The 247,956-nt window shown below is 42.8% G+C and overlaps 5 protein-coding genes across 12 annotated transcripts; 2 read left to right on the top strand and 3 right to left on the bottom strand.

Annotated features, from left to right (window-relative positions):
* Positions 1-17,098: 17,098 nt before the first annotated feature.
* VEGFD (vascular endothelial growth factor D) lies at positions 17,099-56,450 on the bottom strand. The gene is made up of 7 exons (XM_014573467.3): positions 55,667-56,450; positions 33,373-33,583; positions 30,123-30,313; positions 27,542-27,690; positions 24,419-24,516; positions 20,900-21,095; positions 17,099-17,921 (listed from the first exon to the last, which is right to left on the bottom strand). The coding sequence occupies exons 1-7, from the start codon at positions 55,754-55,756 to the stop codon at positions 17,795-17,797; spliced, it is 1,062 nt and encodes a 353-aa protein (XP_014428953.1). The 5' UTR covers positions 55,757-56,450; the 3' UTR covers positions 17,099-17,794.
* A 143-nt stretch (positions 56,451-56,593) lies between these two features.
* Positions 56,594-138,244, bottom strand: PIR (pirin). Of its 8 annotated transcripts, none has more exons than XM_075914348.2 (10): positions 138,186-138,244; positions 136,280-136,418; positions 133,369-133,461; positions 112,902-112,985; positions 112,225-112,431; positions 88,107-88,191; positions 75,210-75,254; positions 68,448-68,530; positions 59,050-59,116; positions 56,594-56,940 (listed from the first exon to the last, which is right to left on the bottom strand). In XM_075914348.2, exons 2-10 carry the CDS (start codon positions 136,373-136,375, stop codon positions 56,825-56,827), a joined length of 876 nt encoding a protein of 291 aa, XP_075770463.2. In that variant the 5' UTR covers positions 136,376-136,418; positions 138,186-138,244; the 3' UTR covers positions 56,594-56,824. The 8 variants fall into 8 exon arrangements, 7 of the variants coding, with proteins under 7 accessions (XP_075770463.2, XP_075770456.2, XP_075770475.2 ...); XM_075914341.2 differs by having other exon boundaries at positions 138,124-138,225; XM_075914360.2 differs by lacking the exon at positions 138,186-138,244 and adding an exon at positions 136,956-137,096.
* A 12,310-nt stretch (positions 138,245-150,554) lies between these two features.
* BMX (BMX non-receptor tyrosine kinase) lies at positions 150,555-193,901 on the top strand. The gene is made up of 20 exons (XM_075914309.2): positions 150,555-150,696; positions 151,322-151,468; positions 152,741-152,845; positions 154,972-155,053; positions 157,565-157,684; positions 160,695-160,780; positions 167,117-167,298; positions 172,702-172,764; positions 177,214-177,273; positions 178,674-178,728; positions 179,832-179,911; positions 181,888-182,015; positions 182,265-182,339; positions 184,504-184,675; positions 186,252-186,468; positions 188,220-188,284; positions 188,426-188,544; positions 189,983-190,140; positions 190,947-191,060; positions 191,170-193,901. Exons 2-19 carry the CDS (start codon positions 151,331-151,333, stop codon positions 191,019-191,021), a joined length of 1,980 nt encoding a protein of 659 aa, XP_075770424.2. The 5' UTR covers positions 150,555-150,696; positions 151,322-151,330; the 3' UTR covers positions 191,022-191,060; positions 191,170-193,901.
* Positions 193,902-198,600: 4,699 nt separating this feature from the next.
* ACE2 (angiotensin converting enzyme 2) lies at positions 198,601-236,226 on the bottom strand. The gene is made up of 18 exons (XM_006122829.5): positions 235,946-236,226; positions 232,833-232,991; positions 230,724-230,817; positions 229,802-229,945; positions 226,716-226,828; positions 225,125-225,233; positions 223,304-223,401; positions 220,363-220,532; positions 217,574-217,800; positions 216,359-216,503; positions 213,603-213,701; positions 212,126-212,248; positions 211,224-211,396; positions 210,299-210,357; positions 203,601-203,701; positions 201,717-201,833; positions 199,382-199,576; positions 198,601-198,929 (listed from the first exon to the last, which is right to left on the bottom strand). The coding sequence occupies exons 1-18, from the start codon at positions 236,126-236,128 to the stop codon at positions 198,812-198,814; spliced, it is 2,427 nt and encodes an 808-aa protein (XP_006122891.3). The 5' UTR covers positions 236,129-236,226; the 3' UTR covers positions 198,601-198,811.
* Positions 236,227-237,977: 1,751 nt separating this feature from the next.
* LOC142823329 (uncharacterized) lies at positions 237,978-242,286 on the top strand. The gene is made up of 3 exons (XM_089776260.1): positions 237,978-239,075; positions 239,489-239,593; positions 242,039-242,286. The coding sequence occupies exons 1-2, from the start codon at positions 238,163-238,165 to the stop codon at positions 239,590-239,592; spliced, it is 1,017 nt and encodes a 338-aa protein (XP_089632386.1). The 5' UTR covers positions 237,978-238,162; the 3' UTR covers position 239,593; positions 242,039-242,286.
* Positions 242,287-247,956: the final 5,670 nt, after the last annotated feature.

Genomic DNA, 247,956 nt, shown 5'->3' with positions numbered 1-247,956 from the left:
AGTGAGGGGGCCATGAGGGCATCATTTGAGCTCCCTGCTTCGGGTGCCAAAATGTTGTGGGCCAGCTCTGGGGTGTGCTTGGCAGTCAGGTACAGAAGGCATGTGCCTCAAGGTGCCAGTGCTAAAGGGGGGGTCATTATGACTGTGAAAGTATATGCCACATGAGGGGTTGGGGCTGCAGATGCTGTGCTGGGTCACATGAAATGTAAGTCCAGCCCAGGCCAGAAGGGCTGGTTACTATCTGGGGCAGGGGTTCTCTGGACACCTTATTGGTGGCTTCGAAAGAGTGGTGACCTGTAGTTGCTCGTGGCTGCTCCCACACTTTTCCTAAAGTCTTTAATTAATTTCAGAGGGGAAGCTCCCTGATGTCGCTCAGGACCAAATTTACATCCCCCCCTCCTCCTGCCGCAATCCCCAACCTGGAATTTTATATCTACTACCGTGGGGTATGTCTACACTACAAAGTTAATTCGAACTAACAGACGTTAGTTCGAATTAACTTTCATAGGCGCTACACTAGCGCTCCGCTAGTTCGAACTTAATTCGAACTAGCGGAGCGCTTAGTTCGAACTAGGAAATCCTCATTTTACGAGGATTAAGTCTAGTTCGAACTAGCTAGTTCGAATTAAGGGGTGTGTAGACCCTTAATTTGAACTAGTGGGAGGCTAGCCCTCCCCAGGTTTCCCTGGTGGCCACTCTGGCCAACACCAGGGAAACTCTATTGCCCCCCTCCCGGCCCCGGCCCCTTTAATGGGGCACGGGCTGGCTATGGTGCCCATGCCAGGTGCAAGCCTGCCAGCACCCAGCCAGCAGACCCTGCACCTGACACGGCACAGAGCCACCCACCCGATGCCCCCCAGCCCACCCCCTCTTCCCGGGACCAGGCTGGCGGCTCCCGGGAGCTTGCCCGGGACCGCAAGAGGCGGGCACCTTCCTGGGCTAGTGCAGACATCGTGGACCTCGTCCACGATCTCCGCACTAGGCACAGGAAAGTGGCCAGCTAGGGCAGGAGAGCTGCCAGCCTGGCCACCCAGGAGCAGGTGTGCATGAAAATCAAGGGGGTCCACTGAGACCCCTGACCCTCAGCCCTGAGCTTACAATGGCCGTACTGGGTCAGACCAAAGGTCCATCTAGCCCAGTAGCCTGTCTGCCGACAGCGGCCAACACTAGGGACCCCAGAGGGGATGGACCAAAGACAGTGACCAAGCCATTTGTCTCGTGCCATCCCTCTCCAGCCTTCCACAAACTTTGGGCAGGGACACCACTCCTACCCCCTGGCTAAGACTACTCCATGGACCCAACCTCCATCACTTGATCTCACTTCCCTTTAAACTCTGTTCTAGTTGTAGCCTTCACAGCCTCCTGCAGCAAGGAGTTCCACAGGTTAACTATTTGCTTTGTGAAGAAGAACAACTTTCTCTTACTAGTTTGAAGCCTGCTACCCATTCCTTTCCTTTGGTGTCCTCTAGTCCTTCTTTATGGGAACTAATGAAGAACTTTTCTGTATGCACCCTCTCCACTCAACTCCTGCTTTTAGAGACCTCTATCCTGTCCCCCCCTCCATCTCCTCTTTTCTAAGCTGAAAAGTCCCAGTCTCTTTAGCCTCTCTTCATATGGGACCTGTTCCCAACCCTTGATCATTTTAGTTGCCCTCCCCTCTCCCAGCCTCTCTCTTCCCCTCTCCCACCTCCTTTTCCCAGTCTCCCCCAGTTTTGTTCAATAAAGACAGATTCCATTTTGGAACACAATTGTCCTTTATTTTGTACATCAAGAAAAGGGGCTAGGGAAGGGTAAGTGGAAGGAGGTGAGGGAGGAATGGGGTACGAGCTCCCGATGGGGAGGACTGGTCTGTCTCTGCGGGCTTCTGAGGGTGGAAGCTCTCCTGCAGCCCCCCAATTGCCCCCTCTCCCCAGATGGCAGCCTGCGGCAAGTGCAGCCGGTCTGATGGCCGAGTGCTGTGATGTGCCCAGTGTGGGCACTCCGGGCACTCCAAGCCAGGACTGGTTTGCAAGCGGGGCACCCCTGAGAACTGTCTGTCCGGGGTTGGGGTCGGGTCCCTTTAAGCGCAGCCCTCGGCTAGCCTGAGACAGCAGCTCCACGCTCTAAGTCCTCCTCTGATGCCCTGCCGGCACTGCTTCCGGCCATCCTTAAGCCCGGTTCAGGGTCCACTCAATGTGGACATGCTAGTTCGAATTAGCAAAACGCTAATTCGAACTAGTTTTTAGTTCTAGATGCATTAGTTTGAATTAGCTTAGTTCAAATTAACTAATTCGAACTAAGTTAGTTCGAACTAACTCTGTAGTGTAGACATACCCGTGGATACACAAACCTGGAAATCCCAGACGATCCATCATCTCAAGCATCGACACACTTACAATAGGATTATCTGGGTATAGTGACTCTTTCTTCAGACCCTATGCTGCCAGCACTCCTAGCTGTCTTCGAGACACCACCGACTTCCTGAAGAAACTACACAAAATCAATTATCTTCCTCAAAACACCATCCTGGCCGCTATGGACATAGAAGCTCTTTCCCCAACATTCCACATGAACACAGATTACAGACTGTCAGGAACACCATCCCCTAAGACAGAACTGCGCACCTAATTACAGAGCTATGTGACTTTTCCTTACCCACACCTACTTCTGATTTGGAGACAATTTGTATCTTCAATCAGTGGCACATTGATGGGCACCCACATGGCACCACAATATGCCAACGTTTTTATGGCTGACCTTGAACAACATTTCCTTAGCTCTCACCCCTTAGCACCTTTACTCTACTTGTGCTACATGGATGACAACTTCAGCATATGGACCCACGGGAAAGAGACCCTTGAAGAATTTCACAGGGATTTCAACAACTTCCACCCTACCATCAACCTCAGCCTGGATCAGTCCACACGAGAGCTCCACTTCCTTGATACTACAGTACAATTCAATCATGGAAAAATTTCCACTGCCCTATAACAGAAACCTACCAACCACTACACATACCTTTATGCCTCTAGCTTTCATCCAAGACACATTTCTCAATCTATTGTATACAGCCAACCCCTAAAATAGAACCGGATATGCTCCAATCCCAAAGATAGAGACCAACACCTACAGGATCTATAGAGAGCATTCATAAAACTGAAATACCTACCCGGAGAACTGAAAAAACAGATCAACGGAGCCAAAAGAGTACCCAGACATGAACTACTTGAAGACAAGCCCAAATGAGAAAGCAATAGAATTACACACGTCATCACCTACAGTGTACAACTTAAACCCCTCCAACACATTATCAAAAATCTACAACATATTCTGGAAAATGAGTCCTCACTCTCAGAGGCCTTGGGCGAAAGGCCAATCCTCGCTTATAGACAACCCCCTAACCTCAAACAAATTATTTCTAGTAACCAAAAGAATCATCCTGAGGTTAGGTGGTTGTCTGTAGGGTTGTACCAACAACCACAGGACATACCACACTAATACCAATCCTGGAACTTTTCCTTACAACAAACCCCGTTGCCAGCTTTGTCCACATATTTACTCTGCTGACACCATTATTGGACCTAACCAAATCAGTTATAAGATCAAGAACACATATTCCTGCTCATCCAGAAATATAATTTATGTCATCATGTGCTGACAGTGTCCGTCTGCTATGTACATTGGACAAACGTCTCAGACGCTTTGCCAAAGAATCAATGCACACAAAACAGATATCAGACAGTATCACAAAGAAAAAACAGTTTCTTGCCATTTCAACCAGAAAGGACATTGTCTCAACGACTTGATTACCTGCATACTGCTTCAAAGACATTTTAACACTAAACTTGAAAGAGAAACCTCTGAACTGTCATTCATGCTTAAATTTGACACTTTACGCCAGGGTGTTAACAAAGACACTAATTATCTTACCCATTACAAAGATAGCTTCCCCAGTTATCACCTCTAATATCATTAGCGCACAACATTTACCTTCCCCCACCCCCCCTCTGTTCTGAAATTTGATTTGTCCTTTTTATATGTGTTCACTTTTTTTGATTGTATCCCTTTGGTATATATATGGTCATGCCTATTTTCTTCCACAATTTGATCTGAGGAAGTGGGTCTGGCCCATGAAAGCTAATCACCTAATAAACCATCTTGTTAGTCTTTAAAGTGCTACATAGTCCTGTTTTTTGTTTCAGCTAGACTAGACTAACACGGCTACATCTCTATCACTATATACATGTTTTGTTAGTCTTTAAGGTGCTACTAGTCTATTGTTGTTTTTTAAGTGTTTACTTAATTAGTGTTAGGAGGAGAAAAAACAGCTAAATAGGCACACGTCTCTGCTAAATAGTAAGTCTGATTTGAAAAGTGATATTAAGTGATATGAGTATCACTTTTCACAGCAGGCTTACTCAGCCCTAGCAAGCTGGGGACAGATTAAGCCCAGGATTAGGGAGGTAGTGGGGAACTGGAGTCGGAAGTCCCAGGAGTTGGAGCTCAAAAAAATGTCCTGCAAGTTATAGGACTCATAGTAGAATCCCAAGAGATGGCAAAATGGATGTTCATTTCTGATGCCACTAGTCATATACCCTGGAGTAAACTACTACCAAACAGCCCATAGCACCACCATCCAAGGCCAGCATAGATTAAATTTAACCAAACTACTGCATCTTGCCAAATATGCTGACATTTGAAGTCCCTAGGGCTAGTCTGTTCTTATTCAAATATCTATGTGCAGATGACACGGCAAGATGACAGGTTGCAATGCCAATATGCCTCTAACCTGCAGATGTCTATATCCTTCTAACCGAAGACATTAATGGGTCATAAATAGCATAGTTCCTGGCAGGATGAAAACTAGCTGCCTTAAATTCAGGGGAAACTGAAGTAATGCCAATAGAAAGAGGTAATCGTTTTAAGGTTCTGTTCAGCACCAACACCTCATTATAGCTCCAGTATTACGTTAATATGCAGCCTTGGAATCACGCTGATCCTGGAGAATCACTAGCTATCAAGAAAATTCCTAATCTTCTTTAGGTGTCAGCTGGCCACAGGAGTTTATATATCACCTCTGGGAGTATTGCAGTTCTTTCAGTCTCAGCCTGAGAAAATTTACAGTGAAATGACATCTGGCATACAATGCAGCACCCTAAGTGAAATGGGCTGAAGACTGTATATTGTTATGCACTGCAAGCTGCAGCTGACTCCTTGACACTACCAGATCCAAAAGATGCCACTCAGGAATCTGGCATTGAGTTACAAAAGCCTTTGGCGGATAGTCCCATGTTCTCTCAGAGATGTTTTTTTCTTCAGGAAGCTGCCATAACAGCTATGATCATTGGACCCTCTATATTTATCTGAGCACTGGACAGGAGGTAGAGCCTTTACCACAGCTGGTCCAAGATGCTGGAATGGCCTTTCAAAAGAAGAGTATGCTGGCTAAGTTTACCTGCCTTCATCCCTATCTGTTAACTACTAATAAATTTGGCATCTTGATTGTGTAATGCTGGCAAGCAGAACTTAACCTGGGACCTCTAGAGCTTAATGCATGTGCCTCTACCACATGAGCTAAAAGCCAGCTGGCTATTAGCTAAGGTTGTAGAACAGACTCATTATTCTCTCTGTAAGTGGTCTCATAGCCACTAGATGGGACAGTACTCCACACCCAGAAAGTGTGTGGGTTACAATTACACATTAGAAATGCTTAGATTTAGAACTAGTCATTTCTTGAGCCTCCAGATACAAATAATACCATTTCACCTCCAGCCACTATAAAATGGCCCAGAAATATAAACATGTAAACCATAGACCATATATTTTGGCCTACCAAAAATGCTTCTAACAAAAATTAAATCTCCTTGCCATACCTGCTTCCTGCTCCCCTATCAAATCCCCAAGGATAGAGCACTATCCTCTTATCCAGAACCCTATTGTTGGATTGATAACATTTAAACATCTGTAACAATAGCTAGTGCAGAGATCCAGTTCCTAACTTCTCCTAATCTGAGGTGAAGCTATTTAACTTCTGTTAATTGTGCCAGTGAAAAGGATGCACGCATGGGGTTGGGACACATCAAGTTTAGAAGCACAACAAATGAATAACTCCTCTCTAGCCATGGTTTGTGAAGGTAGCACCCTATGTTTGTTCTCTTTAGGAGTGCTCCCTAATAGCATGTCTGCACTAGGAAATTATTTCGAAATAATAACTCCTGAAATAGTAATTTCAAAATAACATATTCACACTACGGGGAAGCCTCAAAATTAGTCTGCAGCAGGCTCCCTTAACGTGGACGCACTACCTTGACTTAGAGCCCCAGTAAGCACTAGTCTGAATTACTCTGGGGAGTAGTTATTTCAATTGCACTGGAGCGTCCACGCTACCGCTATTTTGAAATAACTACTTTGAAATTAGCATTATTTCTTGTGGAAAGCAGGAGTTAATATTTTGAAATAACCAGCCCATTATTTCAAAATAATGGGCTTGATAGTGTGGATGCGCCACTTGTTTATTTCAAAACAACTCCCATGTGCAGACCAGGGCTAAGGAAGTACAGAGGTTGTGTTAGTGATGGGAAGATGGCGAAGCGGACAGCAACTTCTGTGGTTCAGTTCATCTTTTCTCAAGGGAATAACTTTGAGACTCTTGAAAGTGAAGAATCATGAGTGCTGCCTTGTAGTAAGTGTAGCTGAGGACAAATCTACACTGGTATTTCTCAGCACTGTAACTTTCTACCTCAGGGGTGTGAAAAAACACACACAGTGCTCTACAGAGATTGGCTTTGGTCCCTCTCCTATAAATACTTAAATGCTACCTGCTTGACTTTACTGCTGAGAACTGTCCCACAATGGAGAAGTAGGGCCTTTCATGCCAAGCATGGAGCAAAAAATCTAGGTGAAGCTCAGCAGGAAGCAGCAGAGAGCAATCAAGAGCCACATGTGGAAAATATAGGCATTTTTTGGTTTGTGATTATGATAGCTTTGCCTCTTCTTTGAGGTGAAGAAGGAACTGATATTTTGTGTCTCTACTCTGTAGTGAAGGATAAACTGTTCTTGGGTTTTGTTTTGTGTTGCTGGCTGGAGGTATTATATAGTAATTGAGACAGGAGATTTTTGGCATTTTTGCATGCAGTGGCAGGGAGAGAGGAAACTGTCCATTTTAGCAATTTTTGAAAGATAGAGAATAGCAGGTTCCTTTAACACCCTAGACATTCTGGTGCTGCATTATTTCTGTAGATCAGGGATACTCAAACTTGAGGCTAGCAAGCCTCAAGTGGCTTTTTAATGTGTTTCCTGCCAATATGATATTTAAACACTGATTTAATTATTAACCAATCAAGATAGTTTTACTATGTTATTAAACAATTGTAGCTCATAAAATAATAATCCTTGGTCAGTCATTTCACATGAAAATTAGAGAAGAAGAAGAGTGTGTTTGTGTGTAAAGGAAACAATTAATTATACTATGGTTCTTTTGAATTACTGTGATCTGAGTATATCTGCTGTAGATGGAGAGCCTGCCAAATACATGATGCAACCCTACACTTGGTCAAGAAGGAGAATATTAAGTTCAAACACTTGTTTTTCTTTAAAATCCCACCTGTAAATCTTCTGATTTAATATATTATTGAAATCTCTTGGAAACTAGGTAAGATGTCATGTTGGTGTAAGATTTTACATAAGCAACTGAGGGTATGTCTACACCGCAGAGTTTTTCCAGAAAAACAGCCATTTTTCCAGAAAAACTACATTTATGTCCACATTGCAATTGCATTCTTTTGACAGAAAGTCGAAAGAATGGAGGGGTTTTCCCACAGTGGTAAACCTCTTTCTACGAGGAAGAAGGCTTTTTCCAAAAGAGCTCTTTCGGGAAAACGCATGCGTAGATGGGGAAGAGGAGCTTATTTTGAAAGAAGAGGCCTCCAGGAAAAAGCCCGGGTGTCCTGGTGGCCACTCTGTCCATAGTAATCACAACTTAAATGTGAGATAGCGTCCAATCAATGTGGACGCTATCTTTCAAAATAGGTTTTTCCAGAAGATCTCTTCTGGAAAAGCTTCTTCTGAAAGAAGCCTGCAGTCTAGACATAGGTTAAACAACAAAGCCCAGGCACAAAACAACACATATAAGCTGTAAAAAAAGTACTTGTTTTCTTTTGTTTGAAATTCTCTTTCACAGTTGTGAAAATAAATTGTCTTTCCATGTTGCAACCTCAGATCCCTGCCAGGCTCCCCACCATCCAGTGTTTCTAATGCAGCTGGACTTAGTGATTGTTGCATCTGTGGAATTAAAGATGGAAGCTACCTGGTGGGTCACCTTGTCTAGCTCAAGGCCAGAACAGGATTGATCTCTACCGTGTGATGTCCCTTGTTTTGTTCAATCTTGTTTAAAATGGCTCAAGATACGAGTCTTTTAGTATTTCCATGAAGAGACCTTTCCAAACTCTAAAGCTATTTCTACACAGCAGCATTATTTCAGAATAACTGGCCTTGTTCTGAAATAATATAGTCCATGTCTACACTACAAGCAGTTATTCTGACATACTGTAATGTCAAAATAATGTCGAGCTGGAGGACTTCTTACTCCGATTCCTGTAACCCTAATTTTACGAGGACTAAGGGAAGCTGGAGGAAGAAGGCTGTTTTTTAGACTTCCTGCTGTGTAGACAGCACCAAAAGCTGAAATAAGCTATTTCAACTTAAGCTACGCAATTGATGTAGCTCAAGTTGTGTAGCTTGTTTCGGTAGCCCTATGTGTAGATGTGCCCTATAGGTCCAGTCCTACAGTCCTATCACAGGAAGACTGTAGGATCAGACCCTGATAATTTGTGTTGTTGTATAGTTTTGCTCAATAGTCAGCCAACACTTTTTAATGCTCAGTTTTCTTCACGAGAGCCTTTAGAGCAGGGGTGGGCAAAAGGGCATCTGCAGGCTGGATTCAGCCTGCCAAGCAAGTTGATCCGGCCCACAGAGGACCTACTGCACACCTTGCCTCCGGGCCAATCAGGACTTGGGGGCGGAGGGATCATGTGAAGTCTCCTCCCACCTTGCAAGGGGTTCAGCACTGAAAGTCAACCACCAACTGCTGATCAGATGGTGGTTGACTGTAAGCACGGCACCCCCTTGCAAGGCGGGGGCAGAGACCTCACAAGCTCCCACTCCCCAGGCCCTGAATGACCCGTGAGCAACAGGAGGAGCACACGAAGTCTCCTCCCACCACCAGGGGCATGGGTACCTAGCGGGAACCACCAGTTTTTCTGAACGGCTGGCGGGTCTCTCGGGGAACAGGAGGGCAAAGACTTTGTGCACTCCCCCACCCCCAGACCAATCAGGGTCTGTGGGTGGAGAAGCACGGACATGTCCTGGTCACACCTCTTCCGAGGTGGCCTGGGGCTCCTTCAAAAATTTCTGAAGTGGCCCCTGGTCAAAAATTATTGTCCACCCCTGCTTTAGAGCACCCTAAAAATGGCTTTCTGTATTAGATATGTGAAAACCCATTTAAAATGTTAACTGGTTAAATTATATGTTTAAATGGTTAACTAGCATGCCACGGGGGGCCAGGCCAGGCCAGGCTCATCACACTGTGCCACCGATGGAGGCTGATCCAGCCAAGCCAGGCTGGGGCACTTCCCGCTTGCAGCCCAGTAGGGCCAGATGGGCTTGAAGAGGGCTGCTCCGGCCAGCCGGGCTCTGGTTAACTAGTTACCAGTACGCATCACCCAGGAAAGGTTACCCATTTACATCCCTATTCTGTATATTAACTTGCAGAGAGCATTCAGATCTAAACATCAATTTCCCCAGAGCTGGATCCAAACTGGTCAGACTAGACACACATGTTCTTCCCCATTTGTATACCAATGATAGCACAGTCCAGAAAGGCCAATCTTACAAAATAATTATTTTTGTGATAAACAATATTTGACATCATCCCTTTAGAAAAATAAGCCTAATAATTAGTACAATAAAACCAGTACAAAATAAATGGCAAAAAAAATCTATGGTTCTCACATTAAAATGTTATCAAAAGTGGCTTGTTAATAAAAATGAGGAAAAGTGCTGTTTCAACAGGAGAGGGAGCTAGAGGAACCTTAAAATTTACTGATTCAAGTGTGTTGTGAATCAAGGCACTGCCTGCGTAAGTCTGAATGCAGTTCTGTAAACCCAGCAGCCATGTGAAATGACTCTGTGACAATGTGATGTCAGAATTGTTTCCTCCAACTATCTAACTGTAAGCACAAAGCTTATTACATTCAGTATTATGATTAGTTCATGCATTACTGTGTAGCTTCTTGAATGCCTTCTGCATGGCTTAGATTAAGAGCAAACTGCATACTCAACTGTAACTTTAATTAAAAATCAGTAAAGTGTAAAACAAGTATTTATTTAAAAGGATACACAGGATAAGCCAAGATTGGAGATGGACTAAATTCTTTAAAAGTCTTTTGACAGTAGTTCATTTGTCATGTAATTAAGAAAAATATTACACTTCATTAAATGGACAGCATCTAGTAACAGCTTTTTCATAGTTCTTATTAATTTGGTGAGCTCTGCTTTGTAATACAGTTTTTATAGGATTTCTTTTTTGCCTGAAGAATAAAGCTGGGCAAATACTACACAGTTATGTTTGAACATCCATTCTAATTCTGAATAGCTATGTCAATAGGGTACATATCCCTTTTAATTAACTTCCTTGCAACTGCTCTCAATACTAAACTCTGTGCTCACCAGGAAGGTTCATTCATAACAAGTAACTCTTTATCAGGAAAGTGATAGAGATGTAGCCCTGTTAGTCTCTGGGGGTATGTCTACACTACCCTCCTAGTTCGAACTAGGAGGGTAATGTAGGCATACCGCACTTGCAAATGAAGCCCGGGATTTGAATTTCCCGGGCTTCATTTTCATAAGCGGGGAGCCGCCATTTTTAAATCCCCGCTTGTTCGAACCCCTTGTAGCGCGGCTACACGGGGCTCAAACTAGGTAGTTCGGACTAGGTTCCTATTCCGAACTACCGGTACGCCTCGTTCCACTTTCGAAAGAAGCACTTTCGAAAGAAGGCGTTCTTCTTCGTGGAATTAGGTTTACCACCGTCGAAAGAAAAGCCGCATTCTTTCGATTTAATTTCGAAAGAACGTGGCTGCAGTCTAGACGCAGGTGAAGTTTTTTCGAAAAAAGGCTACTTTTTTCGAAAAAACCCCTGAGTCTGGACACAGCCTACATGTATATTACTTCAAAGAGACTTTAACTCCAGACTACAAAGAGAAACCTCAGAACTGTCATTCATGCTTAAATTTGACACTTTACGAATGGGCCTTAACAAAGATGCTAATTACCTTACCCATTACAAAGATAGTTTCCCCAATTATCACCCTAGTATCATTCTCACATAGATACTAGCCTGCCCCCTCATCCCCCTTCTGTTCTAAATCTGATTTGTCAGTTTTATAATGTGTTCGCTTTTTTCATTGTATTCCTTTGGTATATATGGTCATGCCAATTCTCTTCCAGAATTTGATCTGAGGAAGTGGGTCTGGCCCATGAAAGCTCATCATCTAATAAACCATCTTGTTAGTCTTTAAAGTGTTGCATAGTCCTCTCTTTTCTTTAGCAGGAAAGAAAGAAATCCACTAAGGAGGTTGCCATTCAGGTATAATTATCCAGGGGAGTAAATTAATTTAGGTACTAAGGTGATGTGCTCAATCATAGATACCGACTCTGTGAGTACTCTGTGGGGGCCTATGAAAAAATACCAAGTGCTCAGCACACACCCCACCCCATGCATCCGGCCCACCAGTGATCAGCTGTGGCACTGTGGAGGGAAGAAGAGGAGTGGGGACAGGAAGAAGAGGTGGAGGATGGGGCAGAATGGGGCAGGAAGAAGAAAGGCGAGGCCTTGGTGGAAAGGATGGAGTGAAGGTAGGACCTCGGCTGGAGCAGAGGTAGAGCACCCCCTGGAAACTCAGAAAATTGGTGTCTCTGGGCTGGATAGACAACCCAGATAGATATTTTATTCTGTGACAGTGTCTATGCATTCAACAAAGTTAACCAATTTAATCTTCATCAAAGTCTCACTTGGGCTTGTGAAATAACCTTATATAAACCAAACATTAGGATGAGAATCTTCATAAAGAAAGAATCACCACTCTAACCAAACACACTCCAGCCCAGGAACCTGATGAAACAGTTCCTATTCTGTTCCTATTTTGTCACCCAATCTTAGATTATTTCTCAAGAATTGAATATCATATTTTTTAAAAACAAAATCTAATCATATAGAATCAAGGAGTCATTGCCTACCCAGTTACAAAAATTGTAAAGTATGTAAGATTTTGTTCTTCCGAAACATGCTGGCACTCGCTGTTCTGCAGAGGGCCAATGCTTTCAGTCCAAGGTACAGGGGGCACCTTCTATTGCTTTCCAAGGAAAAAACATTGGCAGTGTGTGGAAGAAACAGATTCTGGGTTTCCTCTACTTAAGGGAGTGGTCATCCCAATGAAGGGGCTTTAGGGATTAGGGGTATTACAAAATATGGTTAGAATAAAACAATAAAAAGGTGTTGGGAGCATGAGGTGCCAAGCCCTTACAAGAGGATTCTCAACTTTGGAAGCCCCATGGGCCACAATGATACAGCACATGCTGAAGGCCACAATTTAAGGGTGGTTGCATGTACATGCGAATATATATGCAAATATATGCAAATAGCTTCTTTCACACAATGCCCCAGGGTGCTTCCAGCACCTCCTCCCTGGAGGCTAGAAACACTGACACCCTGTACCCATCTGTTCCAGCCAACCCATCTGCTTGCATCTTTCATTTCTCACCCTGCCTGGGAGATGCCTCGCCTTTGTAGAGCGTGTTCCCGGTGGAGGCCATGTTCAAAATATCCCATCCATGGGCCACATGTTGAGCCTCGTGTAAATCCAAACCACAGGCCGCAAACAAACGGGCTGTGGGTCACGTATTGAGTAGCCCTGCCTTACAACATCCATCATACTTAACTGACTGGGTACAGTTTCCTTTTAAACTTAATATAAACCAGATCTCCCTCCCCCCCGGCTAAACATCTCTTGTTGTTTTTAGTAACTTTTCATGTAGGAAAATGGATGACAGGACATCATGGTTGTTTATCATTCAATGTAGAAAAAATTATTTAAGTAGCACAGATTGAGTTGCGTTGTTACCCTCCTAGGGGGTCCAAAATCTATATGGTCACAGCTAGGGTCCAACATCTATATGGATTACCAGCTAATAGTTTGGATCATGTTTTGCAATAGAAAGATAAGTCCTATTGCCTGTGGAAGGTAAATCAAACCCACTCCTCCTACAGGTTTGATTCTCCTTTTGTTTACACTGTAATAGCCACCTCTGTGTAATTATTGATTTAAACAGGCTTCCTCTTGATGTACATCAGTGAGAGAAGAAGAAAAACAGACTGGAACCCCAATATTTTAATTTTATTGCTGGATAAGGATGGACAAGTAGGCTGCTAGGCTAATTCAGGGGTCATTACTTTCAGTTGAAAATCAGCTTTCTGAATCAGAATAATAGCCACATACAACAGTAGCCTGGAACCACCATCTCAGCTATCTACAGTGTCTTCCTGCCCACTTCTCTCCCTAGTTCTCAAGGCATTTTGTGGTGGACGCTTCCCCAGAAAGCTCCTTCAGGGGAGTTTATGGAGTGTGAGTAGGCCTATGCTGACAGTGATAGTCCATATTAATATAGGTGAGAAATATTCATAAGTCTTAAGTGGAAGAAGCAGTGTATAGACAGTATCCACCCAGCCCCACGGTGTAGTACTTCTTGAAATCCCAAACTCTACATGGTTGGCAGAATGGGCTGGGGAACAAATGCTATGGAGATGGAAATCTACTGGTGGAGAGGGCATGAGGCGTATGGATAGATCCTGCTATATTTAAAAATAATAATGTTTAAAATCTTTGAATAAACTCTCAGGTTTCTATTGCGTATTTCATGTGCCGCTGGCACTTCTACAAGTATATGAAGTATGGACTGGTTTGAAATACATAGGTTAATTATACTTACCAGATTTGTTTAGAGTTCTTCATTGTCACTTCTCCTCCCCTGTCTCTTCAGAATTTTTATATCTTTTTTTATTTGTGGACAATACTTTCCTGACTTTCAAAGGTGGGGCCTGCATAAAACTTAAAACTTACTGTGTTTCTTATTCAGTTAATAGAAAAATGTAGAAGATGTGAGAGGATTAGTCAGTAATTACTGGTGGTCTAATCTAACTTCATATTGACTTTATGAGGAATTAGTTATATTTAAAAATATTGAATATTAATGTGCATATTAATGTATGGAGAACTCAAAACTCCAGAATCTAAATGTAGTAAGTTATTATTATGTAAAATTATGACATACCATATCATAACAGGAAAGTTTAGAATTTTTACTCTGGTTATGAGATCTGTAGATCAGGTCCATATGTTTGAAAATGCAGGCTGAACACAATAATAAAAGGTATGTCAAATTTCAAACAGAACTGTTTCTCAGATCAAGTACCCTTTTTGCTGTGGAGGTCTTTAGTCATAGATCAAGAGCTAATTACATAAATCAAAATATAGATCTACCATTAGTTTTACATGCCTCACTTAAGCATTCTGCATAGTTATATTAAACCTCCATTATTAAATCTGTAAAGCATTATATATTAGTATGAAAACTGATATATAAAAACATTTCTTTTATGGTGCATTAAAGGTTTCAAAATGGATCATTCCTGGTATTCGTCAAATAAAATAGCCCCAAGGACTATTTTTGTTTCCTCAACAAACACTTGTTGTTACATATCTGCTTGTGTTTCCATCTGCAACAAAGGATCTTGTCAGTATTTTCCTTTTAGTCCCTGTTTTCCACATGGAGGATTTATGGTCTTTGCCATGGTGTTTGCAACACCCGGATCATCTTGTGGCTGTGATAATCAAGAACATCCTACAGAACTGGCATTTGCAGTATTATGCTTAAACACTTCAACTTTTCCACATGTGTTGTCATGTGGCATGTTACAAATATGCAGTACATGCTCCAGTTTTGTTTTCTCACTGTATAGGATAGCAGTATGGAAAGGACACCGTCCAGCAGTACAAAGCACAGGGCCTCAGCAGCAGAAGATCTGCTAGTATCTCTTCTAATTTATTGTAGAAGAAATAAGCCGCCATCCCTTTGCAGTGAAAGGGCAGTAGTGAGTCAGCACCACTTGAAAAGTAGGCTATGGTGACTGGATATGTAGGAGAGTGGATGTACTGATTCAGTGCTTCTTCTATCAGCAGGGTTCTTATTATATCTACCCTTCTACACCACAGAAAAGCAGTGCTGGCACATGGTGAATCCCTTTTAGCTGCATCTCCATCAAGCCACCAGGGACCTAGCAGGTTTAGAGATGCATGTTTTGCGTTCCTGTATCAGCCATAGCGAATCTGGCCAATTATGTACATGAGAGACAGGAAAGAAGCTTTGCTTATGTTAAATTTGATATTGTGTATTATCAAGGAATGGGGAAGGCAAAAAGGCAGCCTGACCCTGCAGACTCATGAAAGTGCTTAATTTTGTCCACTAGGAGTAGTCCCTTGGAAGTCAATGGAATCACAGGTTGAACCTCCAAAATCCAGAACTCTCTGGTCCAGCAACATTTATGGTCCAGGAGGACCACAGATGTTTCAGGATCAAAGAGCCCCAGAGCCCAGGAATGTGAACTGGCTAGGAGTCCTGTCCCCCATGAGTCCCAGCCAGCGGGGCAGCAGTACTGGCAAACCCTGTCCCCAAAGAGCCTCAGCCAGGCAGGGGACCAGCAGGACAGCCAGTGGCAAAAGCGGGGCAGCAGGAAAGCCCCATCCTTGGGCCCAGAGCACAGCAGAAGCGGGGCCGGCAAAGCACGTGGCAGAAGTGGGGCAGCTGGCAAGCCCTGTCCCCAGGAATTCCCTGTCAGACAGGCGACAAGCAAGCCCACACTGCCTGGGGAGCTCGGTCTCCAGGGAACCCCAGCAGGCCAGAGCCCAAATCCAAGCCCTGCAGGCTGAAGCCCCGTGGCAGTGAGGCCAGGCAGAGCCAGCTGCAGGGACGGGGAGCATCCTGGGAGGTCAATGGCAGGGCACCTCCTCATATCCGGAAAATTCTCTCATTCGGGACGGGTCAGGTTCCGAGGGTGCTGGACAAGGGAGGTCCAACCTGTACTCACAATTAGTAAAATAAAGCACATGCATGAGTCTTTGCAGGATCAGGGCCTTCTTTTTCTATTGTTATTTTTAAGAATATTATTCCTCAGGAGTACATAGTAGCAAACCTAATGTTAACAAGGCCTCTCCCTTCTCAATTGGGCATAGAAGTGTATTTCCTAACTTTAAAAAAAATTGTGTTCAGGAAGTGCAGTCTCTCCCATAACTGCATGGCATGTTAGGAAAATGTGTAAGATGATAGTCTAGAGAATAATTGCTCAGAACATTTGTCTACGGCCAAATCCAATATCTCTTAGCCGGATAGTCCCACTCAGATAGAAAGTCCCACTGAAGTCAATGAGAAATATGCTAAATGCCTGAGTAAATACTGCAGGATTTGGTCCTTAACTTCTTTTCAAAGAAATCCAAATGTTAACCTTGTGTACAGACAGAAAATAACACCCAGCCCACACATTACAAAGATTTGTTTCTGTTCCTTTTGTTATGTCAGCCTTTCCATTACCCCAGTAGTCCAGTTTTGTTTTCTCTGGGCTTCTATTGTCTGAAAATAGCAAAGGGAAACATAGAATTTAGAGCTGGAAAAGACCTGTTAGATCATTTAATCCCTCCCACAGCCAATGCAAGGTTGTTCCTTACAGTATTTTTTCCAGATTTGTCCAGTCCAGGTTTAAATGACTCAAATGACTGAGCTTCCCAACCCTTTCCCACACTTGACTTGCTGAAAGCTCCAATGCTCAGGTCTTATGTGGGCGAAATAAATTCTGTCTATTTCCATAACATCACAGGCTAAAAGTAAAACAAGCCCTAAACAGTATTTGTATTCCCAAAGTCTCTGAGGATATTTTCGTACTTGTCTGAGTGCCACCTCAATAGTGCAGCATAGCAGGAGCCTAGAAAACAAAAACTGAAACCCATCACCTGTGTGGGAAATGAAATCCTTTATTCAAGCTACTGTAACAACTAGATTTACCAAGTGTCTTAACTTCAAACAAGATATGGACTGGGGACAAACCCAACAAAGCCATAGCTTGATCCTTTTGTGAGGTGGGGTGGTCTGCTTCCATATGCATTTGTCTGAGATGACATTAGATATAAACAGCTTGAATAACTGATTTATTTTCTTATATACATTTAAATACGGCACATCTGACAGTAGTTGTACGATAGATTCAAAATGATAATGCTGGACAGTAGATCAAATCATTCAGTGCTGAACATATTAGAAGCCAAATCCTGTACACTGAAGTTTTGAAGAATGCTTCACCAAAGAGATGCACTAGCTAAGGATTCAGAGACTATCCAGTCCAAATTCTTGAATTGCTGGACGGTAACTTTCACTCTACTACACATATGCCAGTTTCATCCTCCATATAACAGTGCTGAGTTGGCTCTTTCCACGCTTCCCTTCCTACAGCTGGTAATTTTTCTACTGTAGTATCTATTAGAAGACAGCTATCAATGACCCAGAGGGTCCACTAATAGTGATTAATCTAATAAATAAATGCAGACTGGATTCATTCTTCTGTGATTAATGTGGAAGATGTCCCATGTTTACTAAAGATTTAAAAGTCAGTGACAGCTACTTTGCAAAGCAGTGTGTTGTTGGAAAAAAAGCTAGATCAAGGATTTTCTTTGCTTTGTGACCCATGAGAGCTTCTCTTCTCCTTTGGACAACGACAGTGCTTTGTACACACTGGTTTTGCAGTTGAGCACATCCTGGGTTGTGATGGGCACTTGTCCTCACAGCTGTTTGAGAGAGAGAGAGAGAGAGAGAGGCATGATGTATAACTCTCCACTTGCATTTCCTTCAATACTTTCAGCATCTTAGCATATTTACCCAAAATGTAATGCCCGTGTGTTGGAAAAGACTGGAAAGGCATGGAATAGATAGGTCCAGTAAATCCACATGAAAGGGGAAATCTAGAGCAAGTCTACACTATGGAGACAGGTTGATTTAAGCTACACAATTTGAATTGCATTAGTAGCGTAACTCAAATCAATACAGCTTAGATCTATTAACCACGGGGCCACATTGCAGGAGGTCAACAGAAAAAAATTCTCAGGTCAGCGCCCATTACTCTTCTCATTCTGGTGGAGCACTGGAGTTGACGGGAGAGCAGTTGGTCAATTTATCATAGCTATACTACACGTGAAAAATTGTCCCCCACCCCCAGATCAATCATTGCCCCATCGATCTGAAATATAATGAAAACACGCCCCTAGATGAAGAGTGGGGTCTCTATGGAGGACTTCCACATCATTCTGCTGACACCCATTCTCTTTAGCAGTGTCTTGCAATTGCCTGAATCTTCTAGTAGTTGCAAAGTAGCAGCCCTAGAGTATCCCCAAGTTAATGCTGCTTTAAAGAGTAACACATAATTCTTAATCAGAGTCCTAAGAGGAAACCCCAGGGGCCACTAGATGACAATCTGAAGAGAGTAGCTGTTTCCTTGCTTTGTGCCCCGTTGACTTCCAAATCATGGACAGTCCTCATGTCAGGGAGCTCCAGGAGAGTCCCAGGAGAGGGAGCAATATTGTGGAGCTAATAGTCTCCCTCCCTCCTTCTGAACCCCCATCAGAGTAATGAAGGGGCCACTCTAGTTCAATATTTTTTAAATTAGATGAATGCAGTGCTCCTGGACAGTGTTGAGAAGTGATGTCTTTGCAGGTGAAGTGCTCTACAGGACAGATACAACAAAGGCATCTCAAACTACCTTAACCCTGACCTACAGGGTCCATCTCTCTTTCTGGGTATGTCTACACTGCCACCCTAGTTCGAACTAGGGAGGCTAATGTAGGCATTCGAACTTGCAAATGAAGCCTGGGATTTAAATATCCTGGGCTTCAGTTGCATGTTCCCGGGCGGGCGCCATTTTCAAATGCCCGTAGTTCGAACTACCTGCCCGCGGCTACACGCGGCACGGACTAGGTAGTTCGAATTAAAGCTCCTAATTCGAACTACCGTTAAACCTCCTTGCAGGAGGAATAATGGTAACTCGAATTAGGAGTTTTAATTCGAACTACCTAGTCCGTGCCATGTGTAGCCTCGGACAGGTAGTTCGAACTACTGGCATTTAAAAATGGCGCCCGCCTGGGAACATGCAAATGAAGCCCGGGATATTTAAGCCTAGTTCGAACTAGGGTGGCAGTGTAGACATACCCTATAAAAGGGTAGTTAATTTCCCACCCCCATTAAGTTGTTGAGTACTCTGTTAAGGTGATAAGCAAATATTCTCATTTACGGGTAAGTATTATGTGATGATGTTTTTGTCATATGGACACCTATTCAAGATGAATGATGCTGAGATTTTTACTTATTTCCCAAAGGCCAATGAAGAGTCGTCAGATGGAAATGACTGTTAGTCATAAGCTGCATGGACTGAATCTGAACCACCTGGAAATGAAAGATCCCATAGCTCACCACAAACCCTCTAGGCTATAGACTGTGTCCAGATAAAATAGTTAAGAAATTGTTTAATGTTAATCGATAGAGTATATGACTTGCCAGTGAGTATCTGGTAGATTTAAGAATACTACGTGGGGTCTTGATTCCCCATCCTCTGGTTTAATCAATATATAACACTATATCAATGGATTGGGAGCCTAAAGAAAACTGGCAAACATTAAAATCAGGGCTGTCAATTAATCACATGGCAGTTTTTTAGTTGGCGTTGCAAGATATTTACTGCCAGATATGCTAACCATACATATTCCTCTTCATGCTTTGACCACTATTTTAGAAGATATGCTGATGATGCTTATTAAAAAATGCGTTAATTACATTTCTGACTGAATTCCTTGGGGGAAAAATTGTATATCTATTGCTCTCTTTTACCCACATTTTGCCAGATATTTCACATCATAGCCAGCGCAGATGATGACCCCGCACATGTTCATTTTAGGAAGGCTTTCACTGCAGATTTCACAAAATGTAAAAAAGGTACCAATCTGAGATTTCTAAATATAGCTACAGCACTCGACTGAAAGTTAAAGAATCTGAAGGGCTATCTAAAATCTGAGAGGAAGGAAGCATGGATCATGGTTTCAGAAATGTTACAAGAGCAACACTTTACTTGTAAAATTTTACAAGAGGAACATATGAATCTTTAGCACATCTGGAAGAGGAATATTTTGCAATGCCAGCTAGAACAGTGCCACTCAAATGTCTGTTCATACTTTCAGGTGACATTGTAAACAAGGAGCGGGCAACATTATGTCCTGCAAATTATCACCAAACTTGTCTGTGTGAATGATTGGTTGAACAAGAAGTAGAATGAGTGGATTTTTAGGATATCAAGTTTTACATTGTTTTACTTTTGCATGCAATTCTACATTTGTAAGTTTGACTTCCAAGATAAGGAGATTGCACTACAGTACTTTTATTAGGTGAATTGAAACATCCTTTTTTATTTTTACAGTGCAAAGATTTGTAATAAAAATAAAATGTAAAGTAAGCACTGTACATTTGTAATCTGTTTTGTAACTGAAATTAATATATTGAAAATGTAGAAAACATGTTCCAATTATTGTTTAACAGTGCAATTAATCGCATGATTATTTTTAATCACTTGCCATCCCTAATTAAAATGCAACTGCTACATCAAGACTAACAAAATGAATTACATTTTCAAAGTTCATATGTGTTGCTTAATTGAAAAGAATATGTTTTTCATGTTGTCCAACTATGTTAAGGGGTGTGAAATTGAAAGGGAAGGAACACTTACCTGCAGGTCTCTGAATGAAATATCTTGTGTTTCTGAGAGCAGCTCTCCTGGCTCTCCCTACACAAATAGCAGCTGCAATTCTCTTTATTTTGAAAAAAATGCGTGGGACATTTCCATCTACAGATACACTCACAATTATCTTCATCAAATTCCATATGTGGTCCACACTTAGCCAGCTCTGCAAGAGGAGGGAGTCCTATAAAAGTAGACATATCTTTTGGTAATAAGCTCTGTATGCCTAGATTCTGCTTATCCATATGTACATGAAGAGGGACTCGGGTCCTTAGAATTTCTATACAAATTAATATCCTGAATGAGACCACCTTCAAACTGAAGAGACCAGGATGATTTCCCTGCATCACATGGAGTTATCCCCTTTAGATACTGCTAAATCACCCCTGCAAGAGACAACCAATCGGACTCCCATGCAAAATATTTATGAAGAGTTTATTGTTGTCGAATGCATCACATTACACCTAATGGCAGATATTATAAAAGTATGTATCCTGCACAAAATACAAACAACACACAACATTGTGTTTGTTGCAATCAATGTACTGAGTATATGTTTTCAGAAACAAAGTATAAACAATTTTAGCAAGGTACAGCCTAGTCGAAGTCTGTTTACTAAGCAGCACACATTCCCCTCTTGGTTAATATGGTTAGGGCAATGAGAAAACATTTTGTTTCACTGATTAAACAGAAAATAAATGACTGTGCTCCTTGATACCTCACCCTTTCTGTGCAAACATGTACATCTTTGCATACCATGAGATTTATCCTGGCAAAAAGTGATTTTAATGAGAGCCTTTAGTAAAGTAATAGCAACACACCCTGGTTAAAGGTCATAGCATACAATGTGTCATAGGAATGGTAGTTTCCTGTAATTTTATAAATAGCTCAGATTTAACCCGTGCAATGTGATTTAACCTGTGTCTATGACCTCTAGAATCTGAGCTCTGACCTCACTGGCCAGAAAGGATATTCTCATTATTTGAGGGAAGCCTCCATTGTTGTCAATTTAAAACCAGAAATTAACAGCCAAACAAAATAAAAAGCAAATGTTATTTAAAGATTAGAAAATCGGCATGGGTTTTGGTGAAATGATCCCCACCTCTCTCCTTGGGTGATGACCCTTGGCATATATTAATTGGTACAGATTGTTCAGTTCTCTTTGCCTCAAGGTGTCATTTAAAATTAATTTGTCTAAGCTACTGTCAAACTGCAGCGATTGATTGTTCATTATTGCAATTTTTTGGCTTCCATCAATAAACGCCACAGTACAGTTATTATAAGTCAGTCTATGTATCTTTTTATTAGCCCATAGCACAAACAACTAGATGTTAAGTGCAATGTGAGTTTGTCTGTTGCCCCTCCATGCACACACACTTTGGTCTTCCTGCGAAGTATCAAGTACTTAGCACTGATAAAACCAAGATATCATACTTGATGGACTAATGATCTTAACACATCAAGACAAACCTGTATCCCATAGGGACCAATATAATTGGTTTCTTGTCTATTGATACAGATTGAACCTCCCTGATCAGACACTCTTGGGACCTGAGTGGTCCCAAACAAGGGAATTTGCCGCCCCAGGAGAACACAGAGTCCTGACCTCCGCTGGCCCACCTGCCTGGTTCTGCTGCCCCCAGCCTGTTTGCAGGGCTCTGCTTCTGGGTTTCACTGACCCTGCATGGGGCAGCAGCTGCTCCTGGGGTTCCTCAGCCTCACACGAGGTGGCAGCTGCTCCTGAAATTCCCTTCCACCAGCTGCATGGCCCTGCGCAAGGCAGCAGCCACTCTTGGGGCTCTCTGCCCCATCCCTCACAGGGTGGCAGTCTCTCCTAGGGCTGACTACCCCAGGTCACTGATACTGCGGGCTGCCACTGACTAAATTGGCTGTTGCTCTCAACTCTTCGGCTGGGGTTCTCTGGTCTAGCATCATCTGTGGTCCTACTGGACCACGTATGTTGCTGGACCACAGAGCTCTGGACAAGAGAGGTTCAGCCTGAATTAAGAAAGCATATTAGACAGAAAGAGTTTATATCCTTTTATTTTAGGTCACTGGCCTAGGAATGCAAATGCTTGCCAAGTTGCTTTTATTACTGGTTTGTATTCTTAAATGTGTTGAATGTAAAATCATATAGAAAGGCAAGATTTCCCTCTGTTTCCAGGTAGTCCAGATTTGTTAAATACCCATTATTTTTCATCTGAATATAAATATTCTACAGTGTTTAGGGAAATTATAACACCTCCAATGTGTTCAGCTTGAAAGATTCTTTAGATTTATAGGAAGAGTTTATAGGAACTTTCCTATATAAAGGAAAGTCTTCATCTGATTTCTTTGAAGGATTCAACTCTTTTCCACCATGAGAACAGAAAGGAGGCAAATTGCTGATAATTATGCTTTTTTGGAAGTCACTCCTACATATAATGTTTATATCTTTATTATGTTCAGTTTGTATCAAATAGCCTGTTAACAGACAGCTTTACTCTCACAACTAGCTCCATTGGCAGGGAACTAGCTGGGCAGGAGAGGGAAGACAGGGAAGAGCCCTGTAAAGGAGTAGAGTGAAATATTCCCTCTTTCTTCAGCACCGGAGGGGAGAAGAGGAAGCATTATGCCTGCGAGAGGTGTCTCTCGAGTACATTTTCTCTCAGGTGCAGTTTATGCCCTGTCTAGACTATGAAAACCAGTCATGGGAGGAATGGTTTGCCAGATCACACTCTAAATGGGGGACAGAAGTACATACTCCAAATGTTTACCCATACAACTCCATTGATTTCAGTTAGATTTCATGTGTGCACTACGTATGAGGGTAAAACTTAGCCCCAAATTTGAGCGTTAATATCCTTGCCAGTTTATTTTAAACCCAGAAACACATGAGCATTTCTTGAATACAGCTGAATATATGTGGGATACTGAGTTGAAAGCCCCCTAAAAATGACTAAGTTATCTACGTACAATGAAAATTGAGAGTGACTGACAGCTACAGTAATTCTTTCTAGTACATTGCTGTACATTATTCCCATTGCTAGTATGAAAAAGAAAAAGTGAGTTTTGTTCGTCTCTAAAGTGCTATAGGACCACTTGTTTTTTAAATTTTTTTCAGAAGAAAATGAGATGAGACAACACCATTTGTGAACATGTTTACACATGGGCTACATCTAGACTGGAATGATTTTCTGCAAATGCTTTTAACTGAAAAGTTTTCCGTTAAAAGCTTTTGTGCAAAAGGACTTTTGCCCGAACGGGAGCAGCATAGTATTTCTGCAAGAAGCACTGATTTCTTACATGAGATCGTCAGTGTTCTTGCGGAAATTCAAGCGGCCAGTGAAGACTTTTCCACAGCTGCTTTTGAGGAAGAACTTGCCAGTCTAGACACAGCCCTAGAGTATTATATAGTAAGGTAATGCAGTCTACTGATTTAGAATCAGAGAAATCTTAGAACCTTATCAAGCGTTTTTTGATAGAGATGGAAGTCGCAAAAGTGTCAGTCAATATTACTACTTTTACCTTCCCTTCTGCTAGGATGTTCTTTGTCTACAACACATTCACATTTTTTGCTGTCCCATATCAAGCCACCGTGGCAAAGTTTGTTGGTAAAGGGGCAACTAGAAGGAAAAACAATATGATCAAATATTTTATAAAAGCATCCCAAGAATTAATATAGCTACTGAAAAAGACTAGCCAAGATAGCTTGCTCAAGACAGTTATTTACAGCCAGACCAGACAGCTCTATTATGTAAATTCATAGCAATAGCATTGCTTAATTAGTGCCACGGCTTGCCAGGACTGAGCCCTGGCACCTCTAGACTTGTCAGTTCATAGCTCAGAGCAGCATAGACACAGGAACAGGGAGCATGGGGGATGCTGCAGCACCCCAGGGCTCCCATCCCAATGCTCAGTGTACCACCTACTGCTCCATATGCCACAGGGTCCAGAGTGCAGGGGTGGGGAAACTTTATTGGGTTGGGGGCCACTAACCCACAGAAAAATCAGTTGAGGGCTGCAGACAAAAAAAAACAACCCTCACTGATGTGGCACCTGACTGAGAAGGAGAAAGACACTCCTCACATTCCCCTCCCACACCAGAGCCCGGTGGGGGCAGCCTAGTGGATTTTGTGTGCTCCAGCATCGTGGTGGAGAAGTGGGGGAGACGGGGAGGTTGAAGCACCAGCAAAAGTTTCCCAATGCAGGGGGCGGGGCTGAATCGTGGGGGCCAGATCCAAGCAAGCTGAGGGCCACATCTGAACATAAGAACATAACAACGGTCATACTGGGTCAGACCAAAGGTCCATCTAGCCCAGTGTCCCTCTGCCAACAGGGACCAATGCCAGATGCCTCAGAGGGAGTGAACACAACAGGTGATCCTCATGTGATCCCTCCCCTGTCACTCATTTCCAGACAAACCCAGGCCGGAGGTTACCCACCCCTGCTCTTGTGCCAGCCCCGCACCCAGGAACCCAGCTACTGTCCCTGTTCCAGGGGCTCTGCTTCTGGCTCCAGGCCTGGGATCCCAGATGCCAGCCCTGCATGCTGGGGGGAAGGGAGGAGTGAGGCTTTGCTTCAGCCCTTTACACTGGAGACTCTGCTGCCAGCCTCATGTCCTGGGTCCCAGCCACACACCAGGACTTTGCTCTTGGCCTCAGCATGGGGGTGGGGCAGGACAGGAATAAGATGAAGATATATCAGCCCCCCCCCCCCCTTAAAAATGTCCCCATGGCTCTAAGTATGTTAGTGTGAAATTGAACAGTTATGTTGTGGTGGGTACACGACTATTTAATAGTCCCCGGGACTGGGACCAGCAGCCAGTGTGCTCACAGCCCCACACATGGGGATCTCCTTGCCATGCCACGCTGCTGCCACTGTATCTGAGACAGCAGCATGGGGTGGCCAGCGGGAGCCAATCAGCAAGGGGAGCCAGCTCCTCGCACAGACTGGCTCCTGCCTGCTTCCCCACGTTGCTGCCTCTGATACAGAGGCAGCAGCACAGGGCAGCAACAGCCCAGGTCCACGGGGCGCCCGAACTCCCCACATACAGAGGCTGCCTCATAGTAGTAGCCCCTGTCCATGTGAGGGTTGGCGCTCCCCACGTACAGAAGCTGCTCCGTGGCGGCAGCCCATGTCTGTGGGGAACTTGAACCCCTGCTGCCATGGAGCAGCCTTTGTCAGGAGTGAGCCTGGGTCTGCCATGGACAGAGGCTTATTCGCAGAGCCCTCCCCTACCTCCCGCCTCTGTAGGAGGCAGCAAGGTGGGGCAGGTGGGTCTGTGGAACCGGCATGTGCAGAGAGCCAGCTTAAAAGCTGCTCCCTTCCTTGTACATATTGGCTCCCGCTTGCCCCCCTCACCTATCAGAGGCAGCAGCTTGGGGGTGGGGGGAACAGTCAGATCCAGTGCTCACGGGGAGACAGCTTAAAAGCCCCCTCTCATGGGCACCGGCTCCCACCTTCCCCACCCCCCTCACTGCCTTTGATACAGACAGCAAGGGGCAGGAGAATGTGTGTAGACAACAGGATTAACCAATAAGCCCAGTCTTATCAGTTAATCATGTAGCCATCTACATGTCGACATCACTATGTACCACTGGAAAGCAGGCTTGCCATGTCAGTTATGAACATTTAAAAAAAAGCACTTCTTTCATTACAAATTAATCACTGGACAAGAGCGTGTCACATCACCCTAGATGGAAACTCTGTGGCAATCTGCTCTAATGCCCCAGTTCAATGATGCACCAGTTAGGAACATGCCTAGCTTTAGGAATACAAGTAGGAACATTAACTACAATGGGATTACCCAAGTGCTTCTAATTAGGCATTTGCTGAACTGTGGCCTCAATCTAACTGCCAAACATGTGCAGACTAAATTTGTTTACAGCAGAGTAGTCCTGTGGCACCTTAGGGTGTGTCTAAACTACACCCCTCTGCCGACAGAGGGATGTAGATTAGGCACATCACTATTGCAAATGAAGCGGGGATTTAAATATCCCTCGCTTCATTTGAATAAAAATATCCCCTGCTTTTTGCTGACACGGCACTCTGAAGGCAAAAAGCGGCAGTCTAGACTGGGATCGGTCGACAAGGAAAGCCTTTTCCGACCGATCCCTTATTGGTGCAACGAGGTTTACAGGATCGGTCGGAAAAGGCTTCCCTTGTCGACCGATCCCTGTCTAGACTGCCGCTTTTTGCCTTCAAAGTGCCGCGTCAGCAAAAAGCGGTGGCCATTTTTATTCAAATGAAGCACAGGATATTTAAATCCCCGCTTCATTTGCAATAGTGATGTGCCTAATCTACATCCCTCTGTTGGCAGAGGGGTGTAATTTAGACACATCCTTAGAAACTAACAAAGCTCATCTCATCTCAGTAAGTGGGTTTTGCCCACAAAAGCTCATGATTCTCTATATATATTTGTTAGTATGTAAGGTGCCACAGGACTACTCATTGTTTTTAAAGTTACAAACTAACATGGCTACCCCTCTGTGACTTGTTTACAATGGATTTGAGATTGGCTTTATCAGTCTAAAGAATACCTCTGATGTTTGGAAACTGGTGGGAAAGTTGATGGAAGAAAACCAGTAGTGAATAATTTAAAACAAAAGAGCTTCCTCTGTAGTATTTTGTTCCAACAGAAAGCCTTACCCATCCTCCTCTGGGTATTGGACAGATCTTCGTATGATGGCATATTGGTGATGCTGAGCAGTTGATAAGCATCTACAACCTGTGTGGTTGGCAATTTTGACTGGCACTGGCTCTGGTACACTTGTCAAAGGAACTGAAATCTCAAAGAGCTAGAAGAATGACATGAGATAGTTGTATAATAGAAACTGAACAGCATTATTCTTTAAAATTGTTTAAATGCTTCGCGCCCACTGCTTTTTCTCCTCACCCTGCCTCTTTTCTGCTGATAGTCACTGCAGTTCTAATTTAAATTAATCCAAAGGGAAAATTAAGCAATGCCCTCCGAGCTAGGAACTGGTCAGCATAATCGACCCAGGCTAACAAAATAGTACATTGTAAAGATCATTTACTGAGCAATCACTGGTATGTTTTCTGAATGAGGCTTAAAAACCTCAACTCGTCTTCACATACATTAGCAATGTAACCTCAGTCACTTAATAGAGATTTCATTTATCTTCTCTGTCTCCAGTGAATGTTTGTTTCACTATGAATGCCTACAATTTCCAGTGAATGTTTCACCATGAAGCCTACAATTTTTCTGCAAAGAAATAAAGAGCACAGGGGAAAATTCTATTCTCAGCAGCACTGATGTAAGTCTGGCATAACTCCATTGATTTTAGTAGAAGGACTCTGGCTTTACAAAGTTGTATGTGGGAACAGAATGTACCCCAAACTTTTGAAAATAGCTCTTTTGAAGGAAGTTAAAGGAATGTTACATTCTGCAGAATTGAACAAACTTTATTTTTTTAACAAACTAATGAACTACTGCACCAAGAATAACAACATGAATAAATAAATGATTTCTAACCTGACCCAGACTTCTGAGCTGGTCAGACATCAGTGGTATACATACAACAGCACTTAAGAGTGCTTTCCTAGCCCTGCTCTACACTAGGGAATTATTTTGAAATAACTCCCCTTATTTCAAAATAACAAGTGGAGCATCCATACTAGAAAGACCACTATTTTGAAATAAGGGATTGGTTATTTTGAAATAATAACTCCAGTTTTCCATGAGGAGTAATGCTTCTTTTGAAATAGTTATTTCAAAATAACGGTAGTGAGAATGCTCCCCTGCTGCTATTTCAAAATAACTACTCCCCAGAGTCATTCAAAGTAATTATTCCCCAGTGCTTTCTGGGGCTGTAAGTTGAGGTAGCACATCCATATTAGGGGATCCTACTTCGGACCAATTTTAAGGCTTCCCTGTAGTGTGGACATGCTATTTCAATATAGTTATTTCAGGAGTTATTATTTCAAAATAATTTCCTAGCGTAGACATGCCCTTAGTGATGTGAAACGGGGTTGATTAATAAACATCAGAATAGTGGTTATTGGGCCTGGTTCACATTGCTTTCACTGCGGTTTTATTCCAGCACAATGTCATTGAAATCAATGGAATTACACTCATGCACAACTGGAATAACACAGAGGTGGATCAGGCCCACTGCTTTTAGAATGCTTGTTCCAGGAATAGTTTAATTTTCTCTCTAAACAACTGTCCATGAATTTTGTACCAATGCAAAACTTTTCATCGCTAGCATTTAATATTGCCCTATAAAGGCATAAAGCTTGAACAAATGTAAAATAATAGTGCTGCCTGCAAAATGCAGGTTATTTGCTGCCTTGTTGCTTCTTAGGAGTGTGCGTCTATTGATTGAAGCTTGCATTATTCAAAAGCAATTTGCAAGGTTCCTTCTAAGCTGTGTGACAGCAAGGCCCCACAGTTGCTTAATGAGTCCCACCCAACCAGGGGCTCAAGGCTCCGCGTATAGAGCTGCCTGGCTGGGGGAGGGGCACTTATGCCTCAGCTACAGCAACAGCTCCTTGCTGAGGACAGGGCAGCCTGCCTCTCCCAACTGACAGGGAGGGGACATGTCCCAACCAGCTAGAGGAGACTTGCTGCTCTGTCTTCAGCAGCGAGTTTCTCTGTGTGCAGCAGCCATGAGCCCCTGGGCAGGGCTCATTAAGCAGCTGTGGGACCGTGTTTGACAACTTAAGGCATTTGTGCTGATGGCACCTGAGTTTTCAAAGAGCAGCTACAGTTCCTTTAATGTATGTGAAGCAGGGCACTCCAATAGCGAGACACCTAAAATCACTAGTCACTTTAGTTTTGTCAATTTTCAAAATTTAGAACTTATCTGTGAGGCATTACACATCCGAATTTCCTAAAGAATTCCTTAGGTCAGTGTTGCTGGTAGTCTCTATGAGCTGCTAGCATCAATAAATCTCAATAACTATAGAATAAAGAAGAATTTAAAACTCATTAATACTACATGAGACCATAGTGCATTTACATGACCTCATTCTCCACTGCTGCACACCATGTTCCATCATGTATGCTTGTAAAGCAAATATAAAACAGGCCTAAATCATCATTCACCAGGCCTTATTCACTCTGTGTAAATACATATGTATTTTATCATCCTTACTGCAGAGATTAACTCCATAATCAGCATTTAGAGATCCAGCGTCCCCTTCCATCACTTTTTTGTTTCAGAGCCAGTGACAGGCCAGAAGGAAGGCAAATTGTTTCAATTACCGTTTTTGAAACGTAAGTTGTGCTTGTGTTCATACAGCCCAGGCTCTCCTCATTGCAGCAGCCTCCACATCTGAACACATTCACACAGGGAGGCTTAAAGAACTTGTTGGTGGTTGTGCCCAGCTCTTTGGCCACTTCCACGCAGGTCTCCCTTGGCACGCACTGAGTTTTTTGCCATTCTTCATCTATGACTGCAGAAAATACAAACATTATGGACAATATTGAAAAAATAACAAAAACTGCATTCAATTAAAAAAGATGCAATCAGAGCTGACGTAGAATCCTGGTCCCACTGAAGTTAATGGCAAACGACCCATTGACTTCAGTAGGGACAGGATCTCACTGAAAAACAAAGACATTAACAACTGATCAATGAATTTGTGTGCCTCTATTTTTGGATACCCATCTTGAGTCACTTGAAAGGAACCTCATTTACAGAAGGAGGTGCTTAGCACTTTCTTCAGATCAGGTCCTATCAAGATGTCTCAAATCTCACCCAAAATCACCTGTTATTTCTGAATATCTTGGCTCTGAGATGGCTCTGGCATTTATTTGCCATTGTTTAATTAGGACTTTGGGGCATGGATTTTGATTTTGATTACAGCAGTGTAAAACTGGAGGAACAGCCCTAGATTTGAGAGAGGTACTCCATTTAATACCAGTGTCTTGAGATCGGAATGTCACTTCAGGCTTTCTGTTGAAGTAAAAAACAATGTGCTCTCCAAACTAAGCATTCAAGATGACACTTGCATAACAGAAATACTCTTCAAGCACACATACTCTCCCACTATTAATCACTTTTTAAAAACCGAGGTAGAGTTGTAGGGAGATTGGTCATGGAAGTAGATTTTACATTTTTTCGGTAAGCACTGAGGTCTGTGAGCATTCTGATGCATGCATTCCATATCCATGGGTCAGTTGCCAAGAAAGTGCCACCTCCACCACATACGGTAGGGAGTTCTATTTGCTCCAAAGGAAATTGTTTTTTTCAGGGACACCATTATTGCCCAGGATGGAGATGAAGACCGAAACCTTGAATTTGCCCTGGTAGTTTTGCAAACCAGTAAAGAGAGACAAGAAATGATGATCACCTATGGGCACATCTTCACTCACTGCACCAGAGATCGACGTTCTGGCATTTGATTTAGTGGGTCTAGTATAGACCCATAAATTGAACACTGAGGGAAGTTCCATCCGGTGTCCATACTCCTCACAGTCACAAGAAGTAAGGGAAGCCGATGAAGGTGTTTGCTCCCATTGGCCTCCCACAGTGGGAAAGGCACCAAGCTTGACTTAAAGTAAGCTGACTCCAGCTACATATTTTACATTACATTAAGCTGACCTATTAGGTCTACCATAGACTTGGCCTATGATTTGGACCTAGCCTTCATAAAATGCCACTACATTAAAGTAAAATACATACCATACACAGAGATCAATTTCTGATGACTAGGAAAGCGGAAGAAAAATATAAGTTAATATGTATGATTTTTGTAGGTGCTCTGTCAGATTCTGTGATGATAAAGGGCATAGTACAACATTAATAGAGTTGGCCTATAAATAATTCTGCCTTAGAAGATGGGGAAGAAAACCTAACTGGATTTTTTTACCTTACATTTCAATTATAATTTGAATTTAAATGATTTTCTCATTTGGATCCTGGTTAGGATATTTGGCAGCATGATACCTGAAGTTAGATGTTTAAAGGGAAAGGGAAAAGAAAGCTAACAGCCCCTCCAGAGGGCATACGTAAAGGACATCTGTAAGCTATTGATTTATCTGTTTACACTTGCCACTTTTTTGTTGAAAGGGTACTGTTCTTCTAATTTTATTAGCTAAGAAGTTATATTACTTTTAAGTGTTGATAAAAGCCTGTTGCCATACACTGCACCAGGGCCCCTCTCTGAACTCATCAATTGTATTATTGTGTGGACAAATGGGAGGGCTGCATATTTTCTGCAATGTTGCTATCTCACTAAAAGAGAAATGTAAAAGGTGTATTTGAAGTTTTCTATAGAAAAATCTAGCAACTCATACTAGAAATTTGTGCAATACAATGGCTGGCTCATGACAGCTAATTACGCTGCTAGGCATAATTCTTAAAGATGCATAGATAAACTCCATGGATCTCCTCTGGGCATTTTCAAACAATGATGCACTAGGATTTTGTTGTCTTAAAAATAAATTCTGCAAGTGGTGGGAACACCATTTTTAAGTATGTCAAGGTGGTAAATACCAGGAAGGAAAAAGAGCTATTTAAGCTAAAGAAAAATGTTGGCACAAGAACAAATGAGTATCTACAGGTCAGGAATACATTCTGGTTAGAAATCAGAAGAAAGTGCCTAGTCACCAGAGGAAAGAGGTTCTAGAATGGCTTCCCGATAGGAATTGTGGGGGCAACAAACAAACTACTTAGTGTTAAGACTGGGCTTAAAAAATCTGAGTGGAATTGTATGGCAGGGTTGTTTTGGTAGCACAGGACTGCTTGTGGTAGTCCCGAGGGGGTCTCTGGTTTATGTTTTCTTTTCTTCACTCTCATGCTTCAGGACTTCAGCCAGTCATTCCAGTGCTCAGGAAAGGATATTTTTTCCCTCACAAATTCTGTTTTGTTTTTGTCTCAGATATTGCTACAGAGGAGGATAGGACACCAGATGAGGTGGATTGATGCTCAGAATTCTCTCACTCTGGTGCTTGGCTGATGGGTCTTGCTCACATACTCAGCAGCAGGAAGGAATTTTCACTAAAGAAGATCAAGGAGGTATTCCCTTGCTAGGTAGCTTCCACCCATAAAAAGTGGTGACAACCTCTCTGCTGTTGAGGTGTTTTATATCAGAACACAGCTCATAAAAGCAGTAATTCCAACATTTTCTGTCAAGTTCATTTGTTTTTGCCTGCAGGCAAATTCCAGGACTTAGCATTTTGCTGTTGGCAGTCCCCTCAGCCAGCCTTTCCAAGCCATTCCTACATGTTTACTGCTCTTGTTTTGTTGACTGGCAAATCCATTATTTCATATATCTTTTCTTTGAATTGTGATCAGAGAGCACTAAACCAGCTCTGACCATAAACTAGGGAGATGTATGCAGGCTGTCGCCTAACACATTCCTTCATATGATGTCGCTTTCCTTGTTCACCATTTTCCCCACTGAGGCTGGTCTATTCTAAGCATGCCTATTTATTTAACTCCTACTTGCACATTCGCTCACTGATCCTGAAGATGAAGTGGATGAGTCATGCACAACCGCACACCTACCTCTCAGTGTCTCAATGTCATAGAAAGCAGCAGCAAATCTGGTGGAGCGATGAGACGCAGACCGGGAATCTAAATGGGAGAGGCTTTTGAGCTTCAGTCTGCATTTCCACAGCTTCCAATCCTCGGAGTGAGTGATTCGAAGTAGCTCTTCCAGACTGGCAGCGTTCCTTATCAGCTGTTCTGACCGTTCCAAAGCTGACAGAGATGCTCTCTACAAGAAAAGTGAAACATCAGAAGGGCACTACGCTCGCAATGTATACAGAGTACAGAATATAAGAACAACATTTTAAAAAAAACCAACACTTTACTTAGAGTGAGGCAGCTCCAGGAATCATTGTACTTGCCCGAGTCACAAAGCTTGCTGGAATGTTATATCTCTACCACTCCCAAGGCAGAACAGTACCATGAAGGCCCAATTCAGCTTGGTGCTTGGTGTCAATATTAATAAATTATGGGGAGTCATGTTCTAGAACAGGGGTCTCCAAACTACGGCCTGCGGGCCGGATGCGGCCCGCGAGGCCCTCTCATCCAGCCCGTGGAGACTGTGACGGGGAAGAAACTCCCCACACTAACAGCCCCTCCCCTGGAGAAGCGCCGAGCGGCGCAGCGCCGCGGAGCTGGGGCGGGGAAGAAACTCCCCACACTGACAGCCCCTCCCCCGGAGAAGCGCCGAGTGGCGCAGCGCAGCGGAGCCCAGGGGAAAGCCCACGGGGAGGGGAGCGAGGGCGCACAGCCGCAGGCGCGGCAGGCGAGGAAGGCAGCAGGACCCAGGAGGAGAAGGGGCAGGGACGCCAGGGTGAGCGGCACGCCCCGTGCGTGCCGGCTCAAAAGGGGGAGGGGCCGGAAGGACAGGGGCGGCCGGCACTCACTTTCTTTTGGGCAGGCAGCCAGGAGAGGGAAGCCGGAGGAGCCAGCGGGACGGAGGAGGGACTCTGGACCCGCGCAGCCCTTGCCCTGGGCAGCAAGACTCCCCGGCCGGGGGTGCGGGGGATCGGAGCCGCCAACGGACGGCCACACGCCCTGCGGACCGACGGCCGAGCCCGGGCTCTGCGCGTCCCTCACAGCAAGAGGGGTTGGGACTTGGCGTGGACAATTGCTCCCTATTGGCCAGTGCGTTCTTATCCTATTGGCTAGCTCTCTCATGAGGTCACTAGTGGGCTGGGCTCTATTTTGGCATCCAGGAAACAATTTCACCATTCACACTAATACAGGTGTTCATGTGTAGTGTATCAATGTGTTATTAAATAATAACTGAATAAAATAATATTAAATAAATAATTAAAAACAACATCCATGTTTTGATTGTTTTTTATTTGGACCTCAAGTGTGTAGTCGGCCCCCGAACTGCTGTTTGATAGTTAATGCGGCCCTCGGGCAGAAAAGTTTGGAGACCCCTGTTCTAGAACATTACCTAGAAATGCAGGGGGGTTCTGCTGACTCTGTCTGATGTAAAGATTAGTGCCTATTTACAGAGCTGTTTCTGCTGACTCAACAGAACAAATGAATCTGAGTAGCTCTAATGCCAGGGGTTCTCAAACTGTGAATCAGGAACCCAAAGTGAGTTGCAACCAATGTTCCCTGTAAGCTGAGCGCATAGGCAGCTGTGCAGGAGAGATTCCAGTGCTGCCCAGCTGAATGGCAGAGCACTCACAACCACCCAAAGTCAGTAGTGTGTGTTTCTATTAGTGGTGCACATTTGCACTTTCCTTGCTGCACATAACAAAATTTATTCTACCCCTGGATGAAAAAAATTAGAGGGAACACTGGTTGCAACTCCATTTTAATGGGATCACCAAGGTTGGCTTACATTTGGTAGGGTCCCACACCAAAGCCACAGCTTGAGAGCTTCAGTCCTGTGTAGCTGGGTTCAAGTTACAGGACACGTTGGGCTTTAGCTTTATGCCCTTCATCCAGGGCACTAGGGCTTAGGTGGCTCAGGATTCAGTCTCCTCTTCTGGTTCATGTATTTATTTTTGTTGCCATAAGGGAGTTGTGCTGCAGGGAAGTTTGAGAACCCCTGCTCTAATTAATGTGGAGTAAAGGGTTAATATGTCTTTGAAGAACTAGGAAATTACGGATAAGGCTATAGACAGGGAGAAAGGGGAGGGAGGCTCTGCCAGAAGACATCTTAGGAACAAGCCAAACTCAGGAGAAAGCTTCATCTGAGGTTCATGGTTTGGTGAAGAGGAACCGCAGGAGGGGGAGGAGTTTTGAACAATCACCCAGGGTAGGCACAGTGCTGAGAGCCAGGTGGAGAGTTCACAACAATCTTACCTGTTTTTTCAGTAATAATTATTGGCCATATCCTGCAGACCTTACTCAATCAAAGCTCCTGTGGTCACCAAGAGTACTGTTCACAAGTGAATTTACAGCTATGATTTTAACATTTAAATTGTGGGCATCCTTTACTAGTTGCATGCAAGATTTCTCTGAGTGTGTGCACACATGTGTACTGTGCTGTGAAGACACACATGGTAAAAAAATTTGCCACATGAGGAAGTGTTGCCCTCTGAGGATCCTCTCTCATGACTTCTCATCAGTAAAATTTAAATTCTTATAGGTAAAAGACCATTAAGAAAATCCCAGGTTGCTGCAATATATAAAATTGAGCAGGTAGTAAGTAGTCCAAGATTTGTATCACTACTAAGCCAGTGCTCCATATACAGTCAAGGGAACCCCATGATGTGAGAGGAAAGCAGTAAAACAACAGACTGACTACATATGGTATTAATTATCAAAACATCTGTGGCATTTTAATTTTATTTATTTATTTTCAAAAGTACAGATGTTAGTTAGGATGTTCTGGCCAACTTTGTTTTGGGATAATTACTTTCCGACTACCTAAAATTCCCATCTTAGTTTACTTGAAATAAATTATTCACTCTTGTCCTAAGCCTATATGTAGCACTAGCAGACTTACCTGGCATTGCCTGGGTCCTCCAGGGCAGGGGGCTGGTAGTGTGTGGGGTGGGAGAGTCAGGGCAAAGCCGTGGGGATGGCAGGGGGAGTGCAGGAGGGAAGGTGCGAGAATGAGGGTTGCGGGGTAAGGAGGGGCTCGGGGCAGGGAGGCCCCATCTGCCATGAGCCTTTTCTCTCCCCCCAGTTCCCAACCCCAGCCGCTAGGGATGTTTTCTGTCTGCCCAGCCCCCCACAATGGCTGGGGGGGGGCATTTTCTCTCTTCCCAGCCCTGCCTCATCCCCAAGGGTGTTTTCTTTCTCCCCAAATCCTCGAGCCACCAGGGGCATTTTCCCTCTACCCAGCCCCTCTCCCTGCCACCAGGGGTGATTTCTCTCCCCCTTGGCCCCTCTGGCTTGCCAGGGGTGTGTTCTTTCCTTCTAATTCTCCCCAGCCATCAGGGTTATTTTCTCTCCTCCAACCCATCCCCCACCTGCCAGGGGTGATTTCTTTCTCCCAAACCCTCTCCCCCAGCCACCAGGGGTCTCCCCCCCCACCCGGTGCTGCGGCTAAGGGGAAAGGTGCTACTTACCCAGAGTGCTTGGAGACAAGATGGGAGCTCCATCCCTGCTGGCCACTCCGTTGGTGGTGTGGCTGCCCCCAGTGGCCACACTCACATTGCATCCCTCTGAACAGCAGCCCCTCCCTTTGCATGTTATGGAAAACAATCCTTTTCCCAGGGCTTCTGGTTGTCCTGGCACAACCAACCCTGACCTTGCTTTAAGATAGGAGAAGCTGCATACCAAATGTGATGGTCCTAGCTCTTACAATTTAGGAGAGCTTGAACAAATGGATTCACAGACAGATGCCTTCTGAAATAGACAGACTACTCTGTACTCTGGCCAGTGGGCTGCCATGTTTCACTGGTTAGTGAAATTATTTTTGATGTAGTTTGCATTGAGTGAAGCCTCAAAAGTGTTTTTTAACCCTTCTGGAAACCTGGCCCCAAATCATAAACCTGAATCATTATCATGAATACTGAATTGCAGTGCCATTCTAGACCTCGTGATCTAGGAAAGCTGAAAGAAAAGCTGAGGCAATAATTTGTAATAAATTATTAATTCTAAGCATTGTGTCTGTTTTTCCATTTTCAAAATGTCTACTCAATCCCACACATGCTAAGAGTGTAGTACCAATAATGAAGCAGTTAGCAAATAAGTAGGTCAAGCACAATAAAACCGAATAGCATGGCAAACACCATCAAATGCCACCATGATGTCCTTTATTATTGCAATAAAACATTCCAACCCAATCAAATGTGTCTGGGGCTTTAAAACCAGACTTAAATGAAAGGGAACCACAGTCCTAACAAAAATCCACCTGTCTAGATTCTTTGGAGTTTGGGCATGTTTTCTGAGCGAGGTCCCCCCTCTGAAGCAAGTGGAATAAGAGCCAGAAAAATTAGTATGTTAATTGAAGGGAGTGTAATGTGGCCATCTTAGTACTTTTGGAAGGGCTATTGTAATAAAAATTGTTTCTCTTATTTCCAGTCAGGTGACACAGGGTACGTCTAGACTGCAGGCTTTTGTCGACAAAGACTTTGTCGACAGATACTGTTGACAAAGCTTCTGTCAACAAAGAGTGTCTAGACTGCATCCAGTTTTGTCGACAAAGCAAGCCACTTTGTCGATATGAGAGTGTAGACGCAAAGGATAGTGTAGATGCAATAACGCCTTCTGTCCACAGAACACTGTCAATAAAAGGCATTATTCCTCGTAGAATGAGGTTTACCGCCATCAACAAAACTGCCGAGTTCTGTCAACCTTATGTCAACAGAACTCGGCGGTAGTGTAGATGCAGGTATAGTTTTGATGACAAAAGTCCATTTTTGTCGACAAAACCCTGTAGTCTAAACACGCCCTTAGTATATACATTGCTATTCATCATTTAAGAGCATTCAGAAATAAAAACTTTTAAAAAGAAACAATGCGAAAAATGCAGCAATCCTCTTGATTATCCAGAGTCCTGTGAATTCTGAGGTACAAGAGATTTTACAGGATTGTGCACTGTTCCTTGCAGCAGAGAAGAAATGAATATTGTTTGATACTAAGATGGTCCAAGAACATACATATATAGTCAAAGAAATTGTTCTAAAATGACACCATCCAGAGAAATACAAAAACTCAAATACTTTCAAATAATATTACATGTTAAGTGTCATATGGTTGCCTGGTGTTCTAAAACATGCACAAGAGGACGAGAGCCTGCCTGCTTATGGCTACAAATCTACAACAGACAACACATATTACACACACACACATAGGCTGCAAGGCCTTATCTTCAAACGGTGCAGCTATGCCATTTTTAGACATGAAAAAATATGGAAAAGCTGCCCAGAAGATAGGTGTGGTAGAATTCCCAAGTCTACCTCCTGCTTGATGTTCAAATGTCTTTTCTTCCCTGCACCACAGCTTCCCTTGCAAGAGAAGGGCAGCACTCACAGCACAGACAAAGGTGTGGGGGGAGGGGAGCGTTGTAAAGAGTGCTGATTATCAAGAGGCTGATCCTGCACCATTGAGGTCAATGGGAGCTTTGCCACTGATATAGGATCAAGTTCCAAATGCTTGGGAAAGGAGGGGAGCTCCCCTCTGCTTTGGCAGAGGATAGGAGATGCATTTTCTCTGCTATCTCTGACTTGCAATATTGAAAGAACACCTCCCTCTCACCTCTCGCTGCCCTGATACCATCCCTTTTGCATTCTTTTCATGTTCCAGACATAGCTTCTTCCACAGGTCCATAGCCTAGTCTGTCCCAGACACCCCATCTTGATCTTCTTTCACATCAATCAGCTCTGCAAGCACCTCTGGTCGGCCCCTTCCATCTCACACTGCTCTGATGCACACTGTGTTTTCTAGTTCTGTGTCAGACACTTCTTCTACCAAGGCTCTGCCTTTGGCATTAGTCTGGTGGGGGTCTGATCAGACCTACCTATGGTCAATCTCCGGTGGTTTGATCAGGCCGGAGGATTTTGATGCTGTGGGGTCTCTCATTCACTGCCATCCCCTTTTCTTAAAGTCAGTCCAGAAGGATGTGGGAATATCTGTCATTTCCTTTGTTGTTATTATTTGTATTGTGACAGTACATGGACTGGTGTCCCATTGTGCTAGGATCTGTACACACAGCTAATGAAAACACTATCCATCCCTCAAAAAGCTTATCATCTCCAGTGATTTGGGGAGAACCTAATCATGATAGACTCATACACATGTCCCGAAAGAGAACAAAATCACATTTCAAGCTGTTTCATGGTAAAATCTATTAAGTTTTGCAGTGTTCCTATACCAAAAAACACACACTACAAATGATAAAACACAAACATTATGGCCTGCATTCAGAGGTTCTGCAGCAAGACATCAATAACAAATATCAAACAAAAGTCTTATGTTTCCATAACTGATTCCAGATCCTTTGGTTTACCATTATTTTTAATACTATTTTTTGAACTGTAAGAATAAATTCCATACCAGAAGGTAATAGTCATATTTGTACTTGTGTCAAGTTGTATGTTTTTTCATAACACTGAGCTCTCACATTTTCCAAAGCTATCCTTCAAAAACAAGAGGAAAATCTGTTTTCCTGCACTGGACTACGAACAATTTCACAAGACATCAAGAAATGATTCCTCAAATCAACTTTGGGATGTTTAGATAATTATGACATTTGTATTTTCAGAAGAAGCCATAAAGGTCTAACGTCTATCTTCTTTCTAATAATTTGAGATGTATGCAGAATCATAAAACCCCCTGAAATAAGTAACACCAGAATGGAAAAGGAGATAGTGTGAACAAAGGTCTTTCCAACTTGATTTACAAATGCAAGGCCAGGTATTCATCACGTATGAATTAGGCATAGCTTCAGATGAGGAATTAGTCCACAGACCATGCAGTACATCTATAAAGTACAAACGCAGGCTTGTCCTGAGATTGGACTTTAGTGACAAAACAATCAACCACATGAAATAAATATCAGTAACACCTTCTTCCTTGTGTAAGCCTATGATTCCTTCCCAAGGACTGCTCAGCTCTCAATCTACAGCTTAACTTCCCACAGGACTGTCTACATGACTAAGGCTATGTGTAGACTGCAGCCTTCTTTCGAAAGAAGCTTTTCCGGAAGAGATCTTCCGAAAAAACTTCTTCCAAAAGAGAGCATATCTACACAGCAAAAGCGCATTGAAAAAGTGATTTGCTTTTTTGAAAGATTGTGTCCACACTGAATGGACACTATCTCGTATTTAAGCTGTGATTACCATGGCACCTGTGCTTTTTCCTCTTTCCTCTTCTTTCGAAAGAACTCCCTGTTCCCTGTTTTTCTTTCGGAAAAAGGCTTCTTCCTCATAGAAAGAGGTTTATCAATATCAGAAAAATCCTTCTGTTCATTCAATTTTCTTTCAGAAGAAGGCGATTGCAGTGTGGACATAAGGGAAGTTTTTTCAGAAAAACATCCTTTTTTCCGAAAAAAACCTCTGCAGTGTAGACATACCCGAAATCAGCAGAACCCACCTAACACTTTCCCAGCAACATAAACATCTGCTGAGAAAGTGGGGTGCTTAAGATTAATAAACTGCTGGCCTGTTACAGAAGGACTTTGCACTTTTGATTTGTTTGGACCATTCAGTATCTCATGCAGGAATTTTGCATGCATGGGTAAAGTAATAAAAAAAGAAAGATATACTCAGGTCTTAAATTTATGTGAGGATCTGTAAAAAACCTAGTATATCTTCAAATCAAAAGCCACTTTTTTCAATGACTGCAACAGTCAGCCTCTTCACTTAAGGAAATGTATCTATTGGGAAGCATATCCAGTGCAGAATGACAGAAAACTTGATCAAAGTAAGGTTGCATTTTGATTAATTTGATGATGCTCCCTCTTTTACCTTCACCATATATAGTCAAATATGTTCAAATGCAAAAAAGGTCCCAAAAAGCTTATTTAACTGATAAAATCATCTCCCTGAAGTTCTACCCACACCATCTTCACACATAAGCAACTATTCCCGTGCTTTCCAGAATCAGGGAATTGGGTGCTGTTCTAATGAGCACTATATAAATAGCAATAGAAAGCTTAGCTATCATGCCTATGTCTCAGGCCAAGAAAGAGGATAATAATATTGCACTGTTTTATGGAGCATTGATATAGTTTCTCAGTGGTGAAGCTATAAAGAGAAGCCAAATGTTATACCTCCACAAGAAAAGATTCTGCATACCACAGAGTTGAGCTCTTTTTAATACCATGTTACATGTATTTTAAAATAAGCTTGAATTAAATCTCTGTGTAACATTAATCAGTTTATCCTGGGACAGTGCTTCTCAAAATGTAGCGTGGGCATCTGGACAGTTTGGAACATTACAGCTGACTTTTGAAAAGGGACAAAAAATTTGGATATGAATTTCTTCACCAGGGTAAAGTAGGAATACGGTTAAATTCACGAGAAATCATGTGGAAAGTGGTGAGATGAAATAATCCCAATTTTTCTAGTTAGAGAGTTATCTGTCGAGTAGCTTCCAGTGCTGCTTGAATGCTATACTCAGAATTACAGCTGATCTAGACTTTAAAATAATGTGCAAATGAATCACCACAACACTGAAATGGCCAGTTACTTGGGTACCACAGGTCTTTGTGTGGTGTATATGAAAGTAACTTAGTTTCTGTTCATAGCCATTCCTTCACCTATATCTAAGAAATACATTAATCAATAGCCATTATGGGTCCAGTCTTCAGGGACATGGAGCATTGGTATTGCCTCCAGTGTCAACCTCCACTGGAACTGTGGATACTTAGTATCCCTGGGTTACTAGAGCCAGAGATCTTCTGTGAGATTGTGCAAATAACCAATGTTTCAGGTCAGTGGCTAAACTGAAAAAATGTAAAAAATTGAATTTGTTTCAGGTTGTGCCAGAGTGAAATATTTTTGGTGAAACGCATCAAAAAAATGTTTGTTTTCCATTAACTGAAATATTTTCTTTTGATTTTGCATTTTTAAAAATGTTTTTGTGTTTAAAAATATCAGTGTGGGAAATTCCAAAGTGTAAATTTTTTTATTTTTTTTAGAATGAAAAGTCCAAACATTTCATTTCTGAATGAAACAAGCCATTTCAATGTTCCTGGTTGATGAGGATACTGTAAGAGCTTTAGCCCGATCCCTAAACACTCTTGTAAGATTTCAATGTTGCTAATTACCAGTGTGATCATAAACAAATCATTTAGAGATCCAGGACTACGCCCAGAACCTTCCAAAGACACATCTGAAATCTTGCAAGAGTGTTTAGGGATTGGGGTAAAGCTCTTACAGTATCCTCATTACATTCTGAGGCACACTGGAAAGAGTTCTGAGATAATGCTAATGTCCCAAACATACATCTGATTGCCAACCCCACAGGAGAACTCCCACGCTCCAACCTACCATGGAAACAATAGTCTGTATTGAACCATTTCTGAACTTTGCATAGCAGATGCTGTCATCTTTTACAGCCCTGCCAAGATGAGAGACAATGCACAATGTAACTGTGCACACTAGTCACAAACTACAGACTGTATTGTAAATCTGTGCCCACTTTGATCATTTGCTGTGGCATGTCAGTCTTCTATCAAACCACTTGTGAAACTACTCACTGACTCCCTATTCTGGGCTTAGGTTATTTGAACATTGCTACACACCTCTCTTGTCAGGGGAAAGGAAAATTGTCTCAACGCTTTAGAAAAAGTGTAAGTGATCCCGTTGTTGTATTGGGATTTCCATAAAATTTAGACCACATCGTTTGTTGTCATCATTACAGCAGGATCCATACAGTGTAGAACTATAGTGTAGTATATAGTGTAGAGCCCATATAGTGTAGAACTGGAGCCACTTATTGACAGAACCAGTTTTGGAGTCCTTTTAATGTTTTAAAAGACGGTCGATAGCTTTTTCCCTTGCAAAGATAACCTTGAAAATTTGAACCGGTTGTGCACAATTGGAGTACGAGGATTGACAAGAATATGCAGCTGGGCTCAATTCTGCCACAGGAAGTTGGAGGTGACTTAAAGATCCCCCTCCCCCCCCATCTATACGCTGGTTATGTAAAATGTGTCAGTGATGTTTGGAGTATATCCCTGGGCTGATAGCAGCAATTGTTTCCCAACATGCTCCAAAATGATAAAACTGACTTCATTTGGTAAAGTATTCAGCATTCTCTGAGTACACTCTGTATAGCAATGATCTTTTGCATCTCCCCTCTGTAGTTCTAGCTCCACACAGGCAATTTACTGTGTAGTCCCTGTAGTTCTAAGACAGCTGCTCCAGCAATGCATGAGGAAATGAAGAGTGGCCAAGCTGCTGCAGTCCAACTCTTGCGTCATTAGTGCCTGCCTGCCCAGCTGTCAACCAAAGTTTGAAGAGCTCATGCTGAGAGGGAGCTGGAGCTCTGTTCTTCCACACACTAGCCTTGGTGAGATTCATCTGCTACTCACCACAACATGTAGGGGAGGTTTCCCACATGCATTGGACACCTGCCTGCATCAAGAAGTAAAGAGGATCATTTTCTCCAACTGACCACACCCTGTCCACAGAATGTAACTCCTCTCCATACCCATCCAGCCCCTTCTCAGAGAGCAGGACAACTTACCTGTCACCACTGCTGTAAAAGCTGCAGCACAACATGTCTGCACCCGCCTTTCCCCCAGCATGCTGTGAAGGAGTGCAACAGAGCATAGTGGGTTGCAAGGTACTGGGCCTAATGCTAGGGTTGGAAGATTGTATTGATTTGGGGGGAGAGCGGGGAGGATGGATTCCATGAAGTAGAAAATATGTAAAATTCATCAGGTTTTGTCAGGACTTTGTGCAAGGGAGGTTGAGATTGATGGATTTGTGTTAAGGGGAGTATTTTGCCCAGGGAATGTCACATGTATCTCTGTCAGAGAGTGAACATTTCAGGGAGTTCTTCATTAAATCCTTGGCAGCACATTCTTGGACCAATACTCAATTCAGAGACAGGGAAACATGCTTATCATGTTACAACTGTGCAATCCCATCCATTAGGAGAAGTTCCTTCCTATTTCCCATATCCTAGTAACTCACTCCTTGAAGTAGGAGGTTTAATTAGTCTTCTGCTTCTTAATCTGAGCATTCATGGCTACAAAATGGTTATAAAATGGCCATTGGCTTAACTGAACATGATGGGTTTTCATAGCAAAATTGTATTAGTTATAGTGTGATTTCAAGGAAGCAGCTGTTCTATATTTTGATTGACTTGGTCCAGAGGAATTGCATCATTTGTATAGCCACAGAAAATGCAGATCGGACTTCTTGCAGTTTAACAGCAGGCTTATGCTATGAAAGCCCTCAGACATATGCAAATTAACATGCATTGATTCACTCTGAGCCTTTGATTTGAATGCACCCCAAAACTCAAAGGAAACAAAAAACAAAACAACCCACACACAAACCTTGCAGATTTTCATCAGATTTTAATGTAAGCCATAATAAACTCAGGTTAATTCAATTTTTTTGTCACACTTGCTTTAGTTAAGTGTTCCTAATATTTTATCAAAAGGAATCTCACAAATAAATCACCCCCTTTTAGCCAGTAGTAGCTCTTACAGTAAAAGGTGGGGAGATAGGTGCATGTTTGTGGAAAGGAGTGGGAGAGGGTTTAGAGAATCAATTTGCTCTCCCTTTAAACAACACCACTTCTCACTATCAGGTTGCAAGGTTTATAAATGATAGCAAGCTCTCAACGAACTGTGACTGAGTTAGGAGTTTGTAAGCAACATTTCACAAAGCTCTAATATAGATCTCATAGTTTTCTTACTGAAACACAGAGTCGGCCACGAGAACACAAACCACACACCATTCTGATGCTAACCACAGAGATAGCAGTCCCCCAATTAAATCTGAAATTCACAAGAGTGGGCCTGATGTAGCAGAGCAGGGCTGTTCCATACTCTAGCTAGATTAGTGCAAAGGATCCATAGGACAGCCTCAATCTCTCCCCCCAGGAAGGCCTGCCATCTTGGGGAGATTCTTGATCCAATGGCTGCAGGGACCATTCCAAAAGAAAAGTAGCATGTGCCAGACATGGATTGGTGCTCCAGCAATTCTTCATCCTTTTAGTGGCTTTCAGGACAGCGCAGGGACTGTAACTGAATAGGCAAGAGACCGGCTGCATTCCTTCTGTCCATGGTTAGTGCCCAATTTGGGCCCATGTTATCATATGAATTATTATTGTCTTTAACACATGTGTGCTGCCTAGTGCTCCCTTTTCTAAGCATTCAATCCAGATCCTTGTGGGGCTATGGAGTGGTAGGAACAGGAGTAGTGCTGGGAGGCTGCCAATGGTGCTGCAGCCAGAAAATACTGAAGGGGAAACTCCTAAGGAACCTGGATGGAAAACCATTGAGGTGGGAAGCAGCTCACAAGCTCAGTGGGAAGGGGAAGACTGGGGAGGAGAAGCAAGAAAGGCAGCTGGAGAGGCAGGAAGAGGAAAGAATCCAGGCTAAGCGCAATGGGGCCTGCCCCATCACAGTTCACTCACCCACAATAGTTGAGGTAGTGGATTCCTTACCCATTTATCACACACACAAGCTTCTCCATGCAAAATTCAACAGCAGTGAATTCCATCACAAATGCACTGGATTGTCTAAGTCAGTATGAGCCAAATGGTACCATCTGCTTTGTAGCTCTTATTAAACCATGCAGTATAGTCTTCAGAGCATCATTTTTATAAATGCCATATTCACCTGTACTTTCCTGAGATACAATAATCTTTTCTTTCCAAACTGGCAATGGGGTTGGAACAGTACAGAATTCAGCTCTGGATACTAATTACAGTAAAACTCCAATTGTCCGGCACTCAGTTGTCCGGCACTCCCGATAGTCCGGCACCAACTGGAACCCGGAAGTGCTCCAGCCAACCAGACAATTGGAGCTCCTGTGAGCCTCATGCATGCTCATGGGCTGGGAAAGGCAAGGAAAGGAGAGGGGAAGGGGATTATACACCTGTGACAGATCTGCCGGGACCCGCACTGTGGCAGGCCAGGAGGTGGGGTTGGCAGGGAACGGCACGGCGAGGGGCGAACCTTCCACCGTTTTGCAGGGAGGCGGGGGGAAGCCCTGTGGGACCAACCCAGCAGCATCCCAGCTGCTCTGTCCCACCGCTTCCCCAAGTCCACCGCGGCTGAAATTGACGAGCGGCGGACTTGGGGAAGCAGTGGGGCAGAGCAGCTGGGGTGCTGCTGGGTTGCTCCCGCAGTGCTGCTAAGGTGAGGGGCAGCACTGCGGGACCAACCCGGCAGCACCCCCGCTGCTCTGCCCCGCCGCTTCCCCAAGTCTGCCGCTGCCGCTTGCAGCAGCAGCTGGCCTGTTGCCGGCAGCTGCGCAGGGTTTCCCCCGCCTTCCTGCAAAACGCCGGAGGGTTTACCCCTCGCCGTGCTGTTCCCTGCCAACCCCCTTCCTCCCCCCGACCCGTCACAGCCCGCCCGCCGAAGTACCTCCTGATAATCCAGCATATCTGATAATCCGGCACCCCCTGGGTCCCAAAGATGCTGGATTATCGGACGTCTACTATAGTAATATTGCATTATACCAAATATTAGGAGCTAGTTCAATACTGTGACAGGACACACATGACCAGAAATATTTTGTTACAAAGGTATATGACTATTTTCAGGGAGCTGCTCTTTTAGTTTGGCAACTGACCCTTATTTGAAAGGCTCAGGGGTTGGACAATGAGTCTGGACTGTCCTAGAGATGGAGAATTGAGATAGAGAATATGAATTTTCAATATACATTGCAAATATTATTTCAATGCAGTGGAGCTTTTTTTTTTTTTCTTTTTTGCACGTCTGTCAGTATCCAGTTCTGACCTGCATTGTTTTAAAAGTGGTTTGGAACCAATCAAAGAAGCAGGATTTCTAAATGTCACTGTATAATGCAGAGCAATTGCCATCGCTGAATGAACTTATGTTACCTCGCCCACATGCCTACAATTTCTTGGAATTGTAATTTTTCGCAAGTCATATTTCCCTAGCAGTTGAGTCAAGTATCCAAAGGAAAAGGCTTCTGACTTATGTTCCTAATTCAAATGAAACATCATTGTGACAGCGACAGTCACAGAAGTCCCTATGGCAGTTTCATAGGCCAGCTGAAATCAAAGTAAACGATTCTGACTTTAATTTGAAGCTTTTACCTGACATAAAAACAACTGTTTAGGGTAAGAATTTGCACGTAACAGGTTTCTTAGTGGATTAGAATTAGCTATGCTTCTTCTGTTCATTTTAATTGAGTAACTTTGATCTATCTGTTTTAAGTAGCAACCACTTAATAAAAACACTTTTGTTTATTATCAGGTTCAGTGTAAATAATTGTTACCTGGGGGGAACAACCACTGTGCATATCTCTCTCAATGATAAAGCGGGCTTTACCTTATGAGCTCTCCCAATGTAAAACTTTTATACAGAGTAAGAAGGATTTATTTGATGCTTTGATCGCTTTTGGGGATTGGTTTCCTGGGTGCTGTGCCTTAAAACTGCATCTCCCAGAGCCAAACTGGTTCAGTGTCTGTGTTGTTCTGCAGGGGGCGGTAACCCCAAATCTGTGCCTTGTCTAGGGAAGACCAGAGGATCTGGCCCAGCAGGACAGGATGGTGGGGAGCCTCTGAGAGCAAGATGGCAGGCATCAGTGGTGTGATCTGTACACTGATGAACAATCTGAAGTGGACTTCTGTGACCACACCCCATTATAGGCATGCCCAATTGTGCGCCTCACTTTCCACTGGAAGCACTACAAAGAGGGCACCAGCAGGATGAAAACTTCTTTTGCTTGATCAGGAGTCAAACTTAACCCTTAAGTTCCATGCAAACAGCGCTGTTGCAATCAGTGGTGCTGCAGGAGTGTTCTCAGGCACAGCATCAAAACTTCTGTATTTCAATCCTACTCCTAGGAAAATACATACGGCTAAGCTACAGCCACCTGAAAAAACATCCCTGGAAATCTCCCTTTCCAAGCCTTGATGTGATGCTCATTTGGTCTTGCAAAATGTCATCCGTTGCATAGCATGCCTCCAGCTTAGTGCCTGATGCAGTTCTGTTTAGATCCCAAGGACCTAGATGGCATTGTATCTCCAGCTAAGGAGACAGAAGCAATACACTAGAAATCATATTTTTGGTGGGAAGGGGAAGAGTAGGCACATAGATGTAGTTCAAGAAGCTGAGTAATCTGAACATGAGCAAACCAGTATGCTGTATTTATTTGCTCTGCTATCTATTTACACAGAACAGCATGTCTATTCCGCACAGTCACTGTGAAAGTCCAAATTCTGCCTGGCGTTTACATGGGGGGAAATGTGGCAAGGACCTTTCTCCTTCTGTCCTGCCCCTGCACAGTGTGTGCAAGAACTAAGCAAAATTGCAATCCGTGCACTCAGGAGAGAGCACAGTTCCCCTAAGGAGATGGGGCAAGATCCATGGTAGCACCAAATGGACAGGCATAGAGCAAGAGGAGTGAGGGGCACCATATGGAAGATGTAGTATTGTATGTGCTTTCATGTGTGCACATGAATTCTGAGAGGTATCCTGTCTCCTGGGAGCAGAATGCCTCTTACTGCTCACCTGGAGCATTTGGTTTGCTCCAGTGCAACAACACTTATAACTGGTGGTAACAGCTGAAGCAAATCTTTCATGTGGACAAGGCATAAGAAAGAGATGCAGAGAAAAACCATCAATAAGTAAATGGTTTTTTAGTTATTTGCTTAGTTTTTTTCCCCAGCAGAATGGTGACCCCATTATTGTTTGGGGATGTATTCCAATTGCACTTCCTGCCAGTTTTATAGAGTTCCAGTTGTGGGCCATGATTGATGTCCATGTTTAATTAGCTGCTGTCTTCATTTCAAGTAGCTGATTGATTGAAAGCATTTGCCAGCCTGTGTTTGATTACCCTACATAGTGTGTCATGTTAAGAGAGGTCTGCTTTATCTCCAGACATTGTTTCTTACTGAGCCTAGGTAGTAGAGAGGATTTTTTTCCTTGCTGTTTCTCATGTAAAAGACTTGTGCTAACTAAGGTAACATAGTGTTATTAGTTTCCTTTCCAAAATGATTAAAAAAAAGGCTGCGTCTAGACTGGCATAATTTTGCGGAAATACTTTTAACAGAAAAGTTTTTCCGTTAAAAGTATTTCCGCAAAAGTGCGTCTAGATTGCACGGACGCTTTTGCGCAAAAAGTGCTTTTGCGCAAAAGCATCCATGGCTAGTCTAGATGCGATTTTGCACAAGAAAGCCCCGATCGCCATTTTAGCCATCGGGCCTTTTTTGCGCAAAACAGTTCTTCCCTGTCTACACTGGCCCTCTTGTGCACGTATTCTTGAGCAAGAAGGCTTTTTCCCGAGCGGGAGCATGAAAGTATTTGCACAAGAAGCACTGATTTTGTACATTACAAAGTCAGTGCTCTTGAGCAAATTCAAGCGGCCAGTGTAGATAGCTGGCAAGTTTTTGCGCAAAAGCAGCTGCTTTTGCGCAAAATCTTGCCAGTCTAGACGCACCCAAAGAGTAAAGGAGTAATGCAGTATAGGATGGCAATAAAATAATTTTGCTTTAATCTTCTTCTGTTGGTTTTAAAATTGATGCGATAGAAGCCAGGAACAAACCAGCTGTCTGCATGATTTACTGGAGGGAAATTAAACTCCCAAGGAGAAGCCTAGGGACATTTTGCAGGCTTTATAAATGTTACTCATTGTGACTATTAACCTTAGTCACAGTGAATCAATATGAGCAATGATACAGCAAAGGTGAGACATATTGTTGAAAGCTACTGTTTCGTAGTACAGTAAAACTCCAATTGTCTGGCATCCAGTGGTCCAGCAGTCCCGATAGTCCGGCACCAACTGGAACCCGGAAGTGTTCCGGTCAGAAGGACAATTGGAGCTGCTCCGCGCAGCTTCCCCAAGTCCGCTGGTGCTGCTGCTGAAACTGACAAGAGGCGGACTTGGGGAAGCTGCAGAGCAGAGCAGCTGGGGTGCTGCCGGGCGCCGACCAGGGGGGTGAGGGGCGGCGCTGCGAGACCAACCCAGCAGCACCCCAGCTGCTCTGCCCACTTTTCCCCAAGTCTGCCGCTGGTCAGTTTCAGCACCGGCGGACTTGGGGAAGCCTGGGGTAGAACAGCTGGGGTGCTGCCAGGTTGGTTCCGCAGCACAGCCCCTCACCAGTACCCAGTTTGCCCCACACTGCGCCGTTCCACCCCCGACTTCCTCCCTGACCCATCACAGCCCCCCTGCCAGAGTACTTCCTGATACTCCGGCATATCCGATAATCCGGCATCCCTTGGGTCCCAAAGGTGCCAGATTATCGGAAGTCTACTGTACTAGTTTCAAACAGTTTGCTGACTGCTAAAGAAACCTGGGAGTAAGGAACACTGAAGAGATACCTAGTTAAAAGGCAGAAGTATTTTCCAGCAGGTTCAAAACTCTCTCTTTTTTTTTTTTTTTTTTGGATCACTGTGTGCTTGGCTCTGCTTCTAGGTGTTGCAGCCTCCTCTCTGAGAATGCCAGATGTGATAGGAAATTCACTGATCTTTTTTATGAAAGGTTGCCATAACCTTCTGCAGAATGCAGCCACTGATCAAAGCCGGTACCGAGAAGAATCTAAGATGCTGTGTTTTACATTCACGAAATCTCCTCAGTTGGATTGTGGTTTTTCAGGGTATCAAATCCTACAAGCTCATCTTTATTCAGGTCAGCCTTTGAATTTAACCCAGTATAAAGGGATTCCAGACAGCAATTGAACTGCAAATGGCCTCTAAAGGTTTAACTGTATGAAGATGGGGTGCACAGAAAAGAGGTGGTTTTGACTGTACAAGGGTTCATGAGTAATGAAAGAATGTGCAGGGGCTGGAGAATTCCTTTTCTTGCAGTTAAGCAAAGCAGAATTCCAGTCCCATGGTGGTCCTCAGGTCTGTCAGCTCATAGCTCCTCTCTAATAGCTACAGGAGATTTGTTGGAGGGAGCCTAATTTAACAGAAGAGGTGGGCTGTGAATCTTGACAACTTAGGCTTCAACTCTCCCTTTCAAAGAGGTTGAAAAGAGGAAGGGAAGATGAAACCCAAGTTTATCAGAGATGAGGAACTTCCAGCTGCGGTGCTGGAGAACAGAAGTGGCTTACAGATCAGTGCAGTTCAATTGGCTTTTCTTGGTGGAGATCAGTTGTGTTATGATGAATACAAGGAATAACTCTTTCTGTATTTAATTTTAAAATTCTGGAAAAAATGCCCTATGCCTAGGATACTTAGAGAGAATTTCTGGGAGACAGACAGGAAAAGATGGTTGTAGTTGTTTAGCCAGCAGTTTCCTAAAAATAAGAGACTATTGGGATAACATTTTAACACAGGAACATTTTTTAATGTTTCTTCTACAAAAATTCATAAATAGCCATCCAACAATGACTTGGAAACGGCAATTGTTGTCTGAAAAGTCAGTGTGCCAAATTCTGCAGCCTAAGTCTAATCATTACAGTTTGAACTAGGATTCCCAATTGTGTGCCACTCACAAAACAACCTCAGCTGTAGAATCACAACAGATGCCTTCCATTATTTGAGATGGGGATGCAGTATTACCTATTATTAAGGATGCCTTACGCTTCCTAATATCAAACCACTGTGTTCAGTTGCTCATAACTTTACCAAACTTTCACTATTCAGGATAAACTTTTTCCTGGTGAATGTCTGCCTCTGGCTGAATTTTATTTTTTGGGAAAGTTTCAAGCCAAAATGCTTCAGCTATTTCCATGAATGAATTTACAGAAAACTATATCATTTAGCATAAACTGGTAACCTTTAATGTGAGAAGTTCTAAACTCTCCCTCTCCCCCCCACTCCCCTTTGGAGCAAGTACTTGACATTAGACAAGCAGGAAGCTTTTGTGTCAGTTTCCATGAAAATCCACATAAATTATCAGTCTTTGAAAATCCATCACTCACACATGTTCAGTGGAGAGGTTTTATAGTTTGAGCAGCTAAAATCTCCAAAGATTCTGTCTGTGCTGAGCATGCTCCCTGTACTTGTATCTCAAGGAGATTGGGCCATGCATAGGCCACAAACTGAAAAGCAGGGAGCCTGTCTTTGGTAAATGCAATGCCCCATCTTCTGGCCTAAGGCAGAGTAGAGAACCCTGTCTAATTTAAATACTTTAGCAGTCAATAGCCAGACCTGGGATGCGGGGGAGGGGTGGAGTAGACTGGGATGTAGGGTCTGGGGCTGGAGTGGGGAGTAGGGAGGATAGTGGGACTGAAGGCTAGCAGACAGGAAGATGGTAGCTGGGCCTGAGTGCCAGAGGTGGAAATGGGAGGGTGGGGGAAGATGCTGCAGCTGGGGTAGGGGATAGGTATCAGAGACAGAGCCATGGGGAAGCCTGGAACTGTCAAGACTGGGATTGGGAAATCCTGTGCAGGGGAAACAGCTCTAACAAGGAGCCAGGGTGGGAGAGGACAACTGGCAAAGAGAGCGAGACAAGTAGCCCAGTGAGGTGAGGACGCTGACAGTGGAGTGGGAAACTGAAACTGGCAGAGGGATCAGTGAGTAGACAACAAGGAGAGTGGGCAGGGAGAGAAACAGCTTAGAAATTCTGGGAGGGGAGGAATGGAGACTGGTGGGGCTCCCCCACTGATTTGTCAGAGAGCACTGCTGGCTGTTCCCCTACATCAGGGAGTGTGGTAAAGTGCACAGTTTGCTGCATTCCTCGCTCTGGCTGGGAAGTGCAGGGGGCAGACAAACCTGGGACCTTCCCTAGCCATTGGACTTGCACCCCTCCTCCGGCTGTGCCTGATGCAGCAGCCATGCAGAGGGACCTTTCATCTGGCCCGAAGGTGCTGCAATGAGAGAGGGCTGGGTACTCCTCCCTCCCCAGGGCAGCCTGCACACTGAACCCCTCATCCCCAGCTCCACCCCAGAGCAATGATTTAAATGAAACATGAACATTTTCATTTCATTTTCCAAAAAACACAAATTAATTGAGTTAATTACCCAAACAATGGCAGGTAAATCTTCTAGTAATGAATCATATAATCACCGGGGGAATTTCTATCTTCCTTTTGCAGCACTCAGCATTTCCCAGTCTTATACAGAGATGAAAAAATAAAACAAATCCCTTGCAGTAAGGGACTTTTGGCAACTTGAGGGGAGGGGAGGGGGAATGGGCAGAATGGTCTGTGCCCACTAAAGACACTGTCCTATGGAGCTTGAAATGCAACACAAAATTCCTGCTATAAATTGTGATACATTGTCCGTGTCCTGCAATTAAAGTACTGTTCACAGCATCCTTGGTTACATACACAGCCCTCTGGGGTGACAAAGCTGCTAGTTGCACGCAGAAAATATACATCTGACATCTGAACAGCACCAGAAGGTTACAACGTGATCCTGCATATCTATATTTCCTCTCCATGTAGCTTCTTAGGTCCATTTACTCCTTTCTCTACTGCATAATAAAAGAGACGATCTTACCCAAGAGGAGCAACTGGAAAGTGATTAAACTACCAAGATGAGAGGCCAAGGTGCCATCATAGAAATTTTTCTACAATGTCTTTGGTCAGACAAATAGTAGAAGTGCTATAGATATGAGTCTTGCAAATTAGGCTGAATTAATCAAATGACATTTTCGCTACCTAATGGCTAGGAAACTATGAATTACATTAAACATCATTACATTAAATACTTTCTATTTTTAGGAAATTCATCTGTAGTAAATGCCAATAATACCAAAAACTTTATCTTAAACAGTAAAATATCTAAAAACTTAAAGGTGCGTACTACACAACCACAAATAACTCTTTTCATAAAAAAGAGACAAATATTCCCAGTATGAGAAAGCAGAGAAATTAACTTGTGTTTTATCAAGTGGTAAGTAAAGTCTACTTGAAACAGAGATCTTTTTTTAGAGTGACTTATGTTACCTCTTCATGTTAGTGCTGGAGTGTAATTGGTATTATACTGCAGTAACACACTATGGACAAACTATGACTGACAGTGCAGCCCAATGTCACCCATTAAAGCTGTACATATATTGAAATACTGTATGACAATGCCATCATAGTACACATTATATGCAGAAAAGCCATTAAGGATAAGCCTTAGCATTTAGTCTTGGGAAAGCATATACTGTTGCAAAATTCAATGGAAGATGTTTTACTCGCATAACAATTGGACTAACAATGTATTGAATCAACATTCTGTGCTGTATCTGCATAAAAAGTTCTCATCATATCTTTTACTTCCATTGTGTACTCAGTCACATATAAGTTTAATATCTAATTAGAAACTGTTCTCTGATTAAAAATCATTTATATCAATCAAGGTACAAAGGAGATGAATAGACTGACCATACTAGTCTTCACTGTTTCAAATTACAGATTGTTCATTCTGTAAACTAAAACTTTATCAGAAAGAGTCAGCGGGACTAGTTATTTGTCATTTTCAAATACACACCATGCACTAATGATAACTGTCATTCTTGTAATCTCTTGGATCTCTGCATTTGTGTGTGCAAACCAGCCTCTTGAAACAAAGATCAAAATTCAGTGTGTTTTATGGACTAGTGTGTAGTCATTGCTTAGCAAAGGGAGAAGTTCTCTGAAGTAAGAACAAGAAAGTTAAGTGGTGCTGTACCATACAGTAAAAAAGGCCAACAATTTGCTAATGTCTCAGGAGCACACACTGGATTCACTGTGATTTGGAAATCCTGCAAATTAAGAATCCTATTTGACACTTTGTATCCTTTGTAAATTATGGTCTGGGAGTATTTACATTTTCTGAAAAGGTCAGATTTGAAAGTGCCCCATTTATCCCATTTAGATGCAAACTGAATCCTGGTCATTATGCTGTATTTGTCACTGCAAAGGTTAAAAACCTGTGTAAAGCCTTTAAACAACAGTGAGAAGAGACATTGAGCAGAGGCAAATTATTGAACAAGTGTTTCAGAGGAAATCTTTTTATACTTTGTAAGTAATTCTCTAGACAATATACTAATACAAAGTGAAAGGGAGAGCCTATTTTTATACAAAAATATAATTTTCCTGGTTTTCAAGGTTTTTTTTTATTTTTAAAACCAATATTAAAGGATTTATATAAAGCAGAAACTTTAGAAATGGCAAAAGGGCAAAACTATAAAACAATTATGGATTAAACTATTTAGTACAGAATATTTCCTCCCTGCTTGCTGGATATCTGAGTAACTGAACAACAATAATTCCCATCACCAAACAGGTAAACAAACAAAACCAAAAAATTATGTAGATGCCACCACCACTTCATACAATGCAACCCATGTATTCTCAGACAATTGAGATTAATTGCTATATTAGCAAATTAAAGCCCACCTACCTTCACAGGTCCATACTCATAATCGGATGCCTGCAGCAGATGCAGAACAGACACCATGAAAACATTCAAGGTTGCCCACGGTTTGTACATTCTGATGTTTAAGATCCACAGATTACAGTGCAGTCGATATCATGCAGCTGGAAGGTTCTGTTCCGAAATGCATTTCTTGCAACAATTTAAAAAAAGAAAAGTTTCCAGAATTTCAGTTGTAAATCCAAACAGAATATGCACGTGAGAAAGTAAATAACTGTTCTCTCGTCCAACACAATTATAATTCACCTAGACAATGTCATTTCCTAGACTGTTCTTTAGATACATTTGAAAGAAAATTTTAAGGATTTGCTTGGTTTTAGATGATACTCTTACAAGTAACCAGGTACAGATTCACATTAATAGTATTAAAAGATCTCCCATCTGGATTCACAAAGGGACTCAATTCATTTGTGGTCCAGAAAATTTAAAAATATGCTTTATTCTGTGCTCTGCGTTACAGCTGCCTTTTAAGATGGTAGTATAACGGCCAATGTTTTCAGCTACAGAGAGCTGTAATCCAACTCTGTATTAAAACTTTTTTCACAACCCTCGTGGAAGCTTGCAGAAGCATGTGTCTTAAATCTGATACAGACTTTGGCAGAAGCAGAGTCAAACTTTGGCTCTAATCCCATTCTGTCCCTACCAATAGCATAGCAGTTTTTAAACTAACTGATGCAATCTAGACTGCCATTATTTTAAAAAGATTACCTGAAACATGAAACTTCAGCACACGTTCTTACACAGCACACATATTACAATAGCTAGTTCTTTTATTTAAAGAACATACCCTTTTATATCTTCTGGGCTCTAAGATTTGCTTAAAGGGGTTTCACAAAGGAAAGTGAATAGTTTAAACAAATAGTTTTCTTTAAAGAGACCTTAGGAAGCAATAGATTTAAAATGAGTAAGTCTTTTTATTGCAGCAAAAGAGAAATATATTTTTGAACAACAAAACAAAAAGGATTTAATGCATTTTCTACACACATACACTGGCCTGATCTAGTAATTTTTATGTAGATGAATAGTTCCACTGAAGGCAACAGGACAATTTATATGTGAAAAGACTGCATGATCAGACTACAAGATGTAAATATGAACTAGCCAGCTAAATTCTTAATATGCAGATCATTGGTTTCCGATCTTTGACTTCCAAGTGGCAGCTCTCTCAAATCCATTTTTTGCATTTCTGTAATCGTCAATGGTTTGTATAATTTCTTCCTGAGTATTCATCACGAATGGCCCTAGGAAGGAAAATAACTTTAATCCAAAGCTTTCCGCTGTGATATGTTAAGGGGAATCAATAGGCTTTCTATAGATCCTTTGCCAAAGGGGCAATTTTACCCTATATAGTGGAGTTTCCCACTAAATTATAATAAATTAATTAACTAATAATTTTAATTCATATGCTATTTAATCTAAAATATTTTAAACTCAAATGACTCATTTAACACTTGGCTTCTCTTCTCTCCTTCCCATATTGCTATCCACCCCAAGTACGGCATGACCCGGTTTGATTTATTGTAAACTTCCATTTGGAGGCACTACTTCAGTGTGTTTTAATGTGGGGAGGCAATGCATCTTAGCGGATAGAGCATTAGACTGGTACTTGGGAAACCTGGGATTTCTTCCTAGTTTGGCAACCCGGGGTATGTCACTGCACTTCTCTATGCTTCAGTTTCTTCATCTGTAAAATGGGGAGAATGATAGTGAAGTCCTTGGGTATGAGAGCTATTGCTGAAAAGTGCAATACTAACAGCTAGGTACACTTGAACCTCTTTAATCCAGCAACCCTGGGATTAAAGATTTTGCTGGGCCAGGGAGGGTGCTGTGGATCTGAGCATGAGAAGGTGGAGGTGAGGTGCTAATCTGCCATCTCACTCCTGGGGACACAGTGGTTCCACGCTCCCCACCACTCCCAGGCACCGCCCCCTCTGCCGCTATGGGAGTGGTGGGGAAAAGCCTCTGTTTGCTGTCGTTCCCCCAGCTGGGAGAGAGGGGAAGAGGCAGCATGGAGAGCTGCCTTCTCCTCTATACAATGGGTGTTCCCGGAATAGGGACACCTGGAGTACACAGGTTTAAGTGTATTAGCAGCCGTGCAGGAAATCTCAACAGTATCTCTGTAAGATCTCTGGCCTGTATTACACAGGAGGTTGGAGTGGATGATCACCATGCTACCTTCTAGTGTTAAATTAATAGATTCCATCATATTTACAAAATGAAATCAACTGCTGCAGTTACAGACAATTATATTTAGACTCCCTTTACAGAACCTGACTCAAAGCCGATTTAAGTCAAAAGAAGGTCTCTTGTTGACTTTAACGGGATTTTAATCCAACTTTAAAGATCTTAATGAACGCAGGACACACAGAGTCAATGGAAGTATAGAAAAACTCGAACTTAACTGGCTTCCTAGGAAACAGCTTGCTCCTACTATCTGCTCCTATGGGTCCCAATTTTCCCCCTACCCACTGCACCATGTCCTGACTCACATCTCTCTCATTTTTCCAGGATACAAATGTCGGCCATTGCTGTCATATCTGAGCACTTCCCACGTCCTCTGCCCCCCACCAAAATCAATAGCAATAACAAAGATCCTAATGGATTTTATGGAGGTTTTTTTAGGGTTCATGTTGTTTTTTAAATGTTTCAAGCAAACATAGATGGGGAACATGTTAAAAGTGAAAAGTATAGTACTTTAAAAATATAGTACAGGCAGTCCCCGGGTTACATGGATCCGACTTACATCGGATCCCTACTTACAAACGGGGTGAGGCAACCCCGCACTAGCTGCTTCCCCCCAGCAGACCAGGGAGATGCGAAGCTAGCGCCCCCCCCCCCAGCAGACCAGGGAGATGCGAAGCTAGCGCCCCCCCCCCCCCAGCAGACCAGGGAGATGCAGAGCGGCTTTTCTCAGCAGACACCTCAGCTTGAGAATAAAGGACTGAGGGAAGTGAGGTGTGGGAGAATAAAACTGAGCTCTGGAGAAATGTTTGGCTAGAGTTTCCCCTACAATATGTCCCAGTTCTGACTTACATACAAATTCAACTTAAGAACAAACCTACAGTCCCTATCTTCTACGTAACCTGGGGACTGCCTGTATATGTTATTTTTAGAATACAAAGAATATACCGTTAGTACAACAGTACTATCTCATATTAAAACAAACTGGCCGGGGAATATGGGAAGCACTGATTTTCATTTTCAATCACTATATTTTTGATGAAAAAGAATATAACAGGCTCCAAAAACTGGTAGTTGTGGGAGATGGTCTTCATCCTTTTAATTCTTTCTGCTTGTTTACAAGGCAAAACCATCAACTGACCAGTGGCTTGTTGATTAGAAATACTTACCATGTTGTACCACAGATTCCTTAATTGGCTCACCAGCGACTAAGACAAAATGGCTTATTTCAGGACCCTAAATTGATAAATAGAATCTATTAAATAGCAACATATATTTAGATTATATTTAAAGAGACATTTTACAGACTGTCACCTGTACTGGCATTTTATGGGGAAAAATGCTAATCAGTATCAGGACAGGCTGAGCATAAGCAACTAATCCTGACTAGCTCTGGAGCAGAGCATGTGGCTCAATTAATTCATCAGACCCAGCTGGGGAAGAGCAGAGTGATGTGGGAACTTGGAGACTCAGCTGTGACTGGCCCCAGAAAGAAAGGATGGCAGAGCAGGAAGAAGCTGGGAAAGGTCAATCCTCCTCCTTCCAACCACCTTCTGGCATTTGGCCTGGAGGTAGACTGGGAATAAGTATCCAGTCTGAGGAGAACCAGTCTAGGAAAGGACTCTAGGGAAGAAACCTTGAGTGAGGGAGAAGGCCAATAATGTCGCAGTGAACATGGTGGAAAGGTAGCTCCGGAGCAGCAAAGGTGGTTCTTTGGACTAGAGACTGCTTCTGTTCCCCCTTAGTCCCAAGAACCATCCAGCAGCAGACCTACCTCCCCTCACAGAGGCCATGTCCAGTAGCAGAGCCACTGCTGCATTGTGCCATGGCAGGCCTCATGGGAGCACATGAAAGGGATGGGGTCACACAGACAAAACAAGGAACAAAAAGTTTTCCTCTGGTATTAAATTCTTTCTGTATAATATCTGCCCACATGTATACTTTAGGGTTAAAATTCAGGTGCCAAAATAAATTCCTTTCAGTTATTTAACAACATCTTATGCACAAGGACAGGTCCAGACGAACATTTCCACATGCCAGACAAAACAAAAAAGGAGAAACACTGGAAACAAAAATCATCTTAAGCCAAAGAAATGTAGCAAAACATTCAAGCCATAATTCTGTGAAGCCTGCTCACAGTAGTCCATCGAAGCCAATGGGACTACTCACATGAAAAAGGATTTGTGGAATCAGGCCCTAGATTATCACCAATTAAACTGGTAGTTTCAGGCTGCAACAATAAAATATGAGCTCAATAAAAGCAGTTAATTAACCTTGACCTCAAAATAACATATGACTTCATCACATTTTTTGCATTTGAAACCATTAGTTACAGGATTCTGCACCAATTCAAGTTTTTGTGGTTAGTAAACTTCAAGAAGCTAACATAATTCCCAGCTAAAATCATTAAGCAAGTATTTGTAAGTTGATCCTATGAGGGGATCTGCACATTCCTTATAACTAATCCACACACAGAAGATCTTTTGTTCTACTTACAATTACAAGGAAAAAAGAAAAGTTGGGTTGATTATCTCAAGTGTCTCAAATAAGGACCTAATTTAGATTTAATAAGATAATAATATGACAACAATTAAATGCTGATTTTAGGTTTATCAGTGAACAGACAGACACACATTATTAAACTTTTGAAAGATGGTTTTAGTAAAAAAAAATTGCTGTTAATATCATGGCGATTGCAACCAGAAATTATATATATAATTAATATAATCAAACAACTAATTTAGGCCCTGATCCTGAATGCAGGGAGAGAAATGAGGTGATGTGGCAGCACACAAGGATCTATCAGCACCAAGAGTGTTTCCGAATCAGGGCCTTTGATATCTGTTCATCGATAGCACATCAGAATGATGATAACCATGAATTCAGTGTTCAGTGTCCACATAAGTCCAGTTTATGCACTAAAGCCTAGCCCAGAACAGGAGGCAGTGCAGGTCCCACACATCCCAACAGGAAGATTCAGGGAGGAGAACTGGCAGAAAAAAAAATAATGAAACTGTAGAATACTTAGACATTTTTCCAACAGCTCTCTTTATAGGAGACATTGTGCACAAATCTCCTGGAGATAAAAACGGCTGTGCCGACCCTCATTTCACATTTATATTACAGGCGCACCAAAATGCTATGTCTACACATCAGCGTTAAATAATGTAGTGCGTGTCTACACAGCAAGCTTGTTACTTTGAAATAATCAGCTTCTTACTCCGACTCCTGTAACTCCTGTATGAGGAGTAAGGGAAATCAGGGGAAGAGTGCTGTGTAGACAGCGACAAAAGTTGAAATAAGCTTTTTTGACTTAAACTATGTAATTATCGTAGCTCAGGTTCTGTAGCTTATTTTGAGTTTAGTTCTGTTGTGTAGAAGTGCCCAGAGAGATTTTCCTGAGGCTCAAGCCCCCATTATGCTAGGTGCTATACGTACATATTCAAGGAGATGGTCTCTACACTTAAGAGGGTGCAACATCCCATCTATGGCGAGTCAGATCTGCTTCCTCTTGTGGTGGAATGGTGTTCAAAAATGTTGCCTCCTCTCTACCCTTTTGATGCAAGTCATACCCTTAAGAGCACCAGCCAGGACAGCAACAGCTATAAAGAACTGTGATTTCTTGCTACGCAAGAGATAAAAGAAAATGGAAGCAAATTGTGTTCTTCCCCCTTTGCACGTTTGTACATGCACTAACTTGTGATCCTCAATACGTGTTTATGTTACATGTAGTTAGAACACAGCTGAGATGTTTACCAAATATTAACTACAATGTGGTGCAATCAATCCACAACTTCTCTTTTGCTTAATTCAGGGATGGGGAACCTTTTTCGGGTCAGGGGCCACTGACCCACAGAAAAATCAGGGGCTGACACAAGTGAGATGCCAAAACAAACAAACAAACAAACAAACAAACAAACAAACAAACAAACAAACAGTCTCTGATGTGGCCCCTGACTGAGGAGAAAGACACTCCCCACATTCAGAGATTAGGGGGGGCCTAAGCTAGTAGATTTTGTGTGCTCCAGCCCCATGGGCGGAACAATGGAGGGACTGCAGCATTAGTGCAGGCTCCCCTATTCTGGAGAGAGCCCCAAGCATCTGGGGCCAGATCTAGGCAAGCCAGGGGCCACATCCGACCCCTGGGCCTTTGGCTCCCCCACCTCTGGTTTAACCTGTCATTTTTAATGCCCTCAAATGTTATAAAACAGAATGAACCCCCTCACTTTTGACTGTCTAAGAGGATATCTAAGAGGAAATCTAACATAAAAAAGGACGGAAAAGAAAAAATATAGAATATGGGGTTAAAAAAGTTAAGGTCTGAACAAGAGGAAAAAAAGGAGAAGACACAGGTTTTGGTGGAGGGAATTCCACATCCAATGGCCACTATAGCAAAGGCGCTTCAGAGGGGATCTAGTCACATGCTGGAATATGACACACAGCTGTGAGGCATATGCTGTCAGAATGTAATTACCTGTCCAAATGAGAGTGATGGAGGAGGTAACAAATATAGCCACTAACAGTGTACAAACCAAGAACAATTGCAAGTCAATTTGACACTTCATAAGCAGTCAATGTGCAATAAGCAAGGAAAGCGTAACATGATCCCAGTGCCCTGAAGCAGTGAGCAAATGTAATGCTGTGTTCTGAAGCGACTGCAAGCAAAAGAGATGAACAGCTGGATGCTTCACAAGGAGGAAATTACAATAATAGAACCTCATTGTCTTAAAGACACGTACTGCTGTTGCAAAATTATCATGGGACATAAGGGCATAGACTGAAGCAATTGCACAATTGAATAAACACTTTTGGACCATGCCAAATACAGGATTTGTCAAGGAAAGGCAGCACCGCAAGTCGCATCAACATCCTTAACCTTGCTCTGTATTTATAAGTGATTCTTCTTACTCAGCAAGCAAGAGAATCCACATGGCTGCTTCTCGTCATGACTTCTGTATTGCTAATATTTCAGACTAAGTGGATATATTTGGCATTTATCTTATCCCTCAGTCAGAACACTGTTACATATTTCAGCAGGAAATAACATCAACAAAGTTGATATGTCATCAACTGTATACGAACGGCTTTTTACTGCAGTCATGTCCTTACAGATTACACAAATTTCTGCAGTGAGTCAATCTAAGTGGCTAATGATTTAGAGCCCACAGGATATGAATGAAATCTGACTGAACATTTCTCATCAATAAGTAGCCCCACGCAGCTGAACAGTTTTGGTAACACATTGTAGAATGGCTGCACGATGGGGGTGGAAGTCAGATTATATCCAAGTGGCAATTACATTTTTTGAGGATGATGGATTTTATAAAAGAAACAGAAGATGTAAGATTGGATTCCCCATGTGCATTTCAGACTTAGACCAGACCCTATCTTGTTCACATAAGCAAGGGGTCGACAGCCTTCAGCATGTGGCTCATCTATTCCACTGATGGGCCATGAGATAGCTCCCATTGGCTTACATTGACCATCCACAGGCATGATCCCCCCACGGCTAGTAGAAGATGCAGGGGGCCATCCCTGCAGATGGTCAATGTAAACAAAATAACTTGCAGCCTGCCAGCAGATTACTCTGAAGGGCTCTGTGCCGAAGGTTGCTGACTCCTAACATGACAAGTTGGTGGGACCACATGCATGAAGAAAGTGAACAGAAATTAGCCCAGCATGGTGGAACACAAAAAACTCTGATATCTGTGAACTCATCATAGTTACATAAACTGTAAGTGAAACATTGGTGTTTTTTGGTATTTGAATCAGCTATCGTGTGCTACAAAATTTCTGATAAGTGGCACAAAATACCTTGTCTCCAACTGACTGGCAAATAAGGTGGCCAGGATCCTGGTTTTTGAGCAGCAAGTCTGGTCAAAAAGTGGACCTGACAGTGCCTAGTGAAATCTACTGACCAGACATCCAAAGTCCAGTTTCTGAGGGCAAGAAAGGTGGGGAAGTGTGGAGTCATCTCCTGTGCCAGTCGCTACTCAGGTAGGGCCACCTCTGCTCCTATCTGCAACAGACATCTGCGGCTCCCAGCCCTAGCTCATTTATAAACTTTAGCGCCGTGTTGAGAGCATGAGTGCACTCACCTGAGTCAGCGCCTCCTGATCCACTGAGGGAGGGGGCAGAGAGGAGCAGTAAGTGATAGAGTAAGGCAAAAAGAGGACCAAAGGAAGGGTGGGGCTTCATGGAGAAGGAGGGTCAGGGCAGGAGCCGGGTCTCGGGGGAAGAGACAGGGCAGTGGTGAGGCCTGCGGGGGGAAAGGGAGCAGGAATGGGGCCTCACAGGAAAGCAGTGTCAAAGGGGAGATTCTAGCACTCGGGTTCAAGTGCCCAGTTTTTAAATATTACAGATTTGACAACTGTACTGGCAACATCCCAGGGCCTGTCTCAGTTGCGGTAAAGGTCCGTTCACACTGTGCTGTCAGAAAGAAAAGAGGCCCTAGAGTAAGCAGAAATGGCTGTTTGAGGCCCTGTTCCTAGCTGCTGATGGAGAAGGTGTGGCCTGAGTGTACTTTGACAATTATCTGCTTCCTATCACCCACAGGATAGGGTTGCCAGCCCAGAGTCCACTCCCGCACCCAAACCTCTAATAGGGCCTGCACCCTCCACCCCTGTCCCAGCTCTGAGTCCCTTTAACACCCCAAACCCTCATCCCTAGCCCCAGCCCAGAGCCTACAGCTTCATCTGGAGCCATCACCGCCCCCCAACATCCCAGTCTCCTACCAAAATCCAAACCCTTCCCTGAACCTTGAACCCTTCATATCTAACCTCACCTCAGGGCCCACACCTCAAGGCGGAGCGCTCTCCCCAAACCCATGCCCAAGCCTGGAGAAAGTGAGTGAGGGTGGGGGAAAGTGAGCAATGGAAGGAGACGGATGGAGCAAGCAGGGTGTGCCTCAAAGAATGGGCAGGGCAAAGGGCACGGCAAGGTGGTTCAGTTTTGTGAGATTAGAAATTTGGCAGCCCTACCACAGGAGACTGTGAAAAGCAGAGTGTAAACTGGAGCTGCTCTTAGCCTAACTCACACCAGCAGTCAGACAAGATTTTGCCAGGCCCTAGCATATAAGAAGTGCAAGGTGCTTTTTATTCTCCCCATATATCCCCCTTTCCATCTCTGCCCAAAATGCAGGACCTGAGGAACTGATGTTTGGATCCACTATGGAATTTAGGCACTTAAAAATCAGGGAACAAACTGTGAGCCACCAAGCTGAATTAAGTGCCTAGACTTCTTACATAACGAATGGGGAAAGATAGATGCCTCAGAATGTGATCCACAAAGTCAGCATGCTAGGCAGGGAGCCTTGTAAGCTAGCCAGTCAGAGAGATGCACAAGAGGGGTGTGTGCTAAGCCCCATCCCTCTCACAGAGTTAGGTGCCTATGTCTGCTTCTGAACCACAAACTAGAGGAAGACATCAAACAGTCTGGTAGCGCTTTAAAGACTAACAAAACATGTAGATGATATCATGAGATTTCATGGGCACTGCCATCCCAAAGTGACCATGAAACTTCTTCAGATGACGGGTCATCTGAAGAAGTGGGCTGTGCCCACAAAAGCTCATGATACCATCTACATGTTTTGTTAGTCTATAAAGTGCTACCAGACCATTTGTTGTTTTTTATTTTTTTCCTGTTACAGACTAACTCGGTTACCCCTCTGGAACTAGAGGAAGACAGGCACTTCTTATCTAACAAACATGGGGGTGGGGGTGTCTATCCAATAGCTGTACTCAAAGACTGTCTAACTTTACCCAAGACAGCCAGGGAGTGGGAAAGGCAGAGGAGTTGGTTCAAGTCCCCTAGCATCTGCCTCAAGAGGAGAAGAGGAGAAAAGGAGTCTCTCACCTCACAAGGGAGTGCCTTAACTACCATGCTACAGAGTATTCTGTGGGTTTCCCTGAATCTCTCTTATTGCAATTATTCCACTTTAATTGAATATTTAAATATTAATAGGGCCGGTAAGAATGACTCTCTAGTATAATGGTGAAGGCGCTCATTTGAGAGGCAGCAGATCCCTGTACAAATCCCTTCTCCCTCAGAGGGAGAAGTGGAACCTGAACTTGTGGTATCTCCCATCCCATGTGAATGCTCTCGCTCCTTGGCTAAAGTTTATAAATAAGTTTATAAGGCCACTTTGGGTGGCGTTAGATGGCCTCTGAGCAGACCTGCTAGATCTGACCCCACAGGTGAGTTAGGCAAAGGTGTGTTTATCTTTTACAGCTCATGAATTGCTCAGATAGGTACCCAGCCATCTAGAGCAGAGACATCAGTGCTCTTGCCCAGAATCAAACATAGCCTCCTAGGGAACTTTTACCATACAACTTAGGCAACTGAGTGGGAGTTTTGTGGATCAGAGCGATGCCTAAAGGCAGGACTTAGGTGCCTAAATACCTTCATAGATACTGACCTGAATTAGATCTCAAAAGAAGAGCTAACCTGTCTCAGCACGGAGTCTCCAGAATAGAGACAACCCACCTTCGTATTCCATAATGTAATCTTCACAAAAAAAGATAGTAAGTGCAGTGGAGCTAACAGAAAAGGTAGCTATGGACGAACTAAGCTAAACTACTGCGTTTCAGTGGCTATATAGACAGTAGTCTGAAATTAGGACAGGAAGACACATATATTTTTCTGAAATATTTTGCCTATTACTGCTCCTACAATACCCTCTACTGACAGCCTCAGCACAGTATAGCATGTACCATAGATGGCTCCAGAGTGAACACAAGGTCCAAACGTTACTTGGAAATATAAACTCTGAAAGCACAGATGGAATGGTATATGACAGCAAAGTTGTGAGAGCTACCTTGACTCCACCAGGCCTCATCTCCATTTCAGGATCATTCACACTAACCTGAAAGGACAACTCATATGATACTAGTGGGGAAGTCTGGGGGTGAAATATTATTTACACTTACATTTATGGGATTTTAACATTTCAATTCTCAGGTCAAAAAAAAGGGTAAATCAGTTCCCTGGTGTCAGCAAAAGAGAATTAATGATCTATGCCCCTGCAGCTGTTTACATAGAAGTCAATGTATATTATACAGAATGTATATTTAAATTTCATACCTGGACAAAACTGGATGACTTTTTCCACTCTCAAGACATCCAAAAACTATTTTAAGAGTTCATCTGGCATACTCCTGACCTTTATTTGATCTTGTAACCATCAAGAACAGTTACTGAAGATTACAGATTGCATTTTCTATTAAAAAATATAATTGCAAAAGGACTGGCTGATTCATAGGAATTGGTAATGTGCTTTTAACATCTCTGTGATCAGTTCAACTCCAGTCCTCTCTGTCTTTGTATTTATATTGTGCTGAGCACTGAAGTCCGGGTCAGTAATTGCTAGTCTCTGTCATCTAATGGCTGGTCAGTGGCCTATCTAAGGGTATGTCTACACTAGCTCGTTAGTTCGAGCTAAGTAGGCAAATGAGGGCAACTGGAGTTGCAAATGAAGCCCGGGATTTAAATATCCCGGGCTTCATTTGCATGTTCCCGGGCGCCGCCATTTTTAAATCCCCCTTAGTCTGAACTCCATGCCCGTGGCTACACACGGCACGGAGTATGTAGTTCGAATTAGAGATCCTAATTCGAACTACCGTTACTCCTCATGGAACCATTACTCCACGAGGAGAAATGATAGTTCGAATTAGGATCTCTAATTCAAACTACCTACTAACTAACTACTCTCCTTCAAAACTCCTGTCCTGGAGTTCTGGAATAAGGTCTCCTCCAAGCAGAGAGAGTCTTCATTCACGCACCAACCCATGTCTGAGCACAAGCAACTCTGCACTCCTTGTGTATCACTTTCTATTCTTGGTCTGCCCCACACCCACTGTCCCACTCTATGACTCTTCATAATGTGAGAGAGGACTAGGACCTAACCAAGGTGGAGTTAGAATTCAGCAACAGGACACTCCAGGAAGAAGGTGGCAGGTTGATCTCAACAGGGTATAGATGAGGCTGATTGAGATTCACATCAGGCTTACTTCCCAGCAGAACACGCCCCATTTCACCACAACCCCTTATTCACTGGAGGCTCTCCAGAAACCAGAGAAATAATGTTCACTTGGGGATTAGCTGCTTTTTTTAAAAAAAAAAAAAGATTACTAAAATTGAAATTTGCCTTCTTTGTGAAAGTGGACACTTCACTTTTACCCGGTTAGAATGTTCAGAATTATGAAAGAAGAAATAAAGGCGCTGAAACAAACAGCTGAGGTGGAATTCTGGCCTCACTGAAGTCAATGGCAAAGCTCCTGAGTTAGGATTTCACCCCTAATCTGACGTGTTTCCAACACCAGGGGGGAACTGATATGTATTATGAAAAAATAAAAAAGTGGTTTTAAGACTAGTTCTAAATGGACATGCCTGCATCTTCCTAGTCCTAATATTTCTTATGTATACTTGCATTTTCTGTGCATTAAAAGACTGGCAGGGGGTGAGAGGGGAGTGATGGAAATACCAAAGAAATAAAATTGATAATTGCAATCCAAAATCTTTTACAGAAATAAGTTATAAACTCTAGGCATGAGGACAGGATCAGAATTACCTTGTTTTCTAACTGAACAGAGTCGCCATCATCCAACACAGCTGTGTAGTGGGGTTCTATTTTTTGTTGGGTATCATCAGTGCCTTGAATAGACCAGATATGTAAAAAAACAATGAATGATACAAAGAAAGTTGCAAATTATGCAAATCATTCTTTCTGCTGAGAGCTATTTTGCTTAAGAACACACATAATTTTCTTGCATTCATCTTCACATAATGGTTCTCAACCAGGTTGTATCTAGACTACACAGTTCTTCTGGAAAAAGCTTTCTCCGCTTCTTTTTTTGGAAGAAGCTTTTCTACACTGGGCCAAATGTCGGGAAAAAAACCTTTTTCAGAACATCCCTTTTTCCTTGTAAAACGATGTTTACAGGGAAGTCAAAAAAAAGCGTCTGCTCTTCTGAAAAACATTTCGGAAGAGCAGATGTGTTCCTTGGATGCAGCAGAGTTTTTCCGGGATGCCCCCCTCCGTGGAACTGCAAGCAGGTGTCAGAAGGGCCACCAAGCAGGACCAGTCTTGGACTCACTGGGGCCTAGAGCAGAAAGCTGAAGGCCCTGCATGGGACTGCAACCCAGAGCTCTGAACCATTCCACCTTGAGCTGAAGAAGAAGCCTGAGGAACTTAGGTATGTCTAAGGGCACACTTATTTCAAAATAACTCATATTATTTCAAAATAACAGAGTACACGTCTACACAGAAAGCCTGTTATTTCAAAACTATTTCAAAATAATGGGTTTCTTACTCCAACTCCTGTAACCCTCATTTCACGAGGAGTAAGGAAAGTCGAAGGAAGCACGTTCTTCCTTTTACTTCCTGCTGTGTAGACAGTACCTAAAATTGAGTTAAGCTATTTTAGCTATGCAAGTAACATCACTGAAGTTGCGTAGCTTGACTTGACTTTGTCCCCCAGTGTAGACGTGCCCTTCATTAACTTCACAGTGCTCTCTGTGGCATGGAGTTCCAGGTAATTGCCCTGATCACTATCCTCTAATGACAACCCTGGATTTATCTGCACAAACCCAGTAGTGGTTGCACAGGTGGGCTGTGGAGTTTTTATAACATGTCTGGGGGGGAAGCTCATGAAGAAAATGTTTGAGAACCTCTGTTCTAAGATTCCCACTCTGCCTTTCACACATACCGACTGTCCACCTCAGTTGTCTTTTACTTTACTTTCTGCAGCTGATGAACAAAAGCCATTTCTCCGCCTTCTGTTAAGCCCAATACATCCTCTGACAGACCATGGCTACAGGAATTAGAGTACTGTCCAGTTGAGAGAAGAAGTGTGATGGAGGTGAATGCATCAGATAGATTAAGTACAGGAGTTCTCAACCTAGGGATTGCAAACAGGTCTGGAAAGTGGTCACTGCCATCTTTTTCTTTATGGCTAGATACGAGAGGAGACAGATGAATCCCTAAGTTTCTTTCTGGTGTAACATGGTGTTGCTCTATAGAAAATATTGAGAACAACTGCAACAGTATTAACACGTATGTTAATAAAAGGGATAAAAAAAGAGGCCTAGAGAAGAGGAATGCCTTTAATTTTAATAGTCACATTCTTATGAAAACTATTTGATACATATTCAAATAGGATTATTATTTACTTTCATATTACATTTCACACCCAGTATAGCAGTCCCTCACAAGGCCCTGCCTACCACTTAGCGTTCACTTATACCTGTAATATTGGTCTTAAGAAGATGAATAGAATCTTTATTGGGTCCTCTTCATCTTGAATAACTACTAGTCACATATTCACAGGATGTAATTTAGTTTTTCTAGTTGTTATGAAGACTTCCCCTAACCTCACCACAAATTCTTATCTCTACCTGATTGGTGGACTTTTTTATTAGTTGTAGGCTGCGGGGTGGGAATACTTTTCAAAACTAATCCCTTGAATTATGTTAGGAGTAAGAAATGACTTATTTTTCTTAAATTGACATTTTTAAGCACTTCAACATGGGGAAGGCTTTAAAATGGACAAATTAAATTGCAATGAACCCCTTTCAGATAAATAGCATTTGTATATTGGAATTAATGTATTTCTTGTAGGCTGGTACAACTCCGTGCCTGCAGCTACACGAGACACCGAGTAGGTAGTTCGAACTAAAGATCCTAATTCAAATTACCGTTACTCCTCATTCCATGAGTAACGGTAGTTCAAATTAGGATCTTTTATTCGAACTACCTATTCCATGCCGCGTGTAGCTGCGGGCACGGAGTTTGGACTAAGGGGGATTAAAAAATGGCGGCGCCTGGGAACATGCAAATGAAGCCTGGGATATTTAAATCCTGGGCTTCATTTGCAACTCCGCTTGCCCTAATTACCCTACCTAGCTCGAACTAACGAGCTAGTGTAGATGTACCCTAAGTCTATAAGGTGCCACAGGACTCCTTGTCGCTATAATAGGGAAGGGCAGAGCTAAATTTCCTTAAATGCAATCATGGATCACTGAAAGGGCAGCTGTACAAGGACAGTGAATATACTCATCTGTGTTCTTTTGGGTGCATAATGTAGTTTGATATTCAAAGAGTGCTGTTGGAACCAATTTGTTCTATATATACAGAAAGAACACAAAAGCATTAATTTTGAAAACTGCATTGTGCTTTGCAAGCCAACAAAATAAAGTCTAAAAGTGGCCCATATTCTAGGCATAGCATCAGCTTCCTTTTAAGAATGACCCATTTCACTTCCTACATGATTTCTCTTCTACTGTTCTTCCAGGGAATCAGGATTTAGACTTGACTAGCGCAAGTCTGCCAAGGAACTGCAGGCTTGACTTTATATGGGATTATTGCTCTCTCTCACTCATTGTCATAGTACATGGATAGGAGCCACAAAGTTGTGATTTGAAGAAACATTTAAAATGTGATACATACATAGATGTAATCCGTATGTTTTGTTTGTGTTCTAGCAATTTCTGGCACCATGGTTAAATGGTAGGCCTTTGAGTAAATTTTGTAACATCGTACATTTATTTTCCAGTACTGCAAAAAAGTGTGTAAAATGTTTGCAAAAGGGCAGTAGAGCAGCACAAAAGAAAATACAGGCAGTCCCCGAGTTACGCGGCTCCGACTTATGTCGGATCCGCAGTTACGAACGGGGCCCTCCCTCTCCCTGGTCTCCAGCAGACCAGGGAGAGGAAGCAAAGCAGCAGAACACGCGGGCAGCGGACAGCCCAGACGCGTCTGGGCTGTCCGCTGCCCGCGTGCTCCGCGGCTTTGCTCTGCTTTGCTCCCCGTCCCCCTGTCCGCTGCCCGCGTGTTCTGCCGCTTTGCTCCCCGTCCCCCTGGTCTGCAGACCAGGGGGATGGGGAGCAAAGCCGCGGAGCCTGGGGTTCTTAACTTGAATCTGTATGTAAGTCAGAACTGGCGTCCAGATTCAGCCGCTGTTGAAACTGATCAGTTTCAGCAGCAGCTGAATCTGGACGCCAGTTCCGACTTACATACAGATTCAACTTAAGAACAAACTTACAGTCCCTATCTTGTACATAACCCGGGGACTGCCTTAGTGTCTATGCTCAGAGGTGATTTCTCTTATATTTTATCAGTATAATTATTTTTTCTTACATTAAGCAAAGAAAGTTTCCAACAAAAAAAGTTTTTAAAATGACTTTCAGTTATAAATACAAACAAATTAGATAAATATTTTCCATCACTGACCTTGGCCAAGAATGCTAAGTCTAACAGTGAAATTCACAAAAGCCCCACTGAAAATAGCTGTGCTGCAAGTGTTGCTTAGATTTGGCTGTCCAAACATTTGTAAAAAGAAAGGGAAAGCAACCTGAAAAAACAGGTTTTAAATGTACACTGTAATATTTTCAGTGTGTGACTATCTCAACTACTACTTATGTGTTCCCCAGTATTTTGGGGTTTTGTTTTTTTTCTGGAGCTAAGATTTAAAAACATTTGAAAATTCTAGTATTATAAGGTATATTACTCAACCCAGTTGGATGAAAATATTCAGCTAGAATCACCACATGACATGCAATCAAACTTTATACTGCTACCAAATCTTGTTCTTTTTGTTTCTGGTTGCCAATTTAGAGCAAGGTTGTGACTTGCCCTAATCACACCTGCACAAGGGAGTGGAAGGTGATTTAAGATACTCCGGCACAATCTAGCATGAGCAACTCATCTGGCAGGTTACAACACAGGGGACAGCTGTTTCCATGATGCTACTCCCCTTCTAGAACATCTGAGTAGGAACACGGAATGGGAGGGTCCTTGACTCCATCCACATATGCACCAGCTAGCACAGCTGAGCAGGCACACATAATCTGTGCCTGGTAGAGGGCTGACATGGATACTCTGAGCAAGAGGAGTGGCCAGAAACCACATTAAGACACTCATTCAATCTGGCATCTGGTGTAACTATGTGCTGCCCCTTTAGGATTGCCAGACGGTTTCAACAAAAATACCGGACACACACGACATTACATCAGAATCTGCATTACATCTTATTTAGAAAATACCGGACATTTATATTTTCTCATGTATATTGTCTCAATTGGTTTCCCGAACAGAAAGCTCAAATACTGGACTGTCTGATTCAAAACCGGACACCTGGTAACCCTATGCCCCTTGCACAGGCCTGGGGCAAAGCCAAAAGTTAGCCTACAGTAAACAGTTACGCTCATCATAAGCACATTGCATCAGAGGGCATATTTAAGGGGGTGATGCTGCATGAGAAGGGAGGAGTCCAGTTCCACATGACAGAAGACAGGGCTGAAGATGGAAAAGACAGGAGAAGATGCTGAGCCTAAAATGTTGACTAGGCCTCAGAGATTCTGAGAACAGCCTAAACAGGTTGGCTATGTCTACACTGGCAGCTTCTTGCACAAGAACAGCTGTTCTTGTGCAAAAACTTGCTTGTTGTCTACAGTGCACGTGTGTTCTTGAACAAGTAAATTTACAGTATCGCGTTGTAAAACAGGGCTTCTTCCGGAAGAGTTATTCCTCTCCCCATGAGGAATAAGCCCTGTTGCGCAAGAGCTCTTCCACATGAGGGCAGTGTAGACAGGCAACATGAATTTCTTGTGCAAGAAGCCCCTATGGTTAAAATGGCCATCAGAGCTTTCTTGAGGAAGAGGGCGTCCACACTGCCATGGATGCTCTTGCGCAAAAGCACATCTCTTGCGCAAAAGCACATGCCAGTGTAGATGCGCTCTTGTGGAAGACTTTCTGCTCAAGAACTCTTCCGCAAAATGGTTCTTGCGCAAGAAGCTGCCAGTGTAGACGTAGCTGCTGTGTCTTGGGACTGTTAGTTATGTTTAAAAATCTGTAACACTACAGTGCTTTCCTAAAAGTGACTATGGTTAAGAAATTCCTTTATGAGGCCTGTATCCCTTGCTTGCCTGCTACATTTTTCTCTGAAAGAAGGTCATCATGCCTACAGCAAGGTGGAGTTCTGGGGCACTGTAACTAAACTATCAGGGGCTTAAAGGGGTGATGCATGCTGGTAGTTTACTGTGGCTGGTTTATAGAGTCCCATGTCCCAAAGAAGGGTGTCAGGCATAAGCTCTTCATCCAGGAGTGTGTCTTAGAGATAGGAACAGTGACTTTGCTCTGCCCCAACCCAGTTGGCCTAGAATGGAATCTAGTAGTTCGCACCATTCAAAAAAAAAAAAAAAAAAGAAAAGATGAGAGAAAGGCCATTTATGGGAGGCAACATAGCTTAGTGGACAGATCCGTGTGCTGGATGAAACCTGGGTTCTCTTCCTAGTGCTTCTATTGGCTTGCTAAGGGTACGTCTAGACAGCAGTGCGATTTCAGGATACTTCAGGTATCCTGAAATAGCTATTCTGCATCTTTTAAGCAAGCCCATTATTTCAAAATATAACGGGCTCACTATTCCAATGTCCCTGTAAACCTCATTCCATGAGGATTAAGGGATGTTTCAGAATAAGTGGTTTATTTTGAAATTTGGTGCTGTAGAGACAGTAGTAAATTTTGAAATAAGCTATTTTGAAATTAACTCAAAATAAGCTACGCAATTTGCTCAACTTGCATAGCTTATTTCGAGCTAAGGGTGCAGGGTAGACACACGCTAAATGACCCTAAGCATGTCACATCAGTGTCCCATGCCTCAGTTTTCCCATTTATAAAATGGGATAAATAATATTGATCTTCTCTGTAAAATGCTTTGAAAGCTACTCATAAAAACGACTATATAAAAGCTAGACATTATTATCATCTGACTGGTTTTTGTTTAAAAAAATTAAGTAAAGAGATGGAACATTTCACTCTTCATATTCCTTGATTTGCTCAAGACAATATCTATGTCATTTTGTTATAAAGTTCATTTTAATGAGCACAGTATATAAGTTGCCTCATATGGTATATCCCTGCACTGTTTGGGGCCCCATGAGTACTTTGTGAAGACATAGGAATCAGCCTAGAATCACTTGCTGGACAGGGTCATCGTCATAGTCAGTTTTACTATGTTGTCAAACCTCTGAGAAGTGATATTGACAATTAAAGTCTCATCTCTTAATGTAACTGAGTTCTTTGGGATACTTTTTATTAAAACCTGATAGCATCAGTGGCATATGTTTTAATACCCAGTGGAAGTGAATAGTATAAACTATTGCACACTGACAGATCACTGTGGTAAACCACATACTTTTATTATTTTTATTTTTTTAAGTACAAGATCTAAATTATTTTTAGGCCTGATCTTCCTTTTTTCCTGCAGAACAGTAGTTTTCAGAAGCTGAATCCTCCCTATTAACAAGTGAAATAAGAGTTTAATGGGAAACTTACCAACATACAAATTGCCAGACAGTGTGTAAATAAAAGATGTCCATCCTGAAATATAATCAAGCAATATTAAAGGTTAGCATTCATAATCTTAATGTACTCGTATTTAATACTGCATGGAATTATACTGATACTATATGCTTTGGTTTCCACGATACATTCCATAGTGGCTCTTGTAATTATATAGATTCATTCCAATTTAAAGTGACACTACAATTTAAAAGCTCGTATTTTCATCTGCAAATTTTGTATCTCCTAAAAGTAATAACTGAGATTACTAGAACTGGAAACAATTAGATATTTTTTCCTTTTTTTTGTGTGTGTGTGATCACTTTTACTATTTCTTCTGCATAACTATCCAGTTTCTTCTATTATTTGTGCAGAACTTTAGCAAAGAAAGTGGACAGAAATATCACTAAAAATAACCACAAAAATATGTTCAAAAATAAAAACAAGGTGAAAGTTCTCCAATATTACTCATTCTGGAAAAAAATTCCCATGTGTCTGTTATGGGGCACATTTTTATCCCCCACATTAATTTAGGCTTCTGCACAATTGTTGTTTGCATTGGTGTTGTAGCTCTGTTGGTCCCAGAATTTTAAAGAGAAAAGGTGAGTGAGGTACAGTAATTCCTCATTTAACATGACAGATGCATTTCTGAAAATGTTCATGCTAAGTGAAAACGTGCTATGCGGGGTCAATTTTCCCATTAAAAATAATGGAAAAGGTGGGGGTTGTGTTTCAGGTGGTAGTGGCGAAGTTAATTTTTTGTTGGTGGGGGGTCAACATCAATATTAGATGATGAAGATGGAACAGGTCTATCTTGTTCATCAGCTGATTTTTTTTTTTTAGATTGAACACAACAAAACCTTTTGATAGAGAGCTGCTTTTGCTGCTTTTTATTTTTTGTTGTAAAGTTGCTTGTAGCAAGATATGGCGTTTTCTAAGCTTTTCACTACTTTTGATCTCCGTTCATGATGGGGATCATTCTCATAAAAAATGTTTATTACATCACCTATAAACACAAGTTGCCACGGTTTGTTAAAACACAAAGATAAACTCGTGTATTCATCTGCTCATGCATATTACCATTGTTTTTGCCAACTTATACTGCTGTGCAAAGCAGTCCACCACTTGATTATTTTCATGTTATTTTGGGGACAGTTGTGTTATTCAAAAAACGTTCCCTAAAAATAATCATGCTATTGCAAAAATGTGTTAAGCGGGCATGTGTTAAACAAGTAATTACTGTAATATCTTTTATTGGGTCAACTTCTGGGAATGAGAGAGACAAGCTTTTGAACCACACAGATCTCTTCTTCAGACAGAAGAAGACAGTATCTCACTCACCTTGTCTATATAAAACTGAACAGTCCTAACACTTTTTGGTAGCACAAAGAATCTGGAATATCACATTTGTCCCTAACAAAGAAAATGCCATTTTCTCTATGCTTACTTCAGTTCCAAACCAAGTCTCGAATTCATACAATCCAATGCAAGTCTGAATGTGATCTGTACATCATCGCTGATTCCCTGCTTCTGGACTTAGGGTACGTCTAGACTACATGCCTCTGTCATCAGAGGCATGTAGATTAGGCTACCAGACATAGGAAAATGAAGCAGCAATTTAAATAATCGCCGCTTCATTTAAATTTACATGGCTGCCACGCTGAGCCGACAAACAGCTGATCAGCTGTTTGTCGGCTCAGCGCGATAGTCTGGACGCGCGGGTGTCGACATCAAAGGTATTTGTCGACCACCCAGGTATACCTCATCCCAGGATAATTTAAATCGCCGCTTCATTTTCCTATGTCTGGTGGCCTAATCTACATGCCTCTGGTGACAGAGGCATGTAATCTAGACGTACCCTTAGTTCTAAACTATCTAGGACATGAACCAGCTCATTCATTTATGGTCATGCCTAGCACAATGGGGGCTGAGCCTATAAATAATAATAATGGACCTACTGAGTGGCTTTTTCTCCTTGTTGTCAACAACTCAGCCACAGTTACAATGGGTCCGGATAACCATACATTAAACCAATATCCTAATAAAATGAGGATCTAATAAATCTGTTAGTGGGTATCTGCAAAACCCATAAGGATTATAAGATGGCACCGAAGATACTAACCCCTCTGAGACAATTTCCTAATGTTACCTTAATATTACTAGTTTGAAACAAGTAAAAAACAAGTGATACAAATTTTCAACATGATCATCTCCTCTCCAAAGAATGCTACTACAACATGCTGACATCCCAAGGTTAAGATTGTGTGTGAATGTATGTTTTGTCTGAGAAATGCAACCTTAACCCTGCAATTCCTAGTTTTCTCGTGTTTGATCTTGGCTCTTTATTTTACCTTTATACAGGACATGCAAAGTGGGCCTCACCTCAGAATTTCTAACTTTTCATGTGGGGCATTTAAACTACCATGGTCAGGAAGAGCCTGCTGATTATTAGATGCACCCACATCTTAACACTGCACCCACATCTTAACTCTGCCTTAATTAAGCTGTTTATATTGGAATTCGAGCAAGCGTGGTACCCTTGAAGTCTTCTTAACACGGGGCTCACTCCTGCCACTTCAAGATTCCATTATCCCTGAAGAAGCACTCAGCACTTTACAGGATTGATCCTACAATCCTGCCTTTGGCATACTCTGATTGGTTCCTACCTTTAGTTTTGGAAGAACTCCTCTAAATATTTAGCCATACAATGAAATTGGTATATACATTCTGGATTTGTTTTTCTTTTCCTCTTATATTCAATCTGAGTGACTTCATCCTTGAAAAAATGTTTTAAATAACTTTGCTGCATGATCAGACAGGTCACTGACTAATTACGGAATTCACAAAATAACCCCACCAGATCATTTACTTCACCTGATTGTAAACATTTTAACTGCATTAAAATTAGTTTTTCCATACTTTCCTGTCAGCCCTCTCAGATGTTAGCTTAGCTTAAATAATTTTCAGTGTGTTTGTTCTTCGCCTTTTGTTTTGGCTGCATAAAGTCTCTGAGAAAATACCACAAATTCCATACAACTATCATTGGAAGGAAAAGCATTTAACTCTTTATTTCATAAGAGATGTTTTTGATTCCCTTTCCTGGTTTGGAAATGTAAATTCCAGAATCATGTTCATTTTATTACTTTCCTCACAGTAATTCTGTATTAGCCTCAGAGCTTTTTCAGTCTTCTCTCCTTATCTACTAGGACAGTTTAATATTGTATTGGATCCTTTCTCTTTGTGCAATGCTTCTAAACACCTGCAGCCACGTGCTCCATTAGTATCATTTCAGTAATTTATACTTTATAAGGAATTGGCCCACTAATTTCTTCAAAGTGTTCCTAGCTTTTTCCTCATTTCTTTTCTGTAAGACAAAATGATGAATTTATCCCTAGTAAGTATTTTCCCTATAATCCATTCCAAACCCATGAATAACATTTTTACCACATACTTTCGTTTCAAAGCCTTCTTCTATTATTAGCTACACTTGATTGATCACCTCTACCATGTAAGTCACAAGGGAGAGTAATTAAATGTAAGGATGCCTTTCTTGTTGTGTAATGATCTTTCACTTTAATGTTACAGGAAGAAATAATTACATTTAAGAGAAGTTGTGGTTTCTCATTTGAGATATATATACACTATTCTCATTGGTGATTGTATTAGAGACGTCTTATTCACATTCTTAGTAATTTCCTAAACTCAATAATTTGCATGGGTTTCCCAGTCATTAGTGTGAGTTAAAAAGGTTTATATTATTTTCAATTACTGATCAGATTCTTCAGTGTAGTGGCTAATATCCACTGTGTGTTATCCTGTAATTGGCTTTGCACAATGCAGCCAAGATAACATTGCTATTGAAACATTAACCTTCACATTTTTAGAGATTTTTTTTCCATTTGATTAACTTTGCAATGGTAACGCTGCAGTAACAAGGATTTTGTGAATAATTATTTTAAAATTCAATTACCAATAAACAAAATTAACACAGTGCTTCTTTTTGGCTCTATAATTACATCTGGCACAGGTGAGAAGCAAGGCTATTGGTCAGATTTACTTTTATCCCTGTAGTGGGAGAATCAGGCAACCTGTTAAGTTTTTCAAAAGAAAAAAAACACACCAAACTTTTCATAAACCCAATACACTTACATCACCTATCTATCTGAAAAGCAGACTCTGAAAAAGCTGCTTGGTACAGTGCTTAGAGCAGTTACAGAATCAAAAGTTTTAGTTCTGATTCTACCACTAACCTTGTGTAAATTACTTCACTGACCAGTGCCTCAGTTTCCCTAATTTGTAAAATACTTGGAAATCTAAAAGTGGTATACACAAACTATTATTATGCTGGAGACTTGTCACAGCAGTAAAGCATGCCCCTCTGAAATACCATCTGGATTTTTCTTCCAAGTCTCCCCCCACCCCAAATTTAGAGAAAACATCTAATAGTACTTGCATGTGAACTACCGCCGAAAATAATTGTAAAAAAATCTACATCCCACCTCTTCCCGCCCCCTCTCCCAGGAATGTGGCCCTGAACACGCAGATAGTTGGACTCTGTTTATCAGTCTGTCATTAGGCTGGAAAAACATAATACATAAACTTCTGTTTTAAGGTCACTAGCTGTCTCCAGAAATAGAAACATAGGGAAAGACTCATTAAACATAGAGTGCTGAGGCCCTAGAGACCAGGTAGAGCTCACAGCACTTACTTGGCATTATTATAATCCTATTGTTTCAGGAAAGAGGGTTGTTGTTTTTTTTATTCTGATGATGTAGTCTTTCCCACTGCTATGTTCCCAGACTTAAAAGTTCTGCTAAAACTTCTGCTGCCCCCGGTCCTCTTCCCAGTAAAAAAAAAAAAAAAAAAGAGTTTAACTGTTGATTTCACTGGCAATGTGGGCAGGCCAAAAGAAATATTGAGAATTAGAATACAAATGAGAAAATGACATAATGGAATTTCTCTAACAGAAATTGTATGTAACTGGGAAACAGCAACGTTGTATACAATACCCGGGCTGTTTGGTGCTTTGAATTTTCCATTTCTACACTCAATTTCTATACTAAGCTTAGGGGTAGAATGTACTTTTAGATTTCCAATATATTCATCTTGTAGCTCAAAATAATCCACCACTGAATGTATACAGGTATGTTAATTTTGAGAGCTGAAGACAGCATTTGATCTGAGGTATAAGTTGCACAACATCATGTCTTTGTGCTGGTGTTCTACTCGTGCAGCCCATTTGGAACAGGCATAATCCCCACATCTTATGTTCACCTTACAATGTTTGAAGGGGAAAGTGGCACCAGCTTTGTTTAGTAAAGACTCAGTCCGAGTCTGCAATATCAGCTGTATCAGTGGGAAGATCATTTCAAGGCACTCCTCAGCAGTCCTCTGCCTTCTATCCACCTTCTGACTGAAATGGGTCAGAAAGTTCTGGTACAGCCACCTTTTTCAACCAAGAAGAGACTTGGATTGCAGCCCATAAGCTAAAATATGTGAAACCATAAGAAGTCCATAATGTCATCCATGAGCTGCTCAAGACATGTAAAAATATTGCACCATGACCGCACAGGCTATTCCAAATTAACTGGTGCACTGATTATCATCCACAATGACTTGAAGAAGGGAGCTATTCTGCCTCCACTCAGAAAAGGACAGTAAGGGTGAAGGTAGTAACCACAGAAATATTATGCTGTTGTTATCCATAATAGAAAAGGCAATACACAAGAACCTGCTGGAGAACACTTTAATCTGCCTGGGCACTCATTAATAGAGCTCCAAGTCACCTTGTTGCTTCAGGCCAATTCCACAAGCCAAATACACAGGGAAGCATTGGAACTTAACTTCATTTACAAAGTTTAATTCTTATGAAAATGGTATGAGCTGGCTCACACACTACCTTCCGCATCCTAATGACTTAACTAACCAACCAAACAATGGAGGTGCCAATTGTTCTTATCAGCCTCTGGTAACTATTTGAACCAAATACTCACTGTCTGTCTCTCTCTCTCTTTTTTTTCTTTCACCCTCCTTTATTCTCTTTTCTGCCCTCTTCCTCCCCTCCCCCTCACCCCCCATTTATTCTTGGATCTGGACTCCAGTCATCTGAAGAAGTGGGCTATGCCCACAAAAGCTCATGATACCATCTACATGTTTTGTTAGTCTATAAAGTGCTACCAGACTATTTGCAAAACATATAGATGGTATCATGAGCTTTCCTGGGCACAGCCTACTTCTTCAGATGACCAGAGTTATGACTAGGGGATAAGAAAACTCAAAATAAAAAGGAGAAGGGAAGGGACAGGGGAAGAGAAAGATGCTCTGTTGTCCACCCCCTACCTCTATACATAAAGTATCAGGAAAAAGGGTGCTAAACCTGACTAGATAAAGATCAAAGACAGTGGATAGATTTCTAAGGCAGGAAGGATACCATTCAGAAAGCTGTTAGCACCTCCAGTGATAAAAGGTCCACCACCCCATATCTTGATTAAGTAATTGAATTGAATTTGCATATGTATTTTAATTCCAAGCTTTCCCTGAGTATTTGGCTTGAGGAGCTGGCCTGTGACAAGACCGCCACCTTCAGATCTGTGAGATTATGGTTAAGTAAACAGAAATGTTCTTCCACTGGCTTCTGAGTATTTTCTTTATGTATATCTGATTTGTGTCCATTGATTCTTTCCTGCAGAGAACGTCCAATTTGACCAATATATATAGTAGAGGTGCACTGTTGGCATTTGATGGTGTATATCAAATTACTAGATGAGCAGCCAAATGACCCTTTGATTTTGTGGCGTGTGTTGTTTGCTCCAGTGATGAATTCATCCGCGTAGATATGTGGACAGAGTTGGCATCTTTTCTGCTTGCAGGGCCTGGTTCCTGGAGGCTTATGATGTGGTTGTGTGGCATGGTTATCAGAAAGAATACGTTTCAGGTTAGGGGGTTGTCTGTAAGCAAGAATAGGTTGTTAGTCTTTAAGGTGCTACTAGTCTATTTGTTGTTTTTTAAGTTTTTATCCATGTTATTGTTTCAGAACAATTATGAACTTCATGGCAGAGGCTGGGATGTCTCTGGACCTGAGTGTTTCTTTGAGACAGTTTTTAAAAAAGATGGCTAAACTTAATAAGATGTGCAGAAAATAATTCATAGATTTCCATCAAGCCTTGATTTTGGTGCAACAAGCAAGCTTGTGTGATCTAATGAGGTGACTTGGAATCTCTGCAGCAGAATTTGCTGGTGAACACACTTCAAAATTCAGTAGTCCTCTATTGTACGAAGACCAAGAATTGACAGAGATGGCTAGTGGATCTGGCTATGTATATTCATATTACTGATCTTGTTCGGCCACTTAATATGGAGCAGCTGACAAAGACAGCAAGAATCAAAACCACCAATGTGTCACTCTTCATCTTTCCTCAAGTCTGACATTTTACTGCTGTCCAGTAGACTGGGTATAGGTATAGTATTATAGAACTGCATCTCATTGCAAGTTTGATGTCCTGACAGCCCAAACAGTGGCTGCGGAAGGGCCTGGAACATGGTGGTGGCTGCTGCTATAGGAGTGTCTGCCTTTTTTGAGGATCTTCCAGCTTGGTTAATGATGCTGCCCAAGTACTTGACAGTTGCCATCTCCTCTCCTCAGCATTTTAACCAGACAGGGTAATACTTGGCTGCTTGTAAGCTAGAGCTGTTGGCTGCTTGATTGTAATGACCAGGAGATTAATTTTGTTTGGATTAAAAGCCAGATCAGTGCATTCTGCTTCTTGCCTAATCAGATCAACCATCAGCAGCAGGGATTCACCAAACTGAGCCAATAAGACAATGTCATGGGTATATTTGAGGTCTCAAAAGAAAATGGTGTTCTGCTGAATGCCTAAGATCCTATCATCAGTCAGTCAGTGCTGGCCTTGGGTAATGAAAGCCAATGACTCAATGCAGCTTTCCCAAACCCTAATGTAGTTTTCCGTTCGATTATAGAGCTCTTCCATCAATGACATTATCATGAGTGCTAGGGTATATTAGCTACTAGCTTTCCCACCGTTGGAAAACTGGCAATGAATCTCGACAAAGCTGCACTAGTGCCCTCCGCATGAAAGCAGCTTTTCTGAGCTGTAAAGCACTTCATACTCATCTCAATCCTCAAAAAAGCCACAAATGGCCATACCCAGTTTTGTCACAGAAATTTTTAACTAATTTCCCCTCCACAATTTTTTACTCTGAAGAACAGACTGGATTAATATAATTGAAACAATAATACAGTGTATGTGACATCATACTCTGTCGAAGAGGGAGTGAATTTTGTGACATCGCTAGGGACTGAGGCAGGAAAAAAAGTCAGTTATGAAGGAGAAAACAAACGAAGATAAATTAAATCTTCGTGTATCGATGTTCAGGTATAAAAGGCACATGTACTTCAGTGTGACAGAGGCTCTCCAGAAGTGCAGTTGAGCAAATCTTTGTTACCTTTGAAATCTTTGTTATCTGGCACTTTGTGAACTGGCATTGCCCCCAGCCAAAATACTGTCACATTTAAGAAGCACCCTGGACCCCCTGCTCTCCCTCTTCCCTGCAACCCTTTGGCTCTGCACCGCCCTTACACCCTGCACCCTGCTCCCCCCGATCCCAGAGGGGAGGAGGTCAGGAGAAGAATAAGAAGAAGAAAGGGGAAGGCACCAAGGGACAGGGGTGCAGGAGAGACAAATACCAGGGGGCCAAGTGCAGACAATGAGGAAAAGGGCAGGAGGGGAGGTGTCAGTGGGAGGGGGGACAGGGTGATGCTGGGAGAGGAGAGGGTAAGGGCACTGGGGGCTACAGGGGGAGGAGGAGGTGCTGGGAGAAGGCTTGAAAGAAGGGGTGGGCATGAGGAAGGCAGTGATGGAGAAAGGCAACTGTGAGGGCACAGGGGCATGAAGGGAACGGGGGCAGAGGGTGGTGAGGGGGTGGGTATCAGGGAAAAAGAGAGCAAAGGGGGCAGAGGCAGTGAGGGAAGTGGGAGGCACCAGGAAGGTGCAGGTGCCAAGGGATTCTGGGGGAGAAGCAGAAGGGCAGACACCTTCAGGGGAGGGACCAGCACCAGAGGAGAGAGGCAGGGCAGGTGTGTAGAGGGAGGTTTTAGGAGAGGGGATGAGGACGGGTAGCTCACACGATCAGAGTGGGGCTACTAGAGAAGTGGGCACAGGGCGGAGAGAAGGACTAGTGGAGGGGGGCAGGTCTCAGGAGGGCTGAGGGCAGTGAGAAAGGCAGGAGTCAGAACAGCAGAGGGTGAGGGGCTGGGGGGCAGGAGGCACCTGGGGAGCTGATGGAGCAAGGGGAGGAGACATGGCAGCAGAGAGAAAAGGTAGAGGTTCATAAGATATTTATTAATAACTTATTAGTAATTACTGTTCTTATTCTTATTAGGAATTTATGCCATTAAAAAACCACTTTTTGTGGGGGAGGGTGGCGAGTCCCTTTTTTGTATGGCAAGTAGGGTTTTCCATAATTTGTCGACCCCTGTATATTAGAATAAACCAAAAGTCTATTTTTGGTGCTCCAGGTCTTCTAAATTGTCAAGTATCTTTCATCTCTTTTCTCTGTGCATTCCAAATCCCTAATTCCTTCCTTTAGCCATTTCCCTTCTGTTTTTTCTGCATCACTTTTACAAAACATATTGCTTGAAAAAGAGGGGTGTATTCCAGTGGTTTTCAAACTAGGGGTTTGCAATGACAGGCACTAGGTCTCGTTGCTACATGGGGATCAAGTGACCAGTGGGGGTGCTAAGGCAGGCTTCTGCACGTCCTAGCACTGCAGACTGTGCTATGCCCCAGAAGTGGCCAGCAGCAGGCCTGGCTCCTGGGAGAGGGGGTGGAAGAGTGCATAGGACTCCACACACTCCCCCTGCCCTGAGCACTAGCTTCCTACTCCCATTGGCTGGGAACCTGATGCTAGCTGGTTCTGGGGCGCAGCATAGTCTGCAGTGCCAGGATAGGCAGGAAACCTGCCTTAGCACTGCCACTGCATCGCTGACGGGAGCTGCTCGAGGTAAGCTCCTCCTGCCCCAGTCTTGACATCGCCACCAAAGCCTGAGTTCCCTACTACAGCCCAAAGCTCTTGTCCTCAGCCCACCTTGGAGCCCACACTTTATTCAAATGATGTTGGGTCAGGGGCATTAACAATTTTCTTCAACTTGGTCATGGGGGAAAAAAAAGTGTGAAAGCCACTGATGTATTCCAATATCCTTCTGTCTCCTACTGAAAGTCTAACATTTTTAAATGATAGACAATGCATGTTTCAGAGTACCACATCTCTGGTAAACTCCCACACAAAGGTCTGACGCTTCACTAACACTGCCCAAGAGTATGGCTTGCAACTGCTAAATTCATCTGTCTTCTCCTCCATGATAACATATTTGCCCCATGTCTAATCTACTTCTTTCATGCTTACCTTGCTAATCAGGTTTGGCTCCTACACTATCTGTTCCCCTGTTGTTTTTGGCCTATATGTGCTGAAACCTGTGAAAAATCTGTAAAAAGATAATTTGTTTTTCTGTTATGTGTAGCATAAATCCCAAGATCATTTTTTCCTCTGGTAAATGTGAAAACAACAAAAAATTCTGCATTGTTTTACTAAAAGTAAAATCAATTTGTTATGCAATACAGGCAGTCCCCGAGTTACGTGGATCTGACTTACATCGGATCTGCAGTTATGAACGGGGTTTTTCTCGCCCCGGAGGACGGGAGCGGTGGGACGCCCAGATGCGCCGCGGTCCCGCTGCCCGTGTCCTCCGGGGCGAGAAAAGCTGCTCCGCGTCTCCCTGGTCTGCTGGGGGGTAGCAGCTGACTTGGGGACGCCTGGGGTTCTTAAGTTGAATCTGTATGTAAGTCGGAACTGGCGTCCAGATTCAGCCTGTTGAAACTGATCAGCGGCTGATTCCAGGAAGCCCGGGGCAGAGCAACTCTGCCTCGGGCTTCCTGTAGTCAGCCGCTGGTCAGTTTCAGCAGTGGCTGAATCTGGACGCCAGTTCCGACTTACATACAGATTCAACTTAAGAACAAACCTACAATCCCTATCTTGTACGTAACCCGGGGACTGCCTGTACTTCAGAACTGTTACAGCGATGAACAACACTGAATTCTTTTTTCTTGAGCTAACAATCAAAAATGTGTTACAAATGTGAAGGAATTTGGTTATGTTGGAGATTTTGCTAATTATGAGCCCAATCCTGCCAACCTTTAAACACACGAGCAGCCCTGCTGAATTTACTGAGACTGTTCATGAGAGGAATGGTTAAACACCACATGGTTACAGAACTGGACCCTAGATTCTTTGCAAGTGACATGGAATGTGATGGTTAAAATTTTATAGACATACTTCATCTGCTATTGTAAAAATATTGTGCACACACATCTGTTTTCTGAGAAAACAATGTAACTGACTTGCTGCTTAACTCTTAGATGTGCCTACTCTGAAGGGATCAATGGGACAATCAAAAGAAAAACTGGAAACGGGATGTAAATACATTAACAGCCACTTTAGAGAAGTAGCTATACATTAATATCCCATATTTATTAGACTGTTTCCTTACTACTTTACAGTAGATTTAGTGGGAAATCTTCCACATTGTATTAGTATTTGCTATAGAACATCAAGAGTGTAGTCTGTTAATTAACAAATATACAAAATCTATATTAAAATGTAAATCCAAGTAAATGGTGAGACAACAATATTTGAAATACTACAAATAAATGGTGTGGATTAAGTTGTCTGAGCTTTAATAATATTTTACCATTTGTCCAACTCTCAAATTAGTAAAATGGCTGATTCCTGATGACATTTGAAATGGCTTCTCACAGGCCAATACAAGGAACTAACAAATGAACTTTAAGTTGTTTATTAGCTTGGTTTTGTTTTCATTTTCTTAACTGTTCCCAACTGAAGTGAATTTAGTGCTGAGACTTTCCAATGACTGGGATTGATGTGCACAGTACACCAAAACAATGGAAGGCCCAGCCTCTCTGTGAAGGAAGAGCCACTGAACCTAGAGTGGAACAATGAGCGAAGGGCCTATTTATCCACAGGCAAGGCATAATGCAGGCAGATATGTGCAAATTTTCTTTCCGGTAGTTCAACCTCAATGCAGTGAAACCACTGTCAAAGGTAAAGAGTAGGTTAGTCCTCTTCCTACTGTTCTATTAAATTTCTCCACTGAGAACAAGCAATAAAGATACTACAGTGCATACTGTGATGTGAACCCCTGACTAGGTTTACCAACTCTGACTGCAGCTATTACAGGGGATTTTTTTCTAACATGATGTAATGTCATTTTATTAAAATATCCCATTGAAATCTCCTGGACTGCTTTCAGTAGTCACAGGGACATTAATGCCGATTTCAGGAGACTCCAGGCGTATTCTGATGGGCTGGCAACCCTAATTAGACCCCAAATCCGAGAGCACCAATCCTTTTACTCAAGCCAATAAGCAGGTGAGGGAGGTATTGATTTTTAGTCACTATCAACTTGTGGATCCAAACCAGGTACATCCCTTTCCGCAAACCAGTCTCCCAAAATCACATTAATTGGACTAGTTTTACATCTCCCACTTATTAATGGTTTTCAGACACTAGAATTTGACGATATAATATTTTATTCAGCTACAGGGAAGGATCTTCAGCCCTGGATACATGGACAATACTCACATCAATGAGAATTATGCCCCTGTATTCAGGGGCAAAATTTGGCCACAGGTAACTAACTGCTATATTTAAATTTTTAAACTCTGCGGCTACAGACCACTCCATAAGGGGAATATTTTGCACATAATGATACAAAGATACAGAGATTCATACCCAACCCTTTACAGGAGAAGTGTCTTCAATTTCTTTATTAAACCGACCAATAAAATCTTTTCCTACCTTTTGGAACTGGCTGAATGTGCTTAGCTCCTTTGTCCAGCTTGAAATCCAGATATAATGTTGGTGTGCGAGTATATACCTTGGACTAGGGAAGAACGGAGAAAAAGGTCACTTCTATAAGTAGAATGTATCATATAATGATTTTCACTTAAAAATAACATTCAATTAAATGAATTACATTTTGATATTTGACAAAAAAGTTATTAACGCTCTACACTATTTGATGATCATTTCAGCACTATACTTATTTAACTGTAATTTGTAGCATTTTTCATACAAGCCATGTCCTGAAATATATTTCATAATTAAGTAGGTTCATGACAAAGTTAAAAAATAAATATATTACAGAAAAATGAGAGAGACCAAGAGATCAAAAGATACAAAGGTGAAAAGTTATATTTCCAGATAGTTATGAAAAGTTTGGAAGTGCTAATGAGGTGATGAGATACATGTAGACACTTCCAAATAGCAAGACCAGCAGAAAGATGGTGACCCCAAAACAGGGAGATTGCATGGAGGGTCTGAAATTGGGTGCTAAGAGACCCAGGGGAGTAAGAAGTAGTTTAAAGTGAAGCTCGCATGGGAAATACTTATACAGTTTTGAACTGGGTTCAGAGAGGAATAGTAGCAAAGGAATTTGAGGATAAAATATTCTGTGTACATGCAAGAAGGCAAGCAAAAGCATTGTACATATGAAGTTTGCTTCTCCAGGTTCCATTTATTCAATACTGAGGGTACCTGCAATATTCCAGTGTGAGACAAAGTAGTAGATGATTTTTATAGCAATGGTGTTTCCACTGTCATTAAGGCAGATTCATAAAAATTCAAAATTAAGGAGAACAGTTCAGCATGAAGAATTATGCCAAGGTTACAGGCAGAGAAACTAAGAGGTTGGAGTTGAGAAGGAGCAGTGTTTGATTAATATTTAAAATGTCCCTAATCTACTTGTTTTAAGGAAGCCATTATTCCTTTGGGCCTATATAGTGTAACTCATGGGGAATGTCCAGCCCATCCAATAAAAGAAACTTTATGAAAAATAGCTTTTTCTCTTTTTTTGCATGGTAGTCAGAATAAAATTCTTCAGAAAAACAGGGTTTTGCCTAAATAGAAGAGAAATGCATAGATGTGTAGAGAAATAACAAATTTCTGGCAACCAAAAGCTGGACAAGTAAGTTTTTATACATGCATTCTTATCATTTACATTATACTGAAGAAAATCAAGATAACTTGTTAAAAAAGCCAGGTTTAGTGTAAGCACAAGCGTGACTCCCACCTTCATCAACATTAATACGATTGCTGTTTGGACTCTGCAGACAAACATGAGTGCACCCCCATATTGGCAATCAACTGTCTTGCAGTCAAAGAAGCCAGCATTCTAGTGAATGTTTTTGTCTTTGTTTTGTATAAAAATGATTCTTAGAGAAGTCAGTGACAATGATGATCTCACATGTGTAACAGATGTTAATAGAATAGAAGCAAATAAAACTAATAAATAATTCACAAGGACTATTACTGCAATAAAATACTCTTTCCAGTGGAGGGGAATAACTTGGCCTATTCTTAATTGGATTTTTTTCTAATTAAGACGCACTTCTAGACTTGCATGAAAAAAGTCCCCAAAACAAAGAGCTCTCAATGGTGTATATGCCAAATCATTAAGTCCTCTGATATGTACGCCTTCCTTCCTAGCAGACAAGTGAGAAAGCTATTTCAGAACCTTCTAAGCTATCATATAGTCACTAAAATGTTCTTAGGTCTCATCTAAACAACTAAATGACAAATACACAAGAGCAACTGATAAGTTCACTCTAGAAAGGGTCCGTTGTTTTATAAAATTGTTTAGCTGGAATAATTTGGCTAAACGGTCAGGATGTATCTAGAAAAAGGACATCCATGCCAAAATAATGACAGCCATTTTCTTATGATATTTCAGTCACCTCTAAGCGGAGTGTTGCTAGATTTGATTGCCTTGCACTCTTGGCAGAACTTTTCCCTCCAAACAGTTAACAATATAGGGCCCATTCTTGGAAACATTTAGTGCTTAGCTAGTGTCCTTTTGGAAGTTCTGTTGAGTTTAATAGAAAAAAAAAACCCTTAAGTTCAAGGTTTTGAATCATCCTATAAAATTTAATAGAAAAATATTTTCCTGCTATAGAATGCTACAAGTTAAAAAAACTTCTAGAAACACTATTGTTGTCAATTCTATAGATATTTAGAGTAGTCTTTATAAGAGTCCATTAGATTTCTTAATAAATACACTGGTATTCTTCAAAATTCTATAGGGCATTTTCAGAAGGGTGCTCAATGACATTAGCCCTATAGATGTTGATGAGACATAAAATTTTACTGCGAAGTGTGAGTTTCTTGACACAGTGCTGACCACAACTGACTGGCAATATACGCCACGTTCAGCACCATGTCAGCTAACAGATTGTGTTGGTGCAAGTTTGAACATGATTTTCCCTCATTTAAACTGACTAATGATCACTATTGCAGCAGCCAATTTAAGACTTAGCATTCATGTCTGACCACACTAAAATTCTGGATTATAGACATAAAATAGAGAACTATTGTGTCAATATGCTTGACAGTAAATATTTGCAAGAGATTATCCATGGATCAGGGAATATATCTTCTGTTCTTACAGGACAGAACACATTGTAAGAAATCTGTGAACAAACAATGATCATTAAATCTGAAAACAGGTTGCAATAAACAGTTTTTACACAGCTCTGCCCTCTAGGTCACTGAGAAAAAACAATACAGCCATTTTCAAGCTACAGCAGTGATAATTTGACTCCCATTACAGAATACTAAAAATCCTGCTTTTTTATTATGTTACTTTTTATAGAGATTGCCTTTTATGCTGACTAAAAAGGATTCAGATTAGAACAAAACAAGTGGAGTTTGTAATGAACAACTAGAATTGCCAGATATTTTCAGAAAAAAAAGGCACTGCGCCTTTAAATCCCCTCACTCCCCCTGTCCCAGACAGATGTGGCAGGGGACTGTTGTCCCAAGTGGCCTTCCATCTGAGAAAAACAGAAAAAATGTCCAGTATTTTCTGTTTTGTTTTTTTTTAAATCGGACAGAGGCCGCAAATACCGAACTGTCCGGGCCAGTACCGGACACCTGGCAACCCTATGCACAACAATGTTTTCTAAAGTTACCTTTATTCAATTTAGTATCATAACCATGCCACAAATATGCTAAGTACTGAACGAGTTTTGTCTCACTGTTTACACACACACACACACACACACACACACACACACACACAATGTCACATTTTCAAGACAATTTCAGTGTGCTTTGAGCTCTAGTTTAAAAGGGTAGTTTTACTGTTATGCTGGACAGTTATGAACATTCTAGGGGGAGAGAAGAGGATTTGTAATCTAGAGGTTTTTCCTTTTATTTACCTACACCTAGACCAAGTAGAGCTTACCACTAGCAACTTTCACTTTTATTGTAATGAACAGAATGGGCCCCGTCTTTTAGCTTTGAAACTGCATCAGGAGATCTCAGTGCAGGCTTTTCTTATATTTTCATTTAAGAAACCTCCTATTTCTCATTTGTGCCTGTAGCCCATGAGTATCTTAGAACAGGGATGATGTTCTTTGTATGGCATGCTGACAAGTTGTAAAATATTGTGCATGCTTTACGGTCTTACATAAATAGAGAATAAGTACGATGTTGCAATGTAGGTGCAAAGCACCGTGATGGAGACAAAAGTTATACACGAATACATACATTCAGAGCTTAACACTTAAAGAAGTTAATAATAGAGGAAAGGATTAGGAACTATTAGAAAAATTTGAAGTGGAGAAGAATTAAGAGAGGAAGTTGGAATTCTACAATTTTCACTGAAATTTTATATTGTTCACAACAAAACTGTTTACTGTTTTCTGTGAGAGATCGCTGGCAACCATTAAAGCAGTACAGCCTTATCCATTATCTCCAAAATAGACAAGATATATTTGCGGATATTATTTTCTGCACACATACACCAGATAGTTTAAATCAATCTTCCTAGAAGCATAGAATCATAGGGCTGGATGAGACCTCAGGAGGTCGAGCCCAAAGCAGGACTAACCCCAACTAAATCATCTCAGCCAGGACTTTGTCAAGCTGAGACTTAAAAACCTCTAGGGATGGAGATTCCACCACTTCCCTAGGTAACCCATTCCGGTGCTTCAACAAAGACAATTGCTCCTTGTTCTACCTTCTGTCATTACTGAGAACAGTCTCTCTCCATCCTCTTTGGAACCTCCCTTCAGGAAGATGAAGGCTGCTATCAAATACCCCCTCAATCTTCATCTTACCTAATACTGTTAAACACTTAAAGGGCTCTGTTTTATGTGTGGATTAATGAACTGCAAAATCATCTTTGAAAAATAAAATCTGCCTCTCAAATTGCAACACAAAGAGGCCAGGGAATTATTTCTTCTGTAAAGGCACAAATATTATTGGCCATATTACATTACTCTTCTGTGTCTTTAAACAAATTGCAGACAGGCTTTAACCTCACAGGCCAACTGTCATATAAGAGTGAGTTCCCACTGACAGGGATCAGATCATTTCCCACCATGGGAATGCCCACTAAAAGACTCCAGACCATTTTCTTGGGGATAGGGAAGAGATATGGATTTTTCATCCCTAAACAAAAACAGGAGGGCTGGCCAAAGGAGTTTCTGGATTCCAGATGATCTGTGTAATCAGAGAACAGAGCTGTCCATGCACGGGATCTTGTGCTTCTGCAGTTTTCAAGTGGAGCTGTGGCTGTCAGGGCTTCCCATGTTTGAAGCTGCCTTAGGAGACTTCTTCTAAAGGAAGGTTTCACAGAGTGAAAGGGGCTCCCTACAAGAATCTAATTCAAATTTAGCATCAACATTTATTTGACAGTGGATTTCATAGTGGTTCCCACGGGAAATAGGAAGAGATGATGCAAATAGCAAACCCATTTCCACCCTCCCCACTCATGAACCAGTAACTCCACAGTGAGCTCTTTGCAGGAGTTGGGGACAGGATATGTCGCCAAAGAGTTGACATTTCCCCTTCCACATACCCAAAGGAACAGTGTAGCTGTAAGTTATGCATATCCTGAAGATGATTTATAAAGTACCCTTAACTATGCAGTGCTGCCAGACATGTAAAAATAATTCCACCGCTTCCTATGTACCTAAGATATATAATCATAGAGCCAAATCCTAAAGTCTTTGCTCACTGTCTTGTAATCCTTCCTCAGACAAAACTCTTCTGGCTTCAATGGAAAATTCCCTGACCAAGCAGTGAATAAGAAGTTCAGAATTTAGCCTTTGGTTAGCAGTGACCCATTCTAATTTTATGCATCTTCTTCATATTAAACCCCCAAAACAAAACAAAAACACAGTATAATTAATCTGCACTTATATATTTCCTTTTAAAACCAAGGATTACCCACGCTGCATGCACTTCAAAGACTTCCCGATCACAAGTCTTCAATTTTTATCAGTGTTAACATTCTTTCCTTCCTTCCTCAGGTTTTATTTGTAAATGTGTTCTTAATCATGACAAGAAATCATTGCCGCATGTAAGCTGTGTAGCCTAATGAAATCATGGTTGCACCAATGAGGCGAGACTGTATTTTCTAATACAAACTTGACAGATAAAAGTACACTAAAGCCCACCATCAAATCTCCTTCTACATATCAGAGCAGATTTACTGAACCTTTTTCATGCTGGCACTTTATTGCCATACTTAAACAAAACAAAATACAATAAAATGAACTGGAATTTGCATATCAACATAGTTCTACATTCTATGTATATGTAAAGTGGATTCAAAAGTTTCCATAAGTAGTTTATAGCAGCATACCGAAAGACATTTTGATTTAATGTTTTTCAGAAGACACGCTTCTTAAATTCACTATTGGGCATTTTCAATTGTAATTCAATTCCTGATCATATTACAATTTGTAACTGAGGTAAGAAACACCCACAGCCTCAGATCACATAATTAATGGTCCAATCTACTCTTTTTCCCAGACGAGTTGTTTCCTGTCAGTTGAATGGAGAAATCACACAGATTCTGTCTGCATTGGTGATTAATTGCACATTGATGATGTGCCATCAGGATATTGCATTAGAATCGGAGGGACTCATAATTCGTGGGACATTATAAATAGTATGCACAAACAGTGACTTTTGTGGGGGCTCTGCCCAGATTTCTTCAATTTTTCCTCCTCTTAAAGGCACTGCATGAGGGGACAGATCTTTGAATCTGCTGGAGAGTCCTAATGCATGTTAGATAACTATCTATACACATAATAAACTATTCAGTAAAGAAAAAATATTAATTAGGGACAGCACATTAGGTATCTAATGAAACAGACATGGTGAGGAAAAAAAAATCTATTTGCTTTACAACAGCAATAACAACCTCAGAGTCAATCATTTCCTGGCAGTTAATTACCAGATGGATTAAAGGCCTCTTCCAGATGGTCCCTGGTGGCCAGGAAATACTCTACCCATCAGTCATTATTGCTTCAAACAGTTAGGAGACTGATCTGCATTAGTCACATTCACATCTTACTTCTACAAACTGAGGGTACAAATGCAATGGAAAAGCTTTGTCTGAGAAGGAAATAAAAAACAAGTGTGAAGAGAAGAGTGCATGCTATGGGAATAGATAATGTGTTCCACTTGTTGCACAGAGCTAAGCTATGGTTGCAACCAGGTTGTAATGCTCATGGAAAGTACTGAACTGCCAGCCAGCCTTGTGAGGGTCCCCCCACTAATCCACTTATGCGCCTCCCCCACTGTCCTAAGGAGACCACCTCAAGGGGTGCAAGGTTAGTCTCCATGCCAAATCAATTCCTGCCTTCCCTGCTGAGACTGCTAACAAAGAATGTGGTTGTTGTGATTAGGTTACCTGACCAATATTAAAAGGACTAAGACTAAATTCCAGCACATCAAAGCACAACAGTTTCATTTTCATACTCCACAGCTTGTTAAAAAACACATTTCAAGGCTATTTTTTTCCATATCCAAGTAATAATATTTGAACATGAAAATCTGAAGCAGTCTGGACCATATATGGTATTTCTGTATGAAATGTTAATGGTACCAAGAGAGACATCAAAGATACACACAAAAGTTTTTACTTCAACAGTTTTCTTTGTCAGCACGTAATATAGATTAATTAACTAGTTCATAAAAATGAGAATCCAAGTTATCAGAGATGCTCAGGAGTTACAGGTTAGATCAACCAAGTCCTCATACTTTGCCATTTCAAAGTATATGAACAAAAGACTATTCAATTAAAGTGAATGGTAAAGAGTTTAAAACTGGTCAGAGGAAACATTTAAGAAAATGGCAATTAACCTATAGTATCTACAGCTACAAGATATCATTGAGGCCAAAGGGCAAGCAATTTTTAAAAAAGGAGGGGGCAACCTAGAAATTAATATGAACAATGATCACATTCATAGTTACTAGACTGTATTTTTAAAATAAGGAATACATACTCTCCTGATTCTGGGTATCCACTGATAGAAGTATCATGAAACTTCTAAGTTTCCCCTAATCTGCGTTGCCCTGTAGCTTCCCATTAAGCCCTATACAGAGTGTCAGGGCTACAGCGGGAGACCTCTCTCCCCAACTCCTGAAGCTGCTGGGGACTGGAGGGAGAGAAGCCCCTTCCCACCAGCACCAGCACAGAGCTGCAGAGGAGGGGGTGCAGTGCCCCCCCATGGGCCCACAAGGGAGCCACCCAGTAAGCTCAATCCCTGTGTCCCAACTTGAACCCCCCTCAGCCCTAAACACCCTCCTCCACCCCAAAGCCCTCACCCCAGCCCAGAGCCTGCCTGAATCCTCTTCTGCATCCCAACCTCCACCTCAGAAACCTCCCCAAAGTTGGAGCCCCCTCCTGTAGCCCAAAGTTCCATCCCCAGTTCCAACCCAGAGCCTACACCCCCAGCCACAGCCCTTGTACCTCAACCATCAGGGCATGCAGCAAAGACAATTTTATTGGACAGACATTTGGTGATGGCTGAGCTGAATGAGGCCCAAACAAATTTTGGATTTTTTAAATTTTTCTCTACCGAAGGGCAGGACTTTGTGAGGCATGCTGCCATTCATCTAGTGTGTTTTCATTTTGATAAATCATAAAACACTAGAACTGGAAGGGACCTCGAGAGATCATCGAGTCCAGTCCCCTGCCCTCATGTCAGGACCCAGTACCGTCTAGATCATCCCTGGTAGATGTCTATCTAACCTGCTCTTAAATATCTCCAGAGATGGAGATTCCACAACCTCCCTAGGCAACTTATTCCAGTGTTTAACCACCCTGACAGTTAGGAAGTTTTTCCTAATGTCTAACCTAAACCTCCCTTGCTGCAGTTTAAGCCTATTGCTTCTTGTCCTACTTTTCTTATAGTTTCTGGAAGTTTACACAAAGGGGCAAATATCCTTTTATATACAACCAAAATAGATAAAATTAAACATACAAATGAAAATTAATAACTCAAAAATTGCTGATAAAAGTTGGTCTTCAGCAAGAAAAATAAAGAAAAGAGGAGATTTAAACAATCAATGAGTAAAAAGACCCTGCAAACTAATGATTTATATAAAAAAAAAAGACCTAAGAGCCTTCAAAAATTCTGAACATATATAAATCAGTCAATATGGAAGATGTTAATCATAGGCTGTTAAGGGAATTGTCTAACAATTGGTGAAGACAATTGAAAATGTACAGCAGAGAACAATCATGTTGTGACGAAGTGGGTATTGTATTCACTCTGTTTGCTTTGTTATGGCGGAACGGGGGAGGGGGGGCAGGGGTGCATAGGCTACATGCAAGTCTCTGAGATGGAGGGCCAGTCATGTGGCCCACTCACAAATTTTGTTGTAACGCTGTGTGTGTGCCTCAGTTTCCCTGGGCAGAGCACTGGTGCCGAGCTGGGGATGGGAGTTTTGGATGTGACTCTCACTGAGCTGGAGGCTGCCCCAGGCTGTCCTATCTTAGCAGGCACACAACAATAGCTCAGGCCCTCTTGTAACCTGAACCTAGGTGAAAGGAGCAACCAGGTGACATCAGGTGACATTTTATTCCCCCGCCAGGAAGCTGGAAAAAGGAGGAGGCAGGGCTGCCTGCAGGGCTGGGACCAGTTGCTGAGTGTGTGAGTCTCAGCTGGCTTAGGATGCATGGAGGGGGCCAGGGGCCTGGCTCTGGGCCCCCCCTCTCCTCAGGAGTTTGTACTAGGTGCTCCTGGTTCTTGTGTTAAAAAGTCTGCGCTAGGCTGTATCCCTGTGAACGAATAAACCTTCTGTTCTACTTGCTGGCTCAGAGTCATATCTGGCTGCAGATGGGAGTACAGGGCCTAGAGACTCCCCACTCAGTGACACATGCATAGGCAGGGAGATGGAATGGATATCACACAAGCCTGTTCTAGTCTCACCCAGGCAATGTGACCACTGCAATGCTGCTCTTGCCTGTCATACTACATTCACATGTCATTTTGTTTCAATTTTTCAGAATAAAGTTGAATTTAATACATGTCCTACTCTTCCCCCTCCTTCTCAGCACTTTCAGGGCACTACTGTCCCCATATCTCCCTCCCTCCCCCCCACACAGAGTTGGAGTATCACAAATCCGCTGTTTGTGGCTGTTCAAGCTCTGAGAATGAGAGGAAGGAGAAGGTAAGTGTAGGGTTCCAGTGGCCTAGTGCATGGGGGACCAAGGGGGGGACACAGGGGTGCATAGGCTGCATGCAAGCCTCTGAAATGGAGGGCCAGTCATGTGGCCCACTCACAAATTTTGGGGCTGCTCTAAGCTATTCCACATTGTTTTTTCCTGTAACCTCTTTCCTGTGGTCATGTATATCCTCTCTACTCCCTCTCCCTCTCTGTAATCTTGCACAAACAAGCCACCAATTTAGTCACAGAGTTTGAAATCTCCAAAATGGAACTGGATTCCTTCATGCACTTCACAGCAAATCAATCCTTGCTAATCGCAGGGGTGCAGATGTTTTGTAGAGATTTCTACTAGGGAAGCAGAAAGTGCTCTTCTGTGTACAAACAAAGGTAAGGCCAAAAATGATATGTTTATGATCAGGGATCATGATAGTCCTCCAGGCTCAGACTTTGAAAAAATTAGACATAACTTATTTAAATTATACCATATCATAAAATACAGAGTTACACAAAGTACTATGGAATCAGTTATTGATCTCCACTAGACCTGAACTTCTAGCTCCACTGAAGTCAACTGCAAAGCACCCATTTATTCCAATGGGGCCAGGATTTTACCCTCAAATATTTCTGATTAAGTAGTTTCTCTAATTAGAAAAATTATCTGAAGGAAAGCCTGACAATGACCATTTTCTAGTTGTTTTACTTAACTCCCATGTATTGGTTTGCATTTAGAATGGAGTATTGTTTATTTAATGCCTTCATATGCAACACAAGATATTTTACAAAAAGTCTGTACTTATTTTCCAATAATAGTTTAGGTAAATACAAAGTGATCCTGCTGCCAGCATCATATTAGACTGTAAGTTAGGAGAGCTGGGTTCTATTTTAACCTGTGCTGTCATGTGAGTGGGTTAGAGCAGGTCACTTGGCCTCTCTGTGCCTCAGTTTTACCTTCTACAGAATGGGGATAATAATGCTTACTCAGCTTTGAGATCTATAGGTTAAAAGTGTCAAATAGTTTATTATTATTATTATAGGCTCTCTAACAGCTCACATATAGTCTCAGATTTTAGCATTTTTCCTGTGAGAAAGGAACCGTTGGCCAAAACACTGGTACTCTTCCTATTCTTCGTGAAAAGTACTACAGTGTACAAGGTTTTTAGCTTCCAAATGAAGTCACCCCACTTGGGCAAAAAGAACTTCAGCTTAACACATTTTTTCCACAAAGGGAGGGAGGCACAGACGGGAACCACTGAAGCATGATCACTGTCCCAATGCATGCAACTCTTAATATTTGACTTCCTTTAGTTCTGAGCTGATCTATTTTAGCCAATGTTTTAAAAACGCCATTGGAGAAATATTACTCAAATTAATTAACCATGTATCAGACATTTTTTCTTAATTTGGGCATATCATCCCCAAGATACAGCAGCTCAGGATCTAACCTCAAGAATTCAAGCTGTCACACTGTGATGGGTATGAAATCTGAAACATGGAAAACCAGAGAAAAACAAAGTAGAAAGATACCACTATTTACATATAAAGGACACAACTTAAAAAATAAAATTACAAATGGCAAAAATGAATGACAATGAATGAGCGTGCTTCAAGGACAAAACTTAAACTCCTAACTCGGTTCAAATTTCTTCCTTAGGTCACATGAAAGCCTCTTAGATTACATCTACACTTATGAGTTTTCTCAGCAAAAAATATGCCAATGAGGGACTCATTTGCATATTTCCTGCCAATCTGTTTTTGCGCTGCGGTTTTTGCACAAAAACAAGCAGTGTGGACGTCTTCTTTTTGTGCAAAAACCCCTTTTTCTGCAAGATTCTTTTTGTGCAAAACCCCCATTTTCCTCAGATCAGTAAACCTCCCTTTTTGGGACATAAGGATCTTGCGGAAAAAGGGTTTTTTATGAAAAAAGAAAACATCCACACTGCTTGTCTTTGCGCAAAAACAGATCAGAAGAAAATATGCAAATGAGATTTTGATTCATGCAAATGAGTCCCTCAGCATATTTTTTGCTGAGAAAACTCGTAGTGTATATGTAGCCTTACTGATAGCCTCTATGGAGCTGTCTACACAGCAATTAAACAACCACAGCTGGCCCAGGTCAGCTGACTAAGGCTTGTGGGACATGCGCCGCAGAGTTGTTATAACATTTCTGTTCAGATATTTGAGCTCTGGGACCCTTTACTGGGGGGAAGACAAAGAGAGCTGGCAGATGATATTTCTTTTTTATAAGAGAGAAAAAATAAACACTGCCATGTGGACCTGATGAATTCCTACCAGAGAGCATTAAATAGCAAAAAATCAAGTATATTTTCTAGCCAAAATAAACTTTAAATTCAAAACAATTAACCCTGATGACACTGGCTACCCCTTTTCTGTATGGTTGATGTATTGTACAAACCAATTATTGAAATCAAAATCTCTCAACTCTACTACATGTTACAGAGGGTAAACTCAGAAACTGAAACTATGCCTGGCAGCCAGCCTTCTGTATCAAAATCCACTTTGGACAGATCTGTTCTTCCCTCTACAAGGATGAAGTAATCTAATAAAATTGCACATCCTGCCCAGAAGAATATTTCCTATCATTTACTTCTGATTGTGCAAAACCCTTAATACAAATAATGAGATCACTGAACAAATAAGCTCCCAGGAGTGAAATGTAAGGACCATCTTTACAATTACCATTTGGCAAAGGTGTCTAAAGTCGTACCAGATTTCACGCTCTGCTTGAAGGCTGGGCGACAGCTGTTTATCTTGTACTGGTTCAAAGACATCCATTGAGCATGAGCATCTGGTCCTGGAGGGGCAGGGAGGGACCGAAGCAGACTGAGTGGGCATTTGCCTTCTGTGCCTTTTAAAAAAAATTTAAGTCTTTTGTCCATTATCCCTATCCAGATAGAAAAAAAATCTCAGCGTGAATGTGGTGGCAGAACTGTAAGCCACTAACTCTTTTGTAGAGCAATGTTAGGCTCCAATTCTGCATCAGGATCTGCTAGTGTGGACCTCTGTTTCCATGAGACATCATATGAGTGCAGGGGGTCTTCTGCTGAAAATCTTGATGCTAGATTGAGGACCTCTTACCTCCATTGTGTGATACTGCTCTGAGAATCTGATAGCCACCAGAACTGAAATATTTGTGTAAGAGGATGGCATGTTCTGTTCTTCTGTCATAAAAAGACTAACACCTCCCTGCCCAGTCCTGCTCCATGACATACAAGGGAAAGAGTTCACCAGGTATTTAACTAAAGCAGATGGATCCACATGGATGGGTACTTGTGCTCAAGCAGAGACCCATGTCTATACACAGCCACTAGTCCATGTCTACGCTGCAACATTATTTTGAAATATCTAGCGTTATTTTGAAATAACAGTCTGTGTCTAAACAGCAGATGGTTATTTCAAAATAATGTCAAAATACTGTCAAGCTGGAGGACTTCTTACTCCAACTTCTGTAACCCTCATTTTATGAAGAGTAAGGGAAGTCGGAGGAAGAGTGCTCTATTTCAAAATAAATGCTGTGCAGACGCTCCCAATTTCGAAATAAACTACGCAATTGACATAGCTAAGTTTGAGTTAAGCCCTGCAGTACAGACGCACCCAAACAGATCAAACAACTCAGGTGTCTAGCACTTGACCTACAAAACAGGCAAAATACAGTAAACTATGGGAGCCACACAAGACTGATTTCAACGGTCTAAGAAGTGTCCTTGGGGTGAAGATTATGTATTAGCTGTCAGAATCAGTGGAATGTGCCAGTGCTAGGGAATTACAAGTCAGTGACAATCAATTAATAAATCTTACTTCAAAGCTTCCATTCAGTTCACACACTAACTATGGCACATGTTTACAGTGATCTCCTTGACCTTTAGTTCAATTTGGACAAGAGAGAGAGCCAGATTCAGCTTTACAAAGCAAGTCAGAACAAGAGCGACCCACAACTACTAACATTCTCCCATGCTGAAAAATTACTTTCATTTTCTTGAAAACAAATAGTTCCAATAGCACTGTCAGAAGGTGCCAAGGTACTACAAACTCCAAGGTACATTTTGCAGACCAGGAGAATCCAGTAATTCTGACACAGAACAACAATGTCCAGCTTTAATTGGAGATACCACAAAAAAGTGGCTAAACAAGAGCAATCAGTAACATACAGCTAAATAACATGCCTTGTACATGACCTCACTAGTGTACATGACACACACTAATTTATTTTCTCCCTCCTATCACCAGCGTAGCACCTGACCATATGGGTACTCCGGGGCACAAACACCCACAGAAAAAAATGGTGGTGGCTTAGCTCCCACTGACAGCCTCCCTGATCAGCTTAAGAACATAAGAACAGCCATACTGGGTCAGAGCAAAGTCCATCTAGCCCAGTGTCCTGTCTACTGACAGTGGCCAATACCAGATGTCCCAGAGAGAGGGAACACAACAGGTAATCCTCACGTGACCCCACCCATTTCCAGATAAACAGAGGCTAGGGACACCATTCCTACCTATCCTGACTAGGGTTGCCAGATGTTTTAACCAAAAATACCAAACCCCTCCCCCCACATCCCCAAAAAACAAAACCCACACCGGGGGAAAAAATTCTGTTGAGAAAAAAAAGGGGGAGACCAAAGTTGTTGAGAAAAAAAAAGGACCCCGAGAGTTAAGCAAAAAAAAATTTAAAAATACATAAATACATAAATTTAAATAAACAAAAACAGCATGGCACCTTTAAGAAATCCTTTGGATGCTTTTTGACCCTAACAGGCTGCCAGCGGCCGTCTGCCGTCTTGTCTTCAGGGCCAGACAACTCCCCTGTGGAACCAGGTAAGCACCCGGGATTTTGGCCTCCTGGCTGGGAAAAAGTCAGAAAATACCAGACATTTTAGGTGTCCAGTATTTTCTGAATTTTTTTTACCAGACAGTAGGCAAAAATACCAGACTGTCCGGGTCAGTACTGAACACCTGGCAACCCTAATCCTGACTAATAGCCATTGATGGGCCTAATCTCCATGAACCTATCTAGCTCTTTTTTGAACCCTGTTAAAGTCCTAGACTTTCCCACATCCTCTGGGAAGAAGTTCCACTGGTTGACTGTGCACTGAGTGAAGAAAAACTTCCTTTTGTTTGTTTTAAACCAGCTGCCTATTAATTTCATTTAGTGACCTCTATTCTTATACTATGGAAAAAGTAAATAACTTTTCCTTATGCACTTTTTCCACACCACTCATGATTTTATAGACCTCTATCATATCCCCCATTAGTCTCCTCTTTTCTAAAATGAAAATTCCAAGTCTTTTTAATCTCTCTTCATATGGGACCCGTTCCAAGTCCCTAATCATTTTTGTTGCCATTTTCTGAACCTTTTCCAATGCCAATATATCTCTTTTAAGATGAGGTGACCACATCTGTATGCAGTATTCAAGATGTGGGCGTACCATGGTTTTATATAGAGGCAATAAGATATTCTCTGTCTTATTCTCTATTCTTTTTTAAATTTTTCCCAACATTCTATTTGCTTTTTTGACAGCCACTGCGCACTGAGTGGATGTTTTCAGAGAACTATCCACAATGACCCCAAGATCTCTCTCCTGAGTAGCTGTAACTAAATTATTCCCTATCGTATTGTATGTACAGTTGGGATTATTTTTTCCAATGTGCATTACTTTATATTTATCAACATTACATTTCATTGCCATTTTGTTGCCCAATCACTTAGTTTGGTGAGATCTTTCTTAAGCTCTTAACATTCTGCTTCGGTCTTAACTATCTTGAGCAGTTTGGTATCATCTATAAATTTTGCCACCTCACTGTTTATTCTTTTCTCTAGATCATTTATAAATAAGTTGAATAGAATTGGTCCCAGGGCAGACCCTTGGGGGACTGCACTAGTTACCTCTCTCCACTTGGAAAACTTACCATTTATTCCTAACCTTTGTTTCCTGTCTTTTAACCAATTATCAATTCATGAGAGGGCCTTCCCTCTTATTCCATGACAACTTACTTTACTTAAAAGCCTTCAGTGAGGGACCTTGTCAAAGGCTTTCTGGAAATCTAAGTATACTATATCCACTGGATTCCCCCGTCCACATGTTTGTTGACCCCTTCAAAGAACTCTAGTAGATTAGTACAGAAACCATGAGGACTCCCCCAATAAATTATGTTAATTTATGTGTCTGACAATTTTATTTTTTACTATAGTTTCAACTAATTTGCTCAGTACTGACATTAGACTTACTTGTCTATAATTGCCTCTAGAGCCCTTTTTAAATATTGGCGTCACATTAGCTATCTTCCAGTCATTAGGTACGGAAGCTGATTTAAAGGATAGGCTACAAACCACAGTTAATAGTTCTGTAATTTCACATTAGAGTTCTTTCAGAACTCTTGAGTGAATGCCATCTGGTCCCAATGACTTGTTACTGTTAAGTTTATTGATTTGTTCCAAAACCTCCTCTAATGAAACCTCAATCTGGGACAATTCCTCGGATTTATCACCTAAAAATAATGGCTCAGGTTTGAGAATCTCCCCAGTATCCTCAGCCATGGAGACAGAAGCAAAGAATTCATTTAGCTTCTCTACAATGACTTTTATAATCTTTGAGTCCTCCTTTAGCATCTCGATCGTCCAAGGGCCCACTGGTTGTTTAGCCGGCTTCCTGCTTTTGATGTACTTAAAAATCATGTTTCTATTACTTTCTGAGTTTTTGGCTAGCTGTTCTTCAAACTCCTTTTTGGCTTTTCTTGTTATATTTTTACACTTAATTTGTTAAAGTTTTATGTTCCTTTCTATTGTCCTCACTAGAGGTACGTCTAGACTGAGGCGCTATTTCGGGTTACCAGAAGTATCCCGAAATAGCAACGCCATGTCTTTAAAGGCATGGTATTCTGGCATCCCTGTCACTCTTGTTCCACGAGGGTTAAGGGATTTGACAATATAGTGCCTTATATTGAAATCTGGCACTGTCTACACAGCGCCAAATTTCAAATTATGCTCTTTCCACCTAGACTCAGAGTAAGCTATGCAATTTGCGTAGTGCAAATTGCGTATCTTATTCTGACAGAAGGTTGCTGTCTAGACGTACCCTAGGATTTGACTTCCACTTTTTAAAAGATGTCTTTTTATTTGTCATTGCTTCTTTTACTTGATTGTTAAGCTCTGGTGGCACTTCTTTGGTTCTCTTACTGCATTTTCTCTCCTCCCCAGCACTTCCTGTCTGCAATGGATCAGCTATTCAGTAGCATGCAGGAAGCACTGGGAGGAGGACTAGAGTAAGGGCAAGGTATGATCAGGGAAGGGGGTAGGACTGCATGGAAAGAGGTGAGGTGGGGGCAGAGCAAAGGTGGGAAGAGGTGGTTAAAAGAGCTGGTAAGAACTGAGCTAAGACAGCAGAAGTGATCCATCTCACTAAGTGACACAGTATGCATAACTTAAAAAATTACTGCCTATGACATGTATGTATTAATATACAAATAAGTTCTGGAGAAAAACAAACAGTCAATGGGAACTTTAGCTTATTTCAAAAGGGGTATAATACAGACTCTCCCTTTGTTTCTATGTGCTGGATACAATGGAATTGTCACACTGCATCAGAGCCAAAATCTATCTAGTCCAGTACCTTGTCTCCTCCAATGGCCAGCACTAGGCTCATCACAGCATGGTGTAAGACATCAACATCAGAAAGATGTTGAATAACCAGCCTCCCATGTTAGGTCTTATGCTGATATCTAATAGTTAGTGAAAGGCTTAAACCCTATGGCATAAGGTTTAAATATCCTTTCCAAAAATTTTGTTAGCAATAATCAGAACTCTGGATATTCTTGTTGTCCCTATAGAATTTCTAGTCCTTCTTGAATCTTGTGAAGTTCTTGGCATCAACAACTTCCTGTGGCAATGACTTCTGCAGTCTAATTACACATTGCATAAACAAGTATTTCCTTTTGTCAGTTTGGAATTTACCACCCTCCAGTTTCATTGAATTTCCCCTTGTTCTTGTGTTCACACAGGGAGAACGGAAGCACTGGATCTACTCTCTCAATATCAGTCTATTCTGAAAAAGAGGAGTTTCCCCCACTTTAGCAGTTTTGTATCTGAATAACTTAGAAGTCTTACATAACAGATTTCATTCTGATGGACTGAAGGTCAAATAAGACTGACACACACAAAATGAGTTGTGGGTCATTTCCAGTAGATTGTTCCCCCTACTCAATAAATGCTACCTCTACAGAATGAGAAGAGAATATCGGTAGCTATCCCTTAACAGATACTGTTATTAGTAGGTACATGCTAATGCAGGGTTTTTTTTTTATGGAGTTTGCTTTCTAATGTGATGGATTTCAGGTTCCTAAATGCAGATTAGTAAGGGACATTCCCTGTTGCTGGAGTTGCTCTTGTCTCAAAATACAGAGTTTTGGCCATGAAAAAAATCAATCCTCTGTCCAACATTCTGCGTGTAGCAATAGACTCTGTGTCTGCAATTTATCTTCTTAGTCACCATTTTTCTATTCCCAGGCCTATTTATGAAATGATTTTTTAACATAGCACTGAATTTTGGATAGAAGACAGTTGGCTACATGGAAGCCTGAGACTGTCCAGTTTATTTTTCTCTCTCACAAAGATACTGGATGTTGTCGAAAGCTTTATTACTCCCTATTACTTCTATTGCCAGTATAGATCCCTCACATACAGGAGTACTAATTCTTTCACCCCTGAAGTTCAGAAACTTCTGCAAGACACCGACTGCACACATTCCCCCCACTGTTTGGTGCATACAAAGAGCAACTGACCTAACCTCACCACAGTTTCTTTTGGCCATATCAACTGAAGGAATCAAAATCTTCAAGGCTACTATTCCTTCTCACTTGCAGCTGCCTCTTGTCCCATCTTATCCATGAATTTAGACTGAGAACTTTTAATTGGTGTGCTTTGCAAAAACTAAATAATACAGCAGTTTTCTGGTGTAGTTTTGTTCAGTTTCCGTCTCGTTGTGCAATAAGATCAATCCAGTTCATTCTACACCCTTTGTTTTGGTTGACAGGCTATTGCTCCATGAGGACAGATTTCAAGTATGTGGGCTCTAAACTAGGGATGTTAAAATGCGTGATTTAGCTAATTGAGTAGTAGATAGAATTTGTATCGACTACTTGATTAGTCAATAGGCAGCGCAGCTCAGTTCCAGCTCACACTGGGTACAGAACCAAACCCCCTCTGCAGCAATAATTTAAAGGACAGTAGGAGCTGGGCAGCCTGCCCCCTGGCTCCTACAGCATTTTAAATTGCAGAGCTGCAGTGGGGTTTTATCCTGCACCCAGCACAAGCCAGAACTGAGCAGGGCTACCTGCCCAGCTGACAGCAGCCCCTGTGCATGGAGGTCCCAGCAGAGATTTAGAATCACCTGCTCACTGGGGCTGCTTCTGCGAAACAGCCCCTGCCTGCGGCTGGGTCACCATGGACAGGGGCTGCTCCGCAGCAGTAGCCCCTGTCCCCACCGCCTCTGATAGAGGCAGCAGCAAGGGTGGGGGAAACACTGCAGAGACAGTGCTGGGGAAACCAGCTCCCCTCAGCACTGGCTCCTGTTTCCCGCCCCACTGCCTCTCATACGGAGGCAGCAAGTGGGAGGAATGTGTGTAGTCGACTCGACTACCTGATAAGCATAGACTAATCAGGTAGTCAACTACTCCTTTACATCCCTATTCTAAACTTTATGGCTGGAAACAACACAGGATGTTGTACAGAGTATATGAGCATGGCCTGCCCTGCTGCAGGGATGACCATGCTCTGAAAACCTGCTCCATCTGAGGAGAGTTGTCCCTTTTAGCCTTGCTATAGTTGCAGAAGACTCCAGCAACTACCTAGCAGTGGCAAAAGCACACCTAGGACATCCAAGTGTCTGTGACCTCTACCTGGCTGACCAGCTTCTCACAGCACAATCTCCACAAAGAATCCAGTCAGAGCTCTTCATGGGCACTAATTCAAAGCATGAATTACAGAATAAGTGGTCTTTCTTTCTATCATAAGACAAATTCTTTCATTTGGAAGAGAACCAGTATCATTTCTGTCCTGCATCTCTGATACAATATTATGTACAATGTTTATAAACTCGTTCCATCTTCTATTGCTCTGATGGCTAAGTTCTAATGTAAATTCATATTTTTATAGCACTAGACACAAACATGGAGCACCGGAGATATTTACTTTCATTATCTCTCTCTATAAAAAAGTTTTTCCTGATAGACAACAGAATGTTTCTGCCGGGCCACTGAATGACATCATCACACCATCAGCGTCAACAGGCTCTCTCAGTGAAGCAAAAGCGGACAGAGAGAGTGGGGTAGGCAAGTGTAGCGAGCAGATGGCCCAGCCCACTAGTTACCCTTATATTACTAATAATGCTGAAGTCAGTGAAATAATTTTATTTTGGTGGTTTTGTGCAAAAACTCACGGAGTGTCCATACTACAAGTGCGTTTTTGTACAAGAAAATTTACAGTACATTGTAAGAAGAGAGGGCTTTTTGCGCAAGAGTTATTCCTCTTTCTACGAGGAACAAGCCTTTTTTGCGCAAGAGCTCTTACGCAAAAAAGGTGTGTGTGAACAGTAAACATGGGTTTCTTGCGCAAAAACAGCCTATCAGAAAAAGCACAGGTGCTCTGATGGCCATTCTGTGAATGGCCATCAGAGCTTTCTTGTGCAAGATCTCTTCTGCAAAAAGGTTCTTGCACAAGAAGCCTGCAGCGTAGACGTAGCCTTTGTGTTACAATTTTGAATTACAAATGAAGTTGCAGCCCTTCATGCTTGTAGTTGTGTGATCCAAGCTCCTGGGAAACAGTTTACCTTGGAAGCATGGATATTCTTCGGGAGAATATCTACTTATTGAAATAAAGGGCCCTGTAAACTAAAGAAAATACCAGTTTGTAGAAGATACTCACAATGAATGCCTTTCAGAGAACCCATAGTAGCAGGCTATCTTATGCAAAGCCAGTCCACAAAAGCTTATTTCTTTGTTCATTAATGTCCACTGAGAAAAGGCAACAAAATTTCCATACTTTATAGTACCATGTACATTTTCTATGTCTCAAGAGCAGCCTTAACAGAAACTCATGCCAAGTTATATTTGTGTAACAGAAAAGTTAACTCATTTCTGCTCAACATTCCACATATACAATGTGCCTATTATCAAAAATAAAAAAGATGACAAGAAAAAATGCAACAAGATGGTTTTGTCTTGCTGAGCATTCCTGAAACTGTTTACTTTCCCCCCATCTCTTCATTTAAATGTCTGCAGCTACAGATGGAACCAGTTACTTCACACTTCCTTAGTTAGGAAATGACCAACCATACCCAGTAGGGGACTAGGAATCATTCCTTTACTATGTAAGTTTGGACTTGCTAGAAGAGTTGTCCAAGACATATTATTCCTGTTGTAAATGAGGACTGTTCTCTTCTAACCAACCTCCCAATATAAAATTATGTACTGCCAAAGTGCACTAGGGTGATTTACAGTCAGGTAGAGTAAGACAAGTTTTGGGGCCCAAAAGATTACAGTGTAAGAGCCAAATTCTAACCTTCTTACACCACCCATGCACCCTCATTGAATTAAGGGTGGATAATTAAGCAGGGGCATTTATGTAAGGACCTGGCAGCAAGGACAACAAGATCAAACTCGAAGTAGAAAGGAGGAGGTGCAGGGATTCAAACAGGACTGTCATGATCACTCCAGCTCATGGGGTTGTTTCCCAGTACCATGTGAGGCCCCGATTTCAATGGGCATCAAGACCGAACAGCCCGTAATTGTGGACAGAAAATATACACATAGTTCTTTAAGAGACCACTGGCTGCTGTAATGCTTCTACTAAGTAACTGTCAGCATAATGAGAGCAGTGGAATGTAAAGACAAAGTGGGGTGGTCAGGGGTCACCTTGGAAAGGGAAGGGATGGGCTCACAAGCACTGGGCTCGTCTACACTGGCCCCTTTTCCGGAAGGGGCATGTAAATTTCACCAGTCATCATAGGGAAATCCGCGGGGGATTTAAATATCCCCCGCGGCATTTAAATAAAAATGTCCGCCGCTTTTTTCCAGCTTTTAAAAAAGCCGGAAAAGAGCATCTACACTGGCCCCGATCCTCCGGAAAAAGCACCCTTTTCCGGAGGGTCTTATTCCTACTTTGAAGTAGGAATAAGAGCCTCCGGAAAAGGGCGCTTTTTCCGGAGGATCGGGGCCAGTCTAGACGCTCTTTTCCGGCTTTTTTAAAAGCCGGAAAAAAGCGGCGGACATTTTTATTTAAATGCCGCGGGGGATATTTAAATCCCCCGCGGATTTCCCTACGACGACTGGTGAAATTTACATGCCCCTTCCGGAAAAGGGGCCAGTGTAGACGTAGCCACTATGTGTGGGCAGCTGGCCCCAGCCTAGTAAGCTGTGCAGATTGTTATTTTTGTGTAAACTTGTCGAATTAAAAGATCACATTGATTCAGTGAAAAGACAAAAGCTCAGTCTTTCTTTACAAGGCACATTCCAGTAGTTCACAAAGGTATGTCTCCACTTAGTAATGTTATACATGTAAGAGGTCATTGGCCCAGTTTTTTTCATATGCTGCTAAATTTATGTGCAATTTAACTCGCTTATAAAATACCTAATAAAAAGATTGATTCAAATACCAAGATTATGAATCCTCGTTATTTGCCATGAAAATGACCAATATTAAATAACATTAATTTTCCTGGTTTTAGTAAACATGAGTTCAAAGCAGAACTTGAAATGTGAAACAATAATATTAAATTGTTTACTTGGTAGTGAATTCCACTACAAATTCACTTGTAGCTGAAAGAAATGTACAGGGGATAGACACTTATAATTATATAGATTTAACAAATACATTGAATTTGATAGTTCAAAGTGCCCTAATAATGGCAAGATTTTGCTGTGGTACCAGTTCTTAACTGGTCACTGTTTGCAAAAAACTTGATTTTTCTAGTACAAATTAGCGTTATATAGCTTTCCTCCTGCTTAATGTAATTTCCATTAATAGGAATTGCAAGTACAAGATCTCTGAAAAGAAATTTACAGTTGCAAAGTCCCCAAACATTCTGCTTTCACTGAACATTAGCACAAAGGTTTACTTCATGCACAATAGTAATATCTACTGTGGTGAAGTGCCAGGGAAATTGTTATGATTAGTTTCAGGGCATGATTCTCCACTGCCTTGCCCTTTGTGAAGAGTGACTGTACAATGCTACTGTTTGGATTCAGAAGTGTTATATGGCCATGCAAAGGGCAAGGGAGTAGGAGGAATGAGGCCGTAGTCAGTATATATTCAGCCAATATTCAGTTAGTCCACCACAATTAGAAAAAGAAAGTACAGCTGACTAAGAGAGTACTCCAGAGAGTTCAGAGACTATGAAAACCGACTTTCCCTTTTGCAAAGGTGAGCATCAGAGGCAGCTTAAAGTGCTACAATTTCTAAAGAAACCGTGTCTGTTTGGCTACTGGGAATGTGAGGCAGTGTGCCTAGAAGAGCTATTTGCTACATACTCCTTACAATGCAGCCACCAAGGCGCTCTGGGTGGTTCAGGTCTTGGCCTCAACCAGACATTCCCCAATGCCTTGTATACTCATTTGCATCTGTGCTAATGGATGTGAAATGCTGCCATTCTGATATGGTACATGGCACACTCAGTTTGCACAGATGGTCAGTGAGTAAATGTATAGGCAGTATAAAGCCAGGTCCTCAGGGCTGTCACTGGCAACACTAGCCAGCCTGAATCCTAATGCCCGGCATTTACCCCCAAGTGGTTGGTCAGGGGAATAGAGATTTGAGATCCTTGAGATCTCCCCACATCCTCCTGCACCCAACAACTGAGCTCCTGCCTTTCTGGACCTGCTTTGATCCCAGCAAAAGCAAAGCCAGATAACAGAATGAGTTGATTCAGGTGAACTGCAAGTCTATTGCAGGGACATGATTAGCTCTTCATACACTTTTAAAGGTCTGAAGTTGCAACCCTTACATTGGTTAGCCCTACCCACGCAAGTGGTCTGAATGAATTTAAAGAGACTACACATATAAGTAAAGGCTGCAACAGGCCCTAAGAAAAGACATTTTAACTGATAGTTCATCATATTCCTTAAAATGGTGAAGGAGAGTTCTGTCCAGCACATGTGCACATGGGCTTTGCTCTTTTTTGAGTGGACAACTGCTCCATATGCATGATTTAGTCTATATTACCTAAGGTAATAACATGTAATGCAGCATTTTCTTACAAGAAATATATCTAGCCAAATAGAAATGGCAAGATGGAACAACTACAACAGCAATCTTCAAGGAATGTTAACAAAACTCTCTCCTTTCACAAAAAAAGTGGGCAGACAAAACATTCAATGTTTACAAATGTATGTGTTACGTGTACATAGACACCACCTGTAGCAATGATCACAAACAATTTACCTTTACTCCCAATGCCTCTCCTGAAATAACAGATATAGTCACACCATTCTTGGAAGGCTTGGGGACATCTTTGCTTTTCAGTTCTTGATATTGGGGTTCTACCATTTTCTCTGAACTTCTCAAATTCACCCAGAGTTGCAGAGCATGTGCCGGCTCCTCTGAGCAGAGCATCTCTGCATGAAGAATACCCCGCCCAGCTGTCATCCACTAGAAAGACGATATTGGAAAAACAAAGTACAAAAGACAGGCATTACATTGTAGAAAATGTAAATTTAGAAAACACTAGTATTTCATTACATGGGATTAGTTAACTGAAGTTTTTATCTGGTTAAAAGTCAGATTAGATAAGAAATAACCTTTCCTAACATTTAGTTTATCTATTGATTTAAAAAATTGAAGTGTTGCATTGAAACAATAGAATGTTTATCTATTGTCTCTGTTAATCTATTTTAGCAGAAATTTTAAATAAGTAAAATACAAAGCTTCCCATTGTAACATGAAGTGCTGGGAATTTAAATGCAATAGAGTGGCCGTGTTTAAAAGTAATTTCTATTATAACAGAAAGAGAAGAAGCAATCCTCAACTACAGGCTTTTCACAAATACAAATGAAAAGGCAGAAGTACTCATTATTTATGAATAAGAAGTCAATGATTCTTTTCTGCCTACTTTCCCATACCTGTAAATCTCCTGGGTTCAATTGTCCAGCATGTCCACAAAAGTCTTCATGGGCCATAGAGCCACCATCTAACAGGTAAGTTACCTTTGAAGAATAAGAGAGAGAGAGAGAGAGAGATGAAAATATTATTCAAAGACTCCCGTTTGTTTGTTTGTTTGTTTATAAAAGGGATAGAGCACTCATAAGAACAGAGGTGGAAGTACAAAAGAATTAGTCTATTCCACTGCAGTTGAAATCAGAAAGTTCTAGTAGCCTAATACTGACTGATATGGCCATGCAATCTTTGATTTCAAGATTACCAATATTGAAAAAAGATTTTAGGATCAGCACTGAATCTTTTTGTTCTCAGCCTCTCACTCATTCCTTTTCATCCATTTCTTTTTATGGGCTTCTCCCACAATCCTGTCTTCTTTTTCTCCCCTTTGTTTTTCTTTTAACATTCCTCTTTTTGGTCTCAATTCCATCACAAAGGAAAACTGCAGAAGAAACTAACCAAGGACATATCTCCTGAGTATATTACTCACACAATGTTTTTACTGTGACGGCAACAAGGAAAAAGTAAAACCAACTAAGATTATTCTTGCTGCAGAAGGCACTAAGGACAGTTGCAAAACGCAACCCTTGGTCAGTTTAATCTGCACAGACATATTGGGGAAAGGAAGTGCATTTAATGATATTCTTGCAGCTGATGATCCAGTTCTAGACTCTGATTTTTATGATAGCTCTGCAGCTATGAAAGGACTGTAAAATACAGCCAGCTGAACAAGCCACTGGGAAATTCCCAGTTAGCCACATCGCTTGGAGGGACTGGTCAGGGGCATGGCCAAGAAGAGGTTCCATGATCTAAGCACCAATGTAGCCCAGCTATTCTCCGCTGCAAGAACAATCTCTTGGGGGCCAAAGCAGCTGTGCATGAGTTATAGCACATCACTTGTTCTTGCTCACCTCTGGAACCAACCCTATGCCAGGCTGGCCCCAGAAATGTAGTAGGAGCACAACTGTACAGTGCAGCTATCTTTGTCACCCTCCCACACAAGCTGAGACATAGTTCCACTGGAGTAAAACAGAGCCACTACAAATTATGGATCATAGGCAACAGTGCCAAGAGTGGAGGAAGGCAAGGAGTACAATTACATGTGGGGAAAAAACATAAAAATAAGGCTATATAAAGCAAAGATATAAAATGCACCACATATTTAGACTTCCAGACTAAATAGCTTGTTAAACCAAATTTGATCCTCCACATTGGGGTCAGACATCAACAGACAGCTATTATCAAAGAGCTCCTGCCTCTTACTCCAAGCCAAACTCTGGTGTTGCCAATGTATTGTCAGACCTCCAAAAATCATGAGATTTTAAAAAAATATATCTTTGCCATGTGCTTCTGGATATTTGCAGTGTTATGGTAGTCATGTTTCTTCCACAACATTAGAGAGGACACATCTCTCTCACTAACAGAAGATGGCCCAATAAAAGGTATCACCTCACCTACTCTGTGTCTCTTTTGAGTCCCTCTAGAAAGCCCCCTGTGTGTAATCATTTCTGGTTCACAATTCAACCTGAAATGCACATCAAAAATACACACCTCCCTGCTGATTGTTCGGAGGAAATTTTTGCTTACTCTTTCAAAATAACTGGGATAGGCAAGCAGTTTTCCTATCTCTATCTCTTCCTCATACAGTTATCCTCCTCATTTTCCACAGTCTCTTCTTTAGTTTCCTACTTATCCCATACATTTTCAGCCCTATTGGAAGAGATGGCAGACATCTTGAATGAGGAAAAAGTTATAAGCTGGAAAGCAGAAATACAGAAATCAGGTGAAACTTAAAACATCCAAATATCACATGACTATTTGCCATACTAAATTCATACTACTTCAATACTAGAAGCTGATGAAGCAGGGCAAGTTACTGGAGTCAATACTGATGTTCATTCTCGTGTCAAGGCTGAATTTTGCTTGCAGAACACAACCAGAGAGCTGCCTTTTATTTATGCAAGGATAAAAGAATTGAGGAAAGGGATGGAGCCTTTTTCCATATTAAGGAAATACTGTCTGTAGGCAAATAGCAGCTACTACTGCCACCTCATCAAAAAGCACCCTGAGCAATGCAGCTATGGATCTGTTTATGTTTCAGAGAAACACTATATTATTTTTGTGCAATGTACGTTTGCTTCAAATTGCTGAAAAATCTAATTTTTAAAGAAAACAAATTCCTCTTTAGACATTTACCCACACTAATCTTCCTCCTCATCTCATGTACTCTCTATGCCTTTCTTCAAACAACCTAAAGCCTAACAACGTCTCAATTTTATCCTGCATTTATTACAAAAGTTCTAAAGCGCCTATTTCAATTACAGAGACATTGCTAACATTTCAAAGTCTCTAGAACTAAGTCCTTGTGGTTTATGATGTTTGTACTGATTTATGTCTCCACTGATATATAACTTTCTTGTGAGTTTTGTGTACAGCTTTACGTTCAGTTCATCTTATACTCAAGAATTACATAGTAAGTACCAAAAGACTTTTTTTAATGCACAGCTATTCTTCCAATTAAAAACTGTTTTCCCGACTTTCAATTGTTTTTCCCCTCCACTTTAAAAACACATTGTTGCAGAAATTGCATGTTTTTTACTCTGTTTTAATGCAATATTAGAAATTTTATTTCAACAGCTCTCTACTTATTTTACACCTTTCTATTTATTAAAGGTTGATTGCTGTTTTTCCACTTCACTGAAAGAAGATTAGTGTCTCAGAACTTTTCTGGCCTATTTCATTAATGTGAGCATTCTCTAGTGCCTGGCTGGATCACTCATGTACCAAAACTGCGTCCTCACACATTAGTATTGCTTTCAAGACATAAGTAAAGTTAAATTTTTAAATCTATGGATGGGTTCATCACTACATTACTCTAATTTGATGTTGGTATAACTCCACGGAATACATTACTGTTACAACAGTATGACATTGTTGCTGAATCAGGCTATTTAGACTCTTCTGGACGCCATTTTGATATGCCAATACTACATATGGTATTGCAAAATATATTTTACTCTTTTCTTCTGTTACAGAACAGATGGTATACGGTAAGCTACCTAGAGACTTCCATTACAAACCTTCTGTTTATGTAAACGCTTAACTTTCTCCTAAAATACTTTTTGGCCTAGTTCATTTTTCCTAGGCATGCTATCAGTCTTGAGGTGACATTTTTACAGATGTCCAAAGGAAAGTTTGTTCATACATTTCTGAGTTATGCAAGGATAAAAATACAAGTATGCTTCTCTTCCATAAAAAGAGTTGGTTCTGCACTGGAGATGCCCCCCACCCACAACAATTACAGGGAGCAGCCATCAGTAGCCGATACTATAGTGCTAAGGAGTGGGGATGATACAGAGACACAGAGCCCATATACCGCCCGTTGGTTCCTGGTGTTTGTAGCCTGAAAGAAAAAGACCACTTGTTTAATACTGGTATAAAATATTGGCAGCTTTGTACAGAACAGCACAAACTTTTGGGCTCCACTTCTCTTTCAGAAGGTGCAAGGTGAGGGAGTTAAGAATCAATTCCTCTAAAGAATTACTTCAGAGTTTTGCCCCAAAATCCTAATGTTGGCCTTATGAGTAGTAGTATTGTGAGAGTGGACATGAGCTGGTTACATCTGAAAGAACGGGCAGGGGAGTGTAAATAGCTGTGTTGCTGTCCCCTTTTCTCCCGTCACCCCAAAAGTGTTGCTAATAAGTTTTAGGCAACTTTGACCTTAAAATTCAAGATGCAGGGCCTGCAACGTATAACTATGATGATCTTAAACAAAGTATTTGCACTTATTTTACCATTGTCTATGGAGTTTATGATCAATCAATCCATGATTTAAAAAAACATCTTTCTACAGTAGGTTGTTTTGAACGGCATTTACTCTCGTGTGGAAGAGAGACTGGAAGCAGTTCCAAGTCCCATCCTGAAAAAAATGCCAAATAAAGTTGGCTGCATTGGGGCAATTTTTTTCTTACAATAGTTTTTATTTTGTTAATAGTAGCCTTGCTGCAATCTATATTATCTGACAGAGTTTACTAGCATGAAAGAGTCAAATAATTTTTACATGTAAATTCTATTTGACAATAGTCAAATTTAACACACATGGGATAAAAATGTCTGTAGTAACTCAGACATTGAGCACTCTACCCACAATACCATTTGTAATCTTCATTTTCATTTTAAGACTCTGCCACACTGAAGGGAAAATATTTAATAGTAAGTAACTAAAGAATGAAGAGACCTGGTGCCAACAGCAAACAGCATGAGCCCAAGTCAACAAAATAGAGACTTTTAAGATTGTTTGAAACCATACACTTTTCAGAGGAATGGAGGAAAAAGGAAAAAAAAATCACATTCCTTAAGTGCAAGATATATGCACATTTTAATACTCATGGTAAAGAATCCTCCTCCCCCCCCTCGTGAAAAGAGATTACAGTTCTTCAGACATAACCAAGACAAGATTAATTTCTCTGCTTTCTTTTTTATTTGTGAGACTCCAAGAAAGTTGCACGATACTAGTATCCCTCATACATAATTACTGTCCTACAAAACAGACATATACTATCATGTGGTTAAAGGTTTGGCATGGTTATGTAAGTTTTTAACTATAGGAGAAACCTTTTCTATGACAGATATTTGTGACAATAACATTAACACCCACAAGTATTAATAACTATTAATACCACCAAGAGTCAGCTCTTGTATAGCACAACAACCAGAAGAGATACAAAATAGGACAAAAGTCAAGTCAAAAAAACAACAAAATAAATTAGGAGCCATTTCTCTCAATACCCAACTTTTAATTCCCAAAATACAACCGATGAAAATAAACAATATTAAGATGACTAAGAATTTTTTGGACCAAGTTCATCACTATTTCAATGTACTTATGCTTGGAAGGACTGTGGTACAATCTCTGTTACTATGTGTTATGAGATACATGATCTGTTATCACATAGAAAATTGCTTAGTCACAACAGCAATTCTCAACATCCTGCTTTGGACCACTTAGCAAAAGCCCCTTTCATGGAGCAACATCCTTCTCAAATCTCTATCTCCCACTCTTTGATTCACAAAGCTTCTCCTTTTGCTGACCATCAGGAGTGAAGTGGGTGATCCATGAATTCAGTTTTCAGAACCACTGGTTAAATTCTAAGCATTCTTAATGACAGTGCACCTCATCACTTGCCTATCCCTTTCCCTCTTGTCTAAACCACGTGCCCACAGCAGTAGACTATTAGGATGGGGGGGGATCAAGTTTCTTCAGCTTGGATTGCCTCAGTGCTTCTTCTCTCTTTGCTCCAAGAAAGAGAATGGGTGAAGAGATTTCAGAGACCAATCAGAGTTGGCCATGCCATGTGCTCTGAGAGTCTGACCCCTGAAATTCAGAGGCCTTCTAACCATGGGGCAGCTGAGCTGCTCACTGTGTATTGACAACTCATGATTTTATTGCAAATCTCACAATATTTGCTATTTTTCTTGCAGCTCTCATCTCCTGAAGTCATGAGAATTGTAGTTTTCATTTAAAATAATTTACATTTTTAGCCCTTGATGCAGAGAAAAGCTTGACAATGTGAACACTAAACATGCAGTGAAAAAATTAGAAGACAAATACAGAGTAAAAATTCATTGTTTTCTGAGATCTCATTAAGTATAAGAAAATCTCATGATATGGGAACAAATTCATAATTATTGAATACTCAAGATTGACAACACTGCATTTTGCATTTGAATAGACCTGCCTTCCCTCAGTTTATGCATGGCATTTGTTCTAAAAGATGTATCTCTAAGTCTTGTGTAAGGGAGTGTAAATCCAAATGGTAGTGTTTTTACTCTGACTCTGCACATGTGTAAAAGTCTATGCAAAGCAGCACTTGTGATATGACTGCAAGGTAACAGAATCAAACCCAATGACTTTCTCAACTCTTGTATTTAGGTAAAATGGCCAAACTCCAGAACAATTTATTTAAAAAATCAAAAGGGAGAAACATCCAAATCATAATTTTAAGGTCAGCTTCTTGTTAGCTTTATTATTATCCTAAATTCATTTGTTAAATGATAATCTAAGGCAGAAGTGGAAAATAAAATGGTGACAGTTTGCCAGGGTTAGCCCCTGATGGGTCGCCGCTCTATTTACCTGCGCCTCCACAGGTAAAGATAATTGCAAGTCCATTTGGTCATGGATTGCCATTCCTGGCCAGTGAGATCTGCGGGAAGTGGCAAGGACCAGGACACTGCTTCCTGCAGCTCCCATTGGCCTGGAACAGTGATCTGCGGCCAATGGGAGCTGTAATCGCCCGTACCTGCAGAGGCTAAGGTAAATACAGCAATGGTAACGTGCAACAGACTAACCCTGGCAAACTGGATCTAGCCCACATGCCAGTATTTTCCCACTCCCAATCTAAGAGCTAGTCTACACTGCAGTAGAGGTGGAAGCTATGTCATCAGAAGAGGGTCTCCTTCCAACAACATTATGAACACCACTTTAAGTCAATGTAACATGAGTCACTCAGGGGAATGGCTTTTTTCACACCCTTGATCAATGTAAGTTACATTGATTTAAGCAATATATAGGTCCTCAGTCTATTAAAAATTGGATTTATTATATTTGGCTGATTAATTTATTCTGTATTTAGTTTCATTAAAGAGGTAGGTAGAAAACTTTTCTTAATATCTAACCCAAATATCCCTTGCTGCAGATAAACCCATTATTCTTAGTCCCAACTTTAATGGCCATAAAGAAAAACTTCACAGTCCTCTAGTAAACAGCCCAAAACATAGTGATGACTGTTATGAAGTCCCTCCTCAGACTTCTTTTCTCAAGGTGAAACATGCCCAGTTTTTTTTTTAACTCTTCCTAATAGGTCAGATTATCTAAGCCTTTTTTTCTTTTTTACAACTACATCACATTGCTGATTCATATTCAGTCTCCGACCCATTATAACCCTGGGAACCTTTTCAGCACTATTACCACCTAGCCAGTTATTCCATATTTTGTAACCATGCATTTGATTTTTCCTTTCCGAATGCAGCAGTTTACACTTAGCTTAACTGAATTTCATCTTGTTGAATTCAGAACAGTCCTCCAATTTGGCATGGTTGTTCTCAATTCTAATTTTGTCCTCCAAAGTTCTTGCAACCACTCCCAGTTTGGTGGCAGCTACAGCTTTTATAAGCATACTCTCCTCTCCTTTAGGTAAGTAATTAATTAACATATTGAATAACTAGGGTTGCCAGATGGTTTAACAAAAAATACCGAATACCCCCTCCAAAAAACCCCCAAACCACCAAGAAAAAATTCTGTTGAGAAAAAAAAAGGGAGAGACCAAAGTTGTTGAGCAAAAAAAAAGGGGGGGGGGCACTGAACCTTTAAATAGCCCTGCGTTCCTCACTCCCCCACCCCTACCAGATGCAGCAGGGGAAAATTGTCACCGCTGGGCTTCCGTCCGAGGGAAACAGGAAATACTGGACATGTGAAATGTCCGGTATTTTCTGTTTTTTTTACCGGACGGGAGACCCGAATACCGAACTGTCTGGGCAAAAACCGGACACCTGGCAATCCTATGAATAATACCAGACCCAGTACTGACCCCTGACTCATCCTCCCTGACAGGAAACCATTGCTAAATATTCTTTGAGTAGACTCTTTCAATTAGCTACACACCTACCTTACACTAATTTCATCTAGTTCACCATTCCAGAGTTTGTTTCTCCCCTATCCACTAAGCCAGGAACTTTGTCATTTTCTAATGAAAAGCAGTATATAAGGCCTAGTGATTATCGGCAATAAAGAAAATACCTCAGAGAACCTCTTAAAAAGATGTTCACATGAAAACATACATACCTGCTTTGCTGAACCAAGCATAATGTAACTTAATTCCAATTCACAAACAAAATTAGAGTCCAAGTAATCCAGCAAGTAAGATGTCAGAGTTTGGAGAGTTTAAAAAGCTCAAATAGTGATGTGCAGGACTAAAAGATTTCAGTTTATAGAAGATTAAACAAGCGTTACTGTTTCTGTTTTGTATGTGTTTGCACACAATGAGTCTCACTGTGAGTTTGAATGAAGTTTCAGAGCTGCATCCTAAATTGGCTGCACAGCCCATGGTAACTGAGGCCTAGGCATTACACAAGCACATAGAGGGGATTTGGGTGTGAGACAGAATCATGAAACCATCAAAACTAACATATGGCTGTAAATAAACAAAGAGTAATAAGTTGATCTACTTCTCCTGAGACTTTTACAGTACTCCACCAAGTATCTGGCAGCCTTGTACAGAAAGGACATTGAGATGTTCCAGAAACAGTCATCAAGAATGACAGAAAGGCTACATTAATATCTTCAGCAGAAAGGCTGGAAAAATTCATATACAGGCTGTCCTCACTATGGCTACGTCTAGACTACAAGCCTCTCTCAAAAGAGAGACGCTTTTTCGAAAGACAGCACCCAGGCAGTCTGGATGCTCTCTTTCGAAAAAGCACTGTTTGCATTCAATAACGCCTTATTTCGAAAGAGCACTTTCAAAAAAAGGCCTTATTCCTCATTCGATTTAATTTTGAAAGAACACAGCAGCAGTCTAGACACACCCTATAAGTCCAAGATACATTCCAAAACACTTGGACTTATAGTGAAACAACTTAAAGCAGATAGAGACTCCTCACAACTTAAAGTGGAGATTTTTTTCCCCGCTGCTGACTTCCATTTGAGCAAATGAGGTTTGTGTGGGGGGGGGGGGGGGGGGGGGGGTTGTGTGACTTAGGAGCAGGGAATGGAAGGACTTATAATGCATCATTTCCTACAAGCATCAACTACTTTAGTGTGGAATGATGTATATCAGGGCAACTTATAGCGGGGATGCCCTGTACTGTATATTAAAAGTTAAATTTTTAAAGTACTCAGTGTGAAAGCTTCATAGACTAAAACAGCAAAAACAAAGAGCTAAGCTAACAAAACATTAAACATGAGCTGGACAATTTTTGTACTTTACAGGAGAATAATATGAGATCCTTAAATGAAACCCTATTGGCTGTGACTCTTTGGGGCATGAATTATGTCTGCCTCTATGTCTACATAGTACTTAGCATAAAGGAACCAATAGCCTGCTTGGGGGATCTTTGGGTGCTAACATAACATACATAGTAGTAATATTAGTTTTCACCATTTATAAGGGAATACCAAGCCCAAAGCTATACTTATTAAATAGAAAATACATTCATGTTGAGTGCTGCCATGTTGAGTGTCAAGATGTTAGAAGACACAAACTGCTTTTTCCTAGAGACTTTCTTTCCTTGTTCTCCTTTTTATTTTTACATTAGGGAAATTCATATTGAAAATAACCATATGTGGTTATGCAAGTCGTTCTGTTATAACTCTCAGAACTCCTCATTGACAGGTCAACAACAAACATTGCTGCCTCAAATTCCAAAACACCTCAAGGGCAGAGTTTCTTAGCCCAAAATAGTTACTGAGGCAACAGTTTGTACCCTCCTGAAGATTAAGATATATTGAAGTGTCCTCTCTCTTTTCTTGCACCAAATATAAAGCCCTTTTTCATACAGGTTTCTACCATCTGAGCACCCCTATGCCAACAAACTTATCCTGACAAGGTTGTTGTGGGCATTCGGACGACTTCTCTTGATGACAACAAATCAGAATGAAGGAGCAAAAAACATTTCAAAATATTCAGCATGACAGTATAATAATAGGCATATCATGGGCCAAAAAATGATGCCTCTAGCCAAGGCGTTTTTTAAACCAAGGGACCTAGTTTCCCATCACAGCAGAAATTCATTCTTTCACAAGAGAATTAAACACTTAAAATACAGTTCTCATCTCGCGATGTCAAGCATGCTCAACCTATTAAGTGGTTGTACTGCATCTCCTTACTCCAACTGGAACAGGCAACTGTCTTTCAACAACAAAAAGCACATCTGCTGCTAAAGTAGCTAACTAGAACTGGGTGATAAATGATTTTCCCATCCCCTGACTGTTTTTGAGAACTCAAACATTTATGCCATCTCAAAGTCAGAAACAAGTCACAAAGTTTTCTAGTTTGCATCAATCCAAATATTCCATTGTAACTCTGACTTTTGTAACTTTTGTCAATCAATAGCTTAAATTTCAAAATAAAAAGCTGTTTCAAAAGAGAAAACCAAAATCCTTCATTTCTAAAATACCACTGTTTTTATAATTTTGGTTTTTTTCCCAGAGGCTTTTGTACAGGCAGTCCCCGACTTACGCGGATCCGACTTATGTCGGATCCGCAATTACGAACGGGGCTGCCCCGGAGGACACGGACTGCGAGATCTCGCGGTCCTGCTGCCCCGTGTACTCCGGGGCTTTCTCCGCGTCTCCCTGGTCTGCAGACTAGGAAGACGTGGCGCAAAGCCGCGGGGGGGCTCGGGCAGCGAGGCAGCCCAGGCGGGCCTGGGCTGCTCCGCTGCCGGCTTCCCCGAGGCTTTGCAAAGCCGGCTGCCCGAGCCCCCCCCACCGTGGCTTTGCAAAGCCTCAGGGAAGCCGGCAGAGGGACAGCCCAGACGCCCCACGGCTGTCCCGCTGCTGGCGTCCTCAGAGGCTTTGCTCCCCGTCTCCCTGGCAGACCAGGGAGACTGGGAGCAAAGCCGCGGAGGACCCAGGTGGCGGGACCGCGGTGCGTCTTGGTCCGCCGCCCGCGTCTTCCTGGTCTGCTGGGATGGGGGGGGGCGCGCAGCTAGTACGCCCCCCCAACTCCCCCCAGCAGACTAGGCTTTTCTCCAGACGCCTGTGGCAGAGCAGCTGGGGCGCTGCCGGTTGGTCCCGCAGTGCCGCTCTGGGCGCTACTGGACCAACCCAGCAGCACCCCAGCTGCTCTGCCCCAGGCGTCCTGATTCAGCCGCTGCTGGTCAGTTTCAGCAGCGGCTGAATCAGGACACCTGGGGCAGAGCAGATGGGGTGCTGCTGGGTTGGTCCAGTAGCGCTGAGGAGCAGCGCTAATGGAGCAATCCAGCTGCACCCCAGCTGCTCTGCCCCAGGCATCCCCAAGTCAGCTTCTGCTGAAACTGACCAGCGCTGACTACAGGAAGCCTGAGGCAGAGTTGCTCTGCCCCAGGCTTCCTGGAATCAGCTGCTGATCAGTTTCAGCAGCAGCTGACTTGGGGACGCCTGGGGTTCTTAAGTTGATTCTGTATGTAAGTCAGAACTGGCGGTCAGTTTCAGCAGCGGCTGAATCTGGACGCCAGTTCCGACTTACATACAGATTCAACTTAAGAACAAACCTACAGTCCCTATCTTGTACGTAACCCGGGGACTGCCTGTAGTCAGGAAAATCATCATAACAATCTCTGTTTTAATAAATCAGCGGGTTTTTTTGGTCGAAAAACATTTCATTGAATAATTCCCAACCAGCTCTCTAGGGCTGTGTCCAGACTCAGGTTTTTTTTTTAAAAAAGTAGCCTTTTTTCGAAAAAACTTCACCTGCATCTAGACTACAGCCGCGTTCTTTCAAAATTAAATAAAAAGAACGCGGCTTTTCTTTTGACGGTGGTAAACCTATTGAACGAGGAAGAACGCCTTTTTTCAAAAGTGCTCTTTCGAAAAAAGGCGTTCTTGAGAGAAAACAGGGCTTTTTAGAAAGAGAGCATCCAGACTCACTCGCTGCTATCTTTCGAAAAAGCAGCTTGCTTTTTCAAATGTTCCGCATGCAGTCTAGATGCTCTCTTTCGAAAGAGGCTTTTTCGAAAGTATCTTTCGAAAAAGCCTCTTTCGAAAGAGGCTTGCAGTCTAGACATAGCCTAGCAGAGATGAATGGAAGTGGCTTCCAAATCTCACTTTTCTCTATAATGATTCTAAGCTGATGGTAGTTATAAGTAAGACAAAAATGCAAAACCCTCTTTTAGTGACATTATTTCATCAGGCAAAGTTTATATTTGTTTATTTGAGTTCTCTCTGCAATTTAAGTGAACTTATGCTTTGGGGATCTATTTATAAGCAGAGTCATTTGGGAAGAGGGGGAATTTTCAGTTTTGACAATCATTTCTATTATATTTAAGTGAACTTTTTTAGTTATAGATACTATTTCTCCTTTACATTTCCAGTTACAGTTTCATTCCTTATTCTACAAGAATGAAATAACAATCTGTATTAAAGCATTTATCTTATTGCTATATTGAACTTACAATGGTATATTTATGTTCATAAAATATATCATGGTGCGATAATATCAACACTACGGTGATATCAACTATCCATAGTTCCTTTTAGGTTTAACCTATTCTTTTATGTATTATAAAATGGGCAATGAAATAGGGAGTACTCCCATTACAATTAAACCTAAGTAGAACAGCTGCTGCATTAAGCCAGTGGAGTAAATAAATACTTTATCCAAATTATCATATACAAAGACACTGGAACTCAGACTTTTCTTGTTCTTTCATGTTTTCAAGAAAAACATTAGTAAAGTCAGAAGGCAGATACTTGACTAAGGCACAATGACTGGCTCGTGTACTTGGTTTTATAAGTTAATGGAAAGCCTACTATTTCAATAGGCATTGGCTCAAACCCTCAATGCATAAATGAAGACACTTTTCTTAAACAGGAATTTTTATGAGTACTTTCCACTCACCAGTGAATACTCATGAAATACATTGTTACTTAGGCATGCTGATTTTTAGTGCTGCCATACCGTGCCATCTGCTGGTTCTCATGAGAAATAAACTTTGATGGACTCAGCCCATTGATGCTGTTAGTTGTACATATTCAATATTCCTGCTATAAGTTCATGATTGTTTTAAATAACTAGTCCCGTGACAGTTGGAGTACTCTTTGAAGACCCACTTCTTTAAGTCAACTGAATACTTGAAAATATCTCAGCTTTTATTTTGAAAAATTCTACTACTCAAGCTTCAGGGAAAAACTTGTATGTGGGACTTGACTGCATTCTACAGGTGCAAAAGCCAGAAGATAATAAAGAGAGCACAAAAATTCCTCTTTAAAATATCATGAATCTTTCAGGCCTGATTCATGATGGCTGATGTTGGCTATACTGTTTATTAGTAGTTCCTATCTTATGAATAAATTATCACTGCCAATTCATGGTCAAAAGCAAACTGAAGGTAGCTAGCTACTCTTCAGTCTCCACTCTTGAACAGTAAAGGATAGTTTTACTACAGTGGCTCAAAACATACCTTTATATTCAGTCCATAAAGGGTTCAATTCACTTGCATGCAGAGGGCCTTCACCATTCTATGCACCATTTTAAATTCCACTTTAATTTTCTTGGATGTTTGATTGGTCAGTCTTGCCCACATGCTCAGGGTCAAACTAATCACCATGTTTGGAGTTGGAAAGGAATTTCCCCCGGATCAGATTAACAGATAACATAGTGAAGTTTCACCTTCCTTGGAACATGGGGCTTGGGTAGCTTGCAGGTTTAAACTAATGTAAATGCTGAATCTATGTAACTTAAATTCTTTATTCTGTGATTTGAAGATTTCAGTAACTCAGACAGAGGTCACGGGTCTATTACAGGAGTGGGTGGGTGAAGTTCTGTGGCCTGTTTAGATTTCTGAGATATGATTTCCCTTTTCAAAAGCTGTGTTGACTCTTCCTCAATACATCCTGTTCTTCTATGTGTCTAATAATTCTGATAATAATTCGAATAATAACTATATAACGATATATATATCTATATATATATTATAATAATTATAATAATAACAAACGGGGTTTGTTAACTAATACCAATGCTGGAACTTTCCCTGGCAACAAACCCCATTGCCAGCTTTGTCCACATATTCACTCTGCTGATACCATTACTGGACCTAACCAATTCAGTTATAAGATCAAGAACATATATTCCTGCTCATCCAGAAATATAATTTATGCTATTATGTGCCGACAGTGTCCGTCTGCTATGTACATTGGACAAACGTCTCAGACACTTCGCCAAAGAATCAATGCACACAAAACAGATATTAGACAGGATCACAAAGAAAAAACAGTTTCTTGCCATTTCAACCAGAAAGGACATTGTCTCAACGACTTAACTACCTGCATCCTGCTTTAAAGACATTTTAACACCAGACTTGAAAGAGAATCCTCTGAACTGTCATTCATGCTTAAATTTGACACTTTACACCTAGGTCTCAACAAAGACACTAATTATCTTACCCATTACAAAGATCGCTTCCCCGATTATCACCTCTAATATCATTAGCTCACAGACATTTACCTCAACCCCTCATCCCCCCTCTTTTCTGAAATTTGATTTGTCCTTTTCATATGTGTTCATTTTTTTGATCCCTACTTCAAAGTAGGAATAAGATCCTCCGGAAAAGGGCTTTTTTTCCGGAGGATCGGGGCCAGTGTAGACGCTCTTTTCCGGCTTTTCTAAAAGCCGGAAAAAAGCGGCGGACATTTTTATTTAAATGTCGCGGGGGATATTTAAATCCCCCGCGGATTTCCCTATTACGACTTGTGAAATTAACATGCCCCTTCCGGAAAAGGGGCCAATGTAGACAAGCCCCTAGAGTAAATCAGCATAACTCCATTGTCCTTAATGCTGTTTTACACCAACGGACAATCTAGTTCAGTGTTTCTCACCTTTTTTTTTATCTAAAGTACCCTCTTTAAAAAAGAGCTATAAGTACCCCCAGTACTTACAGTTTTCAGACACACAAAATGTTTTTCTACCATTGCAACACATTTGCTTAAACAACTTAATTGTAGCTGGGCGGGCAATGAAATTTTTGGGTGTAAAAAGTACAAAAATAATAAAGCGCTGTAAAACTTACAACAAAAATTCAGTTTTCTTCACATTTGAGTTGTGTTGATGTACCCCTGTAGCCAGACAGGAACCCCCCCTTGTAACATCCATTTTTGCTTGCCTGGAGCATACAGGGCACACAGAGCAGAAGGCCCAGGCTGTGTGACCGTGAATGGCTGTAAACAGAGATACGCCAACTGCTGATCAAGAGGCTGCCAAGGAGTGCCCTTGACTTAACCCATATTGATACGAACACACAGCCGTCCGCGGGGGGAGGAATCTCTCGCCCAGTAAAAAATGTCTAGTACTCACAATTTAGTTCTCTCTCTTGCAAGTGTAAATTATTTGAAACTTGCTTGTAAGAACTGGTGCCACAAAACGGACCAGTACAATTTGGCCTCTTAGATAAGAAAGAGGATACGGGCCCCCAGGGGTATAAAGATGGGTCCAGCAGCACATTTACTCTGAGCGTCAATCTACCATCTATCTGCTGGTCGGGTTAGGTGTTTGATCTCCCGAGGTTCCAAGGGGACGCCCACCTCGTATTTGTCTTTCCTAGGAATTGAGGGACCGGCCCTGGCCTGACACGCTGGAGTCGACAGGCACAGAAGGGGGTAAAAATTGTACCTGGATGTGGTCCTTTGTCTTAAGTGTACACATAGACTTAGAGCTTTTTAAAGATTAAGCTGTCACTTGGTACCATTATTTCTATTTTCTATCTTTATTTTCTTCGTAACTATTTTTTTTAAATCTATATTTGCTAGCAGTTAAAAAATAGAGCAATAGCCATTGTAACCATATGCTTTTATAAGTCTTTTTAATAAACCTGTAACTGTTTAAGTTTTTAACCTGACTCCTTCAGTTGCTGTAACAGAACCAAGCACAATTTAAAAGAACTTCAGCTGGTCATAAGGGACGGGTATAGGAAGAGCTTGGGCGTTTGGATTTGTGTCACTCCCAGGTGACAGATCCGTTGGGGCATCTCTCAGTCTTTCCCAGACTGCCCGCTGCAAAGGGATTCTGCATCCTAGCAGCTAAAATCTGAGGTGTAATAAGCTCTTCCTATAAAGGGGCGTCTAGTGGCCTGCTGGCTACCCTCTGCGACGGGACCCCAGTCCTAGCAGTAAAGACACGGATGTTAAACCTTTTCTTGGAAACACACACACACACTGCCCTGACCGTCGGCTGACAACCCCCCGGACTTTTCTCAAGTACCCCTAAGGGTACTCATACTACTTGTTGAGAAACACTGATCTAGTTTACACCAGCTACCACATCTACCACTTCTCCCTCATCCACAAGGCTTGTCATCCTATCAAAGAATGCCATCAGGTTGGTTTGACATGATTTGTTCTTGACCAATCCATGCTGACTATAACTTATCACCTTATTATCTTCTAGACATTGCAGATGGATTCCTTTACGTCTATGCCAGGAAAAATAATGGAGCAAATAAGCTAATTTGGTCTGTAGTTTTCTGGGTTGTCCTTATTTGGGCACTATATTTGCCCAGTCTTCTGGAATCTCTCCTGCCTTCCATGACTTTTCAAAGATGATAGCTAGTGGCTCAGATACCTCCTCCATCAGCTCCTTGAGTATTCTAGGATGCATTTCATCAGGCCCTGGCAGAGGTGCATCCTGGTGCACTGCTCCGGTAAGATCTGGCTGTGCTCCAGCAAGAGCCAGCTGGGGCGCTCTGCTTGTATAAAGGGGCCGGCTGGGGGCACACTGTAGCCAGGACAGTGAGAGGGGCTGGCTGTGGCAGCTGTCCTCATCTGCCTGTGGCGGCCCAACTCTGACCTCCATCTGACCACTGCGGTCTGTCCCCAGCCGATATGCTCCTAGGGCAGACCCTGCAGCCAAGCCCCGGCGGCCCAGCATGAGCACCGGCCCTGGCTCCTGCCCCGGTGACCCGGCCCCAGCTGTGGAAGCCAGCCTTAGGTTTTAGTGCAGCTTCAGCTGCGGCAGCCCAGCCAGTAATCAGGCCTCAGCTCTCATCTGGCCTCAGCATCTGGTCCCCAGCCCCAGTCCTGGGGCAGGCCCCATTGTCTGGCCCCCATCTGGTTGCAGAAAGGACTGGCAGTGACCTGCCCTCCCAATCCTCTGCAGCGGGGGTGGAAAGGAAGACCACAATCTAGCCGCAGCGATCCTGGCCCATCCCCTCGTCCAGCCACTGTTGCCCTGGTGCTGCAGCCTAGCCCTGGCCAGTTCAGGTAACACAGCCCCAGGGCCCCAACATACTCTACTTCCCACTCCCAGCCCCCTGCCTTGCCTCCTGAACCCCCCCCCCCACATCCCAGCCCCCTGAGCTTCTCAAGTACCTCAGACCCCTGCCCCCAACCCAGACTCTTGCCCCCCCACATCCCCATCCCCTCTCCCTAACACTCCTGAACACCCCATCCCAACCCTGTGCCCTGAGCCCCTCATACATGTTAATCCTGACTCCGGAACCCCCCACATCTTCAGCCCCCTACCCTAACTCCTGTAGCCCTACACACACCAGTCTCCTGCCCGGAGCCCCTCATACAGCCCAGCCCCCTGCCATAACACTCCTGCACACTCCACACTCCAGCCCTGTGCCCTGAGCTCCTCATACACCCGAACCCCCTGTCCTGAGTCCCTCATTCACTCCAACCCTGACTCCTGCAAACCCCATGTCCCCAGCCTCCTTCCTTACCTCCTGTGCCCACCACACCCCAACCATTTGCCCTGAGATCCCTACACTCCACTCCACAGTTAAATTTCTTGCAGGTATTGTTGTATCACAATTCCCCCACCTGCTATAAGACCCCTTCTGGGGATGGGGGGAGGAGGGGACAGGTTGTGATAGGATAGCACCTGTTAGAAATTTAAGTTACTTTCACCCCTGGGCACTGAACACTTAAAGACAATTTATTTTTCTATGTAATTTTTAACCTGTTCTTTTCCTATTTTAGCTTCTAAACCTAGTTCCTTTTTCCCAGTATTCACTATTGTAGGTCTCTAATCACCACCAACCTGTCTTGGCCAAGGCAGAGTGAGAAATATAGCAACACACAGGATCAAGCAGTCAGAGATTAATCTGTGTTTTAACTGCAGCCACCTCAGCTAGCTCCACTGAGAATGCCCAACACTGGATGCAACTTCAAGCAAGTCAGGACCAGAGACACTTATGATCAAAACCTCTGGTAAAACTGACAGGGTCCGGATCCTCACACTCATGGGATTTGGATGTAGTCTATTTCTAAAGAGATCTCATCACAATCCCAAATCTGCAGAGCTAAATCATCCAATTACAGTGTATTAGCAAAGCCCTCCCACAGCACTTGGGCCACCATGGCATTGGACAGCAAGATCAGAATCATGATAGTAGGCCTGGCAAACTCTAAGCTAGGCAAACCAGAGCCTTTGAGCAAGGGGGAAACCCCTCAAGGAAATGGGGGAGACATCCGGTAATCCCAACACTGATGTTGAGGATTACCCAAGACAGCAAGCTCAGAAGCCCTAATGAGGAGGCAGACCCAGTTCATTGACACGGGTAGGATCCACTGAACTTGTGAGCCAACTTCGGCTAAAAACAATGAGAAGACCCTATGCTCAGTGGAGCAAACAAGCAACAAGCTAGCATAAATGGAAGGGATACAGATCCCTGAAGGGCAACAGAGCTAAAAGAGGGCAGCCTGTACCGGGTTGACCATGACTCGCAAAGCCAACAGGGCTAGACCCAATTGGTTGTGCCATGGTGCTATGGGCAAGCTGTCATGAGGTCCACTCATCATGTCCCTGCTGCGGGGCATTTGGGTCATAAAAAGACATTGGTCCCAGTTTTGGCCCATTCATTCTGGCCAGGAATTCTCTGAGAATTCAAAGACTTTTACAGCTTTTGCTACAGTGCCAGCTCATCACTCCTCAGGGAGTGCCAAAGGCCACACTACTCCCACTATCTGTGGTGGAAGTGTCCTTTGGGAGGATCACCATGGCCCTGTTGGGACCCTTCTGAGAAGTATGGCCAGTTTAAGATATATTTTGGTGATACTGGACTATGCTACTCATCTCCTTGAAGCATTCACTCTCTTGTAACATCACAGCACAGATCATTACTGTGAAGTCTTTACTCGAGTGGACTGTCCACAAGAAATTTTGACACATCAGGGCACAAACTTCACATAAAAGCTGCTTAAACAAGTCTACAAGCTGTTGAGCACTGAGATGATTCAGACAGTTGATTTTCACCCTCAGATGAATGGCTTATTCAAACATTTCAGTAGAACCTTCAAAGGCATGTGTTGGAGATTGGCCCTGAAAGAGCTTCTGCTACCCACAATCTGGGAAGTTTGATGATCACGAACCAAGTTTTCTCCATTTGAGAGCCTTTATGGAGGTAGCAATGGGGAGTCCTGGACCTGATATTTGAGGGCCGAGAGCAGGCACCTTCCTCTGCTTGCAGGACCAACTTGAGAATGGTGGAGGCCTTAGTGTGTGAGAATCTTTGCAACACATACAAATCACAGGAACAGGCATACAACCAGGGAGCCAGGAAAGGGTCTTTGAACCAAAGGAAAAAGCTGTCCTGTTATTCTCCTCTGAGGAGTCAACTCTGCTCGACCAAAGGCGGGGGCCCCAAGAAGTGATCCGCCAAGTGGGGACATTAACTATGCAATCCAGCAGCTGGACAACAAGAAGAAATGACAAATACACCATGTGAGTCTCTTGACATCCAGATGGGATTGGAAGGGATTGCTGATTGCCCCATACAGCCCTGAGACAAATCTGTGCTCAGCTAATCCCATCCTTTCTCTCTTGCAGGATATATAAAAACATGGCCCTGGAGCTCAGCTGGAGCCAGAGTAGGGAAGCAGCCAGATGTCCTTCCCAGGGAGGGGAATTGTCCACGGATCCGTGACCGGCTGTGGTGGGCAACAACTCTCCTGAGCTGGCCTGGGGACAAGAAAAGCCACTGACCAAGGAGACTGAGGAATGCTGAGAGTGAGCCACTTGGAAAAGAAACTGGGAACCAGGCCCTGGTAGCTGAAGAGCAACCCAGCCAGATGCTGGTGAGCAGCAGCCCAGGGAAATGAGACTTTGGTTCTGCTGTGTTGCCAGAAGGTAAGGCAGTAATCCTACATTTCCCTGCCAACCCAGTGATGGGATCACCCTTCCTTCAAGGATCCTAGGCTAGGACCCAAAGGAGCAGACTGGTCCCAGTCCCTTTGCCCCACACTCATGGCTGCACTAACCTGTAATACAGCTATTGTCTGTTTGCTCAGCCCACGCCCAGGAGGCCCTACCTACTGACTGCTCAGCCCTAAACTAAGAGCTGTGACTGTATATTTGCTCAGCCCACACCCATGGGGCCTGAACTATTGACTGCCCGTTCATTCAGATCACACCCAGGAGACCTGAGCTGTTGCTTATTTAGTTGCCCCACAAAGCAGAACAGATCTGGGGTGGACGCTTAGTTCCCAACGCTGCCGAGAGGAACAGGTGGGGCTTTTCTCCTGAGATACAAGAACCTTACAACAATGCAGTGACAAACGTGGATGCAGCCTTCATTTCACTGTGCCTTGTCACATGCATGGAGTACCTGTCCTTTAAACACCACCATCAGCACAGACATGAACACAGGTGCAATAGCCACTCCCTGAGTTATAGTAGTGACATTAGCAAGTTTAAATTTAGATACACATACATTGTAAACTCACCTACGATTACTCACCGTTTCAAAGCCCCGATGGGGATGGTCAGGAAAGCCAGCTGGTTTTCCTCCTCTGAATTCATCAAGCAACAAAAAAGGATCCAAATTTTTTAACTGAAATAAATCAAATTTAGGGTGCTTAGAAAAAGACTTTATATTGACTTCTACATTATATGCTGCACACAAAACAGTAAGAACATAGGCACCTAGTGCCTGTGAGGGAGGAGGTGCAGGGAGGGCCACCCAGAGGAACAGGGAGGGGACATGAGGAGGCACCCCATTTAGCAATTAAAATGTGGATGAGGGCATAAGGGGCAGTGAACCTCCTGAGTGCTATGAGTTGCCTATGTGTAAGAAATACTGAACCTAAAAATATCCTTTGGTTCTTGAAGGGATTCCGTTAAAGCCCAGCATTCAAAATGTAAGTTATACAAACGTAGGTGCAACTGAATTTCTAGAAGCTATCTAATTTTTCACTGCTCATTATCTTTATTTCTCATATTTATTTTTGAAGTGTGCTACAGGTTGCACTTCCCAAAACTGGGACTCTCTGGTTGGGCAACATCCAGGCCAGCAGCAGCAGGGCCACGGCCAGCATCTGGCAGCCCAACCAAGGCCAGATCCAGCGACAGTGAGGCTGGAGCCAGTGTTTGGCAGCCCGGCCAGGGCCAGAGCAGGTGGCAGCAGAGTTGGCATCTGGCAGCCGGGTTGACATCCGGCAGCCCAGCTGGGCCAATGGTAAGGGGGCCAACTGGGGTGAAAGAGGAACCAACAGTGGAGCGGATGGCGATATGGGAGGGGAGCAATGACAAGGGACATCCCCAGGTCTCGCAAATTCCCTCATACTGGACTAGTCAGATCCCAAGGGTGATGGATCAGGGAGGTCCAACCTGTATTCAAAACAATTTCATAGCATTCATATTTAATAACTTAAAATAACTACAGAGCTATTTACAGATTGGTTCTGGACCAATAAGACACAAACTCCTCCCCCAGCATAAAGATTCCCACTAATGATCCATTCAGGCAAAACCTTGAGTGAATAAACAGGCCTTGAAGCATGCCTGGGAAGTCAGCAGACATAGATTCTGATGCATGGAGTGAATTCCGGAGGCATGAACTCTTGGTAACACCATATCACAAGCCTCCTTGTGATCTGTCAACTTGAGTAGATCAACTGATCTCAACCAGGGCCAGAGGAACATTTTGGAGCCCAGAGTTATTAGATTTTGTGCCCCCCCCCCCCCGGCTCTGATGGTGTCAATAATGAGGAGTTCAGAATGTAGGAGGCAGCTGTGAGTTGAGGCAGGAGGTTGGGGTGCGAGAGTGGAGTAAGGGATCTGACAGAGGGTGCAGACTGTGGCGTAGAACTGAGGATGAGGCATTTGATGTTCAGGAGGGGGTTCCAGTCTGGGGCCAAGGGGTTTGGAATGCAGGAGTGGACTCAGGGCAGGAGGCTGAGGTGGAGGTGTGAGGTCTGAGTGAGAACTAGGATGTTGGATGGGGCTCCAGGCAGGAGGTGAGGGTGTGGAGTTTAGCAGGGAGGGTGCTTAGGGTTGAAGCAGGAGTTAGGGTGCTTACCTGGGGCAGCTTCTGTTTGCTGTGGGGGCGGGACACAGGTGGCTCCATGCTACCCTGTGCTCCACCCCCATGGCTCCCATTGGTCATGATTCTGTTAATGGGAGCTATGGGTGTGGAGCCGCCAGTGAGGGCAGTGCAGGAACAGAGTTTTCTGGCACTTATGGTGACATGGCTCCTGCCCAGGGGAGGGAGGAATGGCAGCGCAGGGAGCCACCTCCTCCTTTCACCTGCCAGTTCAGGGCTAACTCAGAACACAGGGGCTTTAGTGGCTACACCCCAGGGCTCCAAAGTAAGTGGACCCCCTTTAGTCCAGGGCTGCTTCCCCTAAAGTGTCTGTCTTAATTTGGCCCTGATCTCAACTTATCACCACACAAGGATAAAGAGGTAGGCTATAGGATAGTACATATCCAAACCATACAGAACTTTACTGAGAACCACCAAAGCCAACTCCATGAATTGTACTCAGAGGCAAACCTGAATCAAGTGTGAGCTCTGGAAAGCAGAGCACAAAAATAACATGCTACCTACATAAAGATACTTTCGGAAAAAGGCCTGTGTGGACATTGAAGAGGGAGTTTTTTCGAAAGAAGAGGAAAGAGGAAAAAGCACAGGTGCCCTGATGGCCATTCCGTCCACAGTAATCACAGCTTAAATGCGAGATCGCATCCATTCAATGTGGACACTATCTTTTGAAAAAGCAGATCAGTTTTTTGATGCGCTTTGGCGGTGTGAGCGTTCTCTTTCGGAAGAAGTTTTTTCAGAAGATCTCTTCGGGAAAAGCTTCTTCCGAAAGAAGCCTGCAGCCATAATTTTTAGTGTTCATCTAATGTTCATTGTACCAATCCAGCACTGAACCTAAGACACAGATAACTGATAACTCTATATGTGAAAGAGAAGGTCACTATTTCCAAGACAAATAGTGGCACAACTGCCACTCAATTATTTAATACCAGACATGGTCTCCAACAGAACCCCTACTTTTCTTCTTATACTGACAAGAGCATGAAAATCTCTAGCTTAAAATGTAAAGGAGGCAGGCATCAAGGCTCCTGTTTTCTCTAGAGATCTTCACAGCATCAATTCCATCATCTGTGGTTGAGCATCAACAGTGGCCCCTTATCCAAATCCCAAAATCACATCACAGCCAGAGTATCAGGAAAGCCCTGACACAGGACTGGGGGACCTACCATTCATTGATGGTGTTATTTCTTCCTGCTGCTGTAGGAGGCTAATGCATTATGGATGGGCTTTGTTTTTCGTATATCCACCAACCAACATTTCAATCAGGTAATGCTCATCATTCAGCATCACATCAAATCTCTTTGGGAGGAGAGGGAAGTGTAGAGCATACCTCAGGCCGGCCAATGCTCCTCCGAACACGTGCCCCAACCCCTTCCGCCTGCTCAATGCTGAGTACAGTTTTGATAACTTTCCTCAGAGTTGTCATCTTTCCTTCAGAAAGAAGATGCAGTTTCCAAGACTTCAAAAATCTGCACAGGGAATAAATAAGATTTTTAAATGTTGTCTCTTGGGAAATAAAAAAAATCAAAAGCACACCCTCCCCCGCCCACACACACATACACCCCACACAAGCTCACAAAGCCCAAAACATTAACTGCAAATGAAGATATAAATACTATGAGTTTTGGTTTTACTTTAAATCTGCAAACAACCAGCACGTTGCCAGTAGCAAAAACCAAAACAATAGAAGGGGTTTCCATTTACTTAAGGAAAAGAGTTCGTTTTTTCCATCAAAGGAAAGTTGTACCTCAGGTACCCTATGAACTACCCCACAGCAGAGTACCTTGCTGCTCCCTATTTGTGCGGGATCTCAATGCCTGCAAACCACCCGTTGCTTTTCATTTAACTCCCTCTGTTCTGCACTTCACAGTAACTAACTCAGCATGAGTCAGCACAAAGCATCCCGTCTCCTAGCAAATAAAATGGGTGAGTCACATATTTGGAGGGGGGGGCAGCTTGGGGTAGGGCAGTGTCAGGGAAGTATGCTACAGTCGGTCAGGCTTTACCATGCTAATACTTGTGTGGTATGATTCCCCCAGTGTGCACACAATCGCACAGGCTTATTGTGGCACTCAGCGCTAGTCACAAACACGCAACTAGACTCAGGGATCAATGGACGCAGTGACAGCAGCACACGCAGAATCGCACGCTCACAAATGACACAATCAGAGCCCGCGGTCACACACACACACACACACAGACGACACGATCAGACACGTGTTCTGAGCCACACACACACACACACACACTGAAATAATGCAATCACAAATACACACACACACACACGACACGATCAGACACGTGTTCTGAGCCACACACACACACACACTGAAATAATGCAATCACAAATACCCACACACACACACACACACACACACTGAAATAATGCAATCACAAATACACACACACACACACGACACGATCAGACACGTGTTCTGAGCCACACACACACACACACACACTGAAATAATGCAATCACAAATACACACACACACACACGACACGATCAGACACGTGTTCTGAGCCACACACACACACACTGAAATAATGCAATCACAAATACCCACACACACACACACACACACACTGAAATAATGCAATCACAAATACCCACACACACACACACACTGAAATAATGCAATCACAAATACCCACACACACACACACACACTGAAATAATGCAATCACAAATACACACACACACACACACACACACAGACGACACGATCAGACACGTGTTCTGAGCCACACACACACACACTGAAATAATGCAATCACAAATACCCACACACACACACACACACACACACTGAAATAATGCAATCACAAATACCCACACACACACACACACACTGAAATAATGCAATCACAAATACACACACACACACACACACACACAGACGACACGATCAGACACGTGTTCTGAGCCACACACACACACACTGAAATAATGCAATCACAAATACCCACACACACACACACACACACACACTGAAATAATGCAATCACAAATACCCACACACACACACACACACTGAAATAATGCAATCACAAATACACACACACACACACACACACACAGACGACACGATCAGACACGTGTTCTGAGCCACACACACACACACTGAAATAATGCAATCACAAATACCCACACACACACACACACACACACACACACACACACACGAGGCCATCCCAGATTTCGCACGCGCTGTGCGATTTTTCGCGCTGCCCACCGGAGAGGGGCTCCCTTGACGCCCCCGAGCTAGTGCTCCGCCTCCCCCCCTCCCCGCTCCAGAAAGGGGCGGGGCGTGAACGCAGTTGCCTATTGGCTGAAGGGGGCGGGGCCGGGCCGCCGGGGGCTGGGTGGGAGCTGTGACCTATTCGGCGCCTATTTGGCTCCTACTCCTGTGAGTTCGGGGCCGAGCCCCGGTGTGTCCCGGGAAGCCGCAGCGCCCGGGCAGAGGCTGGGGGGCTGGTGTCCTAGCCCGGGCCGCTCCCTCTGCTTCTCTGAAGGAGCAGGGGGAGCAAATGCAAATCTCGCCGTGACGCCCTGCACCAAGGCCAGCCAGAGGGAGGCGGCAGGGAACCTGGCGCTGCGACTGCCCCCCAGGCCCTGCGTGCTAGTGCGATAGGTGGCGTGTGTGTCCCACGGGCGGCTGCTAAGGCGCCGCCTCTTTGAAAACTCGTAATTGGCTGGTCACTGTTGCAATGGTAAAAATGTGTGTTGGGAACATTGTAACGTCGTAAGGGCCCCCAGGTGATGTTATTTTTTTTCCAAAGCTCAGAGCTGGGACCTTATGAAAGTCAGGGTTCATTTTGGTCAATTTCGTGGTCACAGGGTGGTTTTTGAAATCATAAATGTCATGGTCTGGGATTTCTAAATCTGCACTATCATGGTGTTGTAACCTTAGGGGAGCTGGCCCCAAAGGGTAGTGTGCGGCGGGAGGGGGAAGGAGGGAGCTCCAAAACTGTGGTAGGGAGGGCATGACATGGGCACGTGTAGTTCTGCGTCGTTGCTGGAGGCAGTGTTGCCTTTAGAGCTGGACAGCCAAAGAGCGCACCAGCAGCAGCATAAAAGTGAGGGTCACATTCCATGGAATATGTGTGTGGGTGGGGGGCAATCCTTTTTAGAGAAAAAATGCATGTGTTCCATAATTTGCATTTCACCACTTAATAGGATCATCAAGCTGGAAGGGAAAACAAAGGGGGAATAAACACCCCTAGTCTCTTTCTCTGTGTTTAGTTGATTGACTGTGCCTGAAGTGAACAAACTAGTTCGGTCATTGAACTCTGCAGGAGGGGTCCTGCCTGAGGAATTGGTCAGTAATCTGTTAGAATGTGGTAGAAATTTTGTTTGAATCTAGTATAGTTTGTTAAATTAGGTACTAGTAAGCATCTTTATTCCTGCAACTATTCCTGATTTTTATTCCTCATTGCTTGCACTCACTTAAAATCTATTTTTCATAGTTAATAAATTTGATGTATTGCTTTATCTAATCCAGAGTGTTTAAAATAACTTTTCAAGTTGGCATGTTTTCCCTCAAAGATATAATTGGAATATTTATGTTGTCTAGGGGTACTAGCGTTATTTTGAAATAACTTAGTCCATATCTACACAACAAGCAGTTATTTTGAAATAATGTCAAAATACTGCAAGCTAGAGGACTTCTTCCTCCGACTCCCGTAACCCTCATTGTATGAGGAGTAAGGGAAGTCGGAGGAAGAGTGCTCTATTTCAAAATAAGTGCTGTGTAGACACTCCCAGTTTCGAAATAAGCTATTTCGAAATAAGCTACGCAATTGACGTAGCTCAATTTGTGTAGCTTATTTCAAGAGGATTGGGTAATACAGGACATGCTGCTGTGGAAGAAATCTGGGGCTGGAGGTGTTTTAGAGTCATCGTAATATAACCAGGGCTGGTGAGAGCCAGAGTATAACCTATGTGTGGGTGCAATTACATACAGACACTTACGGCACATTTATACCTGGCAGAAGATCAGTGCCCAAAAGGTCAATTTTCTAGCATTAGATTTAGAGGGTCTAATATAGACCCATAAATCGAACGCTGAAGGCAGCCCCCTCTGGCATCTGGTGGTACTCCTTCTGCGAGGAGTAAGGGAAGCCGATGGGAGTGTTTGCCTGTGCCAGTGGGGTCTGGCCTGTACCATGGTATGTCACACAAGCTGAAATCAAAACTGGAAATGTCAGTCTAACTGCATATTTCTGTTCCATACTTGTATGCTGCTACTGCAAGAGACAACTCAACCAATCCCAAATTCTGAAGTAGAAGCTATTTGTATTCTCAGTCTAAGACAGTGTTTTATAACCAATGGGTTATACAGAATATAGGGCATATCAAGTTATTGGAAATTATATCAGGATCTAAAGGAAAACAATGATCACTCCCTTCTCCTTGCATACCCTTCTCCATCAAGGAGAAGCAGTGTCTGGACATCTCTCCAAAGATGTACAGAGGCCTGATGTACACTAGAAAATGAGGTTGGAATAATTATACTGAGCAAGGGTGTGAAACATCTATGCCCCTGAATGATAAACCAATTTCTTTCCCCCTAGGACACCACAAGGTTGATGGAAGAATTCTGTAGCCATTGCACTGTAGACGAGCCCAAATAAATCACTTATATAGCCTTAGCCTTGTTATTTTTTATGCATTTTTTTTAACTCTTACAGTAAATGTTATGGGAGTGAAACGTAGCAAAAGTTCTGACTTAGAAAAAGGGGTTACCACTATGAAAATTACTTCCCAGAGAGAGTGTGGTCTAGTGAACAGAGTTGTGGATGGATACTCAGAAGGTCTGCGTGCTATTCCTGGCTCTGCCAGTGGCCTGCCGGGTGACCTTTGGCAAATCACTTCACCTCTTTGTGCTTAGATAAGAATACCCAACGAAAGTGCTGTAAAACAGCTAGGAATTACTAATTTCCATTGAGATCAGTTGGAATTCTACCATTCAAATTGAAGCCAGTAAGGGGCCCATAGTATTTGCCATATTCTTATTTAGTTATTTTACATTAGAGAAAAAGACATAAAAGTAAATATAACATTGTATATAAGAAACAGGTTTCAGGATGTTACGAACCAGTGACAATAAAAACAAGAAAATAACCATTTCAAATAGATACCACATTCTGCTTATGTTCAAACTTTCCTGTTTTTCTTCTTCCTTTTTTCCTATGTCTACTCCAAAATTTTTCAAGTGAAAGGTTATAGCGTGGCAAACAAAAGAAACCAAGAACCCTGGAAAAACACCAAAAAGCCTCTCACTTCACTTATTGGCTAAAAAGAAATAAAGGACAGAGAAGAGGAAAATAAGTTTTCAAGAACTGAATTTTATTAATGGAATCTTTGTGTGTGGTACCATTCTGTGCCTATATTTGCTACTTGTTATGTCGTGGGGAGTTTCAGAGTATAGGAAGAAATCAGTGGAAAGGCAGGGAGCTGGAGTAGGTACAAGTGTCCATTTTATTGCATAGCACAGAATTCACCAGAACAAGCCCAGACTAGCTGGGCTGACCCCAGTGACCTACTCAGTTACCATAACAACAAGATCTATATCTACAACCCAATATACAACATATTCCTCCCCCCTTAATAAAAACGTCCCTTTAAGAAAACAAAAACTAACTATGAAATGAGGGTAGAACGCCTCAAATTCCCAGCTAACCCTGGGGATTATTTTGCCCCATCTGTGAGTTAATCTCAACTAAAGGTCCAGCCGTTGAGGAGGCCTCCTTTCTCTAGGTGGATTACGGCGGACATCCGGCGTTCTCGCACCCGAAGATGTTATGGGTGCAGGCCTGACACTGGGCTGGGAACTTGAAGTGTGAACAGGTGAGGCTGTTGGATCAGCCTGCTCAGGGAGGAGGTTATTGTTCGCCGCTGGTGGTGATGGAGGAAGAGAGTCAGGAGCAGGTGATTCTTGACACGGTAGCTCACCAGCAGTGGGAAGGATGGGCAACTCAACTGGAGATGTGCCTCGGGGGCAGGAATAACCTGTCAATAACTGATCTACATGCCGCCGCCAGATGAGATCTTTCGCAGTCCGGACAGTATAGGAAACAGGTCCTGTTTGAGCAATAATAGTGGCAGGGACCCATTTAGCTCCAGGAACATAGTTCCGAGCCAAAACTGTCTGTCCAGGACTAAAGGTTCGGTCTTTTGCTCTGGATGCACGCCTGATAACTTGACCTTCCTGCTGACGTTGCACAATTTGTCGTGGTTCTGAAGGTTTCAGCAAATCAAAGCACGTGCGTAGCTGACGTCCTATCATTAGAAAAGCTGGGGACACTTTGGTTGTAGCGTGAGGAGTGTTTCTGTAGGATAGTAAGAAGGTGTCCAGACTCTTTTGTACGAGTGAATGTTCTCTAACCGATTTCAAAGCTTGTTTCATTGTCTGGACAAACCTTTCAGCCAATCCATTTGTGGCCGGGTGATACGGTGCTGAAGTGATGTGATGGATCCCGTTTGCTTTCATAAAATTTCCAAACTCCTGAGACACAAACTGTGGACCGTTGTCACTCACAAGTTGTTCAGGAATACCCAAATGGCAGAAGATTCCCCGTAATTTTTGGATAGTACTCTCAGCAGTAGTGGAAGGCATTATACAGACTTCTGGCCATTTGGAATGAGCATCTACCACCACCAAAAACATGTTACCTTCAAATGGGCCAGCAAAATCAACATGAATACATTGCCATGGTTTTTCAGGCCAGTCCCATGGGTGCAGAGGTGCCAATTGAGGTACATTCCTCACACCCTGGCAAGAAATACAAGCTCTTGCCTTCTTTTCAATGTCACTGTCCAAACCAGGCCACCAAAAATAGCTTCGTGCAATTTCTTTCATGCGCACCATTCCACAGTGACCTGAATGCAGTTGCTCTAACATCTGTTGTCTCAGTACTTTGGGAATAATGACACGCATTCCCCACAACAAGCACCCCGAATGCGTTGATAACTCCATTCTCCTGGACATGTAAGGGACAAAGTCAGATGAGACCTGAGAGTTCCGTAGAGATGTTCCACGCATCACTATTTCTATTACTTGGGAGAGTACTGGGTCAACACGAGTTGCTCTCTTAACTTGTGCAGCAGTAATGGGCCTGTTCTCTACCTGCTCAAAGTAAAAGATTTCCTTCTGGCCACTATCTTGATGTTTGACTGGCAAAGGCAGCCTAGAGAGACCATCTGCATTGCCATGTAGAGTGGCTTTCCGATATCTGATCTCATATGTGTGTCTTGAAAGCCACAATGCCCATCGTTGCATATGACTAGCAGCCATTGGTGGAATACCTGAGTGTGGACCAAAAATTGCCGTGGGAGGTCGATGGTCAGTGAGAAGTGTAAACTTCCGTCCAAACAGGTACTGGTGAAATTTCCGAATTCCAAAAACAATTCCCAATGCTTCACGTTCAATTTGTGCATAGTTAGTTTCAGCTGTGCTTAAGGTGCGTGAAGCAAAAGCAATTGGTTTCTCCTCTCCTGAGGGCATAACATGTGACAAGACCGCGCCCACTCCATATGGGGAGGCATCACAAGCCAACTGTAAAGGTAAGGATGGATCAAAATGGGTCAGGATCTCTGCATTCAGCAATGCACGTTTAGCCTTGTTAAATGCAACATCACAGGCGTCAGTCCACTTCCAGACCTTGTTCTGGCCAAGGAGCTCGTGAAGTGGTTTTAATAGTGTGGCTAGCTGTGAAATAAACCGTCCATAATAGTTCAATAGTCTTAGAAATGAGCGAAGTTGACTAACATTTTGAGGGGGTGGATCTTCCACAATAGCCTTAACTTTTGAAGGGGACTTATGAAGACCAGTAGCATCAATGATGTGTCCCAAATATTCAACAGAGGGCTGAAAGAATGCACACTTATCTTTACGGACTCGTAGGCCATACTCTTCCAGTCTTTGTAGGGTAGCCTTTAAGTTCTTAAGGTGATCCTCCTCATTCCCACCCGTGACCAGGATGTTGTCAAGATAGCACTGAACTCCTGGCAAGCCACACAAGATCTGGTCCATAGCTCTCTGGAACAAGGCTGGAGCAGAAGTTATTCCAAAGGGTAAGCGACAGTAACGATAAAGCCCTTTATGAGTCACAATATTCAACAGCTCTTGGGATTCCTCCTCAACTTGCATCTGTAAATATGCTTGACTCAGATCAATCTTGCTGAACCTTTGTCCTCCAGCCAGGCCCGCAAAGATGTCATCGATGCGAGGAAGGGGGTATTGCTCTGCACATAAAACAGGGTTAACAGTGACCTTAAAATCCCCACAAATCCGAATAGAACCATCTTTCTTCAATATTGGAACTATTGGAGTTGCCCATGGACTATGGGTAACTGGTATTAGGACTCCATTTTTGACTAGGCGCTCCAGGTCTGCTTCAACTTTTGGTCTGATAGCATATGGCACAGTTCTGGCCTTCAGATATTTTGGTTGGCTACCAGGTTTAATGTTCAGTTTCACAGTGATTCCCCTCATACTTCCAAGATCCTCTCCAAAAACAGCAGCATGTCTCTTTAATATATCAGTCAGACCTGTTTCTTCTTTAGTCATCCGGTGCACTTCTGCCCAGTCCAGTGGGATCTTCCTAAGCCATGATCTCCCCATTAAGGCTGGGTAATGGCCTTTCACCACAAACAGTGGTAATTCTGCAGTCCGTCCATTTAGTTCCACCTTAACATCAGTAGTGTCCAATAGGGGTACTGCTTCTCCTGTATATGTCTTCAGAATGATCTTTGTTGCCTTAAGTGGAAGATGCTTCAACTTTTCCTTATACACCGAGTCTGAGACCAATGAAACTGCTGCACCAGTGTCCACTTCCATGCGTACCGGTTTGCCATCCAACAGTGGGGTTACCCAGTATTCATGAGAGCCCCCTTTCAAAGACAAAACATAGCAGGGCACTTCTTCTTCAGACAAGGTGTCGCTTTGATCATCAGGCATCTGCTCGATGGTATACAGATTTTCCTTTTTGTTCTGCCAGGCCACAGGCCTCTGTTTCTTTTGTTTACAGGCACGCTCAATGTGTCCTTTTTTTCCACACTGTCGACACACTAGGTTCTTACACCAGCATTCTGCGGCATGGTGACCTGTCTTACCACAGCGGTAACATTCCTGGCTCCCCACTGTTTTGTGAGTAGGTTCTTGGGACATTTTATGCACCCCAGGGGGTGCACTAAGGTATTGTGCCTCCTGTGTGGCCAGTTCCAGGGAGACGGCAATATCAATGGCCTTCTGTAAGGTGAGCTGAGCTTCTGTTAACAGACGCCTCCGTATAGCTTCACTGTGCAGGCCACACACTAACCTGTCACGTATGGCATCATTTAACATCTCCTTAAATTCACAGTGTTCAGCAAGCTTTTTCAAATTGGCTACAAATTGTACAATGGTTTCACTTTCTTTTTGGTCTCTGCTATGGAACCTGTACCTTTCTGCAATTACCAGTGGTTTTGGAGCATAATGTGACCCCAGGATTTCCACAATGTCATAGTAAGATTTGGTCTCTGGCTTAACAGGGAGCAGCAAACTGCGTAGCAGAGAATAGGTCTTAGCCCCTACAACACTTAAAAATATTGGCACCTTCTTCTCTTCTTTAATGTCATTTGCAATAACAAAAAGTTCAAAACGCTCAGTATATACGTGCCATTGCTCTACAGTCTCCTCAAAAGGTCCCAGTGGCCCTGTAAGTGTAGCCATGGCTGCTGCACTCCCCCCTTTTTTTTTCTTTTCTAGTCTCTGGGCTCCTTGATCTTAGTTTCAGTTTGCACAGGGTAGCAGTCAGTTCTTATCCCCACCTTCCAGAACAGCCAGAAAGAGTTTGTTTTCTTACATTGACTTCTACTTCTTTTGTTGCTGGAGGCAGCACAGGCATCCCACCCTCGTCGCCACTTGTTATGTCGTGGGGAGTTTCAGAGCATAGGAAGAAATCAGTGGAAAGGCAGAGAGCTGGAGTAGGTGCAAGTGTCCATTTTATTGCATAGCACAGAATTCACCAGAACAAGCCCAGACTAGCTGGGCTGACCCCAGTGACCTACTCAGTTACCATAACAACAAGATCTATATCTACAACCCAATATACAACACTACTGACAATGAATCTCTGATGAAGGCAGCAACATGTCAGGCAAGTACAATGGGATAGTACCTGTTATTGCTAGGAAGCAGCTCCCATTATTTGGTAACTTTTTAATATTGACAAACTAGCCTGTATCTATTTACTAGTTAGTAAAATTTTTAAAATGCTTCAGGACATATGATAGTCACTCACTGCTGGGCACTGGATGGGCAAGTTATTCCATATTTCTTTACTATAGAGAGTCTGACACCTTCTCTGTAATATGATACTGGATTTTGACACCTAGGACATTGGACTGGATAAACCACCGGTGTTGCCCAGTATGTCATTTCCTATGTAAAAATAAACCCAGAGCCCATAACATTATGGCTGTGTCTAGACTGGCCAGTTTTTCCGGAAAATCAGCCGCTTTTCCGGAAAAACTTGCCAGCTGTCTACACTGGCCGCTTGAATTTCCACAAAAGCACCGACTTCCTACTGTAAGAAATCAGTGCTTCTTGTGGAAATACTATTCTGCTCCCGTTCAGGCAAAAGTCTGTTTTGTGCAAAGCTTTTGCGCAAAAGGGACAGTGTAGACAGCTCTGATTTGTTTTCCGCAAAAAAGCCCCGATCGTGAAAATGGCGATCGGAGCTTTTTTGCGGAAAAGTGCGTCTAGATTGGCACGGACGCTTTTCCGCAAAAAGTGCTTTTGCGGAAAAGCGTCCGTGCCAATCTAGACGCTCTGTTCCGAAAATGCTTTTAACGGAAAACTTTTCTGTTAAGTGCATTTCCGGAAAATCATGCCAGTCTAGACGCAGCCTATAAATTTTACAATGTGCTTATTTCCATATAATGATTGAAAAAAAATGTTGTAATGTATTGTATTAAGAAAATAGTTAAATTAAAGGTATACTGTTTACACATAATTGTGCAAAAATACATTTATGGAACATGAGAATCTCATACTTTAGGGAGATGTTATATTGAGACAAACCTGGCAGAGAACCCGCCCTGGAAGTGGAGGGCAGGGAGTGGCACTTCCCCCTCCTCTGCCCTGAGGCCCCACCCTAATCATCCTTTTTCCCCTGAGGCCTTGCCTGTGCTCCGCCCTGCTGTGCCCCCTCCGCCAGGACCCCCGCCACTGCTTGTTCTTCTATGACCCTTCCCCTGAGACTCCACCTCCTTTCACTCCTCTCCGGCATTGAGGCTCCCACACCTGCCACCTCAACCGCTCCTCTCTGCCTCACCCATTTCCTCTAGGTGGAGAGGAGCAAGTGGCAGGCAAGGGAAGAGGCAGAGCAGGCACAGGAAGAGGTAGAAAGAGGCACAGGGATGTTGGGGCCACAGTGGACAAGGCGTCGTCTTCTCAGGAGCTTCCGGAAGCTGTACTCCAAGGGTGGAGGGCTGGCATGCTTCCAAAGGGAAGCAAGACACATCCAGCATTTCTTGCCCCATTTAAGCTCATATCTACTGCCCATGATCCCCAGTCTCCTTGGAAACAAGAAACAAAGGATGGGTTGGTCACATATCCTAAGAGGGGGAGTTTCCAGTAGTGCAGAGATGAGGAAGTGCTATATGCTACAAAGGGTTGAGACCTTTTATCATACTAATGGTACTGTTTGTATGTGTAACACCGACAGACTGGTTATCTAAAGGCAGGACTGAACCTTGGATCTCCAAAGCTTAGTGCGTTCATGAGCCTCTACTCACCATCATGGCCTCCATATGTCTCGAAAGATGGTGGGATGCAGCATTAAACTGATGACCGTGCTTAACAGCAAGGATGGAGTGTCCTCTCCATGTTGTCTTCTGCAGCATTGCCTGGGCAGATAATATGGAGATCGTGCATTGCCCAAGGACACTATCCCCCACTCAATCCTTCCAGTTAAGCCCAAAGGAAAGACAAAAGTCTATACATTTGGAACTGGACTGATTGTAGGAGATGCCGGAAAACAGATTGGACGCGTCCTTCCTGCTACCCGCCTTAGGGTCTCCGCTCCTGATTTTCTTTTTGGGTTTACTCCCTTTGATTCTCCCGAAACTACTCACAAGGCACTGAGGGATTTTCTTTCAGGGGTTTCTTCCGTTAGCAGGCTAACCCAGAAGGCAGTGGGGGCAGCAGCCTTATTTAATGGCAGGCTACACTCGCCATGTCCCAACGCCGTCATTGGGAACATGTGATTTTTGATCAGTACAGCGGCCGCCAACCGATGTCCCATCAGTCCCTAGTAGCGTTGCCACTGCTGGTCCACGGCTGCATATTAGCGCAATGAGACATGCGTATTTTGCAGCAGACCTCTCACAAGAGAGGCTGCCTCCTATCCGCCACCTGGAAACGTGGCGGGTAGCAGGCAGCTCTGCTTTCCCATTACCAGGGACCCCATGCCTTTTTCTATGATCTCTCAAAAATAGAATATTGGTTAGGAACTGACATCATGTGTCTGTTCTGAACGGTTGCTCAATTCACGTGGGTAGACACTAAGGGTACGTCTAGACTACATGCCTCTGGCGACAGAGGCATGTAGATTAGGCTACCGGACATAGGAAAATGAAGCGGCGATTTAAATAATCGCCGCTTCATTTAAATTTACATGGCTGCCGCGCTGAGCCGACAAACAGCTGATCAGCTGTTTGTCGGCTCAGCGCGATAGTCTGGACGCTCCCCTGCCGACATCAAAGGTATTTGTCGACCACCCAGGTATGCCTACTGGGATGAGGTTTACCTGGGTGGTCGACAAATACCTTTGATGTCGGCAGGGGAGCGTCCAGACTATCGCGCTGAGCCGACAAACAGCTGATCAGCTGTTTGTCGGCTCAGCGTGGCAGCCATGTAAATTTAAATGAAGCGGCGATTATTTAAATCGCCGCTTCATTTTACTATGTCCGGTAGCCTAATCTACATGCCTCTGTCGTCAGAGGCATGTAGTCTAGACGTACCCTAACATAAGGAAATGGCAAGGGCTATGGTCATCATAGAATTGTAAGCCTGGAAGGGACCTTGAGAAGTCATCTAGTCTGGTCCTCATGGCAGGACTAAGTATTATCTAGACCATCCTTGACAGGTATTCATCTAACTTGCTCTTAAAAATCTCCAGTTGAGGCCTAATTAAGAGAGAGGATTCTGGTCTGGGGGAGGGGCTTTAGGAGTAGGTACAAACTTTGGGAGAGAATTGTGACCTGGGAAAAAGGAGGTGCAGATGTAAAGGGTTTGGGTGGTGACCTAGGGCAGGGAAATGGGGTGCAGGGTCTGGGAGGGTGTTTGGGTGCAGGAGAGGATTCTGGCCTGGGGGAAGGGTGTAAGAGGAGGTACAGGATCTGGGAGGGAGTTGTGACCTAGGGCAAAGGGGTGCAGAGGGTTTGGGTGGTGACCTGAGGGAAGGCGTTGGGGTGCAGGAGGGACAGGCTGTGCTTGGAGGTGCTTACCTATGCATCTCCTGGCCAGCAGCCCTGCAGCACCCCCAAGGCAGGCTGGACTGTCTGCCTGCTGCAGCCCTAGACCGCTTGAAACTAGACTGCACTTTAAACCATAGCAGCTGTATTTCTGAGTGTCCCGGCAGAGTGGTCCACAGTTCAGATCTGGTGGTTTGGTGGGCTGGATCCAGCCCACAGGCCATATTTTGCCTTAGTATCATGAACTCTACCATTTCGTGGTCACTTCCACCTAAGTTGCCTTCTACTTTCAAATTTTCAGTCAGTTCCTCCATGTTTGTGAAAATCAAATCTTGAACAGTATCTTCTTTCTCCACATTTTGAAATAAAACATTATTTCTAATACATTTCAAGAACTACTTGGACAACCTGTGCTCGCCTGTGTTATTGTCTCAACAAATGACTGGGTAGTAAGTCCCCCATGATCACCAAGTGCAGTGCTTTGGATAATTTTATTGCTTGTTTAAAGAAACCCCTCATTTACCTCATCTTCCTTGTTAGATAGTCTGTACTAGATTCCTACCAAGATATCACCCTTGTTTTTTATCTTTTTATTCTAACCCAGAGCCTTTAAACAAGTGTGTCTCCTATTTCCATCTCAATCTCAGTCTATGTATATACATTTTTCGCATATAAGACAACACCTCTTCCCTTTTTTCCTTGCCTATCCTTCCTAAATAACCTGTATGCTTTTATACCAATATTCCAGTCATGTATATTATCCCACCAAGTCGCTGTGATGCCAGCCATGTCACTGGTGTCTGTAGTAACTATCATTTCAACTTCAAAGCTATTGATTTGATTTTCCCTTTGTGTTTTTTGTCTTGCCCTTATCCTTGCCATTACAGCCCATGCTATCCCCATAAACCAACTTCCAATCCTTTTCATGAGAATAGACAGCGAAAATAGACTAGCCGCTCTTCCTTTTACAACGCACTACTGTAATGTTGCAGTATCTCAGCTGCAGGCACCACAGGGAACGTTCAGAGGCTACAAACCCCCTTGACTTTAATGTATCAAGACTAAAAATAGAATTGTGCAAAGTATATGCTAACACAGACAACATACCTGTGTTCTGATAGCGTGGGTGTAATGAAAAGCATGCAAATTTTATTTTTTTGATAGACACTCTGGATTTGATAAGGATGTGAGGAAGAATAAGTCAGCAGGACACTTCCCTTTGGAGCACCAAACAAACCAAAGAGAAAGGACACACTACTTCTTGTAAGAACATCACACGTGTAAGTAATCTTAAATTCAAATAGTTTCAAAAACCAAACACTCCTCTTTTCACTTGTTACTACATAATTAATAACAAAATTAACATAGCTGAATAATCATACTATTACATTTTCACTTTTTAACATTTCTGTATCTGAATGGTTCTGTTTCACATCCTTATGATCCTCTCAATGCAAATTAAAAAATCAGAAATTACTGGTCCAAGAATTATGCTTTTTCTCATCTATGATATAAAGAATTGTGTGTTTACTGCTATGACTTTCTTACTATGTCTCAGATATGATACATTTGTGCTTAATACAGCTTCAATTGTTTGCCAGGCAATGCAAGATTTTAAATTTTCAAGCAACAAAAGGGCTGAAAATGTCTGATTTGGAGCTACAGTTTTATCTTAAAATGTATTTTCCTATAACATGTTTATTTTTGTTTGAGTCAAAAACTAACCTTTCACAGCTGTTTATAAAATTATATTCTTTAGACCAGCTTATTAGAACATGCTATCAATTTATCTTAAATTCATTTTATTACATGCTTTACTATCCATTCATTAACCTTAATATCTACTATTATTAATAATCATATGTAATTAATAATAATAATACAATCACTATTTCCAATTTCTAGAGCAATGAAATGGAGCAGGAGTCAATTCTAGAGGAGCTTCTTTTAAAGAAGTCACAACAGAAGAAAAAAATTTCTCCCAATAATTACAAAGAACGACTGTTTGTTCTCACCAAAACAAGCCTTTCTTACTATGAATATGATAAAGAGGTGAGAAATCATTTTTGTAACTACACGGGTACATACTTTGCCAAAGTCAGCTTATGCCCCTGGATTTTCTTCCTCAGTGTGCTTTGATTCAATGTCATATAGTTGGGGTAGTGACATACTTTGTTCCGAGTGATACTTAACAATGGTATGCCACCAAAATCTGGCCATGATCCAGAAGAGCATTTAAGCATATGTTTAGGTCCATCCCTCTTCAGGACAGAATTTATCTATGTTCAATTTTCATCATATGCTTAAATGTCATTAAAGTGAATGGGATTTAAGCTCATATCTAAAGTTAAGCACAAGTGTAAGTACCATACTGAACAGGGATGTTTTCCTGAATCAGGGTCTCTGCGGTGAGTTACATATCTGGTATTGGTTTGGAGGTCATGTATACAGGAGATAGCTCAGCAGGGCTGGTGATGGGAAGAGGCAAAGTGGGGCCTAGCCATTTAAGAGGGCCCAGGGCTTCAGGCTGCCACTGCTGCTACTATGGTAGCAGTGGCAGCCAGAGTCCTGGACCATTTGAATTGTCTCTGGAGCTCTGTGTGGCACTGTCCACCCCTTCCACCCAAGCTGAGCTCCCCCCACATTGCCCTGGGTCCAGCAAACTCTGTTACCAACTCTATAGCTCAGTACAGAATTTGACCCATAATTGATATGAAATAAGAGGCTAAAGTGTGATTGTATTTTAAAAAGTAATTATATATACAAAAAGCTGGTACTTTCAGCACAGTGGCCTTTTTTATGTACTTAGATAATTGCTTCAAAATGACTAAAATACACTCTTACTATTTGTACTCCTGGTAGCACATTTGGACTACTCCTGTGAATTATGATTCCTTGTGTGAGTAAGGGTGGCAGTATCGGTGCCAGTATCTAACCAAAATAATGTAATACAAAATCAGACTCCCCTTTCCCATTAGAAACTTTTTCATTTTCTTTCCTCATCTCTACTTTTGCATTGTTAAACCAAAGTTCTAGTACCAAAAATGGGGCCTATCCTGTAGTCTTTATACCTTGACTTCAAAGGGAATTTTGTGAGTGAACGGATTGCATGTTAAGATAGAATGGAAGGTTCTCAAAGTTTTTCCCAAACAGTTTAAACAAAATTGGAACTTCTGCCTTACCCAGGCTGAAGTGTGCAATTATACACAGCTTAGATTATGTGTGATTTTATAAAGCTTGTTATGCCCATAAAGTGTTTTTGATTTGAGGACAATTGTCTTGTGTCTAGCATGATGAGTAGTCATGTTTTGTCTTTATTCTTAGAAAAAAGGAAGCAAAAAAGGATCGATTGACATTAAGAAAATTCGATGTGTTGAGAGAGTGAATCATGAACAACAGGTGCCATTGGAGCGACAATATCCATTTCAGGTAAGATTACAAAATAAGAAACTGATCTTTATTGTGGTAAACTATTGTTTTTAGGACTACTAAAGGCTTGTGGCATTGCTGACTGCTATAAAACCTTACAGCAAGTTGGAAATGAATCCATCTTATTATAATCCTGATCCAAAGACCATGAATGAGAGTCTTTTCACTGACTTCAATGGAATTTGGATCAGGATCTGTGTGTTTGTGCATTCATGTGTTTATAATAGTTTATTTATTGTGATACTACACACACACAAGTATGGTGCTTCTATTTGAATATCACACATGTTTATTTTAATGTGCAATACTGATCACAATTCATTTTCTCTTTTTAAGATTCCTCACCACCTTCCACTTTAGTGGTAAAAGGAAGTACAGAATTTGGGTCTTTTGATATAGAATATATAGGTTGACAATTTTAAATGTACAAGAGTCCAGAAATTCAAAGTTATGGTTCCCTCAGCAATTGTACCTCATCCAAATTGCACATCTCCATTAAATGTTATTTTTATCAACATATTCAGTCATACACAATACTAAATATATGCATTGGAGCTAAGTCATATCTGCTGCAAAAGCCATAATTTTGAATTTGCTGTCATTTGTATGTGTTAATTCTGAGGGATAGGACCATTCCAAGGCCAAACCCAGAGCAGAGTCCTGGAGGTAGAGAGTTTATGAGGAGAAGAATATACAGCAGTACAAAGCTAGTCTAAAATGGGCAGCAGTGGCTTGAAAAGGGTATATGTCCTGGGCTGCAGATTTCATTAATTAACTGCCACCCCTAAGGCTACATCTATACTGCGGCAGTTTTTTGGAAGAGGAAATGCAAATGGATCGCTCATTTGCAAATCTTGTGCTCTCATTTGCATATGCTCTTCTGATCCTTTTTGCAGAAGAGGTTTTTGCGATAAAAAGCCCTGTGTAGACAGGGCCATTTGTCAGAAAAAGATCCGTTTTGCGCAAGATCCCTTATTTCTCAAAAAATGAGGTTTACAGGATCTTGCATAAAATGGGTTTTTTCCGATAAATGTTCCCGTCTACACAGGGCTTTTTATTGCAAAAACGTCTTCTGTAAAAATGATCAGAAGAGAATATGCAAATGAGAGCACGAGATTTGCAAATGAGCCCTCCATTTACATTTCCTCTTCTGAAAAACTGCCCCAGTGTAGACGTAGGCTAAGAAAGGGAAGCAGTGTTATCACCATCTGACTTATTGAGGTTGAATATGCCCCATAAAATAGTATTTGATATTAAATTAGTTTGTTTTTCTTGTGAGCAACTAATACACTCAAACTTGTGGGAGGAAATTAGGGGAGGGAAATGAAAAGCACACACTGTACTTTCTAGTTCTAATGAGACTATAAAAGATACTAAATGTAGAATCTATTTGATTGCGTACAAATACCAAAGTGGGTTTTACCACTGGGGAAAGGATTGGTTCGCCCATAAAGCAAACTCACATGTATGTGAAATGCAAGTTGTGACGGCGCGTTGGGGGTTCCCCGTCTCCTGCACCCCGAAATGGCACAAACAGACTGCACCAGCCAGTGGAATTGAGGGTGGTTTATTGTTCCTCCAGCACAGTGCAGCACAGATGTAATCTGGTTACAGGAACTGGGCTAGGATGCCTCAGGCCCCCTTGAGATGGGGGAGACTGGGCCCCTAAACTCCAGCCCCTTCCCCTAGGCTCTCCTCCATGCCCTCCGACAGCTAGCAACCAACTCACTAACTTCCAGCCCTGCCCCCCAGCCAGGGCAGCATCCACCTTCCTTTGTTCCTCTCCATGGGGGGTGTCTGGCCACTGGTTCAACAAGTTTGGCATTACCTCTGCCTAGTGAGGTTTTCCCTGCTGGGTCTTGCTCCAGACAGCAGGGGTCACCACAGCCCAGCAAGTACCCCCACTACGTCACACAAGTGTAACTATTTAATTCTGGGTCTTCATTGTCCTGAGCTGCATGCATTTTGGTGTTAACAGGCCTGCAGAACTTGATCCTTGAGCTCCTAAATCTTTTACTTGGTTTCCATTACTTTAGGCCTTAAAAATAATAAAACAAAGCTAATGAACTTTGAACCAGATATGAAGCACCAGATAACTAGAATGAATTGCTTCCCCCCTCTTTTAGATTGTATATAAGGATGGCCTTCTCTATGTTTATGCAGCAAATGAAGAGAGCCGAACTCAATGGGTAAATGCATTACATAAAGGTAACATTTGTTTTTAGCATCTTATGAGGGGACTTTTTTTTAACATGATTAAACATGGGGGTGTTTGTGTGTTCAAAGATATCATCTGAATAAGGGGAGTCGATAATTCTAGTTTCTCATTTTAATGCATTGCTTTTGTCAGCCATTTTCAGCCTCAATCTCACCCCATCAGAACTAGAGTGGATGAGAACACTGCAAACATTGCAGTGAAATTGATGAGGGAAGAAACTTCACAAAATTTCCCTGAAAGCATTTTCCTACCAGCTCTTGTCTTTACTTAGTTTGTTCTAACTCTTTTGATTGTCTTTAGCTTAGCAGGGCCCCATCCATGCAATAAGTAATATGTAGGCAGAGTTTTGGGCCTGGGCAAACCCCAGTGAAGTCGATGGGACTCCTCAGGGAGTGGGCAGTCCACTCGGACCCCGTTTATCCCTTGCGCAGGGAGATAACTCTGAGGCTATTTCTACACTGGGAAGTTTTGGCCACAAAAGTGCTGTCAACATGCAAAAGTTGGCAAAAGTGAAAACCAGTCATTCTGGTTTTTCTGCCTCCCATTGTAGACATTTCATGGCCACATTGCTAGCTCCCCTATCGACATATAGAGCAAAGCAATGTGGGTAAGTATCCCACCGTGCAGTGTTGTGGGAAGGCAGAGCTGATCCCTTTGCTTCTTAGGATTCTCTCATAGCTCTGTGAGCTTTCTGTGCTAAGGAATGTCAAAGCAACAAATAAGTCTCTCCAGCCCTCTCCCTGCAGCAGCAGTTTGCCTGCTATGTCTTTCTAATGCAGGGCAGAATGGGAGCATTCAAATGATTTACTATTTTTGTTTGTTCCCCAAATAGAGTAGCTCACTCAGCTGTCAGATACTCCCTGGACCTTTGAAAGGGCAAAGGTGGATGCCTGCAGAGCAGCAAAGATCATAAAACACTGAGCACAGCCATCAAAGCCAGCATTGTGGGATACTGGCAGAAAACAAAAGAGTCCACATTGGCTCTTTGTTTACAATAAATTGAGGGGAAAAAACTAAAGTCTCTGACAGGACTGGAAGTTTTTTGTCACCAAAACTGGGTGTTTTGCCCTACAAAAATTGCATTGTAGTGTAAATGCTCTCACAGTTTTGTCTCCAAAAGGCAATTTTTGGTGACAAAACATGCCAGTGTAGACAAGCCCTGAGTGTGTGGTTCTCTCCTATCTCCTTGCCTACATGGAAGTCAAGATATATTAACTATCTCTGCAACTTTATCCTTGGTGAATCTGGGCTGATGTGGGCCAGTCCACTAGGCTCCGTGCATTGTTTCATCTCAAAACCAGGACAAATGCTTTTGAATAATTCTTTTGAAGAAACATTTAGTATTGAAAGCCCCTGTGGGGAGAGGATCGTGAAGGCACGTGCCAGCAGGGATCCAGGCTGGCAAGAGAGTAGCGAAGAACCACAAGAAACCAGTAGGCAGTTTGGAGGCATAAAGGCTTCCTACACATGGCCCTTACCTCAGGCAGATTGAGTTCTTGGCAGCTGAATCCTCTGCTCATTTCATTTGCCCAACGGAAATATGTCATGGAAACTCCCAGATTTGTCATTTCATGGGTCTTATTGTCCATAGTTGTTTTTTTACCTAATGGGAGAGAGTTTTATTCTTAAGTATGGAACTCAGGATTTGGTCCAGTATTCTCAGTTGCACATATTAATAAAAGTTTGTCAAAAAGGTGGTTTTTTTTGAAAAAAAAGCATGTGAGGATAACTGCTTATTAAGTGAATATTGCATACATCTTGTGATGTGCATAATAGCAAAGTGATTATACCTTTCTAAAGAATTTTTAAAATCAAATTTAACTATAAAAACAAGTAACAAAATTTTGTGGCCAAGATTTTGAACAATTAGCAGCAGTTCCCTTGCATCTGAACCTGTAGCATTTTTTGGAAATGGATCTGTAAATTCAGGGACCTCAGCAAGGATTTAATTGCCTAACTTTTACAATTATTTATTTCATTATCTTTTAAAATAAATAGTACAAGCCTGATTTTTTTTAAAAACAACAACTATGGTGTCACTATTGCCAGTTAAACTATTTGGAGGCAGTTCTATAGGGTCCTGGAGTATTTTTATATACAAGTAACAAATGTTTCTTTAAGAGAGTTATAAATAGAAAGTGTTACATTTCAACTGGACATTACTAATAGGTCAGTTTTGCACTGGAATTTTCCATTTGATGACCCAAACACCTACTGTTTGATAAGTTTATTTCCATATTATGTATTAATTTGACAGAATTAGAAATGGAAATCGCTCTTCCTTTTTGATAATTAAAATATTCTATTAGATTTTCCCACATTTATTTAAATGGGCTTTTTGACAGCCAAGCAAAATCTTTAAGGTGTTGTACAATCTATATCTTCTCCATGATCTTGATTCATGCTAAATTCTTTTAATATATCAGTCTGTACAACTTACTGAGAACATTCTACCAGCATGCCTTTTAAAGTTTTTCTTTTTCCCCTCCTGTGCTCTCCAGAGATCAAAGACAATCCTGGTTTACTAAACAAGTATCACAAAGGATTCTTCGCCAGTGGGAAGTTCCTTTGCTGCAACCAGACCTGTAAAGCAGCCCCTGGATGTACTATTTGGGAAAAATGTAATGAGCCATTTTGTTTGCATTTGTTTTTTGATATGTTGTTAGCCTTAATGGTGCTTTTCACGATATTGCTAAATCTACAAGGATAATTGTAGTCAGTGGTGGTAAATATAAACAATCTGGTCAATTATTCTTTTTGATATTGGTTCTTAACTTCTTTTAACAGCATTGCAAATTGTACTATGTAGTTTGATAACATGGTTGGGGGCAATAATGTAGTACATGAAACACCTAAGCTGAGATCATGATAATTGTATAGTGTACCTCCAAAATGCACCAAAAAGAAATCTTTTCTCTTTAATTCTTTGATTCAGTATGCTGAGTTGTTGTTGCTGTTGTCATGGAATTGGGAGAAAAAAAAATCAGAGCTCATCTTTCCGGCCAAATTATTTACAGGTTGAACCTCTCTAAACTGAGTCTGTTTGGTCCAGCCACATCTGTGGTCAAATAGGACCACAGATGTGGCTCGACCAGAGAGCCTCAGGAACTGAGAGCCCAGCGGCAGGAAGGCCAGCATCTGGGAGTGCTGATGAATCAGTGGCCGGACACAGGGCTGGCAGCAGCGGAATCAGCCGTTCTGCCAGGGCCTGGAGTCCTGCCAGGGTGGCAATAATGGAATGATGGCAATGGGGCCTGGAGCCCAGCTGGGCTGGTGGGAGGGTATTGGTGGCTGGGAGCTCTGCCTGGCCGGCGGCAACAGGGCTAGCAGCTCTGCTGGGGTTGGGAGCCCAGCTGAGGGGGAGGAATGAGGGGCCGGTATTGACCTCTGCTGTTCCGGCAAGCTCCCTCATTTGGGACCCATCAGGTCCCAAGGGTGCCAGATCAGGGAAGTCCAACCTCTACTAATAATTGTAGCTCCACACCAAAATTTGTGTAAGTCAGTTTTAAAGAATTCAACTTCATAATTAATCCAAAGTAAAACTGATTTTTTTCATTATATCCATGACGGGGGTTACTTTTCTAAACAGTGTAATATTCTCCTCCACAAGCCGATTTCTGGTACCCATGGAATCTGCATTTATAAGAAACAAGATTATAATACACATCAGGGAATCAAGAGAATAGCTGAAAAATCATTTTAACTTTATAAACTCTACTGTTCTGGGAAGCAAGTTTTAGTTAGGAAAAATTGTCAATCAGATTACTCCAAAAAATGGGCAGTTCTAGGGAGCAGTTGTTTCAAATAATACACATTCCAGAACCTCACAAAGCATTTGTGCATTTCCCTCCTGAGCACCATTTGAAAACAAATATGTAGGAACAAAAATGGATATGTAAAACTAAATGAATGAAAGGGTATTCCAAGCTGCCTGGTGATGGTGTATTTGAGTTGTAGATGTCTGCACTATGTTAGAACAACGCATTTACTAAATGAAGGAGAACCCTTTTAACATATATTATTCTTTTATTTTTTCTTTAATTATTCATTTGTAAAATACCGGAATGGAAATTAATCACAATTATTTAGAGCATTTATTAGTCACCATAAAGAGTATGAGGAGCAAATTTGCAAAATGATTGCATCCTAGGATCTATATATTCGTAAGCATGTTGCCCTCATCCCACCTCAACCACACACACATTATGGCATGCACACTGGAGAGCTGAGAGTTCCATTTTTGGAAGGGAACACTTCTTTTGGATGCCTCTGGTTTTGAGTGCCCTACCTGAGATACTGAAAGACTGATTTTTCAAGGGTGCTGAGTTCTTACAGCTCCCATCAACTCAGTGGGCCTTAGCCCCTCTGATAATCAGGCCCCAGTTGTTTCAAGATGGGTACTCAAAATCGTAGGCAACCGATAATTAAGGGATGCATTTGAAAATGGAAGCCTAAACATCTAAACTCCTAATTTGCAAGTGAAAATATATAAAGGCCCCCTTTGAAAATTTGCCTGCTTGATTTAGTATTAACCTAGGTATTATGGACGGACACAGCATAGGAACACTAAACAATGCCTACTATTTTAAAGAGTTGCCAGTTGTTGGGTTTTTTTTGTAATTTGAATGGCCTTATATAACTGCCAAAGCAAATACGATATATGCAAATAATGCTATAAAACCCACACAGCACCACAAGTAACTGTTTGATAGCCACTTAACTTCCACACAGAGTAGTATGTAGAAAAAGAAAACCTTCCAAAAAGTAGGGTCACCATGTATCATCAAATACTTAGTTTTTGTCTGAAATGCAGAATGAAGGAGGATGTTTGTATCTACTCCAGATTTGCTTCAGAAAATGTCCTATTGTTGATAATGCAGCTCTATTGGGGTACGTCTATACAGCAATGTTACTTCAGAATAACCGACATTGTTCCAAAATAACAGTCCATGTCTACACTACAAGCAGTTATTTTGATATGTCAAAATCATGTCAAGCTGGAGGACTTCAGTCTCCGACTCCTGTAACCCTCATTTTACAAGGAGTAAGGGAAGTGGGAGAAAGAGTGCTCTTTCTCGGACTTCCTATTGTGTAGACATGCCAAAAGCTGAAATAAGCTATTTCAATTTAAGCTACGTAAGTTGTGTAGCTTATTTCAGCTTTAGCCCTGCTGTGTAGACATACCCTGGGACAGCAAAAGTGTTGTGAGAGGGCTAGTAGAAGGAATCTTCCAGGCCACCTCTGCCATATTAACTATAGTGTCTCCCAAAGCAAGGTAACCAACTGTGGAGGTAAAATGTGGGTGGTCACCAGTGCCAGCGGCAGATTTAGGGCAGGGCGAGCGGGGTGGCTGCCCTGGGCCCCGCGCTTCCTGAGGCCCCGCGCTTCCTGAGGCCCCGTGCATGCGCCATGGTGCCACGGTACATGCGCCATGTCAAAGAGGGGGCCCCGCAAAATTTCACTGCCCTGGGCCCTGCGGCACTCTCATCCACCCCTGACCAGTGCTGTGTCTGCTCTAGCACTCTCACCAGCGCTGCCACTAGAGGAGCTTAATAACTGGAAAAGCCGATTGAATGCAAGGTCCTGGAGTCATGCAGTAAATTGCTTGTGTTGTTTTTACTTTGCTCCCAGTTATAGATGTGAGTCTGTATAGCCCAACCAGCCTAACCAGCCCAACCAGCTGTGTGAAACCACTGCCTCCTGTTCCTGCAAAACCGGTAGGTGACAAGCCTTTAGTATCAGCATTTAATGAAACCTGTGATGGGGGTAAATACAGTCCCTATCATTCACATGATGGAGAGTCCCGGTGAGGAAAAAATGGGGAATCTGCTCCCTCAGACAGCTGTTCAACGGAGGCTACACCCGTTAATCGCTGAGGATCATCAGTCATCCTTAGTGGCCTCCAGCACAGCTTAGGGAAGGATAGGTGGGTACAGTTAGCCATCCTCAGTCCCTCCTTTTCTCCACTCATCTCTCACTCTGCCCACACTCCCTTCTAGGCTGTTGCACCGCAGGCTCTGTAAAGCTGGGAAAGTCTCGGGTAGTTTCTAGGCATTGCAGTGTGCTGCTGTCAGTTTGGGCTATAACAAACTTCTGCTTCTTTGAATACATTTACCTTTATGTGCCTATTTCTGCAGACGTCAATAGGAATTTTACCACAGGCCTTGGCCCAAAATTAATCTAGAGCCCAAAATCTCCCCACTCAGCAGGTGCAGAGGAGTGGGAATGCTGCAGTTCCCCTGTACTGGAGAGAGAACCGGATTATGTGAGTCTATAGAGGAAATGTGTAGCCTCTGCGAGCCAGAGGCCAGCTCCACGGAGACTCCTGCTATAGTCATGTATAGAAGCACAATGAAGGGAAGAGGGGTGGTTGTCAGAGACAAGAATCAGGATGAGTCTGGAGAATCTGCTGCTACATTGATTCTCTGGTCCTTTCCTCCCTACAGAGCATAAGATCCATGCAGGTCGCTCCAGCACTTAGGCCCAGGTAGTGACTGCAGTGCAGCTTCCCTGTGTTCCATGGCTGGGAATTGGGGTAGTCTCCACCAAATGCTTCTGTTGTGTCCAGAAAGGTCACTGAAGCTTGGAAATGGGGAGAGGGCTTGGGACTAAAAGCTCAAGTATATGTTCTACGTCTAAGTAGTGACTAACAGTATTGCCAAAGCCAGGGAGTCAGAATTCTTCATTTGGGCCCTCCCCCACTCCTGAATCACAAGATTTGCTCTAAAACCATTGTATTTTTTTTAGAAAGTACATTTTAAAAATACATTCTGGATTCTTTTTATTTACATCCTAATTTTTTAATCTCTTGGATATATGCAGGTCACAGTTTCCAGCTTTTCTCTACAACTGTGAGCACTAGGAGCTTTAAAAAAAAAAAAGCTGAGCTTCTCACATAATGGGTGGAGGGATAGCTCAGTGGTTTGAGCATTGGCCTGCTAAACCCAGGGTGGTGAGTTCAATCCTTGCAGAGGCAAAAATTCGTCAGAGATGGTACTTGGTCCTGCTGTGAAGGCAGAGGACTGGACTCAATGACCTTTCAAGGTCCCTTCCAGTTCTAGGATATAGGCAATCTCCATTAATTTATAATCCCTTGATTCCAGGAGCAGGGGTTTTAAGACACATACCAAATATCGCAAGACTCATGATAAAATCAGAAAAACCGGCAGCGCTATGTTAAGTATTTTTGTGTGAGTAGAGACTTAGAAAGCAAGTGTAACTGAGCAAACAGGCTTTTGACACTTGTTCGGATAATGAAGTTTGTGGATAGTGAGACTGTGAATAAACACGTTTCAATGCCATGGGCCATCCTCCCTGATTCCTATCAAAAGGATTTTGTTTATCTAAAGATATGATCAGTCATGCAAATCAGCCGCTGGACTGGTTGACTCATATTAGGAATTTCCAGCTTATTTTGATTATGACTGAGTTCCAAGGAAATGTTTTGAAAGGGAAATTTAAAAAGCAGGGGCATAAAAAGGTTAGATGGGTCCTGAATACAAATTCAAAGGGGCCCTATAATAACTCTCAAATACCTTCCAGAGACAAAGCAACTTTATTTCCTGGGCCCTGTCTCAATGCACAGGTCAGGATTACAAAAGTTGTCCAGTGAGAGGGAGCAGCATCTATGCGGTCCAGCTCCCAACACAACTTTGGATAGCATTTTTCTTTTTGCCCTTTTACCACCCATTCAAATTGTTCAACATACCCAACATCATACTCTCTAAATCCTCCCTTCCAAATCTCTCTTGGTTCATGCCCCTCATCTTATCTTCTCTCCAAATCTCTGGACATTCTGTCCCACTCTTCTCTCTCTCCAGGTTGTTATGAGTGCTGTCCTTCTCCCCACATCTCCGAGTCTCTGGTATCTCTTTCCTCAGGCCAATATCAGACCTCTGCCTTTTTATGCTGGGGCCTGACAGAAGAGGCTACTCCACAGGCAGTTATGGGAGTGAGGGACCAGCAATCAGATCAATGGGCATGACTGGGTTTTCACAGGAACCACCAGACATTTTCCCACCTCTTTGGGAATAACTGTTGTTTCCCGGCATGAAAAACTGTTTTTCACCTCTTCTCTGCACCCGTTTTAGCCCTTAGTGTCTCTCTTCTTCCTTCTCTTCAGCAACAGCAGATAAGCAGGGATAAATCCACTGGCCAGCCCACAGGCGGTCCATGAAGGTAGGGTTGGGGGAAGCAAGCCCCCAACCCCACCCTTTTCACTGAGACCCCACCTCCCATGGGAGCCAAGCCACCTCCCCTCCACCACCCCAGGGAGGCAGGGCAATGCGCTGCATCCCCACTACCACGGGGGAGGAGAGGCGAGCAGGTGGGCATGTGTGCCCCAACTCCCCGGCCTGGAGCACAGAGAGGGCGGGTGGCACATGGCTCTCGTCTCCCCAGCCTTGAAGCATGGGAAGGAAGGAAAGTGGGTGGCTCCAGATTTCCCAGCCCCGAAGCATGGGGAGGGTGGGCGGTGTGCAGCTCCAGCCTCCCAGGCCAGGAGCACTGGGAGGGCAGGTGCTGGGGGCAGCAACACTCCACCCCCAGTAGATCTACAGTAGGCATTCTGGGGGCAGAGTGTGGGCCCTTCCCCAGCCCTAGCCTCACTCCCGTCATTCCCTTACCCCCTTTCTGCATCTGTGAAGTGCATGTGTAGTCACCAGGGAGTTCCACAATTGCTCTGTGGCCTCAGTGCAAGGATTCTAGCCTGTTCTGTGCACACATACACCAACACACGGGGTGCCACTATCCAAATTAAATCCAGGCTGGTGACCACATAAAGAAGCAGAGCAAGCAAGAGATGCTGCATGATTAATTTCTGACCTCAGGAAGCTCTGAGAGTTTTGGTTTCCAAACAATGTCACTTTTTTACAGGTGACAGTGTAAATCTGTGTATTTTCTCAAGTAAAAACATGAAGTCCTCACAGGTCACCAACGAAGTGAGCTACATCAGAACAAAGAAACAAGCATCCTATGTTAAAACCTGAGGAAAGCAAGTCTGATAGATTCATTCTCTTCTAGTTTTTCTGCCTTCTATATTTGATAGGCCAAGCTAAGGGGCATCATGTCAGCCACTCAGGCCTGTCCTTTGCAATTCCTTCTCTTTGCACCATAGGAGAATTCCACCTCCTCATAATGCTCCTGGGTTCTGCCAGCTCCATGACTGGAGAGCCCGTGGTGATAGCCCCAAAACAGATCTTAGTTTCTGCAGGACCATGACATTTCCAGAAGCAAAGGAAGGGACATTAACAAACAACAATCTCCTGCCAAAGGTTACCTGAAGCAAATCTTAGTGTGCATGTCACCTCATGTGCATTTTTTTCACAGGATATTGGCTAGACTGGTCATGAAACAATTAATATATAATCTTCTTGGTAGATTATTATATTCATCTCTCTTCCCATGAGAAACATGAAGATCAAGTATATTGCCATGTTATAACATGAACAGCTATGGTGTGAGTCTCATAATTATGACGTACGGCCCAGTCCTACAGTCTGGTGTGCACTCAACTCTCTCTTTTAAGTCAAGCAAGATCCACATGCAGAGGGCTTGCAGGGTCCAGTCCATAATGTGAATGCTTCATGAGTTATCTATCTGGCTGTTGTTTAGCTGCAGAAGATGAGCAGTGGCACCAAAGGTACAGCTTAGGGATGCTGAGCACAACCCCACCTTAGACCGCTGTGCCTCTGCGGCCCATGCTACCACTGCTACGCTGCTCTTTGTATTCACACTAACTTGATGAGAGCTAGAATGAATATGTACCCAACGAGGGCAATCATACCCTTAGCTGTTAGTGTAGACATAGCCTCCACGACACCACGTTAAACCAGGAATAACTGCAGTGCAGCCAATGCAATTGCTCTGGCATCAACCCAGTGTGAGATCAGAATCAGCTCCAATATGTTTAAAGGTGGAATGTATGAGTCCATTGGGTCTGTCAGTTTTGGGGGGTTGTTTTGGTTTTGATTATGAAGTGTATCAAATAAAGAGATCAAAGTAAACATGTAATGCTATGTTTTGAAATTTGTTTATAAAAGGATATAATATGCTTGAGGGCGTCTGGCATTTTCCCTGACTTTGCTGGCACTGTACTCTTTATACTTTCAGTGGTAAAATGTATGCACATAGATTAAAATGGGACCACTTCCTCCTATTGTAATCTTCCTTCAATATTTATAATTTCCTTGCCAACCTTCCTCAGTCACCATAGCCAATAATACTCAGTACTTCAGAATTTCAAAGTTTATGTTTATAAACACATGTACTGTGCTCTTGGCCTGCTTTTGGACCCACTGAAGTCAATAATAGGACTTCTATTGACTTTAATTAGTATAGGGTCAAACACCATGTGCTGACTAGTATTATAATTTACATTACAATAGAATGGTCAGATTTACAAAGTAGTTTAATTAATTGCTGAAAATAATATGACAGATTAATACCAAATAGCCTCTTCAGAGCTTGAAACAATAACCACATAAACTCTACCTAAAGTTATGTATGTATTGTATAGACACCCCACAGGGCTAGCTTTAAAAGAGTCAGTATTTCCCAGCCGCAGGTAGTTAGGGAAATATTTTCAAAGTGGCCTAAGCAATTTAGAAATCTAAATCTCATTTTCAAAAGTAGCAGGCACATAGGTGCCTAAGTCTCATTGAAAGTGAATGGGATTTGGGACACTTCTGAAAATGTTATTTTTATGCCTCATTCCTACTGCCAGGGGCGGATATAGGGCAGGGCGAGCGGGGCGGCCACCCCGGGCCCTGCACTTCAAGCCCTGTGCATGCGCCGTGGCAAAGGGGGGCCCCGTGAAATTGTGCTGCCCTGGGCCCCGCAAAATGGCCATCTGCCCCTGCCTACTGCTGTTCAAGTCAATGGCAAAACTCCTATTGATGTCAGGGAAAGGTAACTGGGGCTCAGAGTGGTATATTGCCTGCATATCTGTACATTTCTGATGGCCATACCTTCCATGACTGGAACCACGACTTACAAAAATTTTTAACAAAAATTCAGAGTTTTTATAATCTCAGCCAGTCCACCACTAAACCAGGACTCCTCTGTGAATTTTACAATTTTTGATCTATGTATGTACACTGTAGTGAAAGGTTTGTAATGATTTTAAGTTGCTTGTTATTGCATAGTTTTAAACAATTATTTAACTTTCTCATAATTTTCTGTGACAGACAACTTAATATTAAGCAAAGTTAGTGTGAGACATGATTTCCTCTTTTAAAATAAAATTTGCATTTCCTGCTGTGGCAAAGCCCTTACTCTTCCCGTTTTATTCCATGACAAATAATCAGCCATAATTATCTTAAATATCTTTTTCTTAATACTGTGTATACAAAAGGAAATAACAGACACCTCATTTTTTTAAATACAAAGTGCTATTGTATAATATTACAGCAGAGACTTTTGGTATGTCTGATATCAGCACACTTGCATATGGTGTAAGGTACTTAAGCATCATGACTCACAATGCATGCTACAATTATGTCTTTACTGAAAAGAAGGTGTGATTTTAGTTTTGGTTAGCACTTCAGTTCAACCCTAAGGTAAGTTATAGGCTTTAACTTGAGCTGCTAATCCAAGTTAAATGCCAATTTTCTATGTCTTTACCACTGTTTTAACCCAAGTTATCTACTTTATCCCTAACCTTTAGGAACACACCTTTTTTGCAGTATAGATTTATCAGAGGTGTAAGTATCAGTTAACTTACACCTCTGATAAATCTATACTGCAAAAAAGGTGTGTTCCTAAAGGTTAGGGATACACAACTCTACATACATTAGAGTAGAACAAAGCCTTGAATATTATTGTAACAGAGTTTGGTTTGTATTTCATTATTTATATTGGACTACAGCTGTTGGAATGTATTTCAAAACAGACAAAGGGAAAAATACTTCAGTGCCCCATGCATTTCTAGTTAGCTTGTGCTAATTTCTTCACGCTCAGAGAGCTCATTGAAGATGCAAACTACAATCTAAATGCTAAATATGATATTTCTACTGCAATGCTCTTCATTGTAATTTTATTTCCTCTGCCTTCAGAAGCTGAAGCATGACAGTCTGCCTCCAGTTCTAGCACCTGGTAAAACATGGCTGAAGATCACTGTGGCAGAATATGATTATGAACCCAAAGGAAACTCTGACATCCAGCTTGTCAGGGATAGCAAGTACTATGTTCTGAAAGAAGAGGATCCTGAGTGGTGGCAAGTTAGAGACCTGCAAGGGTAAGTGCACTTTGTGCAGTCAATAGAGAATATTTGCAACAGTAACATTTCAAATCACATCCAACTTTAAAAAACCTTGCTGGCACTGTTGCATTCCAAAATGCAATTAAGAACTACCCTGATGGCTTTTAAAATTTGCTCCAGCTGATCTCATGATCCTTAATTTCTTCTTCACTCCCACATCACCTTCTTTGACCTTGCTTCTGACTCCTCTCTGATCTTTGACACAGTCTTATATAGATGACATAATAGAGTGTCTCTGATGCATGTTCATTTAACATGTCAGCATCAAATTTAGAGGAAAGTAAAGCCTTCTCAGGATTAATCATTTTCATTCCAAGGCTCACAAAAAGTCCACTCCTTGCACACCATATAACAATATGTACAAAGGACAGGGTTTTCATTTCTTTTAAGACTGTTCAAAAATCTGTCCTGCCCCATTTTTTCCTTCCATTTCACCTACTTCCACTCTTCCCTGTGAAACAACTAGAATTTTAGCCACCAGATCAGGCAAGAGTCTCAGTAGTCCACTATCTTAACAGTCTCTAGTAGTTTTTATTTTGGTATGTACCTGCAATAGCAGTGGCAGCTTCAAAGTCAGTGGAGACTATTAGGAAAGAAGCATTTTTCAACTTTGGAGTGTCCACATGGAAGGCTTATGGGGTGTGTGAGTTAATCCAAAGCTTTTTGTTACACACCAGGAAACTTGCAGGATGTGAGGTGCACCAACAACGTGCATATGCAGAACAGGCTGTTCTGTTTTCAGCTCACACCATGTAGACACATGGTGGCAGTTTGCTGCCAACTAAGCTTCATAACAGAGAGGCTTGGAAAGAAATTGTTGATGGCCTATGCTCCCATAGGAGCTAAGGGAAAAGAAGAAGAAGGTTCATAGGATTCTCCAGAAGTATCCAATGGAATGAATTTCCAAGGGAGATGTCTTTGCTTCACTACTGAGCACTGTGAATCCTGGGATTTTTTTTCTCTGTGAATTGTGAAAAGCCAGGCAGGTTCAATTTTATTTAGAAAAATCATGTTTCCACCACCTCTGCCCCATACATCATTTTTGGGCTGGTTCGCACCATTTCCAAAATACTGTCATCCAGCCTGGACTCCACAATGCTCCACACCACTGTGGTGACAAGCATGAGGATGGGAAGCTGCTTGGACTGCATTACAGCATTTACAACTGAGCAAAGGCCCATTGCACCACCCAAGTGGATGAGCTGGGAGCAGGAGAATATCCCATGAAATCAGCAACAGGTCCTCTAGCAGCAGCGGGACTCTACAGTGACGGCAGCAGGAGAAGGACACCGTTGAAACAAATGAACTAGTTCCTAGATCACCTACTCAGCATTCAGTGCCAGGAAACCAGAATGGATTGGTAGAAGAGAATTGTCCTGCAGCGCTGGGATGAGCAGCAGTGGCTATAGAACTTCAGGATAGGGAACCATTTTGGAGATCTGCACAGGACTGATCCTGGAGCTGCGGCAGCAACAGCCTGCCAACATGTGGTGCTCCATGCTGGTGGAGAAGTAGGTAACCATCCTCCTTTGGAAGCTGGCCGCTCTAGAATGTTATCACTTGGATTAAGTGCAGGGAGATCAGCTGTTGGGACTGTTTTCTATTAGGCCATTGATAAGGTGCTGTCTGACTGGGTCACGAAACTGGATAATGCTCAGGAGATTACTGATGGCTTTGCATGAATGGGGTTCCCAAATTGCATAGGGACATAATGGACTCATGTGCCTATCTTTTGCCTCCTTCCCTTGCCAGGCTGCAGAATCTATAAACAGAAAGGCTACGTCTAGACTGGCATGATTTTCCGGAAATGCTTTTAATGGAAAAGTTTTCCGTTAAAAGCATTTTCGGAAAAGAGCATCTAGATTGGCACGGACGCTTTTCCGCAAAAGCACTTTTTGCAGAAAAGCGTCCGTGGCCAATGTAGACGCGCTTTTGCGCAAAAAAGCCCCGATCACCATTTTTGCGATCGGGGCTTTTTTGCGGAAAACAAATCTGAGCTGTCTACACTGGCCCTTTTGCGCAAAACTTTTGCGCAAAAGGGACTTTTGCCCGAATGGGAGCAGCATAGTATTTCTTACAGTAGGAAGTCAGTGCTTTTGCGGAAATTCAAGCGGCCAGTGTAGACAGCTGGCAAGTTTTTCCGGAAAAGCAGCTGATTTTCCGGAAAAACTGTCCAGTCTAGACACAACCAAGAGGGTATTTCTTCATGCTGTACCAAAGACAAATGGACTCCCAGAGCAGGATTTCAGACATATATGCAGGGTGCTATGGAAGCATCCATGATGCTGGAGCTTCTGGAACTCAGTTCCTTTTAGAATAATGGAGAAAATCACCTCAAGAGCACTGTAGACATCAATTGAGTGTAGGTTGGGCTGGTTATTCTGGGAGACCTGGCTTACCCCCAATACCCTGGCTAATGAAGCCATACACAGATGACTGGAACAGAAGGAGATCATATTTTATCTATTGCTGGAATAATGGCAGAATGGGGGTCGAGTGTGCACTTGGCCATTTAAAAGGCAGATGGTGCTGTTTATGGTGCAGGTTGGAAGCTGGAGAAAAAAGTCTGTTTTAACCATTCTAAGGGCACATTGTGCTTCTGCACAACATTTGTGAGAGTGTGGGAGGTGCCTTTCCGTTGGGTGGGCGGCTAACGTTCTAGACTTGCTTGGAGGTTCTAGCAGCCAGGTAGGCATCTCCTAGAGAACACTAACAGCTAGGAGAATTCTGCCAGGGATGCCCATGCTTGTATTTTGAGTCTTGGGTCTGAACTTGGTAGCGCACTGGGGTTGTGCTGGGACACAGGCATTGCAAGCACTGGGGGCTTGTGTCTAGGCAATGTGTACTTTTATAAAACTCTGAATTATTTCAACTTTATTTAAAGGATCATCTGTGTTAAATTCAATTATGACTCATAATGGATGTACTGTGAACTGTTTTTATTATGAAACAACAAAACAATAATACAATTTTAATTAAACTACTGGAAAAATAAGGTATTTGTATTTGGAAATATGTTGAATTAACCAATCTCCTAACTAACCAACTATACACAAACCTTTAATTAATTCAACAGTGCAAACATTTCAAATGCAGTATTTGGGGGGTGGAGGTTTGTATGAAGTCACAGGCAAGAGTACACTTTGCCTCTGGGTTGTGGGGTTGAGTGACATGACTCAGCATGTGGAAGAACCAGAGGGGGCAATACAGAATGGGGAAGAAAATTGGCAGCATGTGACCACCAGGAGAAGAAAGACAACTCGGGTATCCCCTATCCAGATAGATGTAAGTAACCATTTTCAGCTCTCTGCACAGGTACCACAGTGGAGAATGCTTTGGAAGAGACCCTCAAGGGAAGGGATCAGAAGGAGACCCCATCGACCAGAAGGCAGGTTTCACAACCACTACTCCCAAAAGAAGGTGATGAGTGGTGGCGGTCAGAGACTCCCTCCTTAGGGGATGGAGTTATCCATCTTCCGTCCAGACCAGGAAACTCGAGAAGTCTGCTGCACACAAACAAAAGATTAAATTAATACAATTTGCAGTTAATCTAGTGGACTTCAGAACTCCTAATAGTCGTGGAATCAATACACAGTCATTGGTTGTGTGTAGCATGCACATGTGTTATCAAACCAGATTAACTTGATTTGATCTGGATTAAATTCCCATATAGACAAGCCCTTACTGTTCTACCACAATGACTAGACATCCCTTTCTGTAGATTTTCTTGGTTATTTCCCTTGTGGTCCCCAAAGGGAGGAATCTTCTTCAGCAAATTAAAGAAAGGTATTTTCTCAGTAATCTCCAGATGGGAGCAATATCTGTGTTCAGCTGAGAGAGATCCCAGACAGGAGTTTGGACTGAGTTGAGTTGATTGGTCCACTAATAACTCAGTGATTCAAGTAAAGAAACAAAACAAAACAAAAAGCATTAGTTTCCAGCACACACTACACAGTTTGACATTCAGTTTCACTGTAAAAAAATCCTATGGAATTAAAGAAAGTAGAAGGTCAGCAACGAATGTGAGGGGGTGCTACATGGTTTAAAGCACAGAGTGCAGAAATCACGACTGCTTGGCTGATGGTCAAGCAGTGTATTATGTATATACATGATGCAATCAGCTCCTAGCTCTCACAACACAGATGAAGGGAAGGAGCACAGAGAGAGAAAGAATTATTCCTAGTGTTTCCCCTGCGGTCTGCGCGGTTAGTTGGAGTCAGGGCCTTGTAAGTCTATTGATGGTAAGATGAGAAATTGAAAGTATGCGTCAAGTATATTTCTGGTGTAATCTTTTTTTATTTAAAGAAACAAATAATCCACATTGTTCTTTCCCCCTGAACATAGCAGAAACAAATAGCAGGCAGTTCCCTCACTCAGAAATCCATTGAGTCTTCTGCCCAATAAGCCCTGTCTCTCTCTGCTTCAGTGACAATCACAGTTACTCTTCTATCCTTCTCTCCTTCCAACAGACACAGCTTCCAACTGATATTGTTGGCCTTGATTGAGTTGAACCTGAAAGAGCGTGCCTGAGATCTCCATTAAGTTAATGAGGTCTGGAGTTGTTTTTTTGGATCAGAGCACACTCTGCTGGCAGCCATTAATACATCAGGAAATTATTGAGCAGCCTTACCTACAAACTGCTTGCTCCAATCCTGATAAGAAAGCCAGTCTCAAAAATGGAAGTTACATTTGCATTTGATCAATAAAACTTTTGTGGTTCATGGGTGCTTAAACCCCTCCATGATCAACAAAGTTGTGCTGTGTCAAGTAAAAGTTTAAACGCTGTTTTACTGGCAGGGGTATTCTCCTGCTGTCAAAGCGAAACCACATGATATGGAGTGGAAGTATTTTGTCCGCAAAAGTGCCAGCAAGCAGTGTTCACACAAGCTGACTTTTACCAACAACATTGTGTCAACATAGTCATGTCACTAAAAGCTGCATAGTGTCGAAATGCCCTATTTCAGTGGCTGTTACAGATTTAATGTATTAAAAAGTAATTTCCTACAACAAAATTCCCCATGCATTCATCTATGCGGTATATAAAAACAGGGCTATTTTTAAATATTTTAAACATGAAAATCTCTCTAACACTTAATCAGTGAGCAGGGGCAGCCCGTGACTATTGGCGGACTTGGCTGTCGCCTAGGGCGCCGCCTTCAATGGGGCGCCCAGGGCGCCCAATGATGACGTCACTCCATTGACGCCCATGCAGGCAGGGGCGCCGATCGCTCCTTCCGCCTGGGGCACTAGCTGCCGCAGCCCACCTCGGGCTGCTCCTGTCAGTGAGTCTTTGTTTAATCCCCATTCCTATTTTTTAAAAATTTAAGTTGGATTTATACAAGAACCATGTAACTGAACCGTGAAATTTTTAATTTGTAGGAATGAAGGCTTCGCACCAAGTACCTACCTGAAAGAGATTTCCTTGGATGATGATGAACCTGGGTAAATCAACCTGCAGCCATTCAGTGCTTAAATTTTCATCCCACCATTTTAGAACAGCTCTGGCTAAATTTTTAGAATGTTTTACTATTTTGTGATCTATTCTGTGTTTTTTTGAATACTCTACATAAAGTGTCCTGAAAAATATCAGCTAGACTATATCTTCACCTCCTAGCTGTATACAGACGTTATTCTGAAATAACATAGTCCGCATCTACACAGCAAGCAGCTATTTCGACATAATGTCAAAATACTGTCAAGCTGGAGGAGTTCTTACTTCTACTCCTGTGACCCTCATTTTATAAGGAGTAAGGGAAGTCAGAGGAAGAGTGCTCTGACTTGGACTTCCTACTATGTAGACAGTGCCAAAAGCCAAAATAAGCTATGGAGATATACCTATCTCATAGAGCTGGAAGGGATCTTGAGAGGTCATGGAGTCTAGTCCTCTGCCCTCACAGCAGGACCAAGTACTATCCCTGACAGATTTTGCCCCAGATCCCTAAATGGCTCCCTCAAGGACTGAGCTCACAATTCTGGGTTTAGCACCTTAATGCTCAAACCACTGAGCTATTCACTCCCTGCTGTTTGGACTTAAGCTACACAATTGATGTAGCTCAAGTTGTGTAGCTTATTTCAGCTTTAGCCCTGCTGTGGAGATGTGCCCCTACTGACATCAAAGGAAGTTTTGCCATTAACTTCAGTGGGACCAGGATTTCACCCTACACATCCGCTATTGAGGCCTCACCCTTGCAATCACATATGTAAGTAATTTTCTGCATGTGAGCAATCCCATGGAAATTAATGTGATTTAAGTGAAGCCTGCCAGACCAGATCCTTTTTTTTTGTAAGTATCTTTGGCCCTGATCTTGCAAACACTTAGGTTGTGTATATAATTAAGCACTCGCCTGAGTGTTTGCAGGGAGCATTTGAATAATCCCATGGACTACAGAGAGATTTAGCTGAGGGTATGTCTATACTACAAAGTTAGTTCGAACTAACGGATGTTAGTTCGAACTAACTTTCATAGACGCTACACTAGCGCTCCGTTAGTTCAAACTTAATTCGAACTAACGGAGCGCTTAGTTCGAACTAGGTAATCCTCATTCCACGAGGATTAAGCCTAGTTCGAACTTACTAGTTCGAATTAAGGGCTGTGTAGTGGGAGGCTAGCCCTCCCCAGGTTTCCCTGGTGGCCACTCTGGCCAACACCAGGGAAACTCGTCTGCCCCCCTCCCGGCCCCGGACCCCTTAAAGGGGCACGGGCTGGCTACAGTGCCCGTGCCAGGTGCAAGCTTGCCAGCACCCAGCCAGCAGACCCTGCACCTGGCACGGATCGAGCCAGCCACCCGATGCCCCCCAGCCCTCCCCCTCTTCCCGGGACCAGGCTGGCGGCTCCAGGGAGCTTCCCCGGGACCGCAAGAGGCGGGCACCCGCCTGGGCTAGTGCGGAGATCGTGGACCTTGTCCACGATCTCCGCACTAGGCACAGGAAAGTGGCCAGCTAGGGCAGGAGAGCTGCCAGCCTGGCCACCCAGGAGCAGGTGTGCATGAAAATCAAGGGGGTCCACTGAGACCCCCGACCCTGAGCCCTGAGCTTACAATGGCCGTACTGGGTCAGACCAAAGATCCATCTAGCCCAGTAGCCTGTCTGCCGACAGTGGCCAACCCTAGGGACCCTGGAGGGGATGGACCGAAGACAGTGACCAAGCCATTTGTCTCGTGCCATCCCTCTCCAGCCTTCCACAAACCTTGGGCAGGGACACCACTCCTACCCCCTGGCTAATAGCACTTCATAGACCCAACCTCCATGACTTGATCTCATGTCCCTTTAAACTCTGTTCTAGTTCTAGTCTTCATAGCTTCCTGCAGCAAGGAGTTCCACAGGTTGACTCTTTGCTTTGTGAAGAACAACTTTCTGTTACTAGTTTGAAGCCTGCTACCCATTCCTTTCCTTTGGTGTCCTCTAGTCCTTCTTTATGGGAACTAATGAAGAACTTTTCTGTATGCACCCTCTCCACCCAACTCTTGCTTTTAGAGACCTCTATCCTGTCCCCCCTCCGTCTCCTCTTTTCTGAGCTGAAAAGTCCCAGTCTCTTTAGCCTCTCTTCATATGGGACCTGTTCTCAACCCCTGATCATTGTAGTTGCCCTCCCCTCTCCTATCCTCTCTCTTCCCCTCTCCCACCTCCTTTTCCCAGTCTCCCCCAGTTTTGTTCAATAAAGACAGATTCAATTTTTGAACACAATTGTCCTTTATTTTGTACATCAAGAAAAGGGGCTAGGGAAGGGTAAGTGGAAGGAGGTGAGGGAGGAATGGGGTACGAACCCCCGATGGGGAGGACTGGGCTGGCTCTGCGGGCTTCTGGGTGTGGAAGCTCTCCTGCAGCCCCCCAATTGCCCACTCTCCCCAGATGGCAGCCTGCGGCAAGTGCAGCCGGGCTGATGGCCGAGTGGTGTGATGTGCCCAGTGTGGGTAGTCCGGGCACTCCAAGCCAGGACTGCTTTGCAAGCGGGGCACCCCTGAGAACTGTCTGTTCGGGGTGGGGGTCGGGACCCTTTGAGCGCAGCCCTCGGCTAGCCTGAGACAGCATCTCCACGCTCTAAGTCCTCCTCTGATGCCCTGCCGGCACTGCTTCCGGCCATCCTTAAGCCCGGTTCAGGGTCCACTTAATGTGGACATGCTAGTTCGAATTAGCAAAACTCTAATTTGAACTAGTTTTTAGTTGTAGATGCGTTAGTTCGAATTAGCTTAGTTCGAATTAACTAATTCGAACTAAATTAGTTCGAATTAGCAATGTAGTGTAGACGTACCCTGAGTAAGTTGTGCTGGATCAGGCCTACAGCTTTTTATAAAAATGTAATTGTATAATTTCCTGAATGTTGTAGAACTCAGTTAAAATTATAATCTTAAATTGTTGGTTTATTTTGGGGGTTACTGAAAGAAGGGGAAGATATTTATTTTATTGTCACTTGTGGCATGTGCAGTTTTAATTCTGTCCTTGGTGTCGAGAACGTTTATTGGAGAATTTTGAATTTTTATGATTTTGGAGGATTTCAGTGTAAGCTTCAATGAGACAATTATAGTCTCATAACAACTGCAGCAGAGAGGTTCAGCCCCTCTGCCTAGAAGGAGAGACAGCGAGTGTTTAACTGCCCTAGCATTGTAGGTACAGTAATTCCCCATTTAATGCTATAGATATGTTTCAGAAAATGATCATGTTAAGTGAAAACGTGTTATGTGGGGTCAATTTTCCAAATGAAAATAATGGAAAAGGTTGGGGTTGCATTTCAAGCGGTGGTATCTGTTGGGACCGGGACATAAGGTTGGGGGAGAAAGGGGACTGGTTACAGCAGGGAGGGGAGGTGTTTCGCTCTGGGGAAAGGGAGGAGAGGGGAGGGGGATTGGGTTGGGAGCAGGGGCGGATATAGGGCAGGGTGAGCGGGGCGGCCGCCCCGGGCCACGTGCTTCAAGAAGCCCCGCGCATGCACCGTGGCGCCACCGTGCATGCACTGTGTCAAAGGGGGGCCCCCGTGAAATTGTGCTGCTTTGGGCCCCACAAAATCCTCATCTGCCCCTGGTTGGGAGCATAACCCTGTGACAGGTCTGCTGGGACCCGCACTGTGTCCAGCGAGGAGGGTCGCCAGGGAATGGCATGGTGAGCGGTGAACCCTCCGGCGCTTTGCAGGGAGGTGGGGGAAGCCCTGTGCTGTCGCCAGCGATGGGCTATCTGGGGAAACCCAGCCACCGGCCTGCAAGTGGGGGCAGAGGAGAGGGGGCAAGGCGTCCGGTGAGGAGGAGTCAGCAGGGAACAGTGCGGCGAACGGCGAACCCTCCGCCACTTTGCAGGGAGGTGGGGGAAGCCCCACACAGCCGCCGGCAACAGGCCGGCTGGGGAAATCATGTTATTCCGGGGACGGTCGTGTAATTCAAAAAACATTCCCTAACAAAAAAAATCGTGCTATCGCGAAAACTTGTTAAGTAGGCACGTGTTAAATGAGGAATTATTGTATTATCATGAAGGGGGTGGAGGGATATTAGACTCTGCTCATAAGTTTCAGTGAATGCCCTCTGAGCATGCTCCTGATTTTTCAACTGATAATTTTGAAAATTGAAGTTTAAATTTCCTCCCACAACTAAACAAGGCATTGCTATTTACAAAGGACTTTTTAACTGCAACATGTTCATTTGCTAAATTCAGCTGCCTCTGCTGTAGCTTTAAAATGGAGGTTAGCATATTTTACCATGGGAAAATGTTTAATTTTTTGACTTTCACCAAACCAAAAAAGAAATAGAAAGAAAATGAAATATCTCCTCAAATTTGCCTGAAGGGAGTAAGAATCCTCTTTGGGCTCAGCCAATAGTAGTTCGGCGTGAATACCTTCAATATGCATTTGGACTCAAAGAAGGTTGGCGTATTTAATCTTGATTTCAGTGGAGTATTTTGTCTTTGTAGGGAAAACTCCAGCGGAAGTGACGCTTCATCAGAAGAAGAGGAGAACATTGTCGCGCATGAGTGAGCATGTGGAGCATTTTCATATGTAAACCTTTGAGACTAGGATGACCTTTCTATTAGATGTCTGCCCAGGACCTAGCATGCTCAAGCATTTATCCTCCTCTCAATCCTTTGGCAATACAAATCTTCCTTATTATTAATAATCTTCCAGTGGAATGACTCTGTTTTCATCCAACAAGTCAGTGGATGGGAATGCTTTTAAGAAAAGCCTGTCTGCTACCCTGATAAAGTGGCATGTACACAAAAGATAGACACCCATGAGAAGGCTGAGGGGATTTTCTTTTGAAAACATATGGGAAGTATCTGTCTCCTTCCTTTGGGAGCTTTCACATTTTTAACAGATTATATCCGTTAAAGCCTGGCTATCACAAAGGGGTTCAAATGTGCAGGAGTGACAACAGTTGATGCGTTTCATTTGAAAGTCTCCCCATGATGGGGTGCATGAAGGGCTCTCCATGGTGGTGGGGGAGAGAGAGAAAAAGAATCCTCACTCTCTGAAAGCTGCAGAGCAGGGTGCCATGCTGAGATCCAAGTCAGGGTGAGGAGAGCCACAGGAATGGGGCTACTTACATGATGTCAGTGACCCCAAGACCCTACACAGAGAATATGGAGAGGCAGCGGTCACCCCAGATGTTAAATTTTTAATGATCTGAGTTTTTTTTTATTAAAAACACCATTAAGGAACTTTGTGTTTGAAAACTGTCAATTGTTACCTTACACGTGGCCTCTCAAGGGACAATCTTAATGGATAAAGGAAGGCTCCCTGGAAGCCACAGTTTGCTTACACTCTTACTTTCCCCAGAATAATACATCTAAATGGGTATTTAAATATCTGAGCATTTGGGAGTGAGCTTCCAAATTTGGTCCTGAGTGTCCTGTGATCTACTGTTAATAATGTAACGTTATAGGTATCATCTGTGTGGAATAAACAGCAGTGAGTCTCAGTGTTCTAAGAGGCTAATTCAGAATATATTTATTTGTTCATCCTGTACTTTCACCTATTTCAAGATCACACTTAATTGTTACCTTAGAAATCACATGTAACTAGCAAATGTATCTTGATCTATACCAGAAAGGCAAAATGCTTCGGTGGCTAGGGAATTTGGCTAGGACACTCATGTGTAACCTGGGGCAATTTTTTTAGTTGCTCTGTGCTTTAGTTTGCCACCTGAAGACTGAAGATAATAGCGCTGCCTTGCCTTATAGGGGTGTTGTGAAGATAAATGCATTAAAAACTGTGAGGTGATCAAGTACTATTACTATCAGGACTATGTCAGATAGATATTTTGGCTTTTTAAAAGCAGATTTGAAAATGAAGCATCTTGTAAGAGTTTTTCATCAGTCTGTGTTGCCAAACAGTTATTCAGAAACCGTGCTGTAAACAATATTTCTTGCTGCAGTTGGTATGCAGGTGATCTCTCCAGGGCCCAGTCAGAGCAACTCCTGCGACAGAAGGTACCAGAAATATCTTTAGTAATTGTGCTTAAACCTCTCTCCAAATGTTTCTGCGTCAATTGTTGTTTTTGCTGTTCCTTGTGTCTAGAGGGTGCTAATGCTCTTTAAAGTGAGAATGGTAGAATCTCAAATAGAAATTATCTTAGTATGAAGATGTAGGAGTAATTAGGTTTCAAAAAGGTTGCGAGTGAATGAAGGGGACCTGAAGCTCTGCCAATGAATTTCACTCCTGGCATGCAAGACCCTAAATTGCCATTTCAGATGTTGGTCTTTTTTGTGTCCAGACTGCCAGTAAGAGGATACCGGGGGATAGGAGAGTGTTCTGTGATGTGAACAAATGGGGACAATTAGACAATGGCAATGACATGCTCCTTTCCATCAGAGACCTGACAGGTCAGCAGTTAGCGTTCTTCCCTATTACCCCTCTTAAGTCCCTTCATGCTAATTTCTTGTGTATTACCTGTTGCATTAGTGCTCAGGCACTGCTGCACAGCTCACACCCATGCTCGCCCCAGCCAGGCCCCTACATTCCTTCTCAGCTGCCTGCCCCAAGGGCTCAGAAGTGAAGTAGAATCATGGTGAACCACTGTGTGTTTCTAGGAGGGAAGGGGGACCAGTAGCAGGACTACATACCTATGTCCAGATCAGACATTGAATGGTCCCGAATCCTATTGAGCTGAATGGGACATGAGGTTTTGCAGCACCTTGCAGCACTGAATCTTAGCCGCAGCTGGACTTGTTCCAGCCACACAACAATCAAATGAAGCACAAGACCAATGCCACCACTACAGGTACTGCTAAGAAAGCCATGGTGGAAACCAAAATCACAGCACCTACCTATAGTGAAAAGCAAAATTTGAGAGTGAAAAGTTGGAGGATAGAAAAGAGGAGGGGCAATAGGATTTACCTGCCTCTCACATTACAAATTGCCTGATAATGAATATGTTCTGAATATCTATCTGTTTGGCCCCCCAGATATACTGAGACATTGGAAATCCAAAGAGAGTTTAAAGGAACACGCATCTAGGCAAAATTTCAAAATATTTCTCAGATAGTGGATGTTTCGCATGATGTTTCCCTTTCTTTTCATTTATTATTTTTAGGGGAAAGAAGGTGCTTTTATGGTTCGAAATTCAAGCCGCATGGGAAAGTACACAGTGTCTGTATTCAGCAAAGCTCTGGAGTGAGTATCAAAAGGATTGGTTTTGTTTCTGTTGTGCCCCATGGGTTTGTTACCTGGAACCATTCAGTATCAAAGTTATTTCATCAAATCAGAACTGAACTCTGGGCAACCTTGGTACAGACTTCTAAACAGTTATTATCCCTCTAAATCTAGCTGTGCCTTAATCCTCTGGTCCCTTATGCTGAGTCCACTGCAACAGAGAGAGGAAGCCCTACAGAGAGATGTGCTCATTGCAGGGATGACAGCATAGGAGAGTGCTGGAAAGGACTCTTACAGCCAGCTGAACATGGAGCAGGATAAGTCATATAGGAGGTTAATGTAATGCAGGGAAGAAAGAGGACAACTGAAGACAGAGAAAAATAGGGAAGGAGAGAGGAGATCAAGCTTGGGAGGGGCAGGAAAAAAGCAAAGCGAGGTTAGAAATAGAACTGGAAACATTCAGAAAAAAACTACCTTAGTGGGTCAAACCACTGGTCCTTCTAGTCAAATATCCTGCAGTCAGTGGTGGCCAGCACCAGATGCTTCAAAAGAAGATACAATACCCTAGTTCCCTGTCATCATTGTTTGCATTAAATAACATTTAGAACAACAAATCCTGCATCTTGGCCAAGGGTTAGACTACACCAGTGGTTTTCAAACTTTTCTTCTCATAACCCAGTTGAACAAAATTGTTGACGCCTGTGACCCAACATAATTTGACTAGAGTGCAGGCTCCAGGGTGGGGCTGAGGATGAGAGCTTTGGGGTGTTGAAGGGGGCTCCAGCTTTGGGAGGGGGAGAAGGGCTAGGGCAGGAGGGGCTTACCTTGAGCAGCTCCCAGTCAGCAGTGCAGCGGGGATCCTAAGGCAGGCTTCCTGCCTACCCTGGCACCACAGACCATGCACCCCAGAAGCAGCCAGAAGTAGGTTCCCAGCCAATGGGAGTGTGGAACTAGTGCTCAGGGCAGGGGCTGTGCACAGAGCTCTGTGCGTGCTCTTCTCTCCCTCCCCCACACCGAGGATCCGGGCCTGCCGTACAGTCTGCGGTGCCTGGACAGGCAGGTCATCTGCCTTAGCACTCCCACTGGTCGCCTGATCCCCATGCAGCAACAAGACCCAGTGCCTGACATCCCACGATCCGGTACTGGGTCATGACTCATAGTTTGAAATCCACTGCCAGATGACCCTAACCCTATGGGTCTATGATTTTCATGGAGAAAGTTTTTTCCTCTCCCCAGGCAGTTAGTGTAAATTAAGGATGTTAAGAAGCAGGTAATTGACTAATTGTGTAGTTGATACAATTTGTATCGAGTACAGAATTAGTTGATAAGGGGCCCCTTTGTGGCTCTGCAGTTTAAATGTAGTAGGAGCCAGGCACGCAGGCAACCTTGCTACTACTACATTTAAACTGCAGAGCTGCAGTGGGGATAGGTCCAGGACCCCCGGGACTGAGCAATCTGCCTCCCCTGTCCTCCCTCCCCACACTGTGAAAACTGTGCTGGGGGAACCGACTTTTAAGTCAGATCCCCCAACTTAGACTCCTGCTTCCCCCCACTTGCTGTCTCTGTATCAGAGGCAGCAACAGGTGGGGAGCAAGTAGTCAAGTAGTGACTTGATTACGCCATAAATCCAGGCTTATTGGGTAGTCAACTACTTGAGTAGTTATTTACATCCCTATTATAAATATGACTAGCTTTCTGAATACTACTTATTAGAAGCTAAGGAAATATGAAAAATTTGCAACATAAGTTTGTAAAAGGACTGCTCAGTGAAATAAAAGTATCACTTCACTTACAGGACTGCTAATACCACTTACTAAGCAAAGCATTCCCTTAACTGAATGACAACTGGTAGCAGCAAAGAAAAAATAGCATCAGAAGTGTAACGGGTGTATTTTGAGATTGGTGACTACCTGTCTAATTAACTAAATAAGACTTGGACTTTATTAAGTCCATTTAACAAGGCTCTTACATAAAAATTACTTTGTGTTATTTTTCAGAGAAAAAAAAGGAACTGTCAAACACTACCACGTGAACACGAACCATGAAAACAAATATTATCTGGCTGAAAATTATTGTTTTGATTCCGTTCCCCAGCTCATTCACTATCATCAGCATAACTCAGCAGGTAAACCACTGCAATCTCTGCCTGTCCCTTCTGGTGACCCTGAAAGTGTTTGCCTCCTGTCATATGTATTCTGCCATAGATAGATTAGAGAGACCCAAGTTACTGGGTTTGTAGACTGTATGGCGAATCTCTTGCCCTACTCAGTGAACTAAATAATAAGAATAGATGTATATTAGCTAATAATAATAATAATTAATAAATAATTAATGTGCTGTATGTATTGTGATCATTGACTGGCCTTCTTTGTAGGTATTATTACCAGGCTTCGACATGCTGTGACTACGAAAGTAAATAAGGTCCCATCCACAGCCTCCTTGGGAAATGGTATGGACATGATTTTCTCTTTTAAAACTATTGTCACTGTTTGCCACCTGTCAAATGCTAGTTGAGCACCCCCTGCTGGACACTCACCAGGCTGCTGTGAGGGGATCTCAGAGGTGAATCCTCAAATCCTTTAAGCTTCTAGATTAGTGTTACTCAACCCATGGGCCACTTGTGGCCTAGTCAGCACACAGCTGCAGCCCATGTGACATCCTCAGGGCAGTACGGATAGAATATATGTCATGTGGATAAGAACAGCCATACTGGGTCAGACCAAAGGTCCATCTAGCCCAGAATCCTGTCTGCCGACAGTGGCCAATACCAGATGTCCCAGAAGGAGTGAACAGAACAGGGAATCATCAAGCAATCCCTCTCCCAACACCCATTTCCAGCCTCTGACAGAGGCTACGGACACCATTCCAACCCATCCTGGCTAATAATCATTGGTGGATCTAACCTCGATGGATTTATCTAGTTCTTTCTTGAACCCTGTTAAAGTCCTAGGCTATGTCTACACTACAGGGGTTTTGTTCAAAAACCCGTGGAGTGTCCACATCTCAAGCGCACTTTTGCACAAAAAAATCTACAGTCAATCGACAGAACAGAGGGCTTTTTGCGGTGTAGGTATACCTACTTCTACGAGTCATAACTCCTTTTTGCGCAAGAGTTCTTATGCAAAAAGATGTGTGTGGATGCTCAACAGGGGTTTCTTGTGCAAAAAGAGATGATCACAAAAAGCACAGGTGATCTGAGGGCCATTTTGTGAATGACAATCAGAACTTTCTTGCGCAAGAGTGTCCGTTTAGTGTGGACTCTTTCTTGCACAAAAGCACATCGCTTTTGCAATACGCTTTGAGGTGTAGACGCGCTTTTGCGCAAGAAGTTTTTGCAGAAGATCTCTTTGCAGTGTAGACAAAGCCCTAGTCTTTACAACCTCCTTTGGCAAGGAGTTCCACAGGCAGACTGTGCACTATGTGAAGAAAAACTTTCTTTTGTTTGTTTTAAGCCTGCTACCTATTAATTTCATTTGATGACCGCTAGTTCCTATATTATGAGAACAAGTAAATAACTTTTCCTTATTCACTTTTTCCTCACCAGTCATGTTTTTATAGACCTCTATCATATCCCCCCTCAGGCTCCTCTTTTCTAAGCTGAAATGTCCCAGTCTTTTTAATCTCTCTTCATATGGGCCCCGTTCCAAACCCCTCATCATTTTTGTTGCTTTTTCTGAACTTTTTTCCAAAGCCAATATATCTTTTTTGAAATGAGACTACCACATGTGTATGCAGTATTCAAGATGTGGACGTACCATGGCTTTATATAGAGGCAATAAGATAGTCTCTGTCTTATTCTCTATCCCTTTTTAATGAGTCCCAACATTGTTTGCTTTTTTGACTGCTGCTGCACATTGAGTGGATGTTTTCAGAGAACTATCCACAATGACTCTAAGATCTCTCTCTCTTTCTTGAGTAGTTATAGCTAAATTAGTCCCCATCATATTGTATTGTTGGGATATTTTTTCTAATGTGCATTATTTCATATTTACCAACATTAAATTTCATTTACCAATTTGTGGATGTGGCCCACCTAACACAGAGAGCTGCATATGAGGCCCACAATGGTTAATAGGTTGAGAACCACTGTTCTAGAATCTGAATGCAGTTACTACCCACCAGCACATGCAGCCTATTCCAAAGGCTGCTGTGTGTGTGGGTGGATGTTGGGGAATCTGGTCCAATGGCCTTCCGACTCTTTCGGGGATCAAGTGATGGATGGGCTGCTTGTGCACTCTGTCCATCTGCACACATCCATGCCATGGCCATCTCACCCTTTCTTATTATGTTCTAGCACACTAAGTGGTGAGATTGCATTTGTTTGCAAGGCCAAGTGTAAAACAGACTGGCGATATTTCTATTGCTTGACCCAAAAGTCCTTCAAAAGCCACATGAATATTGTCTGGTTTTGTGAACTAACATCCTCAGTATCCAATGACCCTTGGGGAGGGAGCTACAGGGTGCCCATTTCTGCTGCAACTCACATATGTAACCTGTAGACTCCACATGGAACGCTTTCATGAACGGCAAAAGAAAACAAATGGATGCCTTTAGGACCCTGTGACTGCAGGTGTCATGCTGGTAGCTAAAGGGAATTACTTTTGTCCCACTAGGGATCTGGGAGCTGAAACGAGAAGAAATCGTCCTGCTCAAGGAATTAGGAAGTGGCCAGTTCGGAGTGGTGCAGATGGGAAAATGGAAAGGAAAGTATGATGTTGCCATTAAGATGATTAAAGAAGGATCAATGTCAGAAGATGAATTCATAGAGGAAGCTCACACCATGATGTAAGCTGCACTTTGCTTGATGAAATAACATTGCAAATAAAGATCTTCCCCAGGTGACGTCAGTAATACAGAATAGTCACTGAAAAAAGTGCCTCTTCAAAATAAAAGTAAAACCATAAGTACCCACAGGCAACTTTAGTATAGGCTACGTATGTGGCCTCTTAGGGGCATCACATTAAAAGAGGCATCGACAGAATAGTAGAGAGATTGCTGGAGTTAGCAGTAATCAGTATTATAGTGCTTCTCAGTGGCACTGACTGCAGAGCTGCTACATGCGTGATTTAAAAATGTACTTCATCGCAGAAATACCTCCTCCAACAGGCAAGGATGGAATGATCTATTTCTGGCACCAGCAGCAGGTGGCAATGTCACAGACATGAGTAGATGGGATGTGTCAGATCCAGGAATGCATCCAGATTATATTTCACATTGGTAGGGGGAGGTAACTACTCCAGGCTCCAGAGTGAGATACCAGTTTGCAAATTGTTTTATTCAAGGCCCTTTTAGGGATGTCACAACACAGGAAATGGTCTGTGCCCCTATCAGTGGGTTAGGTGAAATGGTTATATGAGCTGATTCTACTTTGCTATGTTCTCTTAGGCTATGTCTACACAGCAGAGCTATTTCAGGATACTTCTGGTATCCCGAAATAGCTATTCCACATCTTTAAACATGCCTGTTATTTCAAAATATATTTCAAAATAACGGGCACACTATTCCGGCATCCCTGTGGAAATAGTACTTTATTTCAAAATTTGGCACTGTGTAGAAAGAGCTTCTGCTTTGGTTAATCAACTATACTATTATACTATTACACGCATTTCACCTCCACCTCTTGCCAGTAAATTTTTTAACAGGCTGGCCGGCAGCCTGACTCAGTCCTGGCTTCCACCAGGTCCAGGATCTACCCCTGCTGCAACTCTGCATTTAAAGTGTACTAGGAGCCAGGTGTGCAGGCAGCCTGGCTCAGTTCCAGCTCGCACTAAGTCTGAGAGCTCAGACCGCTTCCTCGACAGGGGCTGCTGGCAGCTGGTCCGCTGGTCCACGAGGGGAGCTGTTTTTTAAACTGGTTCCCCTTGCATACTAGCTCCCACCTGGCACTCTACTCTGACACAGAAGCAGCAGCATGGAGTGGCAAGGGGCTCCTCAGGGGGAGGCCGGAGCACACTGGCTGCTGGTCCCACCCTCGGGAACTATAGAATAGTCGAGTAACCGATAAAAATTCATGAGGTTAATCGATTATTCAATTAACCGATATTTAACATCCCTAGTTCAAAGATCTGCACTACTGCAACCTAAAGGAGTCAGTTTCACCGTAACTGATTATTTGAGCACATGTTTATTGCTAGCATGGAGAAAGAAATTAACCTGTGCTTGAAAGGGAAAGTTTAAAATCTAAGACATCATTGATGAAACCCGAACTTTTGTGCAAGGATTTACTAACGAGGCTATCCTCTTATTAATTGTTATGTATTTGTGTGGTTCCAAACATTTCTTTAGGAATTACAAGATAATAATGAGGAAGAAAAGCTCACAAAACAGAGGAATGTATTTATTTTTTATTTTTTTATTTCAGGAAACTTAACCATCCCAAACTTGTTAAGCTCTATGGAGTTTGCACAAAGACCTATCCCATCTACATAGTATCTGAATATATGGCTAATGGCTGCTTGCTTCACTACTTGAAGAGTCATGGAAAGGAGCTGCAACCCTTTCAGTTGCTGGAAATGTGTTATAACATTTGTGAAGCTATGTCCTTCTTAGAGAGTCAGCAGTTCATTCATCGAGACTTGGTAAGCTCTAGCCATTATCCCATAGGTAGGGGGAAGAGAGTTAGGACCTGATTCAGCACTCTGCTACTCCCATTTTGGACCAGAATAACTCACACTGGCATAAAGCAAGTGTAACTGCGTGGACATGTTGGCCATTGGAATAGAGAGTTCTTTTTAGTGATGTTTTATTACTGTTATGAGATGATCAGCCATGTCAAGACCTTTCAGATTGTGTTGTAATAAGCCAGTATTTTACTCACTTGCATCTTCTTCCTTCCATTATGCATCCTGGTTCTATAGTGGTCCAACTCTATTTTACACTAGTGTAGCTGAGAGCAGAATCAATTAATCAATTAGTCTCTAGGCCTGCTCTTTGTACATGTGAGTGTTCAAGAACATTGGCACATGGATTGGGGTAGAATCAAATTGGTTGTTGTAGGAGATCACTGAAAGAGAGTTATCTCTTGCTCCTGGAAACACATGTTCCAGTCTCAGTCATGACATTGGGTGGTGTGACTATAGCCATTTGAAAATGTATGCGAATGTACAATATGGAGAGAGATGTATTTTTAAAAGGTTCCTCGGGCCAATCTCTCCATCCCCAACCATAATTTTAAATATTTGTTTTAAGGTTTGCCATTATTTATTTGTGTACATGAATCAAGTAACTGGACAGGTCACTAACCAGTCTGCACATTAAAATCAGAAATCTAGGGTATTGAACAGTGTATCCAGGCAATGTTCAAATTATAAATATAAAAGCAACTTTTGAAAATTAGCTACTGATTATTACACATGATGGAGAGCCAAGACTAAATCTTGTCTTTAGGAGGTATGAATCATATCCCTGGGATTAATAACCCTCAGGGTAGAGGGTAAATGCTCACAAAAATAAGTCTGCACAGAACTGGGCTCTTATTGCCTATTCATTGCCCATATTGTCTCTCAATATTTCACTTTCCTTATAATGCACAGTAAATAATCATATCAGCATTCTCCTAAACTGCTGTGTTGTTCTTGCTTTTGATGTACTAGCAACTTTTGATGTGCTTCCTAGGGGCTAGAACACTGGTCTGGGACCCATGATACAGGCATTCAGTTCATGGCACTGCCATTGGTTTTCTGGGTGACTGCCCCTCCCTGTGCCTTAGTGTCCTCTTCTGTAGAATGGGGATAATTATACTGATTTCCTCCGTAAAGCTCTGTGAGATCAATGGATGACAAATGCTGTTGCAGAATTACTCATTATTCATGTTACAAATTAAAAATAGTGCATTTTTATATCAAAGAACTTCATAGATAGAAGCTAGTGGGCTAGTGGTCATATGGCCTACGTGTGAGCAGGAGTTGGATGAATCACAAGAGCCAAGCTGAGTAAAAAAGAGTTGGGGTCAGAGAGTGGAAGACGGGTGTAGTACCAACCTGGAATCAGGACACAGGGTCACTCAGGCTGGGATAGGAGATCAAGAGACAAGGCAAAGTCTGGCATCACAGAAGGCCAAAGTCTGTGTGGTTACCCAGACAACTTCCTGGGGCATCCTCTAAGGTTAAGGAGGAGCACCTGGCCAATCAGCTCGCTATATTTCCTGTAGCACCTATTCTCCTGCTTGTAGCTGTGCAGGGTCTCTTGATGATATTATGGGAACATCAGCTGATCCAGGTTCTAACCCCTGCCTCCTTCCAGTGGAATTCTGCAGGACAGAAATATTATTAGAAAATACCCCAACTGTTATTTTGGTCATTCAATCTGTTTTCTTGTTTTCCCACCAAAGGCTGCTAGGAACTGCTTGGTTGATAGTGATCTTACCGTGAAGGTGTCTGACTTTGGGATGGCGAGGTAAGCCACGGACGCAATCTTCAACCGCTGCAGTGCAATAATGTCTGTTGTGAATGGCTTTTTGGAGCTAATGGGCAGAAGCAGTAAGCAGGATTTCACTAGACATTTGTCACAGCCTGACGACTGGCTCTTCCCTTTCAGGTATGTTCTGGATGACCTGTATATAAGCTCGTTAGGATCTAAGTTTCCAGTGAAGTGGTCAGCACCAGAAGTTTTCCATTATACCAAGTTTAGCAGCAAATCAGATGTATGGGCCTTTGGTACGTATGGGATTTGACCTTTCATATTGAAGGTGCTTATGTAACTCACACACTCTCTGGGTGTGGTTTATTGTTTTATGTAGTGGCATTAGGACCACTTACAGAGAGAAAGAATAAGTGTGCTCTATGGTCAGTATGGGGAAGAACTGAATGTAGTCCAAAGCAGGCTCTGTTAATGTGGACGTGCTACTTCAGATTCAGAGCCCCAGGAAGCACTGGGGAGCTATGGGAGGCCTCCCGGGGGTGTGTCAGGAGTACAGATTTCAAATAATATTTCAAAATAATGGGCTTGGTAGTTCAGACACTCTGTTTATTATTTCAAAATAAGCGGGGTTATTTTGAAATAACTCCCTAGTGTAGACCAGGGATAAAAGACTAATTGTCTTGGTCCCTTAAAAACATCTGTAAACTCACATGAGGAAATCATCTACAAAATTTCTTTAATACTTATTCTTATCAGTAGTTCTCCAACATGGTTATGTGTACCCCTGGGATTCACAGATTTCTTCCAGGGAGTACATCAACTCATCTAGATATTTGGCTAGATTTACAACAGCCTACATAAAAAGCACTAGCTAAGTGAGTAAAAATTAAAATTTCACACAGACAGTGACTTGTTTATACTACTTTATAAACTATACACTAAAATGTACATACAGTACTTATATTCCAATTCGTTTATTTTATAATTATGTTGTAAGAATGAGGAAGTACTCAATTTTTCATTAACAGCATGCTGTGACACTTAGGATATGTCTACACTGCGACACTACTTCAAAATAATTAGTGTTATTTTAAAATAACTTAGTCCACGTCTGCACAGCAGGCAGTTATTTTGAAATAATGTCAAACTATTGTCAAGCTGGAGGACTTCTTACTCCTACTCCTGTAACCCTCATTGTACGAGGAGTAAGGGAAGTTGGAAGAAGAGTGCTCTATTTCAAAATAAGTGCTGTGTGGAGACACTCTGTATTTCGAAATAAGCTATTTCTAAATAAGCTATGCAATTGACATAGCTCAATTTGTGAAGCTTATTTTGAGATAAGCCCTTCAGTGTAGATGCACTCTTAGACTCCTGAAAAGGGTACAGTACTCTGGAAAGGTTGAGAACCACTGTTCTGTGTTATTTTAAAAGTTGACACAAGACAGTTCTTGGATTGCCATGTCTTGGGCATTATCACCAAACACCTGTATCATTTACCTTCACATACCACTAAAACATCACGTTGTTTGCAATGTGAATATAACATCACTGACACTAGTACACTGCTAGCATCATACACTGGATACAAATCATCCTCAGGCATTTTCTAAAAAAACGTTTTGATAAAAGTCTCATCTGTTACTGCTGTTCTGTTAATGAGCATTCATTAGGTGTTTTGGTCTGCAATGGTTATCTGTTAAATTTCTTGTCTTTTAACAATGAAAACTCCCATAGGGATCTTAATGTGGGAAGTGTTCACTCTGGGAAAGCAACCCTATGAACTGTATGAAAATATCCAAGTGATTGAGAAAGTTTCTGAGGGATATCGGCTTTACCGACCACAACTCGCCTCAGAGACCATCTACGAGATAATGTACAGCTGCTGGCATGAGGTAAGAACATTGGTCCATATGCGTTGGAGAAACTTGCTAAAATATTTTTTGAGACGCATGATGGTCAGCTGAAAAAAATCAATACATAAACTGTTTCTGTTAAAGGACATCAATTGTAGAGAGAAACTAGTTTCCATAAAGCATTCTACTAGAGTACACCAGAGGAAGGGCCCATACATTAAAGATGAAGGAGAACTATTTGATTTTCCTTTTGAGTAAGGTATACCATTCAGTTAGGAAGATACCTGAAATATGTTTCAAAGTGGATGACAGATTTGGAGTTTGAATGATTCATCATAATGTCTATATGCCTGCAATTCTAAACATAAGAGAGACTGTCAAGGTTTGTAGGTCAAATATTGATCTTTCTATATTCATATTTAAATTTATCTTAAAGACCATTGTCATGCTGCCTACAGTGACTCTAGTAAAAATAATCCTGATTTTTTATTCTTCATCCAACCTCTGTTTACCTGTCTTTAAACTGTGATATGTCCCTTCTTGGATATCTAGAAAATGCCTGCCACATTACTGCTGCTATCATAAAATGGTGATTGTTATTTTTTGAATTACTCACGCATGACAAAAATAAGTTCAATTTGAACAAAAATTTTAAAGAACAAGATATAACCAGAAGAGAGATTTAAAGCATATAGCACTTTCAAAAGAATATATTGCTTTGCCACTTAAATGCTATTATTTCTTAGTTCTATATATTTGAGCTAAGAAAAATGAATGTTACAGTAACTATATGTTATATTTTCAATGTTAAGTAGTCATATAATTTGTTCTTTGTTTTCATGTAGCTTCCAGAGAAGCGCCCCACATTTCATCAGCTACTATCAATTCTTGAGACACTCAGAGAAGATGACAAGCCTTAAAGATAAATTCTCATCATGTGGCTTTGAACACTGGTTGAGGTATCATCTGTCTCTTTTGTAGGAGCTAATACTCTTATATGAATTCTGAAACCAGGCTGACTCCAGCCAGCAGTATTATTCTGATTTTTCATTGTTTTTTAATTTCCAGCATTTTGACAACATAAAGAAGTAAACTTCCTCCAGTGGTGACTTTGTACCAGCTGAAAGAAGAGTATAGAAATGTATTCCTAGTGCTGTTAGTATGACCCCCCATTGTACTTCACAGCAGTGAAATATCCAGCAATAATGTACACTCGGTCAAGGTTTGTAGTGAGGGTTTTTCAGGTCACAGCAGGTTTTTATTAATCTTTATTTGGAAAATGCAAATGTAGGCAATATAAGCATAATATGTTTTCCCATTATCCTATCAGAGCCCAGGGTATTATCTGTTATGTAAGCCTGAGGTTGGTATTATGGATCAGATTCATACCTGTGCAAGTAGCTGCAACTCCAGTGGCATTAATGTGAATGCTATTGCCAGTGAAACAACATAACAGTTCAGGGCCAGATTCAGTTCATCGGAGTCCTGGGAGTCTCTCCATTGACTAGTACATATTGGACTGGGCCTTCATGACATAGATTTGATTTATTGTTCATTCTAAACTAGACCTGTGTGACATTTGAAATACAATTATGGGCTAATGTTGGCAGTGATATGTTCAGATTCCCTATTTAATCCCTGATAATGCAAAACTATCCTCATGTAGAAATTCCACAACTCTTAAACCGGTCTGTTGAAACATACATATTGGAATTACAAGGCAATTTACCTGAAAAAGCCATCACAGTTTGAAATGTTAATAACATAATGGTCTGACTAAAAAATTTCAAATTGCAGTGCTTGAAATTTGGCTCTTAAATCCATATTTGGACACTTAAATAGATGGGTTTGACTTTTCAAAGGTGCTAAGCAACTGTAGCTCCCACTGACTTCAGTGTTGGCATTGCTTAGCTCCCATAGGTGCCTACTCCATGGGTGCTCTGGGGATGGAGCAGCCAGGGGAAACATAGTGGATACTCAGCATCCTCCAGACCAAGCTGTTTGGCAGCACCCCCAATCTGCTAATCCAGGGCGCTGCCAAAGAGCTGATGGGGGATGGTGCCAAACAGTTATCTGGCAGGTAAGGAGGAGGGTGAAGAGCAGCAGGGCCTCGGAGAGGGAGTAGAAAGTGGTGGAGTGAGGGCAAGGCCCTCCAGATAGGTGGAGTGAGAGTGAGGCATCGGCAGAGGAGGCGGCGTAAGAAGAGGCAGGGTGAAGGTGGAGTCTTTGGGGGTGGGCTGGAGAATGGGCAGGGCCTCAGGGAAGAGAGGTAGTGCAGCACCTCTGGGGAAAAGTAAAAGTGGTGCCTATGTCAGCACCTCTGAAAATGAGGCCACTTCTATGCAAATGTTTAAATATAAATCTAGGAGCCTAACCTTAGGCACCTGGGTTTGCCAATTTTGACCTATTTTCATTTATATACATGCTGAAAAATTTTGAATAGTGTTTTATTCAGAGTTTTTTTTAATTCTCCTTTTTGAAATTAAAAAGATTGTCTTAATGGAAGTTTTTATAATAATAATAATAATTATGGCTCGGTGAGGGAATGGCACATTGAATTATATGTATTCAACTGTTTGTCTTGCCACCTTTCTTGATATTTTTAAAGGAGTAGAAAGAACATACAGAAAGAATATGTATATTTAAGTCAGACCGAAGTACTAATGCTGAGGATGCTTTGGCAATGAGATGACAGTGGGAAACAGGCACATGAGAGAAAAAGATGCTCATTAACAAAAATTCCTGTCTGATGTATTAGGAACTAGCCAGTAATCTCTTCATAGCCGTGTTTTATCCTTTTCTCTGTAATATCCGGTACAGACTGTGAAGTGTTGCTTAAGACAAATGAAGATGGTTGATTTTAACTGAGCTTTCCTTACAGGCCTTGCCCTTGTTTTCAGTTTCATTTTAAATTGCTTTTTTAAATTGCTTGAATCATTTTGAAGCCTAGTACATATAAGAGTCATTCGTGAACTTTTTCTATATGTCCTTAACTAATGTTTGCTGTTAGTCTTTCTCTTGTTAATATCAAATGTTATGGTTATAGATATAGGAGCCACTTTGATCATGTTCAGAGGAGACTTTAATTAGTACTTTGGATGGAACTCCAAACCTATACGAGGCAGCATTATTTGAGTTTGACAAACCTAAGTGGAGCATTGCAAAGTTGATTTGGCTATTGTCTGTATCAGAACCCTGTAACTTTGCATCTAAATGCAAACATCACACATCCCAAAGTACAAGTTTACCAGAGTTTTGTGGTGAGTGTCTTCCTGCACCTATATGTAATAAGACTTCCCAAGACATTTGGGACTTGAAAATGAACACATTTCTTAGCTGCAAGTGATGAACAGATGCTGAGAGTGTTATTTTTAGCCTACACCTCTTATTCTGCATTGTCAATTGAATTATTGCCTGGCATTTTGTGACATTACAGCATGAAGGGAACGCTGCATGCTTAGTTGCTTTCTTGTTTGCATAACATTTGTTTGTTAGTCTAAATGAAAAATAGAACAAGTTACCCAGGAGGGTAGGAAGGTGCAAAACACACACAGCCATCAAAAAGAGAATTCAGACACTACCAATAATAGAGGATAGACTCCCCTATTAAATATAGTGAAATATGCACACATAATATGAAATTATTAGTAAGCATGCTTGTGTGGGTATGCATGCACAATTTTGTTTTAGTAGCAAGGCACTGTCAGCTGCATTAATGACATCTAACTAGAGAGATATAGGATTTTAACTGAGTCAGGTGTGCTGTTTCATGGACATATTCATAAAACTGAAAAAAAACACTCAATGTTCTGTGATTTCATTATTAAAACAAGTCAAGGTCTACTAGATCAGCAGTTCTCAAACAGGTGTCCACTGCACAGGGCTGAAACCCAGGGACTCAAGCCCTACCACCATGGAGTGAAGGCAAAGCCTGAGCAACATAGCTGTGCAGGGCCTGCGTGGTGTGGGCTCCCAGGTAATTGCCCTGCATGCTACCTCCTAATGCTGGCCTTGGCACTCATATGGAGAAAAACAGTTGTGGCACTGGGGGCCATGGAGCTTTTATAGCATGTTTGGAGGAGCCTCAAAAAGAGAGAAGTTGTGAGCCTCTGTCCTAGATTAAATCCCGGTCCCACATTAATGGAAAATACCCATAAACTTATATGGGATTGAGGCAGGAAAGAGCCACTTTAAGCACTTCTCTGCTCAGAGGTGCTGACTTCCTCTGGGCCCCTGGGGTGCTCAACTCCCCACGGTCCCACCCATACCCTGCCTCTTCCATCAATTCCACTCCCTCCTCTGTACATGTCCGCTTCCCCCTCCTCCTGCTCCCCTCCTCACCCGTCCCCTCAGCACCTCCTGCACACTCTGAAAGAGTTGATCACAGGGAAGGGGCAGGAGAGACTGGAGAGGAAGGGTGAGCTGGCTGCCTTAGGGTGCCTAGAACCCACCATTTTTTTTCTGGAGCACCCACCGAGTCAGCACCTTAGTTTCTGCTCTCTCCGGGTATGTCTACACTAGCCCCCTAGTTCGAACTAGGGAGGCTAATGTAGGCATTCGAAGTTGCAAATGAAGCCCAGGATTTAAATATCCCGGGCTTTATTTGCATCTTCCCATCCAGGCGACATTTTTAAATCCCATTAGTTCGAACTAACTGCCCGCGGCTACACGCGGCAGTCAGACTCGAACCACGAGGTATAACAGTTAACTCAAACTAAAGACTTAGTTTGAGTTAACGTTTGACTGCCTCGAGTTAACGTTTGACTGCCGCTTGTAGCCACGGGCAGTTAGTTCGGACTAAGGGGATTTAAAAATGGTACCCAGATGGAAAGATGCAAATAAAGCCCGGGATATTTAAATCCTGGACTTTATTTGCAACTTCGAATGCCTACATTAGCCTCCCTAGTTCGAACTAGGGGGCTAGTGTAGACATACCCTCCTATGTTTGGCTTGTTTTTTCTCACAGAGCTGCAAAAGGACCTCTCACACCTATTTAATATCATTCTGATAGGGCATAAGGCACAGCAGCTCAGGCTGGGAAGCTGTATTTGTATGCTCAAAATGTACTAATGATGAGATTGCTCATATCTGACTGCTCCTAGCCATGACACTAGTCGAGTCAGGATTTTTTATATCCTACTCATCACTGCAGTATCTGCGCATCTCAGACTTCACACCCTGAAGTGTGTATTTGTGCTTACAGAATGCTTTTTATACTGTTTAGTTAGCATAATTGTATATTATCATAATTAAACAGCATGAGATCATCATTAGCCACTCAGTTTCCATGTTTTATGAATAATTGTTGCCATATGGAGAAAAATAACAGTGACTGAATGTTTCTGAATGATTTTGTCAAGCCTAAGTCTTCTGTAAGTGAAGTGTTCTAAACAGACACATTTTTTGTTTCAGTGCATTAAGACGTATGTGCAATATCTTTTGTGAAAAAGATGCAAAACAGGGCCATGAATACGCTTCACCTCCTACTTCCAAAATTGGTCAGTCTGCATTGTCATGCTCCGTCTTTGTGTCTCTAGGGTTATGTCTAAAGTACATTCCTCTTCTGAAAGAGGAATGTAAATGAACCTGATTGAAAATGCAAATGAAGCATGGTTTTACAAATCTCGTACTTCATTTGCACAATCATGTGAGAGCGTTTTTTTTGAAAAAGGGTTTTTCGAAAAAGAAACCGCAGTCTAGATGGGATTCTTTTGAAAACAATAAACCCTTTTTTCAAAAGAACCTGTACACCTCATTTTTTCAGAAAAAGCACTCTCACATGATTATGCAAATGAAGTGCAAGATTTGTAAATCTGAATTTCATTTGCATTTTCAATTGGGCTCATTTACATTCCTCTTTTGGAAGAGGAGTGTAGTTTCGACGTGCCCTTAGTGTTTTTTCCCCAGAACACTCTGCGCGGCTGCCATCAATTCCCCTATATGGTTTGGTTTTCACCGTTGATTAAATGTTTTTAATACATTAAAACGGTCTTGACTACTGAAGGGGCTGTATGTGTTCTTCCGCACCCAGCATAATAGAGCCCATTCCTGATTAAATAATGCAGCACGACCACAAATAATATATTTAGTATATAATTAATGTTAAACGTAATCTAACTATTAAAATATAATTGTCTTTCCTAACTTTACGATCAACTGCCTAGGCTAGATCAGTGTTTCCCAAATTGTGCTCTGTGGAGCCCAGGGGGCTCCACAAGACAACTCCAGGGGCTCCAGGTTGACAAACTGGAAACATCGATAGGTACAATACATACAATCAGTGGACCACTGGGGCTCCACACATACAATCAGTGGACCGCTGGGGCTCCACACATACAATCAGTGGACCGCTGGGGCTCCGCATAAATTTTTATGCATGAAAAGGGCTCCGGAGCCCAAAACAGTTTGAGAACCACTGGTCTAGATAATTTGTTCCAGGCTGGACACTATGTACATTATACGGCTAGTTTTTCTGCCCTGCTAAAACAAAACAAAACAAAACCAACCAAAAAAAACCACCTAGCTTTAATGGTAACATCATATGAGTCTCTCCCCAAGTCATTCCCTGGAGACCTGAAGATTTCTTTCTGTACTGTAAAATTCAAAACCACTTGGGTGGTCTAAAGACTGGAAGTCATGATTTATCTTCTCCCATTAAGATGGCTTCCTGGCTTCCAGTACAGATCAATTGCATAATGCTGGAGGTCAGGATTTTAAAAAATGGGTCCTAGAGTAGGCTCCTAAATCCTGATTAAGGACTCTGCATTAAATGACCTGATTTTCAAAAGTGTGGAAGACACAAACTCCCACTGAAATCCACTGCATCTTTGAGAATCAGGTAACATATTTACGAGCCTAAATATGGACTTCACAGTCTAATTGTCTGCCTCTATTTTTTCAAAGTCTCATTCCTAAACATTCTGGTCTGTGACTATAAGGCTACATCCAGACTACTCCTTTCTGTCGACAGAGAGATGTAGATTAGGCACGTCGAAATTGCTAATGAAGCAGGGATTTAAATATCCCATGCTTCATTAGCATAAACATGGCCGCCTTTTTTTTTTCAAAACAGCTTTTGAAAAAAAAGCCAGTCTATACACAGATCTGTTGAAAATAAACCCTTTTTCGACAGATCCTGTATTTCTCAAAAAATGAGGTTTATAAGATCTGTCGAAAAAGGGTTTATTTTTGACAGATCCGCATCTAGACTGCCATTTTTTCGAAAAAGTTCCATTAAGAAAAATAGGGGTGGCCATGTTTATGCTAATGAAGCATAGGATTTTTAAATCCCTGCTTCATTAGCAATTTCAACGTGCCTAATCCGCATCTCTCTGTCGACAGAGAGGTGTAGTCTAGACACAGCCTAATAGTGTTACAGTGATCTGTACTCACTGAAGATATGGCCCTTCATCTATACAAACATAAAATGTATCAGTCCCCTTTGCTGTTGAGTTGTGCATGAATTAGCTTGTTATTTAGCTTGATTAAAATATTAATAAAGGCAAGAGCTGGGAAGCCTAAAATCACAGTACACAGGACCTCAACTTTATCCTGTTCTATGTTGAAATCAGAACTATTATCTAAAAAAACCAATAACTAAGTCTTTAAACCATGATTTGAGGACTTTGGTAACTCAGCCAGAGGTTTGGTAACTCAGCCAGGAATGGATGGGTGAGGTTCTGTGGCCTATGATGGACAAGAAGTCAGACTACCTGAGCATGATGGTCTCTTCTGGCCTTAATGTCTATCAGCTATTAAATAAAAGAAATAAGGTAAGTCAGAAATCAGGCTATTGGGAGCAACTCCCATATATGCAAATAAAAGCTGCTTATGAGATTATGATGACCTAACTGCTATCACTGGGGAAGTGGCCAATAATAGAACCAAATGCTGAAGTATTTTTAATTAGAATTCAAGTTCTGATTCTTTCTATTAGAATTGTTTATTCCAAAACACAGTTATATACTAGGTTTCCTTTTCAGATGGAAGCATAATCCAAAAAGCTAATTTGGGAGGTCAGGGGACATTTGCTGTTTGGCCTCAACACCATATTTACCAGGCCAACCAACTGGGCAGATTACATACACCACTACATTTTAACCAAGTTCATGTACCTGGTTGTCTTCTTTCTCTTTCTCTTTTGGGTTAATATGGTGTAAGGTACTTTGAAGGTACAAATATTCCTGTCATTTCAAAGTGAATTCTCCAAAGCTGAGCTTCCTCAAATACTCAGTGTGTGACCACTGATGAATAGGTCATTTTTCAGCTCCCTCTCTTGATAGGTTCTGATTTTCCTTCTTCCTGTCGGACAGCTTTATCATCATCTGGAGGAAGCACTTTATTTTTCAGTTCTGCTTATGTATCTGCTCTTGGTCTAGAAACTGTTAAGTTAAAACCCTTTAGAAACAAAGGAAATGCAGCAAAATTGCAACTAATTGGTTGATGGATAGCAGCATGAGTGACAGTGCGATATAGTAAATACATTTCACGAAAAGGCCACACAGTGTACCTCTTGTGTATTTGTGCATCACCTATTGAACACAGAGATGTCAAATACCTCACTTAACTTGCCTCAGGCTGCACACAGACAGCATCTTGAAAATATCAGAAGAACCCGTAATGTTTAATGACATCTGAATTATTTGGCCTTTTCAATGCACTGCTGTTAAAGCTAAATGAAAACAAAAACTTGGAGAATCCACATTATTTTCTAAAATGATGTTTGGCGCTCTTCGTGTTTTATGAAAGCTGGATTGACTTCTCCATTCTCAAGTTCAGGGTCAATGGCGTTGGTTTGTACTAATTCATTTGTGCCTGCTTTCATTCTCCTAAAAGCAAAAAGACTGTGTTAATACATAAGAAGCTGAGCCTCTGCTTTGATTAAGTTCTTCTGAATTCTAACAAGAGACTACTGCAAAAAAAAAATTAATTTCATGTGACTCATTTTGCCAAAATGGGCCTATTGACTTTAATAGGAATAGGAGGAGGTACCTTGTAGAAATGCCACCGACACAAAAAAACTGTAAAATAATGAGCCAATCATTACATTGGTTTCAGATCAAAACTATGGGTCAAATTATGCTTATGAAGAAAAGACTTGCAAATCACATTATAGATCAGCTCTTTCAGTGCATTAGGGTGGCTTGGAAACGCTTCCCTCCAAAAAAAATTAATAGGGTTGCTGAACACCTATGTTCAGGACTAGTTTCAAAAACATTTGTTCTCATCTGAATTGCCAGGTCTCCCACAGCTGACATATATTATTTAAAATATTACTTACTTTCTTCGGTCTCTCTGCCCAGTGACGATCAAGACAATGACTCCAACCACAATTACGCCCATGACCACCCCAAACAGTATTAGCCAGACGGTGACAGGTGGTTCATAAGGTGATGCCAGTGTTGGAAGAAGACCTTCAAACTCCAGAGTATTGTCATCAAGTCTGAAAGCCTCATTGATTCGTCCCCGAGACATTCTGCCATCAAGAGCACAGTCAAATAGATGAATAAATTGAACACAAATAAATCACATATGTTTGGATTCCTTCTAATCCTCTAGGGATTCTAAACTTCCATTTAACTCCTTGCTTGAAGATTCTGCTTCAGTATTGGAGTGATAAACTACTTTTTGTTCCTGGAATGATACAGCAGATCTACAGCAGCAAGACATGCCAGGTTTATTCCTGCCTCAAAGACAGTAACTGAAAGCCTGAATTTCTGTAGTAACCAGAAGTGACATACTCAGATCTGATACTGTACACAATTGTATCCCAATATCCAGGGCTCGACAATTAGTGGAGTCGATTACAAACCAGCACAGCCGTGCAGTGCGGTCTGCGCATGTGCAGCGTGCCGAACTGCATGGCTGGCGAGCGGGGTTTGCCGCTGCTTGGCAAGCCCTGCCAATAGCTAATAGCCATATCAAAACAAGACAACCTCTTTGATTTCACTGTCTACTTGCATCTTATCTCCCCCCTTACCTTTACCTCTAAGTTCTATGAAAGTCCAATATGAATCCACAGCCTTGACTTCTGTGTTTCCCTCTTGAATTGTCTACAATCTGCATTTTGCCCTGTTCACTCCTGCAAAAACACTCTCAGCAGTCTCCAGTGATCTTTTCCTGGACATGTCTACATGGGTGCATCTACACAGCAGCATTATTTCTAAATAACAAAGAGCACGTCTACATTACAAGGCTTTATTTCAAAATAATGTCTAGCTGCAGTACTTCTTACTCTGACTCCTGTAACCCTCAGTTCACAAGGAGTAAGGGAAGTCAAAAAAAGAGTGTTCTCCCTTCGACTTCCTGCTGAGTAGATAGCGCCTAAAGCCAAGTTAAGCTATTTTGACTTAAGCTATGCCATTGACATAGCTGAAGTTGCGACAAGGAGTCCTGTGGCAGCTTATAGACTAACAGATGTATTGGAGCATAAGCTTTCGTGGGCAAAGACCCACTTTGTCAGATGTATCAGCAGATCCAGACAAACACGGCTACCCCTCTGATAGCTGAAGTTGCGTAGCTTACTTCGACTTTAGCCCTGCTTTGTAGATGTACCCTAAAATACTATTCTGCATCTTGATCTTTCTGCTGCTTTTGACAATATGTTCTCCCCTTAGTTTTCCAGTCTTTCCAACTAACTGTTTCTTCAGCAACTCCTTTGGGTTTTTTTCTTCTCACCAGCTAGGAATTTGTCCTCTGTCCCCTCTTATTTTCTCTCTTTATGTTATCTGCAACCTCTTTGTTCGCACAATTTAATTTATCATCTCTGTGATGGTATAAAAAATCTCCATCCTTAATCTCTCCTCTTCTGTACAGTCTCCCATATCTGGATTTTTTTCTAACATATCATCCAGACTGCCCTGCTAAAAAATAGCACTTGCATTTACACTAGTTAGAGTAAAATCCCATGGACCAGCTATTTTAAATTTCTGGGCATAAAATAGTCACCAGCTGTGATTGGAGAAATGTTCCTTCTCCATAACATAACTTGATGTATTCTAGGAGTTTCACAACTTTTCTATGTTGCTTTATATTGGCTACTTTTAAAACAATATGGCTACGTCTAGACTGGCCCCTATTCCGAAATAGCCATGCTAATTTCCAACTTTGGAATAGGGAAATCCGCGGGGGATTTAAATATCCCCCTGCGGGATTTAAATAAACATGTCCGCCGCTTTTTTCCCGGCTTGGGGAAAAGCCGGAAAAAAGCGTCTAGACTGGCGCGATCCTCCGGAATAAAGCCCTTTTCCGGAGGATCTCTTATTCCTACTTTCCTGAAAGGGCTTTATTCCGGAGGATCGCGCCAGTCTAGACGCTTTTTTCCGGCTTTTCCCCAAGCCGGAAAAAAAGCGGCGGACATGTTATTTAAATCCCCCGCGGATTTCCCTATTCCAAAGTTGGAAATTAGCATGGCTATTTCGGAATAGGGGCCAGTCTAGACGTAGCCCAGATTAGATGGGCTATTTCTCTTTTTAGGTAAGACTATTTCTCTCATCCTAATTTTTTCTTATTTTAATTGTGGGTCAGACTTTCACAATATCTCCCTCGGTCACTTGAATATTTATATTCCCTCCATCCCCTCTTTCATGTTATTTCCTTTAAGAGCAAAATTTCACCTGATGGCTGTTTCCACTTCACTTTTGGGAATGAAGTCAGTGGCATTACCAGGCATGCTGACAGCAAAATAGAAGGAGACTCTTTGTGTGACCGCCCACACGTGGATATCTGTGCACCTGATGAAAAATATATTAAAATTTGTTTTCAGGATTAAAGAGATACTTCCAAATAAAAACTGCATGCATGAAAATCTTGCATCCACTATATCTACAAACAACATCAAGCAACACAACTTGGGGTCCATCACTGGAAAGAGGTATTTTGGTAACCACCTAAGCTCTCAGTTTTGTGTACTCGTGTCATTAGATGCGGTTTGTCAGACGCTGTTGGATGTTTCGCTGCCTGTGAGTGTTCTCCTATATGCTGTCACAACTCTGTGCAGACAGCTAACACTACAGACCTCCAGTGAACCACCATAAAATCCATTAAGATACTAAGGCAGTTGATCAGATTTACTGTCAGTGAAGCATCGTTCTGGATCAGTGTCTATAGTTAGCTAGCACATGTCTGCCCATGACAATGGACCAGTTCAGTGAATGGCAGGACATTCCATTCTCCCCTTGGTCAGACAAAGGCACTCCCTCTGAGATACATCTTTATACATGAATACAAACCAATTATGTATTATTCCTAAAATATTAGGGTGCCCTCTTTGACATATTAGGATGACACCCACTGATGTATCCAGGGGCCACTCATTACCTTATACATGTTTTGGTTTCATCAGAACATGTCTATCCACCCTGCTGTCATTCTGACCTCATCTTTTGCATGGGTCACTGTGTTCCTGTGAGCTGTGAAGAATGTGCTGGTATCGAGGTGTTCGAATACCACCCTTTTGGAATGTGCTTTCACGAGTGTTCTGTGCCTAGCCAGATCATCCCCATGCTTGCCAAATTCTGTCAGCAGGGCTTGTCTCTTGCTCACAGTTTAACTTTGCTTTACATCAGCAAAGTTTTGACTACTTTAGCCCAGGCCTCAGGTCTTACACAAGGCCTCTGGTAAAAGGGCTTGTGTTTCAGGTTCTCTTCCTACTACACTAAGTAGTTCTAGATGCAGATGCAGTGCCCCAGGAATTGAGGAACCCTCATCTAACAAAATCCCTTCAAGCTCCTGGCCAAGCACAGATCACAGGAGTTGCCCTCACCTGTTTGGGGCAAAATTTAGCTCAGCTTCTTGCACTCGGAGAATAAAAACTAGCATTTGGTTGCCCCCAGGCCTGCTGAGAATAGAGTTTAGACATAATGGTGACTGATGTGCTACAAATATGATCAGATATATTGGGTGGGTAGGTCTCTTTTGATGATTTTCTGTCGCTATCTAAAATTCATTCAAAGAAACCTAGCAAGAATAATGGGAGGCAAAATCTATTTCTATTCATAGGTATGTTAGTAAGTACTGTATATTTTTAAATGAAATTGAATTGGGTAGCATCTATTTATCAAGGGTGACTTTTGAACTCATACAAATCACCTAGCTCAGCTTTCATGGGTCCATCATCTCTTGGCTAGTCAGCATCATGTATATGATACGTGTATTCTTGCCTAGACTTTTATATAATCTCATTTTAATTTTTAATTTAATGTTTCTTTTCTATTCTTGGAAAAGCATCTCTATTGCTCTTTTCTGTAGCTCACATAGCCCTTTCCCCTGTTAGTAGTTGAGCAAATGTTCTCAAAATCAGATTTCCCCACTAGTAATGATTAACTCTAGTCTCATGCCTCACTTAAAAATAAAGTATCATCTAACTAGTGCAGGATTAAGCAGCATGAAGCAAAACAAGTGGCTCTCCTAATATGACCTTGCACACCTCCTCCAGCTACATTGCCCAGAAATCAGAGTTATGTCCACCAATACATAGCCCTGCTGAAAAAATAACTCACTGGAAGGAGACTGTCTGGTTCTTGACTTCTAAGAAATACTTCCTCATGGCATAGGCAATCGATGACTTGAAGAAATATAATTCATTTTCATCCCATTCATACTGTAAATATAAAAAAATCTTCAGTAAAGATTGTAATTGTGCTGAAAATTACCCTGTATGAAGCAATCATTTTAAAATATTATTTCAGTAGTAATAATTATAATTATAGTTGGGCAATTTTTTGCCAGAAAATGCAAATTTGGATAGACCAAAACATTTTGCAAATTTGTGTTGAATCTGCAGACTTGTCATGGTTAGAAACCATACACACCCCTCCCAACATTTTTCTTTCATTTAAATATTTTCAAAACAACTTTCCAATTCAAAATTTAATTCCATTTTATTTAAAATAACCTGTTAAATGTAAAAATGCAATGTGTTGACTTGGATCAAGATCCAGTCATGGCTCAGGGCCTGATTGAGCTAGAGCTGAAGATAACAAAGATGATATTCCCTATCCCATAGGGCTCACACACATTTTACCAGTCAATACACGACAGGTGGACTAACATTATGGGAGCATGATTGAATAAAATAAACAGAGACTAGCAGAAATATGGAAGTCGTGGCTCACCACTTACCTACTTTACGAAGGTACTTTACATGTTCAAAGTGACTTACAAATATCGGATTAATCTTCACACCTCTCTTCAAGGAAGGTAAATACTAACATTCCCCATTTTACAAATGAGGAAAATTAGATTTATGTAAGTGAAGTGTCTTGAATAAGGTCACAGAGGCTACGTTCACAATGGAGCGAAAGACCCATGGCATGGCTACAACGCAATTGATCCAGGTCAGCTGACTAGAGCTTGTGGGATTCAAACTGTAGAGCTATAAAACTACAATGCAGACATTCGGCCTTGGACTGGAGACAGGGCTCTGAGACCCTGAGACAGGGGAGAGTGTCCAAAACAAACTTCGCCCAAGCCTAATGTTTACATTGCAATTTTTAGCCCTGCAGCCCAGGCCCTGCGAGCCTGAATCAGGTGACCCAGACTCTGAGATTTGATGCTCCAGGTTTTTTTATCTCAATACACACATTATCTGGATTCCAGTCCCATATCTAGTCCACAACAGATGCTGTCCTCTGAAGCTGGCCATCTCTTAATGTGTTATCATCTATTTGAAGTTCTGCCAGTTTAGGTTATATATCACCTGAGCCTATTTTGTGTCTGGACTGAATCCCACAAATAGCATGGGGAATAGCTATGGGTATGTCTACACTACCCCGCTAGTTCGAACTAGCGGGGTAATGTATGCATACCGAACTTGCTAATGAAGCCCGGGATTTGAATTTCCCGGGCTTCATTAGCATAAAGCCGGCGCCGCCATTTTTAAAAGCCGGCTAGTGCGAACCCCGTGCCGCGCGGCTACACGCGGCACAGGCTAGATAGTTCGAACTAGTTAGCTATTCCGAACTATCTGTACGCCTCGTGGAATGAGGTGTACAGATAGTTCGGAATAGCTAGCTAGTTCGAACTATCTAGCCTGTGCCGCGTGTAGCCGCGCGGCACGGGGTTCGCACTAGCCGGCTTTTAAAAATGGCGGCGCCGGCTTTATGCTAATGAAGCCCGGGAAATTCAAATCCTGGGCTTCATTAGCAAGTTCGGTATGCATACATTACCCCGCTAGTTCGAACTAGCGGGGTAGTGTAGACATACCCTATCTGATTTCAACACAAGGGCTTATAATAGTTGAAAAGTTCTTGTTATTTTGCTTAAAACAACAAGGGCTAAATTCTAGCTCTCATAGATTCTTGACCCAGGAATAGTTCCACTGGAATTATTGGGAGTTTTGTTTGGATAAAGACTTTATGATTTAGACACAGACTTCTCTTATATAATTGTATAGATTAACACATAATTTCCTAGGAGTTATTTTTGTCTTTGGATTTTTGTTGCAAAGAATTCTTTGTAGCAATGATTCTGCAAAAGGTATTTATTGATTTTTGGTGCCCTCAAACAGACTAGAGGCAAAAAACTGCAGAGCATGGATAGTGTTTCACTGCAAACTACATGATCAGTCAGATATTAATGCCAATGGAATACAGAAACAGAAATGGTGATACATGAAGTTAAATTGCTCATCTCCAGCAGGTGCCCCTGCCTGTCCAGGTGACAAATCCCAGCAATAAATGGAGAATATACTCTATGCAATTGTGCAATGGTGTAGGTAAAAGGAAACTTTATTTTTGACCTTTGTAGCAATCAGTTTATAACTTGAAGCCAAAGATTTGATTACACTTATATCTTAGCCTGCATGCCCATAAATATTGTTATTGGTAATATAATCCAGTTCTGATATGAGGCTTATGGGCATATAAAACTATAGTTACCTCTTATATAATAGCTTTTATTAAAATCCAACTACGGTTTTTAATTCTCTGGTATCATGCTGCAGTGAATTTCATAAAAGGTGGACGCACTGGTCCATATCTTCAGCCTAGCTCCATGGAAGTGAATGGTGGATTCAGCTAGAACAGAAGCAAATGCTTCTAAACTCAGCCACAGCCAGTAGACCAGTTCATCGGCAAGTGTAGTGTAGCACAGCGCCATTGATTTGAATCTACATTATTTCTAAGGAGGGGCCCAGTGCTCAGCATTCAGAGGAACATAGCTCTGATCCAAAGTCTGTTGAAGTCAATGTAGTCTTTGCATTAACTTCAGTGAGCTAGAGATCAGGCCCTGTGAGACAATAAGGGTGTCTCAAAGCCACTGTTGCCCACAAACACCTTCTTTTGAGTTGTGCTAAACATGCAAAGACAGTACCCCAGGATCTGGCCCTTGGCATTAATGAAAGATACAACTGTATGGGTACTCTCTGCACTGGCATCTATACATTTATTATTTAGCTGATACTAGGCATGTCAGTGCTTTTGCTTAAGTACTCATAGGAGTTAGCATTATTTTCTCCTGTAGCTTGACCATCTCAGTTCATCATGCTATTGTGTTTGATTTTTGCTATTTTTCCTTTCATCCTCTGCCCCTTTACATGCCACAATATCTGTTTCCCCCCCCCCCCCCCCCAAAGAACCCACTCTATTAACAAAATTTGATTCCACAGCCATCAATTTTCATGTTTGGTAGTAGAGCTAGTTAGAAATTTTTTCTGGACATAGTTTCCGTTTGCAAAATGCTGTTTCAATTAAACAGATTTTTTTTCTGTATCAATTTCAACATTTCATTTAGAATTTAAAAAGACATTTTGAAAATGGAAAAATATCCTATCGTGAAATTTTCAGAATAGAAAGATTGCATTTTTAAATCAAAAGGACTTTTTGTTTTTAAATGCACATAATGTATATAAACAATTTAAAAAATAAAAAGGGTCAAAATCAAAACCACCTCATTTCAAATTTATCCAAACAAAGCATTTTGATTGACTGAAAATAAATTACTTTTCAAATTTTTGTTTGGCAAAATTTCAAAATGTTGGTTTTCAGAATGATTTTTTTTTTATTTTAAAAAAGATTTTCACAGTATGGAAAAATCTGTTTCCTGACTAGTTCTATTTGTCAGTTCCTTTGACTTTAATTATTTATCTTGTTTCTATAAAATCTATTTTATGATGTTTTCACTCATAAAAGTATTCAAAGATCATAGAATCATAGAATACTAGAACTGGAAGAGACCTCAAGAGATCATCAAGTCTAGTCCCTTAGGCTGTGTCCAGACCTCAGGGGTTTTTTCGAAAAAAGTAGCCTTTTTTCGAAAAAACCTCACCCGCGTCCAGACTCAAGCCGCGTTCTTTCGAAATTAAATCGAAAGAACGCGGCTTTTCTTTCGATGGCGGTAAACCTCATTTCACGAGGAAGAACGCCTTCTTTCGAAAGTTCCTCTTTCGAAAGAAGGCATTCTTCAATGTAAATAGGGCTTCTTCGAAAGAGAGCATCCAGACTCACTGGATGCTTTCTTTCAAAAAAGCAAGCCGCTTTTTCGAAAGTTCAACGTGCAGTCTAGACACTCTCTTTCGAAAGAGGCTCTTTCGAAAGTATCTTTCGAAAGAGCCTCTTTCGAAAGAGGCTTGCAGTCTAGACATAGCCTTACCCTCATGTCAGGACCAAGCACAGTCTATGTCATCCCTGATAGATGTCTATCTAACCTGTTCTTAAATATCTCCAGAGATGGAGATTCCATAACTTCCCTAGGTAATTTATTCCAGTGTTTAACCACCCTGATAGGAAGTTTTTCCTAATGTCCAACCTAAACCTCCCTTGCTGCAGTTTAAGCCCATTGCTTCTTGTCCTATTCTCAGAGGCCAAGGAGAACAATTTCCCCCTCTCCTCCCTGTGACACACTTTTAGATACCTGAAAAGATCTCATGCTATTTAAGAGAAAATTTAAGTTTGGCCTCTAATTCTAGAAGGAATCTCCATCTTAAAATACACTTAACTGCCTATAAGCTGCTGACCCAGCAGCTTGCATTTCAGGTTTTTGTTTTTTGCTGACAGAGTGGTTCTGGTTAATATTTAGAAAGGATGTTTCAAAAATGAGAGAGAGAGATTCTCATATTAAATGAAAATCTTTTGTCTACAATTAGGCAGAAATTAATTGAGTTCAGAAGGACTGGTCCTGGCAGTATTTTAAATATTTTTTCTCTCCCAGGTCTATTAAAGTCACAGCCAGGGCAAAACTGCAAGTGTCTCTATCTGATCAATGTTACCTGAGGCTAAGCCAGTGCATTCTGTCTCAATTAACATCACAGCATTTCCATAACTGAAGGGAATGTCTCAGCCTTTCCCTGGCTTTTACCAGCATCAGTCTGTCTGGTGTAATACAGTATAGCTGCCGCTGCCACTGTCATATTTAGAAAGGATTCAGAAGTCATGTTTCCTTAGCCCCACTTCTAAGCACCTGTAAGATGCTGTGAAGTTGTTCCCTTCATTCAGAAAAGGTGAACGTTACTTCACTTTTGAATCACAAGGGCTCTTTCTCCCAGAACTCTTGACTGCTACTAATCAGTTGAGTCAGATTCATTCCTATGCTGAACTGGTGATACAAAACAGTGGTAAACCCAGCATAGCCACTCATTAACAGTTGGGATTTGGGATGATTTGCAATGCCTGTTCAGTAGAAAGTTGTACTGCCGAATGTGGCCAATTGCAGGCGCACTTGGGGCTGTCCCGCTGCAGGCGTGCTCCGCGGCTTTGCTCCTGTCCCCCTGGTCTGCTGGCGGGGGGTGCAGCTAGTGCCCCCCCCCCAGCAGACCAGGCTTTTCTTGCCTACTCCTGGGGTAGAGCAGCTGGGGGCTGCCGGGTTGGTCCCGCAGCGCTGCTCCGGACCAACCCAGCAGCACCCCAGCTGCTCTGCCCCAGGTGCCCTGATTCAGCCTCTGCTGGTCAGTTTCAGCAGCGGCTGAATCAGGACGCCTGGGGCAGAGCAGCTGGGGTGCTGCTGGGTTGCTCCAGTAGAGCCGAGGAGCCGCGCTACTGGAGCAACCCAGCAGCACCCCAGCTGCTCTGCCCCAGGCGTCCCCAAGTCAGCCGCTGCTTAAACTGACCAGCGGCTGACTACAGGAAGTCCCAGGCAGAGTTGCTCTGCCCCGGGCTTCCTGGAATCAGCCGCTGATCAGTTTCAGCAGCAGCTGACTTGGGGACGCCTGGGTTTCTTAAGTTGAATCTGTATGTAAGTCAGAACTGGCATCCAGATTCAGCCACAGTTGAAACTGATCAGTTTCAGCAGCGGCTGACGCCAGTTCCGACTTACATACAGATTCAACTTAAGAACAAACCTACAGTCCCTATCTTGTATGTAACCCGGGGACTGCCTGTACATTCAAATTAAATATTGTAAATAAGATTGTTTTATAGCCACTCAATTGCACAATACAAGAACATCACGGCAAAAGCCAGGAATAAAGTGGTATTTAGTTAACTATTAACTATAATGGTTAAAAATAAGTTGTAATATGGACCCTTTTCATGGAGCTGCTATCACCACTGAATGATAGCTAACACAATTTAGGAGGACAGGAAGCAAAAAAAAAATAAATGCTAGTGCTTCCATTAAAGAGAGTGACCAAACTGAAGAAGTGTGGATTTGCATGAGAAATAAGAATACATTTGTGTAACCTGCCCAGACCAATAGGTTCCAACATCTAGCTCTGAATTTCAAATGTGAGTATTTGGACACATAAGCAATAAGCACATACCCCGTGTGAGTCAATGTTACTGGGAAGAAATGCTTATGGTTTGAAGACAATGGCAACCTTTCAAAGGAAGAAAGGGGTCTGGACACTGTGGCTTTGAAAGTAACATGAAGAAGGAAATCTAGAATGAGGAATAAATCTGCAACTAAATGCCCATCCTCCACAGATGGGTTGTGTTAGCAGTGAGCCGTTTCTATAGCACAATGATGAGGGGGGTACCATCTTTTGTCAACTAGCTGCTGCACTCCAGGAACATAACACTAAGGACATTTGGACAAATGAGCTGGAGCATGGGCAGAGGGGAGGATGTGAGGAGGTTTGCAGGGTTTCTCAGTACCTGGAAGGATGAAACAAATTGCTAGAAAGAGCAGTCATATTGTTTGTAACAGGGAGCGCCCAATGTCTCCTGTATAGGATTCAGCTATATATTTCCATGTTGGGCTATAATGTTTTTAAACAAAACATGACATAGTAACAGTATGAATAGACTGATCTGGCTTTACTCACTGCATTGTCCCCGAGAGCTGTTTTCAGACTGATCCTCACTTTGATTGCGTTGCCAGAATCTGATTTAGAAAAGAAAAGCAGCATTACATCAGAACAGCAATGTCTGTTTCATAAAGCTACTGTATAGTAAGGGAGATGATGAGGTGACTTTGTTTTACTGATAGTTTTTACCCTCCCTGAGCTAATAAGGGTATCTGTCACAACACTGTTCTCAGTCCCTAGGATACCCTGCATTCTCCCATATTGACTGTGGCTACAGGGGTGTGTGTTATATGTGGTTAAGCATTTGATGTAGTGATATGAGGCTCAATTTTTCTCTTACTCCTTTTCCTTGGACCCCCTCTTTGAGATGGCCAGCCATGGAGCCCCAGGTAGAGATGACATTTAACAGTCCAGCTGGCTTGCAAAGCCTGATCACTGTTCCAGCTCTGATGACAGAGTCTAGATGAGTTCTCCCCAGCCTGGCAGATGTGAAGCATGCCCAGTCATCTCAAGCAAGGGTTACGACTGGAGCACTGAGACTGATAAGGACCTACAAACCCAGACCACTAGTCTCCCTTCATTCTGTTCACCCCTCCTGAGTTTTTAGCACTGCCAGTGTTTCAATGCCGTTTAAAGTGCCCTGTGTCAATAATTCATGAACAGGGTCCAGTGCACAGTTTCTGGGACTCAGGTGAACCTGTGACAGAGTGATTGATAGCCACTGTGGTCCTGAGTGAGCTGACTCTCCAGCTTTGGGAGTGATGAAGTCAATGCACTTTTTCCAGAGCAACTCTTACTTCTGGACCCAAGGGCCAAAGGAGTAGCCTGTTGCCTTTCCCAACTGCCAGATTCAACAACTGCAGAAAGAGAAATGGGGCATGGGCTGAGGCGCAGTTGTGAGTATTATCAAGCGTCCTGAACTGCATATAAAACTGTTACGTACATGGACTCCAGAATGTGTTCCAGCCAACAGCTCTCCCACTATTGTTCTTGATCAGCCACTGATATAAGGGTTCAAAGTAGTGGAGCAAGGGTGTTGCATTCATCTTCTTTTCTCCTGTTATACTTTCTAGGGCCTTGGTCCAGGGCTGTGATCGCCCTAAGGCAAGCATGTCTCTGGGTATCGAAGGATTGAAAATGATTGCTGTGTGCCATCTCTGCACAGATTATATGTGCATGCTCATATGAATGCAAATAAATTAAGAGACAAAACCCCTATGAGCACAGGTGCCAATTTTCAAGCTGGGGGGCATGATCAACCCCTCCTCTGTCCCAGGCCCCACCCCCATTCCACCAAGCCCCGCCTCTTATCACCTCTGCTCCACCCCATTACACTCCCTTCCTCCAGACCCCCACTCCCATCCTGATTCCACCTCGTCCTTTTATCCCTGCCCTGATCCATCTCTTCCCCGCCTCAGCTTCCAAGCATGCCCCATCCCTCCTCCTCCTCCATCCTGGAGCTTCCCAAACAGCACAAAACAGCTGTTCTGTGGCAGGCAGGAGGAGGAGTCGGTTAGCAGAGCTACTGGCAGACAGGAGGCACTGAGGGGGGGGGGGACTTGAGGGGTGAGCTTGGCTGCTGATGGATGCTGAGTACTCGCTAATTTTTCCCCATGGGTACTCCAGCCTCAGAGCTCCCATGTGCCTACGGGTCAGATCCTCAGCTGGTGTGAGTCTGCATAACTCCATTGGAATTAGCTCAGGCAATGGACTTTAATGTAGAAACAATTTTCTACCTCATGGAGCCCCATTGACTTCAGTAACAAGTGGCTTTATAGCCAGGACACATTTGACCCAGTTATAGTTAAGCTCTTTTTTAGATTTACTAAATGTGTGTTTTGTTACCGCAGTTTTTGCCCTGCTGCCGTGGAATTAGTAATGTCACATGTGTGAAGACGGCCTCCATGGTTAGCAGCCTTGCAAAGTGCCTCCTGAAACTGGAACTGGTAAATGGTCCTTGTGTAATATCTAAAAGAAGAGAAAACAAGAACACAAGCCACACTTTGTGTTACTCAGCTCACATGGAAGCAGCACATTGCCTTTGTATGGGGCACCATTTAGGTTACCACTCCTAGTAGTGGCATGGGCATTGTGGGGAGAAGGAACTGACACAGATGACAGGCAGGGTCAAACACCTTGACAATGTTCAAATGCCAAAATCAAACACAGCATGAGAGCCAAGATGTGCTCTCCCCTCCCATGGGCCCCAGCTGGAGGAAGCTGCATTACAGAAACCCTGATTCTCCACTCCACTTGTACAGAGCTAGGATTGGTTGAATGACAGCACCCCAGGAGCCAGCTGCAGCTCTGTGAGTCAAGGACATCCCTAATGTAGCTACTGATCCTTCAAGGGCCTGCTTCACTAGTTCTTTAAGAACCTTACTCTAGTGAAGGACTTGCAACATGCACCCTCCTTCCCTTTATGGTGAGATCAACTGTCATAGGGAACATCAGCGCCATCTCCACCAACTGTACACCAGAAAGTTCCTCTGCACAGTAAGAAATTACTATGGGGCATTGCCAATCACGCTACGTCACACAAGAATCCAGCTCTACAAATTTAACTAATTGGTGGCTCTGATCCAAAGCCCATTGCAGTCAATGGAAACATTTCCTAACATCTGGGCCAAAACAAGAAGAAAAATTTGACCATAACGCTCTAAATGAGGTTGTGACGGACCCCTCCCCTCACATGGACATGAATATACATAACTCAAAGGTTCTTGAGCAAATTATTTAATGGAACCTATCAATCTTCATGTCATGATCCACTGGTTCTGTTTATCTTATTTTGATGTCTGTATCCTTTTTGTGTGTAAAATTGGACATTTGGGCTGTGTCTAGACTGCATCCCTTTTCCGTGAAAGGGATGCAAATTAGACACATCGCAATTGCAAATGAAGTGGAAATTTAAACCTCCCTTCATTTGCATGAGCATGGCTGCCGCTGTTTTCCGGCTCGGAGCTCTGCCGGAAAAAGCGCCAGTCTAGATGCGGATCTTTCGGAAAATAAAACCTTTTCCGAAAGATCCCTTATTCCTCTTAAACTGCACTTGCTTTGGACCAGAAGAGGTTTGGTGTCTATACTGCTTCTCAGGGAGCAGGGATCTCAACTCGGGGCCTTGGCTGGGGGAGACCAGGGAGCTGGCTCAGCAGGCCTGGGCAGTGAGAAGCCCCAGAGAGCAGGAAGGTAAGTGACAGTGGCTTTGTCAGCACCCCGGGAAGCACTCCCAAGGGGTTTATGGTGACCTCACTCATTCACAGAGGTATTTTAGCGAGCAGCCACTTGCCAGCTAGGAGTTGAAAGATGATGAGAAGGATACCTTATGAAAGAGTAATCATTGGCCACATGGAACAGAGCAGCAGGGTCACAGTATGTTTCATCGTGAGGCACTGGTTCTACCACACCTACTATTGCTCTCCTGGAAGAAAAAAATAAAGGCATTTTCATTACATGTTTTTGAGAAAAAAATAAACTGACCTTTCCACATAGCTGCTACTGTTTGTAGGAGTCATCTCTGTTGGAATCTCCCTTACCTTCCAAACACAGGTATAACAAAACAAACTAGGCTCTAAACTGCTATTGATCTGTGCCTGGGACTGTTGGGATTATTGGACCTAAACATTGACCCCAATTGTAAATTCAAAAGTAAGAAGTGAGTGAAAATGTCAGTCATCTACAATGTTTTGCCTACTTGAAAATGAACCAAGGTAAACAAGGTGGTTTTTTGTGATGTTATTAATACATGCAAGAAAACTAGGCATTGAAACTCAATTAATCCAAACAAAAAGGGGTGACTGATGTCATTCAATGACTGTTGAAATCATGCTTCATAAAAACAAAAGAGGCATAGCCAAAAGTGTTGTAATGCATATTAGGCCTAACCACTGGACAAAATAACAAGGGGATAAACTTTGCTGTTCACTCATCCATTTGGGGGGTTTGTGGGAAGAAACTTTGAAAAATATTCCTCTCCCACTTTGTATTCCCGTTGGTCTCATCTCATCTCATTTTTTCTGATCCCGTAATAGAAGGAGCCGACCAGATTGACAGACTTTCTTCCTATGATGAGGGCCCCTAGGCCTTGCTCTTGTTCACGAAACTTTGTTTTTCACTTGTGAGTCTTGGAAATCATATTGTCATATCATCCAGACCTCAGCCCATCCATGGGGATAAATACTTCATTGCCAGCACTGCAAAAGCACATAAGAGCCTCTATTTCCTCGCTCTTGTGTTGCTTTTCCCCTTTTCTGTAGCCTATTTCCTATTCTTTGGTTTTTCCACAAATCCTGAAATTTTCCTTAAATTCCCCTGCATCTAGACTGCTGCCGTGTTCTTTAGAATGTAAATTGAAAGAACATGGCAGTTTTTTTCACTGCAGAAAACCTCATTTTACAAGGAATAACGCCTTTTTTTGAAAGTGTTCTTTAGAAAAAAAGGCGCTATGTAATGCAAACTGTGCTTTTTCGAAAGAGAGCATCCAGACTGCCTGGGTGCTCTCTTTCAAAGAAGCGGCTTGCTTTTTCGAAAGTACTGGTTGTAATCTAGATGCTCTTTTTTGAAAGAGGCTTTAAAGGCTAAAGAAAGTATCTTTAGAAAAAGCCTCTTTTGAAAGAGGCTTGCAGTCTAGGGCTCTGTAGTTGTAGCCCTTGTGTCTGTGTGTTTTTTAGAAACAGAAGGCATTTTGCACAACAGGACTGAAAGTGAAATTAATCCTTTTCATCAAAGAAAGTTTGTTCTGTGAATAAGAGACTGATATTTTTGTCTCCAAATGCAGAGAGATTTTAAATGTTTATGTTAATTTTGCATAATGACTCATTTTCAATGTTAGTACTTGTTTTATTTCTCTTCTGTTTCAGCTTTAGAATGAATGTTTTTGGGTTTGCTAAGGAACTATGTAAAAGCAAGGTCTCTGTTAAGAAACACTCCAAACCTAAGTATCTGTTTCACTGTTGGACTGTGAAAGAGTGGATAGCACTACTAACTATTTTTAACTTTGAGCGCATTATAACAGAACACACAGATTCCCCAAATTGTAACATGAAGACACACCTATCTCAACATGCCTAAATTTCTGAAACTGCAGACATTTAGGGTACGGCTAGACTACAGGCTTTTGTCAACAGATAAAAGCTTCCATCGACAAAGAGCGTCTAGACTACAGCCAGTTCTGTCGACAAAGCAAGCCGATTTTTCAACAGAGTGTCTAGACACTCTCTTTTGAAAAAGCACAGTGTGGATGCAATAGCACCTTTTATTGAAAGAACGCTGTCGACAAAAGGCATTATTCCTCATAGAATGAGGTTTACCGCCGTCGACAAAACTGCCACGTTCTGTTGACTTACTGTAGACAGAGCTCGGCGGTAGTGTAGATGCAGGTATAGTTTTATTGACAAAAGTCCACTTTTGTCGACAAAACCCTGTAGTCTAGACACACCCTTAGTCCATACAGGTGTATGAAGACCAAGAATATAATCTACCAGGAGGTAGCATTTCAGTGCCACTGCAAATAGATCTGATTAGTTTTGCTAAATAATTTGGCATTCCCCTCCGCTTCCTTGACTCCTTGGCTGTGTCTAGACTGGCATGATTTTCCAGAAATGCTTTTAACGGAAAAGTTTTCCGTTAAAAGCATTTTCGGAAAAGAGCGTCTAAATTGGCACGGACGCTTTTCCTCAAAAGCACTGTTTGCGGAAAAGCGTCCATGCCAATCTAGATGCGCTTTTCCGCAAAAAAGCCCCGATCGCCATTTTCGCGATCAGGGATTTTTTGCGGAAAACAAATCTGAGCTGTCTACACTGGCCCTTTCGTGCAAAAATTTTGCGCAAAAGGACTTTTGCCTGAATGGGAGCAGCATAGTATTTCCGCAAGAAGCACTGATTTCTTACAGTAAGAAGTCAGTGCTTTTGTGGAAATTCAAGCGGCCAGTGTAGACAGCTGGCAAGTTTTTCCAGAAAAGCAGCTGATTTTGCGGAAAAACTGGCCAGTCTAGACACAGCCCTTTGGTACTCCTGAAAACTGAATGATCCCTTAAACCCTCTTTCCCAGAAATTCTTCTTCCTGTTTCCTCACACTTACTTCATCTCCCACCACTTCTTCATCCACTCATCCTTTGGAATGTCTCCTTTAAACACCATCCATCTCCACTTCTCCAGCATGTAAGTAAAAGGCATTGTTCCAACAATAGTGAGGGCTTGTTTGAGTAGGAAGTTGATGTCAGTTTCTGAAAAAAAGAGCACAATGTAAGTGTTAAGGCGATGATAAAGGCCAGGCTACTAATATTGCTTCACCATACATAGCTAATGAGTACCTCTGCGTAGAAAATTTTACCAAATAATATAACCAAAGAAATACGGGAAGATATTATTATGCAAATCTGTACATTATTTTTCTCTTTTTGCTTCAACTCTACTTTCTAAGCATTCATATTCCCTGTGGCTTTGGCTGCAACATTATCTTGTTGTGGGCCTGGGCTCGCATTCTGATTTAAATCCTAATCTGAATTTCCCAAGTGGTGATGGATTTTGGACTCAAGAATTTGATTTAGGCTCCTCTTTGTCATGTAATATTTAACTGGACAGCCAAATCTGCCTGGAAAGAAGCAGCTGGACAAAGCAGCCCTTTACATTTTGATACAGATTTGTACAGCTTTATGCAAACAAAAGGCACAAGCCCTGCCACTAATTTTACGGTACTATGAAGATTTCCTCAATATTTATTCAGTTCTGAAGGGAGTGACAAGCTACCAATCTACTTCTAGACTCCTGCAATATCATCAAACTCGAGCTGCACTATAAATGAGTGTTTCCAATCCATGATGTCATTTTGGAAATGAGCATACTGTGATATGTAAATGAGATGGAATTTTCAATCACTTGTCTAAGGCTATGTCTAAACTACAGAGTTTACTTACATCCACACTGCAATTGTGTTCTTCTGAAAAAAAAAATGGAAAGAACAAAGGGTTTTTTCCAACATTGGTAAACCTCTTTCTATGAAGAAGACGACTTTTTCTAAAAGAGCTCTTTCGGAAAAAGGCATGTGTTGATGCGGAAGAGGGAGTTCTTTCAAAAGAAGAGGAAAGAGGAAAAAGCACAGGTGCCCTGCTGGCCACTCTGTCAGCTCACTTTTTCAATATGCTTTAACAGTGTGGATGTGCTCTTTCAAAAGAAGTTTATTCGGAAGATCTCTTCTGGAAAAGCTTCTTCTGAAAGAAGCCTGCAGTCTAGATGTAGCTTGGCAGACCTCATACCCTGCTACAAAATATGAGATGAATACATTTTTATTAGTTACCATTGTCTTCCTGAAAAGTAGGTTCTAGAAGATCAAGTGATTTCAAATGCTTTGGAGTAGCTGCAGATAATGACATGATTTCTCCTACTGCTTCATGAAATCCTTCATTAGCTCCACTTCTTAACAGATAAGAGAGGTTGGAATATGCCATGTCATACTCTATATGCCCCATCTCATGATGTACTGTCAAGAAATCATCCATGCTCACTTTAGTGCACATCTTGATCCTACATTCCAATGCAAAATGTTTAAAATTAATTAAAGACTCTAGCAGAGTTATGCCATTTGCTTGGTACTGGATGCTGTCTGTAGTTATGGTTGCAAAATAGCTTCAATAAACCCTCTGATGTATTCCATGTTCATAGTTTTCCAAAACATTGATTGGGGGAAGGTTTTAAATAAAATTCCTTTGAATGTTACTAAATTCTGCAGAGATGAAATGAATACTGCCATGCATGTTGTATGCAGAGAAGTAAAACTAGCTGAAAGTTGGCATATGAACAGAGCTTATTAAGGAGAATATCCATTACCACATTTACCTAATTGGTTGGATAATAATATAGCAAGAAATTAACAAATATTGGCTACTGCATATAGAACTCTTTCTTTAGTTTGAGTGTTTATACATGTAGAGATGCACATTGAACACATTCATTTCTTGTCAATATGCATTAATTAACACTTCTGCTGCTACATGGAGGTGTAAGTCTTTATTGTGCCCTTATGACTAGCTGAACTGCACAAACTGCATACTGTCCTGAGTAAAATGTTGGGCAGAGGTATCTCAATACTGGGGGAGCTAAACGAGGGTTTGTGCAACAGGAATAAACAGCTTATTAACTGAAATTAAAGGACATGGCCAAGGTCACAGAAAGTTGGTTTTGGAAACAAAATCTTTACACCCAAGTTCCTGCTTTCTGATAGGCCTCTGCATAATCCACTTGAACACAGTGCCTTCCAAGCAAATTAACTAACAAGTCTGCATCTCTGTGTTCCCTGCTGTAGATGGTACTTTGTACCTACCCACAGCAGATGTGGCAGTTTTCTATCTCTTGATCAGAGAACACTTCCCTGTGATGGATAATCACTATTTGCTACATTTTACCATTCAGGTAGCACAATTTGCCCGGGGACTGCTATGATCTTGTGACTAAGAAATGGAGCACAGGCCTGCTTTTTAATCTCAACTCTGCCACGCTCTCTCATTTAACTCCTGCCTATGTTTTCAGTTCCCCCATGTGTTAAATGGAAATGATGATAATTTCTGCTCACCTCATGTAGGTGTTGTTAGGCCTCACTGTGTAATATTTATAGACCTCACAATGTAATGTTTATAAAGTGGCATTTAAGGACAAAGTCCATAGAGCACTTAATGATATCCATGAGCTAAATTAGGAAAGCGTGTGATGAACTGAATATATCATGCTCCTTTGGCCAATTCCCCTGCACTGTGCTCACTAACCCGTCCACCTCAACCAAAGCTGCTCCTGATATTTCACACCTAGGAGCACCTTTGTACAACTACTATTTCATAAAACCCCAACCAAATAAATTACTCTTTTCCCCATCAAATGTGGCTTCCCTCACTGCCATCAAATTACATTGCTAGAAGGCCCAGGATTGGAAATGTGTAGCCCTAGATCAAGGACTGATACGTGGTGAACCACCATTGTTTCATTTCTCTCCCTGCAGGATATTGGTAACTACTGTGGCTGTGTCTCGACTGGCAAGTTTTTCTGCAAAAGCAAAAAAGAAAAATTTGCCAGCTGTCTACACTGGCCGCTTGAATTTCCACAAGAACACTGACTTCCTACTTTCTGAAATCAGTGCTTCTTGAAGAAATACTATGCTGCTCCCGTTCGGGCAAAAGTCCCTTTTGCACAAAGCTTTTGTGCAAAAGGGCCAGTGTAGACAGCTCAGATTTGTTTTGTGCAAAAAAGCCCCGATCGTGAAAATGGCGATCGGGGCTTTTTTGCGGAAAAGCATCCGTGCCAATCTAGACATGCTTTTCAAGCTATCGGGCTTTTTTGCGGAAAACAAATCTGAGCTGTCTACACTGGCCCTTTTGCGCAAAAGCTTTGCTCCTGTCATTCTTGCTCATATATAAATGTACATTCCCATTGAATATGAAATAGATTCCAGGGGACAATTTTTTTCATTGACTTGCATTCCAAGTCCCAGTGGGTATGCACTGTACATTTGTGATAACTGAAGACCCAGAATATGTTGTTCTATCACTAACTTACATGAATATAAAAATAATTATCTGTTTAGCATCCCATTGATTCTACAGAAAAATGTTACAAATTATAGTTTAGAATCCCCTAAACATCCTCTATCTGACCCCTAGCACATATTTTAGACAAGTAAGGAAAAGATGAACTATCAGTTTGACCTGGTGCTTCTGCACTAGATCTCAAAGAATCACAGAAATGTAAGCCTGTAAGGGACCTCAAGAGGTCATCTGGTTCAACCCCCTATGCTGAAGCAGAAGCAAGTATACCTAGATTATCCCGGATAAGACAATCTCTTCTTTAAAACCTCCAGTAACCAGGATTCCACAACCTCTCTTGGTAAACTATGCTGGTTCTTAACCACACAAAATTTTTCCCTCTTACCTAACCTAAATTTCCCTTGCTACAAACTAAGGCGATTACTACTTAGCCTACATCCATTAGACATGAAGAACAAAGGATCACCACCCTTTTTATAACAATCGTTACATCTCTGAAGAGAAATGTGATGGTGCTATGGAGATCTATAGGAAAGAGTTACAAGTGTTATAGTACCTATAATCCTTTTTTCCCATATCCCAAGCTGTAGGATGGCAAACAACCTTTCTTCCATCATTAGGCTCTGTAATCATGGAGTTCTTCCAGAAGCCTTCAGTCATTTTATAGAGCCCAACAGACATGAAAAAATCCTCAGCAGCCTTAAATATTTTTGTTGCATTCCAATTCTGAAACAGACAGTGATAATTCACTTATAATATTAGCCAATTACTCTATGGCTAGATATTTTTCACAGCCCAGTAGGACAGAGTATATGTTGAACAGTGATTCTGAAAACCAGCACCATGGTCCCCATATTTCTTGTGTCTCAGTGACTTTAAATCAAATTCTTACAGTTTGCAACTAAGTTGGTAGCTTACTGCTAGTCCTGAAAACTCATTGCGGGAGTGGAGAGTCAAACTGGCTCATGGATCACTATCCCTTATCAGGTTTCTGCAGTGAAAGCTAGTCTGTTGATAATGCATGAGTCAGAACAGGAAAGTCTTAACAAGACTATAATTTGTCAGCAGTGGACACAGCTATAAGGCCTATTCCTCTTCTCTCAGCGATATAGATCAGGAGTAACATGTCGGAGCCAGTGGCATGGGTGTGGGAGTGTTGTAAAACCAGTGTGACGGGAGAATTGAATTTGTAACTCAGAAAACAGACAACAAAGCTATGTAAAAAGGGTTTAATTTTAGAGTCACTATTTGTACTTGAAAGTTCGCTTAAAAACCTGCCTCTGAATTTCATTTGTCAATTATATGTATTCTAAATAGAATACTGCAGCCATAAAGCCGGAGGCTTTACAATTAGGGGGAAAATGATAGTCCAGTGGAAAGGCTGTTAGTGTAACACTGACAAGTGCAATCAAACCTGGGACCTCTGGAGTTTATGGTATGAGCCTTCAATGCATGAGCTAAAAGCCAACTGGCTATAAGCTAAGGCCGTTCAGCAGGCTCATTATTCTCTCTGTGTAAATAGTTTTAGTGCCACTAGATGGGACAATACACCACATCCAGAAATTGGGTTACATTAGCCTGAGACATAGCTGACCTAGATTCATTTCCCTTCTCTGCTACAGTCAACCTAGGTGACTTTGGGCAAGTCACACAGGGCTTTGCCTGCATGGGGGAAAAGTCCACAGGAGCTGACATGCACCAGCTATTCTGTGGATACTCCTACTGTGTCACACTAAGAGTGCATCTACACAGCAGCATTATTTTGGAATAACGGCCATTATTCCGAAATAACAGTGCGAGTGTCGCCACACAGAAATTCCATTATTTCAGAATAAATTCAAAATAACAGACGGTTTATTCCAACTTCTGTAAACCTCATTCCACGAAGAATTATGCCCATTCCAAAATAGCTATTTTGAAATAGCAGTAGTGTGGATGCTCCACTGCTGCTATTTCAAATAGCTTCTCCCCAGGGCCATTCTAAGTAATTACTCCCTAGTGCCTCCTGGGGCTCTAAATCTAGGTAGCGTGTCCACATTAGGGGAGCCTGCCTTGGACTAATTTTTGGGCTTCCCTGTAGTGTAGACGCGCTATTTCAAAATAAGCTATTTCAGAGTATATCTTCCAGAATAGCTTATTCCAAAATAAGTGTTCAGTGTAGACGTACTTTAAGAGTGCCTTTGTATACATTAGCTTAATGCACTTTGCAAGTGTACTAAGCAAAGCCACCTGAGGACGCTCTTACACTACACAGCCTTGTTGCTAGAAGTTGGGCAATGTAAACACTGTTTGCTGGCAATTTAGGGATAAAACACTTCATCCTTCTATGAATGAGGTTTGTGCTGTTGACATGAAAGCACTCCTGTCCACAATGGGCCATTTCCTCTGTCACTTGCCATGGCAACACTTTTGTTTTTCAGGGTAGGGTTTAATATACCCAGGAAAGAGAAACATTTTGTCATTAAATTGGAAGGTGTGACAACAGCCTTAATGTAAGATAGGAGTGTCCATATGGGGAGTTAGTGGGAGCAGTAAATTTACACCTAGCTGATTGAACACTAGCTTCTCTGTACAGACAAGCTCCTACTCATCCTGTGCCTAAGTTCACTCCCTGTAACATGGGGATAACAGCACTTCCCTACCTAAGAAGGAATATTGGGAGAATAAAACCATTAAAAATTGGGAGGGTTTCAGATACTCTGCCAAAGGGGGCCACATCAGTGGTGCTCCCTATCCAAGAAGTGGGTGTATTTAGGATAAATAGTCACATGTTAAATATTAAGCTCTCTAGACTGTGTTTGTTTTTGTAAAATAAATGAAATTCAGGGAAACCTACAAATCATTTGACAGAACGTTACAGAGTAATATTAATTATTATTTTTAATTGTTATGATTGTTATTATTACTATTATTATGCCTGAAGGCTGTAACCAGGTTCAGGACCTTATTATGCTGGGCACTGCACAAAACATAAGAGATAGTCACTGTCCTTACTGCCCTAAATCTTTAAAATTTAAAGATGCAAGATTGGCACAGAGTTGGGGGGAAAAGATACAACATACAAGCACAACTGGTAAATGTCTTGTTAGTGCCACAATTTCTTGAGAGAGATATTTATTGGGATTTTTTATACACAAAACATGTATCTTGGGGAATAGGAGTAGAAGATGGAAAGGGAGCTGTGACTGAGACTAGCCGAGGGAAGAGAAAGGAGTGAGAAAGACAAGGAAGGGAATAGTCCAGGAGAGGGGAACAGATGGGAAGTGAATGGATAAACACAGGGGAAGAGTAAAGGAAATAATAAAAGGGAGTGTAGCAAGTAATTCTGTGCCTGAAGCATGGCTACATCTAAGGCCATCCATGGTTTCCCGGGGAAGACTGAAGTATTCTATTTAATATACTATCTAAAAACACCACTTAAGGAATCATAAGAATTGCAGCAAAACTTTATTTGCAATGCACCCCTTTGTTGCTTGACATCTCATTAGAAGTCCTACCTTTTTAACCATTTCAGAAGTTACATCAATGTTTGGTTTGTCTGGATAGGGGACTGTCAAGGCATAGAGATTAGTCCAAAATCTACCCCACATGTCACCTTTCAAGAGAGAAGGGAAAGTTACACATTAATAAAGTGGCATTAACTACTACAAGCCAGGCACAAAGTCACTGCAAGATTGTTGGGTTCGTATCATAACAGCAGTAAGGATTTTCTCACATGTAGGTGAGGGCCTGATGCAAAGCCCTTGGGACTTACTGGGAGGTCTTACATTAATGTTAAGGGGCTTTGCACATTATCATTATTATGTTAGCTCCTAGGAGCCCCAGTCATGGCCCTAGTCAAGGCCTCACTGTGCTCGGTGCTGTACAAAGACACAACACAAAGGTCCCCCTATCCCAGGAGTTTAAAATCTAAGCCCGAGACAATAGAAGGATTCACATAGACAGGAATATATTTAATAGAAGTATGATATTACTAGTAGAATACTTTAAACAATGTGCAAGATCTTAGTTTTATTTGTCATACAAAAATTATTTCAACCTCAAAGGTGCTAATTTTTTCAGTGAAAAAACATTATACATTTCCATTCCCTTCTACTTCCATTACATTCCTAAACTACTACTTACTATACAGCTTCAGGACCATTCAATATTGAAACAACTGAACATCCACTGCATCTCTGTATGTAATACGACAGTTAATTATTTCCATTAACTGCTATTAATCTATAGCTAAATGTACATTATTCCATTAATGTAACATAAAGATGATGCAGTTAAAATAAGAATGGGAAAGTTAAGGTCAAGATTTTTAAAAGTATGGGCCTGAAATTATGTTCCTAAGTAAGAATTTAGTAGTTTAGGTTAAGATAGGTTAAGAATCTTGAACTAATGTCCCTAATTTCTCTTAATGATGTTAAGTTGGTTACATTGTATAGTGACAATTTTGGAAGGTAGTATAGTCTAATGCAGTGGCTCTCAGCCTTTCCAGACTGCTGTGCCCCTTTCAGGAGTCAAATTAGTCTTGTGTACCCCAAGTTGCACCTCATTTAAAAACCACTTGCTTATAAAGTCAGACATAAAAAGACAACTGTGTACAGCACGGTATGACTGAAAACATGCTGACTTTCTCATTTTTACCCATATAATTATAAAATAAATTGACTGGAATATAAATATTGTATTTACATTTCAGTGAGAAACTTGAGCCTGTTTTTCACTTATATGCCTTGTCTTTACTCTCAGTCCTGCCACCCAAGGTTGAAACAAGTAACTTAGCTTCACGGAGCCTTCTCTCCTGTGGCACCCAAGACAACTACCCTGCTTCTTGATACCTAATGCCAGCCCTGCACTTATTAGCTCCTCCCCGCCACAAACACCTTAAAACAGTTCCAAGATCCTCAGGGATCACAACCACCAGGTTGAGAAACATTGATCTAGATGTGTTGATGCTCCCTGGAAGATCTCTGCACACCCTAATTGAGAACCACTGGTCTAAAGAAATGGGCACTGGATTGAACAATAGAGGATCTGAGTTCTAGCTCTGCCTCTTACCAGCTTATATGACTCTTGGCAAACTGCTTCAACTCTCCATGCCTCTAATTCCCCTTTCTTTGTCTTCTCTATCTAGATTGTAACCTCTTCAGGGCCAGGGCTGTTTCTTCCTATGTATTTGTAATGGGGCCCAAAATTATATTAAGAATCTGCATTAACATGCAGTTTAATGTACTAATATATATGTGTTAAATGGCATTGCCCTGCTGCCGTAGCAGTAAGTATCTATGAAATCAAGCTTGTATAATACAGATGCTTTTTCATACCGAGTAAATGAGCAGGAAGACAGCCTGTTGAACTGATGTGGTCTGAGCCATAGAATTTCTCCAGCCTGTACCTCACATAAGCATGTAGCTCCCGATATAAAGGTTTTATCTGAAAAAAATGGGGATAGATCACAGAGCCATGAATTTGTCTATGCCACCATCTGGAAACGTAGAACCTCTACAGTTCCCCCCAACTGGATTGCTTATTATATTAGAATGCACCTCTCAATTAAATATTATTGGTTCGTGCACACAATGTCATGTGACTGCATTCTGAAATTTGAAATCCAGCTGTTGTTGTCATCTTGTCCCACTACAATGATATCAGGCGATGAAATTCAAGAATGAATTTGATGACTTTTACAGGGTCCATTGTAAGACCATCCTGACCTCTTTGTGGTAAGGTGTTCCCAGAGGAAATGGCTGGCTAATAGGACTCTAGCACCCATATTCCCATCCATTATGTTGCAGATGAGAGCTTGGAGACAAAATGCTACTGCAATCCAGTTTCCCTTCAGTAAGGGATGCAAGCGTGGGGGGGAATCTATCCCTAAGCCACAGAATACTTATGAAGCCACCCAATGGGAGTCACTATAGCCTCATGACAGAATGCTCTGTCTGGGGCTACACCTAACTCCCACACTGGAGAAAGATGTAAGACATTGACCTCCTGACTCAATGATCTCCTGAGGTCTCTTCCAGCCCTAGGATTCTATGACTCGATGAAGTTGCACAGCAGGTGGCCATGTAGGCTACATCTAGACTGCAGCGCTTTCTGGGATACCAGAGGTATCCCGGAAAAGCAATGTTGCATCCAAGGAACGCATCGGCTTTTCCAAAAAAAAATTCAGAAAAGTGGACGCACTCTTTCGCCATCCCTGTAAACCTCATTCTACAAGGAAGAAGGGATGCATCAAAAGAGCAGGTTTTTCTGAAATTTGGTGCCGTGTAGATGCACCAAAGTTCGGAAAAGCCTCTTTCAACAGAAAAACGAAAAAAGATACACAAATGGCGGTTCACAATTTGCATATCTTTTTCCAACTTACCTTTGTAGTCTAGATGTAGTCATAGTCACACCCATCATTCACCTACTTTCTGAACATTGCTGTCCATTTTGCAGCAAAAATGCACAGGTTTCACTGTGAAGGGTACCTTCTATGGCTGTGACACAGGAAGCTAAATTTGCCCCTAAAAGACTAAATAAATATATAGGTTTTGCAACAAATTCAGGTCCTGTTGAATAAAGGGGAGAAGAGAAGTCCAGAAAAGAGTCCAGGTTCATATGAAACCTACAAAGTTCCCTTTTGGTTTGCCCCAGGTTTGCTTCGCAGCCATAGGTTCGCGAGAATGTGCAACTCCCAGGTAAAACTGAAAGGGCTTTAATAGAAACAAAAGTTATGACTAAAACCATCTGATTATGGTTTGTGAAGCCTGCATTAGCCAAAGCCAGTGGGCTAGGCAGCGTTGTAGGATTTCCTCATAGTGTCGCTGTTTAAATCACAAAACTTTCACAAATTAGCAACTAATGTAGAAATGACAAAATGAAACTACAGAATTAAGAAAACTCCCATGCTTGACACCAAATCACTACCTGTTCAAATGTCGCTTCCACATCTTCCATCAGTTGATTACGGCTATAGGCATATTCGGTGGGATCATTTACTTCATAATTGCCTCTCCAGTAATCTCCGTAGTCAGAATATTCTGTAAAACAAAGGTGTGCACTTACTGAGACTAGACTCCAGCCTGCAATTTAAACAATCTCTCCCTAGAAAGGAAGAGATGAAGTTACTAGTATTAGAACTCAAGACCTCAGTGTGCTCTCTCAGATGGTGAGAGGGAGGAAGTCACCCCCTGGAAGAGCTCTGTTCCACTGCAGGTTAGATAGCCCAGGTCTCTAGGGACAGTTGGAACAGAAATTGCAGCAACTACTTTTACATCTTGCTGTGATTCACACTACTCAGAGGTGCCAAATGAAGAGACGGATTAGGCTAGGGATCTCCACTAGATTTTGGGGTCAAGGGTGAATGAAGACTAATCTCACAAATCGTTCACATAAAACATACACAGGACAGGCTGCCTCCAAACTACAGATAGAAAAAAAGCCATTTCTAATTTTGAATCTACCCCAAGAGTACGACTGCAGGGGCAAGTTCAAATACTGAGATTCAAATTCAACCTCCCCTCCTTGAAATTTGACCATGGAGGGGACGGTTCATGTTTAAGGCCCATTGTTGGGGCTGTCTCTAATACTGGGGAACTGCTAGAGAGGTCTCTAGTTAAAGTTGCCGTGAAGCTTTGAAGTTCAGGTAGTGAAAAATACTGTTCTGTTACAGGAGTGAGATGAAATGGTGGTTGGTCCTGTAGACGGTGCGTGGTCCTGCCTTGAGGGCGGGGGGCTGGACTCGATGACCTCTTGAGGTCTCTTCCAGTCCTATTATTCTATGATTCTATGATTCTATGAAATGCCAACAAAGATAGATCTCCTCTTCATTCTAGGATGAGACTGGTGACGTGTCTGGTCTGACACTGGCCTGATTCTCCACTGCCCTGCACGTTGTATACTTAGTCACATGGGTATTTATTAGTCCCAGGGGCTCCTTGCACAAGAACCCTTGCACAAGAAAACATCCACACTGCCATGTACGAGTTGTGCTTTTGTACAAGAGCATCCATGGCAGTGTGGACACTCTCTTGCGCAAGAAAGCACTAGTGGCCATTTTAGCCATAGGGCTTTCTTGTGCAAGAAATCCCTGCCGAGTGTCCACATTGCCCTCTTGCACAAGAGCTCCTGTGAAAGAGGGCTTACACCTGTTAAAAAAGAGCATAGCTCTTGCGCAAGAAGCCCTCTCTTACCACGCCATACTGTAAATTTCCTTGCGCAAGAGCAGGCAGGCAGTGTGGACGCTCTGTGGATTCTTGCGCAAGAACATCCATATTTGCACAAGAAGCCGCGAGTGAGACATAGCCTAAGTCAATTCAAGTGTTATTACTCCAGGCCTCTGGGTCAATCCAGTTCTTATAGAATATTCCAGTCCTCTCTATAAAGAATACTTCCCAGCACTGTGTCATCAGTACATTTCTTTAGCACAAGCCTACTTGTTTTTGTTATTCACTAATGAAGTTATTAAATTACATCAGCCCTAAGACAGATCCTTGAGGAACTTCACAAGTAATTGTTGTTCAGCCTGTTAACTCTCCTTTCAATACAGCCTGTTGTCTCCTCTTTAGCCAGTTCCTTACCTAGCTTAGAATTCCTGTACTTATCCATATCTTCTCTGTCTTTACTAATTTCCCACGTAATACCTAATTTCCCACCTCAAAGGAAGTTAAGATAAACAGATTAGATTAGATTAGTTTGGCATGATCTACTGTTGAGTTGCATTGTATCCCCTTTTCAGATTACCTCTATTATCTAGTCTCCAGGAACTGAGAGCATTAAGCTCTGGGTTTTGCTTCTATCTTGGATGTGGTAATTTCCATTTCTGTACACTCATTCCCATTAGCCATCCTGCCATTGTTCTACTTCATCATCCTGATGGAAAACCAAGCTGTGAGTTGCTGGGTCACACCTAGATTATCCTTCCCCTCTACTCCACCCTCACAGCATAGTGGCCTCACTTCTTTTAGACTTGAACATTTCCTTTGCATGATCTAACTCAAGTTGGCTTTCAGCAATTCTCTCTTTATCCTTACATTTTCTGACCTCTAAGATGTAACTTTTTTGCTGATCAATCCCATACTCCATCTTTATAGGCTCTCTAATTACCACTACTGGTTGGACCTCCCTTGTCCAGAACCCTTAGGACCTGACCTACTCTGAATGAGGGAATTTGCTGTCTCAGCTCCAGCCCTACTGCCACTGGGCTCCTGCCTTCAGGGCTTGGACTTGTGTTCTGGCCTGCTGAGGCTTCCCAAGGCTAGAGCTCCCCAGCCGCTGCAGCCCCGCTTTCCCCCTGCCCAACTGGGGATCCCCGGAGATGGGGCTTACCATCTGCCCTACTTCTGTTGCACTCTGCCGGGGATCCCCGGGGACTGGGCTTGCTGGCTGCTCTGCTTCTGCTGTGCTCTGCTGGGGATACTTGGGGATGGAGCTCATCAGTCCTGCTGCTGCACTGCCTGGCCAGGGCTCCCCGGGGACAGGGCACACCAGTCCTGTTGCTGCCCAGGGGATGAGGTTCACACTCCCAGGCTCCAATGCTCTCTGATTCAGCAACTTCTGTGGTCCTGCCAGACCACGGAGCTTGCTGGACCAGAGAGTCCCAGATTTTGGAGGTTCAACCTGTAATCTCCTTCTGGGGGCTGGTTATTCATCCAGTTAGATCTGCAGCCCTTCATTACTAGTTATTTCCCCTTGCTTACAATGCAAATTCCAGATAGTTTTTGTACCTTCTATATTAAGGGGTTAGCTTAGCACAGCTACTTTGATCAGGAGTGTGGATTTTTCACACCCTGACAGGAGGTATTTATGTTAATCAACTTTTAAGTTTAGACCAGGCCTTTGTAGGTTACACATATATAAAGAGCATGCAAAGTATGTGTGCACCATGCTACCCATCAGTGTGTGGAAGATCCTGACCTTGCTTGGACACAAATGACTGCACAAGATATGAAAGTCTGTGGAGAATCTGGCCCCCTGTATTTCTGAAGGACAAAATAATTGTAATTGTAACTTACTGTTTAGTCTTGCAGCCTCATTTTCCAACTCAACATAGCGTTCATATAACTCTCTCATCTTCTTGCCAACATCAGCTCTCCAGCCTTCCCAAGCCCATAGTCTCTCAAAGTAATCAGTGCTGCTAGCCATAATAGCATCTAGGCCTGTCATTTAAAACAAAAGTAGCAGACCCATAAAAAGAGGAACTCTTTAAGTAGTGGTGATTCTATATTTTAAAAAAACCCAGGAGAACAAGAAAGAATGAAAATGGCTCAATGTACATTTTGAGTAAAGCCAGTCACTCTGTCCCTGAAAGTTTTGATGTTTGATTTATTGAAAGAAATGTTTTATGTGTGTCCATTTCTCCTTTTGTGCTCTGGCTTCATGTAAGACATGGGGCCAGTTTATGATTCAGTTAAAACTTGTGCTACTCTAGATTAACTTCACTGAAGTTAATGCAGTTTTCTGGACTTACCCCAACATAACAGAAATCAGAAATTGGCATGAAGTCTGTGAATAGGATTTCTCTCTCTTTTGATAGAATTCAACAAAACCCTCCCAGTATGGCAAAATCCCCATGTGATGTGAACCTAGCCCAGACTGCTCTGCAACTTTAGAAGCCACAGCTTAAGTTTTGGCTCCACAAACCTACATCCTCTGAAATGGGGCATGCAATTTTGAAGAAGCCAGATAGAGGACCATGAACTCTGCAACTCATGCTATTTCACTAAATTATGTATCCACGTGTGAAAAGTCACAGCAAAATTATACTGGGAAATCAAAATCCCCACTGCCAAAAATAGCAGATAAGCTTTATAAAAACAAAAGCATCTGGAGAATGCAGCTCTATTAAATCTAATATATTATTCTTTATGCTTTGTTCCACTCTTCTTGAAACCTATTAATGTAAAGGGCACAGGACAGACATTGTTTATATGGTACCTGGCTCCAGTGGCAAGCAGTTATCTGGATTATCAGGTTTACACACAGTTCCAGTGCTGTAGAAGGTGCTCATTGTACTTAAAATTTTATTCAGCTGCAATTTAAATACAAGAAATCCCATTAAAAAGAAAACACAATAAATACAAAATGTTACCTCAGCCCAGTAGCCTATCTCAACCAGCAAGGCAGTTTAGCATGTGCTTAAGCACTGTACCTGAGTATGTACTTAAATGCTTTGTGAAGTTGGCGCCTACTTGGACAAGACAGATAAAGTCATATCTTTTGAGCAGATATTGAGTGACTCCATAACATTTTTCAAATACATCGTCATAATAAAGATCAACGGTACATTTTGGCTATGTCTAGACTGGCATGATTTTCTGCAAATGCTTTTAACGGAAAAGATTTTCCGTTAAAAGCATTTGCGGAAAAGAGCATCTAGATTGGCACGGACACTTTTCCACAAAAGCACTTTTTGTGGAAAAGCGTCCGTGTCAATCTAGACATTGCCATTTTCGCGATCGGGGCTTTTGTGCACAAAACAATATTGCATTGTCTACACTGGCCCTCTTGCGCAAAAGCATTTGCGCAAGAGGGCTTTTGCCTGAATGGGAGCAGCATAGCATTTCTGCAAGAACACTGACAATCTTACATGAGATCGTCAGTGTTCTTGCAGAAATTCAAGCCGCCAGTGTAGACAGCTGGCAAGTTTTTCCGCAAAAGCAAGTACTTTTGCGGAAAAACTTTCCAGTCTACACACAGCCTTTATGTATATGGCTCTCATGTATATGGTTTCTAGGTAAGTATACAGTATAAATATTGTAATGGAAGGGAAAAGGTTCCTTTTCCAGGTACAGACTGATTGATTATTGCTTGAATTTTTTAATGATTCATAAGGTAGATTTTGTTGATCTGTTTACTTTACACTAACTTTCCACAGAAGCTAGCTTTTATGTCTTGGTTCAGCTGAAGGCCAAATGCATCTGAAAATATTCAGTTCCTTCTTAGCCTCACCAGTTGTGTGACAGAGCATTCTTTTTTTCATTTCTCTACAGTTCGCTTCTATCTGAACTATCCTCAGCATTTCCAGTGTCATATAAAGCATATTCCTTCACTGAGGACCATATACCTGCAGTCACGTGTCCTAGCAAATGCCCCTTCCACAGCCACTCACTAGGACTGCCATGAGAGGAATCCACAACTGCTTCTGCTCTTGATCTCTGCAGGTGTATTAAGCTTTGAGAGCCTTAGCAGATAGCAGCATTGTTTCACCCTTGTCTTTTCTGGCCCAATTCCTGTTCATCAATCTCTGGTCTGTTATCCCTTCTCAGAAACCCAGCTCCTCGCCCCACCTAACCCTCAGCCTCCAGTGACCAGCACTAGATGCATCAGAAGAAGGTGTAAGAATCCCACAATAAACATCTGTAGGATAATCTTCCTCCACATTAGATCTCATCTTGATCTGCAGTAGTTAGCAATTGGCTTAATCCCTAAAGCACAAGGTTCAATATCACTTCTGCTATATGTATTATATGTATAGTCATTAGTCATAACTCTGGTTAGTCCTGATAGCCATATAAATAGCTGGTCTCATTTTGAGTCTGGCTAAATTTTTGGTCTCAACCACTTCCTGTAGTGGTGAGTTCCGTAATCTAATTACACACCTGAACAATTATTTCCTTGTCTCTATGGTAAATTTGCCATCTTGGATTTCACTGAATACCTTCTTGTTCGTATTTCTATTTATTCTCCAAGATCCTGACTCTACAAATCACATGTTGTTTCTTATATAAATAGTCCCATTGACTATGCTATACAGGCACACAGATATTGTTTAATTGTATGTAGCATAAGTTGAAGGAGCTGAGTAGTCAATGACTTAATGTCATTTTCTAAAATTTACACACTTAATGCATAATATAAACTAGCAGTAAATTAAATGTGCATGTATGCAATATTATCTAATATAAGATATATCATTCACAACAAGACAATGCTGCCTGGATTTAATATGTTCCTGGGATAAAGAAAGACAGGGAATAATTTTGTAATCACTGCCTAACATTTATTTCAACTCTTGGGTCAGTCTACATATATTTAACAACTTACTTCATTGTATTTTTCCCCAGATAATACTGATGTTCCTTTGCCCTGAAGAGACTGAAGTTGGAGTTTGACAGTATGATTTGTAATTTTATCTATTGCATACTTGCTGGCATTGGTGGATGCTTCATCATAGAATACTGACCATTTGGCTCCTGCTTCATTCTAAAACAGATTAGTATTCATTTGTAAGAAATCAAGGGTAGAAAATATTTCTTGCTTGAAAAATTAGTTTTGTGGATTTTGCTAGTTCTTATTAAACTTTGGAAATATTGCTGCTATATAATGAAAACAACTAGGGAATATTGTGCATTCCATTTATTCACAAATGTAGACATTTTCAAACTACAGGTTGAACTTCTCTCATCTGGCACACTTGAGACCTGACCGGTGCAGAACCAGAGAATTCGCCAAACCACAGGAGGTCAATATCGTCTAAGAGCATTACCAACACTTCAACTGCTTAGAGGTCTCTTAGAAAATATTTAGGGGTAAATTGGAGCTAAATAACTGCACAAAACACTGAGCGCCAGGACTGGCAGCTGTAAACAAACATTATGGGACTATAGGAAATTGGCCGTACCCATGATAAGTGGACATCTGGCTAAAATCATGCCAGACCATGGATGTTGCCAGACTAGAGAGTGCTGGACTAGAAAGTTTCAACCTGTATTTGTATTTGGAAAAATACTAATCAAGTAACCAATACCTTCCCACCAAAACAAACCAACCAGTTTTCAATTGATTCAAAACCATCAAATTATGCACATAGCTGGTTCATGTAACCATACATATTTATATTACTGCTCCTCTCATCATCTTCCCCTCCTATGTTTGTGGCATCCAGATGTTCTATCTTGTCTTAAGTTAGACTCTAAGCTCTTTGGGGCACGGGGCATGCCTACCTATCCATTTGAACAGTCCATAGCTCAAAAATTGTGATCTCAGCAGAGTCCTCTGGGTGCTGCCCCAATAGAAGTAATAAATCACAACTGCCATGTGACTGTTAGTAATTAATTTGATTACGCAAATATTTAATCTTCACAGTTATAATAATTAGTGCTTACTGACTGGCCGCAGAAGACCCCATAGTCTCAAAACCAATTTAGGATCCTAAATTGTCCATGCAGTATATGAACTCACAACATGCAATTGCTTGCACAGTGTGTGTCTATACTCTGCAAGACATGCTAGCTCTCAGTTGCAATGCAATCTTTAGTACTCAAGAACATTATATGGATTTGTATAATCACTAGAAGAGCCATTTTTGATTACCATCTTTTTGTTATGGGCAATAAGCACGAGACGCTGGTATGCAGGTTTGGTTTGGAATCTAAGGACACTTCTAATCTCCCTTCTGTATGTTTCATGATATTTGAGGGATATTGTAACTATGGTGATAATAGCTCCTTAGTAGTGACTCCTCAGAAGATAAGAATCACCACCCAGCATGCATACATTCAGAGTATATATATATATATATATATATATATATATATATATATATATACATACTATCTTTTTTTTCATTCTTTTGAAATGATAAAAAATGGGTATCATTTTCTTTTTACTCTTTTTACACCTCAGTTCAGAGTAAAATGTAAAGTGTTCGAAGTTTTTTTTTACATTATTTGATCCCTATGGGGATGACTATGCACGTTGGGGGCCCAGAGAAGAGGAGGCATTTTTTGCCCAATGAGAAGAGCCACCTGAGAGAAGTTGAGATGTCAGCTGGTACCTCACCATGAAAAGGGCTGGCTGAGTGCATGGGTTGCCCCCACCCATTTGGAGAACTGGTTGAGAAGCAGGCAAAAGGATTGTGTGTTTGTGGACGGGTAATCCCATTATATGAAAAAAGTGCATTTGAGGAAGCCATCAGGGGCACCTTTGATTAACTCTTCCCTGTTAGCAGATGGGGGTTATGAGCAAGGTTCCCTCTAAGCTGCATGGCAGCACAACCTTGCAGCTGCTTAATCAACCCTGCCCAGCTAGGGAGTTCCAAGTGCAAAGCCCTGAGTGTCGGGCTGGGCAGGGCTGCTTAAGCAGCTGCAGGGCTGTGCTGAAGTGCAGTTTAGAGGGAACCTTGGTCATGACACCAGTGTCACTGCTGGCATCATGATAGAGCATGAATAAAACACAACCAGGGGCAGCATTCCTGAGCAACACCATACTGTGCTCATTACTGATTAAACACTAAGCCACTTATTATACTATTGAGCTGCTAAGCAGAGCTTCAATTGTATGTGTTTCGGAATGTCACAGAAGTACAATTAGCCAAGAGGCTCATCAGAATCTATCCTGCAATCAGAGTCTATATTTTAATTAAGAAATGTTATAGTAAAGATTGTTTTTATTAAATAGCAAGACTCTGCTGAATATGATGATTCTGGGTTATACCTTTTTTCAAAATTAGGTCTCTTGATATTATACTGCACCATCACATGCCAAAAAGCATATTTAGAAACTGGTTTCCTTTAAAATATAGCTAGAAAAATCACTACAATATATTTCATTGATTTTCAAAATTACAAGGATTGGAAATGCTTACTAATATGGCTGCAGCACTGATCATCAGCAACCAAGTCAAATTACGGTTGAATGCTGTCAGAGAAGAGAATATCTGTCTAGAGGGGAAGATGATTGTACTGGATAGCAAGAGGTTGAGAAAAGGCTGGATAGTGAGAGACTGGGAGACAGAGTACTGCAAGCACAACTATTATTGTCCTTCTTGTGGCTATGTAATAGCTTCTCTTAGTCAGAACATGGGGCCTTGGCAATCTGGAAATCTATATCTTCTCTAAATTTTCCTCATCCTATAATCATACCTAATCCATTGGTGATAGCTAAGGATGTTTATAATGAGAATAGTGGCAGTGTTCTGAGGCAATAATTCACTGTGAAATATTTAGGTCACCAACTCATTTCAGATCACTGACCAAATGACCATCAGAAAATTTTCAATAACTACAGAACTAAAATCCAATATCGAACCCATCTCTAGTTTTTTTCCATGAGCAATTCTTATATTTCTCTCTACAGCAATAAAATAAAATACCAGGCAGTTATATTATAATTTCTACAATAATAACAAATATTCCTAGACAGTATTGAGTACCCACCATCTTTTTGGCATTTTCATCAGTGATGTTGGTGTTATAGTTCCAGGAGGCAAGTGAACTTGCATAAGACAGATCTTCTGCTTGTACATTGAATTCAGACAAAAAGTTGATGGCCTCTTGTGTTATATCCTGTGATTTAACAACAACAGTGAGACTGCAAAGAATCCAAAGATGGGACAACATACTTCCTTCTGAGTCAAGATGCACTAACTAAATTAGGTTCCCTCAAATACGTTTCTTAATCAGCTTGTGTTTCATCAGCCTTTGCACGTAGGTGTGTGTGCTAGGGGAAAAAGGGAGAATCCAATTTGCTGGATCTTTTATAGTTTTTTATCCAGTGAAGGACAGAAATGAAAATAGCTTTAAAAAAGCAAATAAACGTTAATGGTTAACTTTGGAGAAGCATAATTACTAGTAGCATTTTATGGTCTTCTTATAAAAGGCTTTTACTTTTAGTTAATATTTCCCCAGTATGCTGTCAATGATACTGCTGGTTATTATCTATAGTCTTCACAATGTCAGAGGAAGCCCAAGACTTGCAAATCCTTTAAGAGCTGGATGATAATCTACAAATGTAGTTAACAAATTCAGTGAGACACTACCTGACCTTAACTCTTGGGAAGAAACAAATTCAGTATGGCAATGTCTACCCTCCGGAGTTATTTCAGGATACTGGAAGTATCCCAAAATAGCAATTCTGCGTCTTTAAATAGATTTCGAAATAATGACTATGCTATTCTGGCATCCTGGATGTTTCAGAATAGCGCTTTATTTCAAAATGTGGTGCTATATAGACAAAGCCAAATTTCAAAATAAGCTATTTCGAAGTTACCTCAAAATAAGCTACACAATTGCTTATTTTGAGGTAAGAGTGCAGTGTAGACATACCCTGTACGTCTGGTGTATTGTTGCTCCTTAGCCTCTTAGGATATATCTACACAGCAAAGAAAACCCCCCAACACCCATGCCAGCTGCTGAAATCTCATGGAGCTCAGGCTGTGGAGCTGTATCATTGCTGTGTAGACTTCTGGGCTTTGGCTGAAGGCGGAATTCTGGGACCCTGTTTGGTATGAGGATTCCAGAGCTTCAGCTCCAGCCTGAGCCCAGACATCTACACAGGAGATAAACAGCCCCATAATGTGACGGGGCGGCCCCGCCCGTGGCGGAGAGCCCCGTCTCGGCCGCCCTGTACAGCGGGAGGCCGAGCGCCCCCCGCCGCTGTCCGCGGTGTTCGGCGGCGGCGAGGAACGTGTCGGCCTCAGGCGCGCCGGAGGACGTCATCCCGGCGCCCCGGAGACCAGGCCCCCGTCGCCTCGGCAACGGGCAGACGCCCCGGCTTGAGGGGCGGGGACGGCGCAGGACGCCGGGGCCGCGACCCCGGCGCCAACTTTAAAAATGGACCCACGGCCCCAAGGAAGGGGGGGCCGACCGCGAGCGAGGGAGCCGAGCGGAGCGGAGTGTAGCGCCGCGCCCCGCCCCACGGACTAGAGGAGCAACGCAGCGACAGCTGCCACCCCCCCCCACCCGGCATACGGGTGCACCGGACCACGGCTTGTTGGTGAGCACGGGAGCCGGAGGGGAAGGAAGCAGCCCAGGGCAGAGTCAGGGATGACTGGTGGGCTGACGAGTTAAGGGGTCGTACCCCGTCAGCCGGGTTCGGGTCGGCTGGACCAGAACCCTTAGGGCCCTGGGCTGGGGCCCGTGAGAGTGGGCGGGCCCGGGCCCCCCTTCTCCCCCCGCCCGCCTTGTTGGGGTGTGGGAAACCGAAGATAAACACACGGATAAGAGGAACTGGGGAACTCAGGACTCGGGGACAGCAGCGAGCCCTCCGGGCAAACGCCGCGGGGTGGCGTGGGGGTGTCACACGTGGTGGAGAATGTGGGCATAGTGGGGGTCCTACCCCGGACGTAAGGGGCTTTGGGGGAAAAAAAAAAAAACCCAACCCTCCCCTCGGGGAGGGAAGGGGGTGCGAGAAGGGTTAGGGGACACTAACAGAGGGGTTTGTTTTGTGGTGTTTGCGGAAAAAGGGAAGTGGCGACCGCTCCGGGACCCGCCATGGATCCGGCACAATTTATGGAATGGGTTAAAGAGACCCAAAGGCAGAACCAACAGCAGCAGGCAGCCTTAATCCAGCAGCTCACCACCCAGCAACAAGAGCAGCAAAAACAACTGATCCGGGAGGTAGCCGAACAAATGAAGGCGCAACAGGAAGAGTAGATGAGACGATATCCACCGACGATGGTGACTCCCCTGACTCCAGCATGCCCCGAGGAGGAGGGGCCAGCAGAAGAGGGGGAGGTGGCACACCTGCCCATCAGGCTAACTAAGATGGGGCCGGCCGACGACCCCGAGGCATATCTCGCCACCTTTGAGAGGGTGGCGACGGTAGCTCGATGGCCAGAATCCCACTGGGCTACGCTGCTGGCCCCATACCTAACAGGCCCGGCACAGTTAGCATATAGGGGTCTAAGTGACCGCGAGGCCCTGCATTATTACCGATTGAAGGAAGCCATACTCGACCAAATGGGGATCACGCCCGAGACGCACCGCCAGAAGTTCCGGGGTGAGCCCTACAGCGCCGAGGTCCGCTCCCGGGCCATGGCCCAGAAACTAAGGGAGGCTGCCTGGCGCTGGCTGGAGCCTGAGCAACACACGGGACCCCAGGTCGCGGAGCAGGTCGTCCTGGAACAATTTGTTAACATCCTCCCCGCCGGCGGACAACGATGGGTCCGCAGACATCATCCCTCCACTCTCCAGGAAGCCGTGGAGTTAATGACAGACTATGAGGCTGCCGAACGGGCCGATGGGCGCGACCGCGGGCGGAAATCAGCCCCCTCATCACGTACAGCCATTGGTCGGGGAGTCCAAAGGAGAAGGAGCCCCGAGAGGGAAGGACAGCGGAGATGGACCGCCGTAGGGAGGTCAGCACCGGGCGAGGAGGGGCCGCGGGAGGCGCCGCAACCCCGGCCCGAACCCCCCCGGCGTCAGAGGCCGGCCACCCCGCCTCCGGCCCGTGGGGTCTGCTTCCGTTGTGGCCAAGAGGGGCATTTCATCAGGGACTGCCCCTATATGGACTGTTCCTACGCCCAGGCCCTGGCGGGGGCCGAACCCGAGGCCGGCGACGGGCAAGGTAAGATACTAAGGACCATAGGAATAGGGGACAAGACGGTGGTAGCCCTTGTGGACTCTGGCTGCAGCCAGACGATTGTGAGAGCCGACCTACTCCCCGAGGGAGGTCCGCGGGGCCCTCCAGTTTGGGTACAGTGCGTACACGGTGATTCCCACCAGTATGCAACCGCGTGGGCCCAGATATCGGATGGGGACCGCCAAGAGTGGTGCTACGTGGTGGTCGCCCCTAAGCTGGTGTACCCCGCTCTCTTAGGACGGGATTGGCGGGGGTTCCGCCAGGCCCTGAACGCATGGCGGGAACTAGGGCCCTCCCAGAGAGAGGAGGGTATGATCGGGTACCCCCGCCCCGGCCTACAGGAGGGCGAGACGGGAGGACCGCGAATACTGGAGCTAGTGGATGGTGACTTTATACAGGAGCAGCGGGAGGATCCGTCACTCCGGCATGCATGGAGTACCGCCAGGGATCCGCAGGACGAGGACGCCCCGCAGGCCGAGGGGCCGACCGGCCCATACTTTGAGGTCCGACACGATCGGTTGTACCGGGTGGACAGGGGGCGGGGAGGCGAGCCTGGGGTCGAGCAGTTGCTGGTGCCAAAAAGGTATCGACAACGCCTCATGGAGCTAGCCCACGCTAACCCATGGGCCGGGCACCTGGGTGCAGAAAAGACCGTACAGCGGGTTATCCGACGGTTCTACTGGCCGGGTATCTTCCGCGAGGTACAGGACTTTTGCGGCTCTTGCCCTGAGTGCCCAAAGGTTAGGCCTAAGGGGGTGCCCAAAGCCCCCCTGGTGCCATTGCCCGTGGTGGGAGTGCCCTTCGCGAGGGTCGCCATGGATATAGTCGGCCCGTTAGACAAATCCAAAACCGGGCACCAGTATATCTTAGTGCTATTAGACTACGCGACCAGATACCCGGAGGCCGTCCCGCTCAGAAACGTGCACACCAGCACCCTTGCCGCGGAACTCGTGAAAATCTTCGCCCGAGTGGGGCTGCCGGAGCAGATTTTGACTGACCAGGGGACTAACTTCACATCGAGACTGATGAACGAGTTGTGTAAGCTGCTGCGGATTGAGCGGCTGAAAACGGCCATCTACCACCCACAAACAGACGGGTTAGTAGAACGTTTTAATAGAACGCTAAAGGAGATGTTGAGGAAGTTTGTAGGGCAAGAACCCCGGGACTGGGACACGCTGTTGCCAGCACTCCTGTTTGCAATACGGGAGGTGCCCCAATCCTCCACAGGATTTTCCCCGTTTGAGTTGTTATTCGGCAGGCACCCACGGGGGATACTAGACATTGTTCACGAGAATTGGGAAGAACAGGGGACCCGAGTACAGGGGTCGGTACAGTACGTCTTGAACCTCCGGGAAAAGTTGCATAGGCTAGGGGAGTTCGCGAGAGAGAACCTAGAGCAGGCCCAAGCCAAGCAAGCCCGGTACTATAACCAAGGAGCTCAATTGCGGGTGTTCGACCCGGGTCAACGGGTCCTGGTGCTGTTGCCTACCCCCGGCTCGAAGTTGGTAGCCAAGTGGCAAGGGCCCTTCGAGGTCCTGAGGCGAGTGGGGGACGTAGATTATGAGGTTAGGGTGTCAGGGAAGAAAAATGACACACGCGTCTACCATGTTAACCTCTTGAAGGCCTGGAAGCAGCGTGAGGCCTTCTGGATCAACCCAGTCCCCCCCGACCCGGAGTTGGGACCCGAGAACCTAGGCAGGGCGGCCCCACCCGAGAGCTTTCCCACAGGAGCCAACCTAAGTGAGACCCAGAGGAAGGACCTGGAGGAGTTGCTACGGACCTTCGGGGATGTCCTGACCGCTGAGCCCGGGCAGACCACCCTCATCCACCACCACATAGAGACAGAACCCCGGAAGACGGTGTGTGAGCGAGTACGGCCCGTACCCCGGCGGATGTGGGAGACGGTGCGAGGGGAGGTACAGAGGATGCTCCAGTGGGGAGTCGTGGAAGAATCCTTCAGCGAGTGGCGCAGCCCTATAGTGCTCGTCCCGAAGCCCGACGGATCGCTGCGATTCTGCATTGACTTCCGTAAAGTCAATGCGCAGTCGCGCTTCGATGCCTACCCCATGCCACGGGTAGATGAACTGCTAGACTGGCTCGGAGGCGCCCGGTATCTGTCCACACTGGACCTGACTCGAGGATACTGGCAGATCCCCCTATCACCAACCTCCCGAGAGAAGACGGCCTTTTCGACCCCGTTTGGGCTATACCATTTCACCCGGATGCCCTTCGGGCTACATGGCGCGGCCGCAACGTTCCAGCGCCTTATGGACCGGGTGCTGAGAGAACAGGGAGGATGGGCGGCCGCCTACATCGACGATATCGTCGTGTATAGCCAGACATGGGAAGAACACCTCCAACACGTGGGGGCCGTGCTACGGGCTTTGCGGGTAGCCGGTCTGACGGCGAATCCACGGAAGTGCCGCTTCGGGGAGAAGGAGGTAGTCTATTTAGGGTATGTGGTGGGACGCCCAGTGGTAGAAAAGGTAGACGCCCAGTGGTAGAAAAGGTAGAAGCCTTGAAGAGCTACCCCCCACCCAAGACAAAGAAACAGGTACGCCAGTTTCTCGGGCTAGCCGGATACTATCGGCGCTTTATCCCAAACTTCGCGGCGATAGCAGCGCCGCTAACAGACTTAACTCGGGCCGCGATGCCCCAGAAGGTGGGCTGGTCGGCCGAGTGCGAGGTAGCCTTTCGGCGGTTAAAAGAAAGTTTAAGTCGCGACCCCGTGTTGGCCCAACCGGATTTTAACCTCCCCTTTACGGTCCTAACAGACGCCTCCGAGACGGGGATTGGGGCGGTCCTGTCGCAGGGCGAAGGGGAGGAAGAACACCCGGTAGTGTACATCAGTCGCAAACTCTTCCCGCGAGAGCGGCGCTACTCGACCATTGAGAAGGAGGCCCTCGCGGTGAAGTGGGCCTTAGACATGTTAAGATACTATCTTTTAGGGGGACGGTTCAAGGTGATCACGGACCACGCCCCCCTTCGCTGGATACAAACTATGAAGGACGCGAACCCGCGCCTGATGCGGTGGTACCTGGCCCTCCAGCCGTACGCCTTTGACGTGGCCCACCGACCTGGCGCGCAGCACCAAAATGCGGACTTCTTTTCGAGAAGGTACGAGGCAGACTCGGAAGAGGAGGGAGGGCAGTTAAAGGGGGAGGTGTGTGACAGGGCGGCCCCGCCCGTGGCGGAGAGCCCCGTCTCGGCCGCCCTGTACAGCGGGAGGCCGAGCGCCCCCCGCTGCTGTCCGCGGTGTTCGGCGGCGGCGAGGAACGTGTCGGCCTCAGGCGCGCCGGAGGACGTCATCCGGGCGCCCCGGAGACCAGGCCCCCGTCGCCTCGGCAACGGGCAGACGCCCCGGCGTGAGGGACGGGGACGACGCAGGATGCCGGGGCCGCGACCCCGGCGCCAACTTTAAAAATGGACCCACGGCCCCAAGGAAGGGGGGGCCGACCGCGAGTGAGGGAGCCGAGCGGAGCGGAGTGTAGCGCCGTGCCCCGCCCCACCGACTAGAGGAGCAACGCAGCGACAGCTGCCCCCCCCCCCACCCGGCATACGGGTGCACCGGACCACGGCTTGTTGGTGAGCACGGGAGCCGGAGGGGAAGGAAGCAGCCCAGGGCAGAGTCAGGGATGACTGGTGGGCTGACGAGTTAAGGGGTCGTACTCCGTCAGCCGGGTTCGGGTCGGCTGGACCAGAACCCTTAGGGCCCTGGGCTGGGGCCCGTGAGAGTGGGCGGGCCCGGGCCCCCCTTCTCCCCCCGCCCGCCTTGTTGGGGTGTGGGAAACCGAAGATAAACACACGGATAAGAGGAACTGGGGAACTCAGGACTCGGGGACAGCAGCGAGCCCTCCGGGCAAACGCCGCGGGGTGGCGTGGGGGCGTCACACATAACCTGAGCCTGCTGTGGGTTTTTCGTTGCTGTGTAAACATACCCACTAGCCCAGATCTTCAGTGTTATTTAGGTACCTAATTCCCACTGAAATTAATGGAAGTTAAACATCTAAGTTGCTCATGTGCTTTTGAAAATCCCACTTGCCTGCATCTTTAGGCACCTAAATACCTTTAAAAATCTGTCTCATAGGAGCCAGAAAGTCAATGGGATTTAGGCTTCTACGTGACTTCTGAAAATGATACTTAGCCTCCTATGTCACTTAGGCATTGCAGTGCCTTCTTTTCTGTTTGGGAAGGGCTTCGCACCGTGTGGGCACTACCAGAAACAAAGACAAAAAATATCTCATTGTTGTTGGATTTTATTATTTATTATTTCTATTATGACAGTGCCTAGGGAAAAGCCATTTGTGATGGAATAACTAAGGATAAACCTGGGACGTTCTAAGTGATACTATTTCAGAGGTTCCACTGTAACTTACCAAGATGCAGTTCAAATCTCCTTTAGCGGAGGATCAATGTGATGTGTCACATGCAGAACATTGCATATACGTTTTGAACCATGCTCTCATTCTGTCAGGTAGAGCTGTTCTGAATTATATCCCATAGGGTATGTATACACGACAGTGTTAATTTGACTTATCGTAATTCAAAATAGTTAATTTGAATTAAGCTAATTTGAATTAACACATCTACAGACAAAATGCAGTTCGAATTAGCGTTTTGCTAATTCGAAATACCGCGTCCACACTGAGTGGACACTGATTTGGATTTAAGGCTGGCCAGAACCAGGTCAGGGGTAGGGCATCAGGTCAGGAGGCTGTTGCCTGATACTATCTGAGGCTTGTGTTGAAAGGGACACACACACACACACACACACACACACAGAGGCAGCCAGTTCCCAAGTGTCCCTGCTTGTTTGCCTGCCTCGATGAGGGACAGCAAAGCATTTGTGTCTTGGAGTGCTCTGGTTGCCCTCACTCAGGACACCACAGCTCTCTGCAACATGGGCCAGAGGTGCCCCTGGGCACTCTGGTGCTTCTCGTGAAGGCGTTGCTATCAGCCTGGCTGCACTTTCTGCAGACTGCCATCTGGAGGTCCATCGGGGGGGCTGTCAGTATCCAGGAGGACCTGCGGGAGAGCTTCCACTCTGAGGAACACTCAGAGCCTCCCTGGTCTGCTCCACTGGAGGCTTGTGCCTCATTCCTCCCTCACGTCCTTCCACTTACCCCTCCTCCAACCCCAGTTTTTGATGTCAAATAAAATACACATATTTTCATGAACACAAACTCTCTTTATTTAACAAAACTGGGGGGGGGGATGAAACTCTGTCGAGACTGGGGAAAGGAGGCAGGATAGCGGAGAAGAGAGGGTGGGAGAGGGGAGGGGGAAACCTGGGAGGAGGGAGCCAGAAGGGGGAAGCAAAGGGAAGAAGGGGGAGGGGAAACTCAGGCCTCAGGATTGAGAAGGGGGTCTCACTGGACCACCTTGATTTTCATGCGAACCTGCTCCTGGGTTCGCATGTGGCCTTTGGTGGCCAAGCTGGCAGCTATCCTGCCATAAACAGCTGCATTCCTCCCTCTAGTACAGAGATCATGGACATTGGGGGCAGCCCCCGTCAAACCTGAGTAAGGTCCACCCTGATCTCCATGCTAGACCAGGCAGGTGCCACCTTCTCCAGGCCCTGGCAGGCTCCTGGGAGCTGGCAGACTGCTCCTGGGGAGCGGTGGAGGGCTGGCTGCCAGTGGTTTGATGGCTCATGTTTTGGGGCCATTGGGTCAGGGGCAGTGACTGCTGGCTCTGGGCTGGCAGGCTTGGAGCTGTCACAGGCACTGTGGCCATAGTCTACCCCTTTAAGGGCTCTGGGGATGACGGGAAAGGGAGAGAAGTGTTCTTGCTGGAGGCTAGAGTGGCCACCAGGGCACCCTGGGAAGGCTGGAGGCCCCCTATTTCGAAATAAGTGTCTATACAGCACTTATTTCAAATTACCTAATTTGAGTTTGGTGTTACTCCTCGTAGAATGAGGTTTACCAAATTCGAATTAAGTGCCCCGCTATTTCAAATTTAATTCGAAATAGCGGTTTGCCTGTGTAGACACTTTTAAAGTTAATTCGAAATAACGGCTGTTATTTTGAATTAACTTTGATGTGTAGACATATCCATACTTACTTCATTATGAAATCTTTCAAACTTTCTGACTTAGTTATAGGATATTACAAAGTGCACCAGTAAGAGAAAATATTTAATAATTATAGGCTATTTGTAATGCAGACAGGAATTCCACTTTGCACATAATACAGAATTTCCACATAGGGTAAGTTTTGTTGTGATATGAATTAATATAGGTTTAAATTTGAGTGTTGCCTACAGCAGATAAATTTAGCCTGACAACCACCACATTTGCTCCCATTCCACAGAGAGAGACAAACACCTACAGGATCACTATCAGGCATTCTTAAAACTTAAATACCCACCGGGGAAGTGAAAAAATAGATTGACAGAGCCAGACGAGGACCCAGGCATCAGCTGCTTCAAGATAGGCCCAACAAAGAAAAGAACAGAACACCACTTGTCATCAGCTACAGCCCCCAACATGAATCCCACTCCCCACCAGCACATCATTATCAACCTACAACCTGTCCTGGAAATTGATCCCTCACTCTCACAGGCCTTGGGGAACAGGCCAATTGCCTACAGACGACCCCGTAACCTCAAACAAATTCTTTCCAGCAACCATGCAGCACAACTCCATCACACTCATCCAGGTATCCACCAACACAATCAACTCTGGTGCCAAATTTGTCCACACACCTATACAAGCAACATCATCACAGGATCTAATCACATCAGCCACCACATCAGAGGCTACGGGCATTTAAAAATGGCGCCCGCCTGGGAACATGCAAATGAAGCCTGGGATATTTAAATCCCGGGCTTCATTTACAAGTTTGAATGCCTACATTAGCCACACTAGTTCAAACTAGGGTGGCAGTATAGACATACCCTAAGGTATTGCAGGACTATTCGTTGTTTTTTTAAATTAAATCACCACATGGTGACCATCCAAGATGCCTGTCCCAGATTATACCACACACACATCACACCACACAAAATTGCTCCACCATTTGGAGTATGTTTTGGACAAGAAAAGCTAACCACCATGTGGTTTTCCATCGTGCCAGTCCTCAGCGATATAGCAGTCGTACTATCAATGTAGTATCTCTAGTCCTTCAAATACTCTTCTAAGCTTCCTGGTTCAATTCTATATTTTTGTTAGTCTGAAATGGAGGCCTACTATGAGGTTTTCTAGGGTACGTCTACACAGCAGCATTATTTCAGAATAACTAACATTATTTCAAAGTAACAAAGAGTGTGTCTAAAATGCAAGCCATTATTTCAAAATAATGGCGAAGTGGAGGACTTCTTACTCTGACTCCTGGTAACCTTCATTTTACAAAGAGTAAGGGAAGTCAAAAGAAGAGTGTTCTTCCTTTGACTTCCTGCTGTAGAGACAGTGACAAAAGCTGAGTTAAGCAATTTTGACATCAGCTATGCAATTGATGTAGCTGAAGTTGTGTGGCTTAATCTGACTTGTAAGTGTTGCATATACTGTTGAGCACATCTGTTCACAATTTTGCCTGCATAAGCTTCTTCTGCAGCATCATTTACCAGCAAGTCTCAGGAGAAGGATTCCAAGGTTGTCTTGCCAGATGTCCATAAGCAGTTGTGGGGAGGACTAATGACCATATGGGACATCAAGGAGATCCAAACATAGTTGAAATTTATCATTCAGAACACCCAGTCTGTCATCTAGTTTCAAATCCCTTGGGCTACATCTACACTGCACTCTAAACTTGAAATAAAATGTGCAATTTGTGCTATGCAAATTGCATATTTATTTTGAGTTTTTTTTGAAATAGGCTATTTTGAAATTTGGTGCTGTCTACACAAATTTGGTCTACACAGCACCAAATTTCGAAATAAAGTGCTATTTCGAGACATCCTTTAACCCTCAGGGAATGAGGATCACTGGGATGCCTAAGTAGCACGCCCGTTATTTGAAAAAACATTTTGAAATCACAAGTGGCTTGTGAAGACATGGGGAAGTACTTTGATGTGTAGACATACCCTTGCTGAACAGGATATCACTCAGTCTATTTAGTAATGCAGGAGGATGTTGAGGGCAGGAGTCCGGAAGGGATTCTCCCCATCAGTGTATTCTGGGAAGTTCTTTCTTCTCTCTTCCTCTGAGGGGATGGCCATGGCTGGAGATGGACACAGGGCAGAGTGGGCTAGTGCTCTGAGGTGGCCCTTAGCATTCTTTCTCTCAGGTGCTTGACTGGCTGGTACTGGCTTACAAGTTCAGGGTCCAACTGATGGCAATAGGGGAATTTTCCCTCGGGTAAGATTGATTGTTGTGGGGTTTTTGCCTGCCTCTGCAGTATGTGGGTGTGGGTGACCTGTCAGGATTATTGGGGTGCATCTCATATCATCATTTCCCTGCTGTTGAGGGGCCTAAAGCATTGGTGCACCTTGGTCCTGCCTGTCGCACACTATATTCTAGTCTTCAGTGGGCTGTAATACTCTAGTTTGATTTCTGTTGGTGGGTTTGGTGTATGGCTGTTGGGTGGAGTTGGAGACCTGTGATATACTGCAGGTCAGAATAGATGATCTGGTGGTCCTTTTTGGCTTTGAACTCTATGGCTCTGTAATATGGCCTGAGGCAATAATGGCATGTTCCAAACAGGGAGGAAAGCTGCCCATTCCATGGGGAACTAGACAGATTACTCAGTGATGGCTCTTCAGCTTAGCTCGGGATGCTGTTCAAGTGTACAAATGCAGTTTGGCCTGCTCCAGAGAAGAACAGCAAAGGGGAGGGAGGAATCCTAACTTGGAGGCCCCAACAGAGAGAAGGACATGGAGTGTGAGATGCCTGAAGCCTGTGCTAAGATCCCACAGCCTCTTCAGACAG

This window comes from Pelodiscus sinensis, chromosome 1, assembly GCF_052426305.1.
Source record: "Pelodiscus sinensis isolate ZL-2025 chromosome 1, ASM5242630v1, whole genome shotgun sequence".
In the NCBI taxonomy this organism is placed as follows: domain Eukaryota; kingdom Metazoa; phylum Chordata; order Testudines; family Trionychidae; genus Pelodiscus; species Pelodiscus sinensis.
The sequence above is the reverse complement of the archived record's forward strand: the minus strand, read 5'-3'. Positions and strand labels throughout refer to the sequence as shown.

Bases quoted from the DNA above. Each gene is read 5' to 3' on its own strand.
- LOC142823329 (XM_089776260.1), top strand. From the start codon at position 238,163: ATGAGACGATATCCACCGACGATGGTGACTCCCCTGACTCCAGCATGC. The intron at 239,076-239,488 runs GTAAGATACTAA...GACTTTATACAG, and splicing joins CGAGGCCGGCGACGGGCAAG to GAGCAGCGGGAGGATCCGTC.
- PIR (XM_075914341.2), bottom strand. From the start codon at position 138,143: ATGGCCTCGTGTGTGTGTGT. The intron at 136,419-138,123 runs GTGTGTGTGTGT...TTCCCTGTGCAG, and splicing joins ATGGCCTCGTGTGTGTGTGT to ATTTTTGAAGTCTTGGAAAC. The intron at 112,432-112,901 runs GTATGGGAAAGT...TCGTCTTTCTAG, and splicing joins TGAACCCAGGAGATTTACAG to TGGATGACAGCTGGGCGGGG.
- BMX (XM_075914309.2), top strand. From the start codon at position 151,331: ATGGAGCAGGAGTCAATTCTAGAGGAGCTTCTTTTAAAGAAGTCACAA. The intron at 177,274-178,673 runs GTGAGCATGTGG...TTCTTGCTGCAG, and splicing joins GAGAACATTGTCGCGCATGA to TTGGTATGCAGGTGATCTCT. The intron at 179,912-181,887 runs GTGAGTATCAAA...GTTATTTTTCAG, and splicing joins GTATTCAGCAAAGCTCTGGA to AGAAAAAAAAGGAACTGTCA.
- ACE2 (XM_006122829.5), bottom strand. From the start codon at position 236,128: ATGTTGTCCCATCTTTGGATTCTTTGCAGTCTCACTGTTGTTGTTAAA. The intron at 225,234-226,715 runs GTAGTGATTTGG...CATTTTTTTCAG, and splicing joins TGGAAGCGACATTTGAACAG to ATAAAACCTTTATATCGGGA. The intron at 201,834-203,600 runs GTGAGTTATTTT...ATTTTTCATCAG, and splicing joins AACCAGACAGTCTCCTTCCA to GTGCACAGATATCCACGTGT.
- VEGFD (XM_014573467.3), bottom strand. From the start codon at position 55,756: ATGTACAAACCGTGGGCAACCTTGAATGTTTTCATGGTGTCTGTTCTG. The intron at 27,691-30,122 runs GTAATTGAAACA...TCATTCTTCTAG, and splicing joins CAACTTACGTTTCAAAAACG to CTCTTTGAGATTTCAGTTCC. The intron at 17,922-20,899 runs GTAAGTGTTCCT...TCTCTCAAACAG, and splicing joins TTTCATTCAGAGACCTGCAG to CTGTGAGGACAAGTGCCCAT.